The 239,056-nt window shown below is 49.6% G+C and overlaps 13 protein-coding genes and 2 pseudogenes across 42 annotated transcripts; 8 read left to right on the top strand and 7 right to left on the bottom strand.

The window, feature by feature from the left end:
- Nucleotides 1-38,670: 38,670 nt before the first annotated feature.
- Nucleotides 38,671-48,129, top strand: ZNF683 (zinc finger protein 683). Of its 9 annotated transcripts, none has more exons than XM_021668434.2 (7): nucleotides 38,671-38,733; nucleotides 39,055-39,126; nucleotides 40,896-41,023; nucleotides 41,682-41,886; nucleotides 43,868-44,562; nucleotides 46,276-46,404; nucleotides 47,742-48,129. In XM_021668434.2, the coding sequence occupies exons 3-7, from the start codon at nucleotides 40,910-40,912 to the stop codon at nucleotides 48,114-48,116; spliced, it is 1,518 nt and encodes a 505-aa protein (XP_021524109.2). In that variant the 5' UTR covers nucleotides 38,671-38,733; nucleotides 39,055-39,126; nucleotides 40,896-40,909; the 3' UTR covers nucleotides 48,117-48,129. The 9 variants fall into 9 exon arrangements, with proteins under 9 accessions (XP_021524109.2, XP_012295667.2, XP_012295669.2 ...); XM_012440244.3 differs by lacking the exon at nucleotides 38,671-38,733 and adding an exon at nucleotides 38,736-38,769; XM_012440245.2 differs by lacking the exon at nucleotides 38,671-38,733 and adding an exon at nucleotides 38,782-38,819.
- Nucleotides 48,130-54,798: 6,669 nt separating this feature from the next.
- Nucleotides 54,799-86,536, top strand: CRYBG2 (crystallin beta-gamma domain containing 2). 2 transcript variants are annotated; one of them, XM_064363514.1, is made up of 20 exons: nucleotides 54,799-54,990; nucleotides 62,657-65,537; nucleotides 65,982-66,029; nucleotides 66,114-66,226; nucleotides 66,397-66,526; nucleotides 69,277-69,416; nucleotides 70,210-70,336; nucleotides 70,631-70,666; nucleotides 71,009-71,145; nucleotides 71,308-71,434; nucleotides 71,707-71,846; nucleotides 71,945-72,071; nucleotides 72,273-72,305; nucleotides 72,427-72,539; nucleotides 75,745-75,874; nucleotides 78,261-78,400; nucleotides 78,792-78,915; nucleotides 82,630-82,788; nucleotides 85,254-85,413; nucleotides 85,519-86,536. In XM_064363514.1, the coding sequence occupies exons 1-20, from the start codon at nucleotides 54,935-54,937 to the stop codon at nucleotides 85,605-85,607; spliced, it is 5,010 nt and encodes a 1,669-aa protein (XP_064219584.1). In that variant the 5' UTR covers nucleotides 54,799-54,934; the 3' UTR covers nucleotides 85,608-86,536. The 2 variants fall into 2 exon arrangements, with proteins under 2 accessions (XP_064219584.1, XP_064219585.1); XM_064363515.1 differs by lacking the exons at nucleotides 78,261-78,400; nucleotides 78,792-78,915; nucleotides 82,630-82,788; nucleotides 85,254-85,413; nucleotides 85,519-86,536 and adding an exon at nucleotides 77,532-77,618 and having other exon boundaries at nucleotides 54,914-54,990.
- Nucleotides 86,537-87,093: 557 nt separating this feature from the next.
- Nucleotides 87,094-89,857, bottom strand: CD52 (CD52 molecule). The gene is made up of 2 exons (XM_012440239.3): nucleotides 89,697-89,857; nucleotides 87,094-87,453 (listed from the first exon to the last, which is right to left on the bottom strand). The coding sequence occupies exons 1-2, from the start codon at nucleotides 89,748-89,750 to the stop codon at nucleotides 87,316-87,318; spliced, it is 192 nt and encodes a 63-aa protein (XP_012295662.1). The 5' UTR covers nucleotides 89,751-89,857; the 3' UTR covers nucleotides 87,094-87,315.
- Nucleotides 89,858-101,387: 11,530 nt separating this feature from the next.
- On the top strand, nucleotides 101,388-127,370 carry UBXN11 (UBX domain protein 11). Of its 8 annotated transcripts, none has more exons than XM_012440178.2 (15): nucleotides 101,388-101,462; nucleotides 106,860-106,965; nucleotides 107,742-107,770; nucleotides 108,411-108,509; nucleotides 112,617-112,684; nucleotides 113,202-113,256; nucleotides 113,678-113,754; nucleotides 116,644-116,770; nucleotides 123,757-123,971; nucleotides 124,249-124,326; nucleotides 125,290-125,410; nucleotides 125,527-125,630; nucleotides 126,780-126,853; nucleotides 126,930-127,070; nucleotides 127,150-127,370. In XM_012440178.2, the coding sequence occupies exons 2-15, from the start codon at nucleotides 106,895-106,897 to the stop codon at nucleotides 127,352-127,354; spliced, it is 1,464 nt and encodes a 487-aa protein (XP_012295601.2). In that variant the 5' UTR covers nucleotides 101,388-101,462; nucleotides 106,860-106,894; the 3' UTR covers nucleotides 127,355-127,370. The 8 variants fall into 8 exon arrangements, with proteins under 8 accessions (XP_012295601.2, XP_012295600.2, XP_012295603.2 ...); XM_012440177.2 differs by having other exon boundaries at nucleotides 112,617-112,717; XM_012440180.2 differs by lacking the exon at nucleotides 108,411-108,509.
- Nucleotides 127,371-128,089: 719 nt separating this feature from the next.
- On the bottom strand, nucleotides 128,090-129,547 carry SH3BGRL3 (SH3 domain binding glutamate rich protein like 3). The gene is made up of 3 exons (XM_012440028.2): nucleotides 129,410-129,547; nucleotides 128,671-128,838; nucleotides 128,090-128,546 (listed from the first exon to the last, which is right to left on the bottom strand). Exons 1-3 carry the CDS (start codon nucleotides 129,455-129,457, stop codon nucleotides 128,481-128,483), a joined length of 282 nt encoding a protein of 93 aa, XP_012295451.1. The 5' UTR covers nucleotides 129,458-129,547; the 3' UTR covers nucleotides 128,090-128,480.
- A 1,231-nt stretch (nucleotides 129,548-130,778) lies between these two features.
- On the bottom strand, nucleotides 130,779-183,468 carry CEP85 (centrosomal protein 85). Of its 14 annotated transcripts, XM_012440018.3 has the most exons (16): nucleotides 183,296-183,468; nucleotides 182,691-182,723; nucleotides 181,105-181,307; nucleotides 170,350-170,422; nucleotides 164,299-164,451; nucleotides 151,737-152,431; nucleotides 150,071-150,204; nucleotides 149,554-149,671; nucleotides 148,024-148,209; nucleotides 139,347-139,499; nucleotides 138,961-139,115; nucleotides 137,744-137,852; nucleotides 136,788-136,838; nucleotides 134,169-134,276; nucleotides 132,820-133,045; nucleotides 130,779-132,454 (listed from the first exon to the last, which is right to left on the bottom strand). In XM_012440018.3, the coding sequence occupies exons 4-16, from the start codon at nucleotides 170,402-170,404 to the stop codon at nucleotides 132,294-132,296; spliced, it is 2,304 nt and encodes a 767-aa protein (XP_012295441.2). In that variant the 5' UTR covers nucleotides 170,405-170,422; nucleotides 181,105-181,307; nucleotides 182,691-182,723; nucleotides 183,296-183,468; the 3' UTR covers nucleotides 130,779-132,293. The 14 variants fall into 14 exon arrangements, with proteins under 14 accessions (XP_012295441.2, XP_012295442.2, XP_012295443.2 ...); XM_012440019.3 differs by lacking the exon at nucleotides 182,691-182,723; XM_012440020.3 differs by lacking the exons at nucleotides 181,105-181,307; nucleotides 182,691-182,723.
- Nucleotides 140,256-145,224, top strand: LOC105708320 (small ribosomal subunit protein bS6m-like; annotated as a pseudogene).
- Nucleotides 155,072-157,866, top strand: LOC110567784 (suppressor of cytokine signaling 5-like; annotated as a pseudogene).
- On the top strand, nucleotides 160,805-161,188 carry LOC105708527 (nuclear transport factor 2-like). Its single transcript, XM_064363137.1, has one exon. The coding sequence runs from the start codon at nucleotides 160,805-160,807 to the stop codon at nucleotides 161,186-161,188; it is 384 nt and encodes a 127-aa protein (XP_064219207.1).
- A 12,248-nt stretch (nucleotides 183,469-195,716) lies between the features above and the next one.
- CATSPER4 (cation channel sperm associated 4) lies at nucleotides 195,717-208,073 on the bottom strand. The gene is made up of 10 exons (XM_064363745.1): nucleotides 207,835-208,073; nucleotides 207,245-207,388; nucleotides 203,969-204,070; nucleotides 200,558-200,655; nucleotides 200,264-200,384; nucleotides 199,922-200,055; nucleotides 198,562-198,736; nucleotides 197,575-197,789; nucleotides 197,099-197,261; nucleotides 195,717-196,193 (listed from the first exon to the last, which is right to left on the bottom strand). Exons 1-10 carry the CDS (start codon nucleotides 208,045-208,047, stop codon nucleotides 196,140-196,142), a joined length of 1,419 nt encoding a protein of 472 aa, XP_064219815.1. The 5' UTR covers nucleotides 208,048-208,073; the 3' UTR covers nucleotides 195,717-196,139.
- Nucleotides 208,074-208,778: 705 nt separating this feature from the next.
- On the bottom strand, nucleotides 208,779-220,985 carry CNKSR1 (connector enhancer of kinase suppressor of Ras 1). Its single transcript, XM_064363510.1, is given in 22 exon segments — nucleotides 208,779-209,228; nucleotides 209,230-209,439; nucleotides 209,756-209,934; nucleotides 210,008-210,107; nucleotides 210,202-210,263; nucleotides 210,410-210,483; nucleotides 211,238-211,309; nucleotides 211,479-211,563; nucleotides 213,138-213,299; nucleotides 213,685-213,715; nucleotides 213,793-213,899; nucleotides 214,014-214,087; nucleotides 214,158-214,228; nucleotides 214,768-214,869; nucleotides 215,192-215,260; nucleotides 215,349-215,408; nucleotides 216,057-216,161; nucleotides 216,238-216,279; nucleotides 216,700-216,784; nucleotides 217,727-217,908; nucleotides 218,014-218,171; nucleotides 220,907-220,985. Coding segments are annotated over 22 exon segments (2,145 nt in total). The 5' UTR covers nucleotides 220,959-220,985; the 3' UTR covers nucleotides 208,779-209,165.
- A 4,655-nt stretch (nucleotides 220,986-225,640) lies between these two features.
- ZNF593OS (ZNF593 opposite strand) lies at nucleotides 225,641-228,038 on the top strand. Its single transcript, XM_064363509.1, has 4 exons — nucleotides 225,641-225,792; nucleotides 225,873-225,945; nucleotides 226,220-226,399; nucleotides 226,976-228,038. Exons 2-3 carry the CDS (start codon nucleotides 225,901-225,903, stop codon nucleotides 226,364-226,366), a joined length of 192 nt encoding a protein of 63 aa, XP_064219579.1. The 5' UTR covers nucleotides 225,641-225,792; nucleotides 225,873-225,900; the 3' UTR covers nucleotides 226,367-226,399; nucleotides 226,976-228,038.
- Nucleotides 226,702-227,658, bottom strand: ZNF593 (zinc finger protein 593). Its single transcript, XM_012440210.3, has 3 exons — nucleotides 227,390-227,658; nucleotides 227,094-227,156; nucleotides 226,702-226,999 (listed from the first exon to the last, which is right to left on the bottom strand). The coding sequence occupies exons 1-3, from the start codon at nucleotides 227,587-227,589 to the stop codon at nucleotides 226,858-226,860; spliced, it is 405 nt and encodes a 134-aa protein (XP_012295633.1). The 5' UTR covers nucleotides 227,590-227,658; the 3' UTR covers nucleotides 226,702-226,857.
- A 562-nt stretch (nucleotides 228,039-228,600) lies between the features above and the next one.
- On the top strand, nucleotides 228,601-233,454 carry CUNH1orf232 (chromosome unknown C1orf232 homolog). Its single transcript, XM_012439805.2, has 4 exons — nucleotides 228,601-229,165; nucleotides 231,441-231,524; nucleotides 231,636-231,733; nucleotides 233,116-233,454. Exons 1-4 carry the CDS (start codon nucleotides 229,082-229,084, stop codon nucleotides 233,393-233,395), a joined length of 546 nt encoding a protein of 181 aa, XP_012295228.2. The 5' UTR covers nucleotides 228,601-229,081; the 3' UTR covers nucleotides 233,396-233,454.
- Nucleotides 233,455-234,828: 1,374 nt separating this feature from the next.
- FAM110D (family with sequence similarity 110 member D) lies at nucleotides 234,829-236,057 on the bottom strand. The gene has a single exon (XM_021668323.2). The coding sequence runs from the start codon at nucleotides 235,648-235,650 to the stop codon at nucleotides 234,829-234,831; it is 822 nt and encodes a 273-aa protein (XP_021523998.2). The 5' UTR covers nucleotides 235,651-236,057.
- Nucleotides 236,058-239,056: the final 2,999 nt, after the last annotated feature.

Genomic DNA, 239,056 nt, shown 5'->3' with positions numbered 1-239,056 from the left:
CTCAGCCTCCTGAGTAACTGGGATTACAGGCATGTACCACCACGCCAAGTTAATTTTTTGTATTTTTAGTAGAGATGGGGTTTCTCCATATTGGTCAGGCTGGTCTTGAACTCCCGACCTCAGGTGACCCTCCCCCAACCCCAGCCTTCCAAAGTGCTGGGATTACAGGCGTGAGCCACTGTGCCTGGCCCCAGCCTGATTTTTGTTTGTGTTACAGCCTGATTTTTTTTGTTTTTGTTTTTGAGACATTGCTCTGTTGTCTGAGTTGGAGTGCAGTTTCAAAATCATGCTTGCTGCAGCCTTGACCTGCCAGTCTCAAGCAATCCTTCCTGCCTCAGCTTCCTGAGTAGCTGGGGCTACAGGTGTGCACCACCATGCCCAGCTAAATTTAAAAAAATAAAAAACTTTGTAGAAAGTTCTTGCTATGATGTCCAAGCTGATCTTGAACTCCTGGGCTCAAGCAATCCTTCTGCCTTGGTCTCCCAAAGTGCTGAGATAACAGGCTTGAGCCACCACACCCGGTCCTAGCCTGCTAATTTGCTCTGTGATCTCAAGAAAGGCACCCAGTTGGCTGGGTACAGTGGCTCACACCGGTAATCTTAGCATTTTGGAAGTCGGAGGCGGACAGATCATGAGGTCAGGAGATAGAGACCATCTTGGCCAACATGGTGAGACCCTGTCTCTACTAAAAATACAAAAATCAGCTGGGCATGGTGGCATGTGCCTGTAGTCCCAGCTACTTGGGAGGCTGGGGCAGGAGGATCGCTTGAACCGAGGAGGCAGAGGTTGCAGTGAGCTGAGATCACGCCATTGCACTCCAGCCTAGTGACAGAGCAAGACTCCATCTCAAAAAAAAAAAAGCTTAGCATGGTAGCTCATGCCTGTAGTCCAAGACAGGCAAATCACTTGAGGTCAGGAGTTTGAAACCAGCCTGGCCAATATGGTGAAAACCTGTCTCTACTAAAAATACAAAACAATTAGCTGGGAGTGGTGGCACGTGCCTGTAATTTCAGGTACTTGGGAAGCTGAGGCAGAAGAACTGCTTGAACCTGAGAGGTGGAGGTTGCAGTGAGTCAAGATTGCACCCCTGCACTCCGTCCTAGGTGACAGAGCAAGACTCCATCTAAAAAAAAAAAAAAACAAGCACCCAGTTGTCTCCTTTCAGGGTAAAATGAGAGTGGGATTTGCTATTAGACAAATGTTTCTTCTTCCAGTTCTGACATTGACATTTTTAGATGATATGATTTCTGTAAGTGTCAGAGTGTGTGTGTGTTTGAGAGTGAGAGAGAGATCCCCCATTTCTATAATATGGAGAAACAATCTGTTTTTGCCCCATGCTGTCATCCTCAACCCACTCAGGGACTAGGGATTCCTGCATTGAGCAGGATCATACGCCTCTTGCCTCTCCGGCCTATTGAGTTGGTAGTGGCAGGAGAACAAGCTAAGGGAGTCCCACCCTTCTTTCAGAGTGCTCCCCATGCTGGCCCTGCTTCACAGAGCAGGATGCCAGGCACTTGCTTTCACTAATAATGGCTTCATTAGATTGAAAGGAGACGAGAGTGACCTCAGTGAAATAGACTTCCTGACCCCAGCTGACCTCCGACCCTCACCCTGACAGCCTCCAAATCTTTTTCTTTTGACACATCCCCCACAAGGCATAGGCAGGAAGAGAAAATGATGATCCTGCTATAGCTCACTGTCCAAGAACTGTAACTCTCCAGGTGTCCTCTTGCAGTGGAACTCATGATACACAACTATGATTTCCTCATGACTGCTGATCCTTCCAGCAATCCCCTAGTCTGGTTTGTGGGTCACAACCCACACAACTGTCATTCACCTGGTGACCATTTGTTTGTATCCAATGGTTGTCATGTGCCATCGAGGTGGGAGGCAGGTATATCCAAATGCTTTCATTTCCCAATGCTACTTTGGTCTGGGCCTTTAACTGACTCTCCCCTGATTCTGCAGCTACTGTTTAGTGAGTGCTGATTATACACCAGGCATGCATCAAGTGCTTTGTGTGTATTGTCTCTTTCAGTCCTCAAACATCCTAATATGGTCCCCATTTTACTGGAGAGGAAACTGAGACTTACTGAAGTTAAGTGACTTGTCTCAACTTATGGAACACAAGGGGTGGATCCCAGGTAGAGCTCACTCCAATATTCTTCTTCTTTACTTTTTAAGAAATACTGTAGTTCCTCACAAATATGGATACCAACTACATACCCACAACAATTAAAAATGAAAAAAATACTGTAAAGTAATTAATGCATGCAGTTCAATTAATATTGAAATAATTATAATAAAAACAGTCCTCTGGTCTCTCCACCCCCTCCACTCTTGTGAAGCAACCACTCTTTTAGCCATTTCTTCTGGAGGACATTTCTATACCTCTAAATAATATGTATGTCTGTCTGTTCCTTGATTTATCAGTTTCAGATATTATCTATTGATTTCCTGTTATGGTATATGACATATATGACATATACCCTCTCTTACAGGGTCCATGATCCCTATCCCCTTCCTCCCAATGTAGTTAAATACTCACTTTCAACTAAATTGATAACCAATGTTTACACCGTCATGATTATGGAAATGCTCATTTCATTGCCAAATAGTATACTAGGTGAAAATTTTCTTTCTTTATTTCTTTTGTTTTTGAGGATGGGGTCTGGCTATGTTTCCACGCTGGCCTCGAAGCCCTGCTTGACCTCCCGAGTAGCTGGGACTGCAGGAAAATTTCCTTTCTCCCACCACTTTCTATTTTCCCTGGACTCTCTAACTACCTTTCTCCCTTTACTGTCTTGTTTGTCATTAAAATAATATCCTTAGTTGTTTTCTTCTTTTTTTTTTTTTTGTTTGGAGTTTTTGCTCTTGTTACCCAGGCTGGAGTGCAATGATGCAATCTCAGCTCACTGTACCCTCTGCCTCCTGGGTCCAAGCAATTCTGCCTGCCTCAGCCTCTCGAGTAGCTAGGATTACAGGCACCCACCACCATGCCTAGCAAATTTTTTTTTTTTTTAATTTAAAGGCAAGATTAGAGAACAAGCGAATTTTTGTATTTTTAGTAGAGACAAGGTTTCACAATGTTGGCCAGACTGGTCTCAAACTCCTGACCTCAGGTGGTCTGCCTGCCTCAGCCTCCCAAAGCACTGGGCTTACAGGTGTGAGTCACTGTACCTGGCCTCCCTCAGTTGTTTTCACAAAGCCTCCATCATATTACCTTTTCCATTAAGTCCTTTTTCCCAGACCCCCCTCCATTTTGGATGTTCTCCTGGCCTGCTTCTCAGGAGTCACCTTAAGGCTTCCTTCTCAGTACTTTCCAGGTTGGAGACAGTGTTTTCTGGATCTCATGCCAACATCTTTATTTTTTTCACACTTGAGAAGCACATGTTCAGGTAACTGCCCAGGAAAGGGTGAATAGGAGCGCAACTTCCTGGACCCCACATGTCTGAGCATGTTATTGTTTTGCCCCTACTTTTGGATGGTTTCAGACCCCTGCTGTTTATCACTCTGCTCTGTAGAACCCTTCTAGAATGAAGACAGACTCTCACCTTGCTTTGGGGACATTACAGTTGGAGATATCCTTTCTAGATTCTGAGCTGTGAACACAGAGTTAATAGAACAAAAATAATAAAAAATAATGATAGCTTACTCTTTTCCAAGGCTCACCATGTGCACCAGGTACTGTGCTAAGTGCTTTATATATGAATTATTTGCTCAAATCCTCACAACTCTTATGAGACAGGCATGGTTTTCTATTCTCATTTTATAGGTAAAGGTGAGGCACAGAGGGGTTAAGTAGCTTACTCAAGGTCACAGAGTAAGTGACAGGATTCAAAGTCTGGTAGGCTGACTCTAGAATGAGTATTCAGAGTCAATGATCTACACTTCCATTAGAAGAGGTTTAGGTGGCTGGGCGCAGTGGCTCCTGCCTGTAATCCCAGCACTTTGGGAGGCCGAAGTGGGCAGATCACCTGAGCTCGGGGGTTTGAGACCAGCCTGACTAACATGGAGAAAACCCATCTCTACTAAAAATACAAAATTAGCGGGGCACAGTGAGACGTGCCTGTAATCCCAGTTACTCAGGAAGCTGAGGCAGGAGAATCGTTTGAACCCAGGAGGCGGAGGTTTTGGTGAGCTGAGATCGCGCCATTGCATTCCAGCCTGGGCAACAAGAACGAAACTCCATCTCAAAAAAAAAAAAAAAAAAAAAAGAAGAGGCTTAGGTAGGCTGGGTGGGTGGCTCATGCCTGTAATCATAGCACTTGGGGGGCCAAAATGGGAGTGGGAGGATCGCTTGAGGCCAGGAGTTGGAGGTTACAATGAGGTGTGATACATTCTAGCCTGGGCAACAGAGTGAGTCCTTGTCTCTTAAAAAAAGAGAGAGAGAGAGAGAGAGAGAAAGGAGTTAGTGTTTTCAGACCTTGTCTTTCATCCATTCCACTTTGTAAACATAAAAACAAGATCTAAAATCCAAGTAACTTGTTCAAATTCCCATAGCTAGTAAAGAACAAGAGCTAGGTTTCTGGACTCCTTGTATACTCCTTTCAATCAGAGAATGTAGGTTCAAATTCACATTACTGGTGGGGCATGGTGGCTCACGCCTGTAATTCTAGCACTTTGGGAGGCTAAGGCAGGAGGATCCCTTGAGCCCAGGAGTTCGAGACCAGCCTGGGCAACATAGGGAGACCCTGTCTGTATAAAATAATAATCCATAACAAAATAAAAAATTTAATAATTCACATCTCTCCCCTGTCTGGGGAGAAAACTGGTGGAGAAGACAGATACATAACTAGATAAATGTATCAGATTGTGGCTGGGATATAATGTATTGCGGAAACAATAAAAGCTAACACATGGGATATGTTGTGGGAGGCTTCATAGAGGAGGTGGCATTGGGTTAGCCCTTGTATACAATTTTGAAAGTCAGAGTGGGCAGGGCATTCCAGAGTAAAGGAACAGTTGAAATGAAAGTAGGGAGGCTTGAAAGAACAGTCTGTGGCCGGGCATGATGGCTCACACCTGTAATCCTACCAATTTAGGAGGCTGAGGCAGGTGGATCACTTGAGCTCACGAGTTTCAGATCCACCTGGGCAACATGGCAAAATTCCGTATACGAAAATTAGCTGGGCATGGTGGCATGTGCTTGTAGTCCTGGCTACTCAGGAGGCTAAGTGGGAGGGTCACCTGAATCCGGGAGGTCGAGGATGTAGTGAGTAGTGATATAGTGAGTAGCTTGTTTGAGGAACAACTGCTGCAAAGTTTGGTTCCCACATCAGCAAATCCTCCACGTCCCTGGGAACATATATAGAGACCTCTACTCCATTCATTCAATCTTCAATGATATAATCATTTAATATTTTGTCAGTAAAATAGAGATAGAATGCTGTGATAAGAAAGTTCTGGTTTCCAATCCCAGCTTTGTCACTGACTCACTGTGGGGGCCTTGAGCAAATCTTCCTCTTCGGGAGTCAGTTTCCCATCTGTCAAATGGAAGCACGAATTTATGATCTCTAAGCTCTCTTGGTGCTCACTGCATTTGTGACATTTACAGATGGAGAATAGGACAAAAGGTGTTGAAGTACCCCGACTCCCATTTTTTCTTCTTTTAGAGTAAGGATTGAAAATAACGGGCCAGGCGCGGTGGCTCACGCCTGTAATCCCAGCACTTTGGGAGGCCAAGGCGGGTGGATCACGAGGTCAAGAGATCGAGACCATCCTGGTCAACATGGTGAAACCCTGTCTCTACTAAAAATACAAAAAAATTAGCTGGGCACGGTGGTGTGTGCCTGTAATCCCAGCTACTCAGGAGGCTGAAGCAGGAGAATTGCCTGAACCCAGGAGGCAGGGGTTGCGGTAAGCCGAGATCGCGCCATTGCACTCCAGCCTGGGTAACAAGAGCGAAACTCCGTCTCAAAAAAAAAGAAAAGAAAATAACATCTGTGGGCCAGGTGCGGTGGCTCACGTCTGTAATCCCAGCACTTTGGGAGGCCCAGGCAGGCAGATCACTTGAGCCCAGGAGTTTAAGACCAGCCTGGGCAAGATGGTGAAACCTTGTCTCTACAAAAAATTAAAAAATTTGCCCGATGTGGTGGCGAATGCCTATAGTCCCAGCTACTCAGGAGGCTGAGGTGAGAGGATCGTTTGAGCCTGGAGGGGTGGAGGTTGCAGTGACCCAAGATGGCGCCACGGCACTCCAGCCTGGGTGACAAAGTGAGACTGTCTCAAAAAATAAATAACATGGAAAATAGCATCTGTTAACTTCTGCTGTGTGCTGGACACAGCTCCCTCCAATTACCTTATGAGTGAGGTGTTATTCTCCCCATTTAACAGAAGAGAAAACTGAAGTTCAGAGTGTTTAAATAACTTCTTCAAATTTCCCCAGCAAGTGACAACAATAAAATACAGATAGTCACTGACTTATGATGGTTTAATTTACCATTTTTTGACTTTATGATGGAGCCAAAATGATACATATTCAGTAGACACTGTATTTTGAGTACCCATACAATCATTCTGTTTTTCACTTTCAGTCCAGTATTCAATAAGTTACATGAGATAGTCAACACTTTGTTATAAAATGGGCTCTGTGTTAGATGATTTTGCCCAACTGTAGGCTAATGTAAATGTTTTCAGCATGTTAACAGCTAAAATGTATGAGTGGCTACTATGTGACAGACATTGTACCTAGACCCTACCTTAGCTCATGTAATCCCCCTGCAAAACTTCCTGATGTGGGAATTATTGTCTCCATTTTCAAAGTGAGAAAACAAAGGCTCAGAGATTAAACAATTTAATTTGCTCAAGATAACTGACAGGAAGTGACCCATCCAGGTCAGTCACATGCTGCAGTCCATGATCCTAACCACTAGGGTACACTGCATTTCAGCAATAGCATCTGAGATGACACCAAACTGTATAAGCCATACTGGACTCAAGGCTTCCAAATGGAGGGGTCCCTTCCCTCTCCTTACCACTGGGTCCCTGTGGTTCGGCCATGGTGGAGGAAGAATGACAGAAAGACAGATGCATGGAGCTGTCCTTTTTCTCTTCCAGCCTCTCCTGAATGTAAGCAGCATCGTGAGGGTCTGAAAAGAGCCTCCACTCCTGTTCTATTAAAGGAGAGAGAATGGAACAAAGGAAATGGACATTTCAAGATCCTTGATTCCAAGACCCTCAAAGTCAAATAGACCTTGCAGGTCCGCTGACCCTCTCTCATACTCCAAGCTTGACATCGACCATTGTCCAGATCAGCTTGCAAACTTCCAGCAACAGGGAACTTACTGCTGTGAATGCCTTGCCCATCCACAGATAGTTGGGATTGTTAGAAAGTTCTTTCTTCTGGCCAGGTGCAGTGGCTCACACCTGTAATCCCAGCACTCTGAGAGGACAAGGCGGGTGGATCACCTGAGGTCAGGAATTATAGACCAGCCTGGCCAACATGGCGAAACCCCATCTCTACTAAAAATACACACACACACACACACACACACACACACACACACACACACACATAGCTGGGCATAGTGGTTCATGCCTGTAATCCCAGCTACTGGAGAGGCTGAGACAGGAGAATTGCTTGAACGCAGAAGGCAAAGGTTGCAGTGAGTGGAGATCATGCCACTACACTCCAGCCTGAGCAACAAAGCGAGACTCCACCTCAAAAATAAATAAATAAATAAAAAGATCTTTCTTCCGTTGAATTCAACCTAATCTCTGTAGCTTCTATCCACTGAGGTCCATAGAACAAATCCCCTTCCTCTTTTGCAAAGACTCTGGGGTCATGCTTTCTGTTCAAACTCCAGTCCTAACCTTCTCTAGTTTTGTGACCTAAGTCTTTAGAGGCTCAATGTCTCAATTTCGTTTAATTTTCCACCGTTTTTCTGGAAGTTAGCCGAAAGCCAGATTTACCCAACTTGATCCTCAGCGATCCACAGCTCTTTTCTTTTCTTTTTGAGACAGGGTTAAGCTCTGTTGCCCAGGCCGGAGTGCAATGGCGCGATCTCTGCTCACTGCAACCTCTGCCTCCTGGGTTCAAGTGATTCTGTTGCCTCAACTTCCCGAGTAGCTGGGATTACAGTCATGCACCACCACGCCCAGTTAATTTTTTTTTTTTTGAGACAGAGTTTCACTCTTGTTCTGGAGTGCAATGGTGTGATCTCAGCTCACTGCAACCTCTGCCTCCTGGGTTCAAGCAATTCTCCTGCCTCAGTCTCCCAAGTAGCTGGGATTACAGGGGTGTGCCACCACACCCAGCTAATTTTGTATTTTTAGTAGAGGTGGGGTTTCTCCACGTTGGTCAGGCTGGTCTCAAAATCCCGACCTCAGGTGATCTGCCCACCTCGGCCTCCCAAAGTGCTGGGATTACAGGCGTGAGCCACCACTCCTGGCTTAATTTTGTATTTTTAGGAGAGATGGGGTTTCACCATGTTAGGGTCTTGAACTCCTGACCTCAGATGATCTGCCTGCCTCGGCTTCCCAAAGTGCTGGTTACAGGCATGAGCCAACCCGCCTGGTGTTCCTCAGCTATTTTCTAGAGTCTATGTACTACTTTGTACAGTGCTTTTTCAGACCACAGAGTATTTTCCCGTTCATTATATCACTAGACCCTGGAAAACAAGGCTGCCAGAAAAAGAGAGAGATAAGGTGGCCACGTAGTTACCGAATTTTTGCAGATGAGGCAGGTCTCTGCTCCCAGTACCAGCCTTAATGCCAAGTTTGTATCCTTGTCCTTCCCCTTCTCACTTCTGTCACAATGCACACTCTAGGGCCTCCAATAACTTGACTCTCTTTCTCCCTAAGTTTTCTCCATAATTACCCCTCTGCCTGAAGCACCATTTCACTTACTTTCACTTTGCTGATCACTATTCATTCTCTCTCTTTTTTTAAATTTTTATTTTTGAGAAGGAGTCTTGCTCTGTCTTCAGGGATGGAGGGCAGTGGCATGGTCACAGCTCACTGCAGCCTCTACCTCATGGGTTCAAGCAATCTTCCCACCTCAGCCTTCTGAGTAGCTGAGATTATAGGCATGTGCCACCACGCCTGGCTAATTTTTGTATTTTTAATAGAGATGAGGTCTCGAACTCCTGGCCTCAAGTGATTTGCCTGCCTCGACCTCCCAAAGTGCTGGGATTATAGGCGTGAGCTGCTGCACCAGGCCTCATTTTCTTTTTTATTATTACTAATTTTTTTTTGAGACAGGGTATCACTCTGTTGTCCAGACTGGAGTGCAGTGACGTGATATTGGCTCACCAGAACCTCTGCCTCCCAGGCTCAAGCCATTCTTCTGTCTCAGCCTCCTGAGAAGCTGAGATTAGAGGTGCGTGCCACTACCACCCGGCTAATTTTTGTATTTTTAGTAAAGATGGGGCTTCACCATGTTGGCCAGGCTGGTCTTGAATTCCTGACCTCAGGTGATCTGCATGCCTCAGTCTCTCAAAGTGCTGGGATTACGGGTGTGAGCCACTGTGCCCAGCCACCTCATTTCTCTTCTTTCCTTCCTTCCTTCTTTTCTTTCTTTCCTTTCCTTTTCCTTCCTACCTTCCTTCCTTCCTTCCTTCCTTCCTTCCTTTCTTCCTTTCTCTCCTCTCTTTCTCTCTTTCTTTCTTTCTTCTTTTGCTTTTTTTTTTAAACAGTCTTGCTCTGTTGTCCAGGCTGGAGTACAGTAGCATGAGCTCAGCTCACCGCAACCTCTACCTCCTGGGTTCAAGCAATTCTCCTACCTCAGCCTCCCAAGTAGATGGGATTACAGGCATGCCCCACTATGCCTTGCTAATTTTTGTGTTCTTAGTAGAGACAGGGTTTCACCATGTTGGCCAGGCTAGTCTCAAATTATTGACCTCGTGATCTGCCCACCTTAGCCTCCCAAAGTGCTGTAATTACAGGTATGAGCCACTGCGCCCAGGGCCATTTTCTTTCTTTTTTTTTTTTTAATTAAAGAAATGTTTTTATAAAGATGAAATCTCCTTATGTTTCCCGGGTTGGCCTTGAACTACTGGCCTCAACCAATCCTCCTGCCTCCCAATGTACTGGGATTACAGGCCTGAGCCCCTGCGCCAGCCCCTTTTCCCATTTTTTATAGTACTCAACACATCTACGACAGAGCATTTGTCCCACTGTATTATATATATTTGCTTATTTGTCTTTCTCTCCCACTGACCACTAGAATGTAAACCCTATAAGCCAGAGAGTATGTCTGTTTTGTTCACTGTGTCAGTACACAGCACAAAGCTTGGCATAATATAATTGCTTATGAAATATTTGTTGAGGCTGGGCATGGTGGCTCATGCCTATAATCCCAGCTTTTGGGAGGCCAAGGTGGGTGAATCATGAGGTCAGGAGTTCCAGACCATCTTGGCCAACATGGTGAAACCCCGTCTCTACTAAAAATACAAAAACTTAGCTGGGCATCGTGGTGAGCGCCTATAATCTCAGCTACGTGGGAGGCAGAGGCAAAAGAATCACTTGAACCCAGGAGGCGGAGGTTGCAGTGAGCCAAGATCACACCATTGCACTCCAGCCTAGGTGACAGTGCGAGACTCTATCTCAAAACAAAAAAAATTTGTTGAATGAATAAATGCATGACTTGCCCAAGTTTCCACAGCTAATAATGGCCAAAATTAGAATGCAGATTTTATTTCCAAGTCCAAGAATTTCTTTCTTTTCTTTTTTTTTTGAGATGGAGTTTCACTCTTGTTGTCCAGGCTAGTGTGCAATGGTGTGATCTTGGCTCACTGCAACCTCTACCTCCTGGGTTCAAGCGATTCTCCTGCCTCAGCCTCCCAAGTAGCTGGGATTACAGGCATGTGCCACTATGCTCGGTGAATTTTGTATTTTTAGTAGAGATGGGGTTTCTCCACGTTGGCCAGGGTGGTCTCCAACTCCCTACCTCAGATGATCTGCCCACCTCAGCCTCCCAAAGTCCTGCAATTACAGGTGTGAGCCACCATGCCTGATCAAGAAATTTTCACAATCTCCTGAACTTAACCTAGTTCCTACTCCTAACCCCTACTGTCAGCCCTGTCCTTACAAATTCCTTGGAATCTTAGATAGCTTATCCAGAAGGGAACTTAGAGCTCATCTGATTCAATCCCTTTATTTTATGGATAAGGGAACTAAGACTTGTAGAAGTTAAATGCTTTGCCGAGGCCACACAGCAAAATTGTGGCCATCCTTTCTTCCTGATGAGCAGATTGGTGCTTTTTTCATGGGATTCACCAATAAGTTCATGAACTCCCAGGGCTTTGTCTTAGGGATGGAGGTAGGAGTAAATAAATAATTCCATCCAAGGCTCTCCTTTTATACTCCCTAGACACCCAAAAGGCTAGACACCCAGCCGTCTGTCCTGAGACATCCCACCAGGCAGAAATTTCAAGCAGGACAGGATGGAGGGGTGTGTGTATGGATATATGTGTGTGTGTGTGTATGTGTGTATGGATATGTGTGTGTATGTGTGTATGTATGTGTGTGGTGTGTGTGTGTATGTGTGTATGGATATGTGTGTGTGTGTATGTGTGTATGGATGTGTGTGGTGTGTGTGTGTATGTGTGTATGGATGTGTGTGGTGTGTGTGTGTGTATGTGTGTATGGATATGTGTGTGTGTGTATGTGTGTATGGATGTGTGTGGGGTGTGTGTGTGTGTATGGATGTGTGTGTGGTGTGTGTGTGTGTGTGTGTGTAGGATCATGGGGTGCCAAGGATACACACATGAAAACTGGGCTGCAGCATAGCCCCTCTGTTGTAGAGTCCCTCGAGGCTCCCACCATGGCAACACCACTCCCTCTGCCCCTGAAGCTGACCTTTGGGGCCAGAGATCAATAACTTGGACTTTGGCTTCAGTCCCCTTTAGCCTCCCAGTGACCATAGCTGCCCAGAAGAGCTAGCAGGACTCAGGGTCATTAAGTAACTGTCACTCTTCCCCAGCCCTACTTTGGGGCATGGCTGGGGGAGGGGCCAGGGATGGGAACCTTATGGAGAGTCACAGGTGTGGTCTGGTTCTTCCCATCCTCACTGGAGGAGTAACCTCTATCTCTCATTGACCCCCCCACCCGCTACCCCTTTTTACCTTTGGCCAAGGAGGCTTCCTCCTGCCCTCTCTGCTCCCTCCATGTCCTTAGCATTGAGCCCTGACCCTTCTCATGGAATCCCCGTGCTCCTCACCATGTTCCTCTTAGTCCAATCTTCTATGAACCCCCTCTCCTCCCATTGTGCTTACACTTTATATAAACTGGAGATATTTCACCCCTTTGTCAGTCAAGACAGTAGTCAGAGGCCGGGTGTGCTGGTTCACTCCTGTAATCCCAGCACTTTGGGAAGCCGAGGTGGGTGGATTACCAGAAGTCAGGAGTTCAAGAAACCAGCCTCGCCAACATGATGAAACCCTATCTCTACTAAAAATACAAAAAATTAGTCAGGTGTGGTGGCGGCACCTATAATGCCAGCTACTTGGGAGGCTGAGGCAGGAGAATCGCTTGAACCCAGGAGGCGGAGGTTACAGTGAGCCAAGATCGAGACATTGCACTCCAGCCTGGGCAACAGGAGGGACACTTTGTCTCAAAAAAAAAAAAAAAAAAAGACAGTAGTCAGGAATTCCTCATTCACCTTTCTAAATACCTCATTCTAGGTGTCTTCTCACCAATTATTCCCCTCCAGAGAAATCTACTGTTTACCATACTTTTAGCAGGACCCTGTTTCAGAAAGACACTCACCTACCCCACCCCCACCCCACCAACTTTCTGTGCTCTTCACCCACCATTCCTTGTCCACTTCCACCCCAGTGCCCCAGCCAATCACTACTGATTGATTGATTTGGGAGGAGGGGGAAAGAGGATCGATGGAGTACTCTGGGCCTATTCTTATTCAAAGCAAAAGTTCCAAGAGGGGGTGGATATTCATTGTGGAGAGGATGGAGGAGCGGTTGGTCGCTGTGCAGCTCCACAGCTTAGCTGACGTGGTCTGCAGTGTGGGGGAGGATGGGTATAGGAGTCAGGCCATTGCGGGTGGGGATGGATGCTCTGAAGGCTGGAAGGGCTGATAGAGGTAAGAAGCAGCACACATTAGGAGTCTGGGCATAAGGTGGGGTTCCCCAACGCTGCCCCTCAGGGAGGAAATTTACCACCCGAAGTCATTCTTCCCAGCTCAGAGAGGATGTCCTCAGTCCCTGGTACTCTCAATATCCAGCAGGGGACACCCTTACCCCATATGACCCTTTTTCTCATCCACCATCAGTAAGTTTCTTTGTTCATTCATTCATTCATTCATTGAAATGTTGTTTGAGTGCCATTATGTAACAGATACCATGACGCAGACTGGAAAAATACAGGCATGAACAAGATAGACACACAGACAAATGAGGTTCCCAGCCTTGTGGCACGAGCAGGGCAGGATTACAGCGAACGAACAGTTACAGTGATTTAATTTAAGGGAAAGGAGGTCAGAAAAAAGCTTTCCTCAGAAACTGACTTTGAAACAGAGACATACAGATACCTAAATCTTGACCAAAGAAAACATGGAAAAGAGGTGAAGGGGGGGTGTGTGTATGTTTATGTACGTGTTAAGGGTGTGTTTCAGGCAGAGGGCACAATTTATAAAGACCCTGAAGCAGAAAAGATCAGGGCCCCTTTAGAGAGATGAACAGAGAAGCCTCTACATGGCTGGATTCAGCTTTGGTCAGAGGTTTAACCCTTTAAATTGCAGAATGCACACATGCAGACATGCACACACACACACACACACGCAGAGCCAGGGCCCCCACTTCCCAAGTAATCGTTTTTTTTTTTTTTTAAAGAGAAGGCGAGGACAGAGAGCCAGCAGACCTGAGGCCTTTCCAGAGTAATCAAACTCAAACTTGTCTTCCAGAAATGAGTGGAACAGAGGTAGACTTAGCTTAAGCTTCAGGGCTTCTCCTTGGAAGGAGTTAAATGATGTGTGCAAATGAGATTTTTTTTTTTTTTTGAGACAGGGTCTTGCTCTGTCACCTAGGCTGGAGTACAGTGGCACAATCTCGGCTCACTGCAACCTCTGGCCCCGGGCTCAAGCGATCCTCCCACTTCAGCCTCCTGGGTAGCTGAGACTGCAAGCATGCACCACCATGCCCAGTTAATTTTTTCTATTTATTTATTCATTTATTTTTGAGATGGAGTCTTGCTCTGTCGCCAGGCTAGTTGCAGTGGCACGATCTCGGCTCACTACAGCCTCTGCCTCCTGGGTTCAAGTGATTCTCCTGCCTCAGCCTCCTGAGTAGCTGGGATTACAGGTGCTTACCACCATGCCCAGCTAATTTTTGTATTTTTAGTAGAGACAGGGTTTCACCATTTTGGCTAGGATAGTCTCAATTTCTTGACCTCGTGATCCACCCGCCTCGGCCTCCCAAAGTGCTGGGATTACAGGCGTGAGCCACCGCGCCCGGCCCAAACTCTTAATCTTAAGTGATTCACCTGCCTCAGCCTTCCAAAGTGCTGGGATTACAGGAGTGAGCCACCGTGCCTGGCCAATCTATTATTAATAGAAGGCACAGAGCACACCCTATGGGTGCCTCCTCATCTCAAGGTGAGACCAGGACTCAATCATCGGGGAACCCCTGGTCAGATGAAGAAGACACAGAACCTGCTTTCTGAGAATCTGATCTTCTGACCTTCTCAGTACTAACCTTGGCTGGGAGTGGTGGTACGCACCTGCAGCACCAGCTACTCAGGAGGCTGAGCTGGGAGGTTTGCTTGAGCCTGGGAGGTTGAGGTTGCAGTATGCTGTGATTGTATCACTGTACTCCAACCTGGGAGACAGAGTAAGACCCTGTCTGAAAAACAAAGACAAAACAAAGAACCACTAACCCTGCCCCCTTCTCTTCATTCTGCTCCCAGATCCCCCTCCAAACCTGGCTGGCCCTTCAGACCCTGAGCTTGTCCTTCTTGTCCTTATGTTTCTTCAAAGGCCCTGCTTCCCTCAGGCTTTGGGAGTTTCCTGGAAACAGGGTGGTGGTGGTGAGAGTCTGCTTCAAAGTGGCCACCAGTCTCCCCTCAGAGGTTATTTTGGAAGTTAACACCTTCCCCTTGCCTACCATCCTCTCAAAGCCTGTCTCTCACTGACACCAACAGCTGCGGGGACAGCTAGCTCGAGGGAAACCGCAAGACTAGAGGTTGAGCCCCCCTCTGCTCAGGAAAAGCCAGGAGCAGAGGGTGGCGGGGAACAAGGTCCCTGCTTGGCAAACCCACGTGGGCACAAGGTAGGGGTGCAGGCCCAGGAGGCTCTGGTGTTACAAAAGCAGCCCCAGGGCCATAGGATCCTCTGCCCAGGAGTCAGTCTCTGAGGGGACATTGAACAGCAGGTGCCCCTCTTCCTTGCATGAATTTTAAGATATAGAAACTAAGGAAGTGACTTGAAGACACTTCTAGAGCAAATTAGTGACAGAACGAGGCTAGAATCCAGATCTCCCAGCTCTGTCCGGTGTCCTCTTTCCACAATCCCAATAATACCTTAGCCAGGAATCCAGGATTTTCCAAAATGTTTCTGGAGACTTCATGAAGTCTGAAAACACAATCAAGGCAAGTGGTATTTTTTTCTTTTAAACTGTATTAGAAAATTATATGTAGATCAGGCGCAGTGGGTCACACCTGTGATCCCAGCACATTGGGAAACTGAGGTGGACGGATCACCTAAGGTCAGGTGTTTTGGAGCAGCCTGGTCAACATGGGAAAATGGGTAGGGAGCTGAAGCTACTAAAAATACAAAAATTAGCCAGGGCTGGTGGCACCTGTAATCCCAACTACTTGGGAGGCTGAGGTGGAGAATCTCTTGAACCCGGGAGGTGGATGTTACAGTGAGCCAAGATCATGTCATTGCACTCCAGTCTGGGCAATGAGTGAGACTCCATCTCAAAAGCAAAAAAAGAGAAAGAAAGAAAGAAAAAAGAAAACTATATGTATAATAAAAACTATAGGCTGGGCACGGTGGCCTACGTGTGTAATCCCAGTACTTTGGGAGGCCGAGGCTGGCGAATCACGAGATTAGGAGTTTGAGACCAGCTTAACCAACATGGTGAAACCTCATCTCTACTAAGAATACAAAAAAAAAAAAATTAGCTGGGTGTGGTGGCACATACCTGTGATCCCAGCTGCTCGGGAGGCTGAGGCAGAAGAATCGCTTGAACCTGGGAGGCAGAGGTTGCAGTGAGCCAAGGTCGTGCCATTGCAGTACAGCCTGGGCAACAGGGTGAGACTCTGTCTTAAAAAAACCAAAAAATTATAGTTGCTCTTGCCTTCACATAGCCATTGTCTTTAATGTGCATGCCCCAGCTGTAATGGCTGAAATCCATCGCCACATTCTCTCCAAAGCCACACTTCCCACAGTTGCTCCCAGGCTGTGACTGAGCACAGCAGAGACACCAAGGCCACTTTGGATTCAAGACTTTCCCATGGTTCTGCTGAAACCTTCTTAGAATTGCACCATAGTCTAAGTCTTTTCCTTCTCAACCTTTGTTCCTTCCCACTCTCCTCCATGGGAGTCTCACTTGCACCGTGGGCTGCCAGCACTCCCAGGTTCCTCCAGCTCCCTGCCCATTTTCGCTCACATTTCCATTCCCATTTCCCCTGAGAAACTTCTCTCACATCTAATCCCCTCCTGGCATTTGCTTCTCAGAGGACCTGAGCTTCCTGTGGAGGCAGCTGGTGGCATCCCACTGGTACCACATTTGGAAGCCCACAGAACCATTGCAGAACCTCCCAGGAGTCTCCTAACAGCTCCCATTCATCTGGCCCTTACTCTGCACAGCCTGTTACCACCCTCAAGACAACCCTAAAACCTCGATGCTCTTGCTATTCCTATTTTGATAAGAAAACTGAAGCTAAGGCAGGTTATGCCATTTGCTCAAGGTGCAAGCTAGAGTGGCAGAGATGGGCATCAAACTGAGTCTGGTTGACTTTGGGGCCTTGGTTATTTAATTATTTATATATTTGAGCCAGAGTCTTGCTCTGTTGCCCAGGTTGGAGTGCAGTGGCACAACTTCAGCTCACTGAAACCTCCGTCTTCCAGGTTCAAGCGATTCTCCTGCCTCCAGAGTAGCTGGGATTACAGGCGCCTGCCACCATGCCTGGCTAATTTTTGTATTTTTAGTAGAGACCAGGTTTCACCATGTTGGCCAGGCTGGTCTTGAATTCCTGACCTCATGATCCACCTGCCTCGGCCTCAAAGTGCCGGGATTACAGGAGTGAGCCACCGCGCCCAGCCCAGCTCTTCTTCTTCTTTGCCGGTTCCATTCATTCGTCCTACATACATTCAGCACCCACTGTGTGCCAGTACTCTTTGAGATGCTGGGATACAGCAGAGAACAAAAGAATCAAAATCTCTGCCCTCGTGGAACTTCCATCCTAATGTAGGCAGAGATGCCATTCTGTCAGAACAGACACCCCCATTTCCAGGAAGCCTTCGTTGACACTTTTACCCTTCTTCCCCCATAAGATACCCTGTCTTTGGGCCCCCATGGTCCAGTCATGGCACAGGACTGCAATGCCTGACTGACTTGTCTCTTTCATCACAGCTTAGGGGCCCCTTGGGGACAGCGACCCTTTTTCCCTCTCCTTTATATCTTTTGCCCCCAGCATGGGGCCTGGCACCTGTTTGAGACTTAGGACACATCTGTTCAACATACAAATTGATGAAATGAATGGAGTGAGTGATTTCAGCAGTGGGCTCCCAGTTGTTGACTCATTCATTGAACATGTTTTGTCAGACAGCACCCACGTATGTGAGACTGTGTCGGGGGTGTGGATGGGGGTAAAGAAATGCTCAGGTTCGCCGGGCGCGGTGGCGCATACTTGTAGTCCCAGCTATTTGGGAGGCTGAGGTGGGAGGATCGCTTGAGCCCAGGAGATCTGGGCTGTAGTGCGCTATGCTGATTGGGTATCTGCACTAAGTTCAGCATCAATATGGTAACCTCCTGGGAGTTGGGGACCACCAGGTTGCCTAATGAGGGGTGAACCAGCCAAGGATGGAAACGGAGCAGGTCAAAACTCCTGTGCTGATCTGTAGTGGGATAGTGCCTGTGAATAGCCACTGCACTCCAGCCTGGACAACATAGCAAGACCCATCTCTTAAAAAAAAAAAAAAGAAGGAAATGCTCAGGTTCTTTTTCTGCCCTGAAAGATGCTATAATCTGGAAGGAAATAGCAGGAGAGGGGACAGGAGGCAGAAATGACCATCTGTTGAGTAGCAATCAGGCCCTGAGTAAATCCATTATGTGGATGAACTTTCCAACAAGGTGGGTATTAGCAACCCTATTTCACAGGTGCAGAAAGAGGTTTATAGAGGCGCAATAACTTGCCCAAGGTAGGCTGTGGCTGATGGGGCTTAGAAGTCATCCAGGCCTCATACCCTTCCCACTGTCATCGTGACATAGAGTAGGATAGACGGTGCACCTGAGGAGGTGTCTCTGTACTGAGGGCTAGGGACCCTCAGCGGTAGGATAGCTTGCTGAATTGGGGTCTTAGAGGCTTTTAGAGGGAGGAAGTTGCCCAGTGAATCGTAATGTTGAGGTCATTGGTGAGGTGGGGATTGGGGATCCTCTCCAAGGGTATGAAAACCCTGGAGCCTTGCTGGGTGCGGTGGCACGTGCCTGTAGTCCCAGCTACTTGGGAGGCTGAGGTGGGAGGATCGCTTGAGTCCAGGAGTTCTGGGCTGTAGTGCACTATCCGAACGGGTGTTCGCACTAAGGTTGGCATCAATATGATGACCTCCTGGGAGCAGGGGACCACCAGGTGGCCTAAGGAGCCCAGATCGGAAACAGAGCAGGTCAAAACTCCCGTGCTGATCAGTAGTGGGATCACACCTGTGAATAGCCACTGCACTCCAGCCTGGGTAACATAGTGAGACCCTGTCTCAAAAAAAAAAAAAAGATAAAAAGATAAAAAGAAAACCCTGGGGCCTTGGGAGGGTGTCCTTGGAGCTCTCTGAAGCTGGCTGATGTACAGGAGAGGGTGGATTCATGCTGCCTGATGGCACTCCCTGCTAGACTACGTGCTTCTTTAAGAAGGTCTGGGCTGGGTGCAGTGGTCTTGAACTTCTGACCTCAGGTGACTGACCTGCCTCGGTCTCCCAAAGTGCTGAGATTACAGGCATGAATCACCAAACCTAGCCATTTTTTTGTATTTTTGTAGAGACAGGGTTTTGCCATGTTGTCCAGCAATCTGCCTGCCTTGGCCTCCCAAAGTGTTGGGATCTAAAAAAATTTTTAAATGTAAAATACAGTATTGTTCATTATAAACACCATGTACAGCAGAACTCTAGAACTTACTGATGTTGCCTGTGTGACAACAGTGAAACTCCATCTCAAAAAAGAAAAAAAAATCACTGGGCATGGTGACACACACCTGTAGTCCCAGCTGCTAGGGAGGCTGAGGTAAGAGGATCACTTGAGCCCAAGAGGTCAAGGCTGCAGTGAGCCGTGATTGTGCCACTGCCCTCCAGCCTGGGAAACAAAGTGAGATTCTGTCTCAAAAACAATTTTTTTTTGATAGGAGGATAGATCTTATGTTATATGTTCTTACCACAAAACAACAACAATAACAACAACAGCATGAAGAAACCTTTGGAGGTGATGAAAATGTTTGTTGCCTTGACTGTAGTGATGGTTTTGCAAGTATATGCTTATGTCCATATTCATCAAGTTGTAAGCATTAAATATGAGCAGTTTTTTGTATATCTATTATGCTCCATTAAAGTTGTTTTGTTTTGTTTTTGTGTTTTTGAGACAGGATCTCGCTCTGTTGCCCAGGCTGGAGTGCCTCTGGGAGGCTGTGGCAGGCGGATCACCTGCAGTCAGGAGTTTAAGACCAGCCTGGCCACATGACAAAACCCCGTTTCTACTAAAAATACAAAGATTAGCTGGGCATGGTGGAAGGTGCCTGTACTACCAGCTACTCGGGAGGCTGAGGCAGGATAATTGCCTAAACTTGGGAGGTGGAGGTTGCAGTGAGCCAAGATTGTGCCACTGCACTCCAGCCTGGGCAACAGAGCAAGACTCCGTCTCAAAAAAAAAAAAAAGAAAGAAAGAAAAAAAAAAGAAAAAGTTTGCTTCAAACCTTGACCCTAAGCCTCTGCTGACACTCCTGCAGAAATGGCTTTGATCCAAAGCCTTTAACCTCTTTTCTTCCACCTTCTAAATGTCACCCAAATGTATCCAGATTAGCAGATCCACATTCACGTCCTGAGCCCTAGCTGCAAGGGAGTCTGGGAAATGTAGTATTTCACTTTCTATTTGTGCGATCCAGGAAGGCATGCTAGGAGGGAGGAAGGAATGTTGAGTGCCAAACCACCATTTCTGCCTCTGCAGAGCCTGTGCTTTTCCATCGAATTACCTGGCCCAGGGCCTGCTTTTGGTGTGGGGAATGCTGACATACAGGTTTTGATGGAAACTTCAGCTGGTCCCCCATTTCTTAGAGCTCCCATTCCATCAGGAGGCATTTATGGGAAATTCTAGGAAGGCATCCAGTGTCAGGAGAGCAGGATATTCCTCTATTTCCCTCTTTCTCTCTCTAGCTTTCTTTAACAGCTTTATTAAGATATAATACACATATTATACAATTCATTTATTTAAAGTGCATAATTCAATAGATTTTAGTCTAGTCACAGAATTGTGCAACTATCACCACAATTAATTTTAGAACATCATCATGCTAAATGCAGAGTCTCCATTTTCCCGCAGAGCCCACACCCTCTGGCAACCACTAATCCACCTTCTGTCTCTATGGGTTTTCCTATTCAGAACATTTCATGTAAATAGAACTATATAATATGTTGTCTTTGTGTCTGGCTTCTTTCACTTAACATAATGGTTTTCACTGTTCATTCACACTGTAACATGTATCAGTACTTTTTTTTTTGAGACAGGGTCTCATTCTGTTGCCCAGGCTGGAGTGTACTGACATAATCATAGCTCACTGCAGCCTCAACCTCCCGGGCTTCAGCCATCCTCCCACCTCAGCCTCCCAAGTAGCTGGGACTATAGTTGTGTGCTGCCACATTCGGCTAATTTTAAAATTTGTTTGTTACTGGGTGCAGTGACTCACGCCTGTAATCCCAGTACTTTGGGAGGCCAAGGCAGGCAGACCATGAGGTCAGGAGTTCAAGACCAGCCTGGCCAACATAGTGAAACCCCGTCTCTACTAAAAATACAAAAAATTAGCCAGGCATGGTGGCAGGCACCTGTAATCCAAGTTACTCAGGAGGCTGAGGCAGGAGAATTGCTTGAACCCAGAGGTGGAGTTTACAGTGAGCAGAGATCGAACCACTGCACTCCAGCCTGGGTGACAGTGTGAGATTCTATATAAAAAAAATTGTTTGTAAAGACAGGGTCTCACTATGTTACCTAGGCTTGTCTTAGACTTGTGGGAGCAATGATCCTCTTGCCTTGGAACAGGCATGAGCCATGGCTCCCAGCTGTTTAACTTTTTCCCCCAGAGACAGGGTATTGTTCTGTCTCCCAGGCCAGAGTGCAGTGGCGCAATCATAGCTCACTGAATCCTCAAACTCCTGGGGCTTAACTGAGCCTCTCACTTCTGTCTCCTGAGTACGTGGGGCTAATGTGCCACCACACTCTGCTAATTTAAAAATTTTTTTGTAGCGATGAAGTCTCACTTTGTTGCCCAGGTGGGTTTCAAACTTCTGACTTTAAGCAATCCTCTTGCCTTGACCTTCTGAAGTGCTGGGATTACAAGCACTCGGCCTCTATTTAGTTTTTTTGAGGAGTTGCCCATCTGTTTTCCACAGTGACTGTATGATTTTATGTTTCTATCAGCAGTGTATAAGCGTTCCAGTTTCTCTGCAATCTCGCTAACATTTATGTTTTTTTCTGTTTTGGTTTGTTTTGTGTAAGTATATCAACCCAGTAGGTGTGAAATGGTATCTCATTGTGGTTTCCACTTGCGTTTTCCTGATGGCTAATTATGGTGAGCATCTTCTTATGTACTTAGTGGCCAATTGTGTATCTTCTTCAGAGAAATGTCTGTTCCGATCCTTTGCCCATATAAAAATTTGGTAATTTGTCTTTTATTATTGAGTTGCAAGAGTTATTTTTATATTCTGAATACAAGTTTCTTATCAGATATAATTTGAAAATATTTTATCTCATTCTGTGGGTTGTCTTTTCACATTCTTTTTCAAAAAGAATTTATTTAGGTGAAATTAACATAACTTGAAAACAATCATTTTAGAGCTGGGCAAGGTGGCTCATGCCTGCAATCTCAGCAGTTTGGGAGACTGAAGCATGAGGATTGCTTGAGCTCAGGAGTTTAAGACCAGCCTGGGTAACATAGCAAGACCTTGTCTCTACTAAAAATAAAATAATTACCCGGGTGTAGAGGTGCATGCCTACAGTTCCAGGTACTCAGGAGCTGAGGTGGGAGAATTGCTTGAGCCCAGGAGGTTGAGGCTGCAGGCAGCCATGATTGTGCCACTGCACTCCAGCCTGGGCGACAAAGTGAGACCCCATCTCAAAAAACCAAATTAACTTTTTTTTTTTTTTTTTTTTTTAGACAGAGCCTCACTCTGGTCACCCAGGCTGGAGTGCAGTGGCACGATCTTGACTCATTGCAACCTCTGCCTCCCGGGTTCAAGTGATTCTCCTGCCTCAGCCTCCTGAGTAGCTGGGACTACAGGTGCCCACCACCATGACTGGCTAATTTTTGTATTTTTAGTAGAGACGAGGTTTCACCATATTGGCCAGACTGGTCTCAAACTCCTGACCTTGTGATCCGCCTGCCTTGGCCTTCCAAAGTGCTGGGATTACAGGTGTGAGCCACTGCACCCAGCCCAAAATTAACCATTTTAAAGTGAACACTTCATGGCATTTTGTACATTCACAATGTTGTGAAACCAGCACCTCTATCTAATTCCAAACACTTCCATCCCTCCAAAGTGAAATCCCTTACCCATTAAGCAGTTTCCATTCCCCTGCTCCCCCATCCCTACACCCAGCCACTGGCACTGACCAATTTGCCATCACTATGTTGGACGTTTTAAATAAATAGAATCATACAATTGTGTTGACTGGGTGTGGTGGCTCACACCTGTAATCCCAGCACTTTGGGAGGCCAAGACAGGCGGATTGTTCGAGGCCAGGAGTTCGAGACCAGCCTGGTGAACATGGTTAAACTCTGTTCTAAAAATACAAAAATTGCTTGGGCTCAGTGGCTCACGCCTATAATTCCAGCACTTTGGGAGGCCGAGGCCATTCAATCACTTGAGGTCAGAAGTTCAAGACCATCCCAACCAACAAGGATGAAACCCAGTCTCTATTAAATACAAAAAAAATTAGCCAGGTATGGTGGTGTGTGCCTGTGATCCCAGCTACTTGGGAGCTGAGGCAGGAGAATCGCTTGAACCCAGGAAGCAGAGGTTGCAGCGAGCCGAGATTGCACCATTGCACTCTGGCCTGGGCAACAAGAGTAAAAACTCCTTCTCAAAAAAAAAAAAAATTAACCGGGCATAGTGGTGCATGCCTGTAGTCCCAGCTACTCAGGAGGCTGAAGCCCAAGAATCGCTTGAACCCAGGAAGTGGAGGTTGCAGTGAGCCAAGATGGAGCCACTGCACTCCAGCCTGGGTGACAGAATAAGACTCTGTCTCAAAAAAAAAAAAAAAAAAAATCATAATTGTGACCTTTTGTGTTTAGTGTATTTGCTTTAGGATAATGTTTTGGAGTTTCTCCATGTTACAGTGTATATCAAGACTTTATTCCTGTTTATGGATGAATATTCCATTGTATGTTTGCAGTACAATTTATCCATTCATCTGTTAATGGACATGTGGGCTGTTTCTACCTTTTGGGCTATTTCAAAAAATGTTGCTGTGAACATGAATGCATACGTGCTTATTTAAGTACCTGTTTGCAATTTTGGGTATATGCTAGAAGTGGAATATGCTAATTCTTTACCTTTGAGGAATCACCAAACTGTTTTGCCATAGCACCTGGACCATTTCGCATTTCCACCATACATTGTTGTTGTTTTAGACACGGGGGGTCTCGCTATGTTGCCCAGGCTGAAGTGCAGTGGCTATTCACAGGCGCGATCCCACTACTGATCAGCACGGGAGTTTTGACCTGCTCCGTTTCCGACCTGGGCCGCTTCACCCCTCCTTAGGCAACCTGCTGGTCCCCCAATCCCAGGAGGTCACCATATTGATGCCAAACTTCGTGTGGACACCCAATCAGCATAGCATACTACAGCCCAGAACTCCTGGGCTCAAGCAATCCTCCCACCTCAGCCTCCCGAGTAGCTGGGACTACAGGCACGCGCCACCGCGCTGGGCACAACGCTTGTTTTCGCTTTTGTTTTTTTTCAAAACGGAGTCTTGCATCGTTGCCTAGGCTGGAGTGCAGTGGCTCGATCTTGGCTAACTGCAATCTCTGCCTTCTGGGTTCAAGCGATTCTCCTGCCTCAGCCTCCAAGTAGCTGGAATTACAGGCCCAGGCCACCACGCCCAACTATTTTTTTGTATGTTTAGTAGAGATGTGGTTTCACCGTGTTGGCCAGGCTGGTCTCGAAATCCTGACCTCGTGATCCGGCTGCCTTGGCCTCCCAAAGTGCTGGGAATACAGGCATGAGCCACTGTGCCCAGCCACCACCAACACCTGTTATTTTCCTTTATTTCATTTTTAATTTTTATTTATTTTTGAGACAAAGTCTCACTCAGTGAGCCATTGGGCCTGGCCTATTTTCTGTTATTTTTATTTAAAAAAAAAAATACAGCTATCCTACACTTCCTTTGATGGAATCTTATGAAGCACAGAGGTTTTTAATTTTGGTGGAATCCAATTTTCTTACTTTATCTTTGTTGTTTGTGCTTTTGGTGTTGTATCTAAGAAGGCTTTGTCTAACCCAAGGTCAGAAAGGTTTGCTTCCATATTTTCTCCTAAGAGTTTTGGAGTTTTAGCTCTTACATTTATATCTACCATGCATTTTGAGTTAGTTTTGTATATGGTAAAAGAAACTGATGCAACTTTTTTTTTTTTTGAGATAGGTTCTTGCTTTGTTGGCCAAGACCAACCACAGCTCACCACAGCCTTGACCTCCCGTGCCCAAGCAATCCTCCCATCTCAACCTCTCAAGTAGCTGGGAGTACAGATGCACACCACTACAACCCAGCTAATTTTTGTATTTTTTTGTAGAGAAGAGGTTTTGCCATGTTGTCCAGGCTGGTCTCAAATGCCTGAGCTTTAGTAATCTTCCTGCCTCAGCCTCCCAAAGTGCTGGAATTACAGGCATGAGCCATCATGCCTGACCACATGCTCATATTTTGTAGATTTTTGTATTTGCACTCACAAGAGATATCAGTCTGTAGTTTTCTTATGATCTTTTTTTGTTTAATTTTTAAATTTTTTTGTAGAGATGGGATTTCAACATGTTGCCCAGGCTGGTCTCAAGCTCCTGATCTCAAGTGATCTTCCTGCCTTGGCCTCCCATCGTGCTTGGATTACAGGTGTGAGCCACTGCAGCAAGCCTGTCATTGGTTTTTGATAGCAAGGTAACATCGGCCTCATAGGATGAGTTGGGAAATGTTCTCTCCTGTTTTTTGGAAGAGTTTGTGACAATTCGACATTAACTATTTAAGTGTTTAGTAAAAACAGTGGAGGTCATAGCTTTTGGAGACAGCTAGAAATGTGGAAAGGGCTTGGGCTCTGGGATCTTGGGCAGAGGCTGCTGAATCTGACACACAGATCTATTCTGATTGGCATACACATCATTTTAAGACATTGGAGGGCCAGGTGCAGTGTCTCACACCTGTAATCCCAGCTCTTTGGAAGGCCAAGGCAGGTGGATCACCTGAGGTCAGGAGTTCAAGACCAGCCTGACCAACATGGAGAAACACCATCTCTACCAAAAATACAAAAATTAGCTGGGTGTGGTGGCATGCACCTGTAGTCCTAGCTACTTGGTAGACTAAGGCAGGAGAATTGTTTGAATCTGGGAGGCAGAGGTTCCAGTGAGCCAAGATCGCACCACTGCACTCCAGCCTGAGTGACAGAGCAAGACGCTGTCTCAAAAAAAAAAAAAAAAAAAAAAAAAAAAAAATGCCAGGTGCGGTGGCTCACGCCTGTAATCCCAGCAATTTGGGAGGCCGAGGCAGGTGGATCACCTGAGGTAGGGAATTCAAAACCAGCCTGACCAACACAGTAAAACCCCATCTCTACTAAAAATACAAAAAAATTAGCTGGGCGTGGTGGCACATGCCTGAAATCCCAGATACTCGGGAAGCTGAGGCAGGAGAATTGCTTGAACTCGGGAGGCGAAGGTTGCGGTGAGCAGAGATCGCGCCATTGCACTCCAGCCTGGCAACAAGAGGAAAATTCTACCAAAAAAAAAAAAAAAAGACATTGGAACCATTCTTTTTAAAAATATGGAGATTCACATACAACTCTTGATTTTCAGATTCTCTGGAAAAGCTGGAACTCTGGCAACACTGTTCCCCGATTATTCTGGGTAGTGACTGTAAGGTTTGTTCTTGGGTTCTTGCCGAGTTTAAGAAGAAACTGAGGCCAACACAAGAAGATCCAATATGAAGGAATTTATTCAGGCTCCTGGGCGAGGTTTTGCAGTCCGACAGGAGGGGCCGGAGAAGTCACATGGACTCCTCTCAGACGTGGGGTTTAATAGGGAGTGAAGGAGCTCGATTGGTTGTGGGAGAGCAGGACTACTATTGGGTAAGGTTACAAGGCTTTGTTTGCATACAGGGCTTGGCTGCTATTAGTTAGAATTACTCGGCTGCTATTGGCTAGAAAGACTCAGCTGCTATTGGCTAGAAAGACTTGGCTGCTATTGGCTAGAATCACAAGACCCCGCTTGCATACTGGGTTCTTTAAGGGAAAGCCAGGCTGAGGGAGAAGGGAACAAGCCCGAGCATGTCCGAGCTTTTGGACAAAGGGTGGGGAGGGGTGCGGGCAGTGGGTGTGCATCCAAGCTCCTGGTGAGGCAACCGGCCTTACATTCCGACCTTTTGATGATAGAGGGCGCCACTCTTTCTACTTCCCACTGAATAGGGGCGAAGTAAGGGGGACAGGTCAGTCAGCTGGTGCCTCAACCATGAATCAGACAAAGGGATGAAGCAGCATTTGATTGTCACTCATCCAATTTCTCACATACGAGCTTGTAGGAACCTCCTTTTTCCACCATTAATAGGTCAAGGGCCCATCGGTTTTGGAGAATTACTTGGGCTAGTAACGTGATTTGTCGCTGGAGGGAGGCCAGAGAGGCAGCTGATGCTTCAATGGCCACACGGAGCTTATCTTCCATTTGGGCAGCTGAAGTGACACTGTACCCTAGGGCACTGCTCCCAAGTCTGGCTGCTGCTAGAGAGGGTGCCGCTACCTGCAGTGTTACCGTGGGCTCAGCAAGGGTGATGGGGGTCCTCGAGTCTGGGCTGCATCAGTTGTCCAGAAGGCTGAGAAATTCAGGCAAAGGGATTGCTTCCTGTGGACCGGCCTGCTCCTCACATAAAGGTGTGGGAAGTGGGCCTATGGTCCGAGACGGGCAATCAACCTTCCAGTGTCCAGTCTGTTTGCAGTTTGGGCAAGGTCCAGGAGGTGGACGAGGACAGGGGCACTGCCGGGCCCAGTGTCCCTCTTGACCACATCTGAAACAGGGCCTGGGCTGGGCCCTTGGAGCCTTTTGGAAGAGTTTCAATGGACCTCCCCCATCAGATGTTCGGGGGGCTGCCGGCCTCAGGGCTGCTACAAGAGCTCGGGTTTGGAGACCTACCTTCTGCCGTAAGTAGGCCTGTCAGGTGGCCTCAGCCTTATCCTCTCGGCTGTTAAAAACTTTAAATGCTATGTTTACCAGGTCCTGTATGGGAGTTTGGGGGCCCTCAGCTTTTTTAAGTTTCCTCCTTATATCAGCCGCTGACTGGGAGATGAAGTGGCTGGCTAGAACTGTAGCCCCCACTAAAGAGGCCAGATCCAGCTGGGTATGGAGGATCATAGCATTAGTCGGTCGAGAAAGGCGGCAGGGTTTTCAGTAGGGCCCCGAGTTATTTCCCTCAGCTTATCATAATTAACTACCTTCTGGGCTGCACTTTGCATGCCTGCTAGGAGGCGTTGTTAGGAGCACAGTGCGAGCAGGTGTGAGCACTAACAGGAGAGGCCAGGTTGTAATAAGGAGGTGGAGGAGCTGAGGGGGGTTGAGGTCTGTCATAGGGTGGAGGATTATTGGGTCAGGCCAGTGGAAAGGAGAGTTCCTCAGGCACGTCGGGGTCGGAAAAGGAAGAGGAGGAGGGTAGAGGGGCTAAAGGCGTAGAGGAGGTTTCTTTGGCTAGGAGCACCTGAGCAGTGGTGCAAGAGGAACAGAGGGTGGGGTGGGAACAAAAATACCAGAAAGCCTGCACATTTACAATGATTATAATCAGGAACAAAAAAAGAAAGGGCTAGGGCTATCTGCCACATGGCAAAATTAGAGGCCACAATAAAGACAGCACCACATATAAGAGAGGGAGAGAGAGAGAGAAGAAAAGAAAAAAAAAAGAGGGAGAAACAGAAAAAGAAACTGAAAATACAGTTTCTTACTTAACGGGAGCCTTTTATGCCAATGGGCTAGTTCAAAATAAAGATTTTGGCACAAGCTGGGGGGTTTGGCTCTGCCCTGAGGCAGGGCTGCTCAAACGGGGTTTCTGAGTACCCACACCTCAGTCACTGGTGAGGGTTCAGGAAAATGGGGATGTCTCCCTCAAATTCCTGACCCTAAAAAACCCCTCACGGGGAGAGGACAAGAGTGCAGGGACGTCTCCTCTTACACTCAAGTCCTAAGCCGGAGTCCCAGACTCAATGGCAGGAAGCCAGAGTCCCGGACCCATGGCAGGCAGCCAGAGTCCTAGACTCGAGTCCTGGACCCCCAACAGGAATCCCTGACGCTGCAGTGGTTTCAGACAGGGACTCCCCGAGAACAGTGGGTGGGGTGGTGGGCAACAGAAGTCTTACCTTGTGGTGAAATGGCAGCTCCCCAGTCTGGCTTTGTGTGGAGGAGTCAGTTTCCCCCAGGAGGGGTCTTACAACTCCTCCTGGGTTTCCAGCGTCATTTGTAAGGTTTGTTCTTGGGTTCTTGCCGAGTTTAAAAAGAAGAAACTGAGGCCAACACAAGAAGATCCAATACGAAGGAATTTATTCAGGCTCCTGGGCGAGGTTTTGTGGTCCGACAGGAGGGGCCGGAGAAGTCACACGGACTCCTGTCAGACTTGGGGTTTTATAGGGAGTGAAGGAGCTCGATTGGTTGTGGGAGAGCAGGACTACTATTGGGTAAGGTTACAAGGCTTTGTTTGCATACAGGACTTGGCTGCTATTGGTTAGAATTACTCAGCTGCTATTGGCTAGAAAGACTTGGCTGCTATTGGCTAGAAAGACTCGGCTACTATTGGCTAAAATCACAAGACCCTGCTTTCATACTGGGTTCTTTAAGGGAAAGCCAGGCTGTGCAAGAAAAGGAGAAGGGAACATGCCTGAGCATGTCCGAGCTTTCAGACAAAGGGGGTGTGTGTGTGTCCGAGCTCCTGGTGAGGCAACCAGCTTTACAGTGATAGGTCTTTAAGAATGGCCTGTGCTCTCTGGTTTGCCTCAGTCCCCACCCTTCCCTGTTGGATCCTTGAAACCAAGACCGAGGGTCATGAAAAACTGTATCGTACTTATTCTTGGGTCACTTTATGTTAACTACATGGTCACCGTAGGCATTTGAGTTGATACTACCTCGTATACCCTTGATGAAACTTATCTGCTCATCCATAAAGCAAAGACATTAAAAATTCTTACCTAGGCCAGGCGCAGTGGCTCATGCCTGTAATCCCAGCACTTTGGGAGGCCAAGGTGGGCGGATTGCCTGAGGTCAGGAGTTCGATACCAGCCTGACCAACATGAAGAAACCCTGTCTCTACTAAAAATACAAAATTAGCCGGGTGTGATGGTGCATGCCTGTAATCCCAGCTACTCGGGAGACTGAGGCAGGAGAATTGCTTGAACCAAGGAGGTGGAGGTTGCTATGACCCGAGATCATGCCATTGTACTCCAGCCTGGGCAACAAGAGGGAAACTCTGTCTCAAAAAAAAAACAATATTCTTACCTTGGAGAGTCTTTTTTTTTTTTTTTTTTTTTGAGACAAGTTCTCACTTTGTTGCCCAGGCTGAAGTGCAGTGGCACAATCATGGCTCACGGCAGTCTTGACCTCTAGGGCTCAAGCCTCTCAGGTAACTGGAACTACAGGCACACGTCATCGCGCTTGGCTATTTTTTTAATTTTTTGTAGAGAAGGGATTTTGCTATGTTGCCCAGGCTGGTCTTAAACTCCTGGGCTCAAGCTATCCTCCCACCTTGGCCTCCCAAAGTGTTGGGATTACAAGTGTGAGCCATCATGCCTGGCCACCTTGGAGAATTTTGGGGAAAATTAAATAAGATGATCATAAAGAGATTTGGCATGTAAGAGTCATTGAGTAAATTCACCTCCTGCTTTTTCCTGGCCACATAGTATTCTGATGCATGGATGTACGTAATATGTAGCTTCCCTCCAATGGTGGACATATAGGTGGACTTTAATTTTGCCTTGTTCCACACCAGGCTGGAAAGGACATCCATGTACATGGTAGGGAGTTTCACGTAGTGGGTCAGAGTACACTAGCTGTGGTGGATTTGAATCCAAGCAAAGTGACCGCTTCTTGTCTCATATTCTCTTGGAATGGTTGAGATGAGAGGATGAATGCGATGACCTCAGATATCATTTGAAGACACATCTGCAATTTTTGCCCACAGAAGGATTGGAGGATCACAGATGGGTGCAGGGGAAGATGCAAGAGTGTCTGTAGGTCCCTTCTGCAAATATGAGAGCAGGCATGCCTTAACTCACGATCTCTTCCCCACCTTGGGGTGTGAAGCCAAGGACCAACTCAAATGCATCTGACAGACTGATAACTGGGCTGTCCGGGGAGATAAGCAAGTGGGTGTCAGGCAGAGGGAGGGAGGTGTCAACCACAGAGCAGAGCCAGGCAAGAGCACCATCAGCCCCACCCTCAGCTCTGCCAGTGGAGGCACACCCCACACAGCGGCTTAACTTATATGCCATGATCTCCCAGCTCCCTTCCTGACATGGAGTCCTTACCTGGTGCCCCTCAAAAGTGTCCATGTGACAGAGCTCCTGGACCAATGTGCTGTGCTGACTGGGAAATCAGCTGGCTGGCCTCAAGGTTGGAGGTGGCAATGGATATGGGTTGAAGTTTTTGAGGTTTTCAGGGAGGAAGTGGGGCCTCTGGCTGTGGTTCCATTGCCTCCCTTTCTTACTGCGTGAGTCAACCAACCCCACCCCCAGCTCTGCTTTGCTCCCCCAGCCCCTACCTCCTAATAATACTCTCTGATGTACATTGCTTTCCATTTCACAACATCCAACAAGCTTCCTGATAGCTGGACTGTAATTTCAAGGTCTGGGTCATATTTCTATGGGCTGTTTTCCCAGAAAACAGTCCAATGCCTGACACGTAGCTTGTAATCAATAAATATGTGAATTACTTTGGAAAGTTGAGATGGGAATATTGCTTGAGGACAGGAGTTTGGGACCAGCCTGATCAGCATAGCCAGACCCTGTCTCTACCAAAAAACAAATAAGAAAGAAAGAGAGAGAGAGAGAAAAAAACGTTCTTGCAAGGTACCAGATGTTAATTCTGCAGCTCATTTCAAGATAGCCTCTGTTTATCTTGATTTTTCTGGGATCCCCTTCTACTAAAACATATTTGTGACCCTTTCACCTCTTCGAAGGCCTGGCAAGTCTTTCCTAAGCTCTCTTTTCCCTCTGGGACTTGCAATCTCAATTTGGGTTATGTGGTTCTTTTAAAATTGTATATACTGAAGAGCTACAACTTGATGTTTTGATACACATATGCACAGTAAAGTAATTACTACAGTCAAGCAATTTAACACGTCCATTACCTCCAGTTACCTTTTGTGTGTGTGTATGTATGTGTGTGTGTGTATGTATGTGTGTGTGTGTGGGCGCGCGCGGTGTGTTTGTGGTAAAAGTACCTAAAAGTACTCTTTTAGCGAATGTCCAGTATATAATATTAATAACTATAATCCTCATGCTGTGTGTCGCATGTTTAGACTTATTCATCCTAAGTAACTGCAACTTCATACCCTTTGCCCTCCATCTCCCATTTCCCTACACCCCAGGCCTGCCCCTGGTAAAGACCTTTCTACTCTGTTTCTATGCATTCCAGTTTCGGGTCATGTGATTTTTTCTTTTTTTTTTTTGAGATGGAGTTTTGCTCTTGCCGCCCAGGCTGGAGTGCAATGGCATGATCTTGGCTCACTGCAACTTCCACTTCCTGGGTTCAAGCGATTCCCCTGCCTCAGCCTCCTGAGAAGCTGGGATTACAGGCACCCACCACCACGCCCGGCTAATTTTTGTATTTTTAGTAGAGATGGGTTTCACCATGTTGACCATACTGGTCTTCAACTCCTGACCTCAAGTGATCCACCCGCCTTGGCTTCCCAAAGTGCTGGGATTATAGGTGTGAGCCAGGTCATATGATCTCGAGTGAGTCATTTTCCTTATCTGAGTATCAGTTTTCTTGCCTCTAAAATGGGAATAATGGTATCCATCTCTCAGAGTCACTCTGCTGATCCGGTGAGACAAAGCGTGTGAAAGTGCTTTGCATGGTTCCTGGCACATGGTGAGGGCTCATATGCCAAGACCTATCATTATTGTGGTGTGTCGATGGGGTAGGGAAAGACTGCATTGAATGAGAGCAGTGATCCCCAACCAGGGAAGGGTTAATGAAATAAAGAAAGAAAACTGAATGTAGTTAATCTCTTCAATTGTGCTGCCCAAATTCCAATCTTCCAAAGTAGGTCAGGAATAACCATCACAATTTTAATACTTTTAGGAAGCTGACCTACAGACACTTTCCTAACTAGGTAAAGTGTCATGTACAATATCAATAGTCACCCACATTTGTCATGTGCTTGCTTTGGGCCAGGAACCATCTTAAGGGCTTTACATGGATTATCCTGAGGAACCCTGGAAAGAATTCTATGAGGCAAGTGCTATTATATCCTCCATTTGACAGATGTGGAAAGAAGCGCAGAGAGGTTAAATGATTTGCCATAAGGTTACCCAGTTGGGATTAAATCCAGCAGAACGCATATTCTTAATTACTCTGCATGTTGACTCTGTCTGGAGGTCTTTTCCAACCTTGTGTGGAAAAGGGGAAAATTGGAGCCCACCCTTATGTCCACCAATAGGGGAATGCTACATATTCAGCACAACTCTACAATGGAACATTATATAGTCAGGAAAAAGCAGGAGGCAGATAGGTATGTTCACAGCATGAAATGATGCCCACAATGGATTGTTAGAAAACCCAGAAGAGTCTGGTACAGTGGTTCATGCCTCTAATCCCAGCACTTTGGGAGGCTGAGGTGGGTGGATCACTTGAGGTCAGGAGTTCGAGACCAGCCTGGCCAACTTGGTGAAACCCCGTCTCTATTAAAAATACAAAAAAATTAGCTGGGCATGGCATGCCTGTAGTCCCAGCTTGAACAGGAGAATTGTTTGAACTCAGGAGGCAGAGGTTGCAGTGAGCCAAGATCGCGCTACTGCATTCTAGCCTGGGAGAGGGTGAGACTCTGTCTTAAAAAAAAAAAAGAAAAAAACAAAATAAAACCCAGGAAGAGCAATGTGTATCAATATTTTCCCATGTTTGTATAAAAACACAGACCAGGTGCGGTGGCTCACGCCTGTAATCTCAGCACTTTGGGAGGCTGAGGCAGATGGATCCTCAGCCTTTTGGGAGGCTGAAGTCAGGCTAGTTCAAGACTAGACTGGCCAACACAGTGAAACCCCATCTCTACTAAAAATACAAAAATTAGCCGGGCATGGTGGTAGGCGCCTATAATTCCAGCTACTCAGGAGGCTGAGGCAGGAGAATCACTTGAACCTGGGAAGCAGAGGTTGTAGTAAGCAGGGATCGTGCTATTGCACTCCAGCTTGGGTAACAAGAGCAAAACTCCATCTCAAAACAAACAAAAAACACAACTTAGCCTTTGAGCTCCTATGCTCAGGCCACTCCCACATTGTGGAGTGTACTTCCATTTTCAAGAAATCCCTTCCTTCCTTCCTTTCTTTGTGCTTTTTGTCCAATTCTTTGTTCAAGATGCCAAGAACCTGGACACCCTCCACCAGTGACATATTTTGGTAAGCCAGCCCAGAGGAAGAGTCAAGCAGGGTCCCTAGGGTTGCTCAGGGAGAGAGAACCCAGAAACCTGGCATGCCAGCAAAAGGAGACCATCGAGCTTCAGATGGTCATGCAACAAAGGCTCCAGCCAGTTCCTGGTGAAGAAACCACCCCTGGCCATTAAGAAGCTACCCTGGCTCCACTAGAGAGAACAGGGTGAGAGTTCCGTGATCCCCAATAGGTACGGACTATGCCCCAAGCTGGCATGAAGCAGTTGCAGAAAAAAGGCTATCAGTCCCTCTGCATCCCATAAAGATTTGTGGAGATCACATCTCTTAGGAGGGAGGTGGGGCAGGAAACATAAGGCCGATTCACACATCAGCTATGACAGGAAATATCTTCTCCACAGGGCATACCCCGAATAAATGACTTTGTAACTTTACTTCATCATCTTTATTTGCATAGGGCACCAAAGTAGAGGGTATATAAACTCTCAAAAATTCTGTAACAGGACCTTTGAGCTCCTGTGCTCAGGCCCGCTCCCACACTGTGGAATGTACTTTCATTTTCAATAAATCCCTTCATTTCTAAAAAACAAAAACAAAACCAAAAAACCATGGGTCAGGCAAGGTGGCTCATGCCTGTAATCTCAGCACTTTGGAAGGCTGAAGTGGGTGGATCACAAGGTCAGGAGTTTGAGACCAGCCTGACCAACATGGTGAAACCTCGTTTCTACTAAAAATACAAAAATTAGCCAGGTGTGGTGGTGTGCAATTGTAATCCAGCTACTCAGGAGGCTGAGGCAGGAGAATCACTCGAACTGGAAAGGTGGAGGTTGCAGTGAGCTGAGATCATGCCACTGCACTCCAGCCTGAGTGACAGAGCAAGACTTCATCTCAAAACAAAACAAAACAAAAACACCCCACAATTAAAAAAAATTAATTTACCTGTTTGTTGGTAGAAAAATGTCAGCTGGGTGCAGTGGCTCATGCCTGTAATTCCAGCACTTTGGGAGGCTGAGGTGGGTGGATCACTTGAGGTCAGGAGTTCGAGACCAGCCTGGCCAAAGTGGTGAAACCTCATCTCTATTAAAAATACAAAAAAAATTAGCTGGGCATGGCATGCTTGTAGTCCCAGCTTGAACGGGTGGGAGGATCATGAGGTCAGGAGTTCAAGATCAACCTGACCAACATAGTGAAACCCCGTCTCTACTAAAAATGCAAAAATTAGCTGGGCATGGTGGTGGGCTCCTGTAATCCCAGCTACTTGGGAGACTGAGGCAGGAGAATTGTTTGAACCTGGGGAGGCAGAGGTTGCAGTGAGCCGAGATCCTGCCATTGCACTCCATCCTAGGCGACAGGGGAGAGACTTTGTCTCAAAAAAAAAGGAAAATGTCTGGCAGGGTAAACACTAAACAGTTCACATTGACCACTGGGAAATTGAGAAGGAGGCAGCGCTTCCATTTTTGTTATTACATTTTCTGTTGTTTGAAATATTTACCAGTAGTATGTATGTATTACTTTGCAACTAATGAAAGGGAGAAGAAAGTGTACAGTGAGCACCAGGAGCCCGAGGACCCAGCCCCTCCAGCTTTTGTCCCCTACTGTGGAGCACTTCCCCTTCAGAGGCCTCCTAAACATTCCCCGCCTCTGCACCTGGATTCAGCTCCCTACTTCCCCTCTATCCACACTTCCCAAGCCCACTCCTATGGCCACAGACTTTCCTTGGCCTGGGTCTCTGGTCTGGGTCAAGACATCTGCTCTGATTCCCCAGTCAGAAGACCATGGTCCTCCCTTTATGCTACCTCCCCAGGGGATGTAGAACAAGGTGACATCACAGTTAGGCCTGTGACATCACAGACAGAGGATCTGGGAGATGGGAGTAAGGAAGGGCTTGGCAGGTAGAGGCTGCTCCACGTGGAACCTGAGGGAGTCTGTCCTCAGCCCACCTGCTGGGACATTTCCTGGCCAAGCCAGGGAACTTTCAGGATTGGAGACCTGTAAATCTCCAAGGTCATTTCCTTTTTTATTTATTTATTTTTACCAAGAGGTCGTGCAAAGTGTTCTGAGAGTTGTGAGCAGAGTGTGGTATCAGAAGTGGGTGGAGCTGGCAGATGGAAGCCAATGGTGTGTGGGGATGTGCCTTGGAGGGGAGGAATCTTCACTCAGTGCTCCTCACTTCCCTGTGGTTCCCAGCAAGACTGTAGGGCTGGCAGGCTTGTGACCTGGGGGTCTGGGAAGTCTCTCGCTTTTGGGGGGTGGAGTTTTGGTGAACCAAGCCCCTCCATTAAGCTGAATGATGCTGAGGGGCCACTGAGGATGGAGGACAAGAACTGAGAACAGCATGTCAGAAGACCAAGCAAGAGAGGCAGAAATGAAGGGGTGGCTGTCATAGTGGGGGAAGCTGACACGGCAAGAGATGGCAGAGTCTGAGCTGTGCCACTAAAGAGCTCTTGGCTACTTGCTGTGTGACTCTGGGTGAGTTGCTAATAATAAAATCCACCACACAGGCTTATTGTGAAGACTAAATGAGATAAAGCTTATGAAGCCCCTAGCACAGTACCAGACACAGCAAGAAAGCTGTTTTTAAAGGCAGCTATTTACTCTGATCCTTGGACAATTCCAGCCGCAACCTTATTACTTTATCTTCTATTCTGGGCATGTATAATGTAGAATTCTCGGTTGTAAGCTACAGAAACCATTTTAGAAGGATTTAAGCAGAATGAATTGATTTAAAAGATGTTAGAAAAGCTCACAGAAGGTCTGAGAAGGCTGGAGAGTGAGGCTTGAACCAGATCAAGGGAGGCTGGAAGTAGACAGGACCATGGCCAAATATCACACCCCTGACCAGCCCTGCACAGACTCTGCAGCCTCCCCTGAACCCCCCTTCTTTCCTCCACTGCCCTGGAAGCCGGATGTGGCACCACAGCCTTTGCTATAGAGAGGGGTCTCCACAGATCTGCCATCTCAGTGGCTTTTTTTTTTTTTTGAGACAGAGTTTAGCTCTCGTTGCCCAAGCTGGAGTGCAATGGCGCAATCTCAGCTCACTGCAACCTCTGCCTCCCAGCTTGAAGCAATTCTACTCCCTCAGCCTCTGGAGTAGCTGGGATTACAGGCATGTGCCACCACACCTGGCTAATTTTGTATTTTTAGTAGAGACAGGGTTTCTCCATGTTTGTCAGCCTGGTCTTGAACTCCCAACTTCAGGGGATCTGCCCACCTCGGTCTCCCAAAGTGCTGGGATTACAGGCATGAGCCACTACACCTGGCTTTTTTGGTTTTTTTGAGACAGAGTCTCATTCTGTTGTGCAGGCTGGAGTGCAGCAGAGCCATCTCAGCTCACTGCAACCCCTGCCTCCTGGGTTCAAGCAATTCTACTGCCTCAGTCTCCTGAGTAGCTGGGAATACAGGCACATGCCACCACACCTGGCTAATTTTTGTAGAGATGGGGTTTCACCATGTTGGCCAGGCTGGTCTTGAACTCCTGACCTCAAGTGATGTACCTGCCTCAGCCTCCCAAAGTGCTGTGATTACAGGCGTGAGCCACCTCGCCGGCCTTTTTTTTTTTTTTTTTTTTTTTTTGAAGAGACAGGGTCTTTCTCTGTCACCCAGGCTAGAGTGCAGTGGTGCTATAGTAGTTCACTGTACCCTTAGATTCCTGGGCTCAAGTGATCCCCCTGCCTCAGCCTCCTGAGTAGCTGGGACCATAGGTGCAAGTCGCCATGCCCAGCTACATTTTGTAGTTTTCATAGAGATGAGGTCTTGCTTTGTTGCCCAGGCTGGTCTCAAACTCCTGGGCTCAAGAGATGTGGCTGCCTTGGTGTCCTGAATTGCTGGGATTACAGGTGTGAGCCACTGCACCTGGCCATGCCCTTGAATTTATCTTTTGCCTTTTGGGGCCTCTAGATTAGAAGATAGAACTTTCCAGGGTCAGGAGATCTGAGATGGGACCAGGAGGAGGAAAACGTGTTTGCTGTATCTCTGTGAGATCAGGGGCCTACTCTGTTCTCTGTCTCATTCCATATCCTTCTACATTGCCTGTTCTTGTCTCTGCCTGTTCCTGTCCCTACCTGTCACCATCACTGTCTCTCTGTCATCTTCAATGACTGTCTCCATCTCAGCTTGTCTCCCCTCCACAGAAGCCCCCCTCTGTCCAACCTTTGAACCCTACTCTGTCCTCCTGCCCAGCCATCTGGGTTCTTAGAGAACAGAAATAACAGCCTCCCACCCCCTCACATACACATCCTGAAATTCCAGTAGCCCCAGTTCATTGCAATCCACACCAGAAGGTTGTCCTCCGGAGTTGCCACAGGTAGGCAAAGCTGAGTCGATAGTGCCTCCTTGCCAGGCCTTGCAGGGCCCCCAGGCCTGCCTGCCCCCACTTCCTATCTGTGGCAACTTCAAATGTAACACCTTCCTGCCATCTCTCACTCCCACCGGGGCCTCAGCCACAGGCAGCTGTTGCCTGGCTGCCCACCTCCTTCCTTCCCAGCCAGGAGCACTGCTGCAGCGCCAGTGGAGAGCCCCACAGCCAGCGGCCCCTTGGGGGCCACGGTATTTGCTTTGAGACCTGAAGCAGCATCGGGAGGAGTGAGGAAAGAGGGCAAGGAGAAGGGATTTTGGAGGGCTGAGACACTGGAGTGAGGGTTTTAGGGTCTGAGGGGCATTTGGGGTTCAAAGGATGATCCCTGGGGGGACGGGGAAGGGGTGTTAGGGCATTCGCTGGGTTGAGGTGATCCCTGTGCTGCATGGCCTCACGTGGAAGATGGCAGAGAAGCCTGGTGCTGCGTGAGCAGACTGCTGGGCACTCATGTCTTTCTGTTGGGCCAGTCGGGCATCCGGGGCCTTGGTCCACTCACTCAGGCTTTATCCCAGGTGAGAGTGCTGAGCTGGCCAGCCTGGGTGACAGGACATTGGTGTCCTCAGCTGTCCAGAAGAGCCATCCGGGTGAGCGAGGTTGCAATGTTCCCCGTGGTGGGGGGGCCTCTGGTTGGTAGAGTCAGGGACCCTTCTCAACACAGAGTGGGTGGCTTCTCTGTAGTCCTGAAGAATCTGGAATGTTCCCTCAGATCTCTGCACTCACGTGGAAGTAACCTCCATGCAGACCTTCTTTTCTTCTCTCAAGACAGCTCTGCTCCTCACCTCTGATTGGCTAACCTCCATTGATTGGTTGATTGATTGATTGAGACGGGGTTTTGTTCTGTCATCACCCAGGCTAGAGTGTAGTGGTGTGATCTCAGTTTACTGCAGCCACAACCTTCCAGGCTCAAGCAATCTTCCTGCCTCAGCCTCCTGAGTAGCTGGGACCACAGGCACAGGCTACTATACTCAGCTTATTTATTTTTTGCATTTAATTTTTTTTACTTAAAATTTTTTTTAAAGATTAGTCAAGTGCAGTAGTGAGAAGAGGGGAAATAGTAGAACAAGGAGTTCGATCTGTAACTGACTGTGAACAGTCAATTGAGATGACTCACTACCTTCGGACCAGCTTATTTATTTATTTTTGAGACCGAGTCTTACTCTGTCGCCAGGCTGGAGTGCAGTGGTGAGATCTTGGCTCACTGCAACGTCTACCTCCCAGGTTCAAGCGATTCTTGTGCCTCAGCCTGCTGAGTAGCTGGGACTACAGGCATGAGCCACCATGCTCAGCTAATTTTTGTATTTTTAGTAGAGACAGGGTTTCACTATGTTGGCCAGGCTGGTCTCAAACTCCTGTCCTCAGGTGATCCACCCGCCTGGGCCTCCCTTTTTTTTTTTTTTTTTTTTTTGAGATGGAATCTCACTCTGTTGCCCAGGCTGGAGTGCAGTGGCACGATATTGGCTCACTGCAACCTCCACCCCCCGGGTTCAAGCCATTCCTGTGCATTGGCCTCCTGGGTAGCTGAGATTACAGGCATGCACTACCACGCCCAGCTAATTTTTTTTTTTTTTTTTTGAGACAGAGTCTTGCTCTGTCGCCAGGCTGGAGTATAGTGGCGCAATCTCCGCTCACTGCAACCTCCACCTCCTGGGTTCAAGCGATTCTTCCGCCTCAGCCTCCTGAGTAGCTGGGACCACAGGTGCGTGCCACCATACCTGGCTAATTTTTGTATTTTTAGTAGAGATGGGGTTTCACCATGTTGGCCAGGATGGTCTCGATCTCTTGACCTCTTGATCTGCCTGCCTCAGCCTCCCAAAGTGCTGGGCTTACAGGCGTGAGCCACCGAGCCCGGCTTAATTTTGTATTTTTAGTAGAGACAGGGTTTCACCATGTTGCCTGGGCTGGTCTCCTGACCTCAGGTGACCCAACCACCTCGGACTCCCAAAGTTCTGGGATTATAGGCGTGAGCCACCATGCCTGCCATATTTTTTTATTTTGTAGAGATGGGAGTCTCACTATGTTGCCCAACCTGGTCGGGAACTCCTGGCCTCAAAAGATCCTCCCACCTCAGTATCCCAAAGTGCTGGGATTACAGGCTTGAGCCACCGCACCTGATATCTATTTAATCTTCCCACACCTATCAGGAGAGCATCACTGGCTTCTCAATGTCAACACAGAGAATCCTTACACATCAACTAGTCCAATCTTCCCATTTTGCAGATAGGGAAACTGAGGCCAGGAAGGGAAGTGAATAGCTTGTGGTCACACAGCACATTAATGGGACAGCCAGTCCTGGAACTCAGACTCTTATTTGGAAGACCTTCACAGCTTACCTGTAACTCACCTGTCTTCCCAGCAGGTAATGGGGACATGAAGGAAGAAACAGCTGCACAATTGGGTTGTTGCCACAAGCCCAAGGCCCTGGGAGGTACAGGGGGCTCCCTGTCCCCCAGCCTGGACTTCCAGCTCTTCCAAGGTGACCAGGTAAGGTAGAATCCCAGCCTTACCTTTGTGGGTAGTCTGCTTATGGTAGGAGATGACATTAGGAGGAAGAAGGGGAATGTCTGAAGGGACCTAGACCTCCTCCCCAGTCCTGAGCACTCCCTGCCTCAGGCACATCATAGGGATGTTCTCTTGAGGAGCCAGAGACCCTCTCCCCATGCCTCAGGTGGCCCAGACTCTCCTGTGGGGAATGAGAATAAGCCTCATGCAACAGGCTTGGCTGCTATGACCATGGCCTTGGACCTTAGTAAGCAGGGGCTCAGGGCCATTTTGTGGAGTTTATAGTCTTCGATGGGGATTTTCTTTGGGTTCACCTTGGTGCATTCAAATGACAGTGATGGTCTGAGATACACTGGGGACAAGGGTGGTCAGTGGTATATGGGGTCGGGCAGGGAGGGAGCACAGGGCTAGAGAGGCCCCTGGGGACAGGAGGAGGGCAATCTTGCAGTGAGTGGGAAAATCCTGAGGGAAGAGAACTTTGGATAAGGGAAGGAGACGCCATTTGAGTAACAGATAATGGAGTATGGTGGCTGTTTTAGCTTATTCTTCCCTTTGGAAACCAAAATAGGGGTGGGAGCCATCTAAGGGACCCATGGAATCCCAGTCACCAGCCCCCAAGCCCCTTGCCCCTGCCCTCCAGGTCTTCTCAGCCTGCAGACCACTTCCAGACACAGTGGATGCTCATGGCCCATCCTGTGCTAGCTGGCTGTGTCCCTTGCTGCTGACACCAGGCAGGTCTGCCCTGCTGGCCTGCCTACAGGATCTGGACCTGAACCTGTGCACCCCACAGCCAGCGCCCCTGAGCACAGCCCTGCAGGGCCTCCAAGAGGACGCCTTGAGCATGAGTAAGTCCAGGGCACAGGGCTGCACCTGCACCTGGCAGAGGCTGGAGGTGGGAGGCACTGCTAGGTGTGGGGATGGGTGGTGGAGAGAAATCAGTGTCCCTGATGAAGACAGAGCCTTAGGCACACTTTGCTTCCGTATTTTGGCCTTGGAGTCCTGGCCTGAGGGTGCAGGGGGCTTTCAAGTGGTGGTACCTGAGCCAGGGGAGCTGAGCACTGGCTTCTCAGGCATGTGTGTGGGAGGTGGTGTAGGCATAGCCAAGGTCATGGGGGTTGGGATGGTGATTCACCCACCTCAGCCACCCAAAGTGCTGGGATTATAGATGTGAGCCACCATGCCCAGTCCTCTAGGCATCTTAGAAGAGCACTGAGCTTGGAGTCAGGGAATTGGGGTTGGAGTCCTGGTTCTGCCCTTTCTGTTTCTGTGGACCTGGGCACAACACTGAGGTCTGGTTTCTTCATCCACAAAAGCGGGATCTCAGCTATACCTGTGTTCTAGCTTTGTTGTAACACACCATTTCCCTGTGCGATGATGACCTCCTGGAGGGCAAGGACTCTTCTGCTGTGTCCTTTATTTCTAGGACTCCAGCACAGAGCACAGAGTGAAACAGCTCAGTGAGGTTGATTGAGTAAATAAATAAGGATCCAAACAGAAGATAACTTGCTTTTTTTTTTTTTTTTTTGAGATGGGCTGGAGTGCAATGACACAATCACACCTCACTGCAGCCTCCAACTTCTGGGCTCAAGTGTTTCTGTCTCCTCAGCCTCCTGAGTAGTTGGGACTACTATAGACACGTGCCACAAACACCCGGCTAATTTTCTTATTTTGGTAGAGATGGGGTCTTGCTTTGTTGCCCAGGCTGGTCTCAAATTCCTGGGCTTAAGCAATCCTCCTGCCTCAGTCTCCCAAAGCACTGTGATTACATGCATGAGCCACTGCACCTGACTGACAGTTTACTTTTCAATAGGTTTTTCATTTTAGTACTCTTTATCTATCTAGAATACCACTGTTTGGCAGAACTCCCTGCAATAATGGGAACATTCTATACCGGTGCTGTCCAATATCTACCTGCTGAGCACTGCAAATGTGACTGGTACAACTGATGAACATCATTTTTTATTAGAATTTTTTTTTTTTTGAGACGGAGTCTCGCTCTGTTGCCAGGCTGGAGTCAGTGGCATGATCTTGGCTCACAGCAACCTCCACCTCCTGAGTTCAAGCAATTCTGGTGCCTCAGCCTCCCAAGTAGCTGGGATTACAGGCACGCACCACCACACTCAGCTAATTTTTGTATTTTTAGTAGAGACAAGGTTTCACCATGTTGGTCAGGATGTTCTCAATCTCCTGACCTCATGATCCACCCGCCTTGGCCTCCCAAAGTGCTGGGGTTACAGGCATAAGCCACTGTGCCTGGCCCATTTTTTATTATAATCATTTTAATTAATGTAAATCCAGTCACATGTGCAGTGGCTGCCATTTTGGACACAGCATATCTAGCCTCACCCTTGTGTGATCTTATCTGTGCCCAGAGCACCCAGATTTATGTCTCCAGCTCAGACTTCTCCTTTTTTTAATTTTATTTTTGAGACAGAGTCTTGCTCTGTTGCCCAGGCTGGAGTGCAATGCCAGATCTTGGCTCATTGCAACTTCTGCCTCCTGGGTTCAAGTGATTCTCCTGCCTCAGCCTCCCGAAAAGCTGGGATTACAGGTGCCCGACACTTTGCCCGGCTAATCAGACCTTTCCTTTAAACTCCAACCTAATTTATCTATCTGCCCACCTGATTTCTCAACCTGGGTGTCTAATAGGGACCTTGACCTGTTTTCTCCCCCTGAAATTGTTCAGCACTACAGAAATGCTAGCAGGCTCGCAGGCTGGAGGTCTTTCTCAGCCCCGAGCTGGGCAGGTTTGATGGGGGCGTTTGATGGGGGACAGAACTTCATCCCAGACTGTGGGGCTCTGACCACGTTCCTTTCCCTGCTTAGAGCACCAGTCACCAGGGCTGCATACCAGCTCCACCTATGACAAGAAACTCACAATCAAGCACCCATGGAATAAGGACAAGATGGGAAAACAGCCAGAAAGAGCTGGCGAGGGGGCCCCCTGCCAAGCCTTCTTGCCTCATAACAGCTCTTCCCCACCACCAATGCAGAATAGAAAGAGCCCCAGACCCTTGGCTTTCTGCCCCTGCCCCCCTGACACCTCCATCTCCAAGGACCTCCCATTCTGCCTCCATACCGTCTACGCTGGATACCCACTTCTCCTGCCTCCACCCCACCTGTTCAACTATGGAGCCCTACCTTCTGACCGATGTCCCCACCTCCTCATGCTGCCCCAAGACACCTCCTACCCCACCATGGCTATGCCTAGCTTGATGATGATGGTCAATGAGGCTGGGCACCACAGCGCTGGGTGGGAGACCCTGCTTTTCTACCCAGGGGCCTTCCAAGCCTCTGGCCAAGCCCTACTTTCCCAGGCCCGAAATCAAGGCACTGGAGCTGCCCCAACCGACTCCTCAGGCCTGAAGCATGGTGGCATGGCATCTCCAGCAAGGCAGTTCTCTGTGAGTTCCCGGACAGGCACCGCAGCCCTGCCTTACCCGCTGAAAAAGGAGAATGGCAAAATCCTGTATGAGTGCAATGTATGTGGCAAGAGCTTTGGGCAGCTCTCCAATCTCAAGGTATCTGCCTCCTGGGCGCTGCTGCTCCCTTTAATATCCTTCAGGGTCACCCGTGCACCCCAATCTGATTCTAGAAGCAAGGACCTCAAAGCTAGAAGGCATTCCTGGGTAGCCTCTAGGGCCTAGTGGCCTGGGATGGTTCACTTGGGTGGAGACATAGGATAAGATGGCCACCAAAGTCCTCGCCACCTTAGAGGACTGCCTATGACATCATCTCATTTAGATTAAAATGGGGTGACTGGCTGGCATGGTGGCTCACGCCTGTAATCCCAGCACTTTAGGAGGCTGAGGCGGGTGGATCACGAGGTCAGGAATTCGAGACCAGCCTGGTCAACATGGTGAAACCCCGTTTCTACTAAAATTACAAAAATTAGCTGGGCACGGTGGTGTGCACCTGTGGTCCCAGCTACTCAGGAGGCTGAGGCAGGAGAATCGCTTGAACCTGAGAGGCAGAGGTTGTAGTGAGCCGAGATCACTCCACTTACTCCAGCCTGGGCGACAGAGCAAGACTCCGTCTTAAAAAAAAAAATGGGGAGATTGAGGCTTTTAAGTGGCAGCGTTTGCCTAAGATTACCCCGATTTAATGGTAGTGTTAGGTTTAGTCTCTCGACATTTGCTCTGGGCAAAGAAAGCCCTTTCCTGGACAACCATCCTTTCTGGACTCCCACTTAAGCTTCTTATTTATTTTTTTGGGCAGTCAGATGAGGGAACAGGTGGATTTTGGTGAGTCTAGACCACAGTCCGATGGCCAACCTTTTTCAAATGGGATTCCCACAAATCCGCGCGACCGCCGATGCGATTGGCCTCATCATACGCATCGCCCAGCAGGGGGCGCCCAGGGGAGCATCTCAGTGCGTTAGCAAAGGCCGGAAGTTGTACACTCGCTGGCCGGCGCTGAAGTTGAGGGCACTTTGTGGTTACAGGGAAAAGCCCTACTGGATCCTGCAGGGCAGGAGTTCTTAAACTTCCATAAGCCTTAGACCACCTGGAGAGCTAGTAAAGATGCAGATTCCTAGAGTTTTTGCGATCCTCCCACCTCAACCTCCAGAGCAGCTCCCAGTCCCAGGGTTATTTTTTATTTTTATTTATTTTTTCATATGGGGTCTCATTCTGTCGCCCACGCTGGTCTCAAACTCCTGGGGTTAAGGGATTCTCCCACCTCATCCTCCCCAGTAGCTGGGACCACAGGCATACACCACCACACCAGGTTAATTTTTAAATTTTTTGTACAGAAGGGGTCCCACTGTGTTTCTCGGGCTGGTATTGAACTCTTGGGCTCCAGTGATCCTCCCTCCTCAGCTTCCCAAAGTGCTGGGATTACAGCCATGAGCGTGTGCCTAGCCCTCCCAGAGTTTTTTATTCAGCAGGTCTGGGGCCGGGCCTGAGAACCTGCATTTCTAACATGCTCCCAAAGTGTGATACCAGTGCTGCTGGTCTGTGGACCACATTTTGAATAGCCGTGCTCCACAATACACCTGGGGTACCTTTTACCTGGCCTTCTGACCACTGCCATCTCCCCTACAGGGCAGCAGAAAGAGTGGAAGTATCCTGGGGATGATGGGCCCTGAGGGAGATGACAGGGAGGGAGAGGGATTGAGAGGCCTGGATGCCAATAAGGGGTCCTGCAGGGAAGTGGGCAGAGTTTCAGAGAGGACCTCAGGCCCTGCTGGGGGTGCTGGGCACTTGGCAGCATTTCTCCTACGTCTGACTCAGGTCCACCTGCGTGTGCACAGCGGGGAGCGCCCATTCCAGTGTGCCTTGTGCCAGAAGAGCTTCACCCAGCTCGCCCACCTGCAGAAGCACCACCTGGTACACACTGGAGAGCGGCCCCACAAGTGCCCGGTGAGATCCTCCTCCCCCTGCCCTGTACTCCTATCGGCTGGTGAAGAGTTTTAGGCCCTTGGGAGGATGGCACCTGCAACCTCCATTCCCCAGTCCTCCTAACCAAGTGGAGATGGGAAGGGGGGCGGTGAAAACTAAAAATGATCCCTCAGCCTGGAATGGGTAATACTGAAGGTCACTCCAAGGGCCTGAAGGAGGGAATCGAGATGTATGTCTTTGGGGAGAGAATAATGAAGTTGGGGGTCGGCCGGACGTGGTGGCTCACGCCTGTAATCCCAGCACTTTGGGAGGCCAAGGCGGGTGGATCACAAGGTCAGGAGATTGAGATCATCCTGGCTAACACCGTGAAACCCTGTCTCTACTAAAAATACAAAAAAATTAGCCGGGCATGGTGGTACGTGCCTGTAGTCCCAGCTACTCGGGAGGCTGAGGCAGGAGAATTGCCTGAATCCGGGAAATAGAGGTTGCAGTGAGCCGAGATGGCTCCACTGCACTCCAGCCTGGGTGACAGAGTGAGACTCTGTCTCAAAAAAAAAAAAAGAAGAAGAAGAAGTTGGGAGTCATGGAGAGTGGATACCCATTATCTACCTCCCAGAGTTGTTGGAGGAGTTAATGCTATAGTGTACCCAGGGTATCCAAGTAGAAAAACCATTAAATCGATGTTAGCCTTCACCTTCCGTGAGCTGGCCACATCCCTTGGGAAGTCAAAAGGGTAGGGGTTCTTTCTCATTTTACAGGGGCAGAAATGAAAGTGGTGTCATGATGGAGTCTGGGCTGCAGAGTCAGGCCACCTGTGTTCAAATCCTAGCTCTCCTTCCAACTTTCTGTGTGACCTTTGGCTAGTGGCTTCACTCCTCTGAGCCTCTGCTTTCTTACTGTGATATAGGAGTTGTGCTAGTACTTAGTCATGCTTCCCCAGGGTCATGGGGAAGACTAGGTGAAACCAACTGCAGGCATGTGGCAGCCCCCAGTAAATGTTAATTACATCCACTGAAGCTGCAGCTTCACACTTAAGAGTTCTATGTGATCATCTCATTCAGTCCACTATATCAATGAATCTAGGTATTAATTACCAACGTTACCAATGAGGAGAGAAGGGCTGAGAGGAATAGTTACTTTTACAAGGTCACACATGGAGTAAAAGAAGGACACTAACCCAAGTCAGCCTGGTTCTAATGTACTAGATACTGTGGGTCCCAGGGAGAAATCACTGGAAAAGCTTCCAGGCCTGGAGGGAAAGAGAGGTGGGTTATGGGTATTTCCAAGATGCGGAGAGGGAGTAGAAGACCTGAGCCAGCCCAGAAGACAAAGCTGATGCCAGTGCCCGTTCCCGTCAGGTGTGCTGCAAGCGCTTCAGCAGCTCCAGCAACCTCAAGACCCACCTGCGCCTGCACTCGGGGGCCCGGCCCTTCCAGTGCAGGGTCTGCCAGAGTCGCTTCACTCAGCACATCCACCTGAAGCTGCACAATCGGCTGCATGCCCCACAGCCCTGTGGCCTGGTGCACACTCAGCTGCCCCTGGCCCCTCCGGCCCGCCTGGCCCAGTGCCGCCAGGGGGCACTAGATCTTATGGCAGTGGCATCAGAGAAACACATGGGCTGTGACAGAGAGGAGGTCAAGGTGTCCTTGACATCTCAGGGGAAAGCAAGAGCAGTGAGCCCCCTGAGCAGTGCCAGGACTCCCCTGGGGAGAGGGCAGGGGCAGAACAAATAAAAACGTTTCTTCTTTAAAGCATTGAGACTTCCTGAGCTTCAACAGTTGGGTGGGGGTGGGGCAGTGGGGGAAAGCCACCGTATATTTGCCAGACTTCACACTTCACCTGGGAGCAGGTCAGGGGACTCAGCTGGGAAGAGCCTGTGCTGCCTGTGCATGCGGTGGGTGCCTGCAGCCATCTGCCTCCGCTGGGCTTGGGTTCCACGCCCCATCTAGGACAAGGCCCTCCTTGTCTACTCACTGACAGCCAGCCAACCTTCCAGTGGGCTGTAGGGTGCTGACCGTGCTGCCCAGCATGGGCACATTGTGCTGTTCCCAACACCTGAGAGGGTCCTGCTGCCCCCACCACCTGGGTCTCACCATTCCTATGTTGCCACATGCCCCTCAGCCGGTACTCCCTGCATGGTCGTTGTGGGGTGCCTCTCATTGCAGGGGTATCGAGGAAGGAGACTCAAGATATCAGCGTCAACTCACGACCCAGAAGCATGATGTCCTCTGTGAACGGGGGCCAGTTACCACAACACTCTAGGCTAACAGGGTGCCAGGCTCAGGGAAGGCGTGGAGGTTGCAGCCAGATTAGGGCTACAGGCAGAAAAGAACTGGCAGAGACCCTGGGGAGCTGAGACCCGCCTGATGGCCCTTCTCCCTGCAGGCCTGGAGGATCCTCTGAAATGTGCAAGGTTCTCCCCATCCCCACTTGAGTCTGAGAGGCAGCGCTAGGCGGAAAAGGGTACTGCCTGGGAGGCAGGAGGCCCGGGTTAGGATCACAGTCGACAATAGCTGTTATTAAGCGATTTGCGGACAGAGTGGGGTTCTCCGGCCGACTTCCGGGAGGTGGCGCCGTCCGCACCCCGTGGGTTTTTGAGCGGCTTCCCCACCGCAGTGGTGACGGGATTCCCGCTCTCGGCCGTAGGTGCTTCCCACAGGAAGGAGCGAACCCCACTGACTGCGGCAGAACGATGGCAGCAGAGTGGACTTCGGCCCCACCTGTAGCTAAGGTCCGGGTTCCAAGCCCACCCTCGTCACACCTTGGGCCCCGCGCGAGACACCAACCACTCGCGTTAGGCTCCGCCCAGTCGGGCAGACCACGCCCATTCCGGACCTGCCCCCGGACTCGCCACCCGCGTCCAGCCCTCCGGCTCCTCCTGGAGCCCCCTCGCTCAGCCGCGCCTCCCGGCCTCTGTTCGCTCCAGGCCACTTTCCCTGCCCGGCTTCATGCAGGTCTTGCTCCCGGGCTAGCTCACCGGGGGCTGCAAGGGGCCCTGGCGCCTCCAGAAGCTTGAAGATGTAGCGCGGACCCGGCGGAGAACAGGGGCTCCCGGGGTGGGGGTGTGGGCTCTTGCCAGAGGTCTTGGGTCTGCGGTCCGAGGTCGGGGGAGAACAATGAGGTTCGGGGGATCCTGGAGAGTGCCCCAGGGCATGGGCAGCATCTGGATCGGGTCACCGCCCGCATGGGCTGCGGGTGGGGCCGCTGTTTGCTCAGGGGGCCGGGCCGGAGGAGGCGTTTCTCCGCAAATGCAGCGGATGCGGGTAGCCCCGGCGGTCAGGTACCCCTACGGCCCGAGCCCCGGGTCTTTCACTCGCCATGGCTGAGCGGTGCGGAGGCCCGAGGGCCTGCCTGGTCGGCCTCTTGGCCGGGCTAGGGGTCCGGAGGGAGCACAGCGGCAAGGAGACCTCGGAGGCCATATCCCGGGATAGGTGAGGGGAGATGGAGAAAGGCCGGGTGCTGGGTGGGCGCCCTCGGGTCCTAGGACGTGTGTGTGCGCGTGTGTGAGCGTAGTGATCAAATACGCATGTATGTGTATCTCTCGAAGCATAAAAATATATGTGCTAATGTACTACGATTTTGGATGTGAATGTGGAATGGTCTCTGTGCTCTTTTAAAACTTTACAACTTACGTGGACAATTTCCCAAGTCAGGCAGGCAGCCTGCAGACGGCAGAGACAGTTTAAAGGCAAAAGCAGTAGTTCCTCCCTCACCTGTGGACTTTGATTCTCACATCACAGCTGATGTCTTCATATCCCTTTGTCATGAGCCTGACAGGTTCCGTCTGAGACTGTACTGCATTTGCCCTTGGATGCCGCGGAGAGATTTTCCCCTGTTGTCCCCACCCCTGGAGATAGCTCTAGATAGTAATAACAATAAGCCTTTATTTGCCACATGCTTCATAGCTTCACCTGGATTATCTCACGTAATCCTCACAGCAGCCCTATGAAGCAGGTATTATGCGTGATTCAGATACGGAAATGAAGGTTCAGAGAGGTGACATCACCTGCCCAAAGTCACACAGCTGGGATGTGGTGGAATCAGGACACAAGCTTCAGCAGTCTGACTCCAGAGCCCACATTTCTGAAGCTCTGTTACCCTCAGCAGGAAGTGGGGTCGGCGGGGGGCAGCTCCTAGCTGTAGATGCCACTGGTTATATGACCCTGAGCAGATTGCTTCACCTCTTCAAGCCTGTGCTCTGGTAGCTGATGTCTGAGGGGTGTGTGTGTGTGTGTGTGTGTGTTAGACTGTTGTGGCTGATCAAATAAGTGTGTATGAGTATCTTGAAGCATAAAAATATATGTACCAGTGTACCACAATTTTGGATGTGAATGTGAAACGTTCCCTGTGCTCTTATATTTTTTATTTATTTAGTTATTCGTTTTTTGAGATGGGGTCTTGCTCTGTTGCCCACGCCAGGGTGCAGTGGCACTATCACATCTCACTGCAGCCTCAGCCTCCCCAGGCTCAGGTGATCCTCCCACCTCAGCCTTCTGAGTAGCTGGGACTACAGGCACATGCCACCATACTCGGCTGATTTTTTGTAGAGACAGGGTTTCACCAAGTTCCCCAGGTTGGTCTCAAACTCCTGGGCTTAAGCTATCTACCTTCTGCCTCCCAAAGTGCTAGGATTACAGATGTGAGCCACTGCACCTGGCTCTTTTATTTTTTATTTTTTAACTTTTTTTTTTTGAGATGGAGTCTCACATGCCACCCAGGCTGAAGTGCAGTGGCACGATCTCAGCTCACTGCAACCTCCACCTCCTAGATCAAACAATTTTCCTGCCTTAGCCTCCCGAGTAGCTGGGACTACAAGCACACGTCACCACGCCCAGCTGATTTTTTGTATTTTTAGTAGAGGTGGGGTTTCACCATGTTGGCCAGGCTGGTCTTGAACTCTTGACCTCCTGATCCGCCTGCATCGGCCTCCCAAAGTGCTGAGATTAAAGGCGTGAGCCACCAGGCGAGGCTCCTTGTGCTCTTTTAAAACTTTAGAATGTTTTAAACAGAAGGAAAAACATCCTGTGGAAGGTCAAGTCGAAAGGTGAGGAAAGCAGTATTGAGAATCCAAGGGAGCCCTGTAGCTCACTGGCCCTATATCCGTGAAGAGCATGGGGTGTGCTCTCACGCACGGGTGTTTATGTGTCTGCCCAGTTACCTGGCAATTTGTTCTGATCTTATCATGGCACAGCTGTCTTCAGCCAGGAGGGGTGGGGGTGTGGTGGGGGCAAAATGAGGGCAGGGGTTTGTACTGCTCTCTCACCCTAAAGAGAGAGGAGAGGAGGGCCCAGCCACCCTAAGCCTGGAAGCCTGGGTGCCCTGGGGTGTCCGCACCCTGCCAGTGCCCTGCCCGCCCCCGCCTGGAAGACACGCCCTCCCCCTTTACCCTGTCTGGCAGAAACCTGCCCTATAGGCCCAGATGGCACTGCCCCTCCCTCTCTGGACTTAGAGGTGCAAATGAGTCAGGGGTGGGGAGAGTTGGGAGGGGTTGCTCAGGCTCCCAGCAGAGCCAGCGTGATGATTCTTGGCCATGCTGCACTTGCACTCCATTCTCACCAGCCCTGGGAATGGGACCCTGGTGCCAAGGCAGGGGCCTCTGATCCCTGCTGATTGCTGAGGGTACAGAGTGTGCAGAGGAGGAGCCAAGGCGCTTTCCCGCCTGGCCCCCATTCGTGCCGTGGTGTCCAGCCAACCTTTGCAGTAGAGTCTAAGCAAGTCATTTCACCTCTCTGGGCCTCACTTTCCATATCTAAAAAACAGGGGGCACTAATATTCACCTTCTAGGATTACTGTGAGGCTTAGGGGAGATCATGTAGGCACGATGCCTAGTGCCAAGCCTGGCACACAGGAGGGCCTCAGCAAATGGCCAACTTTTGCATTATTGGGCACTGTCTTTCCCTGTATTCAAGCCCCAATATAGGCCCAGTCCCCATTTTGCATCCAAGCCCATTCCTGTCTCTTTCTTTGCCTCTGGGGGTAAAGTGGACAGCTGGGAGAGGGAGCAGAGAGGAGGCTGCCACATAGATCTTCCCCAAAATGTTTTAGGAATTCATCCTGCTGGGCTGTGGGCCCTGAGAAAAGGTTGGGGGAGAGGACTCTGGGTCAAGGCTGGGGCTGATGGTGTTGGGACAGGAGGCAGCTACTTCATTCTCTTCCCCCTGTGTTTCCTTCCCAGGCCTCGGGGTAGCCGGAGCTGCTCTGACCTAGCCCAGGGTACCACCAGCAATGTCAGCCTCAAGGTAGGAGAAAATCCGAAAGGGAGTGGGGAGGGCAGGAGCTCTGGGAGGGCTGAGCAGGCTGTGAGAACCTGGATCAACAAGTCAGACAACTGGAGCTCCAGGCCTCCCTCTGCCACTGATCCACCATGTGACTCTGGCAGATTGCTCCCCTACTTGAAGCCTCAGTGTTCCCTTCTGCAAAACGGGGACAATAATGCCCCACTCTCAAGGCTGTTGTGGGAAATAAAATCGATATGGAACATCCCACATGGATGGGGCCTGGACTTTAAGGAAATGTGACTTCCTAAAGCTGGGATTGTCTGGGGAGGGATGTGGGGGCAGAGGGGCCCCGTTTCTCTCCATCCTCTTCTTTGGCCTGACTGCCTTCCATCTTTGGTCCCTTTTCCCCATGTCCTGGCATGGCCCCTCAGGGGAGAGGCTTAACCTCCTGCCACAGTTTACTCATCTGCAGTGGGGACCTGAGCCCTGAACTGAACAGCGAGAGAGTGTTCTGCCCTGGGAGGAGCGAGGGCAGCCTCTTCTGGAGGTGGCTTAAGCAGCTGTGTGTCTATCTTGGGTCTTGAATACCATGAGTAATTGCCAGTGTTTAATTGCCTACTTATGTGTTGGGCAGTCTACGTGGACTATCTTGTACCATCGGTACCATACTCCCAGGAGGCAGGTACTGTTATTATCACACCCATTTTCCACATGAGGAAACTGAGATGCAAACGGTACTGCAGGAAGTAGCAGGGCTGGGATTCAAGCAAAGGTTGCCTGGATCCAAGCCTCCAGGTTCATCACTGACCTCTTGTCTCCTGAAGAGGTCAGCCCCTGGGGAATGAGAGGCTGCATCTGTTTCACAGATGAGTAAATTAAGGCATTTAGCATCAAGGACCCCTGCTGGGAGGAATTTTGACCTCCTCTGCTGCCAAGAACACAGCCCATCTTTTAAAATGGGTGGTTTAGGGGGCAGTGTCTGGGTCTGGGGTGCTGAGCCCTTTCCCCTTATCCCCACAGCCAGGCTGGATCCCAGGGAAAGAGAGCAGAAGAGGTCAGGTATTGTCCCATTTCAAGGAAACCCTCTTCCCTGGCTCCCCTATGTCCCAGGTACATCCTCCCAGGTGTGCTGTTTAACGCTGGGAGGGTACGAGAGAGGCGGCTGCAGTCTCTGGTAGCCTGGAGTGGGCGGAGGCCATGGGCACTTGAGGCAGGCCTGCCTACTCTGCCCTCAGCCCTGGGGTGGCTGCAGCCTGGGGAAGCACCTCAAGACTGCGAGGAAGCTGGGATCCCCACCTTTTGGGAGGCATGGCCGGCTGGGCTCTGTGTGCCTTGTCACCTGGGAGGCAGTGTGGAGCCCTCACCGCCGTGCAGTGGAAGCTTAGTCATGTCGCCATCCTCTTTGGGCCACGCTTTCCTCTTGTGTGGAATGGGAAGGGGCAAGTTAAATGCTGAGGGGCCTTCCCAGAGTTCTGTCCCTTTGTCTGGCTCTGGTGGCCTTAGCAGCCACCCTGGGGCAGCTTACCTTGGTGTCAGAGCCCTGTTGAGCTTCCCTGTGACAGGGAAGGTGCCGGGTACCAGGGGTGCCTGGAGGTAGGGGGAGCTGTCACTCTCTGCCTCTCTCAATGTCTGCCTCTGTTTCCCCCCAGGCCCAAGCCCAGAGCTGCTCAGAATGGGATATCCATGTAGGTGGCCATGGCGATTTCTGGATTTGGAAGCGACAACGCATCTCAGGGGGTCCCGCTCAGTCCCTGGGGCGCCTACAGAGGCCAGCGGTGGGCAGCTCCTTCGACCTGGCCAGCCATGCCTTCATGGGGCCTGAGAACCTGGCCTTGGATGTGGCCTCAGAAGAGCCTGCTGGTACCAGGCATCCCCCATCCCCAGGGTCTGCTCCTGGACATGGGGATCAGGGACCCTCAGGCTGTACCTGTCAGCAGTCCCCACCCACAGCCCCAGAGGTCCCTCTGAGGCCTGAGTTACCCAGCAACCTGGAAGACGCACCCCTGTTGCCCCACCCTGCATCCTTCCCCAGGGCAGAGGGAACAAAGGGCAAGCCTGACACCCCAGGGACTGCCTTGCCAGAGCCTGCCCAGACCCTACACACATGTCCCTCCTCCAGGAGGACCCGCTACTACATCACTGTCACCCTGCTGGGGTACAGGCAAGTACCTGGGGAGGAGGGCGAAGAACCGGCCCAACCAGCTCCACACCCCTGCGGCTCTGAGGAATCCGAGGGCTGGTGGGAGCCTCCTCATGGGCCCCGCCCCATCACGGGGTGCTGGACGGCCCAGCCCCAGGAACCCCAGCTGAGAGCCCAATCGCATCAGGGGAGCATGGCCCAGCGGCAGGAGCTCCAGGCTGGCTGGACACCTGGGTCCCCACACAGACTGTAAGTAGAGGTGGGTCTCTGTGGGGAGATGGGAGGGGACACCAGCCTGGCCGCCCTATCTTGAGACTTTGCCTTTTCCTGGGCCTCTCCAGCTCCAGGCCCATTCATTCAGGACCCTGAGCCAACTCTGCCTCCCCTCCCTGCCTTCTTCTCCCTCCCTTTGTCCACAGGCTACCTCCTGGAACCCACTGCTGCCCACCCCCACTGTCCATCTGAGGAAAGGGAAAGCCTGTCAGGGAGAGAATGGGCAGGAAGGGGGGTCACCTTCTCCACAGCACACACCATTCCCCAGTTCTGTTCAGGAGGTCACAGACCCAGCCTGGGAATAGGCACCCAGCCTAGGTGCTGGGTGTCCCGGGGCAAGTTGCTTAACTTCTCTGGGCCTTGAGTTGTTAAGTGGATTTGGTAGCTAGAAGTGAGGAAGGAGGAAGTGATTACAGGAATATGCTTTGAACTCCAGAGAGTGGGGCTGCCAAAATTGCAGGGATGCTTATTAATTATGTTTCAGTGACAGTAATAATTACTCCACCTGGCTCTGTGCTGGAAGCCAAAGGAGCAGGCGTCAGGTTTCCCAAGCTTTGTTTTATTTGTGTTGAAATGACTCTCCTAAATCTGCCTGGGGGGCTCAGAGGTGGAAGGATGTGTACCCCAAAGCTCACGGAGGAGGGATAAACGTGGAACCTCCCTGGGATGACCCTGAAGAGCAAACGAGCCTGGGGCAGGGTTTTGAAGAGCTCTTAACATGATGGGGTGGCTGTCATTTTGCAATTTGTTTTCTAAGCATAATTTTATTTAATCTTCTCAACCACCCCATGAAGTAGAGACTAATCCCACCCCCTCTAAGAGGCTCTGAAAAGTTAAGTCCCTTGCTCAAAGTCAACTAGAAAGTGAAGGGGCCAGAATCTGAACTTAGGTTTCTATAATTCCAGTGCCTGTGCTCTAACCACCGCTCCATCCTGCCTGGAAGAAGCCTCTTCGAGCCTGTGCAGAGAATGGAGGGTTAGGTGAGGTTGCCATGTGGGCTCCAGGGTTTTCTGGGCTCCCATGGCGGTGGACTGGGCAGTGTTGTAGTAGCAGAGGCAGAATCAGGGATGCTGGGGCCTCTGGGCGGGGGTCAGTGTGACTGGTTCCGTGCCAAGGAAGAAGGAGATGGAGGACCCAGGCTGGTTCTGAAACCTGCTTGTATGCCCCAGCAGTCAGGGGCTGGGGGAGAAGAGCTAGAGAGAGAGGGAAGCAGGTGGAGGAGGCTACCACGGAGAGGAGGACAGGAAAGAGAAGTGGGGTTAGCTGGGGGTATGTGGTTTCTATCTGCCACTACCTGGCTCTTTTGAATCCAGGTGGATAATGACAGACTCAGGTGGGAGGCTAGGGCTCACTTAAAGCAGAAAGCAGGTGACTTCTAGAAACATCATCCTTCTACGTCCCCTTCCTGGGAGAAGGTTTTCTGAGCCAAAATTGGCAAATATGAGAGTTGGGAAGAGGTGGGACATAGCTGGGACTGCAAGGGGGAATATGTAAGATACATGTGCATCCAAGCATGTGTGCCCATGTTCAGGGACAGGTAAATTTCAAGGGGAAGAGAGCCTGTGGCTGTGAAGTGACTATGTGTGTATTTTGAATGTGTGCATATGTGTGTCATTGTGTCTGTGTGTTTCTGTCTGTGTGTATGTGATTTGTGTGTCTGTTGTGGCTCTGATTGCCTGTGTGTGTTTGTATTTCTTGGGTGAATGTATGTGTGTGTGTGTGTCTCTGGTTGTGTATGTTTTTGTAGGTGTCTAGGGGTATCTTTGTGCCTCGGTGACTGTGGGTCTGTGTTGGTATCTGTGTGTCTGTGCCTGCGTCTGTGTGACACAGCATGTGTTTGCCTGCATGTGGGCCTATGGACTGGTTTGGCCTAGTTTGGGGGTGACTCACAGGTAAGTGGGGAGAATCCAGGACTTGTTGGGTTAGACAAGGCTCTTTCCCACACTCCCCCCGCCCCCTCCTCAGCCCCTCCCTTCCCAGCTCCACACACCTTGTTTGGAGGTCACAGGTCACGCTGCCAACAAATCTACTTCTGGTCTGGGGCCCTGCAAAAGAAAGGGCTCTGGGAATGGGCCCTTCTGCTGGCCCAGGAAAGGCATCCTGGGTCACTGCACTGGGGTATGTCTTCAGAGCAAGGACAAAAGGGAGCGTCTATAGGCAGGCACATTCCAGCAGAGTCTGAAGGACATTCTAGCAGTCATGACTGTTCAGCGATGGGGCAGGTGAACTGTCAAGTAGTGACCTCCCTGTCCCTGGAGGTATGCAGGCAGAAGCCAATGACCACATGCTTGTGGAATGACTAACTATCAGGGGTGTTGTCCAGGGGTTGGGCTGGTTGAGAAAGATGTTAAATTCTGATTGGTAGGAGGTCATTGACAATATCTGATCTGAAGATCAGCTGCTTCCTTTAACATAGCTCTCCTGTCACTTTGCTGATGCCTATGGTGCCTTCCAAATGTCCCTGTTTTTATGTCTAATTCCTTGGCCCCTGGTTTCTTAATATGCCACCCTTTGTGAGAAAGTTGACTCTGGTTGGGTCTAGCCAAGGTATAACACATTCTCTCAACACAATTAGCACTGAATGAGTGAGAAATCAAATGAATGAATGAATGAATGAGAGCTCAGGCTTTGCCACTTACTATCAGCATCATCAGGGACAAGGAAGGTCGGAGAGTGGGAGGCAGGTGGACAGAGGCTTTGGAGGGGCTGGGTCAGAGAGGGCGTCAAACTTCATATGCAGGGAGTCCCAGTGAGGAGGACAGGGGCTCCATGAGGAAAAGGGAGCTCCCTAATGGGGACAGGGAAGTAGGTTGGGGCCTCAGTGAGACGCTAGGGAAGTAGGTTGGGGCCTCAGTGAGACGCTAAAGTCCAGAGCCTATGGCGTCTGGCTGTGTCTTGCTCTCAGGAAGCCCTGGCCTGGGGAAAGGACTATCTAAGCCCTCCACCTTCTATGCCTCCTTAGACCCTGTCCCTGACACTGTCATAGCCACCAGTGGTCTTGGAGTCAGGTCAGACTTCCCGGGGCCTCGGTCTCTTTTAATCTCTACCCCTCATAAAACCTGAGTCACTGCTGGGGCCACAGGGAAGGGTCAAAGTCCTGAATTCCACGAGCTTCACAGGAAGGAGGACAATGCGAGATGGGGGAAGGGAGTGGGAACAGTGGGTCCGTTTCCTGCCCAGAGTGGGGTCTCTGGGGGGTACCTCATAGAGAAGGCCCAAAGACTGGGGCCGAACAGGCTGACCTCTCTGGGATTTGTGGGGTCTGAGAATAGGATTGCCCTGGTCAGTGTGGCCCGGAAGTCAGGGAGTGGGGGTGCAGAGCACCTCCAGGGCTGATGTGGCTCCCTGTAAATGTAAATCCCCAAACCAGAGGCTCAGTTTATAGGATACATATATTAGGGAGTTGGTATGGTGGGTAAGCCTTTAGGGTTCGGGTTCAAGTTTTGATTCGGCTACTCTGTGACTTTGGATAAGTTTCTTAACCTCTCTGAGCATTAAAAATAATATCATCTTTAAAATGGGAATGTAAGATCTAATTAATTAATACTTTATTCTTTATGAGGTCTCAAGCTCATGGAATCCTTCTGAGGCTTCAAAGGGACAATGAATGTGAAGCACTTAGCAGGGTGTTTGGCAGAATAAGCCCTCCCTAAATGGCCGTTGTTGTTGTTGTTGTTGTATTTATTTACTTTATTTTATTTTTTGAGATGGAGTTTCACTCTTGTTGCCCAGGCTGGCATGCAATGGCGTGATCTTGGCTCACTGCAACCTCTGCCTCCCAGGTTCAAGCAATTCTCCTGCCTCAGCCTCCTGAGTACCTGGAATTACAGGCCTGTGGCACCACGCCTGGCTAATGTTTTTTGTATTTTTAGTAGAGACGGGGTTTCTCCATGTTGGTAAGGCTGGTCTCAAACTCCTGACCTCAGGTGATCTGCCCGCCTCAACCTCCCAAAGTGCTGGGATTATAGGTGTGATCCACTGCGCCTGGTGCTTATTCCATTTTCTGTTGCTTATAATGGAATACCTGAACCTGAAGCTCAAGATCAAGGGGGTACATCTGGTGAGGACATTGTTGGGGATTCTCTGCAGAGTCCTGAGGGGGCTCAAGGCATCCATGGCAGGGAGGCTGAGGTGCTAACTCAGGTCCCCCTTCCTCTTCCTATAAAGCCACTGGTCTGTCTTTGTGGCTCACACCTGTAATCCCAGCACTGTGGGAAGCTGAGGCGGGTGGATATCTTGGGCTCAGGAGTTTGAGACCAGCCTGGGCAACATAGGGAAACCCCATGTCTACAAAAAATAAAAAATTAGCCAGAGCATGGTGGTGCATGCCAGTAGTCCCAGCTACTCAGGAGGCTGAGGTGGGAGGATTGTTTGGGCCCAGGAGGCAGAGGTTGTGGTAAGCTAAGATAGTGCCATTGCACTGTAGCCTGGGCAACAGAGCAAAACCCTGTCTCAAAAAAAGAAGAAAAAAAGCCACTAGTCCTACTCCCATGATCACCCATTAATCCATTAATCCATTCATATTAATCCATTCATGATGGCAGATCCCTCATAAACCAATCACTGCTTAGAGGCCCCACCTCTCAATATTGCCACATTGGGGATTAAGTTTCAATATGAGTTTTGGAGGGGACAGATATTCAAGCCATAGCAGAAGCTTAGAGGTCTTCGCGAGTGTTATTATTACCCTACATTTAGTAAGGGAGGCTATGGAGACCCAGAGAGATCAAGGAAGAGTCAGAAAAGAAACAAGACCCAGGCCCCACGCCTTCAGGATGGAGGGTGAGATGTGCTCTGCTGAGGATGAGCACAGGAGCAGCTGGACATGCCCTAGAGCCTTGGCCTAGGGGTAGGTGGGAGGATGCCCGGATATGGATTCAGAAGATGGGAATTTAAACCCCCGTTTGACAAACTCATAGCTGCGTCATCCTGGGCCAGTCACTCCTCTTCTCTGACCCTTGGTTTCTTAGTCTTCAGTAGGGAAATAATCACAGAGGACAGAATCCAGGGAAGAGTGTATTGTAAAGTCCAAAGTGCTTTAAAGGAGCCAAGGGGCTCCATTTATTTCCTTTTTTTTTTTTTTTTTGAGATGGAGTCTCCCTCTGTCACCCAGGATAGAGTGCAATAGCGCAATCTCAGCTCATTGCAACCTCCACCTCCCGGGTTCAAGTGATTCTCCTGCCTCAGCCTCCCAAGTAGCTGGAATTATAGGTGCCTGCCACCATGCCTAGCTAATATTTTTATTTTTAGTAGAGACTGGGTTTCACCATGTTGCCCAGACTGGTCTCGAACTCTTGACTTCAGGTGATTGGCCTGCCTCATACTGCCAAAGTGCTGGGATTACAGGTGTGAGTCGCCGTACCTGGCCTTATTTTTTTTATTAAAAATTTTCATTGGGCATGGTGGCCTGTGCCCATAGTCCCAGCTACTCGGGAGGCTGAGGCTGGAGGATCACTTGAGTCCAGGAGTTCTGGGCTGTAGTGCGCTATGCCAATCAGGTGTCCGCACTAAGTTCAGCATCAGTATGGTGACCTCCTGGGAGCAGGGAACCACCAGGTTGCCTAAGGAGGGGTGAACTGGCCCAGGTTGGAAATGGAGCAGGTCAAAACTCCTGCGCTGATCAGTAGTGGGATCCCGCCTGTGAATAGCCACTGCACTCCAGCCTGGGCAACATAGCAAGACCCCATCTCTATAACAAAACAAAACAAAAAAACAAAAACAAACAAAAAAACTTTTTTTAGGCTGGGCATGGTGGCTCACGCCTGTAATCCCAGCATTTTGGGAGGCCAAGGCAGGCAGATCACTTGAGGTCAGGAGTTTGAGACCAGCCTGGGCAACATGGTGAAACTCTGTCTCTACTAAAAATACAAAAATTAGCCGTGCATGGTGGCACATGCCTGTAATCCCAGCTGCTCGGGGGGCTGAGGCAGGAGAATCACTTGAGCCCAGGAGCTTGAGGCTGCAGTGAGCTACGATCGTGCCACTGCACTCCAGCCTGGGCGACAGAGCAAGACTCCATCTCAAAAAAATAATAACTTTTTTTTAGAGACAGGGTCTCTCTGTCACTCAGGTTGGAGTGCAGTGACATGATCATAGTTAATTGCAGCCTGGGCTCAAGTGATCCTCCTGCCTCAGCCTCCAGAGTAGCTAGGGCTACAGGCACACACCACCATGCCGGCTAATTCTTTTAATATTTTGTAGAGACTTGTAGAGTCTTGTTATGTCACCTAGGCTAGTCTAGAACTGCTGGCCTTAAGCGATCCTCCCTCCTCTGCCTCCCAAAGTGCTGGGATTACAGGTGTGAGCTACTACAACTGCTCTGAGAGGCTCCATTTTGACCTACACCTGCACACAGACCTGCCCCTATGCTCTGGAGATCATCGCCATGTGCTCATGCCAGTACACACGTGTGCACACTTGCTAACATTTGGTCACAAATCTCCAAGGTGACAGCAGAAAGTTTATGAGCCAGCATTTTAGGTTATAAAGCAAGTATTTTGAGTGTGGTGGCATGTGCCTGTAGTCCCAACTACTTGGGGAGTTAAGGCAGAAGGATCATTTGAGCTCAGGAGTTCAAGGCTGCAGTGAGCAGATTATGCTACTGCACTCCAGCTTTGGCAACAGAGCAAGACCCAGTCTCATAAAATAAAATAAAATAAAATAAAATAAAATAAAATAAAATAAAATAAAATAAAATAAAATAAAATAGAGGGGACAGGTAGGGGGTGAAAAAACAAAATAAAATAAAAGTATAAAAATTTAGGCTACACACAGTAGTGGCTTACACCTGTAATCCCAACATTTTGGGAGGCCAAGGTGGGAGGATCACTTCAACTCAGGAGTTCAAGACCAGCCTGGGCAACATAGTAAGGTCTCATCTCTAATAAAAATAAAAAATAAAAACTTGCTCGGTGTGGTGTCGTGTGCTTGTAATCTCAGCTACTTGGGAGGCTGAGGCAGGAGGATCACTTCAGCCCAGGAGTTCAAGGCTGCAGTGAGCTATGATCATGCCACTGCACTCCAGCCTGGATAACAGAGTGAGATCCCATCTCAAAAAAAAAAAAAAAAAAAAAGAAGGAAGGGTGAGGTTTCATTGTTTCTCTTACTGGACTCTTGCAAGACTCCAGTGGCTGAGGACCCTGCTGCTTAAAGGGGAGAAATGGCCAGCTAGTGAGCAACAAGGAACCCAGCTCTGCTTGAGGCCAAAGCCCATCTTTCCTGAACAGAGTTAGAACAATGCTTGCCCAGTTTTCACCTTTCTAGTTTTTGGCTCCCGGGGGATTAGACCTAGGGCTCCATGGGCAGAGTCCCAACCTCCTTATAGACCTGTGGGTCAGCTGCATCTTCCCTTCTGCCTTCTTTCTTTTCTCTCCTTCCGGGTTCAGGCCTCAGTGTCACCTTTGAAGGACCCTGTCCTAGGAGAACTCCTGGGAGTCAGGGAGAGGGATGGATGAGGGGCTCTGATGAACCAAATCAGAGCTGAGACTACCATGCCCATTTCACAGATGAGAAAGCAGTGACCCAGAAGGCCAAGCGACTTGTCTGAAGTTACCTGGCCTGACTGGGGTAGGGGTGGTTATTCTGCATTTTGAGAAGCTACTCTCCCCACACTCTGACCCTCATCTCTCTTCTTCCTCTGCAGGGAGCTAGACCATAGTGGGACAAGGACACCTCCAGACGGGTTACCAGGGCCCCACATGGAGGAGGCAGGTGGGCCCACGGCCCGGGCCAAGGCCCGAGTGGTAAGTGCCACATTGACATGGCGGCAGCGGCCCCCTGCCCAGGAAGAGATCAAACACCATTTTCACAAGGTGTCCCTCGTGTCAGGCGCCCAGACAGAAGCCTCCCAGAAGGAGTTCAGCCACCGTGGAGAGGAAGTCAATGGCTTTGCTACACAGGAAGCAGAGACTGTGAATTACCAGGGCCCTTGGGATGCAGCTGACTCCAAGAACTTCCAGAGCCACGGGCCCATCTTTTCCAAGAAGTACATACCACCTCCCAAGGAGAAAAGGCCTGAGGGGAGGCTAAAGGAAGCTGTGGATCAGACTGATGGCAGCCCCCAAGCTCCCAGGACTGAGTCCCCGCGTGTGGGAGCTATGGCCAGGACTGAGCTTTTGGTTCCTCTGCCTGGGCCCCGAGAGCCAAGTCCCCACCCAAGCGTGGGTCTCACCTGTGGGAGCTCCCGGAGCCTCGAGGAACACCGTGTGACGCGCACTGTACGGACCACCACGGTGGTGGGAGGCCATGTGGACCGGCGGGTGAGCAGCACTGTGACTGTGAAGCCAGTGTCCTCAGGCGAGGCCCTGCCACGAGGCCGTCAGGTCACCCGCATGGTGCAGCCAGTGGTGCTGGGCTCCCCGCCAGGCTCACCCAGGCACAACCAGGCTGTGAAACTGCTAAGTAGACTTGTGCCTGCTGAGCACAGCCCCCCTGCCAGCCACCTGCCCAGGCCCACGGCTGGCATGCCAAGGAGCCCAGGTCTGGGTGCCACAGTGGGGGCAGCCTGGAGGCAGCTGCCTGAGACTGGGACAGCAGAGCTTAAAGACAGCTCTGCCCTGGCTCCTTCAGGCATCCCAGCTGGTGCTCACCTGCCCAAGAATCAGGATGTCCCTGCTGCCTGTCCAGACCAAGACCAGGGCAGAGTCCCAGATGCCAGGGCCTGTGAGCCCCCGCGGGTGCTGGGAGCCCCCAGCTCCACTGAGCTTCCTCTCCAGACTTCTCAGGGTCAAGCATCAGTCCCCTCCTTTCCCAGACTCCAGACCCATGTCCCCTCTCCGGGCCTAGCTCACCCCGCAGAGCAGCCTGTGGTGCCCACTCACCCCAGGTCCCAGCTCAGTCCCCATGTTCTGCCCCCTATAAAAAGGGAAGGGCTCGTGGACCTCCCTGCTGCCACTGTCCTGCCCATGGTGAGGAGCGAGCATGTGACAGTCCCTGGACAACCCCTTGCTCCATCCTCTACAGGAAGGAAGGCTGTCCCCAGCCCAGGAGGTCTTTCTGCTCCATCGTCCCCAAGGAATAAGTTTATTCAGGACTCTGATAATGTTCCTGTCTTCCCCTTTACCCAGAAGGAGGTGGTGTGGGGCCCTGGTGCTCCAGCTGCCTCTTCCCCCAGTCGGAAAGAGGAAGTGAAGGACCCCGGTGCTCCTGCTGCCTCATCCCCCACCCGGAAGGGGGACCCAGATGCTCCTGCTGCCTCGTCCCCCAGCCGGAAAGAGGCAGTGAAGGACCCTGGTGCTCCTGCTGCCTCATCTCCCACCTGTAAAGAGGTTGTGCAGGACCCCGGTGCTCCTGCTGCCTCATCCCCCACCCGGAAGGGGGACCCAGATGCTCCTGCTGCCTCGTCCCCCAGCCGGAAAGAGGCAGTGAAGGACCCTGGTGCTCCTGCTGCCTCATCCCCCACCTGTAAAGAGGTTGTGCAGGACCCCGGTGCTCCTGCTGCCTCATCCCCCACCCGGAAGGCGGACCCAGGTGCTCCTGCTGCCTTGTCTCCCAAGTCAACTGAGGTTGTCCAAGGCCCAGAAGACAGCCCTAGCATCCAAAAAGAGGCTGTCCAGGGTATTGCAGGCAGCCTTGCCACTCCCCTCACCAAGGAAGAGACTATTCAAGGTGCAACTGCTCCTGCCACCCCACTCTCCAAACAGGATAAGGAGGTCCAGGACTCTGAAGGGAGCCCCATCTCATCTCTCACTCAGAAAGACATTGTGCAGGACCCTGCTGTTCCCCCTGCCCCATCTTCCTCAGTGGACAAGGTGTCCCCCAGCCCAAGAGGCACCCCTGTCCCAGCGCCAATAGAAGCAGAGGCCAGCACGGAGGCCCAGCTTGTCTCTGACACCACCGAGGGCAAGATGTGCCCAGAGACATCGAGGGAGGAGGATGAGGTGGCCCTGACTGCTGATCTGGAGATTTTCCTGGATACCCTGCGGAGCATGGAGCCCCCTGAGATCCTCCGCACTCACCGGCTGCCGAGAGCCCCCCGCTCCTCCTACCTGGCCATGTATGCCACACTACCTGCCATTGAGGAGGACCAGCCAGGGCCATGGGTGCTGGGCCCCAGCCCCCAGGAGGTACCTTCACTGGTAGAGGAGGAGGAGGAGGCGGAGGAGGAGGAACCAGAAAACCCCTATCTGAGTGACGACGAGAAGCTCCAGCTCAGGCAAGAGAAAGCTGGGCCCAGCCCCTCCTGGGACCTCCACCCTGCCAGGCCCACCCAGGTCTCCTGCTCTCCTCTGGAGATGATGAAGAAGCATGTTGAGGGAACCAAGAGCTCCCACTCAGAGCTGGGGTTGGAATTGCAGGGAGGAAGCAGGCCCACTTCCCGTCTCGGAGGCAGCCTTCTCTTCGGCAGTCTGGTGCCTTCCACTAAGGAAACCTCCATCCTGGAGCCGCTGGGCACAAAACTATCTGCTCTGCGCCCTCATGGGGCACCGGGACTCAGGAAGGTGCCAGGACAGTTGCCCCTGCTCTGCAGTGAAAGACCGTCCCCACGGGAGAAGCTTGCCTGTGCCCTGCCCCCGGAGGGGTGGGTGAGTGAGGCCTTGGGTGGGCAAGAGAGGCGCTTGGCCTCACCCGGGTCAGGGCTTGGGTGCTGTGAAGAGAGTGGTGCTGGGAGTCAGAGTCTGAGGGCAGAGGCTTCTGTCTGAAGTTTCATTCAGTTGACCTGTGCAAGCCACGTCTCTCTGGGCCTCAATCTCCCTATCTGTACTGTGGGCGGTTTGTACTGTGGATTCCAAAGGGCTTGGGGGCTCCAAGATCCTGGGAGCTGAGGAATAGGGGTAATGGGCACCAAGCTCCTGGGACAGGGTGATGAGGCCCCTGGGGGTTGGGAGAAAGTATGGCATCCTCTATGCGCCAGCTCCTTGCGGGTGGAGGTCAATAGGGAGGATGTGGGATCCTTGGAATGGAAGGTTGTGGGGAGGCAGAAGAGAGGTGATCTCATAGCTCTTCTTCATCACTCCCCTCCGTTTCAGAGCCCAGCCTTAAAGACCCAGGGCAAGCTGAACACCAGGCCTGGAAAGGTAGGGTTGTGGAGGCAATTGGGTGGGGGCAGCAGGAGGCAGGGGTTGGGGTCGGGGCCTGAGGTCCCTTCTGTGCTTTCTCAGGTGATCTTCTTCTCGGAGTCTGGCTGCCAAGGCAGTGGCAGGGAGGTCTGGGGAGACATTGCTGATGCCTCAGGCTGGGCCCCCGTAGCCTCCATAAGGGTAGTTCGAGGCTGGTGAGTGGAGAGTGCCCAGCAGGGCACCTGACTGTGAATTTGGGGGTGGAGCGGGGGAAAAGGGGAGTGAGAAGTGATCAGGCCAGACTGGCAGAAACCCTATCAGCTACCCAGTGGCCCTGGGCACATCCTCCTCCCCATCCATGACTCTATAATCTCTGTGCCCACAGCTGGGTGCTGTATGAAGAGCCAGAGTTCCTGGGTCGGAAGCTGGTCCTGCCTGAAGGAGACATGGAACTCAGAGCCCCAGGGACAAAGTGGAGTCCCCAAGGCATCGGCTCCCTAAGGAGGGTTATCTGGGTGAGTGAGTTGGAGGTGGGAGACAGCCTTGAGTGCCTAGAGTTGAAATCCCTGAGACCGGGTATCGTGGCTCACATCAGTAATCCTAGCACTTTGGGAAGCCAAGGCAGGTGGATCACCTGAGATCGGGAGTTTGAGACTAGTCTGGCCAACATGGTGAAATCCCATCTCTACTAAAAATAAAAAGCAATTAGCTGGGTGTGATAGCATGCGCCTGTAATCGCAGCTTCTTGGGAGGCTGAGGCAGGAAAATTACTTGAACCCAGGAGGCGGAGGTTGCAGTGAGCTAGATTGCACCATTGCATTCCAGCCTGAGCGACAGAGTGAGACTCCGTCTCAAAAGAAATCCCTGGGAGAGAACTTATAGTGTAGCGGGCAGAGGGGCTTAATATGGACTGGCCTGTAGATTCCTGACTGTGGAGGTGACTGGGGAAGAAAGAGATTCTGGGGAGTGGGCAGCCTGGCTTGAGGAGTCAGGGCCCAGGCAGAGGCCAACCTCAGCTTGGGAAAGCAGCCTGAGGACATTTGAATGGATGCTAAAGCAGGAAGAGGTGAGAGCAGCAGAGATGAGGTAGGAGTGGATGTGGGGGTTGCCTGCCTCCCAGGGGCCAGCTCACAGGCCCGCAGTCAGACCCAAGGTGCCAGGCATGTTTGCTCATTCATTTGCTCACAGATGCTCACTCGTGTCTCCTATGTGTCAGGCACTGGGGCCAGGCAATGGGCAGTGGGGGGAGATCTGCTCTCTGCCCTTCAGGACTTACATTCAAGCTAGGCTATGAGGATTGGGTTGGGAGCAGGGACACCATATAACCAGACTGGTGATTTATAAGGAGCCCACTGGCTGCTAGGTGGAGAAAAGACTAGGGATCCTGGAGGCAGGGAGACCAGGAAGGGCTGTGATTTCCAGCCAAGGGGCACCTCTGATTTTTGAGGGAGGGCTGTGTGGTTTGAAAAGTTAACATTATAATTTCAAAGGCCAGGCTCAGTGGCTCACGCCTGTAATCCCAACACTTTGGGAGGCCGAGGTGGGGGAGATCACCTGAGGTCAGGAGTTCGAGACCAGCCTGGCCAACGTGGCAAAACCCCATCTCTACTAAAAATACAAAAATTAGCCAGGCGTGGTGGTGGGCATCTGTAACCCCAGCTACTTGGGAGGCTAAGACTGGAAAATCACTTGAACCCAGGAGGTGGAGGTTGCAGTGAGCCAAGATTGCACTATTGCACTCCAGCCTGGATGGCAAGAGTGAAACTCCGTCTCAAAAAACAAAAAATTATAATTTCATGTTTGTAAAGTGAAAACAACAACATTGTTTTTACAGCACAGTAATAAACTGCCGAAATTAAGCTTGACAAAACCATCCTGACTACTAGGGTGACCCAGAAGGAAGAGCAATGACTGTAAAAGCAGTGTCTATCCGACATTTTGGTTCTTTTTGTTTGTTTGATTTTTGTTTTTAATGAAAAAATGAATAACTGAGTCCAGAACTGTTGCAATCTTCCTGGTAGGAGATGACGAGAGCTCAGTAGCCTTAACTAGGGCAGTGGCCCAGGAGGAGGTGATAGGAGTTTTCAAAGCTTCTCCGGAGGCTGGGCGCGGTGGCTGATGCCTGGAATCTCAGCACTTTGGAAAGCCTAGGTGGGTGGATTATCTGAGGTCGGGAGTTTGAGACCAGCCTGGTCAACATGATGAAACCCCGTCTCTACTAAAAAAAAATACAAAAAATAGCCAGGTGTGGTGGTGTGTGCCTGTAATCCCAGCTCGGGAGGCAGAGGCAGGAAAATTGCTTGAACCTGGGAGGTGGAGGTTTCAGTGAGCCGAGATCACGCCACTGCACTCCAACCTGGGCAAAAAAAGAGTGAAACTTCGTCTCAAAAACAAAACAAAGCCTCTCCAAAAACACACAAATGTTTGTGGACAATTAATTGTGAACTTCTGACAATAAATTCATCTTCATGTGGGAGGTAACAACTACAAGAGAAAGCAAAGTCTTTGAAGTCAGATGTTTCTGGATTCATTTGAGTCATTCAGCATTGATTGGGCACCTGTTATATGCCAAGTACATGGGAGGTGCTGGGTTGCAACAGTGAACAAAAACTATACTGCTCTGCTACTTGCAAGCTGTGTGAGCTTGGGCGTGTTGCTTAACTTCGCTGAGCCTCACTTTCCTTGTCTGTGACTGGATGAATAACGCCCACTGGAAGGACTAAATGATATGGGGTAGGACATGACCTTAGCACAGTGCCTTGTGTGCAGTAGATGCTTCGTACATATTTGATGAATAAGTAAGTGAATGAAAATGGTCCTGGTGGGGAAGAAACACTCAGGATACAAAGAGGATCTGCTGCTTCCTAGGATGAGGTGCAGGCAAAGCCAGTCTGGACAGAGGCCGGAATCTACCTAAAGGAGGGGTCAAAGTTGGAACTCAGGAAGTGGCCATCCATTTTGCCCATCCTCCCACCAGGTTGGAAGTCAGGCTACCCAGAGGCAAGGCTATGGGCCTGGCACTTTGCAGGTTCTCTCGGGAACTTTGGTCCCAGGTCCCAAAGGTCCAGCAAGGGACCAGCACGGGCTTTGGTCTCAGGCTTGGCTGGCTGCAAAGACCACCCTAGTCACATTCCTGGTTTCTGGGGGAATAGCCACAAAGGTTTTCCCAGAGCCATCTGGAGCCCTGGCTAAATGGACTTGGGGAAGCAGGGTGGCGTCCAAGGGGGGCTGTTTATATGTTCTTCATTTCCCCCTCCTTCCACAGGACTACAGCGCCCCGGAGATCAGCCTCTTCTCTGAGGAGGGCCTCAAGGGGGAGCAAGTGAAGCTAACAGAGGCCTTGAATAACTCCCACGGCCTGGAGAAGCCCCTGCAGGTGGCATCTGCCACTGTCTCTGCAGGACTGTGAGTCTGGTCTATTCTAGAATCCCCTCATTTGACATTCACTGTGCTGGGTGCTGGGGACACAGAGGTGACAGGACAGTTTCTGCCTTCAGGAGTGCTCAGTCCACTGGTGGGGACAGGCAAGTAAGCAGACTATAGCAATTCAGATTTTTGGGGTGAGGGAGCACAGAAAAACACCACACCACGAGAGGCAGAGTGTGGATGTCAGAGAAGCCTTCCTGGAGGAGGAGACACTATGGCCAGGATTAGTTGGCCAGGAATCTAAGCTCCACGAGGGCAGAGATTTTGTATGTTTGTTCACTGCTGTATCCCTGATGCCTGTAGCAGAGTCTGGCACAGGGCAGATTTATTAATTGAATGAATAAGGAAAAGAGTATATCTGGCAGAGGGAATAGCACATGCAAAGGCCCAGAGAGGAGAGAGTTAAGCTTCAAATTTTCAATTTAGTCAGTGTAAGCAACAAGTGGGGAGAATTGAAGTCCAGAGGGAAGGAAAAGGCCAGATTGCAGAGCCTCTTTGCATAGCTGGGCTTTATTGTGAGGCTAACAGGGAACTACTGGGGTTGTTAAAGCAGTTTTCCATGCATGCTAGAGAAAAATGCTGTAGCTGCTGTGTGAAATGAGAGAAGGCTAGGCCAGAGGAAGGGAGACCAGTGTGGCTACTGCAAGAGATTATAGCGGATTAATGAGAGCGTCCCCTGAAAAACTCCTTTTCTCCTCTAAACCTTCCCTCCCAGCCACCACTCTGTGTCCCTTGGAGTCTGGGGTACAGCAGCCTCTCTGCCTTCCCCCAGGTGGCTACTATACCCCAAACCATTCTTTGAAGACACTCCCTACATCCTGGAACCTGGAGAGTACCCCACATCGGAGGCCTGGGGCACATCAGACCCCAGCGTGGGTTCCCTGAAGCCCATGACATTGGTAAAGAACAGGGCACACAGACAGGCCAGGAGGTCTAGGCTCTGCCCCTGGTCCCAAGTAGCATGGTCCTGCAGTCTGTGGGAAGGGAGGGGGATGAAGTGTAAAATAGCACCCCTTGGGAGATTGCTTCCTGGGAGCTTCCATTGGGAATGGGAGTGGGAAGATTAACCTAAGAGGTGGGGGAAGAGGGAAGACATGGGGTTGGGGTTCTCAGGATCAGGAAAATCCTAGATCCCCAGCCCCATCTGTCTTTCCCATCTCTGGGCTGGTGTCTCAGTTCTGTCTCCTCTGCAGGGCTGCCCAAGCGTGGAGAAGCCGGGGGAGCCCAGGGTAAGAGTCCAGGTTTCAGAGTCAAAGAGGGCCTTTGGTGGTGGGGTACAGGTGTGTGGTCATCGTAGCCTGGACAGGAAATCCAGAGAGGAGGGTACTGGAGGCCAAAAGCTGGATCTGGGGGGATGGTACCTGATGGGCTCACTGGGAGCTGGCTTTTGATGTGTAAGAAGATCAGAGGTCAGAGTAGAGACAGGAATTGGGTAAGGGGAGTGCTCAGTGAGGAGGTGGGAGGGCTGGGGTGTGCCACCTTGGGCTGATGTGGACAGAGCATTCTTGGGCTGGCTGGGTGTGTTTGGGTCCAGATGACTCCCCACCATCCTGACACCCCCTTACCCCCAGGCTGTGGTGTATGAGGCCCCAGGCTTTCAGGGCTGCAGCTGGGAGGTGAGCCGAGACATCTACAACCTTCAGCAGCCAGAGGACAGCCAGAGCCCCCACCTGGCCTCTGTGGGGTCCCTGAGAGTTCTTGGGGGCTGGTGAGAATTCAGGACCCTTCTTTATATTTAATCACCTTCACTAACCTTTACTCTTGGGAGTGGGGAGTGAACTGGGCTGCCTGGGGGGTGGGGACAGTTGTCTCACCCATCCATGGGCCTCCTATTACTGAACCTGCCTGTCCATCTTCCTGCTTTTCCCAGCTGGGTAGGCTACGAGAAGGAGGGCTTCCGGGGTCACCAGTATCTGCTGGAGGAGGGGGAATACCCTGACTGGTCACACTGGGGAGGCTATGACGAGTTGCTGACCTCCCTCCGGGTCATCCGCACGGTAAGCAAAGGCAATTGGCTCATTCCTCTGCCTCTGGCCACAGCCAGACCTCCCCTAGTACAATCTGTGGACGGAAGAATTTTTAACCCCTCTCCGTGTTTTCCCTGGAAGTGTTCCCTGAGGTCTAGCCGCTCTCCCTCCTGCAGCTTTTCTCCAGGCCGTACTGACAGCCTCACCCCTAATTCCCCGGGTGGGCTGTGACCCTGGGGTCTGGGCACTCTGAGGGTCTTCGGTTTGTGGGCAGGAGAAAACTGACTGTCCCTGGGGCCCAGGACTTCGGGGACCCGGCCATCGTGCTATTTGAGGCCATGGACTTTGAGGGGCACAGCGTAGAGGTGAGCAAGGCATTGCCGGACGTGGAGCTGGTGCAACACGGCCCCAGCACACAGGCCATCCACGTGCTCAGCGGTGTGTAAGTGACCCGGGCTCCGGGAGCGGGGCGGGCCGGGGGCGGTTCCAGGAGAGGGGCCGGCTCCGTGCCTGCTGACCCGCGCCCCACTCTTCCTGCAGGTGGGTGGCCTACCAGGAGGTGGGCTTCTCCGGGGAACAGTACGTGCTGGAGAAGGGCGTGTATCGTAACTGCGAGGACTGGGGCGCAGGTAACAGCGCCCTCGCCTCGCTGCAGCCGGTCCTACAGGTGCGTGCCAGCCGCGGGGGCGGGGCCTCAGGGGGCGGGGCCTGGAGTTCGGAGAGGGGGCGGGGCTGGAGGGCCTGCCTGGGCGGGGCCTTGGGGGCGGGGCCGAGCGCGCGGCCGCGGGGTGGGCAGTACAGAAACCTAGAGAAGCCGAGGCTAGGCCCCGGCACCCTCCCTGAGTCTCGATTCGGTCCCACCTTTCAGGTCGGGGAGCACGATCTGCACTTCGTCTCAAAGGTAAGGCGGGGATTCTGCAGGGAGCCGCTGAGCGCACGCCTCTCCCCTCATTTCAACCTCTCCCCTCCCACTGTTCTCGGCCCCACTCCATCGCCCTCCTTTCTCGCCTCTCTGTCTCTAGATTCAGCTTTTCTCCCTCCCCGACTTTCTGGGCGACCACTTCTCCTTCGAAGATGACCAGGCCACTCTGCCCGCGTCCTTCCGACCTCAGTCCTGCCGGGTCCACGGCGGCAGGTGAGGACGTGGAGGGGTGGAGGGGTGAGGGAACAGGGGGCAGAGGCTGGGCTGCAGGCGGAGGGTCTTTCAAATAATTTCCTTCCTTTGGCTACCTTGGAATGAGCTATTCTGTCTTGCGCCTTTCAATTTCAAAACAAACAAAATAAAATAAGGTTTTAATGGAAAATGTAAAACTGTAGATTGTATAATATAAAGATGTATCTTGTTTCCTCTATCCGTCTGCTTTTTTAAATTTTCAGTGGAGTATTTTTTTTTCCAGTGGAGTATTTCAAATCCCTGACCCAACATAAAATTTCATGAGTAAACACTTCAACGTGTGTCTCTAATATGAAAGAACTTTTCCCCCTAGCCACAAGTCATTATCACATATAATGACATTAATAACAATTTGTTCATATTACCCAATTCCCAGTTCATGTTCAGATTTCTCCCTTTGTCTCAAAAATGCCTTTGTGAAATTAGCTTGTTTTGCTCAGCATCCAAATAAGGTCCTTGAGCCAGGTTTTGTCATGTTGGCCAGGCGGATCTTAAACTCCTGGGCTCAAGCTCTCTGCCAGCTCGGCCTTCCAAAGTGCTAGGATTACGGGCATAAGCCACCATGCCCGGCCGACCCCAATAGTTTTAATAACTTTCTTGGTATAATAAGATGCTCCAGGATCATTTTGTACATTTTTTTTTCCTCCAAACCTAGAATTGGCTGTTTCCCGAGGAACCCTGGTTCCTTTTAATGGCAGATGATATTTAGAGACCAAAATCTGCATGCTAGGTGTTTCAAAGTTATAATGCTAATATCATGACTAATAGTTAAAAACCACTGAATGCTGTTGGGAGTTTCCTGTGGTTCTTTTTTTTTTTTTTTTTTTTTTGAGATGGAGTCTTGCACTGTTGTTGTCCCAGGCTGGAGTGCAGCAGCACAGTCTCGGCTCACTGCAACCTCCACCTCCCAGGTTCAAGGGATTCTCCTGCCTCAGCCTCCTGAGTAGCTGGGATTACAGGCACATGCCACCATGCCCAGCTAATTTTTATAGTTTTTAGTAGAGATGAGGTTTCACCATATTGGTCAGGTGGGTCTCAAACTCCTAACCCTGTGATCCATCCACCTCGGCCTCCCAAAGTCCTGGGATTGTAGGCGTGAGCGACCACACCTGACCTCTTGTGGTTCTTTTTGTCCTCAGGATATTCACCTACATCCTATTAATTATGTATAGTTCAAAATACTGTGTTTTAAAGACATTTGAAATAATACTTTTGTGTGTGTGGTTGTGTCACCAACCTAATATACAATTAGCTTCATTTATTTAATTTAATTTATTTTCAATTTTTAGGAATACTTTTCATTTTTATCTATTTCTGGATTTGCTTTTGTTTTTGTTTGAGATAGAGTCTCATTTTCTCATTCAGACTGGAGTGCAGTGGTGTGAACACAGCTCACTGCAGTCTTGACCTCCTGGGCTCAAGGGATTCTCCTGCTTCAGCCTCCTAAGGAGCTCGGACCGTAGGTGCATGCCACCATGCTCGGCTAATGTTTTAACTTTTTTGTAGAGATGGGGGTCTCACCTTGTTACTTATGTTGGTCTCAAACTTCTGGGCTCAAGTAATTCTCCCTTTCTGTGTTCTCCCAAAGTGCTGGATTACAGGTGTGAGTTACTGCACCTAGCCCTAATTCTGCTTTCCTATGAATAATTACCATGAAGCTGGGCAGCTCATGCCTGTAATCCCAGCACTTTGCGAGGTTGAGGCAGGAGCCCAGGAGTTCAAGACCCACCTGGTCTTTGAACCAGCTATTGCCTGTCTTCACAAAAAAAATTTAAATTAGGTGGGTGTGGTGTCATGCACCTATAGTACTACCTACTCAGGAGGCTGAGAAGAGAGGATTGCTTGAGCCTAGGAGTTGGAGGCTGCAGTGAGGTATGATCACACCACTGTAGCCTGGGCAACAGAGTGAGATCTTATCTCTAAAATCATCATAATAATTATTACATGAAATATTTATGTGGTTCCTGCCTTAGCTAAGGCTGCTATCACAAAATACCAAAGTCTGTGTTGTTTAAATAAGAGAAATTTATTCTCTCACAGTTCTGGAGACTAGGAAGTCCAAGATCAAGGTGCTGGCCACTTCACTTCCCCAGTGAGAGCTTTCCTCCTGGCTTGCAGAAGGCCAACTTCTCACTGTGTTCTCATGTAGTGAAGAGAGAGAGTGTGAGCTCCCGTCTCTTCCTCTTCTTTTAAGGACACTAATCCCATCATGGAGTCTCACCCTCATGACCTCCTCTAAACCGAATTCTCTCCTAAAGGCTCCACCTCTGAAGACCATTACATTGAGAGTTAGGGCTTTAGCATGTGATTTTGGAGGGACACAGACATTCAGCCTGTAACAGTTCCAAAACCAATAGCTTTCATCTCTGTCCCTGCCACCTTTTCCCCTCTCGCCCCCTATAAAAAATCATGTTTTTTAGTGTTTGGTGTATTCATCCACCGGCTTTTGTTGTTGTTAAGATGTAAGCAAATATACACTCATAAATTTCCATTTAGCTATAGAAACCAAATATTTGTATTTTGTTTCCCTTCTCCATTTTCTTACACAAAAGGAAGCATACTATACCCAGGTTAATATAATAAAAAAAACACTAAATTGTACACTTTAAAAGTATGAATTTTGTGGCATGTGAATTATATCTCAATTTTTTAAAGGAAGTATGCTATAAACACTGTTACGCACCTGCTTTTTTTATTTAACTCTTCAGAGATCACTTTATATCCTGTTAAGAGCTTCTTTTCATTCCTCTTAACTGCTGCATTATACTCCACTTCTTATTCAGGCAATCCCCTGTTGATGGACATTTGGGCTGCTTCCCCTCTTTGCTATTGCAGAAGTGCCATAATGAGTAGCCTCCTGCATGTGTTATTTCATGTTTTCAAAGGGTGTCCTTGGGATGGATTCCTTGATATGAGATTGCTGAGTAATTACCCATGGAGTTTTGCTTAATATTGCCAAATTCCCCTCCATAGGGGCAGGATGATTTCATTCAGTCTTTTCTTAAGTCTGACCTCATTCCCTGCTGTCATAGTGCTTGTTCATCCTTGACCTCCCCTGGGACAGGGGATCACGATCAAGTCTGAATTCCCTCTTCTGTGTCTCGGGAACCTGGGCAGGCCAGGGACAGGTAGGCTCAGATGCCCTCCATTTCTTCCCCTTCCCTAGCTGGATCCTGTTTGATGAGAAGAACTTTGAGGGTGACCAGCATATTCTCTCTGAGGGCGAGTTCCCCACTCTCACGGCCATGGGCTGCCTAGCCTCCACGGTCCTGGGCTCTCTCCAGAAGGTATCCCTGGTGAGTTTCCATGATCAGTTCCAGGCAACCCTGGAAACAGAAGTTGCTGCTGGGGGAGTTCTGGACACAGAACCTGTGTGCTGGTGCAGGGGTTGATGCCAGTCTTTTTAGAACCGCCCCAGGCCCCTTGACTCTGGGGCTGTAAAGCCAGTTTAGTTCCCTAGCTCTTCATTGAACACCCACTGAGACAGGACCTGGGGACACGGAAAGAAATCGGACGCAGCCCTGCCTGTAAGGATGGTCATAGACATAAAGATTACATTCAGAGTGGTGCATCCAGATACAGAAGTGGTGCGGGGATGGAGGGACCAACACTCAGGGCTGGCCTGGGGCAGGGGCCAGTGCTGCCAAGGTGATGTTCCACGCAGGGAGTAGTGACAGCATCAGCTAGAAAGATGGCCTTGCCTGCTGCAGACTGATGGGAAGGGGCAAGGCGGTGGAGTTGCTGCTACAGTGACCCAGAATTGTGATGTGCTCCACCTAGGAAGAGACGGATAGAAATGACGGGGGCCACAATAAGGGGCTAGCATCTGTAGGACTTGGTGACTGACTGTGTGGCCAGTGGGGACAGTACCCAGTCAGAAGAGCTGATACTTACTGAGTGCATAGCATATGCCAGGTGGTATTTAAAAGGTTTCCCACCAACCAGACATGGTGGCTCCTTCCTGTAATCCCAGCACTTTGAGAGGCTGAGGTGGGCAGAAACACCTTAGGTAAGCAGAGTTCGAGACCAGCCTAGCCAACATGGTGAAACCCATCTCTACTAAAAATAAGAAATTTAGCCAGGTGTGGTAGCACATGTCTGTAATCCCAGCACTTTGAGAGGCCTTGATGGGCAGATCTCACCTGAGGTGAGGAGTTGGAGACCATCCTGGCCAATGGGGTAAAATCCTGTCCCTACTAAAAATACAAAAATTAGCTGGGCATGGTGGCATGTGTCTGTAATTCCAGCTACTTTGGAGGCTGAGACAGGAGATTCATTTGAACCCAGGAGGGAGAGGTTGCAGTGAGCTGAGACAGCGCTGCTGTACTTCAGCCTGGGTGACAGAGGAAGACTCCATCTCAAAAAAAAAAAAAAGGCTTGCCGTGTATACTAAGGCCTTTTAATCTTCTCTACAATCCTGAGAGGAGTGTTACCATTATTATCTCCCTTTTCCATATGTGGAAACTGAGGCACAGCCTCCAGGTTATATAGTTGGTAACAGGCAAAGCCAGGCTCTCCCCCAGGCAGCTGGTTCTGGGGTCCAAGTCCCTTGCAATGACACGCTGGGCTCTGAAGACAGATAAACCTGGTGCTGAAGCCCAGTTTTTGGGCCCTGCGCAAGCAATTTACCCTCTCCAGCCTGTTTCCTACCTATTAAGTGGGGATAATAATAGCTTCTACCTTAAAGGGTAATTGAAGAGTTATAATGAGATCAGATAAAGCACTTAGTGTAATATGGCCCATAGTAAACCCTGATGAGTTAGAGCTGCCATTATTGTCAGTGTTGTTATTGTTGTTATTCTTATCATGAAAAGAGGAAGCCAGGTGTGGTGGCTCATACCCATAATCTCAGCACTTTGGGAGGCCTAGGAGGGTGGATCATGAGGTCAGGGGTTCGAGACCAACCTGGCCAACATGGTGAAACCCCGTCTCTCCTAAAAATACAAAAATTAGCCGGGCGTGGTGGCACGTGCCTGTAATTCCAGCTACTCAGGAGGCTGAAGCAGGAGAATTGCTTGAACTTGGAAAGCGGAGGTTACAGTGAGCCGAGATCGCACCGCTGCACTCCAGCCTGGGTGACAGAGTGAGACTCCATCTCAAAAAAATTAAATAAATACATTTCAGCACTTTGGGAGGCTAAGCCAGGAGGATCACTTGAGCCTAGGAGTTTGAGACTGCCTGGCAATATGGTGAGAGACCCTGTCTCTACAAAAAATTAGCTGGGCATGGTGGCATGTGCCTGTAGTCCCAGCTACTCAGGAGACTGAGGTGGGAGGATCAGTTGAGCCCAGGAAGTCAAGGCTACAGTGAGCCGTGATCGCACCACTGCATTCCAGCCTGGGCAACAGAGAAAGACCCTATCTCAAAAAAAAAGAAAAAAAAATCTAGAATAAGCCCCAGGTTTCCAGCCTGGCTCAGAGTGCCAGGTTAATTCTCAGAAGTGCCATTTATTGGAGAGGTGGTTTGAGGGGGAAACTAGGGGCCCAGCCTGGAGCTTGCTGCTCCTGAGAATCAGGAGCACTCCACTGGCAGCTTCCAGGAGTCAGTGGCCCTGCAGGACTGAGCTCAGGAGGGAAGAAGGCCTGATGTACAGACCTGGAAGTCAGGGTGTCTGGGACTGTGGGGCTATGTCTGGGACTTGGGCTCTCATGGCCTCACCGTCCTCCTTCCCCCGGGTCACAGCACTTTTCAGAGCCTTCCATTTTCCTGTATGGACTTGAGTGCTTTGAGGGGAAGGAGATCGAGCTCAGCAGGGAGGTGCGGAGCCTGCAAGCCGAGGGCTTCAACAACCACGTGCTGTCCGTGCGGATCAAGGGAGGCGTGTGAGTGCTGAGGGGAGGCACGGGTGTGGGGCTGCTGGTGGGGATGAGTTATGGCAAGATGGAGATCCCGGGTGTCTCTGGCCTCTTCCCCCTCCCTACTTCTGCCCCACTCCCTCCAAGCCAGGAAGGAGGGAGAATTACAAACTGAGAAGTGTCACTGGCTCTCAGGGCTTGGATCCAGCTTGGTGGGCTTTTCAGGATCCTACCTTACCCTGCAAACCCCAAATCTACTTCCCAGCCTCCCTCTCCCCCATGGGAACCCTATTCCAGGTGGAGGAATCCCTGCATGAGAGAAGAGGAGGTAGAGAACATTCTAACGTCTGTGTCTCCTCCTCCACCTGTCTGTTTGTGTGTCTGTGTTCTCTGTGTCCCTGACACCTGCTGGGCCCAGTTGGGTGCTGTGTGAACACAGTGACTTCCGGGGTCGCCAGTGGCTGGTGGGAAGCTGTGAGATCACCAACTGGCTGACCTACAGCGGCACCCAGAGGGTGGGTTCGCTCTACCCCATCAAGCAGGTGGGTAGCGTGGCTGGAGCTGAGCGTGTCCGGGGCTGAGCGTGTCTGGGCAGGCCTGTCTGGATCAGTGTCTGGCTGTGTGCTTCCCAAACACAGAATTTATGTACTTTTATCACAATTTTTGCCACGTCGTCATTCCTTCTGAGCCATTGTCTACTTAATATTTTTCTCTAGATTAACTCTCTTTTTAAAAGGCTTTTAATTAATTTCTATCTCTCAAGCTTATTTTTTTTTGAGATGCCTCCCAGGTTCAAGCGATTCTCCTACATCAGCCTCCCAGGTAGCTGGGATTACAAGCATGTGCCACCACATCCAGCTATTTTTTTTTTTTTTTTGAGACGGAGTCTCTGTCTCCCAGACTGGAGTGTACTGGCATGATCTCAGCTTACTGCAACCTCTGCCTCCCGATTTCAAGTGAGTCTCCTGCCTCAGCTTCCTGAGTAGCTGGGATTACAGGTATACACCACCATGCCCAGCTATTTTTTGTGTTTTTAGTAGAGATGGGGTTTCACCATGTTGGCCAGGCTGGTCTTAAACTCCTGACATGGTGATCCGCCTGCCTCTGCCTCCCAAAGTGCTGGGATTACAGGTGTGAGCCACCAAGCCCGGCTTTTTTTTTTTTTTTTTTTTAGCCAAAGTCTTGCATTGTCACCTGGGCTGGAGTGCAATGGCGTGCTTTTGGCTCACTGCAACATCTGCCTCCCTGGTTCAAGCAATTCTCCTGCCTCAGCCTCCTGACCAGCTGAGATTACAGGTGCATGCCACCACGCCTGGCTGATTTTTTGTATTTTCAGTAGAGACAGTGTTTCACCAAGTTGGCCAGGCTAGTCTCAAACTCCTGACCTCATGATCTGCCTGCCTCGGCCTCCCAGAGTGCTGGGATTACAGGTGTGAACCACTGTGCTCGACTAATTTTTGTGTTTTTAGTAGAAATGGGGTTTCACCATGTTGGCCAGGCTGCTCTTGAACTCCTGACCTCACGTGACCCACCTGCCTTGGCCTCCCAAAGTGTTGGAATTACAGGTGTGAGCCACCGTGCCCAGCCCCAGCCCATTTTTTATTTAGCTTTCTGACTCTTGTGCTTCTACCTTCAACACTTTCATAATGATTTTCAGCTCCTGGATAAGGAAAGCTGGCTTGATCCTGTCACAAATACATTTAGTGCACATGGAACCACCATAGGCCCTCCTGACATGTTTTCTGTTTTGGACAATCTCATTAGAACGTTAGACCTCACAACACGAACCTCTTGAATTTGGCTTGGGCACATACCACATGCAGATTTTGGTGCTTTCCCAACTTTGTTGGTATAAAGGTCAACAATTCTAGGCCGGGCATGGTGGCTCACACCTGTAATCTCAGCACTTTGGGAGGCTGAGGCGGGGTGGGTGGATCACCTGAGGTCGGGAGTTCAAGACCAGCCTGACCAACATGGAGAAACCCTATCTCTACTAAAAATACAAAATTAGCCGGGCATGGTGGCACATGCCTGTAATCCCAGCTACTCAGGAGGCTGAGGCAGGAGAATGGCTTGAACTCGGGAGGCAGAGGTTGTGGTGACTCAAGATCATGCCATTGCACCCTAACTTGGGCAACAAGAGAGAAGGTCCATCTAAAAAAAAAAAATTATATTGCCGGGAGCTCAGGACAGCCTAGTTTTGTTAGAGTCTGTATTGTAGGAAAGTCTATGACAATATGTCAAATGCTAGAACATTCTGATGCCTCTAGACAACATCCCCAGAAGAGGAAAAATTTAAAAATTCATTTTTTTTTTTTACTTTATCCTTTTCTTAAGGAGTAATATCGATAAAGTCATGAGTTTGATGTGTATATATGATTTTTTTCTTAATAGATGTAATAAATACATTACCATTAATTTTTCAAAAAAAAGTTTATAGGCTGGGTGCAGTGGCTCACACCTGTAATTTCATCACTTTGGGAGGCCAAGGAGGGAGGGTTGCTTGAGCCTAGGAGTTCAAGACCCCAGCCTGGGCAACATGGTAAGACCCCATCTCTACAAAAAATACAAAAGAAGTGAGCTAGATGTTATGGCCTGTGCTATAGTCCCAGCTACTTGGGAGACTGAGGTGGTAGGATCACCTGAGCCCGGGAGTTTGAGGCTGCAGTGAGCCATGATCGCTCCACTGGCACTCCATGTTCGGTGACAGAGCAAGACCCTGTCTCAAAACAAAAAAAAGTTTATCCACATAAGACTGAAAATGATCTCATGGACCACGCACAGGTAGTAAGCATACCTCTCTTGGGGAAGCACTGCCTGCATGTGTGTTCTGTATGTCCGTGCCTGCATGTCTGAACATCAATATCGTTAGTGCACATGTGCATATATGTGGGAAGGCCATAGACTCTGTGTGTATGTGTGTGCACATGCATGTTCCCATTTGGGGGTATTTCTGTGCCCATCATGTTGTGTCCATGCATCTGTGTGCTCTGGTGATGACGTGTGTGTGTGTGTGTCTGTGTGTATGTGTGTGTGTGTGTATCTGTGGGAGTGCATTTATTTGTTTATTTTATTTTTGAGACTGAATCCCGCTCTGTCACCCAGGCTGTAGTGCAGTGGTGCGATCTTGGCTCACTCCAACCTTCATCTCCCGGGTTCAAGCGATTCTCCTGCCTCAGCCTCCTGAGTAGCTGGGATTACAAGCATGCACCACCACGCCCAGCTAATTTTTTTGTATTTTTGGTAGAAATGGGTTTTGCCATGTTGGCCAAGCTTGTCTCAAACTCCTGACCTCAGGTGATCCACTCCCCTTGGCCTCCTAAAGTGCTGGGATTACAGGCGTGAGCCTCTGCACCTGGCCAGGAGTGCATTTATGACTGCGCATACTTGTACTTGTGACACCACTGACAGTGTGTTTATCTTTGTATATGGATATCTGTGTAGTCTCTGTATTCACTCATAACATCATTGCTGGGAGAGACCTTGGAGATTATCTCCGCCCCTCACATTTTACAGATGGGGAAATAAAGGCCCAGAGAAGTGGACACGGATTTGCTCTGCAATCTTGGGCAAGTACTGTGCCTCCTTAGACCTTCATTTCCTCATCTTTAAAATGAGGATAACATGTGTCATGGGTCCGTTTTGAGGACTGAAGATAAAAAACCCTTAGAACAGTGCTTGAGTGAGTCAGCTCTCAAAAAATGTTAGCTGTGATTATTGTTATTACTGTTATTACTGTCGCCACCATCTAAGAACAGCCAATTTATGGCAGAGCCATGTCTAATGTCTGAGAGTCCAGTGTCCACCCCATCAGGAACGCTCTTCAACACAGGTGTGTGTGCACATCTGTATTCCCACACACATCCATTCTTGTAGCAAACAGAAGTGCCTGGTATGAAGTAGACTGCAAGGATCTTTGGTTAGGACATGTGAGTTAGATGGCTGCATATATCCATATGTTTGTGTCTTCTGTGAACTTCTGTGCCACCATGTGGACCAGAGATGTATCTGTCAGTTTGTCCTTTTGCACACATCTGTGTGTATCTCTACAACCATGGAACTGTGTGTGTGTGTGTGTGAGAGAGAGATGCATGTGCTCTCTGTATGTGTGTGTTAAGAACGGGTGACTTACAGAGTCAAGGAAAGTTTGGGGACAGGAAGGAGGGCTTGGGAGCTTGATACTGGAGAGTGAGGGTATCGAGGCTCAGGTTATCCCATCCAGGCACCCCTGACTCTCAGCCTTTTTCTGCCACCAGCGCCGGGTTTATTTTCGACTCTGGAATGCAGCACTGGGGGGATTCCTGGCAGTGCCAGATCACGTGGAGGACATGAAGGCAGGCCGTGTGGTGGTCTCCGACCCCCGAGCTGGAGGCAGCTGCATCTGGTACTATGAGGATGGGCTGCTGAAGAATCAGGTACTGATATAGGGGCTGGGACAGGGACACCCTGGCCCTAGGCATTCACAGGTCCACTTTGGGGAGTCCCAGCACAATCAGCAACACAGAGGGATGTACACAGAAGCCAGGACCTTGGGGAGGGGGAGAATTCAGACTCTGTACCCCTGGGCAAGTCATGCTCTTCTCTGGGCCTCAGTCTGTAAAACAGGAGCAATGAACTGGGTGCTTCTAAGGGACTTCCCAGTTCTGATACCGATGACAGAACTTGAGTCCTATTAATAATGGTAGATTTGGCCAGGCATGGTGGCTCATGCCTATAATCCCAACACTTTGGAAGGCTGAGGCAGAAGGATTGCTTGAGGACAGGAGTTTGAGGCCAGCCTCAACATGGTGAGACCTTGTCTCCACAAAATATAAACAAGCTGGGTGTGGTGGCTCATGCCTGTAATCTCAGCACTTTGGGAGGCCAAGGTGGGCGGATCACCTGAGGTTGGGAGTTCAAGACCAGCCTGACCAACATGGAGAAACCCTGTCTCTACTAAAAATACAAAAGTAGCCAGTCATGGTGGTGCATGCCTGTAATCCCAACTACTCAGGAGGCTGAGGCAGGAGAATTGTTTGTACCTGGAAGGTGGAGGTTACAGTGAGCCGAGATTGCGCCATTGCACTCCAGCCTGGGCAACAAAAGCAAAACTCCGTCTCCAAAACACACACACACACACACACAAACACAAACAAACAAAAAATTAACTGGGCATGGTGGTGCATGCTTGTAGTCCCAGGTACTCACGAGGCTGAGGTAGGAGGCTTGAGACCAGGAGTTCAAGGCTGCAGTGAGCCAGGGTTGCACCATTGCACTCCAGCCTTGGTGACAGCATAAGATCTGGTCTCTAAAAATAATTAAAATAAGCAAAAAGGTAGATTTACCCCACACACATTTCTTGAGCACCTACTATGTGCCAGGCTCTGTTCTAGATGCTGGGGTTACAGCAGTGATAGACAGAAAAGATGCCTGCCCTCCTGAAGCTTATATCCTAAGGGGGAGAGATAGACAGAAATAACTTAAATGAGCAGAATATCTTTGTGTCTTAGATGATGAAACTTCAGTAGAGGAAGATAAATCATGAAAGGAGAATAGGCGAGGCGCGGCAACTCACACCTGTAATCCCAGCACTTTTCGAGGTTGAGTGAGGCAGGAGGATCTCTTGAACTCAGGAGTTCAAGACGAGCCTGGGCAGCATAGTGAGACGCCATCTCTACAAAAAATTTAAAAACTAGCCTGACATGGTGGCATGCACCTGTAGTCCCAGCTACTCAGGAGGCTGAGGTGGGAGGACTGCTTGAGCCCAGGAGATTGAGGCTGCAGTAAGCTCACACCACTTCACACCAGCCTGAGCAACAAAGGGAGACCCTGTCTCAAAAAAAAAAGGAGAGGCTGGGCGTGATGGCTCACACCTGTAATCCCAGCACTTTGGGAGGCCAAGGTGGATGGATTACAAGATCAGGAGTTCGAGACCAGCCTGACCAACATGGTGAAATCCCGTCTCTATTAAAAATACAAAAAATAGCCAGGACACACCTGTAATCCTAGCTATGCAGGAGGCTGAGGCAGGAGAATTGCTTGAACCCTGGAGGTGGAGGTTGCAGTGAGCTGAGATCATGCCAGTGTACTCCAGCCTGGTCGACAGAGTGAGACTCCATCTCCCCCCACCAAAAAAAGGAAAATAGGAAGTATCAGATGTGATATGGATGGGAGGCTTTCCTGAGAAAGTGACATTCGAGGGAGGTAGCGGTGCAGATATCTGAGGAAAGAGTGTTCCAGGCAGAGGGAACAGCCAGTGCAAAGGCCCTGAGGAGGAAACATGCCTGGGATTTTCTGGGCTAGCAAGGCTAGCTGGGTGGCTAGAGTGAGTTGAGTGAGGGGGAGGTAGCAGGAGATGAGGCCAGAAAGGTCATGGGGACTGTAGGTCTTTGTAAGCCATTGAGAAGTTTTGTCTTTTACCTAGAATGAGAGAGATTGCTGATCACGTGCCAGGCTCTGCATTGAGTTCTTCACACAAATGCCTCCTGTCATCCTTAGTCTAGAGTATCATGGGGCAGGTCTTTTAATACTCCCCATTTTACAGGTGAGGAAATCAGAGCACAGAGAGATTAGGTAATTTGCTGAAAGTCACACAGCCAGTAAATGTGTAGAGATTTGTCTGATGCTATAAACCTATGCTCTGGATGCTATAAACCAATTGTGGAAGGATTCCTGGAGGAGTTAATATTTTTCTAGCCCTTTTATGTTTTCTCACATTGAACCCTCACAAAAGCCAGCATTTGGGGATTCCCATCCCCAAGGAAACTGAGGAGGATTAAGAGGCTTGCCCAGGGCCACAGTTCCTAAGAGCCAGGATTCGGAGCAGATGTGTCAAGGGTTTCTTGGGTATGGTGGTGTCCCTGTGGGAGGAACAATGCCTGATGACCTCCCGGGGCCTCAGATGGCCCCCACTATGAGCCTGCAGGTGATTGGACCCCCTAGCCCAGGCTCCAAGGTGGTGCTGTGGGCTGAGAGCCGCCTACCACGCCAGACATGGAGCATCAGTGAATCGGGCCACATCTGCAGCCAGATGTTCGAAGGCCAGATCCTGGATGTGAAGGGTAAGGTGGGATGTGTGGGGAAGAGGACTCCTGAGGGGGCTGAGCCGTGGAGCCCCAGCTCTCTCTGACCATCTCCCTATCTTTTAATCCCTATCCCACCCCCAGGAGGCCGGGGCTACGACCGGGACCACGTGGTGCTATGGGAGCCGGACAAGAACAGGGCATCCCAGATCTGGACCATCCATGTGCTTTGAACCTTTCCCCCTCATCCTCCAGCCCTGGAGGCTTTTGCTGGGATGAATGTTTTTATAGGGTTTTTGTTGTAACATAAGCTATTTTCTAATATGTTGCTAGGTATCCTCGTCTCTGTGCACCTTGATATTTTGGGGTGGGGTGGGGATTTGTTCACCAGCCTGCTTCCCTGACACTCAGGCTGGCTTCTTCCCTCCAGGCTCCAGCTTTGGGTTTCAGATGTTAGGCCTCCCTCTGCCATCAGAGGGCGCCCTGGGTCCAGACGAACTGGGGAGTGGTCTTGCGCAGCCACCCAAATGATGTGTTGCTAGAGCTGGTTCTGAGCCGGGCGTGGCCCTGGGCTGTGTGGGCACAGACACAAACAGCCTCTCGGTCACAGTCCCATTGAGGATCATGACAGGTAGGGTGATGTATCCATGAGAAGGGAGAAAAGAAGTGGAGGGACTCACACAGCAGGAACGTCACCCCATCAGGCGTGCAGGGCAGGCTGCCTGGAGGAGGGACCCGCAGCTGAGATGTCAGGATAGGAAGGAGTTGGCCAGGCTCCAGGAGGCAGAGGAAGAATATTCTAGGCGTATTCTTGGGTGAGACATCCCACCTTACCCTTCACATCCATGGGTGAAACAAATGCAACTGCATACAAGTCTGGGGGTGAAAACCTGGAGGTTGGTGTGATGGGGGCGCAGTGGGCCAGGCATGGGAGATGAGTGTGAGCCACACCCTGAAGGGCTGTGCCCCCAGGGCTCTGCTGTACTCACCCCAACTCTGGTCTTAGAAAAGCCAGGACAGGGTGTCTGGGTCTCTAACCTGGCTCAGAGAGGGAAAGGCTTAGAAGAGGAGGAGCTCCCTCTGTCCCTGGATGTCCTCAAAGAAGCTGAGGTGGGAGGGGACCTTGGGGGCTACCCTGGGGCTCCCTTCCATTTCTGCAGCATCCACCTCTGCAGCACCCACTTCCGACGCCCCAAACCCAGGAGGTAGGAGCGGTCAGAGCAGCTGCTTGCCCTTCCTGCCTTCCTAGCCACTGGGCCAGCATGGGAGGTAAACAGCCACCCATCATCATTCTCCAGCCCCAGATGCCTGTGGAGCTGCTTTGCCGGGGATCTAAAGACCATGTTGAGGGGTGTCCCTGGGACTGGGGATCTCCCTGGGTCTGTCATTCTGAAGATACCTAGGTAGTTGAGTAGGGGCTCTCTGAGCCTGGGATGTCCGGGGTGGTGGCATCTCTGGAACCATCATTCTCAAACACCCAGGGATGGGTGAAACAAATGCAACTGCAGGGGTTGGTGAGGATGCCAGATTCCGGGCCTTGTTCCTGTGACGTGCTTCTAAGGGGAGGGCCCCTCAGCGTTGGAATTTAGGTAGGGAAGCTGGGGGCTGCTCCCTGGTACCAACTTCCCTTCTGATGGGGGCATGGGAAGCTCTCTGGTACTGCCCCACAACTGGCTCTTGGGGCATAGGGATGTCCAGTAACCACACGTAGGACCCCACTGCAAGTACAAGGGTAACTTTATTGATCTCCAGCTGGGTGGTACTTGGCCCCTACATTAGTACCCCCCCATTTTGGCCGTTGCCCCCATGGCATTGCCTGTCAATTTCCACAACCTGGTGATGTCTGGCATCAGTCCCTCCCAAGGTTGAAAGGGGATTCTCTCGCATGTGCTGATGGCAGCTGTTTCAGGGGTCACAGGGCTAAGGCCGAGATGTGTCACCTCAACTGAAACAGAAGAGGTGGATGAGGGTGCTGGCCACGAAGAAAAGGAAACCGCCTCCACTTATGTTGCTGGCTGATGACGGGGCAGGGCTGCTGTTTTGGCTGGTGGTGGTGTTTCCCAACACTCCAGTTTGTATCTGCAGGAGGAGAAGTGGGATAAGCTCAGGGGATTTTTTTTTTTTTTTTTTTTTTTTGAGGTGGAGTCTTGCTGTCACCCAGGCTGGATCACAGTGGTGAGATCTCAGCTAACTGTATCCTCCGCCTCCCTGGTTCAAGAGATCCTTCTGCCTCAGACTCCTGAGTAGCTGGGATTACCCACCATACCTGGCTAATTTTTTTTTTTTTTTTTTTTTTTTTCAGATGAAGTCTCGCTTTGTCACCCAGGCTGGAGTGCAGTGGCATGATCTTGGCTCACTGCAACCTCCGCCTCCTGGGTTCAAGCGATTCTCCTGCCTCTGCCTCCTGAGTAGCTGGAACTACAAGCACGCACCACTACGCCCAGCTAATTTTTGTATTTTTAATAGAGACAAGGTTTCACCATTTTGGTCTGGCTGGTCTCGAATTCCTGACCTCGTGATCCACCCGCCTCAGACTCCCAAAGTGCTGGGATTACAGGTGTGAGTCACCGCGCCTGGCCCTCAAGGGACTTTTGAATCTCCTGTTTGTTGTTTAAAGATGCACTCCCCCTTCTACCCTCCTGCCCTTCATCCACCCACGTCCATAAAATGGTCCTCAGTTCTTTCTTCTACAAGGTCCTGTCAGATGTTTGGCTGCTTCCTGCTTTGACACAGGCAGGGACAGGTGGTCACTGCCCTTGCCCAGCCCCTTTCACAGAACCTTATTATTATTTTTTTGGGGGATGGAGTTTCTCTCTTGTTGCCCTGGCTGGAGTGCAGTGGCTCGATCTCGGCTCACTGCAACCTCCACCTCCTGGGCTCAAGTGATTCTCCCACCTCAGCCTCCCAAGTAGCTGGGATTATAGGCATGTGTCACCATGCCCAGCTAATCTTTGTATTTTTAGTAGAGATGGGGTTTCATCACATTGATCAGGCTGGATGGTCTTGAACTGCTTGACCTCAGGTGATCTTCCTGCCTCAGCCTCCCAAAGTGCTGGAATTACAGGTGTAAGCCACCGCATCTGGCTTTTTTTTTTTTTTTTTGAGATGGAATTTCACTCTTTTGCCCAGTCTGGAGTGAAGTGATGTGATCTTGGCTCACTGCAACCTCCACCCCCAGTTCAAGCAATTCTGCCTCAGCCTCCTGAGTAGCTGTGATTATAGGCACCCATCATTACACCCAGCCAATTTTTGTATTTTTAGTAAAGATGGGGTTTCGTCATGTTGGCCAGGCTGGTCTCGAACTCCTGACCTCAGGTGATCCGGCCACCTCAGCCTCCCGAAGTGCTGGGATTACAGACATGAGCCATCATGCCCGGCCACAGAACCTTTCTTTTCACCTCTCCCCAGCCACCAGCCCCTCTGGCATAGAGGGAGACGGGGGGGCCCTAGCCCTTGACCTTCCTAGCCTGGCAAAGGGCTTAGCTTCCCTGAGCCTCTTTCCTCTTCTGAGCGGGGAGAAGTTCATCCCAGTTGTGAAGGTCACATGAGCTGGGGCCGAGTGAGAAAGCACTTGGCAAAGTGTGGGTGGCGGGGTGTGGGGTGAGAGAATGCCCAGATGGTAATCAAGCTGTCCTTAATGCTTGATGGAGCTTCAACTAGAGCTGTTCTTGATGGAGATTAAGCTGGTCTTGATGGTGATCAAGCTGTTCTTGATCAAGAACTTGATGGCTCCTGTCTCCTGTACTGACTCCCCTCTGGGCACCTGGGATTCTACCAAAGCTGCCTCCTGGAATAGCAGTTGCTTTTGAGACTCCAGTTGTTTCTGAAGTGGGAGAGTTCTGTCTTCTTTGCATTCCCGAACATCCAGGCTTCTCTCTGGCATGGGAATGGGGGTTGGAGTGTCCCCTGTCACCTCCAGAATCAGAGCAGCCTCCCCTTGGACATCTCCTGGCCTCTCCCCAAAGGACCATCTCCCCAGACTCCCTGTGGGCCGATGCCTTCCTCACTGAGGGTTGTCTTCCCAAGTCTCTTAGTTCCCTATTATTCCACAGCACCCCTTGGGTGCCCCAAAGCACCTGGCACCCTGTAAGTGCTCCCCAGCTGTGGATACAGGTTTCTATCAGGGCAGCCCTCAAGCAGTCCAGCCCCAGTCGGAAGAGCTGAAAGGCTGGGTGGTCAGGCCCCCTGTGTCCCTGATTTTCCTGCTGGAGTCCATCTGCTGTGCTCCCAGGAGAGAAGGCTGGGGCTCTGCCAGCTCACATCCTGTATGCTCCCCCTCCATGCCAAGCAACTTTGGGGAGTTTGCCGGGGGTTCCTCTTACCTGTACCATAACCAGGAGGCTGATGGTGAGGAGAAAGAAGAGGAAGTGCTTCATTTTTGAAGGATCTTGGTGGCTGTCTTTGTAGCAGCTTTTGAGGTGATCTCAGGGCTCTCTGGAGGCTTCTTTTGGCTTAGCTGCTTTTGAACCAGGAGGCAGGGGAGGCGGGGTGGGGTAGGGAGAGGAAGGAGGTCCTACAAGTTGGAGGAGGGGCGTGGCTTCCTTTCTGCAGATCTAGGGGTGGATGATACCAGGCCCTAGGTTCTAAGGCCCTGGCTGAGGGAGCGGGCCAGATACTGTGAGATAGGAGAGAGGTCAACCCAGAGGCATCGGTGGGAGTAAGTGGGGCCCGAGGCTTGGAGTCATGCATCCTGCAGGCTGAATTCTGGTTTAATCACTGACCAACTCTGAAACCCTGGGCCAGAAACTCTACCTCTCTGACCCTTTAACAAAAGAACTGCTGGATTACATGTAATAATAACCCATTTTTAAAAAGCCAGCACATAGCAAAATTCCATAAATGAGTTTGTTGTTTAGAGAAGATTGGGGTAGGGGATAGGAGCTGAAGGAGAAAGGTTGGGATAGAGTTGGGTTTCAAGGGAAGGTTGTAGATGGGCTGCAGGTTCTGAATGAAGGCTTGGGGAATATTTAGATTGTAGAAGGGATGGTAGAGTTCTGTGAAAAGTGCTGGGGGTTAGGAACCAGGAAGCCCACCTTTTAGTTGGGCTTTCTCTAGTCCTCAGTTCCTCATTTCAAGAATTGGGAAGACTGAAATAGATTATTTCTGAAGTTTCTTAAGACTTAGTGTTTTGTTTGTGTGCTTTTATTTTATTTTATTTTTTTTTTTTGAGATAGAGTTTCACTCTGTCCCAGGCTGGAGTGCAGTGGCACGATCTCAGCTTGTTACAACCTCCACTCCTGGGTTCAAGCAATTATCCTGCCTCAGCCTCCCAAGTAGCTGGGACTACAGGTGCATGCCACCACACCTGGCTAATTTTTGTATTTTTAGTAGAGACAGGGTTTTGCCATGTTGGTCAGGCTAGTCTCCAATGCCTGACCTCAAGTGATCCACACACCTTGGCCTCCCAAAGTGCTGGAATTACAGGCATGAACCACCTCGACCAGCCAAGACCTAGTTTTGGCTGCTCTGGTTTTGTGATTTGGGTAGAGAAAGTCGCAGGCAGATGGATTGATTGCTTTTATCAACTGAGGATGAGTGGGAGTGGAGCTAGGGAGGGGACAAGCAGGTGACTAAACTGCAGGGGAAGGGGACTGGGGTGAGGGAGTGGATGTGAGGGCCCAGTAAAGAGTGAGGGGGTGAGAGGAACCCAAAGCTGCCTGGACAGTGCTCCATGCTTTATGTATCCTCTCACTTGATTCCCTCTGTAGTGCCCTCCATTTATCCCCATTTGACCAGTGAAAACACTGAGGCTTAGATGTTAAGTGACTTGCTAAGGTCGTAAATGGTGAAGCTAGTCTCATTTGACCTTGAATCCAGGTCTGTCTGAAGCCACAGCCTTGTATGAAACCTCTGGGGCTGCCCTAGAATTCACCCATTAAGTCTTGGTTCCCTCCATTCCCATCCCCTACCCTATACCAACTCCCCCCAGGCCCCAGGAGTTGGTAACTGCAGCCCTATTGAAGCCCACTCTGTCTTCGAACTCTCCCTTCCTTAGTCTACGTTAGGCCTCATTGACATGCTACGTAGTAAGGGGAAAACTCCCCTCACTTCTCTTCTATTGTTTTGGGCCATGTGTTGCAAGCCCGGGGAAGACCTGGCTAAGGCCAGGTCCAAAGAAAAAAACTGAGACCGGGCATGGGGGCTACGCCTGCAATCCCAGCACTTTGGGAGGCTGAGGCGGGCACATCACTTGAGCACAGGAGTTTGAGACCACCGGGACAACGTAGGGAGGCCCCATCTCTAAAAAAAAAAAAGAAAGAAAAATTAGCCGGGCATTGTAGCACAAACCTATAGTCTCAGCTACTTGCGGGGCTGAGACAGGAGGATTGCTTGTGCCTGGGAGGTCCAGGCTGCAATAAGCAATGATTGTGCCACTGTACTCCAGCCTGGGAGACAGAGCAAGACCTTGTCTCAAAAAAAAAAAATTGAGAGGGCCAGGCGGTGGCTCACGAGTGTAGTACCAGCACTTTGGGTGGCCGAGGCGGGTGGATCACCTGAAGTCAAGAGTTCACGACCAGCCTGGCCAACATGGTGAAACCCCGTCTCTATTAAAAATACAAAAATTAGCTGGACATGGTGTCAGACACCTGTAATCCCAGCTACTTGGGAGGTTGAAGCAGGAGAATTGCTTGAACTCAGGAGAAAGAGGTTGCAGTGAGCTGAGATCACACCACTGCACTCCAGCCTGGACGGCAAGAACAAAACTCCATCTCAAAAAAAAAAAAAGAGGCCAGGCGCTGTGACTCACGCCTGTACTGTAATCCCAGCACTTTGGGTGGCCGAGGCGGGTGGATCACCTGAAGTCAAGAGTTCACGACCAGCCTGGCCAACATGGTGAAACCCCGTCTCTATTAAAAATACAAAAATTAGCTGGACATGGTGTCAGACACCTGTAATCCCAGCTACTTGGGAGGTTGAAGCAGGAGAATTGCTTGAACTCAGGAGAAAGAGGTTGCAGTGAGCTGAGATCACACCACTGCACTCCAGCCTGGACGGCAAGAACAAAACTCCATCTCAAAAAAAAAAAAAGAGGCCAGGCGCTGTGACTCACGCCTGTACTGTAATCCCAGCACTTTGGGAGGCCGAGGCGGGTGGATCACGAGGTCAAGAGATCGAGACCATCCTGGTCAACACGGTGAAACCCTGTCTCTACTAAAAATACAAAAAATTAGCTGGGCATGGTGGCGCGTGCCTGTAATCCCAGCTATTCAGGAGGCTGAGGCAGGAGAATTGCCTGAACCCAGGAGGCAGAGGTTGCGGTGAGCCCGCGCCATTGCACTCCAGCCTGGGTAACAAGAGCGAAACTCCTTCTCAAATAAAAAAAGAGAGAGAGAGAAGAACTGAGTCAAAACTGATAAGAGAAAGCCAGGAAGTGAGGGGGCGGGCAGGGAGGGAGAGAAGAGGGGGGAGTCCCCAGCCACCCACCATTCCCTGCCCCCATCCCTGCTCCTTCACCCAGAGGTCTCTCCTCACCCTTGACTCAAGTTCTCAGCTGCCTTTGATGTGCTGCTGATTCTAGGGTTGGTGGGGGTGGGTGATTCTGGGGTTCATGTGAGCCAGGGACGTGGCTGGTGCCAGAGGGCACTGGTCCAGGAGACAGGATACCCATGTTGAAGTCTGAGATTAGTCTGCTGAAAATTAGCTCCATCACACTGTGCAATCTTCTACCCTCTTACAAAGAGGTAGCCAGACAGTCTGTTATAGTTTTCCCTGCTGGAGATGCATGTGAGGATACTAAATGCCAGACTCATATTTGTAAACATTTTCTTGCAAAACTCAGAAGCTTCATTTTCACCTCCTGACGCTCTGAGGAGTGTCTTTTACAGTCCATATATTTCCTCTGTAAGGAAAGCCCTTCTCCAGTTATTTTACCTGGCAAACTCTTTTTCTTTTTTCCCTCGAGACAGGTTCTTGCCCTTGTCACCCAGGCTAGAGTACAGTGGTGCAATCATAGCTCACTGTAGCCTTGAACTCCTGGGCTCAAGCAATCCTCCCGCCTCATCCTCCTGAGTAGCTGGGACTACAGGTGCATGCCACCACGCCCAGCTAATTTTTGGGGTGGTGGGGGATGGAGTCTTGCTATGTTGTCCAAACTGCAAACTTTTCTTTATTCTTCAAGATTTAGCTCAGAAGCCCCTTCCCCAGGAAAAGTTTTCACTTGCCCTAGGAAACTCAAAGAGAGGAGTTGTTCCTAAACGTTAGAAGGGCCCTTTCTGTTGACCTCTGTTCTAAATATTGTGTCTACCAAGAATGTGGTCTGTCCCTTGTGGGTTGGGACTAGGTTTTGTCACTTCTCTTACTCAGCACAGCACAGAATATGGCACAGAGTAGGTGTCAGGGACTGCCGGAAGAATGACTGCATTTAATGCATCTGTATCTATTCCTGCCTTCGAGCTAGTGGTCCTGCATTTATTCGTCAGTACATATTTATTATGGGGCAACGGTAGAGTCAGTACTGAACGGTTATCAATACAGAAAAGAAATACGGGGCTGAGAGAAGCAAGCCCTTTGAACTGCTCTTCTCCTAAAAGTATTTGCCACTTCCAGAGGGGACAGCTGAGAAACTGAGCCGAACTTTCTCATATTCATATGCCTACAAATGGATGGGAGAAAAACTATAGTTCTAGATCCCCTAAGAAAGGGGAGCCCTGAAAGACTCCCCCCACTAGGTTTTGGGTTGGACCATGGGGAGTGAGAATAAACAGGAAACAACAGCCCAACCCTCAAAGAAATTGAAGACAACATGACCAAAAAGAAGAAACAGATAATAGAAAGTTATATAAGAGATCCAGACAATGTAATAATCAATTAAATTTTCAGATAACTGTGCTTACTATACTGAAAGACATTTTCCTCTTCTGCCTTCTGAGCAGCAGGACAAGATTGACACTGGACAAGTGTCAATTAAGTGGACAATTAAGAACTAGAAGTTAGGCCGGGCGCGGTGGCTCATGCCTGTAATCCCAGCACTTTGGGAGGCTGAGGCAGGTGGATTACCTGAGGTCAGGAGTTCCAGACCAGCCCGGGTAACATGGTGAAACCTTATCTCTACTAAAAATACAAAATTAGCCAGGCGTGGTGGCCCATGCCTGTAATCCCAGCTACTCGGGAGGCTGAGGCAGGAGAATAACTTGAACCCGGGAGATGGTGGTTGCAGTGAGCTGAGATTGAGCCATTGCACTCCAGCCTGGGCAACAAGAGCGAAACTCCATCTCAGGAAAAAAAAAAAAAAAAAAAAAAGAGAGAGAACTAGACATTATAGAAAAGAACAACTGAAGAGAAAATTAGTGAAGATCATAAGAAAATATTATGAGAGCAGAATGTGTTTATTAAGTGCCTGCTGTGTGCCAGGTACTGAACTAGGCACTGGGAATACAGCAGTGAACATAAAGACACACTCCGTGCTATTATGGAGCTGATATTTGAGTGGGGATGACTAATAAAAACAATGGTAATTTAGATTTTCACAAATGGCATGAGGAAATCAAGCAGGTAATGTGAGAAGAAGAAGAAGAAGTGAAGTGTGGGGAGGATATATTCCAGGTCAGTGGTCAGGAAAGACCACTCAGAACAAATGCGTGTGCTGAGGCCTGTAGAACAAGAGGAGTCCACGCATGCAAAGCACCTCAGATCACCATCCCACCCCAGTTCCACAGTGTCTTTGGATGACTGTCCCCGGGGTCTAGCACAGTCTCACATAGGGCAGGTTCTCCATATGTACTTGATCAATGATAGAATGGAATACAGCAGGGAGAGAGGAAGGGGAAGAGAGTTGTGGCACACATCACAGTGTGATCTGCCCTGAATTTTTCATCCCCACTGAGACAAGGCTGGGATTCAGTAGCATCACAGAGCATCGAAGGTGAGTCTTCATCCACCCATTCATTCACCTCTCCATTCACCCACCTATTCATTCAGAGTTTCGCTCATTCACTCTTTTTTTTTCTTTTATTATTTTATTTTAATTTTTCTTAAATCTTTCCTGGCAACTTTCACTTAATTTTTTTTTTTTTTTTAAAGACAGAATTTCACTCCTGTCACCCAGGCTGGAGTGCAATGGCACGATCTTGGCTCACTGCAACCTCTGCTTCCTGGGTTCAAGCAATTCTCCTGCCCCAGCCTCCCGAGTTGCTGGGATTACAGGGGCCTGCCACCACACCTGGCTAATTTTTATATTTTTAGTAGAGACAGCATTTCTTTGTTTGTCTGTTTGTTTTTGAGATGGGGTCTTGCTCTGTTGCCCAGGCTAGGGTGCAGTGCTGTGGTTTCAGCTCACTGCAGCCTCCATCTCCCGGGTTCAAGTGATTCTCCTGCCTCCGCCTCCTGAGTAGCTGATAAGTGCCCACCACTGCACCCAGCTAATTTTTGTATTTTTAGTAGAGATGGGGTTTCACCATGTTGGCCAGGCTGGTCTCAAACTTCAGACCCTGTGATCCACCCACCTTAGTCTCCCAAAGTGCTGGGATTACAGGCTTGAGCCACTGCACCTGGCCAGAAACAGGGTTTCACCATGTTGACCAGGCTGGTCTTGAACTCCCGACCTTGTGATTCGCGCCCCCCCCCCCCGGCATCCCAAAGTGCTGAGATTACAGCCACTGCGTCCAGCCTAATTGACTCTTTTGATTAATTTATTGACATCTACTGTGTGTCAGGCAAGATGAATGAGTGAGGGTCCTTTCCTCTGAGGAATTTATAGTCCAGCAGGGAGACCCATACTAAAATCACAAAACTGAGTAAGTAATGCTATAATGGGCCAGGTGTGGTGACTCAAGCCTGTAATCCCAGCACTTTGGGCGGCAGAGGTGGGCAGATCACCTGAGGTCAGGTGTTCGAGACCAGCCTGGCCAACATGGTGAAACCGCATCTCTACTAAAAATACGAAAATTAGCCAAGCGTAGTGGTGCACACCTATAATCCCAGCTACTCGGGAGGCTGAGGCACGAGAATTGCTTGAACCCGGAAGCAGTGATTGCAGTGAGCCAAAATCCTGCCACTGCGCTCCAGCCTGGGCAACAGAACAAGACTCTGTCTCAAACAACAACAACAACAACAATAAAAGAATGCTATAATGGCAGCAGGGCTTTCAGAGAGTGGAGGATAGAGTGTGATTCTGCTTGTGAGTGAGTGGGGATGAACCAGCAATGATTTCATGGGAGAGGGGACATTTGAACTGGTTGAAGGATCGAATGGGAATTTTCCCAAATGGAAGAGGCAAGAGAGGATGTTCTCATTGGAAGGAGAGGCCAGAACGTAGGGAAGAACGTGACGGTTTCCAGAACATGAGAAAGGCAGGACCCAGAATAGGACGGCTCCAAATACCAGGCTAAGCTGTAGATGATGAGGTTTTCATCTAAGGTGGTGGTGATGTGGGTGGAGAAGAGGGAAGGTGGGAGAGTGAGCTAGATTTTTATTCTGCTAAAGAGACTTGGAGGAACTCTTTCTCCTTTATTATTTACCTTTTACTTCCTAAGCTGGTAGAACTCAATAAACTCTTTAACCCCAGAGGGGTCATAACTGATAAGAATCTTTCAGAAAATGACCTCACCAGGCGCGGTGGCTCATGCCTGTAATCCCAGCACTTTGGGAGCCTGAGGCGGGTGGATCACAAGGTCAGGAGTTTGAGACCAGCCTGGCCAAGATGTTGAAACCTCGTCTCTACTAAAAATACAAAAATTAGCTGGGCGCGGTGGCATGTGCCTGTAATCCCAGCTACTCAGGAGGCTGAGGCAGGAGAATCGCTTGAACCTGGGAGGCGGAGGTTGCAGTGAGCCAAGATCGTGCCATTGCACTCCAGCCTGGGTGACAGAGTGAGACTCCGTTTCAAAAAAAAAAGAAAATGACCTAAAAGCAAAGTAGACTCTGTCCACTCTCAAGAATAGAGACTTCCAGAGCCACCTAGCCCCAGAGCTGGGGACGACTTCCTCACCCTGCAGGTGGGAAACAGGTCCAGAAAGAGCCTTGTTCAGGACCACCCTCCTCCCAGGCACCATAATCAGACAGTGAATAGCCACCACTGCATGCGATCAAGAATAGGCTGGGCGACACCATCTCAGGAGTCCAGAGGGAATCCTTACAGCTTGGAAGTGGATGGATGGGTCTCCAAGGCCTTCGCAACACTCAAGTCTTCTATCAGCCTGGAGACCTCAGAGATTTCCAGACCTTCTAAGATGTGGGAAGATAAATAAAGGTAAAAAAAAAAAAAAAATCAGATGAGCTTAGACTCTTGTTTTCTTTTTATAATTTTGTTTTTGAAAAACACCTTTTTTTTTTTTTTTTTTTTTTTGAGACAGAGTCTGGCTCTGTTGCCCAGGCTGGAGTGCAGTGGTGCAATCTTGGCTCACTGAAACCTCCACCTCCTGGGTTCAAGCAATTTTCCTGCCTTAGCCTCCCAAGTAGCTGGGGGTTACAGGTGCCTGCCACCATGCCCTGCTAATTTTTGTAATTTTTTTTTGAGATGGAGTGTCACTCTTGTCTCCCAGGCTGGAGTGCTGTGGCGCGACCTCCGACTCCCAGCTTCAAGCAATTCTCTTGCCTTAGCCTCCCAAGTAGCTGGGATTATAGGCGCGTACCACCACACCCGGCTGATTTTTATATGTTTAGTAGAGATGGGGTTTCGCCATGTTGGCTAGGCTGGTCTTGAACTCCTGATCTCAGGTGATCCACCTGCCTCAGCCTCCCAAAGTGCTGGGATTACAGGCATGAGACACCACACCTGACCTAATTTTTGTGTTTTTAGGTAGAGACAGGGTTTTACCATATAGGCCAGGCTGGTCTCAAGCTTCTGACTTCAGGTGATCCACCCACCTGGGCCTCACAAAGTGTTGGGATTACAGGCTTGAGCCACTGCACCAAACCAAAAACTCCTCTTTTTTTGAGCCAGGCATGGTGGCAAGAGGGTACAGTCTCAGCTACTCGGGAGGCCAAGAGGAGGCCAGGAGGCTCAGGAGTTCAAATCTAGCCTGGGCAATATAGAGAGAGCCTGTCTCTAAAAATAAATAAATGAGCAAAGAAAGAAAAGAAAAACACCTTTTCAGAAGCAATAATGCAACAACATTATAGGTATTTTAAAAATTATATATATATATATATATATATATATTTTTTTTTTCAGCTATTGTCCCCACTAATGCTGGGGCCAGTGCCACATTGTGGGAAATTCAATTTGTACAATAATCCTAGGAGGTAGATTCTATTAGTGTCTCTACTTTACAGGTATGGACACTGAGACTCTGGTAAGTGACGTATCTCGGGCAGGAACAGCCAGCTATTAAGCGACAGAGCCCAGCCTCATAGAGTTGTTAAGTTATGCTGGACGGCAGTACAATGTATCCTCAACAAATGGTGGCTATTATTTTCCATGTTTCTCCAGTGAAAGTTTATATTTTTACAATAAAGCTCTTACTTCCCCAATAAATATTATCTTTTAATAAATCAAACAACTTGGGGCTGGGCACAGTGGCTCACGCCTGTAATTTCAGCACTTTGGGAGGCCAAGGCGGGCAGATCACAAAGTCAAGAGATCGAGACTATCCTGGCCAACATAGAGAAACCCTGTCTCTACTCAAAACACAAAAAAATTAGCTGGGCGTGGTGGCACTAGCCTGTAGTATCAGCTACTTGGAAGGCTGAGGCTGGAGAATTGCTTGAACCTGGGAGGCGGATGTTGCAGCCAGCCGAGATTGCGCCACTGCACTCCAGCCTGGAGACAGAGTGAGACTCCATCTCAAAAAAAAAAAAAAAAAAAAATCAAACAACTGGCCTGCCAGGTTAGAGGGCCCCCATTTCCCTCCCAGGAACTAGATGTTTGCTGAGTGTCCTCCTGCTCTGGAATCTTGAGCCAGGCCCTGGGTGGGAGGAAGGGATGGGGTAAATCCTGGTCCCTGGGTAAATGCCACTCATGATCTGGTTCTTGCTGAGGCAGGAAGCAGCGGGCAGACCACAGCAGGGCTCATGAGGCCAGAGCTCCTGCCTCCCACGCTTGCTTACCTTCATGAGCAAGGTACAGTATGAAATTGCTACTCTCCCTGACTACAGCTCCAACCCCAAAAAACACTTGGCCCCAGTGTGATCTCAGACTTTCTCATCTTCATAGACCTAAAACCTCAGAAAACTTTCTGGGAGCAGCTCGGCAACAAGAGGTCCTTCACCTCCACTTTCCAGTCACACTTTCCGCCTAGACTCCTCCCTTGGCAGTAGGTCTGTACCACCTGCATCCTTGGCTTATCTATGCCTGCCTGGTTTACCAGAGTGAAAGTTTCTAGGAAGAGCATGGACTCTTTTTTTTTTTTTTAAGACAGAGTCGTTCTTTCGCCTAGGCTGGCATGCAGTGGCGCGATCTTGGCTCACTGCAACCTCCACCTCCTAGGTTCAAGTGATTCTCCTGCCTCAGCCTTCAGAGTAGTGGGATTACAGGTGCCCACCACCACGCCCACCTAATTTTTGTATTTTTGGTAGAGACAGGGTTTCACTGTGTTGGCCAGGCTGGTCTTGAACTCCTGACCTTGTGATCCGTCCACCTTGGCCTCCCAAAGTGCTGGTATTACAGGCGTGAGTCACCGCACCCGACCTGAGCATGGATTCTTGAGGCAGACTGTTCTGGGTTTGAATCCATTTCTGCTTTATAATCTTATGCAAGCCACTGTAGTACCCTGAGCTTCAGTTTTCTCATCTGTAAATTTCATAATGTTGCCATCTAGTACTTAGAAGGCACTCAGTAGTGGTAGCTCTCTTTAGCTTCCAATTTGCATATAAAGAATGCCATCCACTTTGGGAGGCAGAGATGGTCGGATCGCTTGAGCTCAGGAGTTCAAGATCAGCCTGGGCAACATGGCGAAACCCCATCTCTACCAAAAAATATAAAAACTAGCAGGGCGTGGTTGCTCGCGCTTGTAGTCCCAGCTACACTGGCGGCTGCGGTGGGAGGATGGCTTGAGCCAGGGAGGCAGAGGTTGCAGTGAGCAGAGCTTGCCCTTCCCTGAATGTGTGGTAGGTTAAAAAGTCAAACGGAAAGTAAATTACTTAAAAAAAAAAAAGGCACTCTGCGTTGTGCAGAGAAAGGGGCTTTTGAACACGGGCACAAGGAAGTGAGTGCCTGAGATTAGAAATCATAAACTCCGAGACCATCACAGCTGAAAGGGTGGAGAGATGATGATGATTAACAGCAGGAAACGTTTTTGAAAAAGTGCTGTGTACAGGTGTTTTTGTTTCGGCTTTCCCCTTTAAAATCATGTACTTTGCATTATCTTATTTAATCCTTATAGCAACCCAGTGGGGGTGGGTATTACCACTATTTTACAGGTATAAAAACTAAGGTGTATAAAGCGTCCAAGAACACACAGTCAGGAGCCAGGACTCCTAATTCCAAAGTTAGTGCTCTTAACTGCCCTTAGCTGCTGTGGTGACTAAGTCTAAGCCAACACAATTTTACAGATGAGGCTCAGGGAGGGGAAATTGTCTTACCCAATTCTTAAAAAAAAGAACTAGAATTTGTGCAAATCTGGAGGCAAAATCTGGTCAAGGAATTATCACAGAAACTCAGATTTAAGAAACATTTATTAGTTCCCTCCTTCCTTCCTTCAAAAAAAAAAAAAAAGCAACAACAAAAAACATTTATTAAGTACTTGCATCATTGCAATCCATCCTCAAAGCGAAGTACTGTAATACTGACCATATGGGGAAACAGGCTAAGAGGGAGAATTCCACCCAAGATCAATTTAGCAAAATAGCAGCACTGCCGGGATCACACATTCAGGTCCAGAGGCTTCCAGCAGTTTCATTAACCTAATCCCAGGTTCCTTCCGCCCGCACCTGTGGGTAGGAACCAACAACCCCGCCCCGCGTCCCCCAATTTCCCTGGAGTTGGAGCCCGCTCAGAGCGGTGCATTCTGGGATTCGTGGTATCCCACGAAGAATGCCGACTCTGTGGGCCAATAGAATCCGAGCACAGACGACTGTCTCTACCTCTGCGGTCTTCTGGTTTCTCAGGCCTCCCTCAAACTAGCCAATGAGAAGTGCACGGGTCCTGGTCGCCTAGGAAACCGCGTGACAACAAGATGGCGGCATCGCTGGACCGCTAGCGGCTCTGCGTGGTGAGTCTGGCCCAAGACTTTTCTGCTTCTGGAGTTCCCACGCAGGCTGGAGCCCGATCCCCGAGAGCCACGAGGGCCCGCGAGCTCCGCGGCTCCCACAGGAGAGATTCGGGACCCTGCTTACCATGACTACACTTGGAGGCGGGAGGAGGCGACACGGCTGCCAGGGCTGGGTTAGGTTGTGGTAGACGTCGCTCCCTGGGCTTGGCCTTGGGGGCGTTAGGGAGTGACTGCTGGCAGCAGGTCGGACTGTGTCCCCGCCAGAGCGCTGGGCCCTGGGGGTGACGGACAGGCCGAGGAGGTGTGAAGAAGGATGTTGTAAGTCAAGCACAGCACTGAGTTCGGTCCCAAAGATGTGGAGGCATGGTACACAGCTTTGCTCTTAGAGCCAGGTCTGATGTGGGTGACAAACCTACCTCAAGGAGTTTTCGGCCTGAGGGGAAGCCATAGTCCTGCCCTTGGAAACCCCAAAGTGAAAGAGGTAGACAACTCTGTCCTCACGGCTCCCCATTCTGAAGGAGGAAGAGATACACCCCTGCCCTCAGGAGTCCCCCCAAACGGGTGGGGAAATGCAGCCTTTGCCCGCAGTGTCCCCTGTAATCTGGGAGAATATTAACCTGGAGACAGTGTCTGATTGGACTGCAGTGACACTGGAAGTAGGAAAGTCAGTTGGGGGCCATGTGACAGCCCCTAGAATGGGCAGTAAGAGTCCCACTAGGATGGCCAACAGTGGGCATGGAAAGGGACAGCTGTGTGTGAGAGAGTTTAGTCTGCAGGATGTGGTGTAAAAGGGAAAATGGTGTAAGAGGGAAGGAAGGAGAGAAAAATGTTCTGGTTGGGTGACGGGGTACCATCAAGAAGGGAGAAGTGGGAGAAAGTGAGTTTGAGGAAAGATGTTGGGTTTGGTTTAGGAAATTTTTTTCCCCCTATGGCAGCTTTATTGAGATACAATTCACCTACTATATACTTCACTCCTTTACAGTGTAAATTTCAATCGTTTTTAGTATATTGCAGTATATATTCCATTTATATGAAATGTGCAGAATGGGCAAGTCTGTAGAACAGAAAGTAGATTTGCGGTTGCCTAAGGTTGGCTGGGAAAGAGGGTGAGGGCTATAGGGTAAGTGGGAGGTGACTGCTAAAGGGTACAGGGTCTTTTCAGGCTGATGAAAACGTTCTAAAATTGTGGTGAGGGGAGAGATCCAAGATGGCTGATCACTAGCAGCTCGGGCTCATAGCTCCTAGTGCAAGCGCAGAGAATGAGAGCACGCCACACTTTCAGATGAATATTTGTTGCTCACGGACCAAAAGATTCCCAGCAGAGGAGCCCCACGGGTCGCCAGTGCAACTCTTGTGGCCAGCGTGGCGGTTTTGCTGGCGCCTTAGCATGGCAGTTCTTGGTGCAGAGTCCGGAGATTCCCGGGCAGAAAAGCACCATTAATCTTAACACCGCTGTTTTGGCCGGCGCAGTGGATTGCTCAGATTTCGGCGCTGGGAATCAACAAGTTGGACGTCCGCTCAGAGACCTAGTTAGAAAGTCGGTAATTACAAAGACGACAGAGGGATAAATATATAATGAAGGGAAGAAACCAGCCTAAAAAGGCAGAGAATACTCAAAATCAGAATGCCTTTCCCTCTACAGGGGATCGCAATTCCTCATCAGTAACGGAACAAGGCTTAATGGAGAACGAGTGTGTTCCAATAACAGAAGCAGGTTTCAAAAGGTGGGTGATGAGAAACTTCTGTGAATTAAAAGAACTTGTTCTAACCCAATGCAAAGAAACTAAGAACCTTGAAAAAAGATTTGACGAAATGTTACCGAGAATGGACAATTTAGAGAGGAATATAAGTGAATTGATGGAGCTGAAAAACACAACACAAGAACTTCGTGAAGTATGCACAAGTTTAAACAGTCGAATTGATCAAGCAGAAGAAAGGATATCAGAAGTCGAGGACCAGCTCAGTGAAATGAAACGAGAAGACAAGATTGGAGAAAAAAGGATAAAAAGGAATGAACAAAGTCTCCAGGAAATATGGGACTATGTGAAAAGAGCTAATTTACGTTTGATAGGTGTACCTGAATGTGATGAAGAGAATGAATCCAAGTTGGAAAATACTCTTCAGGATATCATTCAGGAAAACTTTCCCAACCTAGCAAGGCAGGGTAATATTCAACTCCAGGTAATACAGAGAACACCACAAAGATATTCTTCAAGAAGACCAACCCCAAGGCACATAATCACCAGATTTATTAGGGTTGAAATGAAGGAGAAAATACTACGGGCAGCCAGAGAGAAAGGTCAGGTTACCCATAAAGGGAAACCTATCAGACTTACAGCAGATCTCAGCAGAAACCCTACAAGCCAGAAAAGAGTGGGGACCAATATTTAACATCCTTAAAGAGAAGAACTTTCAACCCAGAATTTCATATCCAGCCAAACTAAGCTTTATAAGTGAAGGAAAAATTAAATCTTTTGCTAACAAACAGGTACTTAGAGAGTTCACCACCACCAGGCCTGCTTTGCAAGAGCTTCTGAAAGAAGCACTATACATATAAAGGAACAACCAATATCGGCCTTTCCAAAAACATATCAAAAAGCAAAGAGCATTAACAGAGTGAAAAATTTACACCGACTAATGGGCAAAACAGCCAGCTAGCATCAAATGCCAGTATTAAACTTATATATATTCTAATTGGATAAAAAGCCAAAACCCATCGGTATGCTGCATCCAGACCCATCTCACATGCAACGATACACAAAGACTGAAAACAAAGAGAAGGAGGAAGATTTACCAACCAAACAGAGAGTAGAAATAAACAAACAAAAAGCAGGAGATGCAATTCTCACCTCTGATAAAGTAGACTTTAAAGCAACAAAGATTAAAAGAGGCAAAGAAGGACATTACATAATGGCAAAAGGATCAATGTAACAAGAAGAGCTAACGATTCTATAGATCAATGAGACAGAAAATTAACAAGGACATCCAGGACTTGAACTCAGACCCGGAACAAGTAAACTTAATAAACATTTATAGAACTCTCCACTTCAAATACACAAAACATACATTACCACCTCACACCTATTCCAAAAGTGACTACATAATTGGAAGTAAATCACTCCTCAGTAATCGCATAGCATTTCATAGGTTTAAATGAAATATTGGTTGGCTCCTTGTTTGTTATTTTCTTCCTTTATTCCTTCCTGTCTACATCATTAAGTATAATTATTGGTATAAAAGAGTTTTTCAATACCCATTTCTAAAATGCATTCTAGCCTGGGCAAGAAAGCAATACTCCCATTCTCTCTCTCTCTTTCTCTTCCTTTTTATTCCTCTTCTTCATTCTTTTTTTTCTTTCTTTCTTTCTTCCAAAAAAAAAAAAGAAAGAAAGAAAAAAGAAAAAAGAAAAACATAAGAGAGGGCAATAAGTTTACCGGAACAAAAGAGAATCTTTTTTTTTTTCAGATGCTGTATTTTCCATTAGGTGGGTGGTTAATTTATATGGATTGTCGTTTTCAAGAAAATGACAAAGACCAGAGGGAAAAAGAAAAGTCTGGAAGGGCCTCCTTTTATTTCTGATGCTTAAAACTGTATTTAACTTTCTTAGTTAAATAATGCCCCCGCTAACAAAATTATCTTTGAGTTTAACTCCAATATAACTAAAAAGTAGTCTATTAGTTACACTTTTTTTTTTTTAACCCTGATCCATAGGAGGGAAAAAGACTGATATAAAGAAAACCAGTGAGTGCAAAATAAATAAATAAATAAATAAATAAAAATAAAAAATAAAATTGTGGTGTTAGTAGTACAGCTGTGTGAATATACTAAAAACTTAAATTTACACCATAAGAGGGTGAAATATGTGAATTATATCTCAAATAAAAAAGTTTGTATACTGTATAATTCCTTTTATATAACTATTTTGATGTAAGAAAATTATGGAGATGGCAAATAGCGTTCTGGTTGCCAGTGGTTAGGGCTGGGGGAGGGGTGCAGGATGGGTATGACTATAAAGAGGGCCACAAGGGAGATCTTGGTGGGTCTAGAATAGTTCTGTATCTTGATTGCAGTGGTAGTTACCTGTGTGACTTGACCTATGTGATTTAATCTTCCCATGCGATCAAACAGCAAAGACCTATACATACAAACTGTATAAAAAATGTCAGTGTCTACGGCCATACCACCCTGAACGTGCCGAATCTCATCTAAAAAATGTCAGTTCCTGATTTTGATATTGTACTGTAGTTATATAAAATGTAACTATTGAGGAGAGCTGGGTGAAGGATACAGAGATCTTGCCTAATTTCCTGTGAATCTATAATAATTTTCAAATAAAAAGCTAAAATATAAGTGAAAAACAAACTGAAGGGGGAAAAAAAGAGTTAGCTGGCCAAGGGAAGGGTGCAGGTAGGAGTCGGGGGTTGAGGCAGTGGGGACACACGTGCATTTGAGGCATTGCTAGCAGTTCAGGTGGCTCAAGTGTGGGAGGTGGCAAGATGGGAGATGAGCCTGGGCAGCACAGTGAGACTCCATCTCCAAAACTTCCCTAGTAGAGGTCCTTTGGTTCTAGATATTAGTGACTTAATCTGCTTCATTTACTGAATAGAGTAGTAGCCGTCAATGATGTCCCTCAGGTGCACTCTTTCTAGAAGGAAGAGAGAAGGAAAGGAAACTAACATTTATGAGTGCCTTCTATGTGCCAGCAACAGCAAAAACTCAGAGCAGCCCCAGCTCACATTTTTCAGTGCTTCCTTTGAGCTTGGTGCTGGGCTGGACGTTCTCTGTTCTCTCTGAATCTGCTCAGAACCCTGCCTGTGTGCGTACTATTACTACGCCTATTTTACACTAAAAGAAACTGAAGATGGGTTGCTCCAGTGAGTGGCAGAACCTGGCGTCTTAATCTTGGTGTCACACGGACTGTGTCTTGATTGAATCCTGCCTGTGGGTTGCCCTCTCTGGCTCTGAGATGTTGGGAGTGGCACCTGGTTTCTGGTGGGAGGGAGGAGACACTTGGGCTTTGTGCAACCCAGCTCGCTGATGGATGGACAGCCTCCTGGGTAGTAGTGTTCCCAGGCTGTAAGTTTGAGGAAGTCCCAGGCTTCTGACTCATTTCTGCATCCCATCCCATCCCATCCTCACTGTCCTTTCCCAAGCACCACCAGGCCAAAGGTCTCTCGGGTCAGAGTGGAGAGCCGTATTCCCAGAGGAGCAGGCAGATAACAGAAACTTCCGGAAACCTCTGTCGGGGCAGTGGAAGAGGCAAAGGGTACTTCTGCCTACACAGTGCTTCCCATTAGGAAGAGGAGCCAGGGAAGAGGAAACTTCAGGCTACCCCCTGGGCCTGGAGCCCTGAGTCTGTCTCCTGTCCCCAAGGGCTGACTTCCTGCATTCCTCTAGGGAGTTCCTGACAGCTGGATTCTAGAAGTGGAACTATGAGCTCACCTTTGACCTCCCTTAGCAAGACCCGGAAAGTGCCCCTGCCCTCGGAACCTGTGAATCCTGGGTAAGGAGCCAGCCTTGGGGGTCTTTCCGTCCCCGCCGCTGTGTCCTCTTCCATCCTCACATGGCCAGAGGACAATGACTCCTAGTGTCTTGGGGAATACAAAGAAGGGTCACATAGCCTTCCCTGACCACTGTCTTTTTCTTTACATCTTCTTCTGGGCCGCCCAACTTTGGATCTCAGCATAAACTAGATTGTGCTTTTAGTAAGGTATGGGGCCTGTAGGAGTGGCTTAGCATCCCATCTGTTTGTTCCCTGTTCATTGATTAACTCTGCAAACACAGATGGTCTATGGACCTATCCTGGGCCAGGCCCTGTGTAAGGTTCTCACTAAAGGGAATCTTTTACATCTGTCTAGCACTTTCATGTTTTCAAAACATTTTTTACCTCTCTCTTCCTTCTTGCTCTTCGGAATACCACTTTGAGTCATTCTGAGGCCTAGGAGATTGAGAGAGGTTAAGCGACAGGCCTTAGCCTTTGCACAGCAGAGCTGGGGCTGAGCTCATGGGCTCTGCAAGCCTTGTAGTCTTCCCACCTAATACTCTGCTCTTCACCCCTTCCCCATCCTCCTCCATCGGGCAGAGTCAGACACCTCGAAGCCTGTCTTCTGGCTCACCCCAGGCTGGGGCTGGGATTTGGGGCTGGAAGTCCTCAGGAGGCAGAGGCCTGCTTCCATCTCTTTGAGCTTTGGCTGAAGTCTGGTGCCCAGAGCGCTATCCCTGGTATCATTCCCGGGGTCCTAACTTATATTTCTTTCTTCTTCCTGCCTGGGTTCCCAGGAGGCGAGGAATCCGCATCTACGGAGATGGTGAGCGTGCCCTGCCCTCATGCCCTCTTCGCCTCTCATGTGCCTGCACCTCCTACAGTTTGGGCTGATGAGAGAAAGTGCATGACGAAGGCCCTTGTCAGTTGGAGCAGCAGCCTCCACCGTGTTATCTGCAGCTCCTGTGCTCTTCTCCCTGAGGGCTGGGCTTCCCTCCTGGAAGCTCTCAGATTAGGAGACCCCACACCCTTGGCACAGATATTGCCACTAACATTTGAAACCCTTGACCCACTGTAGGGCTGGCTAGTGTGTGCCTAGAAACCATGCGAGGGCCAAGAGATTACCCAGCCCCCTTTCCCCCTCCAGCCTCCTCCAGCGTGACAGCCTTTAATCCCGGGAGGCAATCCACACATTGCCAGTCTGACTCCTGTAGCTCAGGCCTTCGGATCCCCGCCCCCCAACACCCCACCATGGCATTGGCATTGGCAATGCAGGTCCCCTGGGAGCTGGGCTGGAAGAACTCCAAGAACAGGCCCATTCTGGTTGGATCCTTGCTCCGCAGCCTTGCTCTCCTTATACTCCCCGGGGTGCAGTACATAGGCTGCTTCGCACTGGCCAGGGCCCAGGGCCTGAGTTTCCTCTAGGCCTCGGCCCAGAGCAGTGACCTAGGCATCCCTGTCTGCAGAAGATGAGGTGGACATGTTGAGTGATGGGCATGGCTCAGAAGAAAAGATCTCAATCCCTTCCTGCTATGGCAGCATAGGTGCTTCTGTGAGTCGGCAAGGTGAGAGCAGAGGCCTGAAGGGGTCTGGGTCCCGGCAGCAGGAGGGCACCTCAGAGAAAGGGCAAGGCAGCGGGAGGCATGGCCCTTCCTCTCGCCTGTTGGGTCTGAGGCACCTTCTCCCACTCCTGGCTGATCATGGCCAGGACGTGGCTTGGCATAAAGCCACACAAGCCCCACCCTTAGCTCAGGAGACCTGGCCCAGCCCCAGGCCAGGCTGTGACTGTAGTTACCAGGTATGATATCAGTGGGCTGAGGATTCAGGGTCGGAGAGGGATGAAGGGCCTGAGGGTAGAGCTCAGTTTCCTGCTTCTGCAGGGCTCTGGCAAGGCCCAAAGTCACCTAGCTAGCCTGCTTAGCATGGTCTACACCGTCGGCAGAGGGCTGTGGCAATGCTGAGCTCATGGGGGCGCCTCAAGTGGGATCGGGCTAATCAGAGTGGCTTCCCAGAGCGGGGATTTAGCAGGTCTGAGAAAAGGGGAGATGTGGGCAGGCAGGAATGAGCTGCGCTGAGTGCTGGGTGGCATCTGGGGTTGCGGGGGCTGAGGTTAGCACTTTCCACAAGCTTTCTAGCCGTGGTCTTGGGCAAGCAACTTCCCTTCTCTTTGTCTCTGTTGCCTCCTCTGTGAGGTGGGCTTGGGAACACTGAGGGCAGCGTGTTGGAAGGATTTGATGAGACGCTCCTTGGTGGAAAGCCCCTAGCCAGTGTTTGTCACACGGAGTGCTCAGAGGGGTGGCTGCCGATCAGGAGGCCAGCCCTAGGGAAGGGCCTGCCAATCCTCCACCATGTCCCTCCATTTTACCAGTGGGGGGAATTGAGGCGGAAAAAGAGACAGGAGGAGCCTGGCCTAAGGTCCGGCAGCCATTTAATCACAAAGCCAGGATCTCATACACCCTGGCTGGGGTCACTTTCTTTTTTTGTTTTTGTTTTTTTTGGGATGGAGTTTCGCTCTTGTTACCCAGGCTGGAGTGCAATGACGCAATCTCTGCTCACTGCAACCTCCGCCTCCTGGGTTCAAGCAATTCTCCTGCCTCAGCCTCCTGAGTAGCTGGGACTACAGGCACACGCCACCACGCCCAGCTAATTTTTGTATTTTTAGTAGAGACGGGATTTCACCATGTTGACCAGGATGGTCTCGATCTCTTGACCTCGTGATCCACCCACCTTGGCCTCCCAAAGTGCTAGGATTACAGGCGTGAGCCACCGCGTCCAGCCCAATTTTTTAATTTTATGTTTTTGAGACAGGGTTTTGCTCTGTTGTCCAGGCTGGAGTGCAGTGATGTGATCATGGTTCACTGCAACCTCAGCCTCCTAGGCACAAAGAGTCCTCCTGCCTCAGCCTCCCAAAGTGCTGGGATTACAGGCATGAACCACCACACCCAGCCGGGTCACATTCAGTAGTAACCACGGCAACCAGGTTCTCTCTTTAAAAGAGCTACAGGTGTCCTCTCCCTGCTTTCCCCTGTCATCCCCTCCTCTCCCACTCCCAGCCAGTATCTCTCCCTACCAAGGTAATATGAAGACTGGTCTGTTCTATTTCACTTGTCTGCCAGCAGCATCCTACACTGTCCGCTGCTCCTTCCTTCTCAGGACCCCCACCAAGCTCTTAGGCACTAAGCTGCTGCCCTCCCATTGCCTGCTGCTCCTAGGCTCTGCCTCTTAGCTGTCATCACCAGCTCCTTCTTTCCTGTACAGCTTTTTTTTTTTGGAGACCGTCTTGCTCTGGTGCCAAGGCTGGAGTGCAGTGGCACAAATCACTACTAACTGCAGCCTCCACCTGCCAGGCTCAAGCAGTCCTCCCACTTCAGCCTCCTGAGTAGCTGGGACTACAGGCACACACCACCATGCCTGGCTAATTTTTGTATTTTTAGTAGAGATGGGGTTACACTATGTTGCCCAGGCTGGCCTCGAACTCCTGGCCTCAGGTGATCTGCCCGCCTCGGCCTCCCAAAGTGCTGGGATTGCAGGAGGGAGCTACCGCACCTGGGCACTCAGCTTTTCAATGTGATATTCCTCTGGCCTGGGTTCTCCTCTGTGTCCACTGTGCCCCAGTGAGCTCACCTGTACCCCATGTGCAGACAGTTCCCAAATGTTTCTGTGTCAATTAAGATGCATTTAACTATAAGTCAAAGAAAACCCTTCCTCACCCAACAGGAACATTAGGAAGTTTTGTTATCCCACATGCAGAGAGGTCCTAAAGAGGCAGCTCCAGGGGTGTTAATTCAGTGACTCAAAGACATCATCGGGGCTCAGGTTTCTCCATCTTTCCATTGAACCTGCCTTGACATGTCAGCCTCGTGTGGTTGCACAATGATGTCTGCAGTTCCTGCTTCATACATAGAAAGGGCGGTGTCCGGGGGAAGAGAAAGAAAAGGCCTGCTTCTTCCTGTATGTTTCTCTTTTCTTCATTCTCATACTTTTTTTTTTTTTTTTTTTTGACACAGAGTCTCACTCTGTCACCCAGGCTGGAGTGCAGTGGTGCGATCTTCGCTCACTGGAACCTGAAACCTCCACCTCCTGGGTTCAAGCGATTCTTGAGTAGCTGGGATTACAGGCATGTGCCACCATGCTGGCTGATTTTTGTACTTTTAGTAGAGACAGGGTTGTGGCATGTTGGCCAGGTTGGTTTCGGACTCCTGGCCTCAAATGATCCACCTGTCTTGGCCTCCCAAAGTGCTGGGATTACAGGCATGAGCCACCAGGCCTGTGCCATTCTTATACTTAAAAAAAAAAAAATTATTTCCCATACTACACAGATGTAAAACTTTTTATTTTGAAAAAATTTTCAGCATACAGGAAAGTTGAAATAATAATATAGTGAATACCATACATTCTCCATCTAGATTCAACAACTGATTTTGTTCCTGAGTGTGGTGGCACGTGCCTGTATCTCAGCTACTTGGGAGCTGATGTGGGAGGATTACTTGAGCCCAGGAGGTCAAGGCTGCAGTGGGCTGTGATTGCACCACTGCACTCCAGCCTGAGCAACAGAACAAGACCCTGTCTCAAAAAAGAGACAAGGCTGAGTGAAGTGGCTCAGACCTGCAATCCCAGCACTTTGGGAGGCCAAGGCAAGAGGATCACTTAAAACCAGGAGTTTGAGACCAGCCTGGACAACAACGCAAGACCCTGTCCCTACAAAAAATAATTTTAAATAATTGGTCAGGCATAATGATGTGCAGTGGTAGTCCCAGCATGCTTGGGAGGCTGTGGTGGGAGGATTCTTCAAGCCCAGGAGTTCAAGGCTGCAGTGAGCTGTGGTCATGCCACTGTACTCCAGCCTGGGCAACAGAGCAAGACTCCATCTTTTTTTTTTTTTTTTTTTTTTTGAGACTGAGTCTTGCTCTGTCACCAGGCTGGAGTCTTGGCTCACTGCAACCTCTGCCTTCCAGGTTCATGCGATTCCTCTGCCTCAGTCTTTTGGGTAGCTGGGACTACAGGCATGCACCACCACGCCCAGATAATTTTTGTAGTTTTAGTAGAGATGAGGTTTCACCATGTTATCCAGGATAGTCTCGATCTTTTGACCTCATGATTCACCTGCCTTGGCCTCCTAAAGTGCTGGGATTCCAGGCATGAGCCACTGCACCCGGCCAAGACTCCATCTCTTAAAAATAAAAAAACAAAAATTAAAAGTGACATGGACATTTTGAAGAGTCCTGGCTACTGTTTTCTGCAGTGCCCCGAATTCTGGCTTTATCTGGCGGTTTGCCCATGGGGTGTTTGCCTCACTCCTCTATCTGCCCGTTTGCCTACCGACTGGACACTAGATTTGGAGGTTTGATTAGACTGATGGTGAAATTTTTGGCAATGCTTCAGGGTGATGTGGCCCATGTGTTACACCACTTCCTTGTATATGTCGGACAAATTACTCGATCCCTCTATGTATGCCTCAGTTTCCTAAAACAGTTCACTTACCTCATGGGTGTATTTCACGGCTTACATGGGGCTGATCTAAATGAAGTGTTTAGAACAGTTCCTAAGATGCCAGTGGGAGCTGCTGTCAGTTCTTTAATTTCCATTCCTGCAGCCTCTGTCCTCCTCCCTCCACCCCCACAACTTGACCTCAGCTCTAGGCCTGGGCTCTAAAGACCTTGTCTGCTTGGCAGTCCCTGGATTCCATGACTCGGAGCTGATGGCCTCCATGACGAGGAAGTTGTGGGACTTGGAGCAGCAGGTGAAGGCCCAGACTGATGAGATACTGTCCAAGGTGGGGCCCCAGGTGGGAGAGGGCCAAGGGCTGGTCTGAGAGGCAGAGGGGCTGGGCTGGGGAGGCCAGGAGTTGGACTAGGGCGGGTGGTTCTAGGATCATCTCCCCCACTGACCTGCCCAGTTTGAGGACCAGGTGTGGCCTGGGCCTGATCTTGGTCCCTGTGATCTGAGCCGAGAGGCTGGGGGCGGGGTCTTCGCCTCAGCTGAGCAGGGCCCAGTAGACCCTGGATTGGGTGGAGCAGCAGACTTCTGAGCAGAGCGCGGCACCCCTAGATGCTGGGGTCCTCAGGTGTGGGCTGTGCCTCTCCCCACTCAGAGGAACCTCGAGGGTTATCTGAGGTCCAGGAGCAGTGGCTGTGCCAAAGGGTGGCAGGGGCTGACTGCTCCCTAGTGTCCAATATAGGGAAAGTTCTGGAGCTTCCCTTCTGGGCAAGGCTCTGGAAACCACAGGCCCTGTGCGCACCCTGTGTCTTATGCTACAGGATCAGAAAATAGTGGCCCTGGAGGACCTAGTGCAGACCCTCCAGCAGCACCCAGGTAGGAGGCTCTTGTGGGGCTGGTCTGCGTCCCGGGTGAGGCACCTCCCCTGGGCCTGGGGTTCCTGGAATCTTGGACAATGGCTTCTGGCATCAAGAGCATCAAGCTGACTGCTGGGTGGGGTGTGGACAGCTGAGCCCACAGAGGGGCTGTGACATATCCAGGACAGTGCTGAAGTCACTCTGTGCCCTCCTGTGTGGGTCTGAGTCCTATTTGAAGTGTGGAGGACAAGAAGCTCTGAGGGGTGGCAGCCTCCTAGAGCCCATCAAGGCACCCACCACAGGGTCAGGGGGGAGGTCGGGGGACCAAGAGGCAGTTGGGGGGATCCTTAGAACAGTTTCTTCAGGTGACCCTCAGGGCAGAGCTGACCTGGCAGTGTCTTGCTGGGGCAACTGAAGCCCATCCCTGTCTTTCCCTGAAGCCAAGGTGACCCTGCAGCGGCAGGAGGAACTGGAGGCGATGTGCGTGCAGCTGCAACGGCAGGTCGGGGAGATGGAGGTGAGCGCGGTGGGCCCCGGGGATGCGGGCGGCCAGCAGTCCCCAGCTCTGTGCAGCGCACCCTTCAGGAACTAGGTCCGAGCCCACCTCTCTAGGCCCCTCTTCGTCCCATCCCACCCAGGGCCCTGCCCTGCATTTTCTTACCCAGGACCAGCCCAGAATTTAAAGAGCCAGGGAAGTGTCCAGGGCTGGGGCACACCCCTGCTTTGGGGCCTGACCAACACTCTGAAATGCCCCTCCCCTGCTTAGCAGACCTCATGGCTCCCACTGGACTGAATTGCATAGTCCTCACCATGGCCCCTGCAGGCCGGCCCCTGCGTGCCTCTTCATCTCATCTGAACAACTCTGCCCTCCAGCCATGAGGCCCTTCGTCCCAGTCTGTGACCACATGGAGCTCTTTCTCAACTCAGGGCCTTGGGCCATGCCGTTCCCTCTGCTGAAATGTTCCCCCACCTCCCCCTGGCCAGTTCCAGTGTCCTCAGTCATTCTCCTGGGGCCTCCTCAGCAGGTTCTCCGTCCTGTGCTTCCTCCGTTTCTCATCTCACTTCCCTGTGGGACTCTGAACTCCACGAAGGAGGGAGCAATTTCCTCCTGTTTATTGCTGTGCAGCCAGGACCCAGCACTGAATTGGTTAAGCCATTTGCTGCCTCTGGCTGTGACTTCTGCTCACTGGGCACTCAGTTAACCCAGTCACCTGTCTTTCCCCCACTCACACAGCCATTCAAACAGCAAGGGAACTAGAGGGACACTAGGCACAGGGAAGGGTCCCAGGCATGCATACGTCCTCTGTGTCCCCCACCCCTCCATGGGCCCTGCCGGAAGTTCTTCCTGGGATTCAGCCTCTCCTTCTCCATGCAGAGCTGGTTTCCAAAGCCCTGATCTAATTTAAGACCTTGGCAGCAAACCTCCAGGTGCAGCTGAGAGCCCTTCCTGCTCCAGGCTGTTTTTACCTGGGGCTGTCCCTGAGCAGTGGCCACGGGATGAGGGCTGTGCCAGAGCCTCAGGGCAGGGGGCATGACTGCCCTTGTGTGCATCTCAGCCACCCAGTTATCACTTCATTCATTTAACAGCCTCATCTGGAGGATCTGCCTGGGGTGGGCCTGGGGCAGAGCATGAACAAGACAGACATGGTCCCTGCCTACGTGAGGCTGCCAGCCTGGGGGAAGAGGGACAAATGAGCACACAGGTACACAAGTATAGAAAGTCTGTGACATGATTAAATGAGTGACACCACCGGGCATGGTGGCTCACGCCTGGAATCGCAGCCCTTTGGGAGACTGAGGCGGGCAGATCACCTGAAGTCAGGAATTCGAGACCAGCCTGATCAACATGGAGAAAACCCATCTCTACTAAAAAATACAAAATTAGCTGGGCATAGTAGCACATGCCTGTAATCCCAGCTATTGGGAGGCTGAGGCAGGAGAACCACTTGAACCCGGGAGGCAGAGGTTGTGGTGAGTGGAGATTGCACCATTGCACCCCAGCCTGGGCAACAAGGGTGAAACTCCGTCTCAAAAAATAAATGGATGACACCCATAGAGGCATACTGGGGGACCAACTGTGGGGGTGACATGTCTGGTGAGTGAGGAGGGGATGGGGGAAGAGGATCCAGGCCTTAGAGAGGAAAGGCGCCACCTCCCACCACATAACTTTGGCTCGTGGTCGGTGGCTGTGTAGAGAAAGGAGAATGGGAAGAGAAAAGAGGCCGTAGGGGCCGAATCACCTTGGAGCCACCTGTGGTGCCAGCTGGATCCTGTCCTGAAACAATGGGAAGCCTTTGAAGGGCTTTAGTTTGAGAAGTGGCATGACAAAAAGACCACCCTGCTCTGTCGGGGTGTGTGGGTAAGGAGAGGACAGAGGGAGGCAGGCGTGGCCCCTGGATTGTCCAGGAGAAAGGTGATGGTGGCCTGAACTAGGGCGGTGGCGGCAGATGGAGCCCAGCGGATGGGTTCCAGGCTGCATTGGAGGGGACATCGCAGGCCTTGCAGGTCATTGTGGAGGAATGGGCCACAGAGGATTCCCAGGTGGATGGGGTGTCATTTCTGGAGACAGGAAAACCTGCAGCGAGGGAGGTTTGAAAGGGGGTGGGAGCCACGGTGATTAGACATCTGAGTGGAGACAGTTGGACATGTGAGTCTGGAGCTCAGGTGAGATCTGCATATACACAGATTTGGGTTCTGTCCATATGTATTTGGGAGAATGTGTGGATGGAGCTGGGCTCTCACCAGTTGGTGTTGGATGGGAAGGGGAAACGGCGAAGGAAATTGGAAAGGAACAGCCCAGGAGATGGGAGGAAAACTAGCAGATAGAGATAAAACAGACACGTGCCTGTGTGCTTGGCGGCGGGAAGGCTGGCAGTGGCTGCACATTGAGCAGTTTCAGAGCGGCGTGGCAATGGAGCCAGGTTCCTGTGGCTTGAGAAGAGAAGAGGGGTGTGGACGTTAAGACAGTTCAGATGTTTCCTGTGGCAGAGGGGACGTGCGGCCAAGCCCTAGGGAGGCTGGCACATGGGTCACATCCCTCAGCCCTGCCTCCTCCTCACACTTGCGCCAGGCCACATGGCTCCTGCAACAAGCAGGCTGACTTTACCGAGCCATCGCGTGGGCCGGGCGCTGACGTGGGTGATCTTACTGAGTCCTCCTCATAAGCTTGTGTGGCAGGCGCTGTCATCTCCATTTTATAGAGGAGGAGTCGGAGGCTCTAGGGGCTGAAGTGGCTTTCCAAGGTCACATCCAGGAAGTGGCAAGATCCCCCCACTCATCCCTTTGTCGGATCAGCTTGGGGGCCCTGTCGCCTGGGGATTGAGGCTGGGCTCTGGGCTGACACCGCCTTTCCCTGGGAAGGGGCTGAGCTGACAGTGCCCCGGAATCTTCCCCTTCTTTCCCACAGAGGTTCCTCAGCGACTATGGCCTGCAGTGGGTGGGTGAGCCCATGGATCAGGAGGACTCAGAGAGCAAGACAGTCTCAGAGGATGGCGAGAGGGACTGGATGACGGCCAGGAAGTTCTGGAAGCCAGGTAGAGTAGGGCATCCCCCAGGCCCTCTTCAAAAGGAATTCTCCAACAGCTTGCTGTTGGCCAGCAGCTCCCCAGAGGCCCATCTCATTCATGCCCTAGCCCCCCACCCGAGACGCCCCGGAGAGCCCACACTTTGCCCCTGGCACAGTGCAGGGGCGGCCTCAGCCTCCATCACTGAGCACTTAACCTGCTGGCCCATTTCTCCCCAGTCCCGCCTCTGCTTTCTCTTGCTCATCTGTCAGAGACCCAGATATACAAGAGGTAGCAAGACCTCCTTTGCCTCAGGTTGCGTAATCTACCAAACGTCACCCATCTAGAAGCTGTTGCCTTTAACAAGCAATCCTTCTGGCTGGGTGCAGTGGCTCACGCCTGAATCCCAGCACTTTGGGAGGCCGAGGTGGGTGGATCACCTAAGGTTAGGAGTTCAAGACCAGCCTGGCTAACGTGGCAAAACCCTGTCTCTACTAAAAATACAAAAATTAGCCGTGTGTGGTGGCACATGCCTGTAATCCCATCTACTCAAGAGGCTAAGGCAGGAGAATTGCTTCAAGCTGGGAAGTGGAGGTTGCAGTGGGCCGAGACTGCACCACTGCACTCCAGCTTGGGGGGCAAGAGTGAAACTCCGTCTCAATTTGGAAAAAAAAAAAAAAAAAAAGCAATCCTTCTGTTCTAGAAACTGTTTCCAAATTCCCAGGCATGGCCTCCCTCTCCAGGTTCGCTTATGGCCATTGGAATCCACCTACTTCTGTGGGCTCCCACCATGTCTTGTTTTTAACTTGGCCGCTAATATATAGAGGGATTTTCCTCCCACAGTCCCCTCCTATGGATTTGGGTCCATAGAACTGGCCATTTCTGAAAACCAGGCCCATTCTCTTCAAAGAATGGAGATTGTCATCCAAAAGATGCTTCTCCAGGCACTAGAGTAAGGCACACCTGGGCCCTCATCTCGATGCCACCTCTGGTGTGACTAGGGCAGGTCACCTCCTTTCTCTGGGCCTCACTTCATCAACAAAACAGGAGTGTTCTCCTTCCCTGGGAGTTACAGGAGCAAATGAGTTCAACGCAGAACGCTTGGCTCTGGACTTGCAGCCATCGGCCTGACAAACAGGAGCCCTTGTTTCCAAAGTCAGAGGGCAGGGGTGGTCCCCCGGGAACAGGAGCACAGCTCCCAAGGGGCCCATTTGGAAGATGATGACACCTTCTTGGTTTCCCGTTTCCTGCTAGGTAAAATCCCAGACTCCAAACAGGAGAATCCTGCCTCCTGTTTAGGCCCGCGCTGTGGCCAGAGCCCCCCAAATCTCAGGGTGCAGCACCCTCACCGCTTGTTCTAAAAACATCACTTCCCATTTGTGCGCCATTTGCAGCTTTTGTTTTTTTCTTGTTGCCCAGACTGGAGTGTAGTGGCGCGATCTTGGCTCACTGCAACCTCCACCTCCTGGGTTCAAGCAATCCTCCTGCCTCAGCCTCCCAAGTAGCTGGGATTACAGGCGCCTGCCACACCTGGCTAATTTTTGTATTTTTAGTAGAGACAGAGTGTTGCTATGTTGGCCAGAATGGTCTCGAACTCCTGACCTTCTAATCTGCCTTCCTCGGCCTCCCAAAGTGGTGGGATTACAGATGTGAGCCACCGTGCCTGGCCATTTGCAGCTTTCAAAGAATTTTCTTTTTTCTGTTTTTTTTTTTTTTTTTTTTTTTTTAAGGCAGGGTCTCACTTTTGCCTAGGCTGAGTGCAGTGGCACAATCATGGCTCACTGCAGCCTCAAACTCCTGGGCTCAAGCAATCCTCCTACTGAAGCTTTCTGAGTAGCTGGGACTGCAGGCACGTGCCACCAAAGGCAGCTGATTTTATTTTTTGTAGAGCCTACTCTGCCCTGATTGGTTGGCTGTTCTCTGAGTGCCTAAAGTCAAAGTCACTTGTGAAAAACACCGCCACTCCACTGGAGGCCCCGGCCACATGGCCCCCCCATGCCTTCTCTTCCTTTTGTTTTTTGATTTTTTCACCTTGGGAGGGGCCTTGATTCAGCTTTTCCTGCCAGATGAATGACATGTTTTTCATCACTATCAGCTTTTGTTCCTGGGCTTTCTTTCTCCCCTGTGTCCCCATTCCTCTCTCCCCAGGTGCCAGCCTGCTCCTGCCCAGGGCCCTCAGGCTCACAGCCCGCTGGCCTGATGCTTGTGCTCTGCTCTCCCTCTGTTGGAGAGGGTCCCACAGGCACTGGGGTGGAGGCTCGTGGAGTGTGAGCCAGGGGGGATGATTCAAACATTCTGGAGTCTGGGACTCTTGCCTTAGGGAGGAGGGCCGGTGGGGGCGTGAAGGGGCCCAGCAGTGGGGAAGCCGTGCAGGGGCTTGGCCTCAGGCTGGATTGCTCACTCTCCCGCTCTCTCTGCCAGCTTCACAGAGGATGATGCTGTGCCAGATGCTTCAGGGTCCTCGGAGACATGAAAGGGACAGTCCTGCTCTGGTCACACACCACTTGGGCCAGATGTTGGGCCTCGGGGCTGAGAGCTCTGGTCAGCTCTGAGGTTCTCACTTCCCTCCCCTGGCGCTTTCTGAGCTCCTCACTCCCTGCTTCCTGTTCCCCTGAGAATCCTGACCCTCCCATCCCCCTCTGAGGTCCCCACTTCCCCTACCCCAGTCAGTCCCTGCCTCCCTCCGTGGCTCCACCTCTCCTTGCTAGCACCTTGAATGCCTCCCTCCTTCCTCCCAAGCCCCACACTCCTGAGTCTGGGTTGGAGACCCCCTGACTCCGCAGCCTGTGTGACTTGCCACTGGGCCTTCAATCCCCCCAGCCACAGCTGCCTGGCCCATCTCCTCCCCACCTGCACTTCCACTTCCAGCCTTTGCTCCTGCTCTGTCCCCACAGAGTGCCTCGCCCCCTTCTCTCTCCCCTGGCTGCAAACCAGCCTGCACTATGTGGACTGTGCTGCTGCTGTGGCTTTGTGGAGCGGGCTCTCCTTGAAGGAAAGGGCTAAAGGCTCTGGCTGAGGCGGGGTTCAGGTCGGGTCAGACCCCAGATTGGCAGCTTGCTGACCCCCTCTGAGTTCCTTTCCTCCTCAGTCGTGCTGAAGGGCTCCTAGGGCCACTGAATGGATGTGGCAATGAACTGTGACAGCCACTGTCACCTAGCTGTTGTCATGCCTGTCCCAGTGCTTCGCACATGGGCAAGGGCATGTGTCACTGCATGTGATTGGCTGTGATGCCCATGCACCCAGGCTTGGATGATCAGAGCACGCTGTGACAATCGTCTGCACAGGATGAGGTGGGGACAGGGTGGTGCGTAGCTCAATGTCAGGGGCCAGAGAGAGCTGCAGGTGGGACCCAGCAGGCCTGAGTTCAGATCCTGCCACGCCACAGGCTAGCTGAGTGCTCTGGCAGTGACCAGCCCTGCAGGGCCTCCTTTCCTGCACTGGCCCCTCTGAGGAGCAGAGTGACTGCAGTAAAGTGCCTAGAGTGGGGCCGGCTTGCAGGTGTGTGGTAACAGTGGTTCCACTTCCTGTTGCAACTGTCTGCCTGAGGGTCGGGCAGGCACAGGGAGGGCGGCACCACATGAGCTGCTGGGGCGCCACGGCACTCGTGCAGTGAGGGGCTGCCAGCTCTCCACTGAGATGGTAGGGTTTGGCCCACTTCTGGGCTCCACAGCCCCCCAGTGACACTTACAGGTGCCGCTGTCACTGCTGCCCTTTTGTCTTCACTTGAGTCTGAGCCTAAGGATGGCAGGACTCTGGGCATGACTGGCAGGGCCTAGAAGAGCATGGGAGCTCCTGGGCCAGGCCCAGGGCTCGACGCTCTCAAGATCAAGGGGTACCCAGCATGGCTGAAAGGCAAACAAGCAAGCAGATAGCAGTGGCCTGTGACAAGGGCCAAGGGAGCCGGCCCAAGGGCTCCAGGCATGCAGCCTCAAGGTGGGCGGGGGGCGGGGATGCTCCTAGCAAGGCTTCAGGAGGAGGTGGGGGTGAGTGGGAGCAGCTTGCGCCAACGTTGAGTGGGTGGTGCTAGGGACAACAGTCGCCATCTGCCAAGCACTTCTTCTGAGCCTCACAGCAGCCCTGTGAAGTGTGGGAGCTTTTATCATCTTCATTGTACAGAAGAGGAAGCTGAGGCCTATAGAGGCCCAAGGTCACAGAGCTTGGAAGTGCCCTGCAGTGCCCAGCAGAGAGCAAGGGGAGGGGCATGTTGAGGGGAGGCTGGGGAGGCCAGGTGCTATGTAAGGGTCTTGGGAGTTGGGCCAAAGAGCTTAGACTTGACCTCCCTGCTCCTCATTTTAATACGCTCGTGGGCTCTCAAAGTTGGATGAGGCCTCAGAGGTGATCTCCCAGCATTGCCACCCTCCCTGGAAAAGGGACCCGAGTAAGCAGCCTCCCAAGAACCAATATTGAGAGGCAGACTATGCGATCACTGACCACTGAGGCTGAGTCACTTGGGCCCTGCAGGCTGCATGATCTGGGGCGTGACACCTCGCAAGGCCCAGTTTCCTCATCTGTAAAACGGGAACAGTGGTGCCTGCCTTCCGGTGCTTGGCACAGGGTCGTCATTGAGACAGGTTCACGAGCTGGAGCTTGCAGGCAGCACAGGATTCTTACTCTCTCCCCATTGTGCAGAAAGGACAGCTGTGGCTGAAAGAGGAAATGCCTCCCCATTGGAGTTCTGCTGCTAGCTCAGGCCAGGCCTGGGGCTTGCCCTCTGACCTTCCTCACCCTGTGTGACGCCCCCGCCACCCTGACTGCACCTCTCTCCATCCACGGGTCAGGCCTCTGTTGAACCCTTGTGGGGTGGTGGCGGCTGACTGGCTTCCCACGGTCCTGCTGTGGTAGCTCTTCCTGTCTCATTCTTTCAGTGCTGGTTTGCCCAGAGCTGTGGTTCTTCCTGGCCCCAGTCTCATCTCTACTCGATCACATCCAACACCTGCTGAACCCACCCACTTTTACTTCTTTAAGCCAGGGCCATTTTCTTGGCGAGCTTCTCTCTTCCCTTTCATCGTTTCTTTGCATCCTCCCTGTTCTGACCCCATCCCATGTCGATGACCCATGTCCATCAGCCTGAAAAAGCCCTGGCCCTGGGAGGCGGCAGGAGCACTGGATTAGGAGTTGGCATATTTGGTGCTCTTCCTGGCTCTGTCTGGTCTAATCAGGCCATGTCATCTGACCTTTCTAGGCCTCACTTTCCCCATCTATAAAGAGGAGGGAGCCCTGGCAACAGCAAGACCCTGTCTACAAAACAAAAAAAAAATTTTTTTTAATTAGCAGGGTGTGGTGACGCCTGCCTGTGGTCCCAGATACTTGAGAGGCTGAGGTGGGAGGATCAGTTGAGCCCAGGAGGTCAAGGTTGCAGTGAGTCATGATCATGCTGGTGCACTCCAGCCTGGGTGACAGAGGGAGATCCTCTCTCAAAAAGAAAAGGAAAAAAAAGAGGGTTGAGGCTGGCGTTGTATGAGATGATCCGTTCTGCTACTGTTTTCAGGTTTGCCAGTTTGGTTTTAAAGTAGTTAGTTGTTAAAATAATGTCTTGATATCATTCTGTCAGGTGAGTTTTTCCTGGGAATCTCAGGGACTATGGGGGAACCCCAAGAGGAGGTGGGGGCAGGGATTAGCCCCTTCAACAGTAGGAAGTATAGGGGAAGGAGAAGGCCAGCTGGGGCCTACCGTTTCACCCGCTGCAAAGGCAACAGGAAACACATCTGCACCTCCCTGGTACCGCCACTGCACTGCTGAGGGGAAGGGAATTCGGTCCCCAGAGCCCTGACCCACATCCTGCCGCAGCAGCCTGCCTGTCCTGTTGAAAAACAGCCTCTCCGAGGCCCCGAAAGTTACTGGTGTGTGGTAGCGTTCACCTGAACGGTTGATTTACTTGGGGGTCAGGTCCCATCAAAGATGACACAACAGGCCCCTGGTCTGTCCCCAGCCGGCATCCACCTGCCCTCCACCTTTCTGCTCTGTTACCCGCCACGGCTGTCCCCACCACTGCATCTTTTCCCCCAAAGTCAGTGCACAGCTGTATGTGCCACACATTTTTCAGAAGAGGAGGCCAGATCTTTGTCAGCTTCTTAAAGGGGTCTGTGACCCAGAAATAGTTGCACAACCTAAGGTCTGTCCCATATCTGTTCTGTCCAGCAACTGTCCCTACATCCTCCCTAAGAGCCATCTGTCCCTCTTCTGACCTCCCTCTCCTGATGGTGCAGATGGGTGGGAAAACAGACTTGAGAGTCAGCCCTGGCTCCCTTCCCAGTTCCTCCTTTCATTTACCACGTGGCTTGGGAAGAGTCGTTTTTTTATCTCTGTGGGCCTGTTTCCTCATGTGTAAAATGGAGATAAATAACCCCTGCCTTATAGCCTCAGGGTTGGCCTAAGGACCACATGTACAAGGTGGAGTTGGACACAGTAGCAAACAGGGACAGGGTCCATGTTCCAAGCTGGCCCTTACATGGTCATCCTGGGGCCTTACAGCTATCCTAGGGGGCAGATACTACTGTCATCCTATTCTAGAAGAGAATGCTGCAGCACAAGCATTAAATGACTGGTCTAAGGTCACACAGGTAGAAGTGGAGGAGCTGGGATTTGAACCCGGAAGACCTTGATCTAGAGCTGGGAGCTCTGCCCTGTGCTTTTCAGCTGCCAACCCGGTGCCTGACACAGATCTGAGATCGGGTCCTGCTTTTGCTGCCTACTGCTGTGTCCCTCACAAGCCATGTAACTTTCTCTAACCCTCCATTTCCTCATCTGAAAAATGGAAGTGATTATAGCCTCTACAGATAGGTTTGTAAGAAGTGGGGATAAGATATGGATAGTAAACCCCTAGCACAAAATAAGTGCTCAATAAAAGACAGCTGCTGTTATTATCTAGTGTTAGTTGTCCTTCCTTTTCCCCAGGCAGTTACTTAAGGAGACACTAAGACCACTGCCAAGCTTGGGAGGGAGCCACAGAGGCCAGGGCTGCTGGGACACGGCAGCCAAGAGGCAGCTCATAGGTGTCTGTCTGTCCTCTTTGCCAGGGGACTCTCTGGCGCCCCCTGAGGTGGACTTTGACAGGCTGCTGGCCAGCCTGAAGGATCTTAGTGAGCTGGTGGTAGACGGTGACACCCAGGTGACACCAGTGCCTGGTGGGGCGCGGCTTCGTACCCTGGAGCCTATCCCGCTGAAGCTCTACCGGGATGGCATCATGATGTTCGACGGGCCCTTCCAGCCCTTCTACGATCCCTCCACACAGGTAGGAGTGGTGTAGGGGGCAGTGTGCTAGTGCCCCTGCTCTCCACTGTTAGTTGGGGATGATGGAGCCAGCTCCCTCCAGGCCCAGCCTGCCCTCCACAGGGCACCCAGGCCAACACATGACCTGCAGAGGCCCCTCCCCAAGTCCTGGGACTCAGTGTTCCCCGAGGGTGCAGCACTGGGTGACCCCAGATCTAGGGACTGGTATCCAGACCAGTGGTAGGGCAGGGTGGGTGCAAGCCCCAGGCCACCCCTTCACTTTTCCTCTCCCCTTACAGCGCTGCCTCCGAGACATACTGGATGGCTTCTTTCCCTCAGAGCTCCAGCAACTGTACCCCAATGGGGTCCCCTTTAAGGTGAGCTGATCCTCAAACCATACCTTTGGAGACTTTGGATGGAGTGGGGATACACAGCCTCACGCAGCAACTCCCATTCTGAGGGGAAGCCACTGCGCCCCCTGGGGGACCCCAGTCTGATGCCTTCCAGGAGGATGAGCCAAAAGCCCAGCTGGGAAGGGAGTGGAGAGGCTGAGCAGCAAGCAGCGCCCTCTGCTGGCACCGTGGAGATAGCCTTGGCTGTGGGGCCACTGCCTCCTAGTCCTCCCCAGCATTCAGGACACCTTGACAAGCTTCAGTCCCTGCAGAAGTGGCCCGGCTTCCCCCAAGCCTCCTGAAGCTATCTGGATAGGGTGGGAGGCAGGGCTGTGAGCCACAAATGCAAAGCAGAGGGGACAGATGTTGGGACTCAAGGACAAGGTAGAGCTGGCCTGTGGGTAGGTGCCACCACTGGAGCCCATGAGGCTATGTGTTCCAGAGGGTGGTGGGTTAGTGCTGCAGCGAGGGCATGTCAGGGAGGGAGCATGTTGCCACCAGGGCTCAGGAAACAGCATGAGTCATGACTGGGGGCGTTGAAGGCATCTGTGCCACCATGGGGGCCTCGTAGCTATCCCCTGATGAGGCAAGTGAGGCGCCATGTACGATGATGGGGTTTGTGCTGCAGACTGGACAAAAGCAGGGGCTTCGTCCTCTCCTGACCCCCTCACACTCTGTTTTCCTGGTAGGCTCCTGAGATGGGGGTCTCTGAGGAGGGTGTCAGTACTGCAGATTCAGCTAGTGTGGATGAGGTGCTTGTAGGAGCAGCAGGGCCCAGGGAAGTGACATTAGAATGAACTATGGCTCTCCTGAGGCCTGGGTTTCCTCATCTTTAAAATGGGGTTTGCATTAGACCATACCCTGGTGTGTGTTTGGGCAAATAGCGATGAAAGTGGGGCCACGGGCTGAAGAGCTGGGCCCGCTGCTGTCGCCCTTCTTTCTTGCCAGGTGAGTGACTTGCGCAATCAGGTCTACCTGGAGGATGGGCTGGATCCCTTCCCAGGTGAGGGCCATGTGGTGGGCCAGCAGCGGATGCGCAAGGCCTTGGACAGGGTGGAGAGGCACCCAGGTGAGTTTGGCCTCCAGGCTGAGCCAGGGCTTGGGGAACTGAAGAACAAGCTCCAGGCGGGCTCCAGCACCACTCACAGTCCTTCCTGGGCCTCGGTTCCCAATGCCCCCCTGCAGGCTCCAGGATGACTGCTGAGAAATTTCTGAACAGGCTTCCCAAGTGTGTGATCCGGCAAGGCGAGGTGATTGACATCCGGGGCCCCATCAGGGATACCTTGCAGGTGAGGCCAACCCTGACTCCCCCAGCCCTCTTAGGGGAACTTTATCACCAGCCCTGGTCCAGCTGCCAGAGCAGCGTCCTATCTGGAGACGTAAGCTTGAGGCCCCTGATGAGTCCCTCAGAGCTGTTGCTCCACTGTCTCCTGGAAACTGTGAGGCTGGTGAGGGCAATGGCTGGGCCCCAGGAAGCAGCTGGGTTGGTTGTAAGAGGGCTAAAGTCAGAGGCCAGGGCGAGCCCAATGCCCAGGCCACCCCATCAAGGTCTAAGCCAAAATATCCAGCTCAGTACTGGGTACTCCCTTCGTGGTGGCCCTACAGGCCCCTCAGACTCTACCTGGCCCTCATCATTCTGTCTCCTCACTCCCTATCCTGCTTCTCCTTCTAGGTGTCCACCTTTGAAAGGCACCAAACCTGTTTCTCAGGCCTCCTCTGCCTCCCTTACCCACACATTGCTAAGTCCTGTCTGGTCTGTCACCCCCAGAACTTCTCCCAGATGCATATTTTCTCCCTATTAGCAGCACCCACCACCCCAGTCTAGGGTCTAGGGTGTCTCTCCCAGACAGCTGCCTCCCACCACCACTCCTGCCCCTGCTGACCATCCTCCAGGCTACCTTTCCTGTTGAAATCTTCCAGTGGTTCTTGGTATAAAGCCAGGTTCCTTATGCTGGCACTCAAGGCCTATCCTACATTGCCAGGCCCTTCCTCACACCAGCTTTTTCCTTTCAGTCCAGTTGATCCCCAGCTTCAGCCACACATACTGCTGGCAGTTGCCCAAATGTATCACCTCCTCTAGGAAGCTTCCCCTGACCCCAGGATCTTCGTTGATGCTGTCTGGAATATCCCTGCACCCATTCCAAAGAACTAGCACTCATCCTTCAGTCACAGCTCAGTTGTCATTTTCCAGGGAAAGCCTTCCCTGACCCCAGGCTGTGACAGGCTTCCAGCCTGGTCATCATCTGTCTCCATTAGACAGAACCTCCTTCCCCTTCCTTCCATTACCTCTCCTCTGGCCTTGGCTCATACAGAACACCCCCTCCCACTTTGCTCATTGGTCTCATCTGTCCCTGGTTAAGGATGTGTCCCTCTAAGGATTGGGGGGATGACTCAAATGGGGCCTAAGGCTCTGTTCCACCTCCGTTGATAACTTCTAGAACTGCTGCCCATTGCCTGCCCGGATCCAGGAGATAGTGGTGGAGACGCCCACCTTGGCCGCTGAACGAGAGAGGTGAGGGCAGGACGGGGAGGTGAGGGCCTGGGGGCGTTGGGTCACTGGAAGCGCTGATGGCCTCTGGGCTGTGCAGGAGCCAGGAGTCGCCCAACACGCCGGCACCCCCGCTCTCCATGCTGCGCATCAAGTCTGAAAATGGGGAACAGGTCTTCCTACTGATGATGCAGCCTGACAACACCATTGGGGACGTGCGAGCCCTGCTATCACAGGCCAGGTGGGGGCAGGGCAGGGCCGGGGCCACAGAGGGGCTCTGGCCCCACTGCCCAGCCTGATCTGCTGTGCCTGGTCCCCAGGGCCATGGATGCCTCTGCCTTTGAGATCTTCAGCACATTCCCGCCCACCCTCTACCAGGACGATGCACTCACGCTGCAGGCTGCAGGCCTCGTGCCCAAAGCAGCACTGCTGCTGCGGTCACGCCGAGACCCGAAGTCCAACCTGAACTTCAGTTCTGGTCCCTGTCCCGAGCTCGGCCCCAGTCCTGGCCCCAGCCCCCAATAAAGCACCGCCCCCTCAACCCGCTGCTCCGCCAGGCTCTCAGGGGTGGGCCAACGTGCCAGGCATGTAGGAAAGGCCTGGGACCAGCTGGGCCAGGGAGGGGGCGGTGCCGACCCGCCCCTTGGTAACTCGAGCCCCAGCTGGCGGGCTTGGCTGCTGGGTCTTTGTCTTCTAGGTTCCTCTTTCTCCCAAGAAGGGCTAAGTGGATCCTGTGAAGGGAGGGATGCAGTGGAGGGAAGGAGCTGGCCCCAGCTGGGGCAGCAGAGCCTCACTGTGAACGTGTGCAGCCAGCAGATACCTGTGCACAGAAAGGCACAGACCCACTCTTCAACTCGTGGGGACACTTCAACACTGCACAAAGCCATTTTGCCACTATGGGTACCCACCTCCCACGACAGACTCATACTTAGCCATTCTGCTCCAACACAGGCAGGCGCATGGGATGGCCACACTCACTGACAGGCATGCAAATGTGCAGTACACACAAGGCACAGTGTGATATGGACACCATCACATGCATGTGAACTGGAGGGTGTCCCAGACATCTCTAGAAACCACTGGTCCATACAGGTATGTGTGTGCCAGACATATCCAAACATGCACTAACATGGAGGTGACAGTCCCATGAGGACAGCTCTACCAACCTTCCCACAGAGCACAGCCTCAGCACAGTCACAACTACCAACCTTACCCAGGGCAGGGACCCAGGAGGCCCAGGCCACAACCAAACAGATACAGTGCCAATGGAACAGGACATTTAATTGTCTCTAGGGGCCTCCTTGGAGAGGGATTGCGGGGCCTTTGGCAGAGCTCTGGCTGATGGAACCAACAGAGGTGCCCATCAGCCAGTGCCAGGCAGGATGGTGGTCCCAAGGCTTGGCTGGGGACAGCCAGCATTTGGGGCTGTTGCTTAAGACAATTTCTGAGACTAGTGGGTAAGGAATGTTGCCTTTGAATGGAGAAGGGGGGACTACATTTAGAAGGGAGGATAAGTGGCCTGGGTTGGGGGAGGGACTCTAAGATCAGGTTAGGAATGACAGGAGTTGGTCACAAGGTCCTTCATGGCCAGGTGAAGGCTGGGGGGAGTGTGGTGATGGCGTCCAGCAGGGGAACTGTGGGCAGGCTTGATTCAGGCCAGCTTCAGGAACTCCTGCAGTGTGTTTTGTTCCACGGCCTCCACGAAGAGCTCATAGTCCTGGGGAAGGGGAGGCAAGGGGTGGTCACCTGAATGCAGGAGGCCCGAGTGCTTCGTGGCAGATCTGACCCTGGCCAGAGTCCTCCTCCAACACTCCCCCCACCCCCCAGCCCCCAGCCCATACCCCACAGTACTGGTCCCCGTTGACAATCTGGGGTGGGGTGGCCTTGGGGTTGCCCGCCAAGGCTCGCATCTCATCCCTCAGGGCGTTGTCCTGGGAGATGTCTACTAGCTGGTATTGGATGCGCTTCCCATCCAGGATCCGGGTCACTTCGCTCTGCTGGGACTTGATCTGGGGGACAGAGGGTGGGCAGGGGTTAGTGGATGGGCTGGAGGGTTAATGGGGGGAACTCTGGTCAGGGTGAGAGGCTGTGACCGGGAGCTTTTGTCCCTCCATCCCCCTCCACACAAGGGGTGGGTTCTGGCCTCTAGGAGTTGGGTGAGTCAGGCTTGAGGTAGTGCAGATGAAGAGAGGGATCATCAACCACGGGGAGGGGGTCAGAGTAAAGGGAAGTGGGATTAGGCTCAGGATGGGGAGGGCAGGGTAGGATCCCCAGGCCCCGGAAGAGCAGGTGCGGTTGTGGTCAGGGTCAGGTAGTGGGAGTGCAGAGAATGGGTGTGGGGGTGATGGGGGATGGGCGCGGGCAGTTCATGCTGCGGCTGCAAAGGACGCTGGATGCCTGACGAAGACGCTCAGGATGGGGCCTCGGGACTGGATTCGGGAGACCATGCCCAGCGCCTCGCCGACGCCCCACAACCAGCCCCCCGCCCCTATCCTGGGGGCGGGTCCGGGGCGCTAGAGTCCGAAACACCAGGACACAGCCCCGCGTTCTTCCCCAGCGCCAGTCCAAGCGCACACTTACTTCGCGGGAGCCGGTGACCGACGTGCTGTAGACGCGCAGGCCGCTCATACTGGGGGTATGCGGACAGGCCGGTGAGCAGAGGGCGGCGGTAGCGGCAGCTGCACTGCCGGTAGACTACGCCGCCGCCGCGCTCGGGAGCGGTTTCCTTCCTGCTCCGCCCGCAAGTCTTCGCGCTCGGGACCAATGGGTGGCGCGGGCAGGCGGGGCGGGGCCTGCGCGACACCGCCCCGCGCGCCGAAGGCCCCCTCCCTTCCCCCTGGTGAGCAGACGCGCAGACGGACCCGTCCCACGCAGGGCCGCCCCTTCTGCGGCTCCTCTGCTCGTCGTCTTCGACCCTTCCCTGATCTGGAGCTCAGTGTGAGACTAGAGAGAGGCTGAATGGCAGGACAGGCCCGGGAGAGGGTCTGGCAGGGGCCTCCTCTCCAGCCTCACACAGGTTTGGTGCATCCAACTCCCCAACCCCGAGAGCCGCCGTCTCCAGGAGGAGGTGCCTTAATAGTACAGCGCAGCTTGGGGCTTTGGAAGGCTTGAGCTGCTTTCAAACCCAAGTTCCCAAACTAAGGAACCTTGCTCCAAGGGAACCCGCCCCCCGCCCCCACCCCGACTAACCCTGGGGGATAGGAACCACAGGACAGCAGGAGCCTGTGCTTAGAGATTTTCCCCCAAGTTCCTCTCCACTCAGGTGGGGTTTACACAAGGAAGGGTGGTGGCAGGACGCTGAGGCCACACCCTCAAGGAACCAGGTGGAGACCAAGGCTGACAGCTGGAAAGTGTGGCAGTAGAGGGTGGTGTCAGGACTCTGGAGAGCCTGGGCTCAAGCTGACCCTTAAGATCCACCTCTGGTCTTGGGTGGTCCAAGCTCAACCCCAGCTCCATGCTGCAGATGGCATTCCAAAACCACTACTACTACCGCAAGAATTCAGGGATTGAGGGAGCAGACTCCAGCAACCAGCCCAATTTTGGAGACCTAGCTATCTGTGTGGCATTCAACGTAATGCTTTTCAGATGTCTCCCTGGTCCAGGGCTCAGGCAGGTAACAGCCCAAAGACAACTCAGCTTCGGTAAAGCGACTTCCAGAGGCTGCTGACTTCCTGCAAGGACCGCTGAAACTTTCCAGTGACAAACTTCTGCTATGACTCAGGGCAGGTTTGCCCAACAGAAAGTGAGTGGGAAGAGATTTGCTCCTATAGAACGACAGAGGAGCGGATGTGGCAGAGATATGGACATGAGGCTGGACCTGCCAAAGGTTCCTCCTTGCTGCTGCCTGGGGAACCTGGCTGAACATCCAGACTTTGGCTCTAACAAGCCAAAGTGAGGGGTAGAATAGCATGGTGGTGGTGTTGATGGAAGGCTATGGAAAACTGAGGGGTCTGTTAAGATATTTTATTTTATAATCAAAATAGGCAATATAAACAAGTTGACATAACAAAGATTCATATAAATAACTGGTTAGAAACTTTATGAAGAAAAATACCCGTGAGCATGGTGGCTGGGCTCCCAATGCACAGGGTGGAGACCAACCAGGCGGCTCTGCCTTTAAGAGGCAGGAGCCCAGAGGCTGAAGGGATGGCTGGGTGGGGCTGCTCTGAATGGAAGGGATAAGTCACTCCATAAATAAAACACAAACTTGTAAAAACACTTAAGAAAGAGCCTCATTCAGGCCCAGGCGTGAGGTCCAGGATGCTGCCAACAGCCCAAAGCTTAGCAAAAATCTTGTGGCTGACTCTGGCCCACACATGGCCCCTGCCTGGCCCGGCTCCAGATCTAGAGGAGGCATGGCTGGCCCAACAACCAGATACTAACAAGTGTGAGATGCTCCCTAAACCAGGAGGCAAGAAAAACCAGAGGGCAAAGGGCCCTCCCTAAAGCCCCAGAGAAACAACCCAGAAAACACTGAAAGCTGTACTTTAAAGCTGACTTGTACTGGGTACTCTGAAGTTTCAAGGAGGCCAGAGCAGGAAAGGGAAAGGACTGACCCCCACTGCCCCCAACACAAGAGAGGCACAAATTAGAGGGCTGGGCACAGGGTATAGCCCTGGGTGAGGGAGTAAGCAGCTTGACAGTTGCCCTTTGGTCTCTGGGTTAGAATTCTGCCCAAGGCTAGAAGCACAGAGAAGAGTATGTACTCTTAAGTCCAGGAAGGGGGCTACCTGGAAGGCCTGAGAACAAAGGAGAAAGGGGCTGTGCTAAACACATGGCCAGGGCCCTAGGGACACGAGGCAGCTGGAGAGTGGTATCTCTTGTTAAATGGCAAGGTAGGCAGATTAAAGAGTCCCAGCTGTAATCCCTAGGTCCCCAATCCTAGTAGTTATGTGCTAACCAACACATTACCCTGAGGCTTCTGGGAGAACAAGAGCCCTGAGGAAGAAGCAGTGAGACCAGGCATCAGAAAACCCAGAAAGCAGCTCAGTTCCCAGGAAGGCTGGCACAGGGAGCCTGAGAATTCTTAAATGGCCATTGTTACTGGTACCCACTCAGCCTTTCCAGGCCCCTCTGATGAGCTCTCTAATCAGCAGGACCAAGGTATAAAGTGGGAATGAACATGTATCTACCCATTAGATGGAGAAGAAATGTGGACAGCTTGTTCATCTCTGATGTCAGCCTAGGGCTGGGAACAGTTTGTGAAGACTTATCTGTTGTACCTGCCAAAAGTTAATTAGTAACTCACCCTCGAGAGTGAATTAACAGGACAAACATAATCCAACATGCCAGTGTGGGGTAGGACACAGTTCCCTGATCAGCCCTTGGCCCCCAGATGCAGGCTCTCCCCTCCCCTCTGACACTTCTCTCTCGGAATAGCAGACAAGAGAATGTCAGGGCAGAAACCTGCTGGACTAGGCTCTCAGCAGCCCAGATCCTCCCTGGGGGAATCCCCCAGAATTCCTCACTGTGTGACACAGTTTTCTCCCATGTCCTGGGCATATCTGTCTGACATGGTGGTCCTTAAGTCCTCAATGTCACGATGCAGCTGCTGAACCTCTTCTAGTTTCTTCTTGATCACATCTGGCTTCTGCAAATCTAGCTGAGTTTCTGGGTGCTGTGTTGCTGGAGAGAAGAGCATTTCAAGAGAATGTTAGCAAGTCAGTTGTGAGACACTTTCATGTGGAGGGGGCAATATGGATAGGCAGTATTTTGAACCCACAGTCTTGGGACATGAACTTAAAAAAAAAAATCTGTGGATAGTGAGCTGGGAATTTGTTGCTAAAGGCCCACTTTTAGTTTGTCCTGCATGCAAGTACCCCACAGCTTGTTTCCAAAAACAGATTTATGAACATCTACTTTGTGAAACAAATAAATGTCCAGATTACTCTGTCCACATATTATTTTAAGAATATGGGAAAGGGGGACAAGGGAGAGAAGAGAAAGAAGGCTCCTTTGTTCTGGGCCCCCAGACTGGTTTGAGGACTCACAGTGAATGCCCAGGAGCAGGGAGAGATTGGGGTCGTGGCCCTGGGCCCTCTGGGTCACAATGCTACAGACAGCCTGCAGATCTTGAAGGCAACTGGCCAACTCCTGGTGTAGCTCAAGTGCCAGCTGGGCCATGTCTGGTGAAGGTGGAGACCCTGGTTGGGCCTGGCGCAAGTGCTCCTGGAGCGTCAGATTCTTCTCTATCAAGTCCTGGTTTTGCACTGAAAGCTGAGCAGATAGATGGGTAAGCACATTAACTCAGGCCCAGGGAGAGGAAGAGTATCTGTGCATGAGTGTGTGTGGGTGTGGAGAGGATGGGTGAGTCACAGGCAGTGTCCCCCTTCCCCAACCTATCCCTGCCAACAGGCTTAGCACTTCTCCCACCATCAATATCAGGCCTGGTTCCTCTTGTGGGTAGGTTAGGCACTGGAGAGGAGGCCAACCCTCAGCTGGTTCTGAGTCATCAGCATCCAAGTTTCTGTTCAAGAACCAGAGAAGATGCTCCCACCCCTAGGAACTCTATCTCAAGCCAGTCCCTCAGCCAACTCTGTTAGCCAGGCTATTAGAGAAGGCTTAATGTGAACCGTGAAATCTGAGGAGACACTGGTTTCAATCTCTCCCTGCCACCCTGACAAAAGTGGCCACCAGCCAGCCTGATCACAGTGTGTCAAAGGAATAAAGAGGGTAAGACAGACAATACGACAACTAGTAGCCACTGAGTGGGGGGCTGGAGAAGCTGGGACATGGAGGATCCAGTACTGGAACGAGTCCTGCCTTTTCAACCTCTCACCTGAGTGGAGTCAGACTTTATTACAAAGACCAGCTATTCATGTATGTCTGCCTGTTTCTCTCTCTTCCTGACAGCTTAATCTACTTTACTTCCCTTCCTACCTTGATTGTATTTTTAGAGTCTGAATAGAGTCCCTCCTTCAGTCCCAGGCCCTCTACCCATACTGGGCCATGTGACAATTCTTGCTCAAGGAGGTTCCTTCCTAGGAACTAGGCCAGTCAGTGAACTTGGTTGCCCCCTGCTGACAGCTCTGTTTAGTGCATGAAGGCCACCAAATCCTCAGTCTTTCTTGAACTCTCCACTCAGAAACCAAGGGCTTCAAGCAGACAGAATGATTTTCCACATCAGAAAGTATTACTGGGTAATTATGGACATGCTACAACAAGCTTAGGGTCTGCAATATAAAGGATGATCCAATGCACCTTTCCTCTATCCACAAAGCTCAGTAGGGACCTCTCCCTTTCAAACACTGGGGTTCTCATGGGGGTAGAGATGGGAAGGGCATACGAACAAATTGGGTATCTGGAGGCAGAACCAAGAGGCCCGACTACTGCTGCTCACCTCCTTCACAGCTGTGTGCAGCTGCTGCAGGGCTGCATCCCTTCGCTGGGCCTCCTCTCTCAGGGCCTGGCTTGTTCCTTCTTCTTGAGCGACTTCCTGCTCTAGGTTCTGAATCACACAGCAAGATGTTGAGGGAACACAGTAGGGGTAACAAGTCTGGTTCAGACAGTAACACCGCTGGCTTGGACTATATAGTGAAGACTCACTCTACCTACATACTGCTGCTAAGAGATTATTTTAGAATAGTCCTGATTTGTGACCTCCCATTAAAACCCTCCTATAGCCCTTGACCACATTACCAAATAGAGGTCGGCTTCTTAGCAGGGCATACCTACTTTTCTAGCCATATCTCTTTCCATCCTCCACACTGCCAGCCTCTACACCAGCCACAATGAATGATTGGCCCTCATCCCTGAAGGCTGCAGCGTCAATGCCTCTGCTCACTTCTTCTTTGCTCAATCTGCTCTTCTGCTCTTTTACCTCCGGGAAACCTCCAAGCCCACTTGAGCTTTCTTCAATCTGCAAATCAGATCCAATTAATCCTAATCCTACCTTGCCACTCATATCCATCATGGCTTATGGTGGATATCCAACATCTGCTTAATATTCTAGTTGGCTATGCATATGATCCTTCCCGCCGCTCGAACATAACTTTCTTGAGGGCAGGGAATGTGTTATTCAGCTGAGTTCAATATTTACTAAGCACTTACTATGACAGCCTCTGAGGACACTGAATAGAACACCAAACAGTTCCTGTCTTTTAGGAGTTAACAGTCAAGTACTCTTGATAATACTGTGTATTAAATGCTGTTCAGAGACATGGAAAGCAGTAGGAGAACATACTCACAGGTACCTAATCTTGTGAGTTGTGTTTAAGTGTATTTGTGTTTGTGTGTGTAGGAGTGGTCAGGGGAAGGGAAATATTTAAGCTTTTAAACTTCAGCCTCTCATTCTATTCATTGAATTTTTCCTCAAATTTTGAAATTGATTTCAATGAATTGTCAAAAATTTTTGATATTTCTCATTTTGTATTAAAAAAAAATGTAACTGCCAAGAAAAACACCTCATGATCATGAAATATCCAAAGTGACCATGATCAATCTATCTAATTCCAACAAATTCACCTGATATTTAAATTTGCCTATGTAGTCTTATCATAGGTAAATGTGCCATATAAAATGTTGGGCTTTTCCAAACTTTATGAAACCCCAGGGTTCTAGGAAACCTACTATGAGATCCATTAAAAACTCTACTAAAAACCTGGAATTTTAAATGGGTACATATTAAAATGCTCACCAGGCTTGACTACCTCCTTACAGGACTTGAAAGAGGTGAACTAGACATAGCCCAATACACATAATGGCAAAGGCAAGATTGCAGCCTCTATTTATTCCCTCAAAATGAATGCATTTCAGATGTTTTGGTGTGAAAACTTTTCGAGTCCAAAGAGAAGCTGAGTGAACCTGCTTACCCAGGATTTCTTGGAGAACCCAGTTAAAGACACTCCCACTCTGGCCCAAAATAGAAACCTGGAGTCATCTTTGATTCTTCCCTTTTCTTCAACCCCTACATCCTGTCAGTCACTGATTCCGCTTGATGTTACCTCCTAAAGTCACTTCAATCTGTCCCCTCACATCTCCCTGCTGCTATGCTGCCTTATGCCAGGTTCCCTCATCATCTCTCACTAGAATTTCTCCAATAGTCCCCTGGACCTTTCCTCTCTCCAGGATGCCAATCTTCCACATGGCCTAAGTTGCAAACCTGACCACATCACATCCCAATTAAGGCTGGGCACAGTGGCTCACGCCTGTAATCCCAGCACTTTGGGAGGCCAAGGCAGGTGGAACACCTGAGGTCAGGAGTTTGAGACCAGCCTGCCCAACGTGGTGCAACCCTGTCTCTATGAAAAATTCAAAAATTAGCCAGATGTGGTGGAAGGTGCCTGTAATCTCAGCTACTCGGGAGGCTGGGCAGAAGAATCACTTGAACCCGGGAGGCGGAGGTTGCAGTGAGCCAAGATCGTGCCATTGCACTCCAGCCTGGGCAACAAGAGTGAAACTCTGTCTCAAAAGAAAAATAAAATAAATTTTTTAAAATGCTGTAATAGATGCCCACCACCTACCTAAAGAATAAAAGCTAACTTAATTGATAGATAAAGCCCTCTCATTGCCTGGAATGCCCAGGTCTCCACTTACCAACTTAAAGTGAATACTTCAGCAGTATCAAACTGCTTGCAGCACCACGTTCAAACTATGCTGTTTCATGTCTCCATGTTCCCACTCATGCTGTTCCTCCTATCTGGAATCCAGTACATCCTATCCAGCTCCTCTTCTTTGCCTGGCTAACTCCTCATCCTTCTAGGTTCAGGATCTCCAGAAATCTTTTACCTTCCTGCCTCCCACCAGGATACTGTGGGCACTGCTCTCACAGTAATGTGCTGAAACTCCCTACTGTATTTGTGTCCTCTCAGCAAGGCTCAAAAGCACTGACTGGGTCTCATTCTTCTTGTATCCCTAACACTGAGCAACTTGCATGGCAGAGAACAAAATAAATGTTGGCTAAATTCTAGAGATTCCATCATTAAGTTCTACCCACCATGTCCCAAGGACTCCTGCTCACCTGTACTTGTAAGCGCAACTGATCCATGTTCTGCTGCTGCTTCTCCACAATCTGAAAGGCAAAGTTATCAAGGAAGGCTGCAAGCACAAGGCTGATGGTGAGGTCAGAGGGCAAGGGGGCTATACTAGGACATGTGGTCTGGCTATTAGCCCATTAACAGTGATTAGTGAACTCTACCTACAGAAATATAAATCAGACTCTCAATTGTGGTAACTAGCTTCACAGTACTGTGCTCCAATCACAAAGGTTTATACAGGAATGTAGTGTGGACCCATGACCACTACTGGTGGAAAGGGGACTCTCATTCTAATGACCGTATCAACTTTATATACAGCCAGTGCAAACTCGTTTTTTGGTACAAGAACATGGCTAAAAATTCAGTTTAATGAAGCTTGCCATTTCCAGGGCTATGATGCTTGTTGTTATTTACATCTCTGGTTATAATGATTATCCAAGGAGGGACCCTAAACAGGCCTGGTTTCTTGTCTTTTAAAGACTGCAAGTATTACTTGCATCATTTCTGGGTATTCTTTTTTCACTAACCTGCAATCAGTTTCACCAGCCGGCCCTTGGCTCCCTTGTCTTTGCTGGATTAAGAAACAAGGCCATCTCACTGGTTAGAACTCTGTTCAATTTGAGGGTTTGTGTATGGGCCTGAGCCATGAGTAAAGTACACAAAACTTTACTGCACCATTTTGGGTCATCTAGTCTGGATATTTAGAGGCATATTACCCCTCCTCTTTTGCTGTATTCTAAATGAGTAAAGTTTGCCTCTTATAAGGATGACTATCTAAATATAAATTACTATGCAGAATGACTTCTCAGAAAAGAAAGGAAACCTCTTGGTAACAAATCCTAGGTAGCTCAAGGCCAAGAATTCATGTCTCCCTCCCAATACACAATCTTCTCTTTCCTCCCAGCCTATCCCCCATTACAGCCTGGACACCCTCAGTCACCTTTTGAAGCGAATCACATTGCTTCTGCCAAGACTCTATTTCCACTTCTGGACCTTCTCCACTGGTCTGCTCCACAGACTGCTTATCTTGCAGGCTGAAAGACAGTGGCCTTTTCAAGAACTCTGAAGTTAGAGACAAGTGGCTTTGACTCTGGGTTCTGTTATTTATTGCACATTTTGAGGCAAGACACTTAGTCCCCTCCAAGCTGTAGCTGGGGATAATACTTAGGTCTGTTGTAATATAAGGAATGCCACACAAAAGCTGCTCAGTATATGTTAGTTCTCTTCCCTAGGGGCCAGAATCTATACAGTGTGACACCAATTCTCTACCCGCCCAAGGCTCTTGCATGCTTTGTTTTGATATTCAAAAAATAAATATTTATCCCATGTATTTACGTTATAAGTTATACATGTACATTGTAGGAAGTTTGGAAAATAAAAAAGCCCCTGTTTTCTTGGCACACATAGTCTGGGGCAAAGCCAACTTTGTTCCCTAACCCCACTTCTGACTCCAACCAGTGGTTTCCTCCAGTGGGTCCTTACAATTACTTACAGCAAAGCCCATCTGCTGAGATAATCAACAGGGACACTGTGGCTAAATATGGGATGAGAAATCCAATCCATCCCATTAGAAACTGGATTTGGTCCAAGAGGCTGCTGAACTAAACCATTATTTTCAGAAACTGCTATTAATATGGAGGAGGCTCCCAAGACACCCTGAGAGCACATTATGGCATCTTGTTTTGTTCTCAGAACCTGTCATGGCAATGGAGAACAATCTCTAGGGCTGAGGAGAAACAGATGCTCCTGGTAGCCTTTAGCCTACATGGCTCAAAATGTGGGTAACTCTCAGTTCTTATCACCAGGACCCACTTTTAAAAGTATACAGATACCTCATTTCCCAGTTTATAAAGTCCTTTCATGTATTCAATACATATATACTAAGAAGTACGTGTCAGGCACTGGATTAGATCCTTAAAAAGGCTGTGAAGATAAGCCCCCACTGCATCCCTACTCCATGCCAAAGACATATTCCTTTCCCATAAAAGCAGCTTCCTATAAGCAGCTTTCTTATTATTCACAGTCCAAAGGAAACAAAGTTCAGAGAAGTAAAATGATTTTCCCAAATCACCCAAAGCCACAGAGGTATGTGAGCAGGGTGGCTATGACCAAAAACTAACTCTCCATTCCTTCCCTCAATCCCACAGAGTTATTTACCTATGTCTAGTGGAGGAGAATTCTGCTTCTCTCTGCCTCAGGCTTTCCAGTTGAATCTCCTTCTCTCTGCAGATTGCCTGGGTCTCCTCCAGCAAACTCTCCAGCTCAGTCACTTTCTCCTGTAGCTCTGTGCTCTTCAACTCACAGTCCTTAAGCTGGGAGATAGGATCCCATGTTTAGGTCAAATAAGCCAAGGAAGACTCTCTCTAGGTACCTTAAAAAATTTGCATTCCAGTTGCAAATCTGACAAATGTGAATCTGGACATGATTACTTTGAGATTCTTCTCTTAGGAAGTCACAGGATAACTGTATACAGCAGATGATGAAAAAGTTCCCCTGCCTGGCCACTCCCTGATACCCTAGGCATGCCAAGACATTGCTGCTACCTGTTGGCTCTGCTTCTGATGGTCTTCCAGTGTGGGCAAGTCAGCCAGGTAGCGCTCCAAGGTCTCAATACGCTGCTGCTTCTCCCGGTTCTGCTCCGATTCCTTCTGACATTTCTTTTTCAAATTATTGATATGTTTATCACGACCTTTGACCTAGGGAAAGAAATGTCAAAAGTCTGTCTTCACCATTCACTCCTCTAGAACCCTGATGGAGTGCAGTGGTGTGATCTCAGCTCACTGCAGCCTCTGTCTCCCAGGCTCAAGTGATCCTCCTACCTTAGTCCCTGGAGTAGCTGGGACTACTGGCACATGCTACCACAGCAGGCTAATTTTTCTATCTTTTGTAGAGATGGGGTTTTGCCATGTTTTCAGGCTGGTCTCCAACTCCTGGCCTCAAGCCATCCACCCAACTCGGCCTCCCAAAGTGCTGAGATTACAGGCATGAACCACCACACCCGGCCACGTCAACTTTTTTTTGAAGCAACCCTTGAGGCTGTGAATGAATGTTGGTCTACTGCAATGAAGGCAGGAAGCTAAACAAATTTTGCCATTTAGGCTTTGGGTATAAAACTAAAGAACGCACTTTCTAATCAAGGACAGAGAAAGCCTTCTAGGGCAGTTTTTTAAAACTGGCAGCATTTCTGCTGTATAATACAGAATCTGTCTGATCTCTATACCTGGTTCCTGGGAGGTAACCTCTAAGCCCTTGGAATTTCCTGAACTGGACAGGAGTGGGCCAGAACCCACCATGAATAAATTTATGCCAATACTATGAATCAGAATGGATGCAGATCACCAGAAAAACCAACTGCTTTGAGCCTAACTAATCTACTATGAGGAAGGGACAGGGATGAATGATGGAGTTCAATCATGCCTATATAAATGAAACTCCAACTAAAAACTCCGGACATGGAAGCTCACTGGAGCTTCCTGGTGAGTGAACACACAAATGTGCTGTGTTTACATGCCCTTCTTCCACAAGAAAAGGGCATGGAAGCTCTGCTCTCAGGATGCTCCTGGACCTCACCCTATGTCTCTTTACATTTGGCTGGTCCTGAATTGTATTCTTGTATCCTGACCCCACCTTGTTTTAAATGAGAACATAAGATACAGAGGGGCTTATGAGTAGCTGATAAAGTTCTATTTGACTCTATTTCACCCTTGTTGCCTAGGCTGGAGTGCAATGGCACGATCTTGGCTCACTGCAACCTACACCTCCCAGGTTCAAGTGATTCTCTTGCCTCAACTTCCCTAGTAGCTGGGATTACAGGCACCCACCACCATACCCAGCTAAATTTTTTATTTTTAGTAGAGACGGGATTTCACCATGTTGGCCAGGCTGGTCTCAAACTCCTGACCTCAGGTGATCCACCCACCTTGGCGTCCTGAAGTGCTGGGATTATAGGCATGAGCCACTACTTCCGGCTCTGAATTGTATCCCTTATAATAAAACTGTAACCATAACGATAGCACTTTCCTGAGTTCTGTGAGTAGTTCTGGGAATTATTAAACCTGAAGGGGTCATAGAAGCCTACAGATCTGCAGCCAGTTGGTCAGAAATATGGGTGGCATGAAGACCCCAGAATTTGCAGTTGGCATCTGAAGTAAACACAGTTTTGTTGAGAACTGTGCCCTTAAATCTGTGGGGTCTGACACTAACTCCAGTTGGTCTGCATCTGTATTGGACTGCAGAAGTATATAACTTTCCAATAGACATATAACCAGTCTGGTCTGTTCTGGTGAGAAAGATAACATATTATTCCCTAAATACCATACATGATATAAAGCCATGCAATCAACTGGAAAGACTAATGAAACTTGAGCAGAAGAGCTATGTGTGTTTGCTAATTATTATATCCTAAACACATGGTACAATGCCTGGCACAGAGCAGGTATTCAATAAAGATTTGAACAGAGGCTTTTTCTTCATCATTATGGTGTTTTGTTTTATTTTGTTTGCTTATGAACAAGGAAGCTGAGGGAAGCAAGAGAAAACAGAAAAAGTGATACAGATCTACTAAATGTCAAAGAGGCGGCACAGGCCTCATTTAATCCAAAGATATAACAGAACTAAGAAAGGTCCCTGAAAATCAGCGAAAAGCTTTATCCTAGGTCCAATCTGTACTCTTAAATCTCTGAACCAGTGATTTTCACACTTCAATATGTATCAGAATCACCTGATTTATGGAAAATGATAAACTGACCATAAATGTTTATCTCTTCTCCCTTCCAAAAACATCTTTAAAATGACAGAAAGAAAATAAAAAATTAACTGAGAAACAACAGGGGAGGAAACAAAAGTTTAGGAAAGATTTTTTTTTTTTTGAGACAGGGTCTTGCTCTGTCACCCATGCTGGAGTGCAGTGACACAGCCCACTGCTGCCTTGACCTCCTGGGCTCAAGTGATCCTCCCACCTCAGCCTCCTGAGTAGCTGAGACTACAGGAGTATGCCACCATGCCCAGCTAATTAAAAAAAATTTTTTTTGAGACAGAGTTTTGTTCTTGTTGCCCAGGCTGGTGTGCAGTGGCATGATCTCAGCTCACTGCAACCTCTGCCCCAGACTCAAGTGATTCTCCTGCCTCAGCCTCCTGAGTTGCTGAGATTACAGGCGTCTGCCACCATGCCCAGCTAATTTTTTGTATTATTAGTAGAGATGGGGTATTGCTACATTGGCCAGGCTGGTCTTGAAATCCTGACCTCAGGTGATCCACCCAGCTTGGCCTCCCAAAGTGCTGGGATTACAGGCATGAGCCACCACGCCTGGCTTAAAATTTCTTTTATGGAAATGGAGTCTTGCCATGTTGCCCAGGCTATTCTTTAACTAGGCTCAAGCAATCCTCCTGCCTTGGCCTCCCAAAGTGCCGGGATTAACAGGAGTGAGCCACCATGCCCAGCCTATAAAAGACTTTAATGCGGCCGGGCACGGTAGCTCACACCAGTAATCCCAGCACTTTGGGAAGCCGAGGCAGGTGGATCGCAAGGTCAGGAGTTTGAGACCACCAGCCTGCCAATATAGTGAAACCCCGTCTCTACTAAAAACACAAAAATTAGCTGGTCATGGTGGCATGCGCCTGTAGTCCCAGCTACTTGGGAGGCTGAGGCAGGAGAATCGCTTGAACTCAGAAGGTGGAGGATGCAGTGAGCCAAGATTGCACCACTGCACTCCAGCCTGGGTGACAGAGCGAGACTCATCTCAAAAAAAGAAAAAGGAAAAAAAAGGCTTTAACCAAAAAATAAAAGTGAACAGGGGAGATAAATAGCTTGGGGCAGAAAAGTTGCAATCTGCAGTGTTTACAGACAACATGGAAGAAAATCTGCTCCTCCCAACTCCCAAGAGCCTCTGAACTTAAGTACCAGCTCACTATGGAGGCAAGTATCAACCACAGATCTGAAAAATAGGGAATTCCCCAGAAATCTATATACAAGTTAGTTAGATATCAGCCTGGGCTTCCCTAGTTTCCCTATCAGGAGACTATTCGCTGGAGAAATCAATAAGAGATTCCAGAAGCAAGAATACTAGTCATAGCAGAGAGGGTGATGTATTGGGTTGAAAACAAGTATAAGTAAAAATCTATGTACATGGCCAGGCATGGTGGCTCACACCTGTAATCCCAGCACTTTGGGAAGCTGAGATGGGTAGATTACTTGAGGCCAGAAGTTCGAGACCAGCCTGGCCAACATGGCAAAACTCCATCACTACAAAAGATACAAAAATTAGGCCGGGTGCAGTGGCTCAACCCCCTAATCCAAGCACTATGGGAGGTCGAGGTGGCGGATCACCTGAGGTCAGGAGTTCGAGACCAGCCTTGCTAACACAGTGAAATCCCATCTCTACTAAAAATACAAAAATTAGCCAGGTGTTGTGGGTGGTGGGCACCTGTAATCCCAGTTACTCAGGAGGCTGAGGCAAGAGAATTGCTTGAACCTGGGAGGCGGAGGCTGCAGTGCCACTGTACTCCAGCCATTCCAGAGTCTCCAGCGAGACTCTGTCTCAACAACAACAACAACAACAAAAAACAAAAAAACACTATGTATAGAACTGTGGGGACTTTAAGCCCAATCGCCTTCTCAGCACCGAGAATCCAAAGGCTAAAAGTATTCCTGCCTCCAGCCTCTCCATCAGGCAGCAGGTTGAAGATTCTTCTCTAGAGAGTGAGAGAAGACATCCAGATATTGACATTTGAGGATTCCCAAGTGAAAGGGATAGTCTAAGTCTGATCCTATAGTGAAGTCCAACAGGTAACCACCATGAACCCAGAGCTTTCATCCAGCTTTTAAGCTTTGAAATGCCTTTTTTTTTTTTTTGAGAGAGAGTCTCGCTCTTGCTCCCAAGGCTGGAGTGCAGTGGTGCAATCTCAGCTCACTGCAAGCTCCGCCTCCCAGGTCCAAGCAATTCTCCTACCTCAGCCTCCCAAGTAGCTGGGATTACAGGTGCCTGCCACCATGCCCAGCTGATTTTTTAATATTTTTAGTAGAGACGGGGTTTCACTATGTTGGCCAGGCTGGTCTCAAACTCCTGACTTCAGGTGTTCTTCTGCCCACTTTGGCTTCCCAAAGTGCTGGGGTTACAGGTGTGAGTCACTGAACCTGGCCTGCTTTCTTCTTAAATATGAATGCCCATCCATTCAATGATAACCAAGCCTCTAACATGAGTCACCAAAACAGAAAAAAAGGACCTTAAGAAAACAAGAAATACTATAAACAGATGTAAACATCCAAAATAACTACAATCAATATTGTCAGAGATACTGTATCCATGAAACAAAAACAGACGATTAAAATTCATCAAAGAAAAAAAACTGCAGGAAAAGCATACTATTCAGAAATACAGCTGTCCCTTGGCATACACAGGGCACTGGTTCTAGGACTACCTTTGTATATCCTAATCTGCTCAAACTTGAGTCCCACTGCTGGTCCAGTAGAAACTGCATATATGTCAGCCCTCCATATACTTTGGTTTTGCATCTCTTGAATACTTGATTTTTGATCTGAATTTGGTTGAAAAAAAAATACACACACGAATGGAACTGTGCAGTTTAAATGTACTGTTCCAAGGTCAATTATACATTATCAGGGGAAAGAAAAGAGCTCAGGATAGATACTATTGTGGGGTTGTGCTGGGGCACAGAACTAATTATTTATTTATTTTTGAGACAAGGTCTTGCTGTCACCCAGGCTGGAGTGTAACTGTGAGATCATGGCTTACTGTAGCCTTGACCTTTTGGGCTCCAGTGATTCTCCCACTTCAGCCTCCTGAATAGGAGGCTTTTCCCTTTACAAAAGTAACATTATTATTATTTTTTTTTTTTTGAGACAGAATCTCACTCATTCTGCCACCCAGACTGGAATGCAGTGGTTCAATCTCAACTCACTGCAAATTTTTAAAAAAATTTTGTAGCTTTCAACACCTGGGAGCCATCCAACCCAGCCACTTCCAGGTCCCTGCTATCCTGCCCCTTCACTTCCCAGGAACTGGCCCAGCTCCAAGTCACCCAGGAAGCCTCTGGGAATCCTGGCTACAAGCTGGCTTTAATCTTGACAGCCATGCCGCAGCCAGAGACTACTGCTGCTTTGAAATGTATGACAGAAACCCTGATGAACAGAGGAGTAATAGTGAGGGACTTGGAAAACCTGGGCAAACAAGCACTTTCTTATAAGATCTCCACCCACAGTCAATGGTACAGCAGAGGTGGGTATTTCTTGGTGAATTTTTATACACCAACCACAACTGTTGAAAGCATGATACAGCACTTGTCTAGAGATGTAGATATGATTAGATGGAATATTGTAAAACACTCCAGGAACTAAAAGAATGGGAAGAGATAGTCATAGTCTCACTTGAAGAAAAACTATATTCCACAAAGAAGCAGCAGTGAGGGCCAGGCAGTGGCTCATGTCTGTAACTCCAGCACTTTGGGAGGCCAAGGTCACCTGAGGCCAAGAGTTCAAGACTAGTCTGGCCAACAAGGTGAAACCCCACCTCTACTAAAAGTACAAACTTTAGCCCAGTGTGGTGGCATACACCTATAATCCCAGCTAAGTTACAAGAATCACTCGAGCCAGGGAGGTGGAAGTTGAAGTGAGATTCACTATATTTTAGCCTTATATTTAATTCCTTCACATTTGAGCAGCATGGATGAGAAGTAATAGTTTACAAGCTTGGTTTTTACTTAAGAGTGTGTTGCAGGTGCTGTTTGATTTTTCTAACATACTTTTAGCTCATGCTCCCCGCCTTTGCTGCGAGAGGTGGGGAACTGCTCACTGACAAGCTTCTCTGCAATCTGTGGTACCAGTGGATCATTCTTGCTTTTGTTTTCATTAGTGTCATTTCTTTGTCAGCGAAGACTTTTCCCCTTACAATAGTAACACCCTTTATTTATTTATTTTTTTTGAGAAAAGAATCTTACTTTGTTGCCCAGACTGGAGTGCAGTGGTGCAATTTCAGCTCACTGCAACATCTACCTCCTGGGTTCAAGTGACTCTCCTGCCCCAGCCTCCCAAGTAGCTGGGATTACAGGTGCCCACCACCATACCCAGCTAATTTTTGTATTTTTTTTTTTAAGTAGAGACAGGGTTTCACCATGTTGGGCAGGCTGGTCTTGAACTCCTGAACTCAAGTCATTCACCTGCCTTGGCCTCCCAATATGCTGGGATTACAGGAATGAGCCACCGTGTCCGGCCAGTAACATCATTTTGAAGAGCAAAACTTACAATACCACCTGGGATTATAAACTAGTCATTCAGACTGTATAAACATTCAAAAATAAAATTGAAAACCAATGTATTATATGGGCAACTTTTGCTTTCAGTAATAAACTTGATTTTAGGGGGAAAAAAATGTTGCCTTGTTTTTTTTTGTTTTTTGTTTTTTTTAAGAGAAGCGGTCTCACTATGTTGCCCAAGCTTGTCTTAAACTCCTGAGCTCAAGCAACCCTCCTGCCACCGTCTCCCAAAGTGCCGGGGTTATATGTATGAGCCAATAAAATTTTTTTTTAATTTTTTCATTTGTTTTTACAACTATTAATTTTATTATCTATCTATTAGTATTTAATTACTTAACTTAGATATATAAATTATTTTAATTTTCTTTTAACTCACTGACTTTTCTTTTTTTTGAGACAAGGTTTCACTCTTATTGCTCACTGCAACCTCCACCTCCCAGGTTCAAGCAATTCTCCTACCTCAGCCTCCTGAGTAGCTGGGATTACAGGCATACGCCACTACACCCAGCTAATTTTGTATTTTTACTAGAGACAGGGTTTCTCCATGTTGGTCAGGCTGGTCTTGAACTCCCGACCTCAGGTGATCCACTGGCCTCAGACTCCCAAAACGCTGGGATTACAGGCATAAGCCACCACACCCAGCCTAACTCAACTTGAAATTTTCTTTTTTAACAAATCCTCTTAAGTTCTTCCTGTACCAACAACATCAGCATCACCTGAGAGCTTGTTAGAAATGCAGGATCCAGCTGGGTGCAGTGGGTCACATCTGTAATCCCAGAAATTTAGGAGGCTGAGGTGAGTGGATCACCTGAGGTCAGGAGTTCAAGACTAACCTGGCCAACGTGGGGAAACCTCATCTCTACTAAAATTACAAAAATTAGCCAGGTGTGGTGGCAAGTGCCTATAATCCCAACTACTTGGGAGACGTCGCCAGAGCAGGACTCTGTCACAAAAAAAAAAAAAGAAAGAAAGAAATCCAGGATCTCAGGCCCCCTCTGAATCTGATCTACATTTTTTTTTTTTTGAGACTTAGTCTCGCACTGTTACCAGGGGGGAGTGCAATGGTGCAATCTTGGCTCACTGCAACCTCCACCTCCCGAGTTCACGCAATTTTCCTGCCTCAGCCTTCTAAGTAGGTGGGATTATAGGCACACACCACCACACCTGGCTAATTCTTTGTATTTTTAGTAGAGATGGGTTTCACTATGTTAGCCAGACTGGTCTCAAATGCCTGACCTCATGATTCATCTGCCTCGCCTCCCAAAGTGCTGGGATTACAGGTGTGAGCCACCATGCCTGGCCTGATAAACATTTTTAACAAGATCCCCAAGTGATTTTGAAACACTCAAGTTTGAGAAATACTGCTCTAGTTGTTTTGATACAAGTGGTCCAGAGCTAAACATTACTAAACTGGTCCTCCAAAAATACATGCTTTAGAGCAAGCCGTGAATTGGGAGGTACCAATAAAACTGAAGAATTTTAAACCTAAGGCAATTCTAAGAGTACTGACAAAAATAAACATCCAAACTAGCTGTGCACATGGAATTTTTCTCTACTTTTTAGGTAGGATGAGAAACCAGACTGAATGATGTAAATATACCACAGGTATTTAAACATCTTGCAACAGTGCCATCTGGTATGAGTGCTCAGGTTGGTTTTCTACCCAGACCAGCTGGTGGCACATTGCATAGCACAACCTGGGACAGTGAGGGATCATACAACTTTCCCTGACTATTGTGGTTTTGTGGAGATGAAGCAAAAAGTGGGGAGGGAGAATTGCATATCTAGCAAATAGGAGATCCTCACTGATTCTGTGTGAGAAGCCAGTGGAGGATCTTACCCAGTTGTCTCTTCTTAGTTCCAGGAATGAGGCCCAGAAACAGCTTAGGCTTTAGAGTAGACAGCTGACTGCCAACTCCTTTGTGAATTAGAGCTATCAGCTACTCAGCTCACCCTTTCTTCCTGTTTCTTCACTTCCTCAGAATGCTTCTGCAATGCCACTTTGAGCGACTCTCTGATGAGCTGGACTTCAACTTCAGAAGCAGAGAGTTTCTTTTCAAGCTCAATCTTGTCTTTGCTCAAGGCTTCTGTCTTCTGTGCAAACTGAGCACGTAAGAAAGTGTTTTCTCGCTGCAATTCCTGCCAGAAAAATTCTCAATATGTAACTGTTCTTTACCCTTATAGTCTCATGTACTTTACTTATTCCCAGCATACTTCATGGTCAAATATCATTTTTCTCCAAGAATTTCTTCAAGAAGTGCTTCTCAACTGGGTCTTAAGGTTAACGGCATCAGCATTACCTGATGCTGAAATTTGTTAGCAATGCAATTCTTAAGCCTAACTCCTAGGCCCACCAAATCAGAAATTGTAGGGATGGGTCCCAATAATCTGTGTTTTAACAAGCCCCCCAGGTATTCTGATGCACACTCACATTTGAGAACCACTGCCTTAAAGCAATACCTAAGCCATTGTATACTGGAAGGAACCCAGGACAAGACACCAGAAGACCTGGGCTCAAAGCCTGGCTTCTCTCCACTCATTCTCTATATAATCTTAGGCAAGGTCTTCCTCTTTCTCGGGCTTCAATTCTTTCATCAGTAAATTCAAAGAATTAACTAGATTTCATGTAAGGCACTTCCCACTCTTAACATTCTGATTCCGAGACAGGATAATGCCTTAATTAGGTAGCAAAGCCAGTGCTATAACCTATCAAATACCCAACATTCAAATGCCCAAATTACAGAAGCTTGGTCAACAAAGTAAGCTTCTTTTCAAGCTCTCAACCCCCATAACCATTGATCTCAGTGAGAATTATGATTTTTTTCAGCTGCTCCTAGATATGGAGGATAAAAATGAGAATGGCAGGCTGGGCGCGGTGGCTCACGCCTGTAATCCCAGCACTTTGGGAGGCTGAGGAGGGTAGATCACCAGAGGTCAGGAGTTCGAGACCAGCCTGGCCAATATGGTAAAATCCTGCCTCTACCAAAAATACAAAAATTAGCTGGGTGCGGTGGCAGGCACCTATAATCCTAGCTACTCGGGAGGCTGAGGCAGTAGAATCGCTTGAACCTGGGAAGCAGAGGTGAGCTGAGATTGTGCCACTGTACCCCAGCTTGGGCAACAGAGCAGAAGGAAACAAAAAAAAGAGAGAATGGCTCCAAATCCCTCATTACCTTTGCCTCTCTCTTCTTTTGGCCAGGGCTAGCAGATTAAGACTTCTCATAACATCGTTCAAATCTAGGACCTTACTATCTACTTTTTTCCCAAGTATGTCTTGACACCTAGGCATCTAGACTTTCACATGGTTCTTAGCCTTTTCTCTACCCACAATGGCATGATAAAGGGTGCGTTATAATTAGTATGTTTACTCTTTCAGGGCAGGGACTGATCTCTTTTGTATCTCCTGGATACCTAAGTGTGCCAAGCACAGGAAAGACACTGAGTTATGACAAACAGAATGTCATCCTGATTGCCAATACTTACCTGTAGCCTTAGCAAGCAGACATCACCAAAGGGGGCAGGGCGGCCCAAGAGGGCACTGCGGACTTGCAGTTCACTCTCTCGCACTTTCTGCTCCAGCTGAGAGATGTGTTTCCTCTGCCTGCACAAGACAGAAGAATCAGGTCAGGGTCCTAATGCTAACCCCTCACAATATAAGCCCCTACTAAGTACAATCCCTATTATGTAAGCAAGATCTTAGATTCTGGATATCAGTACTTTCTGAAGGAAGGAGAAAGGTAACTGAAGGGAAATGAGGAAAATATCAGCTGCAATGAACTGGCTACCCCCTTTAGGCACTCCCTAGAGTCCCCGAAGAAATACCTAACTGGCCTATCACATTAGATGTACGACTAGGCTGCTTATCAACCTACCTCTACCATGAGGCAAGACATGGGCCTACACAGAGAAGGAATGCTTTGTCCTTGGGAAGACTCCATTAGGTGTCTTCAATGGGGCCTAGGTGAGTAGTCTGGCCCTGTGGTACCCCTTGCCCTCTTACTTGTCAATGAGAAGCTCTTTTTCCTTCAGAAGGTGTTCATTACTGTTCAAGATGCTGATCCACTGTGCTGGCTCTAAGATGGGCAATGAAGGAGCAAAAGCAGCAGGATGGTGGCAGATGGCTCCATTCTGAAGCTGAAAGGCAAGTGCCACTTTCAGTAGGCCCAGAGGGGCTTGATCTTGACCCATACACGCCTGAAAACACCTGAGCAGTAACCAGCTGGGTCTGTAGTCAAGGCCCAGCTTGGCTCAGCCTGATAAGGCCCAATGTTTATGAAATAATTTTAGCTCTGAGGCATGACTGGAAAGAACCTGCCAGGAAGGTTTCTGCCAACTGAACACTCCCTGTTCAAAAAGGCTCTAGTTTCTAATAAAAGGTCAGTTATCTTTTATTATCTAGCAACAGAGGCAAACCAGGAGCTAGGATGTCCTCACCAACCAAGGAAGGAGAATATGTCTACTTCCTTCCCACTCTTCAGCAGCACAAGGATTTTTTTTTTTTTTTTTTCTAGACAGAGTCTCACTCTGTCACCCAGGTTGGAGTGCAGTGGCATGATCTCGGCTCACTGCAACCTCCGCCTCCTGGGTTCAAGCAATTCCCTGCCTCAGCCTCCCCAGTAGCAGGGATTACAGGCAACCACCACCATGCCCAGCTAATTTTTGTATTTTTAGTAGAGGCGGGGTTTTACCATCTTGGCCAGGCTGGTCTTGAACCACTGACCAGCATGGTGAAACCCCATCCCTACTAAAAATACAAAAATGACCTGGGCATGGTGGCATGCTCCCATAGTCCCAGCTACTCAGGAGGCTGAGGCAAAAGAATTGCTTGACCCCGGGAGGTGGAGGTTGCAGTGAGCTGAGATTGTGCCACTACACTCCAGTCTGGGCAACAGAGGGAGACTCAGTCTCAAACAAACACACACACAGGGGTTCAAAGATGGTTTTTATTTATTTATTTTTATTTATTTATTAACTTTTTTTTCTTGAGATGGAGTCTCACTGTCACCCAGGCTGGAGTGCAATGGTGTGGTCTTGGCTCACTGCAACCTCTGCCTCCCGGGTTCAAGCCATTCTCCCGCCTCAGCCTCCCAAGTAGCTGGGACTACAGGCAAGTGCCACCACACCCAGCTAATTATTTTATTTTTAGTAGAGATGGAGTTTCGCTATGTTGGCCAGACTGGTCTCGAACTCCTCACCTCGTGATCCACCCACCTTGGCCACCCAAAGTGCTGGGATTACAGGCATAACCCACTGCGCCCAACCTCAAAGATGGTTTTTAAACCCTAGCTTTACCAATTACCAGCTCTGTGATCCTGGACAGATTACATAGTCTAAGAACCTGATAAGTTTCTACATTTACCTCCTTGGTATATTATGAAGATTAAGTAAAATTCTGTATATGAAAGTACTTAGCCTAGTGACTGGTACAAATACCTTTTTAGGTTTTCCCTGTAACCTTCTGCTATTTTGGAGACCCTATCTGGTGCTTAAATTGACCACCAAACAGATTCAATGACCAACAGGTCACAAGCCTACATTTCCTGTCTACAAACATCTTCCTTCTTTTTACAGCTATTTTCTTTAAAGCCAAAACTCATAGGACAAAAGCTATAAAATTCTAAGAACTGTACAGAACCTACAAAATCCAAGGAAAGAAGGACCTCTACCTGCATTTGCTCCATCTGTAAACGGATCAATTCCAGCTGCTGCCGACAAGTGCTGAGTTCACAAGATTGCTCTCGGGGATGCCAAGTGTCAGGACTCGGCTGCCACACCTGAGAGGGCAGAGGCTTGGAGAGCCCGGGAGCAGGCTGGAGTCCCAAAGGGAGGACCCCACTGCTATTAGGATGTGGTCCATTCCGCTCAAATACTGCCCCGCTGCCCGGTGCCTTCTTGGCCTCAGGTAATACTTTATACAACTCCTTACTTGCGTTGGTTCTTGGGTTGTGGAAGTGGACTCGGTGGTGAGGATCTGAATAGAGTGTCTCCATCATTGCCGACTGATTGAGGGTAGATTCCATGCTAGGAATATCAAACTTTCTCATGTCTTCTTGTCTTTCATGGCCCACTGCTGGAAACCAGGACTGCTCAATTCCATTTTCTCCAGTAGGACCAGAGAGATACATGAGATCTCTAGATAGGCCTGGAGAACGTTTCATTGCACCAAGGTCTCCATTTCTTGTCATTCCCACACTTTCAGCCAATCCTGACAAAGGGAGTTTGGAGGAAGAGGGTCCAACAGGTGTAGAATTTGGCTTGGCAGGAGAGGTCCCTAAAGTAGAAGGCATCACATGGGCTGTTGGAATGGTTACGTGGCTTTTGATGGGCTGGAAAGAAGGGCTGCCACTTGAGCTGCAAAAATCTGTGGAGAGAATAGTCTTCCTTAAGTCAAAATTGAAGCAGCAAGCTTTCTGGAGTTTGAATGCTATGCCAGAAGCTCTCTGTCCTGAGACCAAGCAGAGAGAGCACTGTCATCAAAAGTATAAGGCAGAAAGACACAGCAACCAAACTGGGAGATGCATGTTCCAGGATCTCAAATGCCATTCACAAAGTAAACCAACAAAAGGCAATAATGGCTTCTCTTTCAACTTAGTCCTTTGTACTAGAATTTTAAAAAATCGTGTCAGTCAACAGACAAAGCTGAAAACTGAACTTAAAAAAAATTACTTACTTAAGGAAAATGAGTTAGGTCCTACTCATCTGGAAGCTGGACAACTCTCAGTTATATTCCAATCTAATAAAAATATCCTTTCCAAGAGTTGCCAGAACCTTCGACCTCCAAAAGCTTCCCCAGGAAGATGAGCAACGAGTCCAACTATCTGAAGAACAAAGCAAACTAGAGAGTCTTGCTCAGTATGCAGGACAGAAAGTATGGCATCTGAGGCAGGATTCTGCTCTCTCTCCCATACCCTAGACCTGACTGCCTGGATATGTGAAGCTATTCTTAGTAACTCTCAGGTTTCACTCTAGCACAGTGAGCACTATCAATTGGGTACACACTGAAATCTTCTATTTTATATTTTGCCTTTTCACTTGCCTCCTTGTGTGTATCCAACCAGGGTTTTTTGTTTTTTAACTTTTCCTTCAGACTAAATTCATGTTTCCTTTGGCTCTTGCCTGGCCTTGGGAGACAACTGTTTGATTAGCTCTATTGCAGAAGGTTCACATTTTTACCTATTTCCAACTTTCAAGTACTACTCTGAGGGGGACTACTGCAAGCAAACAATAAGGAAGGAATGTAAGGTAACATACTTATTGCTTTCAGTAGGCAGAAAACTGAATAAGGAGACAAGGAACACCAATTTCTTCTCTTTTCAACTATGTTCAGTACTCCTTCCCAAATCAAGCATATCTTCCATGGACAAGAGTGACTACCAACTTGTTTCTCTTTCTTTTTTCCCCACCAACACAGAGCACACTCAGATAACAACAACAGATACCATAACGGTTCCCAGAATTATGTGAGTATAGATCAGTTACTATCTTCTCATTAAACAACTTTTTTTTTTTTTTTTTGGGATGGGGTCTCACTCTGTCACCCAGGCTGGAGCACAATGGTATGACCACAGTTCACTGCAGCCTCGACCTCCCCAGGCTCAGATGATCTTCCCACCTCAGTTTTTGTACTTTTAGTAGCGATGGAGCTTCACCATGTTGCCCCGACTGGTCTCGAACTCCCGGACTCAAGCAATCCACCCAAAGTGGTAGGATTACAGGTGTGAGCCACCATGCCTGGCCTTAAGCAACTCTTTAAAAATATGGGCCAGTCACCTCACACCTGTCAGAATGTCTATTATCAAAAAAATGAAAGATAACAAGTTTGGAGAGGATGTAGAGAAAAGGGAACTGAGTATACTGTTGGTGGGAATGCAAATACAGCCACTGTGGAAAACAATGGCGTATGTAGGTCCCTCAAAGGATCAAAATGTAGGTACCATAAGATCCAGCAATCCACTTTTGGGTATATATCCAAAGGATGTGAAATTAGTATGTCAAAGAGATATCTACAATCTCATGTTTACTGAGTAATTATTCACAATAGCCAAGTTACAGAATCAACTGACAGATAAAGAAAATGCAGTCTATATACACAATGGAATACCAGCCTTATAAAAGATGTAAATTATGTCATTCGCAACAACATGAGTTAAGGCAGAGAGCAGTTAAGAGTAATAAGCTCACTTTGGGAGGCCGAGGCGGGTGGATCACGAGGTCAAGAGATCGAGACCATCCTGGTCAACATGGTGAAACCCCGTCTCTACTAAACATACAAAAAATTAGCTGGGCACGGTGGTACGTGCCTGTAATCCCAGCTACTCAGGAGGCTGAGGCAGGAGAATTGCCTGAACCCAGAAGGAGGAGGTTGCGGTGAGCCGAGATCGCACCATTGTACTCCAGCCTGGGTAACAAGAGCGAAAACTCCGTCTCAAAAAAAAAAAAGAGTAATAAGCTAGGCACAAAATGACAAATATTGCATGTTCTTACTTAATAGTTAGGCACAAAATGACAAATATTGCATGTTCTTATATGTGGAAGCTAAAAAAACCCTCAAAACACACACACACACACACATACACACACACCCCTCAACACATAGAAATGGAGAGAATAATTGTGGTTACTAGAAGCTGGGGAGCAGGGGGAATGGAGAGATGTTGATCAAAGGGTAAAACATTTCAGTTAGGAGGAATAAATACTTTAAAAACAGATGTGCAAGCCTTATAATATATGCATATTATTTAATTTCCTATTAAATAATAGGAATATATTATAAATATAAATAAATGAGTGAGACTCAAGGTGATCTTGGGGATATATAAAAGACCACACTAAAAACACACACAGACACATACACAACAAAACAAATAACCAAATAAGTTCTGATAACATGCATTAGTCTCTCAGGACCAAGAAATAAATCTCTCAGTTAAAGGACACAGTTTCTAATGTCTCACGACTTAAATATAGGAATAGTAAACAAAGTTAAGGCAGACTGGTAGTGATGAAGACTTCCAAGCCTAGTAAGCAATACATTTTTTTCTTTTTTCTTTTTTGAGACAGAGTTTCACTCTTCTTGCCCAGGCTGGAGTGCAATGGCGCGATCTCAGCTCACTGCAACTTACCTTCTGGGTTCAAGCGATTCTCCTGCCTCAGCTTCCCGAGTAGCTGAGATTATAGGCATGTGCCACCATGCCCAGCTAATTTTGTATTTTTAGTAGAGACAGGGTTTCTCCATGTTGGTTAGGCTGGTCTTGAACTCTCGACCTCAGATGATCTACCCACCTCAGCCTCCCAAAGTGCTGGGATTACAAGCGTGAACCACTGAGCCCAGCACATTTTTTTTTTCTTTTTTCAGACAGAGTCTCACTTACTCTGTCGTCCAGGCTGGAGTGCAGTGGTGTGATCTCGGCTTACTGCAACCTCTGCCTCCCAGGTTCAAGCAACTCTTCTGCCTCAGCCTCCCGAGTAGCTGGAATTACAGGAGCTTCCCACCGTGCCCAGCTAATTTTTGTATTTTTCACCAATGGGGTTTCACCATGTTGGCCAGGCTGTCTTGGACTCCTAACCTCAAGTGATCCACCTGCCTCGGCCTCCCAAAGTGCTGGGATTACAGCCATGAGCCACTGTGCTTGACCATAAGCAATACATTTTAAATCCTCCATAACAGCACCATAGTATCAGTTCTCCATTTGTCGCTGCTCCCATAGTGCAATTACAAAACAGAAGGCTGTTAGGTTGTAGCACATGAGGGGTTGCTACCATGAACTTAGCAACACCTCTTTCTGTTCTCCCTCTACAGCACCACTCTCCCTCTAGATTCACCAAATTCAGTTTTGAGTCCACAACCCCTGCTACGGTTTGACTATGTCTGTCCCCCAAAAGTTCATGTGTTGGAAACTTAATTGCCAATGTAAGAGTATTAAGAGGTGGGGGCCTCTTAAGAGGTGAATGGGTCATAAGAGTAGAAGCCTTCAGTCGGAGGGGATGAGACGCACCTGAGGGCGGGCGGACTCGCCCTGTCGGTGACTGCGCCGTCCTGGCCCATCCTGTCTGGCTGCAGGTGCCCTGGATGAGGCCGCCCCGCGCGTCCCGAACGATTTTATAATCAATAGATAAAGTGGGAAAAATGTGGAATAACTTCAAATACAGGTGTCAGAATCTCTTTAGTCATGAGGAAGTAAGCCACAATGAAAATGTGGACGTGAACTCCAACAGATGTTTGTCTGTCAAAGAGAAAAACATCAGCATAGGAGACTCAACTCCTCAGCAACAAAGCAGTCCCTTAAGAGAAAATATTGCCTTAGAACTGGGATTAAGCCCTTCAAAGAATTCTTCAGGGAGAAATCAAAACTGTGCCACTGAAATCCCTCAAATTGTTGAAATAAGCATTGAAAAGGATAATGATTCTTGTGTTACCCCAGGAACAAGACTTACACAAAGAGATTCCTACTCTCGACATGCTCTGTAGGGTGGGAAGAAAAAACATTCCTGTTCTACAAAGACCCAGAGTTCATTAGATACTGATAAAAAGTTTGGTAGAACTCGAAGTGGACTTCAAAGGAGAGAGAGGCGCTATGGCGTAAGTTCTGTACACGACATGGACAGTGTTTCCAGCAGAATTGTAGGAAGTCATTCTCTGAGACAGCAGTTGCAGGATACTGTGGGCTTGTGTTAACCCATGAGAACTTAAAGCAAGCAGTCAAAGCCTCTCTTTTCCAATAAAAGAAAAATCCATCTTTCTGAATTAATGCTTGAGAAATGCCCTTTTCATGCTGGTTCAGATTTAGCTCAAAAATGGCATTTGATTAAACAGCATACAGCTCCTGTGAGCCCACATTCAACATTTTTTGATACATTTGATCCATCTTTAGTTTCTACAGAAGATGAAGAAGATAGGCTTAGAGAGAGAAGGTGGCTTAGTATTGAAGAAGGGGTTGATCCCCCTCCCAATGCACAAATACATACATTTGAAGCTACTGAACAGGTTAATCCATTATATAAACTGGGACCAAAGTTAGCTCCTGGAATGACTGAAATAAGTGGAGACAGTTCTGCAATTCCACAAGCTAATTGTGACTCAGAAGAGGATGCAACCACCCTATGTTTGCAGTCACAGAGGCAGAAGCAGCATCAGGTATCTGGAGACAGCCATACCCATGTTAGCAGACAGGGAGCTTGGAAAGTCCACACACAGATTGATTACATACACTGCCTTGTGCCTGATTTGCTTCAAATTACAGGGAATCCCTGTTACTGGGGAGTGATGGACTGTTATGAAGCAGAAGCCCTTCTTGAAGGGAAACCTGAAGGCACGTTTTTGCTCAGGGACTCTGCGCAAGAGGACTACCTCTTCTCTGTGAGCTTCCGACGTCACAACAGATCCCTGCATGCCCGAATTGAGCAGTGGAATCACAACTTTAGTTTTGATGCCCATGACCCGTGTGTATTTCACTCCTCCACTGTAACAGGACTTTTAGAACATTATAAAGATCCAAGTTCATGCATGTTTTTTGAACCATTGCTTACTAAATAGGACTTTTCCTTTTAGCCTGCAGTATATCTGCCGTGCAGTAATCTGCAGGTGCACTACGTATGATGGCATTGATGGGCTCCCTCTACCCTTAATGTTACAGATTTTTTAAAAGAATATCATTATAAACAAAGAGTCAGAGTTTGCTGGTTAGAACGAGAACCAGTCAAGGCAAAGTAAACTCTCCTGTCCCCAAAGGGTGTTAACTAGGTCCACTTTCATGTGCATCAGACAGTAGACTTACAGCAAGCACACGTAGCAGTGTTAGGCTTTTCATAAAGTATGTAAGCTTAGTGTTAGTATCTGTCAGATGCGACCTGCTGTTACTTATTCAGATAAACATGGTGCCTATTGGAACAACAGAGGATAGCGCTACAGGTGTTCAGTAAGACTACAAAAACATTTTGCCGATTTCGCTAAGTTTGGTTTTTAATGGCTGTAGTATTTGAGTGAGGCAATTCTAGGGCATTTGTTATGAAGAATTCTATTTCTTACTAAAGAACAAATTATTAATATTGGATGAGTATTTCAACAGTGTGACTAATGTTTGAAATTATTTTTTCTAAGAGTTTTTCTATAAACTTCCAAAAGTAGTGATGTTTGTAGTTACTATAAATCAAGCTTTGGAAGTCCAAAAAATAAAAAATAAAAGACTGCCTTCCTTTTAGAAAAAAATGCAATTTTCTGGCCACAAGGGCATAGTGCAGTTGACTTCAGTGTTGATATAGTTTATAATCAGACACCTCTTCTCTTCTGCAAAAGGTACTGTTAAGTAAACCAGATTTTCTAAATAGTCATTCTTAAAATTTCAGACTTACAAAGCTAGCAGTAGAATTTTATTGAAAGGCCCTAGGTATTAATTTTTTAAGTGAGTGCTTTAACTTAAAACAGGCATTTGGAATAGCTGCTGCAATGTAGTCTTGTGTGTGATTTTTTTTTAAGTTGATGTGCAGTCTAATTGTTTCATAAAAGGTGGATCTTTTCCTATGCCCAGGATGATTTTGTGAACCATGAAGTACATGAGATTAGAAGATGCCCAAACAAATCAGATGATAGTAACTACAATGGTTGCTGATGTTGAGATTATTGTTGAACTGTAATTAATAATTTGGATGGCAGTATTTATCTCTTTTTTGTAAACTCTCATAGCTGAATTGCTTAAGTATAATTTATAGGAATTTCAGTGCAGTTAATTCTTAATGGAAAATCTGAAAGCTAAATTGCAGAGTTAAAAGGTACTGTACAACCATTATATCTGTAAATAACTTTACTTAGCACCTTTTTGTCACTTAGAATAATATGTACTACTACTTGAGTCAGCTCTTTTGGAAGTTAAATCAAGTTCTAGTGTTTGCTTCTCAGTAACTGGACTGAATTTACAGTTCTATCCTAGACATTTTGCACTAAAGTAGCCAAATCCATTCTTGTGTCTTTCTGTTTTTGTGCTCTGTACCACTGGTGAGTGCTCCATAGTTTCCTTACCTGCTGCTACAGAATGTTATTTTACATCCCCATGGTTATTGCCAAGGCTACAAAAAAGAAAAGCTATATTTATATGCAACACTAACCCTTTGACTGTTAATGTATGTTTCTGCTTGCTGTGCCTTGTTATGGCTGCTTTTTTGTGCTAATAAAGTATGTTTGGTGTTCTCCTTGTGAAAAAAAAAGAGTAGAAGCCTCATATAGATTAGCAAAAGTAAGTTAGTTCTCAAAGGAGTGGGCTGTTATAAAAGCAAATTTGGGTTGGGCGAAGTGGCTTACACCTGCAATCTCAGTACTTTGGGAGGCTGAGGCAGGTGGATCATTTGAGGTCAGGAGTTCAAGACCAGCCTGGCTGGCTAACATAGTGAAACCCCACTTCTACTAAAAATATGAAAATTAGCTGGGCATAATGGTGGGTGCCTGTAATCCCAGCTACTCAGGAGGCTGAGGCAGAAGAATCACTTGAACTTGGGAGGCAGAAGCTGCAGTGAGCCAAGATCGCACTACTGTATTCCAGCCCCTGGGTGATAGAATAAGACTGTCTCAAAAGAAAATAAATAAATATTTTTTAAAAAGCAAGTTTGGCTCACTCTTGTGATCTCTGCTTTTCTACCATCAACTATGATGCAGTACAAAAGCCTTTGCCAGATGCTGCCACTATGACTTTGGACTTCCCAGTCTCCAGAACTGTGGGCAAAATAAACATCTTTTCTGTATGTGTTACACTGTATCAGGTATTCTCTTATAAGTAACAGAAAATAGACCAAGATAACCCCAAAATAATGCCAAAACCAAAGCCAAGAAGAAAAGTACCAACTGACCCAGAAGAATATGGCTTTTCTAATTTTTTATAGATGATAAATGGACCATGCATATTAGGAAATTAAGGTGAAGTATTTGTCCACATTTTTAACTTATCTATTGGGTTTATCTGTTTATGTCAAGAAAACTGCCTGATTCAGACTAACCGTGCTATAAAATATCAAGTTACACCAGTGGTCCCTAACCTTTTTGGTACCAGGGACTGGTTTTCTGGAACACAATCTTTCCACGGACAATGGTCAGGGGGATGGTTTCAGAAATTGTTCCACCTCAGATCAGGTATTAGATTCTCATAAGGACTGAGCAACCTAAATCTCTCACATGCACAGTTCACAATAGGGTTCCTGCTCCTATGAGAATCTAATGCCACCACTGATCTGACAGAAGGCACAAACTCAGGTGGTAATGCTTGCTCGCCTGCTGCTTACCTCCAGCTGTGTGGCCTGGTTCCTAATACGCCATGGACTGGTACTGGTCCACCGGCCAGAAGCTGGGGACTCCTGAGTTATACCGTTAAGTCTGGTTTGTGTTTTAGAACATTTTGAAACAAAATAGCAATGCTCATTTTCAAAAGGACCTCTACCTTCTACAATTTTCAAAGGCATTTAAAATTTAGTGTATGGGAGCCAGGCAGGTGTTGCACCTCTATAGGCCCAGCTATTCAGTAGTCTAATTCAGGAGGATCACTTGAGCCCATGAGTTCATAACTATAGTACACTATGATGGTACCTGTGAACAGTCATTGCACTCCAGTGTAGGCAACACAGTGAGGCCCATCTCTTTAAAAAATATAGTGTATAGGGCGGAAGGGACAGTCAGTCACAGACCACGCTGGGTTGCTGCCACCGCCGCCATCGTGCCAGCCCCTCGGGTCTCTGTGAGGCTGGGTGACACTCCAGAATGGGAGACAAGCCAATTTGGGAGCAGACTGGATCCAGCTTCTTTAAACATTATTACCAGTTATTGGATAATGATAGAATCCAACTAGGCGCAATTTACATTGACGTGTCATGCCTTACGTGGGAAGGACAACAGTTCCAGGGGAAAGTTGCCATTGTGGAGAAGCTGTCTAGCATTCCGCTCCAGAAAATCCAGCACAGCATCACAGTGCAGGACCATCCCCCAACGCCAGATAGCTGCATCATCAGCATGGCTGTGGGCCAGCTTAAGGCGGATGAAGACCCCATTATAGGGTTCCACCAGATGTTTCTATTAAAGAACATCAATGATGCTTGGGTTTGCACCAATGACATGTTCAGGCTCACCCTGCACAACTTCAGCTGACCTCCTCTCAGCCAGGCATTCATGCTGTTTCCTCCTCCCTCCTCTTCCCAATACTATTCCCACTCCTCCAGATGCTCCAAATATGCACAAATGAGCAGGGTTGCAGCAGGAGTGCGTGCAGTGTGCTGCTGCCGCTGAGGTATTGTGCATGATGTTTGGACACTAGACTAGTTGCATCTGATGGGAGAAGTTTGTGTTGTACCAGCGCATGCCTTGGAAAGACTTAAGTAATGCAAAATGTTATCCTTTTTTTTTCTTAATCTACTGACAAGTTGCTCTAGTAACCCAAGGACGTGAAGGAGAAAGCAGCTGCCTCACCGCCCAGACATTGATTTGTTCACATGTTTCAATGCCTCATGATACAATAAAACCACAAAAATTTTCTTAACAACAACAAAAAATGGGATATGTGATTTTAATTTACAGAAGGCTCCACTTCCCAAAAACATTGGGGTTTTGCCATTTTAAGAATATAGTTCTAAATCTCTCCTCTGCTTAACCACATTTTCTGCTCCCTCCCCGCCCTAAAAAACAACTAATTTTTAGCCAGGGTAAGGCAAAAGGTAGATCCAGCTATTACTAAATCTCAGTCACTTCAGTCTACACCTGAAGAGATTCAGTAGTCTAAATTACGCCAGTGACTATTTCAGTCTTTTGTAAAGAGGTGAAAGCATTCTGAACTCTCAATACCTACCTCTACTCTGTCCCTCGAGAATCTTCCAAAGTAAAACACCTTAGTGAAGGGTGGAATCAAAAGCATGGGTATTCAGTTTAAAGATGCAATAATGAACTATATTGTATACCAGTTATAGGGATTCTTGTCAACTAGACTCTAAGACAGATTCATGAACAAAATATATGAGTTAAGATTAGAGGCCAGGTGCAGTGGCCCATGCCTGTAATCCCAGCACTTTGGGAGGCCAAGGTGGGCGGATCACTGGAGGTCAGGAGTTCCAGACCAGCCTGGCCAACACAGTGAAACCCCGTCTTTACTAAAAATACAAAAATTAGCCGGGTGTGGTAACGAATCATTTGAACCCAGGAGGTGGAGGCTGCAGTGAGCCAAGATTGCGCCATTGCACTCCAGCCTGGGTGACAGAGTAAGACTCTGTCTCAAAGCAAACAAACAAACAAAAAAACTTACGTGTTCATTTATCCTGGGTATATGTCTAAGAGTAGAACTACTGGGTCATGAATAACTCTATGTTTGACCTTTTGAGGAATTGCCAAACTGTTTTCCAAAGCAGCTGCAACATTTTACATTCCTACTAGCAATGCATAGAACATTTCTCTACATTCTCACCAAAAAGGCTGGTACAATTTAAAAATAATGCACAGAAAGGAAATAAATTTGTATTTTCCTAAAGGAATTAAAAATAGAGTCAACACACAACCTGTGTAACAAGGTGATTGAACCAATACTTACTATCTTTTTTTTTTGAGACGGGGTCTCACTATGTTGCCCAGGCTAGTCTCAAACTCCTGGGCTAAGTGATCCTCCTGCCTCAGCCTCCCAAGTAGCTGAGATTTACTATCTTTTGGAGTATATCCATCCTAGTGGCTGTGGAGTAAATGTTTTAAAATTACAACATATGATGATGAAAATGACTAGTTTTGTGACTTTAAGCAACTCATTCAAACACTTTTAAATTCGGCCTTCTCATCTGTAAAATGGGAATAATAAGACATTTCATAGGGTTCTTAAGGGCTTTAGTGAAATAATACAGAAAATATTTACAGTATCTATCACAAAGCATATAATCAACAGTAATTATTATCATTAGGTCCTCTGCCTTCTAGAACTCACCAATCTAAGTGGAAAAACAAAATACCCTTATAAAGTACTGCCTGGCAGTTGTTACTTAAGTGCAAAACAAGTGGCAGATATAATAAAGGTACAAGAATGCAAAGAGAATGATATGACTAATGAGTGCAAGGGATGGGAAAAGCCTGTGGGACATTTGCTGGATCTTGAATAGTAAGATCAGCATAGCTAGGAAAGGCAAGAGGAGGGAGGCATCACACACATGGGCCCAGATTAAAGAAGGAAAAAAAGAGCCCCGGTATCAGAAACCAAAAACCAGCTGGGTATGGTGGTTCTTGCCTGTAATTTCAGCACTTTGGGAGGCTGAGGCAATAAGATTGTTTTAGGCCAGGAGTTTGAGACCAGCCTGGGCAATATAGCAAGACCTCAATTCTACAAAAAAATGAAGAAAAAAATCAGCTGGGTGTCGTGACGGCTCATGCTGGTAGTCCCTGCTACTCAGGAATCCAGGAGTTTAAGGCTGCAGTGAGCATGATGGCACTACTACGCTTCATCCAGCCGGGGTGACAGAGCAACATCCATCTCAAAAAAGTAATAAATAAATAAAAACAAAAAACACAAAACAAAAAAACAGGCCTGTAAGTTCAGACCTGGTGACAGCAGAAAATATGTTTGAGTGGGTAGGATAGGGACAGATCACAGAAGAACTGAAGCCTCTGAGCTTTATTGCCCAAGCAATAGGCGTCATTGAAGATTTACAGGAAAGGAAAACTCTGAAATTAGGCTTTCAGCAAAAATAATCTGGCAGCAGAAGGAAAGACTTGAGGCCAATTAACCTATCAGAAAGTTGTTTCAAAGGGGCTCACGCCTGTAATCTCAACACTTTGCAAGGCCGAGGCAGGTGGTTCTATCGAGTCCAGGAGTCCAGACCAGCCTGAGCAACATGGCAAAACCCCATCTCTATAAAAACACAAAAAAATTACCCAGGCATGGTAGTGCATACCTGTAGTCCCAGCTACCTGAGAGGCTGAGGTGGGAGGATCACCTCAGCCTGGGAGGCTGCAGTGAGCCATGATCAGGCCAGTGCACTCCAACTTGGGTGACAGAGTGAGACCCTGTCCTCTCCCCAAAAAAAGTTGTTTTAGATAAGATAAAAAATAGAAATTTAGATGAAGGGACCAGATGTGAGAAGCATGGGGTAAGAAGAATGAAAGACTCCTTGACTGAAAAGGACTGATCTTATGAACATTCTGGAAATAGCAGAATCTGGAAATGCCAATATACTCAAAATGCAACCTGAAAAGGACAATACTTATTGGTAATCAAATCATTAATACAAACTTACCCTCTGCAATATCTGAACATGATGTACCAATGGCTGTGTCCCCACTGTCGGCTACGCTTGAACAGCGGCTGAAGCGGCTCCGAAAGGGCTCAGAGATAACTGGGGTCTGCCATTCAGTTCCCAGGGAATTGCCCTTCTGAATCACACTGGAACCTGAAACAAGTGGCATTTCCCACCTTTACTGTGAACCAGTTGATGTAACCCCATCAGATCTTTTTTTAAAAAAATCACCTAAACCTACGAGAGAATAGCAGCAACCCACCCTTTTCTCTCTCCTGTGCCTATTTCAGCTATTCTAAGCTAGTTAATTCTCTCTCTCTTTTTTTTCTGAGACAGAGTCTCATTCTGTTGCCCAGGCTGGAGTGCAGTGGCACAAACTTGGCTCACTGCAACCTCTGCCTCCTGGGTTCAAGCAATTCTCTGTCTCAGCCTCCCGAGTAGCTGGGATTACAGGTGTCCACCACCACACCTGGCTAATTTTTTGTATTTTTAGTAGAGATGGGGTTTCACTATCTTGGCCAGGCTGGTCTTGAGAACTCCTGACCTCGTGATCCACTCACACTGGCCTCCCAAAAGTGCTGGGATTACAGGCATGAGCCATGGCACCCAGCCTGAGCTGGCTAATTTTTTTTTTTTTTTTTTTTGAGACAGAGTTTCGCTCGTTACCCAGGCTGGAGTGCAATGGCGTGATCTCGGCTGACCGCAACCTCCGCCTCCTGGATTCAGGCAATTCTCCTGCCTCAGCCTCCTGAGTAGCTGGGATTACAGGCATGCGCCACCATGCCCAGCTAATTTTTTATATTTTTAGTAGAGACGGGGTTTCACCATGTTGACCAGGATGGTCTCGATCTCTTGATCTCATGATCCACCCACCTCGGCCTCCCAAAGTGGGGGGATTACAGGAGTGAAACACCGTGCCCGGCTCTTTTTTGTTTTTCGAGACGGAGTTTTGCTCTTGTTGCCCAGGCTGGAGAGCAATGGCGTGATCTCGGCTCACTACAACCTCCGCCTCCTGGGTTCAAGCGATACTTCTGCCTCAGCCTCCCGAGTAGCTGGGACTACAGGCATGCGTCGCCACACCTGGCTAATTTTTTTTGTATTTTTAGTAGAGATGGGGTTTTGCCATATTGGCCAGGCGGTCTCGAACTCCTGACCTTGTGATCTGCCCGCCTCAGCCTCCCAAAGTGCTGGGATTACAGGGGTGACCACCACACCCGGCCAAGAATCGTATTTAATAGCAGTGGCCATTTATTGAAACCTGTAAGCCCCAGCACCTTACAAACATAATCTTGCCTACCTATTTACTGAAAAGTATTACCACCCCAATTTTATACAAGGGAGGGCTAATATTTGAACCCAGTTCTTTCTGATTCCAAAACCTCCATTCTTTCCTCTTACAGTTTCTCAGTGGTGCTTTTGGCATTCTAAGGATGACAATTAGCATCCCTGGTTCCCACTTACTGAATGCCAGCAGCAACCCTCAACCAAGCCCACCTTTATTGTGAAACCAGAAAATAACCACATAGTTCCAAATGATTCCTAGGGCAACAAGCAGTCCAGTCCCCAGTTGAAAATAACTGCTTCACTGAACCAGGGTACCCTCAATAGGTAAATCCTATTGAGATCAAAGTAAGTTTTGAAAGTTAATTTTTAGAGTTTAGGGCTTTATCTCGAGAGCAATGTGAAGAAATCACCAAAACTGCTGAGCAGGTTAAGACAAAAAGACTGATGAGATTTATTTGACTTAAAATATTCTGTTTGGTGGGAGGTAGGTAGGAAGTGTTCAATAAATACTTGATTCACTAACATTCTAGGAAAGACTTAAAATTTAAATTATTTTTTAAAAACCACAATAATTGGCTGGGTGCGGTGGCTCATGCCTATAATCTCAGCACTTTGGGACATTGAGTGGGCAGATCACCTGAGGTCGGGCAGATCACCTGAGTTTGAGACCAGCCTGACCAACACGGAGAAACCCTGTCTCTACTAAAAATACAAAATTAATCAGGTGTGGTGGCACATGCCTGTAATCCCAGCTACTGTGGAGGCTGAGGCAGGAGAATTGCTTGAACCCAGGAGGCGGAGGTTGCAGTGAGCTAAAATATTACACCACTGCACTCCAGCCTGGGCAACAAGAGCAAAACTTCATCTCAAAAACAAAAAACAGAAAACACTATAATTTTCCTAAGGTGTATCTGGTGATCCATGTAATCAAACAAGCAAAAAAAAACTATGGCAGCTACTTATCCTCCATTTAACTTAAAGTCAGTGAGAGATGATATCAGAAAATACGATTCTATAGACTCTCATCTAGTGGGAGGCAAATGATATCTGGACATAAATTACTTTATTCCTTTCTTCCAAGTTTAGTGTTTCTCCCATTTTTTTAAACTATTTTATTCTGCTTTTGCTCCTTTTTTGTTATTACTTCTGCTTTCTATTGAAGGCAACCTAACTTTCCCCAAAGACTTCTTCTATTCTTTGGATCACAGTGACTATTTGATTTGAAAGAATTTGCCTAATCTTTATACAATCAATAATCTGTAATTGTTAATAGAAGACACAGGCAACAGAGTTTCTGAACATCATGAGATTAGCCAATGCTACTATACTAAGTTGGTGTAATTCTAGCCCAAAGCAAAGAAATCTGACCTCCTGGTGAGTGGTGAGTCTACACAGCCCTCTCTCTCTAGCGTAAAATTTGCCAGGACTTTTGAAACAGTTAAGACTGGCTGGGCGCGGTGGCTCATGCCTGTAATCCCATCACTTTGGGAGGCCGAGGCTGGATCACGAGGTCAAGAAATAGAGATTATCCTGGCCAACATGGTGAAATCCCGTCTCTACTTAAAAAAAATACACAAATTAGCTGGGCGTGGTGGTGCGCGCCTGTAGTCCCAGCTACAAGGGAGGTTGAGGCAGGAAAATTGCTTGAACCCAGGAGGCGAAGGTTGCAGTGAGCCGAGATCGCACCACTGCACTCCAGCCTGGCGCCTGTCTCAAAAAACAAAAACAAAAACAAAAAAGGAATGTTGAGGGCTACTATTACCATCTTCCTGACTTCCACTGGAAACCACTCCCTGTTACTACTACTAATCTTCCATTCTTCATCACTACCATTTTTCTATCCACCTACTCCATACCCTAATTCCAAAGAGTAATTTGTTAAAAACATATTTTGGTATATATATTGAGGTTTATGCTTATTTCAAAATTCAAGTTTAAGTGTTGAAATTGGCCCGGCACAGTGGCTCATGCCCATAATCCTAACGCTTTGGGAAGGCGAGGTGGGCAGATTACCTGAGCTCAGGAGTTTGAGACCAGCCTGAGCACACAGCAAAACCCTATCTCCACTAAAAATATAAAAAATTAGCTGGGTATGGTGGTGCGCACCTGTAATCCCAGCCTCCCTGGGAGGCTGAGGCATGAACCACTTAAACCCAGGAGGTAGAGGTTGCAGTGAGCTGAGATGGTGCCACCATACTCTAGCCTGGGTCACAGAGGGAGATTGTCTCAAAAAAAAAAAAAAAGCTGAAATTTTTTGTGTTACAGTGCAAGTCCTATCAGTAGCATCCTTATCAATTATTAAGACCATTATTAATCTGAATGAGATACTACTGAAGGGAGAAAAAAAAAAACCATCAGAAAGGCAATGAGCTTTGTTAGGAAAGGCTATGTTCCAAAAACTTGCATTATATACATAATTGTTATAGAAACTGTACAAACCCACTGCAAACAAATATACTAGGAGTGTGCCCTTTTAATCGTTACTAGTTATTGTGAGATTGCTGTGTAATAATAAACACATTTGTAAATACATTTTTGCAGGAAGGAAACTTCTGAGTTACAGCTCAGGAAAAGCCTGCTGAATTTATGTTGTAAGCATTACTTAACACAGTATAAAGATAAAAAGACAACAAAAATACCTTCCTACTTCCTCATCCCCTCACTGCGACAAAACCTTAAACTGGAGAACCTTAGTCCCCTCTCTTTCCTCTTCCTCCTGCATTTCCCACTTATTGTCACCTTGTAATATTCAGAGAGCACTTGGATCATGGATCTGAATAGAGAAATGCCTCCAGATAATCATTAGCCCACATACCAGTAACTTATACTTAAAGATGGGATGGAGCTATAAAGTGCTTTTATAATACAATATAATAGTCAAAGGCAAGGGTTGACTCTTTATTTTATTTTGACATGGCATGTCCTTTAATATGTCAGATGGGTCATATTCTTTATTTGGAAGATGTTGTGACTTCTGACACAGGGGTGATTGTCTTCCTACACTGTTGCATTTGATTCTTTTTATGTATTTTTAAGAAAATAACCAGTTATGCTGCTTTTAATATTGGTCTTTTTATTTGGCTTGGAGTTCTTCAAACTATGAAGCATGTTCATAGCCCAGATTTTTTTTTGAATAAACACAATTTTCCTGCCAAAAATATAAAACACAAAAGAAAACAAACAAAAAAGAAACTGTACAAACCTAAGAGAATGTACGGCACATAGCAGATATTTTAAAAATATTTGCTGAATGAATCTCGAATTGATTCAACCAATGCTTCTAATTGTGCCTACAATATCCAAGGCAGCATGCCTAAGAGAATACACCAAACATTTACCAAATATCTATAATGAGTAAAGAACTGTGAAATTTTTAAGCTAAATAAAACATACCCTAAGTTGAATTAAATGTGCCCTGTTCTTATACCAATACCCCAGAATTCAGTAAGTCATTTTTCTAAAATACTACTTCTTATTTGAAATATATATTATCTACTTAATGTGTCTGTACAGTGTATACGTATATTTACGTGTTTAATATACAGTCAGATCAGCTCTCCATATCCATGGTTTCTTTTTTTATTTTTCCTTTTTTTTTTTTTTGGGACAAGAGTCTCACTCTGTGGCCCAGGCTGGAGTGCAGTGGCATCATCTTGGCTCACCTCAACCTCTGCTTCCTGGGTTCAAGTGATTCTCCTGCCTCAGCCCCCCAAGTAGCTGGGAATACAGATATGCACCACTGCACACAGCTAATTTTTGTATTTTTAGTAGACATGGGGTTTTACCATGTTGGTCAGGCTGATCTTGAACTCCTGACCTGAGGTGATCCACCCGCCTTGGACTCCAAAAGTGCTGAGATTACAAGCCTGAGCCACAGCACTCAGCCATACCCATGGTTTCTCCGTGTGTGAATTCAACCAAATTTTTTTTTTGCAGAAGAGTTATTTTATTTACGTAGAGAGAGAAAAAAAAGGAGAAGAAGAGAGAAAACTTCCATGAGAGAGAGAGAGTATGTGTGTGGAACGGGCAAATTTTTTTTTTTAATGGCATCTTACTGAATGTGTATAGACTTATTTTTCTTCTTATTCCCTAAATAACATGGTATAACTATTTACATAACATTTACATTGCATTGGGTATTATAAGTAATCTAGAGATGATTTAAGGTAAATAGTAGGATATGTATATGTTACATGCAAATACCACAAAATTTTACATCAGGGACTTAAGTAACTGTGGATTTTGGTATCTGCAGGTGGTCTTGGAACCAATCCCCCATGGATACTTAAGATATATATATTTAATATATCTACTGAAGTTTCAAAATCTCGTGAATCCATTCTAAAGATAAATTCCTGAGTTTCTAGTAACAATGCAACAGAATCTGTTGGCATCAAAGAAGAATTCCAATCTTTGTGGGTTAGCAGATGACTGACCTACCCAGAGGACAAAGACAACATAGAACACAGTAATTTATGCTGTGTTTTTCTGATTTCAAATGGAACTATGTTCCAAAGTCATTCTGTTCCCATCCTTTATGTGTCCTCCTCTCCCAATCATGTGATCCTGTTGAAAGCCATGTAAGACAAGAGATAAATAATTGTCCCCTCAGAGAGACCGGTTTTTATATTCGATGAAGCCCCATGTTATTTTAGTGGTTTTAGCACCAGTATTTCAGTGAATGCTTGCTTGTTCAACATTTACCTTAAAGAATATGAAAAAACAGAACAAAGGTCAGAATTTAACCCAAAACATTTGACTACTCACTCGGTGAAGTAACGTGAGAGATCCCCTCAGTTGGATATTTCTCCTGCGTGGCCATCACAGTTATATGAGCCACCTGTAGAATGAAGGAATAACCAGTCAGTTCTGTGCAGTATCTTTAATTCCCTATAACTCGGTTCCCATTCAACTGAATATTCAATATTCATATAGAATATTCAAATATTTGGCCAGGCGTGGTGGCTCACATCTGTAACCCCAGCACTTTGGAAGGCTAAGGTGGGCAGATCACCTGAGGTCAGGAGTTTGAGACCAGCCTGGCCAACATGGTGAAACCCCGTCTCTACTAAAAATACAAAAGTTAAGCCAGGTGTGATGGCGCATGTCTGTAGTCCCAGCTACCGGGGAGGCTAAGGCAGGAGGATTGCTTGAACCCAGGAGGCGGAGGTTGCAGTGAGCCAAGATCAAGCCACTGTACCCTGGCCTGGGCAATGGAGCAAGACTCCAACTCAAAAAAATAAAAAAGAATATTCAAGTATTCTACATGTTTTATTCCTAAGGATATTTAGGAGTAATATGTTTTTATGTGTTTTACTTCTAAGGATATTTTTAAAGACAAAGTAACTCCCAATATTCTACCCTACTTCTCTTCCTAAATCCAGTACCAGAAAACCTAGAACCAAACAGAGATGACCAATACCAAATGGTCCTAGAACCTCTCTGATTTTCACAAAATTTAAAAATACTACTTTTAATTAACAAACTTTACTATGAATCGTATTAGCCATGGGGACATGATGACAGGATGAGGTGGATAAAGAACTAAAAAACTAAACCAACAGTGAAGTATTATAGCCTCAATTATGATTAACATAAAACAGATTTCTCAATTCTTCCAGTAATTAAAATTAGTCGTGTAATGCATAAAGATAGAAAGAACTCTTGATCATAAATAGAACCCCAATCCTGAGCTAGGAACATTAAGTTCTCGTCCCATGTTCTCACTATTTAAAACATTTATATTTACAGGTGCTGAGAATTCAGCAGAAGTGGATCTGAAGTCTAAACAAATACACTTGAGCACACTAAACTTTTAGTCACCAATTTACTGGCCATGTAACCTTGGGCAAATTTCTTAGTATCTCTGTTCCTCAGTTTCTTCATATAAAAATGAGGATAACGACACAACCTAATTCATGTTAATTCATTTGTAATTAACTTACAATAGTGTCTGACACAAACTAAGTGCTATTACTTAGCAGTTTACATCAAAAAAAGTGGCACTGTACAGTCCATGGAAGATCAAGAAGTATCAATTTAGAAACTCTAAATTTATAGGAGCCCCAAAAGAGTTTGGGACAATTCACAGAACACCATTCTTAGAGGTGAAAATCAACTCTGGCGGGAAAGGAAGACTATATGGTACTATTTCTCTAATGTACTTTAGTGACCTCTATAGTATTCTCTTAGTAACAACAACCCAAACCCTTATTAATTCACTGTATTTACAACAGAAAGGGTTATCAGCCTCTAGAATCCCAGTTCTTCACATACCGGGTGAGGGAAGCTTTGTTCAGTAATAAAAGCTTCAGTTTATAGCAAGTATGATTCAGTGAGTTAAATGATGACATAGAAGGATTAATTACCTCCTTACTAGTGATTTCCTTTCCTGTCAATATCAAAATACTTTTCTTCACTCCTTTCTTTAAAAGTTAACAAAATGGTAGGTCCACCAGATTCTTTTTTTTTTTTTTTTTTTTTTTTTTTACAGAGTCTTGCTCTGACACCCAGGCTAGAGTACAGTAGCCTGATCTCGGCTCACTGCAACTTCTGCCTTCTGGGTTCAGCAATTCTCTTGCCTCAGCCTCCCAAGTAGCTGGGATTACAGGCGCACACCACTACATCAGCTAATTTTTTTGTATTTTTGGTAGAGATGTGGTTTCACCATGTTGGCCAGACTGGTCTCAAACTCCTGACCTCGTGATCTACCTGCCTCATCCTCCCAAAGTACTGAGATTACAGGCGTGACCCACCATGCCCAGCCTAGGCCCACTGGATTCTAAGACATTTCCAAATTCAAACAAATTGAAAATAGGTTGACAGAAGGAGAACTCCCAGTTACGCTACAACTCAGCAATTCCACTCTTGAGGTATATACCCAAGAGAAATGAAAACATGTTTCACAAAAGCTTCAATAAGAATGTTCATAGCAGCATTATTTACAATAGTCAAAAAGTGGAAACAACACAAATGTCCATCAACTAATGAATGGATACATAAAATGTGGTATATCCAAATAACAGAATATTATTCAGCAATAAAAGGAGGCCAGTGGCTCACGCCTGTAATCCCAGCACTTTGGGAGGCCAAGGCAGGTGGATCACAAGGTCAGGAGATCAAGACCATCTTGGCCAACATGGTGAAACCCTGTCTCTACCAAAAATACAAAAATTAGCTACAAAAATTAGCTCAGTGTGGTGGTGTGCACCTGTAATCCCAGCTACTCAGGAGGCTGAGGCAGGAGAATTGCTTGAACACAGGAGGCAGAGACTGCAATGAGCTGAGATTGCGCCACTGCACTCCAGTCTGGCAACAGAGCAAGAATCTGTCTCAAAAAAAAAAAGGAATGAAGTAGCAACACATGCGACGACATGGATGAACTCTGAAGACATTATGCAAAGTCAAAGAAGCCAAACAAAGGGCTTGATCCTATGTATATGAAATGTCAGAATAGGCAAATCCACAGAGACACAGATTAGTGATTGCAAGGTACTGAGAAGAGGGAGGGCAGGAGAACAGGGAGTGACTGCTAATGGATACCAGCGTTTCTTTTCAGGGTGATCAAAATGTTCTGGGATTAGATAGTGATGACTGACTGCACAACCTTGCCAATATATTAAAAACCTCTGAATTGTACACATATAAAATTAAATTTTATGATACGTGATATAAGCCAAAAATAAAATTCTAAGTCACCCCAACCATCTGAATGGACCCCGCCCCTTGGCCAAGGGCATTCCAAAGTTAACCTGAAAAACCTGTTAAGGTCATGATTGTGGTGGAGTCCTATGCACCTTATTATACCTTCCTCCCTTTTGGAATTCAGGAAAAGCATTAACATTAACACAGATGCCTGATAAGAAACATTTACAATCTATTCTCTCTAAAGTCTGCTATTTGGAGGTTTCATCTGCTTGATAAAACCTTGGTCTCGGGCCGGGCGCGGTGGCTGACGCCTGTAATCCCAGCACTTTGGGAGGCCGAGGCGGGTGGATCACGAGGTCAAGAAATCGAGACCATCTTGGTCAACATGGTGAAACCCCGTCTCTACCAAAAAAACAAAAAATTAGCTGGGCATGGTGGCGTGTGCCTGTAATCCCAGCTACTCAGGAGGCTGAGGCAGGAGAATTGCCTGAACCCAGGAGGCGGAGGTTGCGGTAAGCCGAGATCGCACCATTGCACTCTAGCCTGGGTAACAAGAGCGAAACTTCGTCTCAAAAAAAAAAAAAAAAACCCTTGGTCTCCACAATCCCTTAACCCAGACATTCCTTTCTGATAATAACTCTTTCAACTAACTGCCAATCAGAAAATTTGGAAATCTCCCTACCACCTGGAAGCCCCCACCCTCTAAGAATTGTCTTGCCCTTCCAGATCAATGTAAATCTTACATGTATATGATTGATGTCTCATGTCTCCCTAAAATGTTTAAAACCACGGCACATATTATCAGGATCACCTGAGGGCTGTGTCAGGGGCCACTGGTTACTCATATTTGGCTCAGAATAAATCTCTTCAAATATTTTAGAGTCCGACCTTCATTGACAACAAATATCTCAAAAAAGAAACTCCATAAGGAGTAAAACAATACAGAATAAATTATTCGTGACTTTTTCCAACTAAGTTCAGAATTAGGTGAGCTACTGGTGGAAATTTTTGGGACAACTGAAGGAGACAGAAATTTCCTGGGATAAAAATGAGAGAAATAATGTACAAGAAGTAACACAACCAATTATAAAGCTTAGAAAGGCAGTGAATAGAGGCAGACCGGGGAAAAAGAAAAAGCATCCAATAGGGTTGGTTTCTATCTTCAAAGCCCTTTAAACTACAGAAATACTCATTCAACAAATTTAACATGCATTCTGCACTTACTACTTAACAAACACTGTGCTTAACACTTTTTAAGTATCATGTGTCATATTTAATGCTCGCATCAATCCTATGAAGCAGTCACTATTACCCTCATTTTATAGATAAGAAAATAAAGGTTTAGAGTAGTGAAGGTCACACAGCTAGGAAGAGGCTTCAAAGCCAGGACTGTACTCTAATGCTACAGGAGTCTAGTCAGCATTCTACAAGTGACAAAACACAAAAAAAGAGATCAAGCATGGCACCACAAGTTGGGAGTTTCTGCCTCAGACAGCTAGAGTTGCAAGCCTCAATTATATGAGCAGCAACAGCTCATATAATTTCTTCACTTCATCCTTGGTCATCACCTAGGCTTTATTTCCCCAAGTTGCTACCCAAGAATTAGATTCTGACTGCCGTATTTCTCCCCTGTAAGAATTACAATCTAAGTCTGGAACATCATGCTTGGCAGCTGTTAAGAGAACCACATCAAGACAAGAGAGGATTTGAAGGAATACACAGACAGCTGACACGGACACGTGAAGAACCTCACACCATCACACTATTTCACCGCCTTGATCATTCAGTAAACCTTGTCAAAGAGAAGCCAAATTCTTGACAAGAAGTTGCCTCTACAAAGAAAAGTGAGACATGCAAAACTACCAGACCATTATAAAGCACACAAGGTCTGAGGGCAAGTAAATGAGGCCTGGCTAGCTTCATCATCCTTGTATCACCACTCCCTCCTACTTATCCCAGTGTTCAATTCATCAGCCGAAACTGACTGCATGCCTACTATGCGCCTGGCTCTGAGTCACGTGTTGGGAATATACTGGTGGTAAAGGACAAACGTGGTTCCGATCCCTCTCATTGACTGACGTAAGCGCTGAATACACCGTTGAACAAACAAACCTGAACACACTAAACTTGCAGTTCAATCAAAGCACCAGCTCCTTCTTGCTAAAGGAGGTTTCCTCACCTTCCGTCCTACTGACATTTTGGGGGATTTTTCTTTGTTGTCGCGGGTGTCCTGTACACGGTAGGCTGTGTAGCAGCATCCCTGGCTTCTTCGCACTAGATGCCAGTAGCAAGCCCTGGAGCTGTGACTATCAAAAATGTTTCCAGACAACGACCCATGTCCCCAGGAAAGCAAAATCGCCCCGGCTGAGAAGTACTGGGGTAAGTTTCCCCCCCACCCCGCAAGTGCTCTCCGTCCCCAAACCTTAATTCTCTACACATCCTTCCAATCTCAGCTCAAACTTCACCTCCTCGGGGAGGGCTCCCTGACCTCTCTGACTAGATCCGCACCTTCTGTTTTGTGCTCTTTGTAAGATTTCTCCACCCTACCCTCACTGCACGCCAAGGGATTACCCCACTTAACGGCGACTCCCCTCCCAGGGCTGTGCGCTCCACGAGGGCAAGGAACGCGCCGCTCCACGAGGGCAAGGAACGCGCCGCCCGTTGTGTCCCTGGGTACCGGCACAGGGCCTGTCACTCAGGTAAAGCGACTGCCCTGGGGTGAACCACGGAGGGCAAAGCAAGGCAGCGGGAGAAGTGAGACTCGGACGCGAGAGGGCGTGTGCAGGGGCACTCGCTTCGGAGCGGAGGCGCATGCGCTTCGCTCTCGCCAGCTCCTCACGGAGGCAGTTGGAGAGCGTCTGAGGCTTCGCCGGGGCTATGGGAGGAGAGGTCAGGTCGGCCACAAGGACCGGAGCTCCCGAGGGAGGAAAACTTACGCGGGCCTGAAAGCGGACGGCGAAATCCCTCACTCGGGAACACTGACTGTAATCACCACGTCTGCGGTGGGCGGCGGTTCCCTCCCTCAGCTCCTCTAACGGCCGTTGCACGCCCGCCAGGTCGCGCGCCACAGAGCGCGCGTCGTCCGGCCCCACCCAGTTCTGCCCGCCTCTGGTCAATCGGGAGTCGAGCCGCGCCGGCTTCCCGCCCCTTTCTGGCCGACTCTGACCAATCGGCAGTCGAGCCACGCCGGTGTCCCTCCCCTGCACACTACCCTAGTCTGAGAGCCGGACGGATCTTTCTGCGCATGACCCCGCCTCCACTTGTCTCCTTCTCTGCCGCTTGCCCCGTTTTGCCTATAGGTGGAGCCCTGCGCACCACCTAGACCTGGAGGGGCCTGCTGGGCCTGTGCAGGTTGGGAAGCTGGCGGCCCGAGGACCCGAGAATCAACTCAACCGTCCGCATCCTCCTTCCATTCCAACGCCCATCTATCAGTTCTCCCACCCGAAGCAGGGGTTCAGGTTGTGACCGGGAGTTAGCGTGTGGCCTGGGTCACTGACTAGTCAGGGTCAGGGCTTGGTCTGGGTTGGAGGCAGTGGTCAGCCTGGGACCAGGGTTCAGGTTGAAAGGTAAAGGATCAGTCCCGCCTCCCTCCCCAAAGTTGGTCCCCAGCAAGAGGAACCGTTAAGTCCATTTGCATTAATATGCGCTTGAAGAGTCAGACTGGAAAATTGTTTCAAAGGAGAACAGAACCACCAGCCAAAGGAATGAATCTTGGATAGTGAAATTTTGGGTATCTAGAAACCTGACTTGGGAGAGAGAGACATTAAAAAGTTGTGTGGAGGGAAAAAAAAAAGTTGTATGATTTCTTAGCTTTAAGTGCCAAAGAGAGCGCCTTACTGAATAAAAGTCACTACAGAAAGACCCTAGGGATGTGCTCCAAGGTTGTATCCTCTACCCGCTCTTTTAGCCGTTTTTGTTTGTTTGTTTGAGATGGAGTTTCGCTCTATTGCCCAGTCTGGAGTGCAGTGGCGCGATCTCGGCTCGCTGTAACCTCCGCCTCCAGGGTTCAAGGGTTTCTCCTGCCTCAGCCTCCTGAGCAGCTGGAACTATAGGCGTCTGCCACCACACCCAGCTAATTTTTATATTTTTAGTAGAGATGGGGTTTCACCATATTGGCCAGACTGGTCTCGAACTCCTGATCTTATGATCTGCCTGCCTCAGCCTCCCAAAGTGCTGGGATTACAGGCATGAGCCACCGCGCCGGCTCTCTTTTAGTATTTTAAGGTAAGAACATAGGAGACAGAAGATAGCAGATTTAATGGATAATGAAAATGAATTTGAGTATGATATGAAATTAGGACGAGAAGCTTCTGTTAAAGGCTTTTAGAAGCTAGAAAGTGTTAGTCCTGGCCAGGCACAGTGGTTCCTGCCTGTAATCCTAGCACTTTGGGAGGCCGAGGCAGGTGGATCTCTTAAGGTCAGGAGTTAAGACTAGCCTGTGGCCAACATGATAAAACCCTGTCTCTACAAAAAATACAAAAATTAGCCAGGTGTGGTGGTGTGCACTGTAATCCCAGCTACTGGGGAGGCTGAGGCAGGAGAATCACTTGAACCCAGGAGGGGAAGCTGCAATGAGCCAAGATCACTGCACTACAGCCTGGGCGACAGAGCGAGACTCCATCTCAAAAAAAAAAGAGGAAGTATTAGTCAGAAAAAGTTGAAAGGCTTCCATTTCTTTTTTTTTTTTTTTGAGATGGAGTCTCACTCTGTCGCCTAGGCTGGGGTGCAGTGGCATAATCTCGGCTCACTGCAACTTCTGCCTCCCGGGTTCAAGCGATTCTCCTGCCTCAGCCTCCCAAATAGCCAGGACTACAGGTGCACACCACCATGCCCTGCTAATTTTTGTATTTTTAGTAGAGACAGGGTTTCACCATATCGGCCAGGCTGGTTTCAAACTCCTGACCTTGTGATCTGCCTGCCTCAGCCTCCCAAAGTGCTGGCATTACAGGCGTGAGCCACTGCACCTGGCCACTTTATTGTTTTTAAAAAACTTGCTGGATGTATTAATCTATTCTCAGCGTGAGAGCAGACTAATGTTCACTGAGTAAGACATCCCTGACACTAGGTAATTTATAAGGGAAAGAGGTTTAATTGACTCACAGTTCCACAGGGCTGGGGAGGCCTCAGGAAACTTACAATCATGGCAGAAGGGGAAGCAAACACATCCTTTTTCACATGGTGGCAGCAAGGAGAAATGCCCAGCAAAAAGGGGAAAAGCCCCATATAAAACCATCAGATTTCGTGAGAACTCACTATCATGAGAGCAGCATGAGGGCAACCGCCCCCATGATTAAATTACCTCCCATCAGGTCCCTCCCATGACGTGTGGAGATGATGGGAATGACAAGATGAGATTTGGGTAGGGACACAGCCAAAACGTATCACTGAATATTTTAATAAAATATATCAAGTACACTATGACTTTTTTTTCTTTTTTCTTTCTTTCTTTTGTTATAGTGGATTCATATCACGGGACACTATGACTTAGTGACTGAAAAAGGACAGGATTAGGCCAGATGTGACCCACCTCAGTTTAATAAAAAATGAATTGCAACTTAGTTACAATCATATAATTAGAGTTAGCACTTTCATATGCATTGTGTTGTCTGGTGGATTATTTTATAAGCATCTATTGTTACACTGCACTGAGGCTTCCTTAACATGGTCAACTAATTTAAATTCAATAGCTTCCCTGTTTACTTAATTTTATTTCATTCTATTTTCTTTTTGAGATACTTAAGCAGAGCATAGTCAATATTTTGTCCTTATCCTTCAAGAGATATATATATATATTTTTTTTTCTACTTCCCTTCTTCTCTCAGGATATATTATTTATTATTTATTTATGTATTTATTTATTTTTGAGACAGAGTTTCGCTCTGTCGCCCAGGCTGCAGTGCAATGGCATGATCTCTGCTCACTGCAAACCTCTGCTTCCTGGGTCCAAGTGATTCTCCTGCCTCAGCCTCCCAAGTAGCTGGGATTACAGGCATCCACAACCATGCCCAGCTAATTATTGTATTTTTAGTAGAAACAGCATTTCACTATTTTGGCTAGGCTGGTCTTAAACTCCTAACCTCAGGTGATCTACCCACCTCAGCCTCCCAAAATGCTGAAATTACAGGCATGAGCCACCGTGCCCGGCCAGGACATATTTTAAATAATGGCAAGGGATAATGCCTTAGACAGCAGGGCTGTTTAAACAGTCTACTACAGACCTATAAAATCAATATGAATTCACAATGAAATCTAATTAATTGTATGATGATTTAATAAATGTGTGACTTTGATGTGCATGAAAAAATAATATGGATTGACCATTTGACATAATTTTTTTCAGGAGCTGTTAAAACATTAAAGACAACAAAATGTTCCTGCAAATGAAATATTAAGACTATTAAATTTAAATTAAATTTAGCTTTTTTTTTTTTTTTTTTTTTTTGAGAAGGAGTTTCACTCTTGTTACCCAGGCTGGAGTGCAATGTCACGATCTCGGCTCACTGCAACCTCCGCCTCCCGGGTTCAGGCAATTCTCCTGCCTCAGCCTCCTGAGTAGCTGGGATTACAGGCACGTGCCACCATGCCCAGCTAATTTTTTGTATTTTTAGTAGAGACGGGGTTTCACCATGTTGACCAGGATGGTCTCGATCTCTTGACCTTGTGATCCACCCGCCTCAGCCTCCCAAAGTGCTGGGATTACAGGCCCTAACTTTTTTTTTTTTTTTTTTTTAGACAAGGTCTTACTATCACTCAGGCTGGAGTACAGTGGCAGGAACACAGCTCACTGCAGCCTTGACCTCCTGGGCTCAGGTGATTCTTCCACTTCAGCCTCCTGAGTAGCTGGAACTACAGGCACACACCATCAAGCCTGGCTAAGTTTTAGATTTTTTTGTAGAGAAGGGGGTCTTCCTGTGTTGCCCAGACTGGTCTCAAACTCTTGGACTCAAGTTATGTGGCACGCCTTGGCTTTCCAAAGTGTTGAGATTACAGGTGTGAGCCACTGTGCCCGGCCAAAGTTAACTTTTATTGTGTTGCTTGTACTGATGTTTTCCTCCAGGAAATTAACTTCTAAAATAATCATGGACATCAATTTAAAAAAGTGTATTTCAAAAACAAAACAACAAAAGAAGGCACAGAGTCTTCCTGTGTTTTTGTGAAATTCTACCTTATAGGTAGGTCCCACCTCTGCCAACTTATAAAGCCTGTCTTGCTTCCTGGTCCTCACTACCTACTCCCCAAACTCAACTGTCCTCTCTATAAGGTCAAAGACTGTGTCTTGTGTACTGTTGAATCCCCCAGACCTAATACAGTTAACAGGTACATAACAGATTCCTACCTGTTTTGGAATAAAGGAATGATATTCACACAAACACTGCTGCCATATTCACCCTCTACTAGGAAGGGGGAGCTAATGAGGTCAGAAATAATGAAGGGGCAGGAGAAGGAGGCTTGGATAATAGTGTGTGTATACATTTATCCTCATTCTAAAATTGAATAGTTCGTGCCCATTTTGCAGAAAAAAAGAAAGGAGACTTAAGGCCAGCTGCCAAGGCCGAGGAACTTTCCCTGGAATGAGAGTCATAGAGTCCCCATGTTGAAGCAGAAATCATTAGTTCAAACTCTTTCATTTTACATACGGAGAAATACAGAATAAAGTGACTTCTCCCTGCCATCCTCAATCCCCTCATTATGAAATCTGGATTATACAGAAAGGAATCAAACAAAGAAGAATTCCCTGCTGTTTCTTAGGCATACCCTCTGCACCTCCCCATATCATGTTGAGTAACTCAATCTCCCTCTAGAAGAGTTCCAGAGATGGGAAGAGAAGGTGGGATGAGGAAGCATAGCCTAAGGCTGAGCAGCCACACTCCTTACCAGATGTTGGTTTCACCTGGACGCCCAACATCTCTGGTCCCTAACAATAAGAGGGACTACTTGCTTTCCCTAAATCTTCCTCCACTCCATCTTTGCCTCAAGCAAGTAAACTAGAGGCCAAGGACTAGGGTTGGAGGAGGTGTCAGGCTTCTATCCCAGCATCCAGCCTATCACCGTCAGAAGAAAGATGGCCATCCAGGCTCCTGCAGGAAAGAAAGAAATAATTGTAAAACAGAATTACGTGGCATTGAGAGCAGGGAAAACTTTTTAGATTTAGGTATTCCCCTTTAGGGAATTATTTAGAAATCCATTCATTCAACAAGCTTTCTCAGGACTGACTGTTTGCAAGTTAAATTGGGGGTGGGAAGGATGGGGAAGAGAGGCACTCTCTCTGTGTTCAGTGTGAACCCTGTTCTGCCGTCTTCACTTGTCCTTGTTACCTGTCTGGCTCTGTATCTTGAATTCTGAATTTAATTTTTTCTTTCTTTCTTTCTTTCATCTATCTTTCTTTCCTTTTCTTTCTTTTTTGAGAATTCTGAATTTAATTTTCTTTCCTTCCTTTCTCTTTCTTTCTTTCAACAGGGTCTCACTCTGTCTCCTAGGCAGCAGTTTTCTTTCTTTCTTTCCTTTTCTTTTCTTTCTTTTTTGAGAATTCTGAATTTAATTTTCTTTCTTTCTTTCTCTTTCTTTCTTTCGACAGGGTCTCACTCTGTCTCCTAGGCAGCAGTTCAGTGGTGCCATCATAGCTCACTGCACCCTCAAACTCCTGGACTCAAGTGATCCTCCTGCCTCAGCCTCTCAAGTAGCTAGGATTACAAGCACGTGCCATGATGCCCAGGTAATTTTTTTAACTTTTTTATAGACACAGGGTCTTGCTGTGTTGTCCGGGCTGGTGTCAAACTCCTGGCCCCAACCAATCCTCCCACTTCAGCCTTCCAAAATCCTGGGACTACAAGTGTGAGCCACTGCATGGCCTGTATCTTGAATTTTCACCTCCTACCTGCTTGTCCCTGTATCTTGAATTTTCCAATCATTTCGGAATAGTCTCAGATTCTGATGAAGGATAAACCACCAGCCCTACAATGACAAGTGCCACGTACTGCTGAGACCCAAGAAGCTGAGATTCAAAGAGGTTAACTGCTGGGCACGATGGCTCACGCCTGTAATCCCAATACTTTAGGAGGCTGAGGCAGGTGGATTGTCTGAGGTCCGGAGTTCAAGATCAGCCTGGCCGACATGGTGAAACCCTGCCTCTACTAAAAGTACAAAAATTAGCTGGGCATGGTGGCCCATGCCTGTTATCCCAGCTACTCAGGAGGCTGAGGCAGGAGAATGGCTTGAATCCCGGAGGCGGAGGTTGCAGTGAGCCGAGATTGTGCCACTGCACTCCAGCCTGGGCAACAGAGTGAGGCTCTGTCTCCAAATAAATAAATAAATAAATAAGTAGAGGTTAACTGACTTCTCTCAGGTCAGATAGAGTTGAGCAGAAACAACATCCAAAACCCCCACCTGCCAGGACCAAGTGTGCACCCTCAGACCCTGGTGCAACCATGAGAACTTCATCACAACAATCTCTTTGTACCAACCTGCCCAGCTTCTGCTGCTGGAGGCACTGGACTCTGAAACCACATAGAAAGAGTGAACTTAAGGTGGCCATCCTGGCAGGACAAGGCTAGCATTCTCCCATCATTTTATCAAGATTGGGCAAAGGGCCTGGTCTCTTTGAAACTGTGATTCAGAAGAGTGTGATGATGGACCTTCTGCCTCTTCTAAGAATGGACTTAGTAGAAGACGGGCTTTCCCGAGAGGGTTGGAGTTTTGAAGGACCGTTATGGAATAGAAAGAGGGGAGAGACTGTTTCTAGATCAGTAAGGAAGATTTACCAAGAGAAAGGTTGGCGCGAGGGACAGCCTGGGAGAAAGAGTGATCTGATGTGACAGGAAAGGTGAGAATGGAAGAAGACAGGCAGGAGAAGGCTCAGACTCGAAGTTTCATGAGTAAAACCAGGACTCGGTGACGAGAGCAGAGGGAAAGCCGAGGAGGAAATGGGCTCGGGGAGGAGACTTGCATTTAGGGAAGAGTGGAGGGCATGAAGGAAGGAGGGGACTTGGTGACGGGTCGGAGTCTCAGAGCAGGTCGGTAGGAGGCTCTGGAAGAGGAGTCAGGGAGGCCCCAGAAATGATCCAGTTACCGCTTATTCGGATGGGCCCAAATACTATCCAGCTGCCGCCGCGCTCCAGGCCCTGCCGCGTTCGGGAGCGAACCCTCCCAGGCGAGTTCTTCTGACTCCAGGTCTGTGGGCGACACCAGCACAAGGGTAGCAAGGCCGGCCAGGCGGGGACTTTGCCCAAGACCCCAGGTAGCCCCACCTCCCTCCCCGCCCCCAAGTGAATTCACCAATCCACAAGACCTAGGTCTTCAAAATCCCGCCCCGTCTTCAACAAGCCCCGCCCCCGGAAGGACTGGCACTGCCGGACAGTCCCCAGCACTGCCGTCCCCCAGGCCCCGCCTCAGCCTCGCTTCTGTGACGACGGCACTGCTGGGAGTCCGGCTACCCGGCCTGCCCCGCGGGAACTGCCTTGCAGGCGAGACTGCGGCGGCTGCGCAGGAGGCCCTGGGACTGCCCGCTTACTGGTTGGCACTGGCGTCTCGCCCGCGTGTCACACAAGGTCACTCGGCCGTGCAGGTAGAGTGTATCGCTGGTCGAGAAGCGGATCAGGCTGAAGGCCAACGTCACCTCCAGAGAGGCCCCATTGGCCCGCAGGTCGTGGAGCAGCCGGTTGCTGACGGGGCAGCTGTGGGGAGAGGGCAGCGTCACGGGCCTGCGGTGCCGATGGACGAGCACCGTTGCGCCCTTTTTATGTTTGCTTGTATAGGTGCAGAGGCTGGTCTCATGCTGACAACTTTACATGAATTGCTGCGTTTCATCCTCACCGATCCTGTGAAGAAGGCAATACTTTTGCCCCCCGCCACTCGCTTTTTAAAGATGAAGAAACTGAGGCTCAAACTGAGGTTCAAAGAGGGTTGCCCAATGTTCTGCAGGGAGCAGCCTGGCCCCAGTGCCCGCCCACACCCTTAATCATGGGTTCTATTTCCTCCTGACAAAGGAGGAATAACAGGCGAGGACAGGTTTGGCATGGTGTGTTTCAGAGCCTGGACTCTGGAGACCGATGGTGTGTCCTGGGTGAAGTCGCCTAAACTCAGAGTCCTCTCTTATTCTCTCAGCTGTAAAGTGGGGGAAATACTTCATAGGGTTGTTTGGAGTAATAAATAGGGTAACAAATGATTTCCTGTGCTCTGTGAAGCCTTGTTAATAAAATATGACCTAGAAGTCTGGAGACCCAACTTCTTGCCAAAAATGTTGAAGAACTTGGATTTACGGTTGGTGTGTTCCCAACACTTAGCAAGATCTGCAACTTATTAACTGTGTGAACGGAGCCTCAGTTTCTCTATAATGAAACTGAATGAAAATATAACTATCTTGTAGAGTCTGTTGTGAGGCTTAAATGAATTAAGTGATTCAAACTGCCTGGCATAGAGTCAATGCTATGTCAGTATTAGATATTATTAGCTACTAAATATAATGAATGTCCAATATATAACATATATATAGCACTCTGAAATGTTGTGTCTTTGATTTTTACTTTTATCATTGTAAGCCCTCAGTACTTGTTTGAGCAAAGAATAAAATAAATGCATGTTATTTGTGGGCTGCAAGATCTTGGGCAGGCTTTGATCTCTGAGCCTTAATTTACTTATCTTCAAAATGGGAATGATAGTATTATTCAAGAAACATTCACCCAGCACTTACTTTCTTCCAGTGGTTGCATGCCAGGGATACCAAGAAGAGTGACAGGATCTGTGCTCAAGGGTATAAAAGCACCCAGCACAAGCCAAATCCAACAGCTGGTCTGGCACTCACAGGAGGTCACCAGGCCTGACTGACCCTTACCTCTTGTTCACAAAGTGGTAGGTGGCTTTAACGGTACCTGCCCTGCAGATGTTGGTACTGGCAAAGACCTCATTGATCACCAGGGCAAATCGGTCTGAATCACTGCTTGTGGCCTTGAGGACCACGTAGAGGGGCATGCCAAGAGGAACTGTTCTGTTCTCAAGCGGAGTTGAGAGCTGAGGGTCTGTGGAGATGCACAAGATAATGATGGTGTCCCCAGTGCCTGGAACACAGATAGTGCTATATCTGAAGAGGGACAGGAGTGAAACTCTCATCATGAAACCCCAGAGGGAGAGACACTCACCCACACCTTTTGCCTCCCCAAAGTCACTGAGCACTGGTAATCATAGAGAATAAAGGGCAGGAGGAGCAAACCTGCTTACCTTCTTCCTCGTCTGCCTAAAAAGTGAGGTGCCACCTCATAGATCCCCAGACCTAGGACCCTTGAAGCCATCCACAGGAATTTACATAAATAACTCATATGTATTCCTTCATAGAAGCATCTTTTTTTTTTTTTTTTAATTGAGAGAGGGTCTCACTCTGTTGCCTAGGTGGGATGGCAGTGGCATGATTGTGTCTCACTACAGCCTTGACCTCCCAGACTCAAGCGATCCTCCCACCTCAGCCTCCCAAGTACCTGGGACTACAAGCACACACCACCAAGCCCAGCCTGAAGCATCTCTTTTCTTTCACTAATGCTTTGAATTTCCATCTAAGAGGTGCCTCTGTGTGAGCATAGGGGAACAATGTCCTGAGGGTGCTGACTTTGCCTGGATTAGAGGTAGAGAGGTAGAGAACTCAGTAGGCTCCCAGGGCTGAGCCAGAGAGGAAGCAGACAAGGCAGACCTTACAGGAAGGAGGCAACCTGGTAGGGGTGGGTCTGGCTGACATTCACCACCAGGGGGTACACATAGCTGAAGCTGAGCATTGTGGAGTCATTACTGATGAAGCCAGAGGGAACCTGCAGAAGCTGCACCTCCAGAGAGTACAGGGTACGACTGTTGTTGGTTTAGAAAGAACAAGAAGGCTGCCATTATTCTCAGATCTCCAGAGGAAATGCCTTCTCCTACCCTCATTTGCTGCAAGTTGTTTATTTTTTAATTTTAATTTAATTTTATTTTGAGACAGTCTCGCTCTGTCGCCCAGGCTGGAGTGCAGTGGCACAATCTCGGCTCACTGCAACCTCCGCCTCCCAGGTTCAAGCGATTCCCAAACCATAAGTTGTTTATTTAAATAACAGTGGGCCAGGCAAGGTGGCTCACGCCTATAATCCTAGCACTTTGGGAGGCCAAGGCGGGCGGATCACGAGGCCAGGAGTTTGAGACCAGCCTAGCCAACATAGGAATTAGCCAGTCATGGTGGCGGGTGCCTGTAATCCCAGCTATTTGGGAGGCTGAGGCAGGAGAATTGCTTGAACCCAGGAGGCAGAGGTTGCAGTGAGCTGAGATCCCGCCATTGCACTCTAGCCTTGGTGACAGTGCAAGACTGTCTCAAAAAAAAAAAAAGAACACTGAGAGAGTTCTAAGAGCCTAGCCATGCACTTAGCCATTCCATATTGAAACTATCTATTCTGTTCCATAACCCAAGCAAGAGATCCCACGAATCCCTGTGTGGCAGAACTAGAGACAATGGCAGACAATTGGAAGGAACTAAACCTTTTTTTTTTTTTTGAGATGGAGTCTTGCTCTGTTGCCAGGCTGGAGTGCAGTGATGTGGTCTCGGATCACTGCAACCTCTGCTTCCCGAGTTCAAGTGATTCTCCTACCTCAGCCTCCTGAGTAGCTGGGACTACAGGTGTGCGCTACCAAACTCAGCTAATTTTTGTATTTTCAGTAGAGACAGGGTTTCACTATGTTGGCCAAGCTGGTCACGAACTCCCAGCCTCGTGATCTGCCTGCCTCGGCCTCCCAAAGTGCTGGGATTACAGGCGTGAGCCACCACGCCTGGCCTAAACCATCTCTTCAGGACAAACTCTGCTTGGTTTTTTTGTTTTGTTTGTTTTGTTGTTGTTTCGAGTCGGAGTTTTGCTCTTGTTGCCCAAGCTGGAGGGCAATGGCATGATCTCGGCTCACCGCAACCTCTGCCTCCTGGGTTCAAGCACTTCTCCTGCCTCAGCCTCCCGAGCTGGGATTATAGGCATGTGCCACCATGAAGGGATGCCTCCTTGAAGGGATGTGAAAGCCAGTTTATGTGTTGGGGGAAAATGACCCTGCAGGGCACTCTTCCCCTGTTCAGTCAGAACTGCTCTACTTCTAAGTATTTATGTTTCTATTTGACTTTTATGTAAGACCCCTCCCAAAGAAAGGAGGTGGCAGTATCACTGAGCAGTTAGAAGCACAAACCACTCTGTAATAGCTAGCTGTGCGATTTGGGAAAATCCCTCAACTGAGCCTTAGACTACTATCTGTAAAATGGGAACCTCACAGGATTACCGTGATGATTTAGTGAGATAAAGCCTGTAGAAAAGTATTTGACAAAGGCTGGGCACGGTGGCTCACGCCTGTAATCCCAGCACTTTGGGAGGCTGAAGTAGGCAGATCATGAGGTTGGGAGTTAGAAACCAACCTGGCCAACATAGTGAAACCCCATCTCTACTAAAAATACAAAAATTAGCTGGGCATAGTGGCACGCGCCTATAGTCCCAGCTACTTGGGAGGCTGAGGCAGGAGAATTTCTTGAACCCAGGAGGTGGAGGTCATGGTGAGCTGAGATGGCGCCATTGCACCCCAGTCTGGGCAACAAGAGCGAAACTCCATCTCAGAAAAAAAAAATATTTGATCACGACACATGGCACATGGTAAGAAATTAATAAATATTGGTTGTGGCTGGGGTTGTTATTATTTTAGAGGGTTCTGTGACTGACAACAGTTTGGAAGTCAATAACTCAATCCATCAAACATGGGATCACCCACAAGGGTATTCCCAGTCTGAAGGGGGACAACCCAGTCTCTTTCCTCAAAAAGACTGGTCTGATGGCTGGGGTTTGACTCCATTCCAGAGAATTTCTTAGTCAGATGGAAATAAAGTCATGACTGGTGGCCAATCACTCCTTTCCCGGCCCCTCCCACCATCAGGTGGCCTCTCCCAGCTTACTTACAGAGAGGCAAAGTCCACAAGTACCCTCCTTCTCTAACAGAAAGACCTGGACCTGAAGACCCTGTTCTTTCTTGCTGATGCTGGAGCATCCTGAGAAGGCATCTTTCGTCAGCATCCAGTGGCGAGTCTGCAGGAAGCAGCTGCTCAGGACCACCTTGATTTTCTGTGGCCGGCAGTGTAGGCTCACCAACACCCTAGACAGTTCTGCAGGAGGACACAGGGCAGGGGCCTCCTGAGGCTTCCTGGAATGATGCCATGGGAGGAAATTCAAGTTCTACTGTTGGGGAAGGAGACATTGTTGGGATATTAGCCCAATTTGCAAACACTTCCTTAAATAAGGACTTTTGGCCAGGTGGGGTGGCTCACGCCTGTAATATCAGCACTTTGAGAGGCTGAGGTAGGTGGATCACCTGAGATCAGGAGTTTGAGACCAGCCTGGCCAACGTGGTGAAACCCCATCTCTACTAAAAATACAAAACTTAGCCAGGTGAGGTGGTGCACACCTGTAGTCCCAGCTACTCCAGAGGCTGAGGCTGGAGAATCACTTGAACCCAGAGGCGGAGGTTGCAGCGAACCGAGATTTTGTTACTGCACTCCAGCATGGGCAACAAAGCAAGGCTCTGTCTCAAAAATCAGACAAACAAACAAACAAATAAACAAGGACTCTTCCTCACAGTCATATTTGTTGCCCTGTAGACTCTGGCCCCTGGCCTTAGCTGATCCACTTAAAATCTCTTTCTCAGGAATTAGGAACTGGGCCTCAAAAGAGGCAGCATAAAGTTTGAGAGGTGAGGTGGTCATCTTCTGTCATGTGGGCTGGGAGGTGAGAGTGACAGAGTGGGTGCAGGTGTGGAATGGGAGGAGCAAGACTGAGAGAAGAGAGAAGTGGTCCCCTGGTTCCTGCTACATTCCCAGTTCCAGTTCCAGTCCTTGGAGAACCTGGCTGGAGCCTGCCCTTGGCCTCTGTGAGACACTGTTTTTCATTAGCCCAATTGGTTTCTGTTAGTTGTCTGGCAAGATTTTTTATTTTTTGAGATGGAGTCTCACTCTGTTGCCAGGCTGGAATGCAGTTGCACGATTTTGGCTCACTGCAACCTCCACCTCCCGAGTTCAAGCGATTCTCCTGCCTCAGCCTCCTGAGTAGCTGGGACTACAGGCGCCCACCACCACGTCCAGCTAATTTTTGTATTTTTAGTAGGGATGGGGTTTCACCATGTTGGCCAGGATGGTCTTGATCTCTTGACCTCATGATCGAGGTCAGGAAGGCTCGGCCTCCCAAAGTGCTGGGATTACAGGCGTGAGCCACCTCGCCCAGCCTAAGATTATTTTTTTGAGGTATTAATTTGTTTTGTTCTCTGTGATTTTTCTGCTATTCCTATCTGGAAGCCAGGCCTTGTAGTTTTTTTTTTTTGAGGAAACTAAACTGCTTGGAGTCAATGACTCTTTCAGTCTGGAAAAGCCTAAACTCATTGAGGAGAGCCCTGAGGGAAGGAGCGGGTGCTTGAGAGCCTGGAGGGAGAGTCTTCAAGCCTGCAGGTCTTCCTCCCAGACTTGCCAGTTTCATGAGCCAACAAAAGTCGTTTTATTTTGTTTCATGTTTTCTTTCTTTCTTTCTTTCTTTTTTTTTTTGGAGATGGGTTCTCACTCTGTCGCCCAGGCCTGGAGTGCAATGGTTCAATCTCAGCTCATTGCAACCTCCACCTCCTGGGCTCAAGTGATCCTCCCATCTCAGCCTCCTGAGTAGCTGCAACTACAAGCACATCACCACACCTGGCTGATTTATCTATTTTTTTGTAGAGATGGGTTTTCGCCATGTTGCTCAGACTGGTCTCAAATTCCTGGACTCAAGCAATCTACCCACCTTGGCCTCCCGAAGTGCTGGTATTACAGGCATGAGACACTGTGCCTGGTCTCACGTTTTCCTTTTTTTTGAGTAAGGGTCTCTGTTGCCCAGGCCGAAGTGCAGTGGCACACTCTTGGCTCACCGCAGGCTGGAAGTCCTAGTCTCAAGTGATACTCCTACCTGTCTCCCAAATAGTTGGGACTACAGGTGCGTGCCGTCACACTGGCTAATTTTTTTATTTTTGGTAGAGACAGGGTGTCCCTATGTTGGCTAGGCTTATGTTTTCAGTTTTTAAAGAAGATTTATGTATTTCACTCAAGCCAGTTAGAGTTGGCTTTCTGCTACTTGCAACACAAGTTATCCAAACTGGTACATGCCAAATACCAGTACTATTTGAGTGATGAATGAAAAGCTAATACTTAACCTTCCCTTCTTTTTGCATCTGCTCTCTCCATACTTTCTACTGAAGTTTGGATGAACTGCTTAAAAGTTAGTAATTTAGGCCAGGCATGGTGGCTTAGGCTTGTAATCCCAGTACTTTGGGAGGCCGAGGCAGGCAGATCACAAGGTCAAGAGATAGAGATCCTGGCTAACATGGTGAAACCTCATCTCTACTGAAAATACAAAAATTAGCCGGCCGTGGTGGCAGGCACCTGTAATCCCAGCTACTCAGGAGACTGAGGCAGAAGAATCACTGGAACCTGGGAGGCGGAGGTTGCAGTGAGCCGAGATTGCGCCACTGCACTCCAGCCTGGCGACAGAGCGAGACTCCGTCTCAAAAAATAAAAAAAGTTAATAATTTCAAAGTAAAATTAACTTTGGGAGCCCAAGGTGGGAGATCACTTGCATCCAGGAGTTCAAGGCCAGGCTAGGCAACATGGGGAGATTCCCTTTCTTAAAATTCCCTTTCTTTTTTTTTGAGACGGAGTTTCGCTCTTGTTACCCAGGCTGGAGTGCAATGGTGCGATCTCGGCTCACCGCAACCTCCGCCTCCTGGGTTCAGGCAATTCTCCTGCCTCAGCCTCCTGAGTAGCTGGGATTACAGGCACGCGCCACCACGCCCAGCTAATTTTTTGTATTTTTAGTAGAGACAGGGTTTCACCATGTTGACCAGGATGGTCTCGATCTCTTGAGCTCGTGATCCACCCGCCTCGGCCTCCCAAAGTGCTGGGATTACAGGCGTGAGCCACCGCGCCCGGCCTAAAATTCCCTTTCTTAAAAAACTTAAGAATTAGCCAGGCATGGTGGCATGTGCCTATAGTCCCATTTACTCAGAAGGCTGAGGTGGTAGGATCTCTTGAGCCCCTGAGGCTCAGACTGGTGAAGACATCTGTCCATGGTCACATAGCCAGGAAGTGATGCCATTGCATTTGAAACCAAGTCTACCAGACACCAGAACCCAATGCCTTCCCTACCACACTGTACTGCCATACGAAAACATAGCTTCATTCCTAAGCCTGAGCCAGCTGCTCTCTCTAGAGAGAAAGGCCCAAATCAAGTATGTTGAGTTGAATCCCTTGGAAACCTTCTTATTTCCCCTGGTAATGGGCAGAAATAGGCCCACCACCTGATACGCTGTTTTTGCATTCTTGGCGGTTTTCTTTTTTCTTTTCTTTCTTTTTTCTTTTTTATTTTTTTGCGACAGTCTCACTGTCACCCAGGCTGGAATGCAGTGGTGTCATCTTGGCTCACTGCAACCTCTACATGCTGCCTCAGCCTCCCAAGAGCTGTGACAACAGGTGTGTTCCACCATGCTGGGCTAATTTTTGTATTTTTAGTAGAGACAGGGTGTCACCATTTTGGCCAGGCTGGTCTCGAACTCCTAGCCTCAAATGATCTGCCTGCCTCAGCCTCCCAAAGTGCTGGGAGTATGGGTATGAGCCACCATGCCCAGCCTCTTGGCAGTTTTCAAAAGGCTAATTCAGAAAATTGGAGGCTGGCCAGGCATGGTGGCTCACACCTGTAATCCCAACACTTTGGGAGGTCAAAGTGGGCAGATCACCTGACATTAGGAGTTCGAGACCAGCCTGACCAACATGGTGAAACACCGTCTCTACAAAAAACACAAATTAGCCAGGGGTGGTGGCACATGCCTGTTATCCCAACTACTTGGGAGGCTGAGGTTGGAGAATTGCTTGAACCCAGGAGGCAGAGGTTGCAGTGAGCCTAGATCATGCCATTGCACTCCAGCCTGGGCAACAAGAGCAAAACTCCATCTCAAAAAAAAAAAGAAAGAAAGAAAGAAAAGAAAATTGGAAGTGACCCAACCGAAGTGGCAGGCTCATTCTTTGTCCTTCCCATCACCTATTTCTGAAGATGCACCAACCTTTGTCCCCAACACTGTGGGGACAGATCCTTTCTGGTACCATCCATACTTCCACTTTTTTTTTAGAGACAGGGTCTGAGTTGCCCAGGCTGGAGTGCACTGGTGCAATCATGGCTCACTGCAGCCTCGAACTTCTGGGCTCAAGCGATCCTTCTGCCTCAGCCTCCTGAGTAGCTGGGACTACGGGTGCACATCACCACACTCAACTAATATTTTTTCTCTTTACTTATTTATTTATTTTTGAGGTGGAGTCTAGCTCTGTCACCAGGCTGGAAGTGCCATGGGTGATCTCAGCTCACTGCAACCTTCACCTCCTGGGTTCAAGCAATTCTCCTGCCTCAGCCTCCCGAGCAGCTGGGACCACAGGTGCGTGCCACCATGCCCAGTTAATTTTTGTGTTTTTAGTAGAGACGAGGTTTCACCATGTCGGCCAGGATAGTCTCGGTCTCTTCACCTCATGATCCGCCCACCTTGGCCTCCCAAAGTGCTGGGATTACAGGCATGAGCCACTGTGCCTGGCCTTTTTAAAAATTCTTTGTAGAGATGAAGTCTCACTATGTTACCCAAGCGGGTCTCAAACTCCTGGCCTCAAGCAATCCCCCTGCCTTTGCCTCTAAAAGTGCTGAGATTGTAGGCATGAGCCACTGTGCCCAGTCCCACACCCACTTTCTTCCAGCCCTGTGCAGAGCTAAGGGATTGCAAAAGGGCAGGGGAACTGGCAAGGGTGCTTGGAAAGGGTAGGGGGACCAGACCTGGCTCTATTACTGACTTGCTGGGTGACGTGGGAAGGTCTCACCTCTCTCTGGGCCTTTATGTTTCTCTCAGCACAGTGAGGGGCTTGGTTCAATGTGGAAGAGCATTCTAAACTCTAGTCGTCTGTGGGGTTCACTTGCAACAAAGATCCAGTTTGAACTAACTTACATGTCTTGCTGTAGGGGTCTCAAGTTTTTATTTGCAGGGAGAGATGTTTCCATTTAATCTGACTTTATGTTTTTTCCATGTGGTTAATCAGTTATCCCTGGCCCCTTATGGAAAAGTCCATCCTTCCCCCAACCGACACCACATTATCTTACTGTTACTTTACAGTAAGTCTCAATATTTGGTAGGGTGGGTCTCCCATCTTGTACTTCAAAATTATCTTGACTATCCTTGGTCTTTTGTTCTTCCTTATATATGTTAGGATCAGTTTAACAATTTCTACAAACAACCTGCTGGAATTGTGATTGGAGGTGCCCTGCAATTATAGATTTGATGAGGATTGACATCTTTATGATATTGAGGTTTCCTGCCCACAGAAGCTCCCTTGAGAAGTGTGATCTAGGGACATGGGGGACATAGAAATCACTTCATGTCTTTGAGCCTCAGTTTCCTCAACTGTGAAACAGGGATGACAATTGTACCCACTTCACAGATGGTCGTGAGGATGAAACAGTGCGTGTGAAGCACTCGGCACTGTGCTTAGCACCTAGCAGGTACTCAATGAGTAGACCTGCTGTTGGGAACAATTATCCCTGTTGCTCCTCTCATCAAAATTGGTGTCTGCTTCCTGGAAAGTTTGCCAGGGATGCTCCTGTCCCTGGTAAGAGTTATGGACTTGTAGGGATGATGAGACACACAATTTCCAGCTACCTCCCAATATCTGTCCTCATACCATCCTAGGAGCTCAGAATCCAGGGCTGCACTCCTAACTCAGGTTCAGGAAGATGTGGGGAGTGGTAGTTGCTCTTTGCTAGAGTAGGGCAGGGGAAGGGAGTATGACTTCCTGGGCCCTTAGTTCCAGGCCAGCTTGGGAGGGAACTAGCCTGCTGAAACTCCAGGCTATTAGGTGGACCTGGATGGGAAAGACAAAGGCAGAGACAGAAGAGATGACAGACAAGATGAAGGGAGTAGACAGACAAAATAGCATCCTGGAAGAGACAGATGGTCAAGGCCAGGAGCTCCATGGAGGTCATCCTGCCATGCTCCTGCCTCTAAGCTCATTGATGTTCCAAGCCTTTCAGACAACTGGGGGTAAAGGATAGCAATGCTCAAACTATTAGCTCCTCCTGAAGACACCATCTGATCTGCCACCTTCTTCCCTCTCTGGCCAGAAAGAAGAGGGGCTAAAAGAACCCCCAGAGAAGGATGGGTTGAAAAGGTGTGTAGATACTCACCAAGCAGTTGGAGGATGCCATCCCCGATAGGTAGCAATGGCAACAGCAAAAGCCACTGGCTGCCCATGTCTATGCTGGTGATGGTCCTGGAGGGTGCTGGGAAGAAGTCCTGGTTTGAACAGGGGAATAGATTAACGGTTCCAAGACAGGAAGGCACTGCAGGCTCTGGTGCTGCCTCTCATCTGCTTGCTGAGTGCACCACCCATCCCCAGATGCCCAGGTTCCTTCCCAACAGACCCCAGTGGGCTTTTCAGGGCTGGAACCAATGCTGATGGGAGGAGGATGGAGGGTGGGGTTTCCCATCAGCTGCAATCAGTGGACCTCTAGGGACTGCCATTTCAACTGGTGAATATCCCCACAGCTCCTAATTGTCAGGCTTCACTGAACAGCAGGGCAGATGTCCAGACCTTCTAGGCTATCCCCCCACACCCAACACTAGGGAACCCTCATCCCAGGGACATAGCTGATCCTATCGGTCTTCCAATTCCTGGGCTAAGAGGGGATTATTTTGATTTTAGAGGTGAAGATCAATATCACCCTCTCCCCATTGCACAGATGGGGAAAACAAGGCCAAGTGATTCACTGAAGGACCAGAACCCAGGTTTCCTGTCCTTCAAGGTAGCTCTTTCTATTGCCCATAACTGCCACAGTTTTCTCAGACTCTCTCCTGATTGCATAGCTCCAGAACCTGCTGAGGTTCTCAATGGCCCTGAGTATGAAGGTCTCAAATAGGCTTCACAGCTCCTAAGTCCCCCACCAGACTTCACTCACCTGACCCACAAAATCCTCCTTTCCTCCAGGAAGCTGCCAGGAGCCATACTTCCTCCAGGAAGCTTCCAGGAGCCACTCTCCATTGCCCTGGGATGGAGCTGCCTATACTTGTGTGACTTGGTCATTGGTGATCCCATCAGACAAGGGCTCCCCAGAGCGAGGACCAGTCTCCATCTTCAGACAGGAGAGAGCAGGTAAGACCATCTCCTTCAGCAGACAGGGGCTCCCTCCCATAAGGACCAGACTTTGCTCCACAACGCTTAGGACCCTGTGGGCAAGGGTTATAGCTCCACCATTAAGTCAGAAATTTTTAGGGGTTCAATTCTCCCTCCCATTAGACTGGAAGTTCTTGAGGGCAGTCTGTGACTCTACCACCAGACAAACAGGATTTTGAGGGGCAAGATCTGTCTTCCCTATCAGACCCAGGCAATTGCCCCAAGGGGTTGGAAATCCACCAGTCAGAGACATTGATTACAACATAAAACTTTATTGTCAATACACAGATGTCTGGCCCCACCAGCCTTGCCTTTCTCTTCTTGGTGCTGGGGCCCACTGAGGCCCCCCACCAGCTCTGGGTGAGAGCAGGGGCCAGGGCTGCCCATCCTTAGGTCAAATCCTGGCTGCATTGGCCAGCACCCCGTTCTGTGCTCATCCTTGCTGCTAGGGTTCCCACTCTCATCATCCAGCATCCTTCTCTGTCCTGGCTTCTCTGGACCTAGGGCTCACAGGCACAAGCCCTGTGGATGCTGCCACCTTCACAGTCCCTGGCCTCTGCCCAGGTGTAAGGGAGAGGATGGCCTCTGGCCAGGCTGTGCCAAGCCACACTAAGGGCACGGGAAGACGCAGCAGCTGAGAGTGTGTGTGTGCAGGCCCCTTGGCTCCCATCCTGGCCTCTCAGTGGCTGTTCTTGCGTGTTTTAAGGAGTATATGTGAGCTCGAGTCGTGAATCTGCAAACCAAGAGGTCTTGTCAATCTCCCTACCCTGATATTGTAGGCTCCCTTACTCACCTTCTCCAGTCTCACCAGCTGCCTCAGCCAGGCCTCCCAGGGAAGTTCTTCATAGGTCTAACTTGAGCCTACCTAGTACCCACTCTGAATTTGGGAGCCCAGGGTGTATCCTGGGCAGATGATGGTGGGGGCAGAAAAAGAAACTAAGTAACATGGGTGTGTGCCAGGCGCTCAGGAGGCAGCTGCTTTTATGTACTTTAGATAGATCCTGGGGTTCTGTACCCACAGTGGGCCTAAGTATCTGTCACTAGTCAGGCACTGAGCTGGCTGATGCCACACACACTAAGAAAGGGTAGGTTTGAAGGTGCTAGAGCAGAAACTAGCTGGAAGGGTGAAGCCTCTCCTAGAAGGAAAGTGCAGAACCTAACCAAATGGGCAATGACAGCGGGGTGGGTGGAAATTTAAGAGGCGGATTGCTGGGTGCAGTGACTCACGCCTGTAACACCAGCACATTGGGACATTGGGGGAGGCCGAGCCAGGTAGATTACAAGGTCAGGAGTTCAAGACCAACCTGGCCAAATGGTGAAACTCCATCTCTACTTAAAATGCAAAAATTAGCCAGGCATGGTGGCAGGTGCCTGTAATCCCAGCTACTTGGGAGGCCGAGGCAGGAGAATTACTTGAACCCGGGCGGCAGAGGTTGCAAGTGAGCCGAGATCACGCCACTGCACTCCAGCCTGGGCGACAGAGTGAGACTCCGTCTCAAAAAAAAAAAAAAAAAAAAAACAGGCAGACCAGATTTTGGAATAGACAGAAACTTTGACAAATGGTCCAGAGGCTGGTCTGCGCTGGGCTGGGCAGAGTATCAGGGCGAGTACCGATTGGGTAGGAAAGGGAAGGCACACCTTTTCCATATCAATGAGCGCACTGAGCAAGTCTTGCTGGTGAGACTTCTGGCGGAGGTCCTTGGATGATATAGTCTCCAACGACCTGCTCGTCTTGCGTCCCTGCAACACCTCTGCCTCTTGCTCCTGGTTGAAGCGGATTGCGCGCACTTCCTCCATGATCCTGGGGGTGGAGCAGTGACTGCCTTTTAAAAGGCTGCAGGGGAGGGAAGCAGCCCTCCCACCTCTTCCCTGGAGTCACCCACGCTTCACTCTCTCACGCAGCCCTGACAGAGACCCAGGCCGAGCTGTGCCCTTGTGTGAGATGGGAGGAACCCAGAGTCTGGATTCCAGCTCTTCCACCAATAAGCTGGAGGACCTCTCTTGAGCCCAGGGTCTGCTTTATAAAATGGTGAGGGCGTGAAGCCAGAAGATTCTGATGCTTCGCCCAGCTCTGACTCACATGACTTGAGGGCACCCCCAGTACCCTCCCCTACGTGTTGAGCTCATCTCGGATCTCCTTGTACTGCGTCAGGTTCTCCTGTATTGCCTCAAGCACCAAGCAAAAGTTGTCGCATGTGTTTTCACTGAGATTCGACAGGGGGCCCCCCACAAGGGGTTCCTGGGGGAGACCAGATTTCTCTGAGCGGGCCATCACACAGTGCACCACTGGCAGCTGCTGGTTCTCGTCGTCCTCTTCCTCTGCGCCTGTCTGGGAAGCGGGGCATGGAGAGGGGTTGGGACAGCTCAGGCAGGTATGTCCCCCACACCCGTTTCCTGCTTGGCTACAGGAGGATGAGTCTCTTAGGATCCCGGGGTTCGAAGGCCCTCATTTCACTCTCACCAATCTTAGCCTCCCTACCTTGCTGGGGGACCCAACTTTAAATGCACATGCCCTTTCCCCACCTCTTTAAAAATTCTCACCCCTTTTCAAAACTTAGTCCTGCCCCGGATTTCAACCCTGATAAACCCTACGCAGAAACTTATAAAGTCCTGCCTACTCTCAAGCCCAGGGCTTCAGCTCTCTGTTCTTTTAGAATTACTCCCCTCCTTTCCCCAACCCTATGGAAGTGCTGCCCCTGAATGAATAATACGATAGCTAACATTAATCTAGTGCTTACCATGCACCAAGCACTATTCATTTACCCATATAACCCTCATAAAAGAACCCTATGAGTTAAGTACTATTATTATTCCCATTTTACAGAAGAACAAAATTGAGGCTTAGATTGGGTAAATGCCCCAAGGTCACCCAGCTGCTCAGTTTTGAGTTGCCGTAGAAATCTAACATCTAGAAAATCCACACCTTTTAGAAGCTCCAGTTGGTGTGTGGGTACTCAAGATGGGGGGGCTGCTGCCTCCAAGTCTCCAAATTGACTTTCTCCAGGCCCTTGATTATGCGAGCACACACATACATGCACATGTGCTCAAGTCTGCTCTCACACACTCCTCTTCCTCCCTTCTGCTCTCCCCATCCCATGCACCTCACTGAAGAGTATTCGATGCTGTTGTCCCTGCTCTTCTGCCTTCATCATTTGCTCCAGGTTGGTGGTCACCACGACGACGAACAGGTTGATGCCAATGAAGGCACCGATGGTGATGAAGATGGTAAAGTAGATGGCACCCCCAATCTCCATTGCATACTCCCTCTTCTCTGTCCTGCAGATGGCAGGCAGGGGCCCCATCACTTCCCTGGCCCTTCGAGCCTGAGTTTCCTTATCTATGAAATGGGAAAATCATCCCAAGGCCTACTAGGACTTCTGCCTGTGTCACTGCTGTTGTGCAGCTCTCATTCCCTACTCCTGTCTCAATAGCTGCACTCTCCTAAGCATCTGCTGTGCTGACAGACTGTGGCTGATTCTCTAACCAACGCTGCAAGGTGGGGATGTGCACATTAATGCGTACATTAAGTTTAATCTATTAGCTACAATCTTTTTTTTTTCTTTTCTTTCTTTTTCCTTTTTTTTTTTTTGAGATGGAGTCTCACTCTGTTGCCTAGGCTGGAGTGCAGTGGCGTGATCTTAGCTCACTGCAACCTCTGCCTCCCAGGTTCAAGCAATTCTTCTGCCTCAGCCTCCTGAGTAGCTGGGATTACAGGCACCTGCCACCATGCCCAGCTAATTTTTTGTATTTTTAGTAGAGACGGGGTTTCGCCATGTTGGCCAGGCTGGTCTCGAACTCCTGACCTCAGGTGATCCACCTGCCTTGGTCTCCCAAAGTGCTGGGATTACAGGCATGAGCCATCACGCCCAGCCAGTCTGATTTTTATCCACTACCTATGTCATAAGGGAGAATAACTATAGAGGCCCTTTATCTACTGGGCTTCTATACTCACATGTAGGAGGTAAAAAGAAATCAGTTAAGGGGTCCCACTTTCTGGAGTGAACTGGAAAGAAATAGGGTGTTGACTTAATGGAAAAGAGGTAAAGAACAGAACACAAAAATGAATGTGGGCAGTGGGTTTAAGAATGATTGAAATGAGACCTGATGTTCCCAGGAGTTCAGGCAGTTTGGTGAGCTGGGAGGTGGCTCTGTAACCTGAGGCATAACTACAGACCCACTTCCCTGTCCAAAGCCAGCTACCCAGCTGGTTAGCATGATGGGAGAAGTCCCCATAACAGGGTCGGAATGGGACTCTGAATGTATGGAGATTCAAGGGGGACAGGGCATCAGGTACCACAAGCCCGGGTATTTTCCTCTGTTTAAAGACCTGGGAACCCCTGCTTCCATGGGACCATCCTCATCCCAATCCCTGGAGCTCCCACTCTCAGGGAGAGCCCTCACACCCTGCTGGTTTCCCTGCCCCATAGCCGGGATGAGGCTAGAAGTCCCACCGGCACTCACTGGAAGTCACTGTAGATGTCCACCCAGCCGTCTTGGGTGATGCAGATGAAGAGGGTGAACAGCGCCACCTGCATGTTCTGGAAGTGCTTGGGCACAAATGCACCAAAGAGGGTTACCCCAAACACGGAAAAAACCTGCCAGAGAGAACAGAGCCCCACCCCAACTTCACCCAAGGGCCTGGAAATAGGACACGCAAATGTCATGCAAATGAACACTGCCAAGGAAGTCACAGGGATTCAGGCCCACAGGTTTCTCTGCTCCTCCAGACACCCCTCTATTCGCAATGACCCAAGGGCCCTGTTTGGGGAAGGGAAACAGCTGGGGGCAGGGGCAGGCACTGACCAGCATAAAGAAGAGGATGAGGACCATGATATTGGCCAAGTCAGGCACAGACTGCAGGATGACACGGATGATCCGGGCCAGGGGCTCCACCGCCATGCACACATGCACCAGACGAAGTGCCCTGTGGTAGAACCTCTCAGGGGTGCCCCTACGCCCTTCCCAGCACCCTCCCTCCTCCCACCCCCCACCAGCTGCCTAGAGAGGCAGAGCTGATCTCCAGCTGGTCATTATCCCCCCATCTCATTTCTGGGTTCCAGATAGGTCCCCCTCATTTCTTCAGAGCTCCCAGCTCACCTGAGAGTGTAGTTGATGGAGGGGATATTGATTTCATTGAAGAAGAATCCCAACAGTAATTCAAAAACAATAATGAAGTTGAGGATATTCCATCCGTCCTGAGGGGTAGGCCAGCCCCAGTGCGGTCTGTCAGGCCCAGCCCATGGGGGCATCCTAGGTCTTCCCTCCCCACATCCCAAGGATGGTGGCTCAGTGTCCCTCTCAGAGCAGGACCAGTCAGCTGCCATCCACTGCTGTTACCCTGCCACCCCCCAAACATACCACAAAACACACATGTTCTCACTGTCCCATACATGTGTCAAAAACCAAATGCAGTCTCAGACACACAGCGAACACCCTCACAGATACACAGCTAGTCCCTAAGCTGAGTGCCGCCTTGACTAAAGCATGCTCAAAACAGCCTTGCCCTGCAGTTAGGTAACCCGAAAATAGTTGGCTGCTCCTGCCTTTGTGTGACATACACTACAATTAATAACAAAATGAAAATGAATCCTAGTAAAAACATCAAGGAACACTGCTTCAGTAGCCAGTTCTGAGAAGAAATAGCTCTCACAGCCCAAGAAAGGGAGACAGACACACTTTGCAAGCCCTTTGCCCAATGAAGCACTTACACAGGAGTGAGGTGGGGAGGAGGAGGAAACTCACAGGTATGAAAAATCTCAACAGTGATCCCACTTCTAGAAATCTGATCCACAGATACTCTGGTCAAGGTAAAAATGATATCTGTATAAGGTTGAGAATAACCAACATGCCAGGTACAGTGGTGCAAGCCTGTAATTCCAGCACTTTGGGAGGCTGAGACAGAAGGATTGCTTGAGCTCAGGAATTCCAGACTAGCCTGGGCAACATGGCAAAACTCTGTCTTTACAAAAAATATAAAAATTAGCTGGGGGTGGTGGCATGTGCCTGTAGTCCCAGTTACTTGGAGGGGTGAGGTGGGAGGATCATTTGAGCTCAGGAAGCTGAGGCTGCAGTGAGCCGAGATGGGTGCTATTGCATTCCAGCCTGGGCAACAGGGATGAGACCCTGTCTTAAAAAAAAAAGAAAAGAAAGAAAGAAAGGAAAAGAAAACCAACATGTCCAATGATCAGAAGAGACTGACTGCATAAACTATGGCACATTAAATTACATTAAATTCAATGGAATACTATGTAGCTATAAAAAGAAAAATAAGGCCAGGTACGGTGACCCATGCCTGTGATCCCGGGGCTTTGAGAGGCTGGTGGGAGAGGATCGCTTGAGGCCAAGAGTTTGAGACCATCCTGAACAACATAGCAAGGCCTCATCTCTACCAAAAAAAAAAAAAAAAAAAAGAAAGAAAGAAAAATGAGAAATCTCTGTGTATTGATACAGAAAGATTGTCAGGATCCATTCAGTGACAAAAGTAAAGTGCAGAATAATGTTTATAGTATGTTACTGTTAGGAAAGAGAAGATTGAGAGTATATACATATTTGCTGACTATTGTAAAAATCAATACTGGGAGGATGCCATAGTTTGAATGTTTGTCCCCTCCAAATCTCATGTTGTAATTTGATGTTCAGTGTTAGAGATGGGACCCGGCCGGGCATGGTGGCTCAGGCCTGTAATCCAAGCACTTTGGAGGCCAAGGCGGGCGGATCACCTGAGGTGGGGAGTTCAAGACCAGCCTGACCAACATGGTGAAACCCCATCTTTAAAAAAAAAAAAAAGAGATGGGACCTAATGGGAGGTGGTTGGGTCATGGGGGTGGATCCCTCATGAATGGCTTGGTTCCATCCTGATGGCAATGAGTGAGTTCCCTCAAGAGCTGCTTGTTAAAAAGAGCCTGGCACCTCCCCTTCATGCTCTCTCTTGCTTCCTCTTTTACCATGTGATCTGCACATGCTTCACCTTCTGCCATGAGTGGAAGCAGCCTGAAGCCCTCACTGGAAGCAGATGTTGGCACCGTGCTTCTCATGCAGCCTGCTGAACTGGGAGCCAAATACAACTCTTTTCTTTATAAGTCATTCAACCTCAGGTATTCCTTTATAGCAACACTAAATGGACAAATACAATAAAAAAGAGACTATAAATATAAAAACATTACCTAGAAAGTATAGGGGTGGGAGAAAGGGGATGAGGGGGCAAGAGAGAAGCAAGAATTCTGTGGGTACCTTTCAATATGGTTTTGACCAGCATCTGTGTTAAAGATTCAAAAAGAAAACTGTTTTTTGTAACAGAGTCCTGCTCTGTTGCCCAGGCTGGAGTGCAGTGGCACAATCTCAGCTTACTGCAACCTCCGCCTCCCCGGTTCAAGAGATACTATGCCTCAGCCTCTAAGTAGCTGGGATTACAGGTGTGCACCACCATGCCCAGCTAGTTTTCGTATTTTTAGTAGAGATGAAGTTTCACCATGTTGGCCAGGCTGTCTCAAACTCCTGGTTTCAAATGATCCTCTCACCTCAGCCTTCCAAAGTGCTAGGATTACAGGCATGAGCCACTACACCCAGCAAGAAAACTATATTTAATGATAAAAAAGTTCTTAAATGTACTGGGAAGCCCAATAAGCACAAGTCCTCCTGGCCTCTCACACTCGGAGTGTGTACCTTCTCCACACAAGGAGATACAAGTCTGCCTGTCTACAGATGCACCCGTATATCCATTCAGTATACAGCTCCTGTTGTGTGCTATACCCAAATCCAGTTTCTGAGAATATAGGATGCCTGCCCTGTTGGGCTCACAGACTATTTCGAGGGAGATGGATAAACAGCAAATTTTAACTCCATGCAAAAAAAAAAAAAAAAAAAAAAATAGTGCATAGCATCATGGAGACACAAAGCAGCACCTAACCTAGCCTGGGGAAGACAAGAAGACTTCCTGGAAGAGAAGACATCTGAATGAGTCTGTAAGTAGGGGTAAAGCAAGTGAATAGGGAAAATCAGATTTTGTAACATGTGAAAGTTACATGAAATTCCAATTTGGGTGTCCACGGACACAGCCATGCCTATTTCATTTATGTGTGGTCTGTGGTTGCTTTTGTGCTGCCACGGCAGAGGTGAGTCATTGCAACAGAGACTGTACAGCCATGAGGCTTAAAATCTCTATTATCTGGCCAATTACAGAAAAAGTGTGCTGATCCCTGCTGACCTCTGTAAATTAAGGTAGATGCTCTCAGTCCCATTTCTCAGATGAGGAAGTCAGGTTTATCCAAGACTACAGAGCTGGGGAAGGCTGGAGTAGGGATTGGAATTGGAGCCCAGGGAGGCTGCACTTCTAGTTCTAGTTACTTTCTGCCACATTGTACACATCTCAGAACTAACACACACTCTCTCTCTCCACGTGCACGTGTACACACACACACACACTCAGTTTGGAGGGCCAGGATTATAGGGGCGGACTGGGTGGTGTGCAGTCCCCATGAAGGAGTAGAGGCAAAGGGCTCGGGATCTCACCTTCCAGAAAATCCAGAAGTCATTGAGCCAGCCGAGGAGAATCTCACAGATAAGAATGGTTAGCACAATGTCATCTATGGTAGAGAACAGCTCATAATGTTTCTACATAGAAGACAGAGAGAAAAGAGGGGCAGAGAGGTCAATGGAGAAGGGCCTGGGCAAGCCAGCAGGGAGACGATGTCTTTGGGGGAGGGAAGGCCCATATCATTGCTGCTCTTGGTCCTCAGCATCCTTGTCACTTCCTTTAAAGCACACTTTGCATGTGCATGCCAGGCACTGTGCTAGGGCCATTCACTCATCACTTCATGTTACCATCACTGTTGTCCTGCAAAGCAGGTTTCATTCCCATCTTACAGAAGTGGAATCAGAGTGGTGCCTGTGTGTGCACAGCTAGTCGATAAAGATTGTTATCTGGGCTGGGCAAGGTGGCTCACACTCGTAATCCCAGCACTTTGGAGACCAAGGTGGGTAGGTCACAAGGTCAGGAGTTCAAGACCAGCCTGGCCAATATGGTGAAACCCCGTCTTAACTGGAAATACAAAAAAAAAAAAAGTTAGCCAGGCGTGGTGACAGGCGCCTGTAGTCCCAGCTATTCGGGAGGCTGAGGCAGGAGACTCGCTTGAACCCAGGATGCTGAGGTTTCAGTGAGCCGAGATCACACCACTGCACTCCAGCCTGGATGACAGAGAGAGAGTACGTATCAAAAAAAAAAAAAAAAGATTATTGTCTGACTATAGACCTTTGTCCCTAACCTCTAGAGTAGGTATATTTTGGAGAGGGAGGTAGGAGAAGCAGAACAGGGTCCAGGATTGGGAGGAAAAGGCCTGGCCCCTGAGAATGGAGGACAGCAAGCTCCATCTGTCCTAACCTCTCCTGCTGCTCTAGCTCTCCAAATGCTCCAGGTCAGGTCTGACCAAACTCCTGGGTATCCTGCCACTCATGGGTCCAGGACATGCACCCTGGATGGATGAATTGGTAGATGGATGACGGGTCTGTCCAGAGCCTAACTCACATTCTCCCAACCTCGAACTTTCTCCTTCAGCTTCACATGGCTGCAAACCCCCTAACAGCCCCCACAGTGCCCAACTCCACCTAGCAATCACCCGAGTCACTGTGTCTCCTCACTTTCTTTCTTTTTTTGTGAGATCTTGGCTCACTGCAAACTCTACCTCCCAGGTTCAAGTGATTCTCCTGCGTCAGGCTTCCAAGTAGCTGGGATTACTGGTGTACGCCACCATGCCTGGCTAATTTTGTATTTTTAGTAGAGATGGGGTTTCACCATGTTGGTCAGGCTGGTCTCAAACTCCTGACCTCTAGTGACCCACCCGCCTCAGCCTCCCAAAGTGTCCTCCCTTTCTTTACCCCAATGTGCAACGGACTCAGTGCCTCAGGGCCCACTGTCACATAACGGGGTTGCGGGGGCCTCCTGCTACCCATACCTTGCCACCACTCCCATCCATCGGCCAATGCCAGGCTGAGCTGAGCTGCTTAAACTCAGATGACAGGTTAAAGTTTATGGGTTCCTCAACTATTCCAAATTCCCAAAGGGAATTCTGCCTACGATGAGGAAGAGCTTCGTTTCCCTTGTTTATCCTCTCAGTTCCACCCTGGTGGCCACTGGAGACAATAGGACATCAACACCATTATTCAAAAAAGCATTCTAAGTAGTCTTCAGCCCAGTGTGATGGCTCACACCTATAATCCCAGCACTTTGGAAGCCAAGGCTGGAGGATTGCTTGAGCCCAGGAGTTCCAGACCAGCCTGGGCAACATGGGGGAGTGAGACCCTGTCTCTAAAAAAAAAAAATTTTTTTTGGACACACAGTCTCGCTCCCGTCACCTAGTCTGTCACTCAGGCTGAAGTGCAGTGGTGCAATCTCAGCTCACTGAAACCTCCACCTTCTCAGTTCAAGCGAATCTCCTGCCTCAGTCTCCTGATTAGCTGAGATTATAGATGTCCAACACCACACCAGGCTAATTTTTTTATTTTTAGAGAGATGGGGTTTCTCCATGTTGGCCAGGCTGGTCTTGAACTCCTGATGTCAAGTGATCTACCTGCTTTGGCCTCCCAAAATTTTGGGATTACAGGTGTGAGCCACTGTGCCCGGCTCAAAAAGAAATGTTTAAATTAGCCAAACATGGTAGCTTGTGCCTGTAGTCCCAGCTACTTGGGAAGCTGAGGCAGGAGGATCACTTGAGTCCAGGAGTTTAAGGCTGCATTGAACCAAGATGGCGCCACTGCACCCCAGCCTGGGTGACAGAGACCCTGCCTCTAAAAAAAAAAAAAAAGAAATTAAAACGTCAAAGATAAATTATACTGAACTTCAAGTTGGACACAGAGAAGTCTCTCACATGCTGTTTCTTCTGCCCAAAACACTCTCTCTCTCCCACCTCTCTTTGCCTGGCCAACTCCTACATGTTCTTGTTTTCTTTTACTCTGTTGTAGTGACAAAGATCACATCCTATTTCTTCTTTTTTCTTTTGAGACGGAGTCTTGCATTGTTGCCCAGGCTGTAGTGCAGTGGCGCAATCTCGGCTCACTGCAATCTCCACCTCCTCAGCCTCCCGAGTAGATAGGACTACAGGAGTCCGCCACCATGCCCGGCTAATTCTTTTGTATTTTTAGGAGAAACAGGGTTTCACCATGTTGGCCAGGATGGTCTCGATCTCCTGACCTTGTGATCCACCCACCTTAGTCTCCCAAAGTGCTGGGATTACAGGCATGAGGCACCGCACCTGGCCTACATCCTACTACTTTTTTACTCTCAGTTCTAGTGTCAGTTTCTCCAGGAAGCTGGCTCTGACTCCCCAGATTAGGTTTGAGTGCCTTCTTTGAGCCTCCATGTACTCTGGGTGCTACTTAGGCACTTGTAGTGAGAGTTTCTGTGTGTCTGAGACAGGACCCAGTTGTGCCTGCTATCCCTGGGACCTGGCACTCTGCACAGTCAGTGCCTGCCTGGCACTGAGTGATTCTCCCTTAGTGACTGCTGGTTAGAATTGAATACCCCTTCTCCACAAAGTATCCATTTGCCGCCCTCTGCTCACACCCTTCTTCTCCTGCCCTTCCTCTACAAATCCAATGCATTCATCAAAGCCAGACTGCAGAGCCCTTCCACCATGAAGTCTTCGTTGATCTCCAGATTGCTAGAAGGTCAGAGCTGACAGACCCTTGAAGAGCATCCAATTCAACTATCATAGACAGTTGAGGAGACTGAGGCCGGGAGAGGGTAGCCCCCATTAGGGTTAGTGGGGTAGAGGCCACGATGGCATCCCCGACCTGGTCCAGGTAGGAGTTGGTACGGAGAGTGATGGTGATGGCGTTGATCACCAGCAGCATGGCCAGCAGCAGTTGGAAGGTAGGGTGTCGAAGCAGCTGCTTGATGTACATGCGAGTGATGAACTCCTGCACGTCCCAGGCATCCTGGGAGAGGGCAGGACCTTCCTTCAGGCAGGTGTCACCATAGGGAGCCTCTGCCTGGAGATTTGCTCTTAGAGAATGGGGGTCCCTGGGGCCCACTCTACTCAGGGGAAGTCATCTGAGAGTGGACCATGGAGTGGAGACATCAGTGTAGAGGTCACTATCTAAATGGCCACTAAAAGTGGATTACTGTTAGGGGATCTTTGTGGAAGTCATTGCCAGAGAATCTTTTGGGGCTCTCTGACAGTGAAGACAATCATTATATAAGGGTTCCTACAGGGGGCACTGCCAGGGAGTTACTAACATACCATGGGCGGTCACTCAGGGATCACTGCTGGGGAGGGTCCTCTGGGAGCGTTTAGAGAGTAGAGGGGGCGGAGTTACCATGAGGGCCTGCTGCCCATGAGCACAGCGGCAGGAGGCCACTGCGGGGCAAGAGCTATCCTTACCACTTCGTTCATGATGTCCTGGCGGTTGATGAGCACCTGCTCCTCTGGCTGACCGTAGGACTGGTGGATGGTGCTCTGCAGGACAGAGCGGCGGGCCCTCAGTGCAGCTACTGCCTCTTCAGACTCCATATGGTTCTCCTGAGCCCTGCTCCACCTGGAGAGGACAGGATGGGTGTTCCACTGCTTCCTCTGGGCCTTTTCATTGTATGTCATGGTTGTTTAGTTTCTTCCTTCTCTTCAAAGAATCTTCTTTCCAAGTGGTCTCACTCCCCGTCGTGGTGATATCACAGAGGCCTCTGTGACCTCCAGCTTTCTGCATTCTACTAAGGAATTCCAACCTGGAGAGAAGCTCTTCCCACTGGCCCTCCTCCACATCCCACAGAAGTCTGGGGATGCTGGGCTGGGGGTGGATGTCAGAGGCTGATGGGAGCAGGTTAGACCTCCTGTGCAGCCTGGATAGAGTCACAGGGACGTGTCCCCACCTTGGATCCAGGAGCTGGAGGTGAGGCTGCAATGAGGAGTGGAGGAAATAAATGTTTTCCCCAGGGCCTTCTCAGGGCAGACCTCAACCTGCACCCCTCCCACCAGCTGCCTCATTCTACCCGCCCAGTCTCCAGGGCTGTCCCCACCACTTTTCTGTGCAAGGTGTGTTTCCCCATCTGCAAAGTGAGTTTCTCATTTTGTGCCCCCTTGAAAAGGGGTAGGAGATCACCATTAGCTTTCTAAGAGCTGGGGAGAGGTAGACATGAGTCAGAGCCCTCATTAGCCATGGGCCATCCACCCACCACCCTGGCAGGCTTGGAGCTCAGGGGCAGCCCAGGCCAACAGGTTGCACAAAGGGTCAGCCACCTATCCTCTGGCCAAGAGCACTGACTCCGGTCCCCTCCGGGGGGCAGATTTCCAATTCTAATACAAAAGTAAAGATACGTATAGACTCATTTTTAGAAAAATTGACTTTATTTGGTTGGAAAGTGTCCCTTATGTAAAATAAAGAACACCTGTGCAGACCTGGTTTGGGGGAGAATTGCCAAGGAACTGGGGAGGGGGGGCAGGGCTGTGCCCCCAGAGATGGGAGGATGAGGTGGAAGAGTTTCTTCTTTGGCAAGGGAGGAGAGGGTGGCACAAAGCTCACTTCACTTTACCCAGTTCCGGGGGGACAGGAGTGGGAATGATGGAGGCCGAGGCAGAGGGGGTCAGCTCGGGGTGGGACCATGACTAGCAGTACTACTTCCCACCCTGAAAATCCAGGGATGCTCTGTTCTGGACACGTCAGAGGCTAGGGTTGAGGTGGCCGTCAGGTCAAAGGTCAGGAGCTAGGGTGCTGGCCAGGGTCAGAGGTCAGGAGGTTGGAGGTTGTTCTCTGGGGTCAGGGGGCAGAGATGGGAGTGCTGAATCTTCAGGGTCAGAGGGCAGAGACTGGAAGGACTGTTCTCTGGAGTCAGAGGTCAAGACGTAGGAGCTGCCTTCAGCCTGCGCCACTCCCCAAGCCCCCAGGCCCTCTGAGTACAGCTCCTGGTTCTGTTCCTTCCACCGGCGGAACTTCTCCCCAGTCAGCTCAGGGTCACCCAGCACTTCCTCCAGGACCTGCAGCTCCTGCAGCTTTGCCTATGTGGAGAGGAGGGGCTGAGGGACCACGATCACCCCAGGAAGTAGGCAGAGCCCGAGCCCCAACTTCACTCTGGAGTCTAGTGCCTGGAAGCTAGCACCTGGCCAGCATGGTGCGAGGAGCCTAGGTGAGACCCAAATCCCCACTTGGAACCTAGAACCTGGCCCAGTCCACAGCTGAGCCCATTGTCAACTGCTAAGCCCAGAGCCCAGATACGAGTCTGGAGTCTGGTGCCCAGGGTGGAGGTGAGAGCTGCAAACCAAAGCCTGAAGCCCAGAGCCTAGTCCCTTGCCGTGCCCAGAGCCCCCAGCTAACCTTGAGTGTGCTCTGTAGCGCCCGCACACGGTGCACTCGCTCATTGAGCTGGGGGTCTCGGTTGCGCCGCATGAAAGAGCTCCGACACTGATCCAGAGTCAGGTATGGCTGGCCCAGGGGGGACACGCCACCCTGCCTCAGCCCCCGTACTATTCCTTCCAGTGCCTCTTCACTGCTGTCTGTGGGAAGGAGGAGCAGGATGAGGATTTGCTCCCCTAGCCCCCAGCCCAGCTCCCAACTCCAGTCCAGCACCTGTCAGAGAGCCAAAGGAGGTCCGTGGGCTGCGTTGTGTGGGGGTGGCTGCAGGTGACGTGTCTCCATGGAGGGGACTCCCAGCTTGAGCAGGGCTGGGCTGCAGGCAGGGTGGAAAGCACAGAGGGTCTCCATCTGAACTCCACACTCTGCTATTTACCCCCACCTCCTACCCCAGGCGGCCCCCTACTCACCGAGGCTGAGCGGGACCCAGCCTCATCGTCTGGGTCTTCTGCTTCCGTCTCACTGTAGCAGTCTGGGGTGAGGAGGAGCAGTTAGGGAACCCACAGGGTTTAGGGAGGCCAGAGAGTGGCCTAGGGCATTTGAGTTCCCAGCCCCCATCTCAGGAAAAACAGAGGTTCAGGTGAGGGTTCCTCCCACTCAACCCTGTGAGACACCCACCTTCCTCTCGGGGTGGGGGGGCCCGGCCTGGAGACTGGTACTTGGAGATGCAGGTAATGAGATGACGTACCCACCTAGGGAGAGCAAGCGGGTCTCAGGGGGTTTCCATCCACTGGGGCCCTCCTGTATGCTGGGGGCTTTTTACCCACATCATCATCTAATGATCCTTGGAGCAACTCTGAGAGGAGTGAACTCTTATGTACCCATTTTATAGATGATGAAACAGGGAAGAGAAGTGAGTACCGGCTATGTGCGGTGGCTAGCATCTGTTACTCCAGCACTTTGGGAAGCTGAGGCAGGAGGATTGCTTGAGGCCAGGTATTTGAGACCAGCCTGGGTAACACAGTAAATCCCATCTCCCCCAAAACTTTTTAATTAAAAAAAGAGAGAGACGCTGGGCATGGTGGCTCATGCCTATAATTCCAGCACTTTGGGAGGCGGATCACAATGTCAGGAGTTCAAGACCAGGCTGGCCAACATAGTGAAACCCTGTCTCTACTAAAAATAAACAAATTAGCTAGGCATGGTGGCCGGTGCTTGTAGTCCCAGCTACTTGAGAGGCTGAGGCAAGAGAATCACTTGAACCTAGAAGGCGGAACTTGCAGTGAGCCGAGATTGCACCACTGCACTCCAGCCTGGGCGACACAGCGAGAGTCTGTCTCAAAAAGATAGAGAGAGAGAGAGAGAGAGAGAGAGAGAGAGAGAGAACCTTGATCAAACACTCTCAGAGAGCTGGGATTTGCATCTCCAGGCTCCTGAGCCCAGGCTCCCAAGCTCACAGAGGTTGGGGGTTATATGAGAGGAGGAGCTAAGGGAGGTGGTACTCACATGCTCAGATCCATCAGCGTATCAGCAGCAAAGATGAAGGGTTTGTACACATCATGGGTGAGCTGAAACACACTGCCAGGGAGTGGAGGAGCCTTACTCAGCCTGGGTGTGCCCACCCAGAGCCCAGAAAGACTGGATTCTGGGTGCCCCAGCCACCTGCCATACCTCCCACTGCCACCCCATCACCCTTCCTCTCCCTTTCTGTCTCCATCCCCCAGCCCATCATACCCCAAGACTTAACTATTTCTTCTTCTGATCATGTCCACTTTCCAGGCTATAGTTGGAGACATTGATGAGGCCCTCAGCCTTCTCATCCTGGGGGGATCACAGCATGAGGGTCAGGTTGGAAGCCCAATAACCTCAAGGCCCAGTCAGCTCCTAGTTACCCCTCGGGCTCCTGAGGGTTGTGGAGGGGGGAAGGCATCTCCTGGGTTTGCTAACAAGTTTCTCTGTTTCTGGAGCTCAGGGCTGGAATCTGGGGTGGGAGCAGGAGGTGTGGCCAAAGGATGCCTCTAAGCCAGGAAAGGGGAGCCAAAGAGATCAGAAGAATAGCCAAAAAAAGAGGGGCCTGAAGGCTGGGCATGGTGGCTCACGCCTGTAATCCCAGCACACTGGGAGGCCTAGGAGTTTGAGGCCAGCCTGGGAAACAAGCCCATCTCTACAAAGATTTAAAAACAGCCAGGCATGGTGGCATATGCCTGTAGTCCCAGCTACTCAGGAGGCTGAGGCAGGAGGATCACTTGAACCCGGGAGGCTGAGGCTGCAGTGAGCTGAGATCATGCCACTGCCCTTTAACCTGGGTGACAGAGCAGGACTCTTGTCTCGAAAATAAAAATCAAAAAACAAAACAAGAAGAGACTGCTCAGGCATTTGTTCCTTCAGTAGACACAAATTGAACTGCTTCACACCCCTGAGCTTTCCCTTCCTGGTCTTCTTTCTCCTTCCCAAGCGACTAACCCCCAGGTACTGCATTGTCGAGGGGCGTCTGGACTCCTTAGGATGGACTGGACACCTCTGCTGTGCTCCCACACGTCCCTTGGGTTTTCCCTTTATCTTAGTGCACGGTCCCTACATTGTCCTTGAGTGTGTGTTCATCCCTCTCCCCTACTGGCATCTAGGTTCTGGAAAAGCAGAAACTACCCAACTCTTCTGAGTGTCCATAGTGCCCAGTCTAGAGCTGGGTGTACAGTAGGCACCTGAATGCTGAATGAATAAATGAGTGAATGAATGGCCCATCACTGGGATGGACAGAATATCAGAAGGGGAAGGAGAAGTGGGCAGAATAAAAGTGATTTTTCAGCCAGGCATGGAGGGGCTCATGCCTGTAATCCCAGCACTTTGAGGGGCTGAAGTAAGAAGAATGCTTGAGCCCAGGAGTCTGAGACAAGCCTGGGCATAGCAAGATCCTATCTCTTAGGAAAAAAAGATTTTCCTGAGGTCAGGAGTTCAAGACCAACTGGCCAACACAGTGAAACTCTGACTCTACTGAAAATACAGAAATTAGCTAGGAGTGGAGGCAGGTACCTTTAATCCCAGCTACTTGCAAGGGGTGGGGGCAGCTAAGGCAGGAGAATCGCTTGAACCTGGGAGGCAGAGGTTGCAGTGAGCCAAGATGGTGCCACTGCACTCCAGCCTGGGTGACAGCAAGACTCTGCCTCAAAAAAAAAAAAAAAAAAAAAAAAGATTTTTTCCCTATATGTTCTGTGATACCTTTTCCAAACTGCTTTTATGCATATAGTAACTCATTTCTCTCTGAAGAGAGCCCCATTTTACAGATGGGAACATCAGAGCTTGGGACCAGGAGTAAGAGTGAATGATAGAATAGAGATGGGAATCGAGGCCTGGAGGTGACTCACTTGCTTACCCGTTTGTATGTACGGGGTCTTACCTGGGGCTGGCGGGTACCAGTAGAGCGTGTGTCCCTTGAGCACAAACCAGCAGCGGCGCCAGCGTGGGCCCATGAAGCCACCAGGTGCCTTTCGCAACAGGAGCCAGCCATCACAGTCCGGCCGGCCCAGCTCACGGCATGACACGCGCCGGCGGCTCAGCTGGGTCGCCAGGCCTGTAGCAGCACAGCACAAGCTGGGCAGTGAGGGGCTGGCAAGGCGCCCCCACCAAACCTGCTCCCTGGCCCTCCATGAACATCCCCTTGTGAGATGTCTGAACCCACGATCTGCTCAGAACGCTACATGTGTTATCCCTGAGGTGGGATGACCTTTCCTATTTAAGAGATGAGCAAACTGAAGACTAGAGGCTAACCTTTTTGCTCAAAGTCACAGAGCTAGTGAGAGGCCCAGACTGGGAACACAGCTCTTTCTGACCCCAGAAACAGAGTGTTTCTAGGAGAGGTTGTGTGGGAAGGATAGGGGGTGATCTTGCCCAGCATGTAAAGATTTCTAACAGCTCCTCAGACAGGGGACCCCCACCCAGTCCAGTGCACCTCATACCTTTTGATTTCTTCCGACCAGCAACAGGACTCTGAAAGGACATCAGAAGGGTGAGAGAAGGATCTAGGTCCAGACCCACCCGCCTCCTTGCTGAGCCCCTGAGCTTACCTTGTTAGGAGATTCAGGGAGTCCTGGAGTCTCTGCTACCCCTGCTGGGAATAGGGCTGGGGGTTCTGGGGGGATGGGCAGGGGCTCAGGATCAAGGGAGGCAGAGTCTGTCAAAGAGGAAGGAGAGAGAGGAAAAAGTCCATGAGCCCAGTCCCAGGCTTGGGGTCAGAACTGGGCGCCCAGATGCCATGTTCAGGGCGTCCATGGGGCTTTGAGACTACCTGTCCAGACAGGGCTGGGTCCGGGGCTGGGGTTTGAAGACAGGTCAAAGGCAAAGACATCTTCAGATGGGGCCCTGGGGAGGGCAAGGGGAATGAGAGGAGCCCATGATCCCCCAACCAAGACACCTGGGCAGAGCCTGTTACCTGGGAGACAGTGGGGGTGGAGACAGCGATGGGCTCCTCTGGCTCGGGGAGTCCAGGGCCTGTGGGGGCGTCTGGGGAACAACCAGGAACAGAGTGATGGGGACAGGGGTCTGAAAGCAGGTGACGGGAACAGCGGGGGGAGGTACCTGTGGGGAGGTCTAAAGGCACCTGGGGAGTGGCGGGGGAAGATACCTGTGAGGGGGTCTGAAGGCAGGTGTGGGGTGGCGGGGGGAGATGCCTGTGAGGGGGTCTGAAGGCAGGTGTGGGGTGGCGGGGGGAGATGCCTGTGAGAGGGTCTGAAGGCAGGTGTGGGGTGGCGGGGGAAGATGCCTGTGAGGGGGTCTGAAGGCAGGTGTGGGGGTGGCAGGGGGAGATGCCTGTGAGGGGGTCTGAAGGCAGGTGTGGGGTGGTGGGGGGAGATGCCTGTGAGGGGGTCTGAAGGCAGGTGTGGGGGGTGGCGGGGAGAGATGCCTGTGAGGGGGTCTGAAGGCAGGTGTGGGGGTGGCGGGGGAAGATGCCTGTGGGAGGGTCTGAAGGCAGGTGTGGGGGTGGCGGGGAAAGGTACCTACTGGGGGGTTTGAAGGCAGCTGGGGGGTGGTGGGGCAGGTACCTGTGGGGGGGTCTCCGGCATCGGGATCTTCCTCAGCACTAAGCTGAGTCCAGCTGGCTCCCGAAGCAGCTCCCTCACCATGTTCTCATGGGGCCATCCCACCTGGGGACAGAGACACTGGCTGGCATCAAGCTGGGCAGGAGGCTGTGAAGCAACCACCAACTCCCACTCTCATGCTGGGGGCTCTCTCTCAGCCTCCCACTTCTGCCTCCCTCATGCAGCCTCCTGGGAGCATCCACGGGCCCCATCACCGGGGCTCTGCAGAGGATGCTCTCACCAGCCTAAGCTGGCTCATCTCCTGGAAGGCAGCTCCCACAACCCTTGTCACCCCGGGACAGAACCCTTGGTTGCCTCCCCCACCCACCAGCCTTGGGTCCCACTTGGTGCCCCCTTCACCTCCCACCACGTCCCTCTCCTCACGCACCACCACCTGTTCGTTGATCTGGACAACCTCGTCTCCAGGCTGGATCTGAAGTCGGGAGTCGGTGGGAACCTGGCGTGGGGAATGGGGCCTGAGGCTGGCCTGGCTGGTAGGTGAGGGGCCTCGGGGTGGGTGGCTGAGAAGGGTGTGGGACTCTCACCTGGGTGTCCACCTGGGACACAAAGTGCTGGCAATTGCTGGTGGTGCGAATTTCCAGACCCTGCAGAGGCAGAGGCTGCAGTCACTGGGGGTTGGGGGACAAGAGGGCCAGCAGGCAGGACCCCCACCGAACACCAGGACTCTACGGTGGGTGGAACTGTGGCAAGAGCTGACCCCAAGCTGGCCCTGCCCAGACTTGCTGTGTGACTTTGGACTTGCTACTCCCCTGGGCCTCTGCCTTCTCCTCTGCTAAGAGCCAGAGGGAATCTGAGGACACTGGTTTCTGAGGTACCAACTTCTCAGCAACATTCCTAAAGGGACTAGCAGGGAAGGGCAGGGATAGGGCTCCGGTCTTCCCAACTGGTCAAAGGCTAAATAGGGAAAGGTCATATTCTCTCTGGTCAAAGGCTAAATAGGGAAAGGTCATATTCTCTCCCTTTCTCCTAAGTGCCCTGGAGTCCCTGCCCCGTCTCCATCCCAAGGCTGGAACATGCTACCTAAGACCACACACATGTGGCCCCTCAGGACTGGGGAGGTGCAGAGCAACAGGAGACGATGGCCAAGTCCTCTGGGCCTCCATTTTAGCATCTGTACAAAAATGTCTTTCTAGCCATGGCAGCACAAGGTTCTGTGGTATCCTGGACCATATTTCAGGGCCCAGACAAGGCTGCCAAGGGGTCAGAAGTGAGAGGTGAGAGGCAGGGCTCACCAACGGACTGTCCAGCTGCACCTGCTCGAGCACGGCCCTCTGCTCCAGCAGCTCCTTGGGGCAGCAGACCAGGATGTTGTGGCAGATCCCGGCCACGTGGCTGCACTGGGGGAGGAGAGCGGGCTATCTAGTCTGAGCCCAATCGTCCCACCCCCACTCCCTTCACACCCCACAGACTCACGATCCTCAGGACTGTGCCCTCCTTCTCGGCCACTGGACCATTCTGGAAGGAGAATGAGAGAGCAGGGGCCTCCCCTGAGCAAGGGCCATAAGGGGACTGCCTTCTCCTGTGGGCAGGATAGGAGTCCCTGCAGTCCCTTCCTGCCTTCCCTACACTGGCCCCCTGTCCAGAAACACAGGGCCTTAGCATTTCAACCCCAAGGGCACAAGTCCCTGATACCAGGCCCCCAGCAGTCACCACACATGCCCTCCCCTCCCACCCTATCCTGAGTGTCAAAATTCCCCTGCCAGCTAGGAGACCCCAGGCCCCATTGCCCCATACCCAGTAGCAGGGCCTCCTCTCTTCCTGTCTCGCTCGTCCCAATGCTCATACCCGATCCTGGGCTGATTCACAGGTTATAAAAAGCTCTAGCCCAGCTTGGTCTCTAGGGCATGGGCCAAGCCTGGCCCTTGGTTTTCCTACCTCATGCAAGACCTGGCTCAGCTCCTCCAGCAAGTCCCGGATCTCATGGCAGGCCGAGAAGTCATTTAAGTGGGAGAAGAGGTAGCTGGCAGGGGAAGGATGGCACAGTGGTTAAGGGACTGGTTAACCACTCAGAGCCAATTACTCACCTGAGACTTGGGGATAATACCTGCTCTGATGGGTTTTGTTTTAGAGTAAAGGAGATGATTGAGACACATAAAGAGCTTAGCACACGACTTATTTGTCCTGTGCCTACCACATGCCAAGTCCTGTTCTAGGCACTGTGGAAACAGATACTAAAGACCTCATACATCAATATCAATTTAACTTCAGCTGTGATGAGTATCATGAAACATTGGATAATGAGTTTATAATGTTATTATTATTAATAGTATAGCTCTGAGAGTGTACAACAGGGTAAGCTTCCCCGAGGAGGTTACATTTGAGGTGGGGTCTGTAGGACAAGCAGCAGCCAGTGGACAGGGTTGGGGAGGCTCCATTCAGCAGTTGTTGATGAGACTGATTATTACAAGCTGGAGGGTAGGGTGGGAACCCAGGCATCCCAGTGGCTCTGCATAGGCGGACTAATCCCTTTGTCCTGCTCCACCATATATATATATATTATTATTATTATTTTTTTTTTGAGATGGAGTCTCACTTTGTCGCCCAGGCTGGAGTGCAGTGGCACAATCTCTGTTCACTGCAACCTCTGCCTCCAAGGTTCGAGCAATTCTCCTGCCTCAGCTTCCCGAGTAGCTGGGATTACAGGTGTGCGCCACCACACCTGGCTAATTTGTTATATTTTTGGTAGAGACAGGGTTTTACCATGTTGGCCAGGCTGGTCTCAAACTCCTGATCTCAAGTGATCTGCCCGCTTTGGCCTCCCAAAGTGCTGGGATTACAGGCGTGAGCCACCGCGCCCGGCTCACCATATCTGAACAAGAGCCAAGCTCTGTTTTTCTCTCCCACACCCTGGAGGAGGCCATGGATGACAAGAGTCCCTCGGTCGTCACCCAAACCTGGGTACCTGTGGAGCCAGAAGAGGAGGGCGTTGGCTTCATGCACGAGCTCCACAGCTGCACAGAGGACATCAACCGGGGTCTCGGCACAGTCCCCCAGGCGGCCTTGGACTACACTCTGGAAGTCGTGGGTTGTCCCCAGCAGCCCCTCTGTCAGGCTCTGCAGGTTCTCTGTCTGTAGCCTGGAGCTCTGTGCCAGAGAGAGGGCAAGTCACCTCCCCTGGCAGGAGCCAGCCCCCCATCAGCACTCCCAGGTTGGTGGAAGCTGCAGCCAGTGCAACCAGCATTCACTCGCCAGGGCCTGGAGCTGTTCCACCCCGCCTAGGATGAGCTCCTGGTGTCCCAGAGACCGCACAGCCAGAGCCTTGAGGCTACGGGGGCAGAGCTGGAGCAGGTTCTTGCCAGGCAGCTGCCAGTCCTCAAAGGGATAGTCCTGCAGGGAGTCGTCAAGACCTGGAGGGAGAGCAGGGGTCAGCTCAGGGAAAGCAGAGGCATCAGGACATTTTGGGCTGGTTCTTCACGCCTGCAAAGCCCTTTTCCCTCAAGTCTAACCCTAATGACAATCCTGACACCCAGGCTGCTCTGCCCATTTGACAGATGAGGCCACTGAGTTGAGAAGCAGGAGAGTATAGGGCATGGGCTCTCAAAAGGTGGTCCCCAGGCCAGCAGCAGCAGCCTCACTGGAGAACTTGTTAGAAATCCAAATTCTCAGGCCTCACCCCACACCTGCTGAATCAGAAACTCTGAGGTTGGGGCCCAGCAGTTTGTATTTTTTTTTTTTTTTTTTTGAGACAGGGGCTTGAGATGTAATCACAGCTCACTATAGCCTTGACCTCCTAGGCTCAATCCATCCTCCCACCTCAGCCTCCCAAGTAGCTGGGACTACAGGCACACACCACCACACCCAGCTAATTTTTGTATTTTTTGCAGAGATAGGGTTTCACCATGTTGGCCAGGCTAGTCTCGAACTCCTGGGTTCAAGCAATCTGACTGCCTCAGTCTCTCAAAGTGCTGGAATTACAGGTGTGCGCCACCATGCCCAGCCCACAGTTTGTAGTTTAATGAATCCTGCAGGTGATTCTGATACTCCCTTAAGTTTGAGAACTAATGATATATAGGGGATAAGAACAAGATGCTATGGAGTCACTGAGACCTGAGTGCAAACACTTGAGCAAGAAATAGCATTCCTCACCTGTAACATGGGGATAATAAAAGTACCTACCTAATCATGTGTTTATTAAATGATATGACATATGCCAAGCCCCTGGCCATTGTCTGGTTCATGGGAGACAGTCAATAATAGCCATATTATTACCGCCAGACTTTACCATGACCTACAGGCCCTGTATGATCAGGCTGCCACCTCCCTTTCCAGCATCATCTCCTGAAGAGCCCCTCAAACTCAACACTTCAGATGCACAGAACTAACTCCTTGCAGCTCCTGGAACACCCTTTTACCCCAGGGTCCTTACTAGTGCTATTTCTCCTGCTCTTCTAGCTCCTTCACTTCCTTTTTCACCTAACTTCCTCCAGGAAGCCTTCCATAACTTCCCAGGCTGGGTTTGGGGGGCTCTCCTCTTGTTCCCACTCCCCCAGGATTTGGGGGATCCCCCAGCCTGTGCCTGGACAAGGTAGACACTCAAAAATAAGAAAAGTGTCTATTGAGGACTTACTATGTGCTAACTAAAGCTATAAGAGCTTTACATACATTAACACATTCGATTCTCACATTTCTAGGAGGTAAAGAATATCATTATCCTGTTTACAGATGGGAAAATTGACACAGAGCAGAGGTTAAGTAGCTTGCTCACTCTTCAAAGGAATTCTTCCCCTCCTGAGCCAGACTCCTTCACTGGGGCGGGTGTGTGTGTTCCCTGTGTCACCTTAAGAGCACTGGACTGGGAGTTCATGAACCTGTCACTCCTTGGCTATGGGCCCCTGAGCCACTTCCTTCCTGCACGGTGACTGTATTGGGCTGCTGCCCTCCCAATAGACCTGGCTGTTGAGCTACAAATGAGCCTTGCCATGATTGTCTCATTTTTACTTCATGAGATCAGAGTTGCCTTTTCCATTTGATGGACAGAAAAACAGATCTATGCTCACAGATCTGGTAAGTGGCGGAGGTGAACCTGGAATCCAGCCTGGGAGTCTGACCCCAGCCCTTAATCTCTGCCCTTACCCAGGCTCATCCTCCTGAGCCTGCCTCCAGTGGGCTCCAGCTCCCCACTCTGGGAAGGGTGTCCTGACTGCCTGTCCCCAACTGCACCACGTCAAGAGGCCCTCCCTTCTCTGAGTCTGTCGGTGGGGTGTGTTGTTTCCCATCTGTCTGGGCTCGCTAAGCCTGGACAGCACCTTGCCCCTTGGATAGGAGCCCCAGGGTGGGGCTGTGTCAATCTCTTCAGTCTGGCCCAGGGCTTCTGCTTCTGTCACTAGGAGCTCAGGGTGTGGAGAGGGGACAAACGACACCAGAGACAGAGCAAATCACTTCCTGGCCCTGTGTGTCAGTTTCTGACTCTATGAAATGGATTTAACAAGAGCCCATTGGGTCCTGGGGCCAGGGAAGATGAAGGAGATGCAGTGGGCGTGGGCCTGCCAGGCCTCCCTCCTGTTTTCATGACACCGCCTCCCCATCACCACCCTGGGCTGCTGCAATGATGAGGGACTCCCTTCTGGGTCACTGGGCCCCCTGGGGTCATCTTGTCTGTCTCTCTGCCCAGCATAGTACCTGAATTTGGTAGGCACTCTGTAAATACTTGCTGACTGACAGACTGATAGAATCCACAGGTTTTTTTTTTTTTCATTTGAGACAAAGTCTCACTCTGTCACCTAGGCTGGAGTGCAGTGGTGTGATCTCGGCTCACTGCAACCTCCACCTCCCGGGTTCAAGCGATTCTCCTGCCTCAGCCTCCTGAGTAGCTAGGATTACAGGCACCTACCACCATGCCCAGCTCTACTAAAAATTTTTGTATTTTTAGTAGAGACAAGGTTTCCCCATGTTGACCAGGCTAGTCTTGAACTCCTGACCTCAGATGACCCACCCACCTGGGCCTCCCAAAGTGCTGTGATTACAGGTGTGAGCCACCGCGCCCAGTCCGAAGGCTTTTTTTTCTTTTCCTCTCCTCCTCCCTCTTCTGAGGGACACTACACCTAGTCCCCTTCGAGCCCAGCTCCACCCCAGCCCCACCCACCTCTCAGCCAAGCTGCCACCTTTCCGGGGGTCCAGGTCTCTACGGGTTCCATGGCCCAGCTCCGCTCCGCCAGCTCGAATCAGCTCCCGTTCTGCCCTGCTGGCGCCGGAATTTCCGCTCCCAGAGCCCAGGCCTGGGGAGGGGCTGGGCTGGGTCCTGGGCGGAGCTTACTGCATACCTGAGCCCACAGAGACGGCCAGGTGAGGCGCAGCAACAGCCATTGGCCCACGCCCATCTGCCTCCTTCCTCGCCCTTCAGGCATCGTAGGGCTCTGTCATCTCGCCCCCAGCTAGGAGGCAGCGCCACTGGCCTCAGATCTTGGGGTAGGGCCCAGACCCTTGGGCTCCTCAAGAAAAAGCCACAAGAGGAGCGGTAAGCTCAGTAGCAAAGCACAGAGGTGAGGGGCCAGGTCCCTGGGTGCATAGGCCAGCTCTTGTTAGCTGTGTGAACTGGGGCTGACCCTCACTTCTGTGCCTCAGTTTCTAGGTCTGTAAAACAGATAAAACAGACCCTACTTCAAAGGGCAGCTATGCACAGCATTTGAGTGATAGCTCGAAAACTTTTAGAACTGGGCTGTTTGGCCTCCCTTTTATTTTGCATTATGGACTCTGGCATCTGGTGAGGCTCATGAATGCTTTCTCAGAATAGCTGCTTATAAAAGCATAAAACAGGCCAGGCGTTGTGGCTCATGCCTGTAATCCCAGCACTTTGGGAAGCTGAGGCAGGTGGATCACTTGAGGTCAGGAGTTCAAGACCAGCCTGGCCAAGATGGTGAAACCCCGTCTCTACTAAAAATACAAAAACTTTGCTAGATATTGTGGCATGCGCCTGTAATCCCAGCTACTCGGGAGGCTGAGGCAGGAGAATCACTTGAACCTGGAGGTGGAGGTTGTAGTGAGCGAAGATTGTGCCACTGCGTTCCAGCTTGGGAAACAGAGCACAACTCTGTATCATAAATAAATATATAAAGGCACAAAACAAAATGCTTAGGATTGTAATGAGAACAATTATCAAAACTATATTTAAAAACAAATTTGGGCCGGGCACGGTGGCTCAAGCCTGTAATCCCAGCACTTTGGGAGGCCGAGGTGGGTGGATCATGAGGTCAAGAGATCGAGACCATCCTGGTCAACATGGTGAAACCCCGTCTCTAATAAAAATACAAAAAATTAGCTGGGCATGGTGGCGCATGCCTGTAATCCCAGCTACTCCGGAGGCTGAGGCAGGAGAATTGCCTGAACCCAGGAGGCAGAGGTTGCGGTGAGCCGAGATCACGCCATTGCACTCCAGCCTGGGTAAAAAGAGCGAAACTCCGTCTCAAAAAAAAAACAAATTTGGAGGTGTGGAGCACTGGCACCCAATTGATGTCCCAGCTACTCGAGAGGTTGAGGTGGGGAGTATCACTTGAGCCCAGGGGTTCAAAGCCACCCTGGGCAACATAGCAGGACCCCCCGACCTCAAAAAAATAAAATCACAAATCTATGATATTATGATATGTTTATTAACATTAACAAGACTGGCCAAAAGTTAAATTTTCCTTTTTTAATGACCATAGTGTGTTGTCAACCAACTGTGGGGTGATTTTTGACTCACCTCCTCTTACATATTGATCAGCAAACAACTAAAGACAGGGAATGCAGAAGAGTGAAGAAGCCCTATCGAAAACAGGCAGATTTACCCTTTGGTCACTGAACCACTGCTAGGCCCGGAGGTGCCCAGTTAATGGCAGCTACATCACAGGAGCATCTGAAACAGAAGGTGCTCACATACAATTTAGCGGTGGTTTAACAACAACTGTGATTTAGAAATCATTACGAGCATAAATATTTTGAGATATTTGCAATTTGATATGAAAATACCTGTGATTTCTATTGGTGACTAAGCCAAAAATACTGCTACTACTTCAATCCATGTAGAATGAAATCATAAATTTTGGATAGAGGTTAGCGAAAATAAAAATATAATTTTTTTTCCCATCCAAGTTTATGGATCCCCTGAATTCTGTTTTGTTTTTGAGACGGAGTTTTACTCTGTCACTCAGGCTGGAATGCAATGGCACGATCATGACTCACTGCAACCTCTGCCTCCCAGGTTCAAGTGATTCTCCGCCTCCCCAGTAGCTGGGATTACAGGTGCCCACCACTATGCCCAGCTAATTTTTGTATTTGTAGTAGAGATGACGTTTCACCACGTTAGTCAGGCTGGTCTCAAACTCTCGACCTCAGGTGATCCACCTGCCTCAGCCTCCCAAAGTGCTAGAATTACAGGCGTGAGCCACTGCGCCCGGCAGATCCCCTGAATTCTGAACCCCAGAGTAAGAGCTTTCATCTTAGAAAAATGTCTGACACATACTAAATGTTCATTTTCATCACTGTCATCTCAGATCAGGGGACTCCCAGGGCTTTATAATCAGATAAAATCAGTTTCACTCAATTGCTATGTGACTTGGCCCAACTTCACCTCTCTGAATCTGTTTCTTCCTCTTCATAAGGAGATACCTAGACCTTAGATCTGTGATGATGTTAAGTACTTTGAAATCTGTATCATGGAGTTGATATGAGTTATTATTGCTTTAATTCTGTGGGGAGGAGCTGACTGTGTCACCTACTTCAGAATTTCTGCAGCATCCCAGCCTTCAAAGCCTGTCACATTACCTGTAACCCAGAGACCCAAAGTCTGAATTTCACCCATGGTTGGCCCATGCAGTATATGTGTGTTGTCATCATTTAATAATTTCACATGCAAATTAAGAGCTCCAGCTTCTCTGAACTTGGCCAGATCTGGTGATGCCATCCCTTCACACTTGGTGTTAACAGCCTCTTTCATTTTGTGAGCCAGTTGGCTTCAAATTTGCAAAATGCCCCTCCCATCTCCAGCTTTGTCCTTTGCTTCGAGTCTGTGACCCCTGAACACTCTGAGCTGCATCCTCTTCTAATATTTTTGCCTCTTCATATAGCAGCCTCCCTGTGGCACTCCGGGGAAGTCCAATAAATTCTAAGAGAGCCTTTATCACAGTGTTCAGTAGACAGATCTTGATTTCATCAAATTCCTTTCCTGAGCTGGCACCAGAGGTGAGAACCAGCCCCTTTCCTCCCTGAGCCACGGCACCTTTACTCTATGCTCCCAGCACCTGCCAGGGCTAGGCAGTTAGGGACACAATAAATGGCAGCTTCTATTTTATTTAGTTATTTATTTAATGTTTTCGAGATGGAGTTTTGCTCTTGTTGCTCAGGCTGGAATGCAATGACGCAATCTCAACTCACTGCAACCTCCACCTCCTGGGTTCAAGTGATTTTCCTGTCTCAGCCTCCCGAGTAGCTGGGATTACAGGTGTGCACCACCACACCTGGCTAATTTTGTATTTTTAGTAGAGACAGGTTTCACCATGTTGGCCAGGCTGGTTTTGAACTCCTGACCTCAAGTGATCCACCCACCTGCCTGTGGCAGCTTCTATTTGAAAGGGTTTTGTTTCTTGACAGTCTTGCTCTGCTGCCCAGGCTGGAGTGCAGTGGCGCAGTCTTGGCTTACTGCAACCTTTGCCTCCCAGGTTCAAGTGATTCTCATGCCTTAGTCTCCCGAGTAGCTAGGATTACAAGTGCGTGCCACCACACCTGGTTAATTTTTGTATATTTAGTAGAGACAGTTTTGCTGTGTTGGCCAGGCTGGTCTGGAACTCCTGACCTCAAGTGATCTGACTGCCTCAGCCTCCCAAAGTGCTGAGATAACAGATGTGAGTCACTATGCCTGGCCTATTTTAAAGGCTTTATGAATATAAAGATCTAGGCATTTGCTGTATACATTTCAAAGGTGATAGATTAAATGAAAGGAGGATGTGCCCTTTCCACAGTGTCTCTATCATGTTCCCCAATGGGGGTCTTCGCTAAATTTGGGATATTCTTTTATTTTCTGTATCTGCAAATAGTACATACTATTCTGTAAACTGTACTTTTTCTTTTTCTTTTTTTTTTTTTTTTTTGAGACAGGGTCTGGCTCTGTCACCCAGGCTGGAGTGCAATGGCGAGACCTCAGCTCATTGCAGCCTCTGTCTCCTGGGCTCAAGCAATCCTCCTACCTCAGCCTCCCAAGCAGCTGGGACTACAGGCATGCACCACCATGCCTGGCTAATTTTTGTTTCTGTTTTGTTGGTTTTTTTTTTTTTTGGTAGAGATGAGATTTCACATGTTGCCCAGGCTGGTCTCAAACTCCTGGGCTCAGGCAATCTGCCTGCCTCAGCCTCCCAAAGTGCTGCCCCGCCATACTTTTTCATTTAAGGGATAATCAATACCAAATTAAATAATACAAGTAAAGTGCTTAGAGCAATGACTACTATTTTTAACGTGGCATGGACAACTTTCTTAATTGGTATATGCAGATATGCTTTTATTATTGTTCCCAAGCTGAGGGCAGGGAAGTCCCTGCAGAAACTGTCTTGAAGAAATGGGTTAAATGTGCCCTCCCTCGAGGTAGATGTGGTTGATCTCACAGAAATCAAGTGGAAAAGGCATACTATGGTGAGGAGCTAATGAAGGCACCCTCCCCCTCCTTTGATAATGCTGGTTGGTGGTATCCAATCATCTGCGGCAGGGATGGTGCCTGGACCAGGGCTGAGGGAGGTCTGCCCAGTACCTGGTCCAGGCCTGGGACTTCTGAGCACTGCCAGCCAAGGCTTCTCCTGCCTACCCGGACCGGCCTCCTGGGTGAGTGGGGGAGGTGCTGCTCAGGCCTGATGCTGATCTCTTTTGACAGCTGCTCCTAAGGCTGGCAGGATGGTAGGCAGTGGGGGAAGGGACCAGATTTAAAGGTCCAGTTGCCCCGCCCCCAGGCAGACCTGGGCAGAAGGCGCGGGTGAGCATCCTCCGAGGGCTTGGGTCTTGCGCATATAGAAGGTCAGAGACCCCTCTACCCTAGTTTCCACTTCTTGGTATCATGGAGACCGCTGGTCTTCACATCCGCTCCCACCCTACAGGCCGCCAGGGAGACCAGTGCCGATCACCATGCGATTTCGACGCCTGACCCCTGGTTACTTCCGGGTGCTACAGGTAAGTACCCCTGATCAATGGCTTTTGGCATGACTGACCCCTTCTTCCCCCTACCATAGCTGGGTTGACACCCCCAACAGCCAAGCTGTCACGTTCCCTGCCGCCTGAGCAGCAGAGGCCCAGATGGGCAGTGAAGCGAAAGGGATTGGGGTGGAATCTCCCTGGGGCAGCACTGGCATCCATGTCTCCTTCCCCTAGCTGCACCTACTCATCCCCTTCCCACTCCCCACCTTCCTGGAAGTCTCAACTGATCCCTCAGGCTGTGCGCCTCCAGATGCAGATAGCTGGTGAGCTGAAGGCAGAGCCCCGGAGTCCGCTGGCTGGGATTGTGGCTACGGTGCTAGCTGTCCTCGGGCTGGGTGGCTCCTGCTATGCGGTCTGGAAGATGGTGAGGCAGCGGCAGCTGCCACGGAACCCATAACAAAGAAGAGAGACTCTCACCTGGATGCTGGAGGTAGGTGACTCGGGAGGGGGCGGCAATCTCAGAAGACTGCTTCTTTTCTGGGGATCATTCTATGTCGGAAGCAGGACAGAGTAATCTGATCCCACTCCTGCCACCCTACACTGTATCAGGGCTCCATCTGGGTGTTCCAGTCCAGTTGCTAGGACCTCAGAGGGAAGGCAGGGATGTAGGCTCCAAAGATAGACCAAGTGGAGGGTAGACACCCTAGGCCTGGTGCACAGAAAGTAGTAAAGAAACCATTCCAGGACAGGTGTTTGGGACGGGGCCTGGAAGTTAGAGAAGTGGAGGCAAGCTCTCTTTATCCAGTTCCTTTATTGGGGGCAGGGCACCCAAAAGAGGCCGTCCGCTTCGCAAACCTAGGGCCAAAAGGGGCTGGCACACCCCCTCCCAGCCTAGTCCTTGCGTCACTGTCCATGAGCAACTCCTTTGCCCTGCATCCTCAGGCCATGTCAGATAGAAGTGTCCATCTCAGGGACCTCGGTGGACACTTCTGTGGGCACTGCCAGCCGCCTGGGGGACACATAGGATCCCATACCCGCTGCCCTCTCCGCCTCTTCCTGACTGTAGGGTTCGACGCTCAGCTGCTTCAGCCTGGCAGAAAGAAGAATAGGAGTTGGGAGCTGACCAGGTGCGAGCCCTATCTGCCGAGCACCCATCCATCAATCCTCTCCTCACTCCTTCATACCTTTTCTTGTGGTCTTTGGATCGGAAGTGGGTCTTCAGGTTGGCGGAATCGATGAAGTATCTCCTGTAGGGAGGGAAGTGAGAAGGGCAGTGAGGAGGTGATGTCTACCAAGTACACCTATCTCCCTAGCCCTAGCTTGTCCCTGACACCAGGATCTGAGTCTGAGGAACGGGAGGCGGGAGGAACCACAGGTCCCAAGAGAGAAGACTCCGCGCCGCCCGGGGCTCGAACTTCACATTACCCGGCCGGTACCTCGGACCCTCCTCCGCCCTAGGCCGGGCTCGGCCGGTACTCACGCGCAGGCCAGACAGCGGTGCAGGCCGCCCCCTGGCAGGTCGGGGTCCGGCTCGGCGTCTGGGTCGGGCTGGGGCCGTGCGGGTCCCTGCTGCCGCAGCTCGCGATGAATCTCATCCAAGTCCGGCCGCCGCCGCTTCGCTTTCATCTGCCGGGCTAGGGAGTGCGCTCGGTGCGCGCCTGTCCGGCGGGAGCGACCCATGGCCAGAAACAGCCCGGCAAAGGGGCCAGGAGCAGAGCACGGAGTACACGTGTGGGCGCTTCCGGGACGCCGGGGCGCGAGGGAGGCTCCGCCGGACCGCCTCTGACAGATGACGTCACTCGCTCGGCCAGCGGCTCGAGCGCCCCCAGGCGGCCGTCGACGTCAGTGACCGAACTCAGGACGGGGCCCCAAAAGTACGCCCACTGAAGGGCATGGTCACGCGGGCCCTCGCTGGGGAGGCGCGGGTGGTGCTTGCGTCTGGGGGTTTCGGGGCCGTCTCTCTGCCTTGCTCTCCCTGGCCTGGCCCAACAAGTCTCAGTGCCAACCTCTATCCCTGTCATCCCTTCCTGGTTCCCAGACCTTGGACTCTGCGGTGGGGGTGGGATGCTTTATCTCTGGAAAGCACTGATAAATGTCTGTGTCGTGAATAAATCAATATGTGACTGAGAGTGAATGAGTTTGGAATCCCAACCCTAACAGGGCTTCCCGAGATATCTCCAGTCCCTGAAAAAGCCTTCACCACTTCTCCCTGGTCCCCAGTTATCTCTTGAGTCTCCATCCTCCCTCTGCCCTCAGCCAACTCTGTGAAGGGTATTCCTTCCCAGAGACTGCAGTACTCAGGCATCCAGACTCCAGAGGGCTCAGTTCTTCTAACAAGTACTCATAGAAAGACCTCTCCATCTTTGCCTCCTTTTTCTAAGCCCTGGGCTCCCAGAGGTGGGCTGGCAGCAAAGGCCCAGGTGTCACATACTCAGAGTGGGCAGAGGCCTAGAGGGCCTTTCCCTGTTCATAGGAGCCTGGTGCCTCCCAGGCTGGTCAGAGCCAACTCAGCTGGAAGGGGCCAGAGGAGCTTAGCAATAATTCAGGGACTCCAGCTCTTTGGAATCTGTTGCCAGGAAACAAGGAGACAGGCACGTGCATCCCTGGGGAGAGGAATCAGTTTCCAGCCCAGACAAAGAAGTGAAATGTAAGCCCAAGGTGCCCACTGGGGGCCTGGGGACCTTCCACTCCAGCTCATTGAGGCTGAGTAGGAACGCAGGGTGGAGCCCTGCTGAGGACACAACTGGTATGGCCATAGTCACCAGGGCTCCAGTGTGGGTCCCATCCCTCAGGATTTTGTGAATGGAAGATTTTCCTGGAGATGTGCTAAGAGCTGGACAACCTCAAATACTTCTAGGCCCACAAAGAAGGCCTCCCTAGAGACAGAGAGATAGAGAAGGCCTGTCTAGAGACATTATTCTTGGCCAATATGGGTCAAGACAAGGGGGTAAGATGGTGGAAGCCTGTTCCATCCCCCGCTGCCCGACTCCTTTGGATCAGGTTCATTACCTGGGCACTGTGCCAGCTGGGGAGGCTGGTGCATCTTTAATGAAGTCACCAGATCCCTCGGACAGGCTCTCGGCCTCACCAAGTTCCTGGAGCCAGACTCACTGGTATCCATTGAGCCACCACCTTCCTGTGCCTGGATCCCAGGCCTCTTCCCCCTGCAGTCATGAACCAGGCCTTCTGGAAAACCTACAAGTCCAAAGTGTTACAGACCCTGAGTGGGGAATCTGAGGAAGACCTGGCAGATGAGGTGGGTGTCATCCATGCATGCTGGGTGGAGCATGTGCAGAGGGGCAGCAGGAATGAGTGGTATAAAGTGGGGCACAGAATAGGCTTGGAGGTGGGGGGGGGGCACATTTGTGCAGACGGCACATTCAGGGATGGTAAAGAGCATGGTGCAGCATCAGAAAGCCAGGACATTCAGGAAAACTGAGGAAGAAGAAAAGACCTGGGGACCATGGGAGGAGTGGTTGCTGTCTCCAAAGATCTTGAGGCTGCCACACGGAAGAGATTCTTCTAGGACAAGTGGGCAGTAGGCACACGAACACACTTAGCTGGACACAGCTTTCTAATGGGAGCAGAAGTGGGAGTGATGTAGTGAGTCCCCTGTTACTAGAAGTCGGGGAGTGGCGCCTGTACTAGAAAGGCCACTGTAGCAGCATCAGATCAAAGCCATACTGAGACCATGCTTTGTTCTGACATTAAAAAACAAACAGGCCAGGCCGGGCACGGTGGCTCATGCCTGTAATCCTAGCACTTTGGGAGGCAAAGTCGGGTGTATTGCCTGAGCTCAGGAGTTCAAGACCAGTCTGGGCAACATGTCGAAACCCGGTCTCTACTAAAATACAAAAAAACATAGCTGGGTGTGGCGGCATGCACCTGTAATCCCAGCTACTTGGGAGAATCACTTGAACCTGGGAGGCAGATGTTGCAGTGAGCCCAGATTGTGCCACGGCACTCCAGCCTGGGTGACAGAGCGAAACTCCGTCTCAAAAAAAAAAAAACCAGGCTGGGTGCAGTGGCTCATGCCTGCAATCCTAGCACTTTGGGAGGCCAAGGCAGGTAGATCACCTGAGATCAGGAGTTTAAGAGCAGCCTGGCTAACATGGCGAAACCCCGCCTCTACTAAAAATACAAAAATTAGATGGGTGTGGTGGTGGGTGCCTATAATCCTATCTACTCAGGAGGCTGAGGCAGGAGGATCACTTGAGCCCAGGATTTCAAGACCAGCATGGGTGACATAGTGAAACCCTCTTTCTACAAAAAAAAAAAATTAGATAGTCATTGTGGCACACACCTGTAGTCCCAGCTACTCAGGTGGCTGAGATGGTTGGATCGCTTGAGCCCAGGGAGGTTGAGGCTCCACTGCACTACAGCCTGTGCGACAGGTGAGACCTTGTCTCAAAACAACAACAGCAGCAGAAAAGCTTCTGAAACCAGGGACAGTCTTATGTCTGAGGCTGTGATAAGTGGCAGTCACACAATCACAAAATGTGGCAGTGGCAGGAATTAGTCCAGAGGGGTAGGGAATGATTTGAATTCCTGAATGTCTGGAGAGGTTGGTGACCAAGGCTGGGCTTGTGCAGAAGTGTCTGTGGGTAAGTGGTGTGATCAGTGTCTGGGTGGAATCCCCAGTGAAGGTGTATGTGCAGGTGTGAACATTTTGGGCAGCAGTCTATGCCTGCATGCCTCTGTGTAGACATTTGCAGGTGTTATGTTTGTATGGTGTGTGTGTTTTGGTATCTGTATTTGGGTGGAGAGGTTTTGTGTATTGCGGATGGGCCTCTGTGCAGCTGTCTGTGGTTGTATAAGTGCACAGGTATAAATGGTATAACTGTGTGTGTCCTTGTATAGGTACCTGAAACACACACGTCTATATACAGGCATGCTCATGTACAGGTGTGTGTCTACATCAGAGTGCATTTCCATGTTCATGTGCTTTTGGGTGTGTATGAGTGTGTCTGTGGTGGGCAGGTATGTGTGCTCAAGGGTGTCTGCAGCCCGGCTGTGGTGGCGCACACCTGTAATCCCAGCACTTTGGGAGGTCAAGGTGGGCAGATCACTTGAAGCCAGGAATTCGAGACCAGCCTGGCCAACATGGTGAAACCCCATCTCTACTTAAAATACAAAAATTAGCCAGGCATGGTGAGGGGTGCCTGTAGTCCCAGATACTCAGGAGGCTGAGGCAGGAGAAACTCTTGAACCCAGGAGGCAGAGGTTGCAGTGAGCCGAGATCGTGCTACTGCACTCCACAGCACTCTGGCCTGAGTAACAGAGCAAGACTCTGTCTCACAAAAAAAAAAAAAGAAGAAGAAAAAGAAAAAATATGGTGTCTACAGGGATTTACTCTACAGGTATACCTGTATGAATTCCTGTGTGCTCTTGCGGAGCTGTGGGGTGTATAGGTGTGTTTAGTTCTGTGAGGTTTGGAGTACCTAGTCTGTGTGTACTAGGATAGCAGTGAGGGAGGGAGATCACACTCCTCTGTGGTCTCTCTCATGCTGTGTGGGGGTCTTGTGTCCCAGAGGGAGAACCCAGCATTAGTGGAATCTGAGATGGCAGAACCAATGGAGGAGACCTTCAATCCCATGTCACAGCTGGCCCGCCGGGTGAGTCTTCTCTCTCCTTCCATGCCAACCCTAGGCAGCCTGGTAGAGGCTTCTCTGGAGTCCTGGAAGGTTGTGCTGGGCCCCTTTCCTGACTCCCACCCCGCTTCCCAGGTTCAGGGGGTCGGGGTGAAAGGCTGGCTGACAATGTCGTCTCTGTTTAACAAAGAAGATGAGGATAAGCTGCTGCCACCGGAGCCTTGCGCTGACCAGTATGTGCGTGTGTGTTTGGGGGTGGTTCTGGAAGGGGCCTGCGGTCCCCCTCTGCCTGGTCCTTTCCTTCTCGTCAGTTTGTCTTTCTAACCACAGAGGGCTGAGAAGGGGCAGCCCCAGGCTGTTTCTGTTTCTCTCAGCAGGAAACAGGCCAAATCAGCATATCTGGGAGATTAGGGTAAATCTCAGGAGGAATTGACCAGCTGTTGGGATTGAGGTGCTAGAAGGTATTTATGGGCTCTCTCAACCCATCCACTTGGGAGGGGCCATCTCTCTAAAATCCGAGAATGGAAAATAGCTTTAGGTGTCTGCAAGAGAAGGTGATCCAGATCAAAGGTTCCCAAATGCTGTCTAAACCCTTACTCTCCAAGGAAGCATGTGACAAACATATTCCTGGACCTCCTTCAGAGACTCCGATTCAGCAGGTGTGGCAGGGCCCTGGGGATCTAGCTGTTTTCAGCAGGCTCCCCGCCCCGACCCTGCAGCACCTACTTTGGGAACCACTGTCTTAGAAGGTCTTTGATGCCGGGGATTAGGGAGTAGGACCTGGGACCTCAGTCTCCCTCCTGGCTCTATCTCTGGCACACTCTACATTTCTGCCTTTTCCTCCATCCTGGTCACATCCCCCTCTCACCCTTGACCCTGTTCTTTTCTCCTAGGGTCCCCATGACCTATCCCATCTCTCCCGCCTCCAGGTTTCCGTTCTCCTCCCTCCACATACCCATCCCCAGTTCCCTAAGGAACTTCCTGGACTCGAGGCTTCAGCTTCAAGCGTCATCACCTCTCCTTGACTGTCCTCCCCCCACATCTCCCCACCTCTCTTGAGTCCCCTTGCTTTCCCCTAAGCCTCTCACTTAGGCCTTCCTGTCGCTCCACCTTTCTACTGTGTCCCTAGTCCCCCTTTCCCTCAATCCCAGGAGCGTACCCTGTCCGTGCCCTGCCTCTTTTCCCTAAGGCATCCTCGGGTGAGATTTAAACAGCCCCTCCCGCTTCCACCTGATCTCCCAGGGATCCTTCCAGCTTCCTAGACCTACGCGCGCCTCCAGCGTCCCTCCTCGAGCCTCGCCTGAACCCCTGACCGCATTCTTTCCCCAGGGATCCCGATGACTGTCCCCTCCCTCCACACCCCTCGCCTAATCCCCTGACCCTGTCCCACCCCAGCCCCCTTTCCGGGGCCTCTGAGCCTTCCTTTTGTCTCCAGGCTCTGACCCGCCCTTCAACCTGGTCCCCCTCTAGTCACCTGACCCCGCGCCTCATCAGAGCTCCTGAGTCCGCCTGGGCTCCCCCGGCCCCACTAAACTCGACCCTCGGCCCCGCCTCCTCTCTGATGTTCTCCTCGGGACAGCTCGGCCGCTCCCCTGACCGCGACCCTCTTTCGCAGCCCTCTGGCGGCGCGACCCCCCTCGCAGGCGGCGGCGGCGGAGGTGCGCGGCCCGGGCTTCTGGGACGCGTTCGCCAGCAGGTGGCAGCAGCAGCAGGCGGCAGCTGCGTCCATGCTGCGCGGCGCGGAGCCTACCCCAGAGCCTGACCCCGAACCCGGAGACGAGGCCGTCGAGCGCCCCGAGTCGCAGGAGGCCGAGCCGGTGACCGGCTTCAAGTGGGGCTTCCTCACCCACAAACTGGCCGAGATGAGGGTGAAGGCCACGCCCAAGGGCGACTAGCGAGCTGGCCGAACCCAGTGCCCGCTGCTCCCATCCCTGATAAAATCCCTGGCCTGACAGCCTGTGTGACTGCGTGCTTTTGTCCGGACATCAAGAAAGGCTGCTTTTGGGGAGGCGACCTCGGGCGGGGTCCAGCTGGAGGGGTCCTCGCCTCACCAAACATACAGGGGAAAATGACCAAAGACAGCCCGCATATCAGGATGGGTTTTTAATTTAAGGTACAACTTTCCAGTAAGCTGGGGAGCTCCAGAGGACTGCTTCCACCGCCCTCTCCAGCCTCATTTAATTCAACAAACTGTGTCTGTGGCCCTACTATGTGCGCCGTCCCTGTACTAGGCAAACGTCAGCGACTAACTAGAGAACCCGGGCTACCAGCAAGTCCCACAAAAGGTGACAAATTGAGGCACAAAAGTAGGGCTGTACTTGGGAGCTCAGAGCAGGTGAGGCTGACTGGGGCATTCAGGAAGGCTTCCTGGAGAATATATGTTATCTTCGAGAAGGAAGAGTGGAGAGAAAAGGAACAGCAATCCAAGAAAAGGAAGGAGGTGTATGAACGAAGAAGACTCAGAGGTGCGAACCTGTGATAAATAGGCGACCTTGTGTGTCCTTGCGGGAAAGGGAGGCAGTGGCAGGAGCCTGCGGGCTGGCAGAAAAGCTTCCCTTCTTTTCGTGTTCGAAAAGTTGGATCCTCCACATCTCAGCCCTTCATATCCAGTGACCACAACCCGGGCAGCAAAACTCCTGGAATGGGGCCTTTTAGGATCTGGTGGACCCCAGATTTCTGGCGCAGACGCCCCCTCAGGCTCCCGAAACGCGCTATTCCCAGCTCCCAGCTCTAGTTTGGATCGACCTGGAGGCCAGTGGAAATCACAACAGTGTTAGAACTAATTCAGTAGAAGTCACAGCAGTCATTGTTTATTGAGCACTTTCTATATGCTGGGCACTTTGCCATGTGCGTTACAACTATTTTGAAATACTTGTATCCCCTACTCCTCCCTCCTTAATAACCAAAGGGCCCCGCTGCTTCAGAGGTCAAGTGCTTGCCCAGGGTCACACAGTCAGTCGGGAACCCACACTCCAAAACCCGTGCGGTTAACCACGAAAACCGGTTTGCCTGCTTCCTCAGCTCCTCATTTAAATAACATTTTAACTGTATTCAGCAGGTTTGCTCACTCCCACCCGAGTCCTGACTCCCCAGACCTGGCCTCCACAGGGGCCACGAGGCACCTCCCTCCCCCTTCGCCGCGGGCTCAGGGAAGGGCCTTCGCCAGCAACTTGTCCCATCTCCCCAAGGTTCAGACGCGAAACTGAGTTCCAGAGGGAAGAGCTTGCGCAAAGGCACCCAGCGAGTCAGAAGCGGGGTGTCCCCGTCCGTGCCCGGGGCCAGCCCCGCGCTCCGCACTCCCCCGGAGCCGGCTCTGGAGCCGCGGCGGTCACACCTCGGACTCGCGCGGCGGTCCGCGGGCGCGCTGGCAGCCGTACAGCCACTGGATGACGCGCGCGTTGCGCTCCACCACCGACACCGGGGGGCGCCCGTCCCGCGCCGAGCCCGCTGCCTCCGAGCCGCCACCGCCGCCGCCGCCCGCGCCGTCCGGGCTGTCCACGCCCCTGTCGCTGGACGTCCAGTCGCTGGCGTCCCCGGAGCCGGGCGGCGGCGAAGTTCCGGCCTGCGGGCTGGCGTCGGCGCCCCAGCTCTGCGGGGAAAAGCGCTCTGCGCCCAGAACCTCCACCAGCGCGCGCTCCAGGCCGCAGTAGTTGAAGAAGCGCTCCTTCTCAGACATGGGCAGCGAGCACGTCGGGCACAGCTCCCGCTTTCCCGTCGCTTCCGGGGCATCCTGGGGCGCGGCCCAAGCCCCTGAAGCCGCAGGTCGCTCTGTGGAGGCCGGGCTGCTCGGGGCAGTGTCCCGCGGGACGCCCAGAAAGAGACGCCGCACCAGCCCCTGGCCCTTGGCGTTCTCTTTGTTCACCGAAGCTTTGCAGTCCCGCTTCTGGCGGTAAAAGATGAGGGAGTCAGGCCTTGGCAGCCGCCTGCTGCTTCCGCGGCGGGCCGGCCTGGGCGTCCTGGGCGATGCAGGGGGCCCCAGCTCGTTGCAGGGGTGCGGCGTGAGCGGCCCGGGACTCCCACGCAGGGCTGGCTCCTGTCGCCTAGCTATCACCTGGTACGTCTTGACATACTTGGCTTTGTCGGCTTCCAGCCTCTCCACGGCGCTGGCGGTCCTTCCTCTGGAGAGAGTGGAGGGAGGGGCCAGGAGCATCTTAGCAGAGCTGGGTAGGACAGTGCCTCATAAGTAGCCAGCCACGGGGCCAAGAGCAATTGGCTTGGGCTCTCACAGACCTGCAGGGAGAGAGGAATGGTCAGGGGAAGGGCAGGAACTGTCCCTGCTCCTCTTCTGCTGGCATTCCTCAGTATGGGATCAGTCAGCCACCCCTCTCCCATCCAGGTTAGCCGGTCCCATGTCCAGGGAGCAGAGGCTCAGGCCATCCCTTTCTCCGTCCTTCAGAGATATTGAGTGGGGATCTCTCTTGCCACTCAGAAATATATGCCCCTTTGAAGGTGCCCCAGTCTGGCCACAGGGCCATGCAGGCAGGCCTCAGCAAGCAGGACACTTGGAAAAGGAAATGGCTGGTCCCGGCCCAATTCCTGAAAGTGGCTTCAACCGGAAAAAATACCTCTTCCTAACCCAGCAGCTTTGAGCACAAGACAAGGAGGCTCCCAGCCACAGGCTGGCTCCAGCAGGGCCCACCCTTCCCGCCCCCAAACACCGAGGTCAGGGATATAACCACAGGGTAGGAGCCTCCAGTAATTGCAGCCAACTGCCCTTCCCAGGCCCAGCAGGGCTATCCGGGCAGGAGAGGGAGGTGGTCCCCAGGCCCTATCAGCTACTGCCAGCTACTCTGCCCTTGCCAAGGGGATCTCAGAATGCCAAACTGTAAACATCACCTTGTTTAACCTTTGCATTTCCATTTCATGAGGAGGAAACTGGCCTAGAGAGAAGGAGGGGCTTGTTCGGGTCCTGTTGAGAGTTAGGGGCCAGGACTGGAACACAGGTTTCTTGCCTTGCAGTTCAGATTGGATCTCTCACTTGCCTATCAGAACTTCTTACTAAGGCCTGGCACAATGGTTCACACCTGTAATCCCAGCACTTTGGGAGGCCGAGGCGGGTGGATCACCTTAGATCAGGAGTTCCAGACCAGCCTGACCAACATGGCGAAACCCTGTCTCTCCTAAAAATACAAAAATTAGCCAGGTGTGGTGGCGCTCACCTGTAATCCCAGCTACTTGGGAGGCTGAGGCAGGAGAATCGCTGGAACCTGAGAGGCGGAGGCTGCAGTGAGCCAAGATAGCAGCACTGCACTACAGCCTGGGTGATGGGGCGAGACTTTGTCTCAAAAAAAAAAAAAAAAAAAAGGAAAAAACAAAAACCTTCTCACTGATATTTTGCGTGTATTTCTGCTGCTATAAAACCAAGCAACTTCCGTTAGAAATGGGCCCCTCGCCTCACTAAAAAGTTCCTTCCACTAATTCTTCCTAATAACTTGCACTCCTCCCAGAATTCTGCCCTCAGGGTCCTTGTCCCCTTTTTATCCTGAGACCTCCTGACCCTTCTCCACCTCCCTTCTCCCTGGGAAAGGGGCGAGGAGGGGTTGTAAATCAAGAGCTGACAGTTCTCTTGGCAGTAACAGAATGGGCCACCCGCATGGCCCTGCACACCCGACCCCACCCCTATCTCCCCCTACTCCCCCTAAGTCCGGGAGGCTGAGGGACTTTGGATCTGGGGACAACAAAGGAACAGAACTCGCCAGGGAAGCAGGGAGGGGGTCTGCGAGAGGCCTTGGGGCAGAGACCCTGCCAGGCCCAGCCCACCCCCATGCCCATCATTCAGTCTGCCAAAGGGTAGTTGAGGCCTGGGAACCAAGGAGAGCCTGGCAGTGTCCCCTCCCTGTCTCTCAGGGATTCTCCTGGGCAGTGGGTCGGATTCCAAGGTCCCAGGAAGGCACCGCTTGTCTGACCCCGTGGGTGCCCTCTGTCCTCTCCTCTTCTCCCCAGCCCTGAGCAGCGAGACTATAAAAAGTCCTTAATCACAAGGACCAAAATAGTCTGTCATCCACAGCCTCTTCCCTGCCTTCCGGGCTAGCCTGGAGGCCGGACCTCAGACATCCCACCCTAGAAGCCTGGCAGGCGGCCTCGGTCTCTCCGTTCCCTTGCTCGCCGTCTCACAGTCCTGAAGTTTGTGTTCCCAACTCTGCCCAAGGCTTTGGCTCTGGGCGTGGGCCATTGTGTTCCCAACTCTGCCCAAGGCTTTGGCTCTGGGCCATCTTTTAGGCTCACTAGTTCAGTACCAATCTCCTTGCCCTCAGGTTCCTGGGTTCCTTCTCACCCCAGCCCTGGGCTCAGGGTGCACTCACCTCTGCGTGGGAGGCCTAATTGCAGGGGTCCTTGGGCAGGTCCAGACTGAGGGCAGGAGTGGACAGCAGGGACTAGAAGTAACTTTGGTGGCAGCCAAACCTCACTCTCCACAGGAAAAGCAGAGAGAGCCTCCACCCCCCGCCCCCCAAATTAACCCTTGCCTTCCTGACGAAGAGCCTGGCCTCATTAACTCCTTCCTGATCACAGTCTCTGTACTATGAGGACCTGTGAACCAGGTCCAGCTCCCTTTATTTTACAGATGGTCAAACAGTCCCTGCCCGGTTGGCTGGGGAGGTACTGTGAGCGTGGGCAGAGCCAGGACTCTAAACAAGGCCTCCTGATCCCCAGGCTTCCTCCAAAGGCCTGGGGTGGGAGTGCTTTGTATGTGGGGTCAGCCCCCTCCCAGGGCTGTGGCAGATGCTCTGACAGTTTGAATGGGAAGGCAGAAGAAGGTTCTAGTCGACTTGCTTTTTGCCCTCTGTGGCAGGCTGAGACCTGTCCTGGTCTGGATGCTGGGTGGTGTCAAGCCTACATTCCCTAGGGGTGAGGCCAGGAATCTGCAGCCTAAGGCTGGGGGCATTGGTGCTGCAGATGTGCAGGTGAGCCTGTGCTGGCAAGTCTTGGCATGAAGGTGACCCTGGAGCCCACTGGAGCTGTCTCTGCCCAAGGTCCTCTCATGGCAGATAGGATTGGCTGGGAAGGCAGATGTGGGGCTGATTCCAGGGCCAAGCCCAGGTCGTTCGGCCCCCCTTCCTTCTCTGCCCACACTTGAAGCCCCTTAGAGCTTCTTCCGTTGGAGTTTCTTCTCTGACACCTTATGTCTCAAGGTGAAACCCTACCTCTTAGGAGAGCTCCTCCCCTCTCCCTAGCAGACAAACTAAACTCTAGCTCAGAGTTCAAAGACCAGTGCCCCTGCCAAAGGATCCTTGCCCCCTTGGCTGGACACCTTCCCACGTTCCTCCTCCTCGTTTCTAGCCCTCTCCATGTTTGCAGAGCACGTTCTCATCTTTGCTCTCTGATCTCCTTTGACCCCTACCCAAGGACCCTAGGCAGAAGTCCAGCAGGAATGACCTCCCACTTAATGAGTAAGGAAACAGGAACTGAGGCAGGAGAGAGATGCCCAAAGCCCAGCTTCAAATCCATGCTTCCAACTGCACCCTCTGCCTGTCAAGTCAGTAATGGGTCTGAAAAGCCAAGGCCCATCTCCTGGTAAGAGGTTTTTATTACCTAAAGGGGGGATTTTGTTTTGGGGA

This window comes from Aotus nancymaae, unplaced genomic scaffold (assembly GCF_030222135.1).
Source record: "Aotus nancymaae isolate 86718 unplaced genomic scaffold, 86718_ANA_hifiasm-v0.15.2.pri h1tg000053l, whole genome shotgun sequence".
Classification (NCBI taxonomy): domain Eukaryota; kingdom Metazoa; phylum Chordata; class Mammalia; order Primates; family Aotidae; genus Aotus; species Aotus nancymaae.
This window is presented reverse-complemented; position numbering and strand designations above follow the sequence as displayed.

What these genes read in the sequence shown, in the direction of transcription:
- ZNF683 (XM_012440240.2), top strand. Translation starts at nt 38,928, where the DNA reads ATGGCCTCACGTGGAAGATGGCAGAGAAGCCTGGTGCTGCGTGAGCAG. An exon ending in AGCTCTTCCAAGGTGACCAG is followed by an intron (nt 41,024 to 41,681) that starts GTAAGGTAGAAT and finishes CCTGCCCTCCAG; the next exon opens with GTCTTCTCAGCCTGCAGACC. An exon ending in GGCAGCTCTCCAATCTCAAG is followed by an intron (nt 44,563 to 46,275) that starts GTATCTGCCTCC and finishes CGTCTGACTCAG; the next exon opens with GTCCACCTGCGTGTGCACAG.
- CRYBG2 (XM_064363514.1), top strand. Translation starts at nt 54,935, where the DNA reads ATGGCCCAGCGGCAGGAGCTCCAGGCTGGCTGGACACCTGGGTCCCCA. An exon ending in CCCTGCCCCCGGAGGGGTGG is followed by an intron (nt 65,538 to 65,981) that starts GTGAGTGAGGCC and finishes CCTCCGTTTCAG; the next exon opens with AGCCCAGCCTTAAAGACCCA. An exon ending in CGCTCTACCCCATCAAGCAG is followed by an intron (nt 78,916 to 82,629) that starts GTGGGTAGCGTG and finishes TTCTGCCACCAG; the next exon opens with CGCCGGGTTTATTTTCGACT.
- CD52 (XM_012440239.3), bottom strand. Translation starts at nt 89,750, where the DNA reads ATGAAGCACTTCCTCTTCTTTCTCCTCACCATCAGCCTCCTGGTTATG. An exon ending in GCCTCCTGGTTATGGTACAG is followed by an intron (nt 87,454 to 89,696) that starts GTAAGAGGAACC and finishes CTCCTCCTGCAG; the next exon opens with ATACAAACTGGAGTGTTGGG.
- UBXN11 (XM_012440177.2), top strand. Translation starts at nt 106,895, where the DNA reads ATGAGCTCACCTTTGACCTCCCTTAGCAAGACCCGGAAAGTGCCCCTG. An exon ending in GACCCTCCAGCAGCACCCAG is followed by an intron (nt 113,257 to 113,677) that starts GTAGGAGGCTCT and finishes CTTTCCCTGAAG; the next exon opens with CCAAGGTGACCCTGCAGCGG. An exon ending in CAGGGTGGAGAGGCACCCAG is followed by an intron (nt 125,411 to 125,526) that starts GTGAGTTTGGCC and finishes GCCCCCCTGCAG; the next exon opens with GCTCCAGGATGACTGCTGAG.
- SH3BGRL3 (XM_012440028.2), bottom strand. Translation starts at nt 129,457, where the DNA reads ATGAGCGGCCTGCGCGTCTACAGCACGTCGGTCACCGGCTCCCGCGAA. An exon ending in CGGTCACCGGCTCCCGCGAA is followed by an intron (nt 128,839 to 129,409) that starts GTAAGTGTGCGC and finishes TCTGTCCCCCAG; the next exon opens with ATCAAGTCCCAGCAGAGCGA. An exon ending in ACGGGGACCAGTACTGTGGG is followed by an intron (nt 128,547 to 128,670) that starts GTATGGGCTGGG and finishes CCCCTTCCCCAG; the next exon opens with GACTATGAGCTCTTCGTGGA.
- LOC105708527 (XM_064363137.1), top strand. Translation starts at nt 160,805, where the DNA reads ATGGGAGACAAGCCAATTTGGGAGCAGACTGGATCCAGCTTCTTTAAA.
- CEP85 (XM_012440015.3), bottom strand. An exon ending in TCTGCTTGCTAAGGCTACAG is followed by an intron (nt 148,210 to 149,553) that starts GTAAGTATTGGC and finishes TTTTTCTGGCAG; the next exon opens with GAATTGCAGCGAGAAAACAC. An exon ending in AGTTGCGCTTACAAGTACAG is followed by an intron (nt 134,277 to 136,787) that starts GTGAGCAGGAGT and finishes TGTGTGATTCAG; the next exon opens with AACCTAGAGCAGGAAGTCGC.
- CATSPER4 (XM_064363745.1), bottom strand. Translation starts at nt 208,047, where the DNA reads ATGACATACAATGAAAAGGCCCAGAGGAAGCAGTGGAACACCCATCCT. An exon ending in TCCATCAACTACACTCTCAG is followed by an intron (nt 200,385 to 200,557) that starts GTGAGCTGGGAG and finishes GTTCTACCACAG; the next exon opens with GGCACTTCGTCTGGTGCATG. An exon ending in TCATCCTCTTCTTTATGCTG is followed by an intron (nt 200,056 to 200,263) that starts GTCAGTGCCTGC and finishes TCTCTCTGGCAG; the next exon opens with GTTTTTTCCGTGTTTGGGGT.
- ZNF593OS (XM_064363509.1), top strand. Translation starts at nt 225,901, where the DNA reads ATGCGATTTCGACGCCTGACCCCTGGTTACTTCCGGGTGCTACAG. An exon ending in GTTACTTCCGGGTGCTACAG is followed by an intron (nt 225,946 to 226,219) that starts GTAAGTACCCCT and finishes GTGCGCCTCCAG; the next exon opens with ATGCAGATAGCTGGTGAGCT.
- ZNF593 (XM_012440210.3), bottom strand. Translation starts at nt 227,589, where the DNA reads ATGGGTCGCTCCCGCCGGACAGGCGCGCACCGAGCGCACTCCCTAGCC. An exon ending in CACCGCTGTCTGGCCTGCGC is followed by an intron (nt 227,157 to 227,389) that starts GTGAGTACCGGC and finishes CCCTCCCTACAG; the next exon opens with GAGATACTTCATCGATTCCG. An exon ending in TCCAAAGACCACAAGAAAAG is followed by an intron (nt 227,000 to 227,093) that starts GTATGAAGGAGT and finishes TCTTTCTGCCAG; the next exon opens with GCTGAAGCAGCTGAGCGTCG.
- CUNH1orf232 (XM_012439805.2), top strand. Translation starts at nt 229,082, where the DNA reads ATGAACCAGGCCTTCTGGAAAACCTACAAGTCCAAAGTGTTACAGACC. An exon ending in AGGAAGACCTGGCAGATGAG is followed by an intron (nt 229,166 to 231,440) that starts GTGGGTGTCATC and finishes CTTGTGTCCCAG; the next exon opens with AGGGAGAACCCAGCATTAGT. An exon ending in CCGGAGCCTTGCGCTGACCA is followed by an intron (nt 231,734 to 233,115) that starts GTATGTGCGTGT and finishes CCTCTTTCGCAG; the next exon opens with CCCTCTGGCGGCGCGACCCC.
- FAM110D (XM_021668323.2), bottom strand. Translation starts at nt 235,650, where the DNA reads ATGCTCCTGGCCCCTCCCTCCACTCTCTCCAGAGGAAGGACCGCCAGC.